At 39.7% G+C, this 288,358-nt stretch overlaps 3 protein-coding genes and 1 long non-coding RNA gene across 16 annotated transcripts in view; 3 read left to right on the forward strand and 1 right to left on the reverse strand.

Annotated features, from left to right (window-relative positions):
• Nucleotides 1–9,425: 9,425 nt before the first annotated feature.
• On the forward strand, nt 9,426–28,422 carry LOC119772740 (proton myo-inositol cotransporter-like). Of its 6 annotated transcripts, XM_038269340.1 has the most exons (13): nt 9,463–9,650; nt 11,394–11,854; nt 14,174–14,333; nt 15,528–15,736; nt 15,825–15,933; nt 16,026–16,189; nt 16,293–16,407; nt 18,430–18,555; nt 18,646–18,764; nt 19,037–19,189; nt 26,987–27,159; nt 27,927–27,995; nt 28,083–28,422. In XM_038269340.1, exons 2-13 carry the CDS (start codon nt 11,422–11,424, stop codon nt 28,089–28,091), a joined length of 1,839 nt encoding a protein of 612 aa, XP_038125268.1. In that variant the 5' UTR covers nt 9,463–9,650; nt 11,394–11,421; the 3' UTR covers nt 28,092–28,422. The 6 variants fall into 6 exon arrangements, with proteins under 6 accessions (XP_038125264.1, XP_038125268.1, XP_038125263.1 ...); XM_038269336.1 differs by having other exon boundaries at nt 9,426–9,551; nt 27,927–28,422; XM_038269335.1 differs by having other exon boundaries at nt 27,927–28,422.
• Nucleotides 28,423–31,777: 3,355 nt separating this feature from the next.
• On the forward strand, nt 31,778–141,111 carry LOC119772738 (kinesin-like protein KIF21A). Of its 5 annotated transcripts, none has more exons than XM_038269328.1 (34): nt 31,778–32,158; nt 70,524–70,746; nt 89,365–89,547; nt 90,171–90,311; nt 92,469–92,600; nt 92,708–92,878; nt 94,709–94,824; nt 94,905–95,100; nt 95,168–95,357; nt 95,434–95,500; nt 96,428–96,631; nt 99,031–99,118; nt 99,198–99,312; nt 103,554–103,742; nt 104,046–104,245; nt 104,346–104,453; nt 104,537–104,605; nt 104,976–105,121; nt 105,906–106,050; nt 106,157–106,351; nt 108,919–109,020; nt 111,040–111,205; nt 111,662–111,682; nt 113,933–113,990; nt 114,232–114,286; nt 114,382–114,584; nt 118,355–118,480; nt 122,149–122,285; nt 122,928–123,102; nt 126,309–126,473; nt 128,849–128,966; nt 129,069–129,239; nt 129,425–129,624; nt 136,958–141,111. In XM_038269328.1, exons 1-34 carry the CDS (start codon nt 32,115–32,117, stop codon nt 137,046–137,048), a joined length of 4,710 nt encoding a protein of 1,569 aa, XP_038125256.1. In that variant the 5' UTR covers nt 31,778–32,114; the 3' UTR covers nt 137,049–141,111. The 5 variants fall into 5 exon arrangements, with proteins under 5 accessions (XP_038125256.1, XP_038125257.1, XP_038125259.1 ...); XM_038269329.1 differs by having other exon boundaries at nt 92,711–92,878; XM_038269331.1 differs by lacking the exon at nt 118,355–118,480 and having other exon boundaries at nt 31,779–32,158.
• Nucleotides 141,112–170,684: 29,573 nt separating this feature from the next.
• Nucleotides 170,685–288,358, forward strand: part of LOC119772739 (copine-8-like) — a gene marked incomplete at its 3' end in the record, with an annotated part of 159,445 nt that continues 41,771 nt past the window's right edge. The window contains exons 1-6 of the mRNA XM_038269334.1: nt 170,685–171,012; nt 200,802–200,842; nt 213,470–213,516; nt 213,955–214,058; nt 248,890–248,929; nt 275,711–275,787. Of these exons, the coding sequence (XP_038125262.1) occupies nt 170,930–171,012; nt 200,802–200,842; nt 213,470–213,516; nt 213,955–214,058; nt 248,890–248,929; nt 275,711–275,787 (392 nt within the window). The remainder of the gene's footprint in view (nt 171,013–200,801; nt 200,843–213,469; nt 213,517–213,954; nt 214,059–248,889; nt 248,930–275,710; nt 275,788–288,358) is intronic.
• Nucleotides 237,941–239,835, reverse strand: LOC119772736. Of its 4 annotated transcripts, none has more exons than XR_005279301.1 (3): nt 239,771–239,835; nt 238,662–238,772; nt 237,941–238,511 (listed from the first exon to the last, which is right to left on the reverse strand). It is a non-coding gene; the product is annotated as an uncharacterized LOC119772736 (long non-coding RNA). The 4 variants fall into 4 exon arrangements; XR_005279298.1 differs by having other exon boundaries at nt 238,662–238,807; XR_005279300.1 differs by having other exon boundaries at nt 238,662–238,797; nt 239,771–239,834.

A 288,358-nucleotide genomic window follows, 5' to 3' on the forward strand; every position in this document is an offset into this window, starting at 1 on the left:
CGTCTGATGTTTGGCCGCACAGTGCCAAACAGTTTGCAAAGTCACTCACGCCTGCCGCCTTGTTCACCTTTCTTGTTACTGAGGCGCAGTATACCTGCTTCTTCTTCTTCTTTGGTTTCAGGCAGACTAAATGCTTCTCAGGCATAATACTGCCATCTACTGTTCAGTACCGTCTCAGTTCATCTCTCTCAACTTGCCGTAGTTATTTTCGAGCGTCATGGGAGATCTCGCAATCGCTAGTTTGTTGCCTCTGCGCTTGCCGTAGCGCAAAGATGTCAGCCTCCATGGCTGCGAGACCCGCTCCTATGTAATTATAAATAACGAATTCTAAGGCAACGCAAATATTATGGTTAAAAGGCTGAGCTCATAGGTGATGATAAATAACATAGTTATGTATAATATATTAAATTTCTGACTTTATATGCCTGTAATTATTACACACTGTAGCTTTAATGCTGAAAATCTAAATAACAAAAGTATAATTTAACTATTAGATTAGGATTATATTGATCTGTTCAGCACCTCTATACAGCATATTTTCTTGAATTAAATTATTTCCCTTGATTTGAGCTGGAAGATGAAACAGTTTGTCAATGGAATAAGATGATTCTGACTTAAAAAAAAAAAAAAACTCAATTTATTATATCTAATCCCAATTCATCTGACAGATTATTTTATTTACCTGCTTGAATTAAGAGCAGATCAACACAGATACGTTTTTGAAGTGGAAATATTTACTTATATATACTTTTTCTTTGTAGGCTTTTTATTTATAAAAATAATAATAATAATAATAATATTAAGTGAAGAAGTCCTCAGGTTAGCATTCTGCCTTCAGATTAAATAATATCAACCAAGATTAATTAAAAATAAATAACTAATTATACGGAAATTATAATAAAGACAGAATATTTGAAATGGAGTGGAGATTATTGCAAATGAAGCACATTGTTCTAATGCCTGTTTACCTAATGTTATTAGAGCAGTGTGATGCACAGTGTTTCCTACCATGGTCCGCGCGCGCGAGGAAAAGCAGATCGTGGAGGATTTGGATGAGCGTGGACAGCTGCCTGTCCTCCCGTGGGCTCCTCAGCCTCACCAGCAGCTTCCTCAGCCTCCCCTCTAGTTCTTCTTTGTCAACCATGGTCTTTGAAGAGCTGTTTCCCTGCTGAAGGCTCCGCGTGCATTTAGGTCAATCTGTGCGCGTGCGCGATGAGAACCGAGAACGTGTTTCCGTGAGGCCCATAGAACAGCTGCACGCGCCGCGCTGATTGAAAACAGCAAATCACTGAATCATAACAACATATCATCATAGGTCATCTTCGTTGCGAAACGTTACAACAGTTAGTTTTTCTTTTTAAGCAAAAGGAGAAGCTGTCACTGACGAGGAGTTTCACTCCCATAACTTTCCTTCTCTGGAGAACGGCTTCCCCATTTTGTCCGGGCGGGGCACGTTCGTCGTGTCCCGTGGGAAAGACCGCGGTTTTTTCCTTTTTTCCCCACATCATAAAGGAAAAACCCGGGCAAAAAAAAGGCCCCTTTCCCCTTTTAGGGACCCAAAAAGGAGGCCCGGGAAAGGAAGGGGAAACGGCGAGGGGCCCAAATGTCAAACCCAAAGGCCCCCAAAAATTTGGAGCAAAAAGGTTTTTTGGGGGAGGGTTGGTGTTGGGAGTTCGCCGGGACCATAGGGAAACCCAAACTTCCCTGTTTTTCCCCAAAAAAAAATTGATCAATAATTTTAATTTGAAGGTTTTCATTTAACCCCTTTATTTGGGGAATTGACCAAAGGTGAAACCCTTTTAAAAAACAAAATTTCAAACCCAATAAATGGGGTTTTTCCAAAACAACGAAAAGCCTTAAAAACCTTTTTTAAAATTCCCCCCAAAAAATGGGAATTTTATGGAAAAAATTGTCAAGAAACCACCCTTTCCAATTATTAAAAATCCGGCTTTAAAGAGAAAACATTAAAAACCCTGAAAGGAAGGCCCTTTTTTTGGTCCGACCTTTCCTTAGAAGTATTAATGCTGATACTGGCACTTACCTTTTTTGTTTATAAACCTAAATATAATTGTTAACTAGGCTTATTAACTTTTTACACTCTAGACAAGTCATTTTTTCTTAAAATAAGTGCATCTGTTCTTTAATTGAGAAGATAAAAGAGACATTTTGCCAATGGAACAAGACAATTTCGATTTAAAATAAGAAAACATATTTGCATTTTCTTATTTCAAGTGCATATTATCTAATTATCTTTTTTAAGAGTAAAAATAATAATTCCGTTTGCAAACCATCTCATTTACCTACTCAAATTAAGGGTAAAATACACTTAATTTAAGACATTTTTACTTATTTCTAGATTGTTTTTCCATTTTAACTTTACTTTTTAACTGTTCTATTAGCTTTTTTAACCCTTTTTTCTTGACTTGTTACCTTTTTTTTAACTTTATATAAAGTAGGTAATATATCATTCAAGGGGTCATCTAACTGGTCAAATACCAAAGTAAGATGTGCAGCCATGTAGCAGTACCTTTGCTGAATGGCTGGATATAGATCTTGTGCTTCTAGACCTTGCTGAGGGACGGTTGGACTCCATTTGTAAGGGGTATATGTCAGATATATGTATAGTGATTAAAAGTTGTAACTTGCACTATAAAGGGCTAAGAAAAATACACTCTAAGTTCTAACAGTCATCTCAGAATCCTGACTGGCAACAAAAGTAAATTAAATCATCAAACTGGATTGATTTTGTTTACATATATTTCTGCAATACCGTACTTTAACTGTAATATGCAATTACCTTCCACTGCACTTTAATTTAGATAGCTTCTGTCCAAAAATTTATTTATTAATTTTATAGTTAAAGCCATCTGTATATTATGCTATTGTACATAACTCATAACTGTAAAAACCCTTTTTTATAGTAATATCCACCTGTACATTATATTCGGTACATATCCAGCTTTAAATTTAGTTCATAACACTAGTTATCTATATATTATATTCATATGACAAATCTATTAGTAAAATTATATTTATATTGGTATTAATCTCTAGATTTATTCAGTAGAAACCCATGTCCTGTATTTATGGAACCATTATTTATCCTGCACTTGCTGCTATTGCACTTCTGGTTAGACCTAAACTGCATTTCGTTGCCTTGTACCTGTACCTGTGTAATGACAATAAAGTTGAATCTAATCTAATCTAATTTTATAATAATCTGTTTCCCACCATCCCTACTGTGAAACATGGTGGAGGACCTGTCATGTTCTGGGGCTGCTTTGCTGCATCTGGAACAGGTTGTCTGCATCTCTGCGGGTCAGTTTTGGAGGCAGACTATCCTCTGGAATATTGGTGTGGACTGTGTGGATGTCAGTAATGTAATCTGTAAAACACAATTTTAAAAGAATGTGATTCATAAATCTTAACTGAAATCTAAAAAAGAGAAAGCTGAAACAATTAAATATGGAAAAATGTTTAAGAATATCATATATGAAAAAAAATTGGAAAACATTTGGGAAAAAATTAAGTTACTCAAAAAACTGCTGATTTGAAAGTTTTTCAAAGTTTCATTTACAAAACTGTTCTTTGCTTCCAACAATAATAGAACTACATTCACTCCATAGCATAGCCAATGAACCATGTTAGTGTGATGCAAACTTAATAAAAGAAAAATTAATGGAAAAGAAGTTGGATCAGAATCAATAAATAAACAAACAAGAATGTCTAGCCAAAATTATTATAGATTCATAAATCCAAACCTTCCACATGTCAGCCCGATCCTCTCCCGTCCACTCTGGTTAAATCATGCTGTTCTTCACTTGCTCCTCTCATCACCAAAATCATCCACTCTTCCTTAAGCTCTGGTTCAGTCCCCTCTACACTCAAAACCGCTACGATCACCCCGATTCTGAAAAAACCTGGCCTGGACCCCACCGACTTCAATAACTTACGTCCCATATCCAATCTACCCTTCATATCCAAAATTCTGGAAAAATCTGTTGCCTCCCAACTCCACAACCACCTGATGTCCAACAATATTTATGAACAGTTTCAATCTGGCTTCCGTCCTCTGCACAGTATTGAAACCGCACTCATCAAGATCTCTGACGACCTCCTTATGGTTTCTGACTCTGGACTACTTTCCATCCTCATTCTCCTGGACCTTACAGCAGCCTTCAACACCATCTCCCATGCCACTCTCCTCAGTCGACTATTATCCATCGGTATCAGCCGCACCCCTCTAACCTGGTTCACTTCATACCTCTCAGATAGGACACAGTTCATACAACTCAAATCTCATAAATCCATCTACTTCCCCGTTTCTGCTGATGTGCCCCAAGGTTCTGTCCTGGGGCCCCTCCTGTTTATTATCTACATCCTCCCTCTTGGCTACAGCCTCCGTAAACATCATATCAAATTCCACTGCTACGCGGACGACACCCAGCTCTACCTTTCTACTCAACCATCTGCCTCACTCCCACCAATCTCCCTCACCCTCTGTCTCCAAGAAATTCATTCTTGGTTCTCATCCAACTTCCTCAAACTGAACAGCTCTAAAACCGAAGTCCTCCTAGTAGGCACACCTCACACTATCTCCAAAGCTAATAACTTCTCGATTACCATCAATGATTCAACTTTCCTCCCCTCCCCTCAGGTTAAGAGTCTGGGTGTCGTCCTCGACAGCACCCTCTCCTTCCAGTCCCACATTGACAACATCACCCGGTCTGCCTACTTCCATCTGCGTAACATTTCTCGTCTCCGTCCCTCCCTCACTCCCCAAACTACTGCCATTCTTGTTCACAGTCTCATCACTTCACGCATCGATTACTGTAATTCACTTCTTTTTGGCCTTCCAAACAAGTCCCTCCAGAAACTACAGCTCCTCCAAAACTGCAGCACGCCTGATCACTCGGACCCCCATTTCTCATCATATCACTCCCATCCTGCAACAACTCCACTGGCTCCCCATCAAACAGAGAATCATCTTCAAACTCCTCCTAACTACATTCAAGGCCCTCCACAGCTTTGCTCCATCTTACATCTCAGATCTCCTTCACTTTAAAACCCCCACCCACTCCCTGCAATCCTCCCACACCTTCCAGCTCTCCGTTACCTCGGCCCGTCTTGTCACAATGGGGAACCGGGCATTTAGTCGCTCTGCTCCCCACCTCTGGAACTCCCTCCCTCCGGATCTCCGTACTCTGGACTCCTTCCCTCTTTTCAAATCCAGACTCAAAACTTTCCTGTTCAGACAGTCTTATCCCATCTAGTTCATATGCATCACTCCAATGTTGTTTTCTTCCTTTTCTTCCTTTGGCCTTATTTTACTTCCTGCTGTTTTGTTTTCTGTGGCACCTTTATGCTTGTACTTTTTAGCTTCCTGCTTTTAATGTTTTATCTGCCTGTACAGTGTCCTTGGGTGTTTTGATAAGGCGCTTTCAAATAAAATGTATTATTATTATTAGATAATACTAATGGTCGACATTTATACCTACAATGACAAGTTTCACCATCTGTGTTTTTTTCTTTTTTTATATAATCCTTTGACAGCCACATTGTGAAATAAATATTTTCCAGGCATGGTATAATTTGCCAACTTGATGTCTAATTCAACATATTTTGCAATTCACCAGTTCACCTGCAAGAGGATGGAGGCACCGATGCACATTATTTTACGCTCACCTTAGCGACATACAGGAAACACTAGAATCCAGAGTTTAAAGGGGTCATAAAATGCAAAATCGAGTTTACAATTTACTGTAGTTCAGTGTGTGAAATGGAAGTACAGAGAAGTTCAAACCCCATCAACACCTCCTTTCTCTGCAAATCTCACAATTCTAAACTTCCACCACAAAACAGGCGAATCCAAATGAAGCCCCGAGTTGACATCAACTCGGAGATGTTGCTTCATTTGGTTCTGGCCTGTACTTTTGTCACGCCCCGGGGGGATGGGTATGAAGTGTCTACTGCTGGGCCGCTGACTGGACCGGACCTCAGCATAGAGCCATGAGCCATCGGTCCTCAGCTGGAGGAGGGGGGCTGGGGACCGGTAAGGCAGGAGGGGGGAAGCATGGGGCGGCCGGTGTCCAGGCTACCATCACTGGGTCGGGTTCGGTCACTCCGTCCCTGCTGACAACCCTGCCCCCATCCGCCGGGGTTCCCTGACCAGCCCTGGAACTGATGGCTCGGTTCTGCTGCACTGTAGTCGACCAAAATCTCGTATGATTTTTAAATTCCCCCCCGACATTTTTTTAGGTATGAAAAGGAGGACATGTCCGGGAAAAAGAGGACGTCTGGTCACCCTACCATATCAACAATTTGATGTTTCACTGAGTGAGTACTTGTTGCTATGATGCGTCTTTCCTCAGCACTTTCGCCCGTAAACCAACCAATTAGCGCACAGCTCATCTAAATATTCATGAGCATACCATAAAAGGAAGAAACCCCGTCGTTTCATTCTAGGATTGCATTAGGGCTTATAGAACAGCAACTATTCCATTTTCAGCCCAACCAATGTTACACACCCTATTCAGAGACCTTAAGGAGCAGCATCAAATACCCTATAGAATCATTCTATGACCCTTTTATCACTCAGAAAATGACACATTGACAGTACAAATGTGTGAAATTTCAACTCTCAAAAATAGAAAACAAATTATTTTTATGACTATTTAAAATTTTTTCAAGGCCTTCAATTGTTTTTTTTTTTTTTTTTTTTTTTTTTTTTTTTTTTTTCAAAATTTAAAAGCCTTTAAGAATTTTAAGGACCTCTGGAAACCCTTTTAAACGTACAGGATGATCAAGCACATGCAGTCACCTATCTGTATCTAACAGATGATTGAAGGTCACTGGCTGTTCAAGGCCCAGGGTTGTCCAACCAGTGGATCAGGGCATAATGAGGTGCTCCAGGCTGGGAGCTCAGTTATATTGAGACAACAGGATCTGTGAGGAGGAAGAGGAGGGTGAAAAATGCTATTTAACCTTCAGCTTAACATCAGACTCAAAATGTTTGTGGTAAAAAAGCCTTTTTTTTTTTTTTTTTTTTTACATTTATTTCACATAAACTTATTTTCTCATCTCCAACACCATAAGATGAAGATGTACAAAATGTTTAGCTGGATAAGACAAAACAAACAAATTTGACACCATGGCTTTAGGTAGTCATGTCAACAGCAAAACTGTTGCCCCTTAAATACACAAAGAAGCCTTTCCACAGATCCTTCCTCCCAGCTACTGTTGGATCATTTTCCCTGATCTCAACTGACCAAATCAGTTTGTACAGCCATGCAATTAGCTGCGCAGGTTATTAATCTGATCAAAAAACTGTTTCTTATTTTCTTTTCATCCAGTGTGTTTTGTACACCATTGCCTTTATCTTTATCTGCCATTTTTTTATTTCTACTAACTGATTGCTTTTTTTTAGTTCTTCTTCTTCATTAAAATAATTCTCACTTTTGACATAAATATCCCTTCTTTTATTTCTAACCACAGTATTTTATTTATAACTATACTTACTATATCTTAGTATATTTCGTTTCTGCTTTGCTAAGTTTTAAAATACTGCTACTTTTTATTTTGTTTAGTCTTGTGCATACGTATAAACTTTAATTCTGTCATAGTGAAATTGAGATATATAGGGAGTTAAATTGACCTTTTTCGTTTCATCAGTTTGTAGTGGTATCATAATAAAGATCATGGCGATGTCAGTGCCTACTGAACATGGGAGTAAGTTAAGTTTAGGGGATTTCAGGAAAAAAAATACATTTTCTATTTTAAGTGTTGGGTATCTGAAAATACTTATCAAAATAAAAGCACTACCTGTTGCCTCCATCCAGACAACATTCTCATTAACATGCTGCAGCTGACTCGAAATGCTGTAACTTATAACCCACCTCAGCAGGGGCGGAGCTAGATGGGGGTGGCCATGGCCACCCTTAGCCAATCACTGGCCACCCCTGTGGCCACCCCTACCATTTTTCTCTCTAATACAGACGGTGGCAGCAGTAGAAGGAGAATCCATCCATTCATTTTCTTAGACGCTTATCCCAAGTGGGGTCACGAGGGGTGCTGGTGTCTCCAGCTGTCTACAGGCGAGAGGAGGGATACACCCTGGGCAGGTCGCCAGTCCATCGCAGGGCAACACAGAGACACACAGGACAAACAACCATTCACACACACACTCACACCTAAGGAGACTTTAGAGAAGCCAGAAGGTGAATGTTTAAACTTATTAAACATTAAAATTTTTCATATATTAACAAAAGCACGACAATAGATACAGTGTGGTTAATTATGCACATCAATATCCAAACATTAAAGATGATAGATCCAGAATTTCTGCTCTTTTCAAAACTAATTTTTGGATTATTTGGGGTAAAGATAGAATTATGTGCTTCTGCAAGTCATCTAGGAGTCTTCAGGGAAATCAGAGATGAATAACTACTTTAATAATAACTTAAACATTCATTAAATGTGGATATTAGTAGATTTACATATCATTTTTTTGCAGAATGATTATTGATAAAAGTAGGTAATGAAATATGTTTGCCCCAGAACTCAAACCTAATATAATTTTGTCCACTATACCTTTTATTTACACAGCATAGATGTTTAAATATATCCACCTATTTGTTAGCAAAGGCTGCAGGAAAACATAGTCTTTATTTAGAAAATACGGATGTTGTACTTGTTCCTGTTGGAACAGTGTAGATTGAACCTGAGGTTCTGCCTTTCAACCACCCCTCAATGTACATTGGTTATTGACTGGCCACCCCTACTAGGATTTTCTGGCTACAACTCTACACCTCTGAACCAGTTCTATAGGGGTTACGGGCACCTGTTGGCCCCTATCTAGAACCACCCATGGGTTAAAATCAAATGAGTTGAAAAATAATAATAGTTTAAAAAAAAATCAATACCTATACATAAGAGTCAAAATATTAAAGCATGCAAAAATATTTATAAAAAAAATATTGTAATGAAAATGGGGTAGTTATAAACTTTTATGTATCATAGTACAATTTAATTGCAGTTAATGTTTATGTATTTGCTGAATTCCTGGTACATGTATACACTAATTATATGTTAAGTTTGTCTTCCATACTTTGCAGATGTTTTGACCATTTCAAAATAAAAAAAAACAAATTTAGGCAATGAAATTACCACAGATTTATTGAGAAGGAAATAAGTAACAAGCTTTTATAAATGAATCAAATTTAAAAGTAAAGATATTCCTAGTACTTCGAGATTTGTTCCGATAAAACCACACAAAAAACATTCCCCCCCCCAAAATATATAGATTTAAAGAAAGAATGAACGCAAAGACAACCCAGTTACGGGTCGTAACATGTCAGTCGGTCTGTCTGTGAAACTTTTAATTGTAAAATAGTTGATTGCTTTGTGAAACTCCAGACAAACAGGTTGGGGAGGCAGAACCCGGACGGATTTGTTCCTCCTTTTCCTTTAATGTCATATGATCCCACACAGGCTACATGCTCACAGTGGAGGTAATGGTGTGTAGAAGAACATTTTAAGACGGTTTTAAGGAAGTAATGGATTTAAATTGCAACATTTAATTAGAACATGAATTCTAGGCAGCAAAAGAAGATCTGAAGCAAAAAGAAAATCAAGAGAGAAACTGATTGGAGGTAGGATGAGGACTTGTTTGTGCAGCGAATCAGGATCTGTTAAATTTAACTACTGATGTATTAGAATTATAACCTTAAAACAGAAGAATAGAATCACAGAATTGTGATCATAATAATTTAAATCATTCTAGGGTATTTTTTGCATTTCATACACTTTTTGGAAAATAACCGCGGGGGGTAACCTGGCCGACTGTAGCCTACGTTTGCGGATGTTGACATAGTTTCACAATATGGTGTTTTTTAGTCTAAATAAGAAGTTTTTTAAGTTAAACGTGGTTTTTGTGTTGAGTCAGGAAGCGACTGTAGCAGAACCGCGGCTCCCTCCACTTCGCTTTGATTTGTGTTTGAAGTCAGGCAGGGTGGTTAAAAAAAAAAGGACGAGGAACGAGAGTCCGGGACCCTACGTCAATATAGACGCCATATTGTGAGTGGCATACACACACACAGCGTTTAAATTTATAGTGGTTTATTTGCAAGGATTTTAATAACAATTATATTGATAGATATAATCAAGCTATTTAGCTTTGACTTATAAACGGATAAGACGATTTCAGATTTTGAATTATAAATTCTTCCCATCAAATCGACTTTTCTTTTTTTTTTTACTAACATTTTTACTCCTAAATATTTTCCCTTCACGCCTTAATTTGAAGTGCCTGTCGCTCTGCATCTGAACAAGTACTAGTTTATATTCTGATATTAAACGGCCCTAAAAAAATTAGCCTTTTTATTATTATTTTTTAAATATATAATATGAAACGTATTTCATTACAGTTAAGAATTTCTTAACCCATAGAAATTGAAATGTAGACCGCTGTTTTAGAAATAGTGTAAGTTTGGGTATGCTTTTATGTCATTCCGTAAAAATTCAAAAAATATCCACTGGACTTGGTTTTCAAGATTTGAAGACGTTTCGCCACCTCTCCAGGAAGCTTTCTCAATTGAGAAAGCTTCCTGGAGAGGTGGCGAAACGTCTCAATTGAGAAAGCTTCCTGGAGAGGTGGCGAAACGTCTTCAAATCTTGAAAACCAAGTCCAGTGGATATTTTTTGAATTTTTACGGAATGACTTTGACCTGGATGACTGAGAACCTTCGTCAGCGTATGCTTTTATGATAATTTCGGTAATTATTTCCAGCGGAGTCAGGCTGCTTACGTCACGTAAACATGGCGGCTCCCATGGACACATCAGGGGGTAAACAAACCAATGTGTTCCGATAGTTTTATTGCTGAATTCCTCTTTGTTTTTTTCTATAGAGGTGACTGGTGGCCCCTGCGGTGACAGAATATTGAGCTAAAACAGCAATCAGGTTAAATCGCGGGACCACAGACTATAAGTCTGTTAACCAGGTAGCAGCTTTCTCATCCTGACTATAAACATAAAAAAATGGATTATAGCAACTGTTGCATTGTTATCTTTATTCGCTTAAACAGTGTACGTCAAAGCAATGCTGTCTTTAACTAATGATTTACTCCATTGTCTGTTATTTCCACTTCCTTATATGTCACCTGGCCACTTTAAATATTGTTAAAATCTGTGACCTATCATATATGGTGACCTAAGGCGAAGTACATGTGTTTCACCACAGACTTCATTAGGTTAGATGTTAGTTGTGGGAATGGTTGAGATATTAGGATCGCGTGTGACTCCTGAGCATTTTGTAGATAACAGAAAGGTGAGGAGACTACACCATATAAGAAGGGTCACAAATGTATTTGTAACACTGGCTTTCTCCCATGTCCAGCGACCTCAATGACTCCACCCTGAAGCAGATGAGTAACCGCACAGGCAGCAGGAGGCAGAAAGCTGCGGAGGATGGAGAGCGGAGTCTCATTGGACCTCCCTCCGGGGAGAACTTCCAGGGCCGAGACGCCTCTACTCCGTACTTCGTCTATTTGTTGGCGTTTTTCTCCGCCCTGGGAGGATTCCTCTTCGGGTATGACACGGGCGTGGTCTCTGGAGCGATGCTGCTCCTCAAGAAGGAGATGCACCTGAGCGCCCTATGGCAGGAGCTGCTGGTGTCCAGCACGGTGGGGGCCGCGGCGCTCTCTGCCCTCAGCGGGGGCTTCCTGAACGGGTGGCTGGGACGCAGGATTTGCATCCTCATCGCCAGCTTCATCTTCAGCGGCGGCGGAATTATTCTGAGCGTGGCCCAGAACAAAGAGGTCCTCCTTGTTGGCAGGATCACAGTGGGCTTAGGCATTGGTAAGTTGCTCATCTTGAGCCCAGTGATGCGCTTTGACAAAATCACCTTGATTAGGCATCCCAAATACGGTCCTTGTGGGTCGCTGTCCTGCAGGTTTTAGAGGTTTCTTTGCTTTAGCAAAGCTGATTCTGATGATTGCAGTTCAGCAAAAGCCTGTTAATCAACTATTAATGTAAATCAGCTGTGCTGAAGCAGTGAAACCTATAAAACCTGCAGGACAGCGGCCCTCGACGGTGTCAGGGGTGCCTGACCTTGATGATTAACTGGGAGTTATTCCTCATGTGTTTTAAACCAACTGGTGCATAATTATGAAGTGGGAGAAAGAAAAAAAAATTAATGTTTTAAGCTGTTTGAATCTGAATCATATGGGATGCATATGTATTCAACCCACTATCGATACTTTGTGGGTTCACTCTCTGCTGCAGTTACAGTTGGAAGTTGCTCCCTACCAGGTTTGCACACTTATATTTATGTCAGTTTTTTCCTTACAAAGTAGCTTAACCTCAGTCACACTGAATGCTGAGGGTCGCCATTTTCAAGTTTTTCTCTATCTTCTCAATAAATGTAGCCTCAAACTTTGACTTCTAAAACATGCAAATTTTTATTCTAAAACATTGCATTAAAGGTCTTGTGATTTTTTTTTTTCAGGGTTCAACTCATTTAACCCCGTGTATCTTGCAAAAGAACCTCCACATCGATCTCTAACATATCTCATCTATGATTAAAGTATATTTTTAGGTCCATGTATGCTGTTGAAGATTCTCAGTTATCCAGGTCATAGTTATTCCAAAAAAGTGAAAAAACAATCCGCTGGACTTTGTTTCCAAGAGCTCCACGTATCTTCTCTCCAAACCTCATCAGCTTTTCTGTTCCTGCTAAAAGACATCCCCATACCATGATGGTGCCGCTCTGTTCACACTGGTTCGGTGTCCCTCTTATGGCCCCTGTACTGTAGGTCAACTTTAACAAGGGCCTTCGTCCCTGACATTTATTGTGGCAAAGCAGAATAGTTTACATCTTGTCGCTCTCTCAAAAACACAGAGCTCCCTAATCTCCGCAGCTCCTCTAGAGTTCCCACGGGCCCTTCGTCTGCTTCAGAGACTAATGCGCTTCTTGATTTAGTCGGCCCCCAGGTCTCGGAGCTGCGACGTACTCCTGTTTCTTTCCAGATGAGGAATTCTAAAGTTTCTCTAAATTTTTTGATGGTGGAATACTGTTTTAAATCCAGGTCTGCTTTAAAAAGCTGCTCAATATATTATCTGTGAGCTGTGTTCTATGGAGTGAATTTAGTTCCATTATCTTGGCAAGCAAAGACATTTTTTTTTGTAAATGGACATTTCATTTGATCCATTTTTTTAAAAGATTTCAAATTTTCAAAATTCTTTTTTTTTCTTCAAATTTCTTTTTTTTAATGAAGTTTTATTAATGGCATTTTTTTTCTAATTGCATTTTACAGATCACAAACTCATTAGTTCTAGGAAGAGCTTTCCTCCAGAGCGAGGAGCGAAGCCGCATTTTATTAGTCGTTATAGACATTAGCAACATTTTATTGGTCAATGTGGCGTCAAGTGACTGTTTAAACTGGGTTTGAAGTAAAGAGAATGTGATCTAATAAAAAGGAAATAAAAAGTACTGGAACACGCTAGACAGGAAATTTTAAAGTAAAAAAAAAAATTCATGAGAGAACATCAAAGTTGCCCTTTTTTTCTTAAAATGTTTTTCAAAGTTTCGTCTCTGGATTAGATTTCATTTTCCCAAATTTCCATTCAGGAATTTTGCTCTTTGCCTGCAACAATAATGGAACAAAATCACTCCATATGCTCCAGCAAACCTCTAAGATCTCCACAATTAAAGCTGATTACTGGCGGTTGTTGGCCATGTTTTCTTAGGTGCATCAGAGAAAATGGGACTATGTAGCGGCTAAAATCCTATATTTTAGGCTACTGGTGGTTGTTGTTGGAAGGCATAGGTTTAACGTGCGCTCAATTAAGATTTAGAATGCCGCTCTTCCGTTTGACATAAAACAAAGTCATTTATTTTCAGCACAAAACAAGAACTCAAAATTAAATACGCCCCCTGGTGGCGACAAACACCAAAGGATATTTGGCTCCTAAAGACTAAAAGCAAATGCACTCCTTTGTTTTTCATGATGTCATTATTTTCTCTCTTCTTGCTGATGTTTAAAGTCTTTTCTGTTGGTCTGTGGCATGAAATCTCTAAAACGATCTGCTGAAGTTTGTGGTTGATGCGTAAAAAACTGTTGGCAGGGAGAAATAAAGTGTGTAAATAGATTATTTGTTTTTTTTGTCATTTGTCAGGCATTGCTTCTATGACCGTTCCTGTGTACATCGCAGAAGTTTCCCCTCCACAGCTGAGAGGCCAGCTGGTCACCATGAACTCCCTTTTCATTACCGGAGGCCAGTTCATCGCCAGCGTGGTGGATGGAGCTTTCAGCTACCTGAGTCACGATGGATGGAGGTACAGATTAGACCCAGATTATTGCCCCTTCTCTTCAGACAGGGTTTTCCTTAGATCCTCCAAGTCCTTAAAAGTATTGAAATAAATAAAAAAGAGCAAAACATTAAAAGTAAATGGAGAGGTTTTGAAAAGTTGTTGTCAAAGGACCTTCCAAAAAGCAAATATTCTGATTTTGGTCACTGATTAGACTCTGATTTCTTTTTTTAGGAGAGTTTTTGTCCATTGACTCCAACTTTTTTATTGTTCTTATTATAAAAATCTAAAGAAGGAGTTTTCTCCTTTTCTAGAGCAATTTGGTCAGATATGTCCCATTAAAGTGTTATGAATGGTGCTTTAGACCATTTTTTTGTAACATCTTTATTTTTATCACTGAGTTTCACTCAGACTATGTCACATAAGCAAGCTGCTATGTAGATAATCATCTTCATGTCACACATGTTGAAAATTTAAAGCGCATATGGTGTAAATGTTGTTTAAATAATTTTTCGAGCAAAATAAGACATTTTGTAAATGAAAATTTGAAAGAAAAAAACATGCAATCCAAAAATGAAACCCAAAAAAGGTTTTGATATGAACTTTGCTGTTTTCTCTGGTTTTAATTATATTTCATTATTTAAAAAAATTACATTTATTTTTTCATTTTTAATTTTTTTCTTCATATTTCATTTTTCAAGTTTGAAATTTACAATCTTTATTTTTCATAAACATTTTTAGAGATTTTTTTGTTTTCAATTTTTTCTTCTAAACTGTTTTTAGGATTGATGAATTTTATTTTCATATTGCTTTTTTAAAGATTTCAAAGATCACTTCACTTAAAAAAAATCCAAAAACGCAGCTCTTGATGCACATTGACCAAAAAAAAAATAATGTTGCTAACGTCCAGCAGACCAATAGAAATGCATCTTCACTCCTCAGTCAAGAGGAAAGCCCGCCCCCATGAAGAGAATGAGATCTGGAAACTAAATAAAGTAAAATATATAAGCTGTATCAGATATTTGGATAAAAAACAAAAAAAAACAACAGCAAAATAACTATCAAAATAATTTTTTTATTTCTTTTCATTTATTTTAATTAAAATATATTCCACTGTATCATCTCTGGATTTCTTTTTTTAATTTCGGTTCACGAAAATCAATTGAACGTATTTAGCTCCTGATTCAAAGGGAGACTTAAATGGCCTTCCTCCTCCCCCAGGTACATGCTGGGCCTGTCTGTCCTTCCTGCCGTGCTGCAGTTCTTCGGCTTCATCTTCCTCCCAGAGAGCCCCCGCTGGCTCCTGCAAAAAGGCCGGCATCAGGAGGCTCGTCAAGTCCTGGGCCGGATCCGGGGGGAGCAGAATATCGAGGAGGAGTACAACGCCATCAGGGACGGCATCGAGGAAGAGGAGAAGGAATCGGGATCAGGTCTGAGAGCCTTTTGGGGAACCAGTCTCATTCTGCAGAACTTTATTAAAAGGCAAAGTTTGAAATTCAGCCTATCGTCCATTTGCAGGAGGCGTGGTCATTTTACGCATCCTCAGCTACGGCCCAACTCGCAGGGCGCTCATCGTCGGTTGTGGTCTGCAGATGTTTCAGCAGATATCTGGGATTAACACAATGATGTAGGCCTAACTGCCTCTTATTTATCTGCAGGGGCTTTTGTCAGAGCGTGCAGTTTGTTTGACCTCATTGTTCTGTTTGCTTTGGTGTTAAGGTACTACAGCGCCACCATTCTGCAGATGGCAGGAGTACGGGAAGACAAACAGGCGATCTGGCTGGCTGCAGCAACTTCAGCAACCAACTTTGCTTTCACATTAGTGGGGGTATGGCTGGTGGAGAGAGTCGGCCGCCGGAAACTGACCCTGGGCAGTCTTCTAGGTCTGGAATTCCTGAAACTTTCATGCTCTGATGATCTAACTTTAACGGAAAGGCAATTAAACCTGTGGCGTCATTATTTATCTGTCTGTTCGCTCCATTGCAGGTACCGGACTGAGTCTGACGGTGCTGGCAGTCGGATTCCTGCTTTCAGCCCAAAACTCTCCTCCTGTTACCCTCCATCCTGTCGACTCTGGAAATTCAACCTGCAGGCTTTATGGGTAAAAAAAAAAAAAAAAAAAAAAAAAAAAAATCAGGAAGTATGACTTCATTTTAATTTCAGACAGAAACCAGCTGCTCAGAAGCAGAGTCTCCCTCATTCTTGTGCTCTTCTTCACACAATCTTTACTTTTCTTTATTTCTAATGCTTCTCTACCCAGAAATCCTTATCATCTGTTATTTAAAATTTCTTATTTATTGGGAGGAAAAGCAAACCCAAGCTGTGCTTCTGGGGAAGGATTCCAAAGTGGAGATTATAATCCCTCCTATCTGCTTCTATGGAACATCATGTTCCTTATATATATTCAATGGCATCCTCACTTTAAAAAGGCAAATAAAGCAGATAGTATATGTATGTATGCAGCACATTTCATCTCAAGAGCAATGCTCAAACTTACACATCGACACACTAGTATTTAATTTCCCCTTTGTGATTAAAAATCTTGTTTATATTGAAATTAAATTGAAATTAAGTTACAAACACCAGAGACTCACAATCTGATAAAAAAAACTCACACAGTATGTATCATAAAAGTACAGATTCAAAATTTATGATACATGCAGAATTATAAAACTATGGCTGTGTGATTAAATAAAAATGATAGTTCTGCATTATTAGCAGGTTGTGAAACTACTTGTAACAGGTAGTTGCTACAGATGATAGAACCGGTGAGAGGATATGCAAATGTTTGATTCCCCTGATCATTTTCCAAGTTTGCTCTCTTAGAAATGAAGTTACAATCTCAAAAATACGCGTTTGATTTAGCTGGTCTCAGGACATAAACACAAACTAGCCGTTGCAATATGGAGTGGAATTTGTTCCAATACAGATGCAAGAAATGGACATGTAAATGGGAGTTTCAAAAAAGAAAGAAGACATGAAACTGGAATTTTTTTTTGGAAAGTACCTTAGCTGTTCCCTTAGCTTGTAGTTTTTTTTTTTAATTCTAATACTTATCATATTTTAGTTTATATGTATATATTTTGAAACAATATCTTTTTCACAGATGTTATCTTTCAGTATCTTTTTCAAACATAATTTTTTTTCAATCTTTTCTTTTTAATTTTGCTTCTTTATATTCAGTTTTATGAACTGCATTGCTTGACAACAAAAATACTGTGGTTAATTATACATATCAATACACTAACATTAAAAATTATAAGTACACAATTAATGCTCTTTTCAGAACTAGATTTAGTGTTTTATTGGGTAAAGAGAAAATAATGCATCTGTGCAAGTCATCTAGGAGTCTTCAGTTGAGTCATAGCTGAATAAGTATTTTTATCAAAACGTATTAAAGAATCAATTTATGTAGATATTAGTACATGTAAATTATGTAAATTGTAAATTTATGGAAAAATGATTATCGATACAGGTAGGTAAGTATGGAAAAGATTGAAGAACCCAAAACTGAAAAAGGTTATCCACTACACCTTCTATCTAGAAAGCACAGATGTTTAAATATATGCGTCAATTTGTTGGGAAAGGCTGTAGGAAAGTATAGTTTGTTTTATCTTTGATTTGACCCTGAGGTTCTGGCGCCTATCAACTATCTGTGAATCTGAAAAAAATCTGAAAAAATAAAATATAAAAAAACAAAATAGAAAACAGCAAAGTTACTCTTAAAGCCCGTTTAAGAGCAAAATTTTTTTCATAGTTTTAGTTCTGATTTAAAATTTCTTTTGTTCAAAACGTGGTCTTTGCAACATTGATGGACCAAAATTCCTTCCATCCTGCAGCAGAGCAAGATAAATCTGTGCCGTTCCACTGCCAACCTGACTTCAGGCTCTAACAAAACCAAAAGTCGCCATTTTCTCAAGCATGAGTCGATGGTTCCCATCTTTAACCCGACCAGACTTAATTTTATTTGATCGTCTTCAGTGAAAAAAACAATACAAAAAAACATTATTTTTCCATCGAAGTTTAGAAGTTTTGATCCATTTTGGCCTTATAATTGAAGACCTTCTCCAGCTAAGAAAACTGAGCCTTTGGTGAGTCTTTTACACGCTGCATCTTTCTACAGGTCCTGTGACCCTTGCATGCTGGATCCAGGCTGTGGATTTTGTTACCTTGACAACGGCAATGGAGCGTTCAACTCTTCCTGCGTCCCTGTTAATCCAGCATCTACTGACAATGCGGCGTGGGGAAGGTCAGACCATTGTCTTTTGTTAGATATAAGGCAGATCAGTTTGTTACAGTCTCAAACTGATAATCTTTGTTCCATATGTTTTTCACCCAGATGTTTTAACAAGACGGAAGAATCCGGCGGACTATTCTGGGCTTATAATTACTGTCCTACACCGTACTCCTGGATTGTCCTTTTGGGCCTCATCCTCTACCTCGCATCGTTCGCTCCAGGTCAAAATCACTTCATTTCACTCTCTAAACAACCAGCTTATTATTAAGAGATCAGTCTTTTCATCAGCCTCCCATGCATGGAGAAAAAAAACAAACCTCATCTCTACATCATAAGTGGAAATTGTTCATAAAAATTTGAGTTGAAGCTAGAATAGACTATTAGAACATTAACTGAGTTGGAAATCAGTCCAAATTACATTCTTATCCGCAGTTAGATATCTAAGGGAAACAAATGGATCAATATTTGATTATATATGTCACCAATATTCTAGGTATGGGCACAATGCCCTGGACTGTGAACTCGGAGATCTACCCCCTGTGGGCACGCAGCACTGGAAACGCCTGCTCCGCTGGTGTTAACTGGATCTTCAATGTCCTGGTGTCTTTGACATTTCTTCATGTTGCAGAGTATCTGACCTATTATGGTAAAACTATAACCTTTCCATCTGCAATGATAGCTGTTTTCTCTCTCTGCTCTTTTGTTTATGGGCTAATTCAAAGGTAGATGGATATTTCCTTTTCCTCTGCTTTTATCTGATACATGTTCTCAATTCTGTATGACAATATATTACAAATGTCAAAGAAATCAAGAGGAACATTATTTTTTTGTGGCCTAAACGTCTGAGTTATTTTTGTTGGCAGTCAACTGTGCTTATCCTTGCAATAAAGCTTACTAACCAAAAAAGCGATATTTAGCAGTTAATAAATGAAGCTAATCAACAGGTTGACACGGCCTATAAATAAAGCTTAAAAAAAAAAAAAATATATATATATATATATATATATACACCTATAGAGAGAAGCTTGGTATTTATTTGATCTGTTATTTCCTGTTATTTCCTTTATATCCAGCACTAACCTTTGACTGACGGCATTATTGTTCCTGTTGGTGCGTATATCCAAGTTGGTGTAAAATTTTATATAAAATGCTTTATATATATATATATATATATATATATATATATATATATATGTAAAAAATTTGTCAAATATATCAGATTCAACTGGTTCCACGTGTTTGCGTGGAACTGCTCCTGGTTGATCCTAAAGCTATATGTTCGGAACAGAAGCTCGAGGCACAGAAAAAGATAGAGAATGAAGGATATATATATATATACATATATATGAGAGTAATGGGTCCTTATTGATGGCATTTAAATTATTTCTAAGAGCATTAAAAGAGCATCAAAAAGCATTAAATTAGAGTTCCTCCTTCCTGTATAAACCCTGATTAACATTGTTTATTCATTTAGTAACTAAATAACCAATAACATGGGATTCACAGAAATAGCCCCCTCCCCCTGGGAGGGGAAGAGCAGTAATGAGGCTAAAACTATATAAAATTTGCATTTAGGATGAAAAACCTTGTTTGTCAGTGTGAAACTGGTGAGCCCTCTGGCTCAGGTTTCACTGCAGGATGGCCACCCAAATGGAATGAAAGCACTCAACAAGGAGGTCCAGTGCAAATGACGTGGTGTATATTTATTTACAGTGCTCTAACCAAAAAGTGCAGTAACAAAACGACTTTCCAAAACATAAACAAAATCAACACGATGGTTGTTCAAAATAATAACTAATAATAAATCTAAGCACAGAGAGCAATACCTCTTTTGAACACGACAGTCTCAGGCACCAACCTTTCTCCTAGCATCCAACCCACAAACTGAGGAAAAAGTAGGGTTTTTATACAAACAGACATAATTGGCAAATTGCATGCCTACTGGACTAAATCACTGACTGATTGGATGAGACCACTATGCAAGAAAAAAAAAGGTACAGCTGAAACAATGCACTACTTCATTTTCACTGTTAAATTACATGCCTAAGCAATCTACATTAACCACATTACTGTATGCATACATTCAATAAAACACATTTCTCATTACATCAACATTACACCTAAAAATAGCATTTTAAATGCATCAAACACTCAGTTTCACCCCGTCAGGTAATCAAAGCCTCTGATTGGCTGAATGAGACATAAATTATTCCCCTACCCACAGTTCGTGTTTCCCAGGGGAGGAGAAGTTGTCGGACCAGGAAGTGTGTGTGCGCGCGTTTGTGTTTGTGTGTGCAATGTGTGGAAACTGGAGCGGTATGGGATTATGGAGCGATATCGGCGGGTACCTCACCGAACGCTGCGATGGCTGGTCACTCAGGTAAGTACTGAAAGTTTTTGGAGTGTTGGCGTGACAAAGAGCTCTCATATGCGGTTGCCGGCTCCGCGAGTGAAAGTCTCAGATTCGTGTGTGCGCGCTTGTGTATGGAGGTGTGTGCAGGTGTGTGTGACGTTAGCCAGCTACATTGTAGCGTGCTGTTCTGTGGCATTTGTGAAAAGGGAGGGCTGCCTTTTCACATTTCCCCCTTCCTCTGGAGGCTCGCCACTTGGGTGGCGAGACAGATAATCCGCCACTGCATTCTGCGTGCCCGCCCGATAGCGGACCTGGAAACTGTATGGCTGCAAGGCCAAAAACCAACGGGTGATGCGGGTATTTGTGTCTTTCATCTGCCCGAGCCACTTCAAGGCCCGGTGGTCAGTCTCTAAAACAAACTGTCGACCCAAGAGATAGTAACGAAAGGAGTCCAGGGCCCATTTCACAGCAAGGCACTCCAATTCAACAGCAGAGTACCTTGTCTCTCTTGGAAAAAGTTTGCGGCTTATGTAAGCCACAGGTCGCTGCTGATCTCCTTCACCTTGAAGGAGCACGGCCCCCAGACCAACACCGGAGGCGTCAGTCTGGACGGTCATCGGCTGCTTGAAGTCTGGACTCTGCAGTACTGGCCCGCTGCAGAGGGCCTCCTTCAGGTCGTTGAAGGCCGTTTCATGCTGGTCCTCCCACCTGACTCGGACTGAGCCAGACTTCCTGGTGAGATTGGTGAGAGGGGCTGCTCTGGTGGCAAAGTTGGGGACGAACCTCCGGTACCACCCTGCGAGCCCCAAGAAAGAGCGGACCCCCTTCTTGGTCTCTGGCCGCGGGCAGTCCCGGATTGCCTGGAGCTTGTCTTGTTGAGGCTTGATGACTCCGCGTCCAACAATGTGCCCCAGGTAGCGCACCTCTTGCTGAACAAAGGCACACTTGTTGGGCTGGATGGTCAACCCCGCTTGGTGAATGCGGTGCAACACCTCGGCCAGGTGCTGCACATGCTCCGCCCAACTGCTGCTGTAGATGATGATGTCATCAAGATAAGCACCCGCGAAGGCGCCGGTGCCGTCCAGCACCCGGTCCATCAGGCGCTGGAATGTTGCAGGCGCCCCCTGCAGGCCGAAGGGCATCACCGTGAATTGAAAGAGGCCCTGGGGTGTCCTGAAGGCGGTGTAGGGTCTTGCTTCTTTTGCCAGGGGCACCTGCCAGTACCCCTTGCTAAGGTCCAGCGTGGTAATGTACTGGGCGCCTCCCAGACGCTCGATGAGGTCTTCAAGTCGGGGCATGGGGTAGGCGTCGAAGTGTGACTGAGCGTTCACCTGGCGGAAGTCAATGCAGAAGCGCATTGTGCCGTCCTTCTTCGGCACAAGGACCACTGGGCTGCTCCAGGCACTCTCCGAACGCTCAATCAGCCCCAGTCTCTGCATGACCTGAAGCTCCTCCCGGAGAGCAGGTAACAGGCGCTCTGGAACTCTGTACATCCGTTGTCTGGCGGGTGTAGAGTCTTTCAGACGGATGGGGTGCTCTGCCACCGGTGTGTACCCCGGCTGGTCACTGAGCAGGCCTTCAGGAACAATGGCCTGTATCTCTTGCTGCTGCTGACGGGTTAGATGGGACAAGTCCAATGTCCCAGCTGGCTGTTCGGTCGGGAAGAATTGCTCAGGGGTGTCCTCCTCTTCCTTCACGGCCTGCACCAACAGCTGTGGACTAGGTGGTGCCTCCCTTTCATTCCACTCTTTCAGGAGGTTGACGTGGAACGCTTGCCGCTTCTTCCTCCTCTCTGGCATCTCCAGCTCATAGGTGGTAGGCCCCAACTGTCTGCTGATGCTGTAAGGACCCTGCCACCTCGCCAGCAACTTATTCTCTTCAGTGGGCAGGAGAAGGAGGACTTTCTGGCCAGGCTGGAAGGTTCTCTGTCGTGCACTCCGGTCGTACCAGGTGGTCTGGGTCACCTGGGCACTCTGGAGGTTGTCTCGAACGAGGCTGGCCATCTCCTCCATCCTGTCCCTCATGGCAATGACGTAGGAGATCACGTTGGAGGTGGTGGCCTTGGGCGACTCCCAGGCATCCTTCAGCAGGTCAAGGGGTCCGCGCACATGTCTGCCGTACAGGAGTTCGAACGGCGAGAACCCCGTGGATGCTTGAGGTACCTCACGGTAGGCAAACATCAGGTACGGCAGCCAGCGGTCCCAATCTCTGCCGTTGGCAGACACAAATTTCCTCAGCATACCTTTCAGTGTCTGATTGTACCTCTCAACAAGTCCATCTGTCTGGGGATGGTAGGGAGTGGTCCTGATCGCACTAATACCCAACAACCCATAAGCCTGCTTTAAGGTGTTTGAAAGGAAAGCTGTTCCCTGATCCGTCAGTATTTCCCGGGGAATTCCCACCCTTGAGAATAACTGTAATAGTGCAGGGGCAATGGCTCTAGCCGTAACCTTGCGTAAGGGAAACACTTCAGGATAACGTGTGGCGTAATCACAGATTACCAAAATGTACTGGTGGCCTGATTGTGTGCGCTCTAAAGGTCCTACAATGTCCATACCTATTCGGGTGAATGGGACATCTATCACTGGCAACGGCTGAAGTGGATATGGCCTGACTTTGTGTTTGCTGTAAAGCTGGCAGGTGGGGCATGTTTTGCAGTGTTTTTGCACATCAGTATACAACCCGGGCCAGAAGAATCTGTCTGAAATCCTCTGCAAAGTTTTCACACTTCCCAAATGTGCCGACCAAGGAATGTCATGACCCAAACACAAAATCTTCTGTCTTAGACAGGTCGGTATTACTAGCTGCTCTGCACTGCCACCTTCAGGCTGATGATACAGCAAGCCATCACGCACAAAGTAAAATTCACCCAGCAATGTCTTTTCCTGGCCTGTGCCCACACCATCCACTTCAACAACTTGGTCAAACAGCTCCTTCAGTGAAACATCTTGGTTTTGCAATTCTTTCAGATCATCAGGAACTTGCCACATCTCCTTCCCTGCATCAGGAACTGCCGCTAGCTCTTCACCAGACATGACTTTGACGGTGCCAACTAGTTTGTCATGCCTACGCTGTCGGCGTGTCTTCCTGTCTCTCATTTTTACAGGGGAACCAAAATGTTCTCCACTGTATGGCATTTCACGTAACAACTCCTGCGCCTTTTTAGCCTGTGCCCTGGTTGCAACGCAACTCATTGGGAGAGAAGCCTGCACCAGGTCTGGCAGAATCCCCACATCCTGACCTAAGACCACAGGATAATTCAAGCCTTTAACAACCCCGGCTTCTAACCTGAACATCTGATCTTGCACTTTAACAGACACAAGTGCTATGGGGTATTCATGGACATCACCATTCACACACACTACTCGCAGTTTCTCGCCAGTCAAAGCTTCAGGCTGCTGAACCAGGTGAGGTTGCACCAAAGTGTGGGTGCTGCCTGTGTCCAGGAGAGCCCTTGCCGGTTTATCATTCACAATCACACCCATTACTGGCACACTGTCAGCATACACAGCATCAGTCATAGGTCTAGGCACAGAAACCATACTGCAAGTAGCACCCCTAACCTTCTTCAGAGGACAAACTCTAGCCCAGTGACCTGGCTTACCACAATAATGACATACAGCCTGTGTGTTAGCAGGTGTATTGTGTGTTGTGGATGTGTCAGTAGGTCTAGGCTGAGAGGGGTGTTGAGGCATGTAATGTCTAGTGCTTGGGCCCCTACTCTGTGTACCACTCCCCGGACCAGGACCAACTCCACTCCCATATCCCACAGACTTGCCCTTCGGCGGTTGAGGTGCTCTGTTGGGGCCTTGGAATCTGAAGTCCTTCGGTCCGCGGCGGGCTGACAGGTAACCATCCACGAGCTCTGCGGCCTTCAGGCCTGTGCTGGGGTTGTGCTCTTTGACCCACACTCTTACCTCCGGGGAGAGTGAGCGCAAGAATTGTTCCAGAATGAGCACTTCACCGATTTCTTCCACAGTGTGCTCCGCTGGGCGAATCCATTTTTGGTACAAGTCCTTCAGCCGGTTGTAGAATTCTTTCGGCGTCTCACCAGATTGAATGTTCGGCTCCCTGAACCGTGTTCGGTAGCTTTCGGCGTTTATCTCATATTTGGCTAAGATGGCATTCTTCACCTTGAAGTAGTCCACGGCTTCATAAGGATCCATGGCGACGTATGCAGCCCGAGCTTTGCCAGACAGGTACGGTACAAGGAATGTAGCCCACTGGGCTAAGGGCCACCTGTAGGCTGTGGCTAGACGTTCAAAGGTGGTCATGTATTGCTCCACATCATCGCTGTCCTCTAGCTTCGGCACTGCTGCTCTGGTCCATGTTGCTGGCGCTGGTGCTGCTGGATCAGGAAACAGGATCGATGGGCCTGCCGCTGGCATCCATGGGGCTGGTGGTGGTGCTGGATACCCTGCTGCCGGTGCTGCTTGGAGGGTTGCTGCCACTGGATGTGCCGGTGCTGCTGCTACTGTCATGAGGGCTGCTGCCGCTGGATGTGCCGCCACTGCTGGGAGGGTCGCTGCCGCTGGATGCGCCGCTGCTGCTGGGAGGGTCGCTGCCGCTGGATGCGCCGCTGCTGCTGGGAGGGTCACTGCCGCTGGGAGGGTTGCTGGCTTTGCTCCATCTGGCTGCTGCTGCTGCTGCCCTCCCCTGGAACTCCTGCGATGGTCCTCCAGCTCATCACGGACGTTACCCAGTTGAACTTGAATGTTGCGCCACCGCTGCTCTTGTTTCTCCCTCTCTTTCTCCTGCGTCCGCATGGACCGTTGCAGTAGGCTGTACAGGTCTGAAAGGTTGAGTGCTTCTTGCGGCCTGTCGTCGTCATCAGGTTGTGTCTGTTGCTCTCCTCCTATGGCTCCTTCGACCTCTTCCTCACCTGGACCCAGGGGGTTGGTCTTCTTCAACTTCCTGTAAGCCATCTCACTCTGCTTGCACTTCTTTCTTGTTGACTTTCGTGTCGGCGCCACGATCCCACTTCTGACACCAAATGTGAAACTGGTGAGCCCTCTGGCTCAGGTTTCACTGCAGGATGGCCACCCAAATGGAATGAAAGCACTCAACAAGGAGGTCCAGTGCAAATGACGTGGTGTATATTTATTTACAGTGCTCTAACCAAAAAGTGCAGTAACAAAAAGACTTTCCAAAACATAAACAAAATCAACACGATGGTTGTTCAAAATAATAACTAATAATAAATCTAAGCACAGAGAGCAATACCTCTTTTGAACACGACAGTCTCAGGCACCAACCTTTCTCCTAGCATCCAACCCACAAACTGAGGAAAAAGTAGGGTTTTTATACAAACAGACATAATTGGCAAATTGCATGCCTACTGGACTAAATCACTGACTGATTGGATGAGACCACTATGCAAGAAAAAAAAAGGTACAGCTGAAACAATGCACTACTTCATTTTCACTGTTAAATTACATGCCTAAGCAATCTACATTAACCACATTACTGTATGCATACATTCAATAAAACACATTTCTCATTACATCAACATTACACCTAAAAATAGCATTTTAAATGCATCAAACACTCAGTTTCACCCCGTCAGGTAATCAAAGCCTCTGATTGGCTGAATGAGACATAAATTATTCCCCTACCCACAGTTCGTGTTTCCCAGGGGAGGAGAAGTTGTCGGACCAGGAAGTGTGTGTGCGCGCGTTTGTGTTTGTGTGTGCAATGTGTGGAAACTGGAGCGGTATGGGATTATGGAGCGATATCGGCGGGTACCTCACCGAACGCTGCGATGGCTGGTCACTCAGGTAAGTACTGAAAGTTTTTGGAGTGTTGGCGTGACAAAGAGCTCTCATATGCGGTTGCCGGCTCCGCGAGTGAAAGTCTCAGATTCGTGTGTGCGCGCTTGTGTATGGAGGTGTGTGCAGGTGTGTGTGACGTTAGCCAGCTACATTGTAGCGTGCTGTTCTGTGGCATTTGTGAAAAGGGAGGGCTGCCTTTTCACAGTCAGTAAAGTGGTTTAAATATTATAATATTGTAATAAACTATGAGCTCACACAGAGATGCTGCTTCAGCTGCTGTTTGTCCTCTGATATGTTTGCTCTGTTTTCTGCCTCCCAGGTGCGTTCTTCCTCTACGCTGGCCTGACGGTGCTCGGCCTCCTCTTCATCTTTAGCTGCCTCCCAGAAACAAAGGGTTTACAGCTTGAGGACATAGAGAACCTGTTCACCAGGCAGCTGTGCTCTTGCGGGGACCTGCCGACCAACACCAGTCGCCACGTCCAATACATCCGGGTAAAAGGCAACAACTACCTCCAGTCTGACGATGAGGCCTCAGATGTAGAGTAGACCGGGCTGGTTCTATTTCTTCTCTCTTTATGCTCTCTCTTGATTCTGCTTTCCTTTTCTGCTCATGCGGGGAAGAAAGATAATCATGTCGCCTTCTGACTGTGATGAGAAAACACTGACTGTAACTATTTCTCTCTGCTTAGACGATGAATATGTCAGTCGTTGTTTTGCACCTCAAAAGGGAAACAAGTCTCTTCAGCCCTAATGTTAACAGACTGACTATTCTATTCTATTGTGTCTCAGACAACATTCAAGAACGCAAGCCAAAGACACGCCCCTTTTTCCTATGATATGACCAATCAGAGTCCTTTTGAAAAGGACTGATTCCTTCGGCCATATTGGGATTTCCCATTGCCAGCTCCGCTGAGGATCTCTGCATGATTTCAGTCTGACCCTCCGCCTTCAGTATTCTTCTTTGCAGAGTTCAAACATTGGAAACCAGCAAGAATGTGTTTGCACACTTTGCTCTTAAAATCACAGAGGATTCCCAATTATTTCCGGCTCCTTTGGACTCTCTGCAAAACACATTCTTGTAAAGTTCACTAACAGGGGTTTGTTCTCTAAATCTGCACTTGGTGGGAAAGAAACTGTTGATTGTGGTTTGCTCTTATCCATAATCTCTGTAAGCCAAATGCCTTTTTATACATCCAAATATATTTTTACGGTATTACTTTTTAGAAAGTGTAAGTTTTTCCCACATTATTTTTTTTTAGCAGTCTCCAGATTTCAGCGCGGCACACTATGGAGCAGTGGACTCTGACTGTGCCATAGCCTATATCTCTGTAAGTACAGCCTCAAGGTGAAGGCCTTCTGTAAACAATGCCAAATCCCACCTTCTAACGTCCAATCATATGTCCTTGTTCTTGCAGCTCAGATAAGCGAGGTCAAGCAACCCTGATTAAAAAGAATTTTTTTTTATACGCAAAGCCCTTTTTTTGCACTTGTTCACTTTGATATGTGCCTGTTTTACTTCATGGTACTGTGGGCCCTTTGAAATTTACTATTATAATGTTTCTCATGTTGGGATTTTATATATCCATTACAGGCCTTGCAGTGTTTGCAAATTAGTGTCTGTATAATGTTTAATGGTGACGGTTGTTATCTTGTTTTCTAATGCTGTTCAGGTCATCAGGCATTCCTTTAAACACTCTACAATGTACAACCAATCAAATCATTCCAAGTGCAAAATAAAAATGTTTTACTAACAGATGTTGATAAAGTCCTTTTTCTACTTGAGTCAATTTCTGTCTGAAGTAAAAATTAAAATGTTTTTTTTTATTTGGAAAAAAAACAAACAGGTGGAATGTAAATAGAATCAAGCATCTTTTGACACAAAGGTTACAATACAATCCTGCAACAAAGGACTCTGGACAAGCAAGGTTTAAAGGTCATAAAAAATAAACCCGGGAGAGAAACATCTACAGGTTTGTGGTTAGTGCAAAGGATAATGCAAGTACAGGGTTTTTAAAACATTAAAAGTCATTAAATTATTATTTTTTAAATTAAGGCCTTAATTGGCATTAAAATTGATTAAATGTTATTATTTCGGCATTTATAATGCGTTATAAAAAAAAAGAAAAAGAAAATTATAAAAAACTTTTCCTCAGATATATTATATCGTGATAATTTGCACGGAACTGCTTGATCGTAAAGCCGTTTGTTCGGAAAAAAAGTTTGAGGCAGAGAAAAAGCTAGAGAATGCGGGAAAAAAATGCTAATTTCAACAAAAGTGGTTGGAAAACCAGGAATTCGGGACATGGCTGCAGCCTGACGACAGTAAAGATGATGAAAGATTTCTTCGTATCTTTTATTTATTTATATATATATATATATATATATATATATATAGAGAGAGAGAGAGAGAGAGAGAGAGAGAGAGAGAGAGAAAGAGAGAGAGAGAGAGTCATGGGTACTTGTTGATGGTATTATTACGATAATTATTTCTGAGAGCATTAAAAGAGCATTAAATTAGAGTTATGCTGCGTTCACACCGGGGGCAGCTGGCGCGACAGAAGCAGCGAGTTTACATGCAAAGTCAATGGTTGACGCACGTCAAGGCGCAGCAAAAGGTCCCGCGGCGCGTTTCGAGCAGCAAGCGCAGCGCGTCTGAGCAGCTGAAGCAGCGCGTCGGGCGCGTTTTGGCATCTGACGCGCGTGACGCGCCGCAAACGCGTTGCTGCTCGAGATGGAAAAATTGAATTTTTGCTGCTCGACGCGCCGCGTCAACCAATCAGAGAAGCTGATCTGGGAGCTGGCTGGGAGAGAGACACAGCGCTGATGACACAGACTGCTCTGATCACTTCTCTTAAACAGTTTATTAAAGCATAATTAATTTAAAATATATACATCTGCCGGCAGAATATGTTCGCTTTTATTATTCTGGTGCCTGCAGATCGGATTATTTAGATGAAAAACACCTACCAGCCACCGCGGTAAACCGCGAGGAGGCGACCCGACCAGAGGCTGCTGATTAATGGATTCCTTCTGTCGGCGAACCGCCGGTATGTGGGGGTCTGAGCGGCTCCGACAGAAATAACAGTGGGAGGCAGGATTGTAATCTGGATGAACTGACTCCACTGATGAAGTTTTCAGGTGTATTTTCTCACTTAAAAACATATTAAAACTACTTTATTCCCACTGATCACAGCAAATATAGCTGCAAGGCAGAGAAAGGATAGTGAAGCTCCGCCCAACGCGCGTCAGAGCCACTTTTGGACCGCGCAGCGAGAGCAGCAAAGCTGCTTCAGACGCGCGTCAGAATTCACTGGTACAAGCAGCAAAAATGAAGCAGCAGACGCGATTTTGCTGCTTTTGCTGCCCCCGGTGTGAACGCAGCATTACTCATTCCTGTATAAACCCTGAAATAAAATCACAATAATGGTTAAAAATAATCAGAAATTAGAGAAGAAGATTTCAGCCTTATGTTTGAGTTTCTGATTCCTTTATATTCAACCAACCCAACATGTTCACAATGACCTGCTTTCTTTTGGCTACAATATCAGAGGCGCTATTATGATGCACGCTGAAGTAAAAAAGGTTGGTGACGGTTTTATCCCTCTACAGCCACCAGATGGCACTATTGGCCACGTTTGTTGATGACTGCCACATCTGCTGATACTGTTTAGCTGAGGAAATGTGACAGCTTACATTTATTCAGTAAAATTAAATATTTAAAATCTGAGAAGCTGACCCTAAAAATAAAAAAATAATCACCATGAATGTTTTATATGCAATATGTTCCAAAAAGTAAAAAAAAAGCAATCCAATGGACTTTGTTTCCAAGTTTGGTTTTAAAGTACTAAAAACATTTAGAAAGTCCTTGACCAAAAGAAACAGAAATTGAACGCTTTTATGAGTAAGATTATTTAGTAAAATAAAAAAATATATTTTTGTCAGTATATTGATTTAATGATTCTACAAAAATCTAACCAACATTCGTTTTTTTATTATTAATTTTGTCATTTCTTTTTCAATATGATTTCAAAGAACCGCTTGTTTACAATAGGGACCCCTTTTTCATCATTCTGCTTCATTCTATCTCTATTCTCCTACTCTGCAGAATCTGTTACTTCAGTCTCTAACGTTATGCTCTCTATGCTTTTTCTCACGTCTCTTCCTGTTTGGCTGTGAAACCATCCTGGAGAGAAATATCAGCTTTGCTGCTGCCATCAACACTTTCGTTTATGGATGCTGGAGATAGGCCCGTTTTTCCAATGTGGTCCTGTTTCTCTGAGTGTGACTGGCTGGATGTGCTCTCTTCATCCTCTGACATGGGAGCTGGCTCAGAGCTCGTCTGCCTGGCTGTGTACAGTTGCCTTTTGTATCTCTGCTTCTGTCTCCTTGAACCCCAGTCGGCCTCGGCACATAGCCGCTCACACCAAGCCTGGTTCTGATGGAGGTTTCTTCCTGTTAAAAGGGAGTTTTTCCTCTCCACTGTCGCTACAAGCATGCTTAGTGTGAGGGATTGCCTTCGAGTCAATGAGTCGATGCAATCAACTGGTTTTCCTTAGATATAAAATTTGACTGTATGATCTGGTGAACTGTTGACATGTGTTGTGAATTGGAGCTATATAAATAAACTGAATTGAACTGAATTTTTTGCAATAATCTTTAATAAGAATATAAATTATTAAGGTAGAGTGGAATATTGTTTTTAAAGGTTTAATTGTGACCCTGATGGATTAAAGTATACTTTTCTTGATTCCAGGGAAGTAAAACAGAGAACAGATTAATCTTTGTTATATTCAAGGTTTAAAACACTGACCACTGCTGTAAAAAAAATAAATTTATAACAATACAGTTTTTGTGAAAGCGGACTACCTTTTGGTTAGTAGTGACGTTGCGCAGTCATTCAATTTTACCTTTTGTCTAAAAAAAATAAAAACAAAACAAAAAAGAAATCAGCAATTTATGATGTAATTCCGCCACCGGTTTTCCCTTAGAGTGGGCGTGGCTTGCTGACGCATTGCGGCTCCCTCCCGGTGCGTACCGAGCAGCAGAAGGACGCACGGCTGCGCGCGCGGACAGCTTTCTATGTGTCTGCGCGCGCGCACGGCTCAGGAGAAGGTAGGCGGAGCGGCAGCAGCAGCAGGCGGCCCACTCTCTGGCTCTCAGCTCCAGCTGAAGATCCGCAGGGCCCGAGATGCAGCGCAACACCCTACCCCTCGCTCATATCATGACTTCTAACACCTTTTTTTTGTTTTAGTTTCAAAATGACGAGGCCGACGTGAGCCGCACCCCGTTCTCGCGGTCCGTCCGCCTGCACCGAGGAGAGTGCGCACTCTTTTCTGGCCTTTATTTTTTATTTTTTTACCCAAAGGGCAAAGCGCCAAGATATTTTTTTTTTCAATTGCTGCAGTGATATTATATTCTGGTTTTTTGGGGATTACTTTAAAGGAGCCATGACGACGGGACAGGATGAAAGTTCAGTCCGCGTGGCGCTGAGGTGAGTCTCCATCATTTCTTGAACGCGTCGGTGCCACCTGTCAGTCAGCGCCCTTGGGCCTAGCAAACACCTGCAGGTCATCAGCAGCAGACCTCCTGCTTGTAGGTGAAGCTCAGGTGCATCATCCTCCATCCCTGCATGCTGCTTCATGCGCTGGGAGGGGTGATGCTCTCCGCTGGAGGTGAGACAAAGGAGGGTTAGTCTTGCAAGGAGACTGGCGGATAATCGATGAAAGAAGAGCTGAACGGACAGGCAGGGCAGCTGGACGGTTCAGATAAGCTCCTCTAAAATCTGCTTTTGGTTTCCACACTGGAAGTAGGGATCCAGTCAGAAATTTTGTCATTTAAAGTGAGTAAAGTCAGCTTTACCAGGATATGTAGAAATTAGAGGATGATTTCCTCTGAATGACTGTGCTGTCCCACTGAAGAGGGCCACTCCCACCCATCAGGTTTTTGTCCATCATTAAATAATTATTCATTATTGATTGTTTTTTTTTTTTTTTTTTTTTTTTTTTGCTTTGTTGCTTCATTATAATCATTACCAGGTTTGCACAGAGGAGTTTGATCACTTTTCCCCCTATTGGGATTTTTTTTTTAAAAGTGCTTCGTCATTGCTCAAAATATATGGAGTGGAGTTCGTTCCAATATTATTATTATTATTAGAGGGAGGGGCAACTTGAGGGAAGTTGCCCTCCCACCTCTTTCTAATCAGACAAAGGCTATGTTCACACTGCAACCTGAAGTGACCCAAATCCGATTTTGGCCCATATGCGACCTGGATCTGATCTTTTCCTGTCAGTCTGAACAACAAAGATCCGATTTTTTCCACTACGACCCACACCACTTGGTTATGTGGTCCTGGAATTGATTCGAATCTGATGTTTTCAAATGCGATCTGTGTCTGAACGGCCAGATTTCATTAATTCGACCTGAACGCCATTAGTAACCGACAAAGATTACTATACTGCGTCTTGCTATGAAGAAGTGGCAAGAAAAACAAACATCATGACGGACGATGATGCGGAGAGCTGTATTTTTTTTTTTTTTTACAATCTTAAAAAAAGATTTAGGTTTTAAGGTTTGGAAAGTTTGCTAGATGCGCTCGGTCACCACCATCCATATTTGCTTCCGTAAACATGAAGCACCCTGGGCTGTGACGTCATTGCGTCCTCTACTGCGCATGCAGGACACATGAGCTGTGTGAATGCAGTTTACACAGAAGATCACATACAGGTCACATATATTTGGAAATGTCAACGGCAGAGCAAAAAACTTGGATTTCACTAAATCGGTATTGAGCATCAAGGCCTGCAGTGTGAATACAGCCAAAATTGGTGTCAAACCTTTGTGCTACATTTGAGCTTAGTTGTGCAGCAAAAATGTTCGTTTGTGCCACTATCATTTTAAGGATATAAAGAAATGTTTCCAGAGGACATCAATGGTCAACCCAGGGTTCCCGCGGGTCCTTAAAAAGTCTTAAAAGGCATTGAATTCTTCAAAATAAAACTAAGGCCTTAATAGGTATTAAAATTTCTTAAATCAGTCTTTCGTAGGTCTTAATTTTTAAAACCTCATGAAAAGTATTATTTATATTATGATTTATTTTTGTAATCTAAATAAAACATTAAAATTGACCTTTTTTTTTTATTAAAAAAAATATCCGCTCGCCATTATTGGTTCTGTCCCGAAAGCTGAACCAATAAAAGCTTTGTTACGGCCAGGACATTTGGGAGATGTGCCATTAACTTTTTGTCTGAAAAATATGAGCAATTGTAAATTGGCTCCAGCCAACAGTTTTCTCCATGGCTAAAACCAGTACCAGGGAACATACATGAGGCACGGTTTATTTTGTGCAAGAAGCGATTGAACCTCGGAACGATGGGAATTAAGGCAGTGGAGTTGCACATGCGAAGCACGAAACACAAAGCGTCAAAATCGAATTACGGAGAAACAGCCAGTAGTTCTCTGTTTGGTTCCACCCTTGTCTCTGCAATGCCTCCACTTATCACCAAATCAAACATACTAAGAAAACGATACAAAGAAAAATGGCTGCAAAAAAGACTTAGCACTGGTTATGTTGTGGCTTTAAAACTGATTTGGTTTGTTCCCTGCTAAAACAAAGTTTGCAAATTCAGTTAAATAATTGTTAAAATATATCTGTCATTTGTGTGTTTTTAGCTTTCTTTTTCTGTATGGGAAGCTTTTAAAAATTTGAAACATTAGTGCAGTGGTTTATGTTAAAATAAACCTTTGGGTTAAGTTGTTGCAAGCAGATTTTTCTTGTGTTTCTTGTGAATTTGGTCTTAATTTTTTATTTCAAGTGGCATTAAAAAGTCTTAAAAAATCTTGAATTTAACTTGCCTTATGCTGTAGGAACCCTGTCAAACAGCCCCAAAGTGTAACTTTGCTTTCTTTTTCCCCCAAATGTATTCTTTTATTTTTACCAAATATATATATATATACACACACTGCTCCAAAAAATAAAGGGAACACTCAAATAACATATCCTAATTCGGAATGACAAAAATATTCTCATTTCTTTGTTCTGTACAAAGTGTGCTGAGGACATAACACAAATATATGAAAATCAAATGTATTAACCAAAAGAGGCCTGGATTTTGAGTCACACTCTAAATTATTGTGGAAAAACGAACTACAGTTTGATCCAACTTTGATGTAATGTTTTTAGAAAGGGTCAAAGTAAGGCTCAGTATTGTGTGGGGCCTCCACGTGCCTGCATGACCTCCCTACGCCTGGGCATGCTCCTAATAAGGTGGTGGATTCTCTCCCAAGGCAGTGTTTTTTCAACCCTGGTCATCAAGGAACACTGCCTTGCATGTCTTGAAAGTTTCCAGGCTAGCAGATTAACAGGGTGTTCTGAACTCCAGTCATCTGAATCAGGAGTGTTGAAGCAGGGGAACACCTAAACCATGCACGGTAGTGTGCCTTGAGGACCCTGGTTGAAAAATGCTTTCCTAAGGGATCTCCTCCCAGACCTGGACTAAAGTATCCACCAACTCCTAGGCAGTCTGTGGTGCAATGTGATGTGCACATCCGGTTTAAGGTCTGGTGGGATTGGGTAGGCCAGTCCATGCCTTCATTTTGCAAGAACTGCTGACACTCTTTCCAGACATGAGGTCTAGCATTTTCCTGCCTAAAGGGCAGATTATACTTCTGCAACAGCACACATCAAATGTTGCTTGGTTCTGGTCACGAACCAGCTTTGCTAGAATGTTTCTGACCGTCGGTCTGGACTTTCTAGGGACTTACAGCAGTTTCCCGCCAAAGCGCAAGGGGGAGCCTATTCGAGAACTCACAAGAACTTGGACGGCGCCGGCGGGAGTTTTTATCTTCCAAAACAACCATGGCGCGTCTGCAAGATATCACGGAGATGGATCTAGAATTGCCTGATATCGAAGAGGAACAGGTTCTGTTAATGGAGTTGGCAAAAAGACCAATTAACCTTTCGTCGTAGGTTTTCCATTGTAGTTGTTCCTCGGTTTTTAAAAATGGCACCCCCCAGCACTGAATCGAGAAGGAAGACCACCCGGGCCCCTGAAAAGGCACACCAAGGAATAATCACAGCTGCGTTTTGTCTGCGCACTTCCACTTGAGGTCTGCGCAGGTTTGCAATCGTCCAACGCATAGTCAGGATTTTTTTGAGGTGCGCGAGGACGGTTGCAGAACCTCTGTGTGGGGGGTGTGGTCGCGCACAGAGACAGATTTGGTGGTTGCAGAGGCTATGAGTCAGAAGCATAAATTGGCCTTTAGGCGAGCCAGGGTCAACCTCACCAGCATACGGTCTCAAAAGGGGTCTGAGGATCTCATCTAGCTACATAAAGGCAATCGTGCTACCTCTGGCATATCGAGGGCTGTGCCGCCTTCCAACGAAATACCACCCCACGCCATTACTGACCCGCAGACAACAGATTATTCTCCGTTGTTTCTCCAGACTCACATGCTCAGTGTGAGCCTGCTTTCATCTGTGGACAGCACAGGAAGCCAATGACAATTTTGCCAATCCTGCTGTTTTCTGTCAAATGCCTAGCATCCTGTACAGTGTTGGCCTGTGAGCACCATCCCCATCTGTGGACGCTGGGCCCTCATACCTTTCTCATGGAGTCGGTTTCTAACTATTTGTGCAGACACATCCATATTTGTGGCCTGCTTGGAGGTAATTTTGCATGCCTCTGGCAGTGCTCCTTCTTTTTCTCCTTGCACAAATATTTCACATTCTGGATAAACTGCACTACCTGAGCCACTTGTGTCGCTTGTAGAATCACCCCTCATGCTGCCACAAGTGTGAAAGCACCACCAGCTTTCAATGGTGACCAAAACATCCGCCAGAAAGCATAGGTCCTGAGACGTGTTCTGTGGTCCCCACCCACAGAACCACTCCTTTGAGTGTATTTTGCTAATTGCTAATAATTTCCACCTGTTGTCTTTTCCATTTGCACAACAGCCTTTGAAAATAATTGTCACTTAGTGTTGCTGGACAGTTTGATTCCACAGAAGTTTGATTTGATTCAAGTTTTAGCTTTTTTTTTTTTTTTTTTTTTGCAGTGTGTGTGTGTGTGTGTGTGTGTGTGTGTGTGTGTGTATATATGTATGTATGCATATATATATATATATATATATATATATATATATATATATATATATATATATATATATACATATACATGTGTATTTTTTTTTAACTAACTTTTATTTTTTTTACGAATTCAATGTGAGCGTTAACAGCGAGTGTTTAAACTAGACTAGCTGATCTGTCAAATGCATTTGCTCTGAAAAACAAGTTTCGAAAGAATTCAATTCAATTCAATTCAGTTTATTTATATAGCGCCAAATTCACAACACATGTCATCTCAAGGCACTTTACAGTTCAACCAGATCATACAGTCAAATTGATACAAAGTTTTCTATCTAAGGAAAACCAGTTGATTGCATTGACTCATTGACTCAAATACAATCCCCCACACTAAGCATGCTTGTAGCGACAGTGGAGAGGAAAAACTCCCTTTTAACAGGAAGAAACCTCCAGCAGAACCAGGCTCAGTGTGAGCGGCCATCTGCCGAGGCCGACTGGGGTTCAAGGAGACAGAAGCAGAGATACAAAAAGCAGCTGTAAAAGGCGGCCCCGTCCAGGAAACACACAGCCAGGCAGACGAGCTCCAAGGCAGCTCCCATGCCAGAGGACGAAGAGAGCACATCCACTCAGTCACGGTCAGAGAAACAGGACCACACTGGAAAACAGGCCGATCTCCAACATCTATTAACAAGGGTGTTGATAGAAGCAGCACAGCTGATGTTTTTTTCCAGGATGACGTCACAGCCAAACAGGAACAGACGAGGCAAAGCTACTCTGAGGAAAAGCAGAGAGAGCAGAAGGTTAGAGATTGAACTAACAGATTCTGCAGAATAGGAGAACAGAGAGAGAATGAAGCAGAATGATGAAATGGGGGTCCCTATGTCCTCCAAAAGTCTAAGCCTATAGCAGCATAACTATAGAGATAGCTCAGGATAACCTGAGCCACCCTAACTATAAGCTTTATCAAAAATGAAAGTTTTAAGCCTAGCCTTAAAAGTAGACAGGGTGTCTGCCTCACGGACTAAAACTGGTAGTTGGTTCCACAGGAGAGGAGCCTGATAACTAAAAGATCTGCCTCCCATTCTACTTTTAGAAATTCTAGGAACCACTAGTAAACCTGCAGATTGAGAGCGAAGTGCTCTGTTAGGAACATAAGGAACAATCAGATCTCTGATATAAGATGGAGCTTGGCCATTTAAGGCTTTATATGTGAGAAGGAGGATTTTAAATTCTATTCTTGATTTAACAGGAAGCCAATGAAGAGAAGCCAGGATAGGAGAGATATGATCTCTCTTTTTCATTTTCATTAGAACTCTGGCTGCAGCATTTTGGATCAGCTGAAGGCTTTTAACTACAGTTTGTGGACTTCCTGATAGTAAAGAATTACAATAGTCCAGCCTTGAAGTAACAAATGCATGGACTAGTTTCTCAGCATCACCCCTGGACAGGATATTTCTAATTTTTGCAATGTTCCTCAGATGAAAGAAGGAAATTCTAGAAACCTCTTTGATATGGGATTTAAATGACAGGTCCTGATCAAAAATAACACCAAGATTTTTTACTTTATTATCTGAAATCAGTTTAATCCCATCCAAATGAAGTGACTGGCTAATCAGTTTCTTTTTCAGAGACTCTGGTCCAAAGACTATAACTTCTGTTTTGTCTGCATTCAGAAGCAGAAAGTTAAGAGTCATCCAGGTTTTTATGTCTTCAAGACATGCCTGTAATCTATGTAATGGGTTAGCTTCATCTGGATTTATAGACAGATATAGCTGGGTATCATCAGCATAACAGTGGAAATTAATCCCATGCTGTCTAATAATTCTACCAATTGGGAGCATGTATAAAGTAAAGAGAATTGGTCCTAGCACTGATCCCTGTGGTACTCCACAGGTAACCTTTGAGCGTGTTGAAGATCTATCATTAACATGAACAAACTGAATTCGATCAGATAGATAAGATTTAAACCAGTCTAGTGCTGTTCCTTTAATTCCAACAAAATATTCAAGTCTTTCTAAAAGAATATTATGGTCAACTGTATCAAATGCAGCACTAAGATCCAACAGGACGAGCACAGATACAAGTCCATTATCTGAGGCCATGAGAATATCATTAGTGACTTTCACCAGAGCTGTTTCAGTGCTATGATGAGCTCTAAAGCCAGACTGAAACTCTTCAAAAAGTTCATTATGGTGGAAGTGATCGCAAACTTGTTTGGCAACTACTTTCTCAAGAATTTTGGATAAGAAAGGAAGATTGGATATAGGTCTATAATTGACCAAGTCATCTGGGTCAAGAGACGGTTTCTTAAGCAGAGGTTTAATTACAGCAATCTTAAAAGCTTTAGGTACATATCCCTGTAACAGAGATAGATTAATCACATCTAAAATGGAGGAGGAGATCAAAGGGAATACCTCCTTAAATAACCTGGTTGGAACTGGATCTAACATACAAGTTGAAGGCTTAGATGAAGACAATAATTTTGCTAATTCAGAGAGTTCAACTGGATCAAAGCAGTCTAAACCCGGTTCAGATTCCATGACTACCTCAGGTACAATCGCGGATAGAGGAGTGCTTATGATCTTATTTTTAATAAGATCAATCTTATTTATAAAGAATCCCATAAAATCATTGCTGCTAAGAGCAGGTGGAATGGACGGTTCAACAGAGCTATGGCTCTGGGTGAGTTTGGCAACTGTATTAAAAAGAAATCTAGGATTATTCTTATTCTCCTCTATTAATGAGGAGAAGTATGCTGCTCTTGCTTTACAAAGGGTCCTCTTATACAGCAGTAAACCATTTTTCCAGACTAGGAAGGACTCTCGCAGGCCTGTGGAGCGATATTTTCTCTCCAGTTTCCTAGCATTTTGCTTCAAAGTACGCAGCTCTGCATTAAACCAAGGAGCAAGCTTTCTATTTTTAACGGTTTTCATTTTCAAAGGAGCTGCGTTGTCTAAGGCAATACGCAGAGAACTAGCAACCCCATCAACAAAATCATCAACCTGTGAAGGGGAATAAGCTAAGCTTTTGCACTCTGCAGCACTGCTCAGTGACACAGAGCAGAGAGAAAGTGAAGCAGATTCTTTAAAATTTATAACTGCACTATCTGATAAAGATCTACTAAAATTGAACCTTCTTTTGGGGGAGGAGAACTCTGTTAAAGTAATCCTGAAGGTTATTAGAAAGTGGTCAGAGAGGACATTTAAGGTACATTGTTTTTTTTTTAAAGGGAAAAAAAGTTAAACCTGGGGGGAGGATAAAAATAAATTAAGATTTACAAAAATGCAAAGTTTTCTCACTCAAAAGTTGGGAGTATAATATCCTGATAAGGACAAAGTCATTTCTGTGCTACAGCCTTAGGTGGTGTGCTTTTACCTTTTACTCTGACTGTATCAGGCTTTGTTATGTTTATCCACCAGCATTACATGCAGAAAGTTTGAAGCTTGGAGGTCTTTGATTTGAATGAACACTGAAAAGTTACTGTTTACTTTCAGACTTTATTAGAATTAAAAGGTTGGTTTCCATGAATATGGGTCTACTTGTTGGTTTGTAAGTCTTTAAGACCCTAGCTTACCTAAACAAAGAAGTTGCTTCAAGCCTGTACAGAAGAATTTGAAACTGCATGTACATCATAAAACAAATCCTCGTGAAACTGAAGCCATTAGAAATGGATTCTTAGTCTGCTTGTTTGCTCACACCTCTACGTTCCAATAGGAGGTGTACCTGGAGGGATGAAGCCTTGTTAAACCTGCCTGCTGGGCGGCTACTACTGAACAAACAAGAAGCGTACCTTCATTTCTTTTCCTTGCGGTGACAGGAGCAGCATAGATCAAAGTGAAAGGGAGTAACTTCAGCTTTGTTAATATGTGGTGGAACTACTTGGTGCGCTTCTGTTGCCAAGCTCATTATCCACTCGCCGATATTAAGCAACCCACAAGATTTAACAAAACATCTCTCTTTTATTCCACTGTGTTTGGGCTTGTTGATGCTCTGCTGTAGGGAATAAGATTTACGACAATGAAATTAAATAGATCCTTAACCCTCTTAAGGCTTAGGTCAGACGTGCTTAAATGTAATGATGCAGAGACATGCAGCAACTGGTTTAAGTGGCTCAGGATAAGCCAACAGTGGAGACAACTGGTAGAGGAAAACCTCATTAAAATGAGCTCCTGTAGATTAATCTAATATTGGCTCATACCCAGTCATGAGAGTGGATGTACAGTAAGCTAAGATTAGGGACTAAGATTTGGGACTCCTTGTGTCCCTAAGTGAGCTGCAAGTTGTAAAGTACTTGGAAAGAAGTTATTGTACTTAAATAGTTTTGACTTCGGATGTAAATAAAGCGTCTTTCCCACTAAAATTAGTGGATAAACCCAGGTTTTTCAAGCATGGGTCGACCCACTAACAAAGGCTATATGACTGCATTGGCAAAGAAGCTTGGGTCCAACCCTGCATTGCTTCTAACCCCCGCCTTTATTGTTTTGTTTTGCTGTTTTTCAGAATTCCTCTCACCTGTGCTGCACCATGTTTATCTAATGTAAGCAGAGTTCTTTTAGTTTGCTTGTTTAGACGTGAGGGGATATAAATAATTCATCCATTACTTGTTGGTTAATGGTTTATTAGATTGTAATGATTTAATCCGACTGTTCAAGCCTACTTAAAGAATCTCAGTGGTGTTATTCTACCACAGTCCACTAAAGGGCAATTTATGCTTCTGACGCATAGCCTCTGAAACCGTCAAATCAGCCCCGCAGAGGTCCTTTATTTACCTAGATGAGATCCTCAGACCCCTTGTGAGACCGTATGCTGGTGTAGTTGAACCTGGCTCTCCTAAAGGCCAATTTATGCTTCTGACTCATAGCCTCTGTAACCGCCAAATCTGTCTCTGTACCCGACCAAGCCCCCAGGGCAGAGGTTCTGCAACCGTCCTTGCGCACCTCAAAAAAAATCCTGACTACACATTGGACGGTCACAAACCCACGCAGACCTCAAGCGGAAGTGCACAGACAAAAAGCAGCTGTGATTGGCCCTTGGTATGCCTTTCCAGCTGTCTGTGTTTCAATTTGTTGCCAGGGTGCGCCTTTTTTAAAAACAGAGAAACAACTACAATGGGCAACTACAACTAAAAGTTAATCATTCTTTTTGCCAACTCCATTAACAGAACCTGTTCTTCTTTGATGTCTAGCAACTCTAGATCTATCCCCACGACTGTGATATCTTGCAGACATTCCATTGTTGTTTTGGAAGATAAATACTCCTGCCGGCGGCGCCAAAGTTCTCGTGACCATCCACCAAAGTTCTTGCGAGTTCTTGAATAGTCTCCCCGTTGCGCTTTGGCGGGAAACTGCTGTGCGTCCCTAGATATTCCAGACCGACGATGCTGTAGCATACCAGCAAAACCAAGGCGACATTTGATGTGTGCGGTTGCAGAAGTATAATCCGCCCTTAAAGGCGCTGCTGTTCGTTCTTACGCTGAGCCTCATTGGTATTTGCAAGAAAAGTAAGGCTAGGTGGAGGAATGGTGCGAATTTTTTCCCATTGTTGTTGCAACATTTTGTAAATTGAAATTTTACGAAAAAAATGCATTTCAGAAGCTAAACTTTCAAAAACTTCTTAATAAAAAAGGTTTTTAGAGTTCTGCTGTTTTCTGAGATTTTATTTTTACTTTTATTTAAATTTATTTATTTTTTATTTTGTTTATTTCTTTAGTAATGTAAATTGCTGCTAATCAAATAATTGTTCGTCCAGCAATAAGATAAAAAAAATTTGTATTAATTTATTAATGGATCATTTAGTTTTGACTGTTAAGAACTTGAAGGAGTCCTGTTGGCGCTTCTTGAATCTGAGAAGGCAAATGAGTACAACAAATTAATCCAAAGCAGACAAAAGATCAGTTTGAGCTTCACTGCAGGACTTTTGGATGTGTGTTGGTCACCCATGGCAGCCCCACTCAAACACAAAAACTCCACATGGCCTTAAAGTGTCTCCTTGGATGGTGTTTTGTTCCTGTCCATTGAGCTGAAGCAGTGTGTCAGGATTCTGTAAAAGCGTTTACAGTGAAGAGGCTCCCTGCTAGTGCAGCTGTATTTAAGCCCAATGGCTTGGAGTCTGAAAGGGTTTGAGATAAAGTTTTAGGAGAATTAGTTGGTAGTTAAAAGACATCCCCGAAGGAAGATGATGCCACTAGTCTGTCTCCATGGTGATGGTGCAAACAAGGCATTAACAGCTTGCTCCACGTGTTTGCTGTGCAACAGTGGCCATTTTTGTGGACTGATCCACTGCTGGTCATTCTGTTTAGAGGTTCTACCACCTGAGCTGTAGGGATGGGCGATATATCGTCAAAGAAATTCCTCATGGTAAGAATTTGTCATCTCGCGATAAGAACGATAAACTCCCGCCGGTGACGTGTACTGGGCGTGACACACCTGCAGTCCAACCCACGTGCGAGCCATGCGCAAACAACAAGCATGGCGGAAGGTGGAGGAGAAGTGCCGCAAGACCTGGTTCCTAAAAGAGGCTCCAGCTCCGTTATCTGGAACTGGTTTGGATTCAAAAAGTCTGATACGGAGCAGAAGGTCGTATTATGCAAAGTTTGCAGACAACCTGTGACGACAAAGGACAGCAACACTACAAATTTATTTCACCACCTAAAACACAAACACAAACCGGAATATGAAGCTAGTCAGAAGATGCGCTGCGATGCAACAGAAGCCTCGACGAAAACCTCTTTTAAGAAACCAACTTCAACTCAAACAAAACTTGCCGACGCGTTTTCTCATTCCACACCGTATGATAGCCAAAGCAAGCGATGGAAAGAGTTAACAGAGGCCGTTGCGTTTTGCCTGGCTAAAGATATGTTGCCGCTTCAATCTGTGGAGAAGGAGGGTTTCAGGCGTATGGTCCACAAAATGGACGCACGATATAAGATGCCTTCACGGAAATATTTTTCCAAGACAGCCTTGCCTAAGATGTATGACGATTGCCGTGATGGGCTACAAGCGAAGCTATCAACAGTGACGTTTTTTTCTTCAACCACAGACATGTGGAGCAGCCGAGCGACTGAGCCATACATCAGTCTTACGGTGCACTACATAACGGATGACTGGAGTTTAAATAGCAGCTGCCTACAGACGAGTTTTTTCCCGGAGGACCACACTGGTGAAAATATTGCGAGTGGTTTGAAACAATTTTTACAAGAATGGAAACTTGACGAGGCCAAACAGGTGTGCCTGACCACGGACAGTGGGGCCAACGTTGTCAAGGCAGTGGCGTTGAACAAGTGGACAAGGCTGTCCTGCTTCGGACATAATCTGCACATTGCTGTTGGTGAGTAAATCTCGTAATGTCTCCTTTCTTCTTATTTCTGAGTGTTCTAATTTGTGTGCTTGCATTATTTTTTTCAACAGTACTACTTGCAATTAATTGCGTTTAAGGTCACAGCTTATGTTTTCTTTTTTCATTCTTCCTGCGCACTAGTCTTGGCATCTACCGTTGCTAAACAACAGCAAGATGAGAGGTTTAACAAAGCCTCTGTTAAGAGCATTTTTGCTGAAGCTAAAAGTTTTTTTCTTGTAACCTGTGTCCTCATGAGCAGAATTCCATTGCACTGGGACGCTGGTATATATGGAGGACCAACTCTGCCATATTTAAAAATAAATACAGAAATAAATGCTCAATAAATATATAAGCATACAATAAATTGCCAACAAAAACACAATCAACAAATAAATATAAGTAGAAATTAAATTATACAGTGAGACATAAATGTATATAACTCTTTTAATTAGCTTCTTTATTTATTTGCCTTTGTAATATTTACCTTATTTATTTTTTTGTCCTTTATTTATTTTTTTTTACATTTCTGCCTGCCCTTTTTACATTTCTTTTTACAATCGTGATGTGTAATATTACCATGTTTAACAACATATCGCCCAATCAGAAATTAGGAAATCAATTTACTGACAGACATGATTAATATCTCACAATTCTGGAAGCATGTATGAATTATCATTCATTGTTTTGGTTTTTGTGTGTGTGTGTTTTCCCCCAGAGAGAAGCATGAGGGACAGCAGGATTGACAGAGCTGTGGGAGTCAGCAAGAAGATAGTCAGCTTGTTTTCACATAGCTGGAAAAGGCAAAGCTCTTAAAGCTGCACAAGAGGAGCTTGGACTTCCTCAACATAAACTGGTGACCGAATCTCCAACACGATGGGGCTCCAGGCAGAGGATGATTCAGCGGCTTCTTGAACAAGAAAAGGCCATCACACAAGTCCTGGCTGCTGAACGGTCAACCAGGCATCTGGTGCTGAAGTGGCAAGATGTTGACGTTCTTGATGCTGTCAGCAAGGCATTAGGACCTCTGCTTGATTTCACAGATGCCCTCTCTTCAGAGAGTTATGTGACAGTGTCATTCCTGAAGCCTATTCTTCACCTTTTCAGTAGCAAGCTTCTACAGGAGAAGGATGAAGATTCTGATCTCACCAAAACCATCAAAAAGTCAGTACTGGACTATCTGACAACAAAATACAGTGACCCAGATGTTGTGGAGCTGATCAACATGGCATCATTTCTGGATCCACGCTTTCGTACACAGCACCTAAGTCAGGAAGAGATCCAGGTCATCAAAGCCAAAGTGGTCACAGAGGGGGAACCTGTGTCTGCCATGCCAAGTGGCCCTGCTGCTGCTGCCGCCTCTGAAACATCACCTCAGTCTGCTGAAACAGGCCAGGGTCAAGAAACTGAGGACAAACAACAGAGGAAGAAACAGAGGAAGAGTCTGGGAAGCTTTATGAAACAAGCAGCTGCTGCTGAAGTCTCCACCAGTGTCTCCTACAGTGACAGAGTTGAGGCCGAACTAAGCAGTTATTTATTTGGACAACTGGCAGACAGTGAGAGCGATCCACTTGCATGGGGGAAAGTGCATGAGGTGAATTTCCCTCTGATGAGTCAGTTAGCAAAGAAGTACCTGTGCATCTTTGCAACAAGTACAGCCTCAGAAAGGGTCTTCAGTGCTGGAGGTAATGTGGTAACTTGCCAGCGATCTCTTCTGAAACCAGCCACAGTTGATATGCTGGTCTTTCTAACCAAAAATCTAAAGGTGTAAGGCACATACAGATGCTCCTGTCAGCCTTATTTATACACTGTTGCACAGAGAGGTATTTCAGTTTTTATATTATTTTTAAGTTTATTTAAATTATTTATTTTTATTTCATTGTTTAGCATGCTGACGATGCTGCTAGTCTTATTTTTACATTTTTGCACAAAGTATTTCAGGTTTTACATGTTTGTTGGATTTTATTGTTGTTTTATTGTATTGGAAATTATTTCTATTTTAGTATTTAGACTTTTCAGTTTTTTCCCCCTTTATTTATCCTGCCATTTGCAAATTTTTTAGTTTTAATTTTCAGTGAAATACTTTTAAGTTCTGTTTCTCAATTTATCAGGTTGTATTTACAGTTGCACTACTTTGAAACTTTTATAAACCAAGTTGTATTTGCTGTGTAGTTTACATTCTTGCACAAAGTATTTCAGGTTTTACATGTTTGTTGGAATTTATTGACATTATTTCTATTTTAGTATTTAGATTTTTCTGTTTTTTTCCCCTTTATTTATCATGCCATTTGCACATTTTTTAGTTTTAATTTTCAGTGAAATACTTTTAAGTTCTGTTTCTCAATTTATCAGGTTGTATTTACAGTTGCACTACTTTGAAACTTTTATAAGCCAAGTTGTATTTGCTGTGTAGTTTACATTCTTGCACAAAGTATTTCAGGTTTTACATGTTTGTTGGAATTTATTGACATTATTTCTATTTTAGTATTTAGATTTTTCTGTTTTTTTCCCCTTTATTTATCATGCCATTTGCACATTTTTTAGTTTTAATTTTCAGTGAAATACTTTTAAGTTCTGTTTCTCAATTTATCAGGTTGTATTTACAGTTGCACTACTTTGAAACTTTTATAAGCCAAGTTGTATTTGCTGTGTAGCATTTAAATAAATGTGAAATGTGTTCTCATATTTCAGGCTTGTTTGATTGGTTTGATATATTAGGCTAATATTGTGTTTTTGTTTTGTTTTTTATCGTCACTTATCGTTATTGTGGTAAAACCTAGAAGTTATCGTGATAAATTTTTTAGTCCATATCGCCCATCCCTACTGAGCTGTACATTTTTTAAAGCTCCTCCATAGTAATAAAGGACCTCCTGGCTTCTTCTTTGATTAATGCTCCTTTTGCCCAGCCTATTGTTGTAGCTGGGTATGCGCTACACTCGTCTGCATAGATGAGACTTGGAGCTTCAGCTGGTGACAAGCTGATAGTACTGTAGATCAGATTTGCACACAAACACTGCGTTAATAAAATGATTCAATTGTTTAAATTAAGCCCTTGATTTAGTTAGAATGTCATGTTTTGTTGTGTTTTTTTGATGCCATACTCTTTATTTTCAGTTAAGAATTGCTTTGGGATGTTCAAAGCTTGAGATGTTTTATAACCTTACCCTGCTTTAAACTTGTTGTGTTCATGAATGTTCTTTAAAGAGACATTTAGTAAGTTTTTTACTGGAAAAATCTTCAAATTCTCCTTTTTCTTTCACTCTCATTGTTTGATAAGCAGACTGACACCTCAGTAGTTCATTGTCGATGCTGAACTCCTGAATTTACTGTGGTTGGGAGTTCCCACGCTGTTCCTTTGGATGTGAGGTCAAGTGCGTCCATTTAATATGGGTCAAACCAAGCAGCCGTATATAAAAAATTAGGGCCAGCACGGTGTATGTATTCGTACGCACGCGCATTGCCACGCAGAATACACACGTTATGGAATTTTAATATTGATCTGGACACGGAACTGTTATTTTGCAAGAGTTTCCTTCAGGACCAGTTTAACCACTACCACCTGCAAGCTCTGATAGGTCCGTAGACATATAGGCTGCGTCTCAATTCGCAGGCTGCGTCCTTGGTAGTACGCATTTTGAGGCCGGTGACGTCCCAACGCTGCGCGGAGGCCGTCCCATTTGGCAAAAATTCTGAGGACGCTTAAAATGCAGCCTCAAAATGCGTCTTCCTTTTCCCCGAATTCTGAGGACGCATCGCTACCGTCCTTAGTGGCCTCCCCTCCCACTAGATTTCCCGAGGTGCTTTGTGTAGTTGAAGAAGAAGAAGAAGAAAGTCGGATTTTCTTCAAGTTACTGACAACCGAAAGCAGCAGCAGCGCCGGCAGTAGTGCGGAGAACACCTTTAAATGTAAGTATTTTTTTTTAATTTTTTTTTTTATGAACATCTATTAAAATACATGACGGTAACGGAGCCACCGGAATGTGTAGGACCAGCTAAAGCTAAGAGCTAACCTGTTGATACGTGATGCTCATCAACAATTAAAAGCCTTCATACAAATGTCACTATTTTTTATTTTCACCTACATCTTACTGTACTGATAGCCGTATCCCTCACTAATCAGATCATTTTATTCCCAAACAGTTTATTACAAAGGATTAGAGCTGTTAAAGCTTAATGCAGCTGAAGAAATAACATTAGTCCAGCTGTACTGGGCTTTTAATACTGTAAACGTTTTGTTTTAATACTCAATAACGTATAGTTTATTTACAGTACAGTATAATAAGGTTTAAAGTATAATTCGCTTGAAGAACAATACAGGCATAATTATACAGAACAGTCATTTTGCCTGTTAACATAACAGAAATATGTTTTACATGTCATTTTGTTCCAGGGAGCAGACAGAGGAGTGGATAAAATGACCACCTTATCATCGGGGCCAAAAATACTGCTGCAGGCGGATGGAGGGAAGAGTTGAGGCAGAATTCCATCTACATGTTGCATTTCTATGTAAAAGTCACACAAGTTAAAAGAAGTCCTGTTCAAACACCAACGTACAAATCTAATCTTTTGATCACATCAAATGATGCCCAGATGCCACTTTTTGTAAATCTCATATTTGTGATAGAAGTGATCCTTGTGTGGGACAACTTAAAAAAAAAAAAAATACAAAGTATGTTCAGGTTTGGATAATGTAATGAAACACACACACACACACACACACCTATATATATATATATATATATATATATATATATATATATGTGTATGTATGTATGTATGTGTGTGTGTAGGGAAATTACATCTTTCATTTATTATATTCATGTTAATTTACACTTTGAGTAAGCTTGAAAAAGTAATCTCCAGGTTACCATTCCAAAGTCTTTTTCTGTAGAATTTCATTAATCCATCCAAATCATGAAACATTCCTTTTTTCGAGCTTTAAAGAAACACTACAGAAAATAGCATCTGTTGATACAAATAGTTTTCCTCTACTTTAGGAATGCAAAGATCCTTGGACAGGGCAGCGGGGGGGGTCAGTGGGAATCCTACTGCTGCCACCTGGCCCTGGTTTGTCCTCATGGAGGAGGTATTAGTACAGAGGCCCTCTATTACCCCACCTGTCCTAATTGCCTCCATCCCTGAGGACACACCAGGGCCAGGTGCTGCAGAGGCTGGGCAGCATCAGGGTGACGATGAGGAAGAGAATGAGGATGAGAGAGGAGGGAAAGGAGGAAGAGAAGAAGGAGTGACGAGTTGGTGGATTTAATCAGGGAGGAGATGAGATGGCAGAGGGAGGTGGGAAAGGATGGACAGATTATTTCAGTTATTGGAGAGGATGGTGGACAGATGTTATTATTTTTTTGGTGTTTTTTTTTAACAAGTTGAAGTTCTGTGTTGCTGTTATTAAATAAAATTATTAAATTGTTTATAAAAGTTATTGCTGTCGGTGTGTTCTTAAAGTCTTTTAACCTTTTTACATTACAGGTGCTGGTCATAAAATTAGAATATCATGAAAAAGTAGATTGATTTCAGTAATTCCATTTAAAAAGTGAAACTTGTATATTATATTCATACATTACATACAAACTCATATATTTCAGATGTTTATTTTGTTTAATTTTGATGATTACAAATGACAACAAATGAAAATCTCAAATTCATCATATCAGAAAATTAGAATATTGTGAAAAGGTTCAAAATTGATGGCCCCTGGTGCCACACTCTAATCAGCTAATTAACTCAAACCACCTGCAAAAGCCTTTAAATGGTCTTTCAGTCTAGTTCTATAGGCTACACAATCATGGGGAAGACTGCTGACTTGACAGTTGTCCAAAAGACGACCATCGACACCTTGCACAAGGAGGGCAAGACACAAAAGGTCATCGCTAAAGAGGCTGGCTGTTCACAGAGCTCAGTGTCCAAGCACATTAATAGAGAGGCGAAGGGAAGGAAAAGATGTGGTCGAAAAAAGTGTACAAGCAAGAGAGATAACCGCACCCTGGAGAGGATTGTGAAACAAAACCCATTCAAAAATGTGGGGGAGATTCACAAAGAGTGGACTGCAGCTGGAGTGAGTGCTTCAAGAACCACCACACACAGACGTATGAAAGACATGGGTTTCTGCTGTCGCATTCCTTGTGTCAAGCCACTCTTGAACCACAGACAGCGTCAGAAGCGTCTTGCCTGGGCTAAAGAGAAACAGGACTGGACTGCTGGTGAGTGGTCCAAAGTCATGTTCTCTGATGAAAGTAAATTTTGCATTTCCTTTGGAAATCAAGGTCCCAGAGTCTGGAGGAAAAGAAGAGAGGCACTTCATCCACGTTGCTTGAAGTCCAGTGTAAAGTTTCCACAGTCAGTGATGGTTTGGGGTGCCATGTCATCTGCTGGTGTTGGTCCATTGTGTTTTCTGAGGTCCAGGGTCAACGCAGCCACATACCAGGAAGTTTTAGAGCACTTCATGCTTCCTGCAGCTGACCAACTTTTTGGAGATGCAGATTTCATTTTCCAACAGGACTTGGCACCTGCACACAGTGCCAAAGCTACCAGTACCTGGTTGAAGGACCATGGTATCCCTGTTCTTAATTGGCCAGCAAACTCTCCTGACCTTAACCCCATAGAAAATCTATGGGGTATTGTGAAGAAGAAGATGCAATACACCAGACCCAACAATTCAGAAGAGCTAAAAGCCACTATTAGAGCAACCTGGGCTATCATAACACCTGAGCAGTGCCACAGACTGATCGACTCCATGCCACGCCGCATTGCTGCAGTAATACAGGCCAAAGGAGGCCCAACTAAATACTGAGTGCTGTACATGCTCATACTTTTCATGTTCATACTTTTCAGTTGGCCAACATTTCTATAAATCCTTTGTTTTTATTGGTCTTCAGTAATATTCTAATTTTCTGATATGATGAATTTGAGATTTTCATTTGTTGTCATTTGTAATCATCAAAATTAAACAAAATAAACATCTGAAATATATGAGTTTGTATGTAATGTATGAATATAATATACAAGTTTCACTTTTTAAATGGAATTACTGAAATCAATCTACTTTTTCATGATATTCTAATTTTATGACCAGCACCTGTATCTGTTTCATCACTTTGTAATTTAAGCAAACTTAGAACAACTTCTCAGTGACAGTTTATTTTTAGAGAAGCAAGTATTTACAATAAACTATTAAACATTTTTAACTATTGACATTAGATTTTAAAATTAACTACTACAACTATTTACAGAAGATATACAGTAAATATTACTAAAGAACATATATATACAATTGTGACTGAGCAGGAGTCCCTGGTGGGGCTGCTGGACTGGATGGGATGCCACACAGATGAGCTTGGAGTCTTCTGACTGCGAGTGGGACATCATCTGGGGGGTGGGGGTTGCCTCCCTCCACTGCTGATCCAATCGATGGCTGCCATGTTACTAAAAATGTTCAAAAAGACGCAGAAAATAATGACTTTACTAAAAACGGTTTTTATAACCCTGAAATGAGAACAGCTAAAATGTGATTCTACTTGCCATCTAAATGTAACGGTGGTCAGGTAGACCCTCCTCCAGGGGCAGACACCTCAGCAGACAGCTGGTCCCCCCATGGAGCACCACTGACTGCCTCCTACACGTTCTCCTCATCCTCTGGCATGTCGTCCTGCTATTCATCCTCTGGGGCTGTTATGACCTGTAGAAAAAAAAAGACAAAAATATTTATTTTTATTCAGTCGTCTATCTTTTTTTTCCTTATCTTTATTACATGATTTATTAGAAATTAAATTTTACTTCATCTAGATCCACTATTTAACTTAGTTTTTTCGTTTTTATATTTTGATTTTTTTCCCCCTGTATTATGTTTATGTATATATAATTGCAAATAAAATCAGGCAGTAAGGGGATAACAATTTAGACAAAAATGATTTATTTCTCAACAGTTTGGCTTCTCAACACAACATTAGTGATAGTGAAAGTAGTGATTTAAGTCAGTTATTTACAGGGTTTGTACACATTTAACTATTCAATTCAAATTACTAAAGTTACAAACAAATAAATCACAAACTTACAAATAAATATAAAACTTGATATTTAAACATATTCATCAATCTGCTGACAAGTGTTTATTTAATAGCTGGTATATTCTGATCATTAGCAGGCCCCTGTGGGTTAGAATAATAGCAGGTAAATCTTACCTCTCCACTGCGCACTGCCAGCCTGAGAAAAATCCGTCGCAGGTTTTGCTGCCGCCGAAGCCGTCAAAGCGAGTCTCCTCCTCCAATAACAAGTAAATAAAAAAAATAAAAATTTCCATATCTATTTTTTTGTTGTTTCTTTCCGTATTTCTCGAGCTGTCGGATTTTGTTTCGCGCTGTGTTTGGGGTAAACGTGATGACGTCGTGTCGCAATCAGGAAGTGCTCCAAAGGCTAGACCGTCCCATTTACCAACGGCTGAGGATCCTCAGAAGCAGCCTACCAAGTCTGGGTCCTCCGGAGGCTAGGTAGGCTGCGTCCTCGGAAGTACGCAGCCTGCGAATTGAGACGCAGCTATAGGCTCTGTTCGAAAACCTAGGACGTGTCCTCCAAGGTTGCGGTCTACCTAGACTGGATCCTTCGAAGTCCTTGAAAATAAGGAGACCGGAAGAGTTTTGGCTGTGAATCCGATCAGGTCTACCCTTCGGCGGGTTTTACCGCCGTAGGCTCTGTTGCTTAGCAACCGTAAACGTTGACACACAAAGCAGGAAAAGAATGAATACAGAAGTTTTCAAAACTGTTTATTTCTTTTTTATTGTGAAGTGAACAAAGACTACACTCACAAGAATCCAGAGTGGAATAAAGGTTCCAACCACCTGGAGCAGGAACAAATTAAAATCAAATGTAATGATAGAAACCTTAGTCAGTTAAATAACATGCTGCTGTCATTCTGCACATCTCTGATATTGCTGCTATTTTCAAATATCCATTACTGTAAAAATGTCCATAGCTGCATATTGGTTATTTATTCCCCAGTTTTATATTGTTAAAACACTTTACAGAATTGTATTGTTTATATTTTAACTCTTCCCTATTATGTTATTCTTATACATTTTTCTAAGGTCCTCATTTGTGTGACAATTTTCAATAATCTTTCTGCTGCTGTAAATTTCCCCATTGTGGGACAATAAAGGAATTTTCTATTCTATAAAAGGGGTAGAAAGATATAAGTAAATCTAAATTATGTATGTATAAAAAATATATCTGCAAAATCTCTAATATTCAACAACAAAAAATACGTAGTTAAGCATATTGTGCAAAACAGCAATAAAAAGATAAAAATCCTATCAGATTTATAGTCCCCACTCTGCAGATATATTAGAATCTGTCCTTAAATTACAGCCAAACTCATTTACACAGTAACAGATTAAAACCTTTAGATAAACCAAACATTACCGCCACATACTGTATCTGACTCAATAACCATTAAAACAACTATTTTCATTAATCTCAGACGGAACTATTAAATTACTTGTATTATATTAAACTGAACTTCCAATTTTCACCACTGTTCGGCGCCAAGTAACCTTTACTCTGATCACAGCTTGCTTGGTCTCGCAATGAATCCTGGGATATCCAAGAATACCAAGGATACATCAGACCCGTCCTTCAAATCGGGCAAAAAGAAGGACGCATTTTAAGGCCGCATAACGAGGACTCTTGGAATCCGACCAGACCTCGGCGCCGCGCTATGACGTAATCGGCCTTCGAATCCGGTCTTCTAAGGATGCGTCCTAGGTTTTCGAACAGAGCCATAGACATGCCTGGATTGGCGCCATCTACTGACAGAACCACTGAACTACCAGAAAGCCAGATGGTGGCCAACTATGAGGGTATGACTTTAAAGCATTGCTAACACCAGTAGCACAAGCTAAAACATGTGCTCGACCGTTTATAAACTTCACAGCGACATCAGAACACTTCCAGCAACTCCACTTTTATCAAACATCTTGTGTAACATCTTTTGACATCTTTCCTTTTTCATGACCCTGGGAGTTTAATACTTGCTGTCCTCCATAGCTTTGGCTTGCTGACTATGTGTGCATGCTCAGTGATGTAATTCTGCTTACATCAAGCTTAAAGGGCCAAATGGTACACCATCAGAACGCCATCATTCATTATAAAAACAATGTGACTTTGTACCTTTAATATATCTGACATTAACACACACTGGCAAACTCTGTTGGATATCATACAAAAGCAACTGATTGTTCTGACCTTGTGTATAAGGAAGGTCTTAACCAGACATTTCAGCCCATCCAAGGAAAGTTTTTAATTTTAATGCAACGATTTTAAAGGGTGCAAGAGGTGTGAATACTTTTATAATGTACCCTTTCTTGTGCAGATGTTCTGTTTATCTTTTCTCTAATTTGGGGCATTGGCTAGGATTTTGTAGTAATAATATATATATATGATTTTTAAATTAGATTTTTGGACAATAATGCTCCTGTCAATAAAACTGAGCTACACATATAAAAACAGACTATGAGATAGGAAAGTACCCCTGTTAACCTTAGGGTGAGTTTATAAATATGACACAGGGTGGATTAAAAAAGGGCGTCAGTTTATAGAAGCTGCCCTGATACGCATTAAGTGGCTGCTTAGTTTGAAAATGGAGCTATTTGTGGCTGCCTGTGTTTTAATGGTTTGATGATGGATGTGAAGTTGCATCCATGTCCTATTTGTGGTAACGGTTCTACTTCTAGATCTGTTTGATTTTAACTGGATCAATTTGGGTAGTGAGGAGAATGTATCGGTGTAAATCAGCTGGGGGGGATGCATAAAACTTAAATTAACCTTAACGGCAGAGAAACGGCTTATTTTGAAGGGTGTGGTGTACGTGGAGCTGCTCTGTAATTATATCCAATTTATTCAGCATCAGTTGTTTTGTCTTTAAGTGGTTCATGATTTTTGGGAAAAAAGGGAGTGTGAAATTTATCCCCCTCCCAATCCCGTGTCCACATTCAGTACCTATGGTCTGCACTGCCATAGAGTCCCTGCACTGGTGCAGATGCAACAGGCAGAAATGTGCTGACTCCTTAGGTGGTGATATAGATAACTAAGGTCCTTCAGCAATGCTGCGGCCGGTCGGGAGTCTATTTTGGGGTGCGTTGACTTTAAGTGTAGGCTATGCTTAGAATCAAGGGAAGAACCTTCTTTATGGAAGGAGGTCATGGTGACTAAACACTGGAAATGTTTTTGGGTTGCACTCAAATTACTGTCTTGCAAGGCAGCTTTAGACTATAAAACCTCAGTAGTTAAAGTTAAGGAACCAAAGAAAAATATTCTGCTAGAGAACATTCCTCAGCTTTGCAAGCAGAAATACAATGGTGTCAGGATCAACCCACCCTTTAATAAAATCATCTTATTATAAAGAAATGCACTTTTAAGGATTCTTACATGGTCAGTTGAGCATGCCTTCTGCTGGAATAAACGATTTTTACTACAAACCAGCTACAACACAAACACAAAATCCTTGAAAATAACCTCCTTAAGTTTTTTTTTCTTAGCAAAATTGCATTTTAGTCACTATATCCTAATTCCTTCCAAGAGGTTCTTCCTTTTAATGATTCTGTTGTTCAAATGTTCAAACTATTGCTGGGATGAGATATGTGTAGATTTTTACCAGTGGGAAAAGTGGACATGTGGTGGAATAAAATGGACCTATGGTCAAACCTAGACCAGAGGTCACCAATTAAAAATCAGAGGGGTCCGAGTAAAGAAAAACCTCAACCATTAAAGGTCCGGAGACATTTTTAATTATATTCTGTTACTTTAAACAGAATTTAACACTGAAATAAAATGAGTTGCTTATGCATCCATGTTATACATTGACTTTTTAAATAAAAAAAAATATTTAAAAAAAGAACATCTTTCCATTTTAAAATCTAAAGTTTTTTTAGATAGAGAACAAAAATCGTTAGTTTGGTGTATAGACAATTTCCTGATTCACATACACATATTTTATAAAACCTGAACTGGCGTTTTTTTTTTTTTCTTTTTTCTATGGCTTAATGAGAGCAGTGGGCCTTAGGCTGCCCTGGAAGGCTAAAAACCTGGGTTTGAACAAAGCCATTCTAGAGCACATATCAAGGAGCTCATTTTGAGCCTAGATACATATTTTTTTTTATTATGGTCATGGTGGAGAATCCTGCTTCACAGTAGCAGGTTGAGCCAAACATACTCAAAATGTGCAGGGTCATCTTTGAGCACCATTTCACTTTTTTTTCACCAGTTCACCGCAGTTTTTCCAGCGGTCCACACTTTTTCTGCTCTTTTTTTCATCATCTTCTCCTTCTTTCCCTGGCTTGCCACAGGTTTGCCTGCTGTGTCTACAAATGGCTTGCAGCAGCAACCCAGACTGACAGCAGCTCATTGGCTAATTTGTATCACATGTGGCCTGGTCGCGGCGCTCTGGACAGCTTTACAATATTAACATGAGAAGCAGTGCAAGTGAAGTTAGACACTGTTGTCGGACAGCATGCGGTAATTTAAGAATGTTTTCAATCAGGTTGGGTCCGGATCCATGTCCGTGACATGCCCTAGACCAGGGATCTCAAACTGGTTCCAGAAAGGTCCAAGTGGCTGCAGGTTTTCCTTACAACCAAGCATTAGCACACCAGACTCCAGTCATCTCATCAAGTCATCATGATCAGATTGGACTCACTTGATGAGATGACTGGAGTCTGGTGTGCTAATGCTTGGTTGGAAAGAAAACCTGCAGCCACTTGGCCTTTTCTGGAACCAGTTTGAGACCCCTGCCCTAGACCATGTGATCCTGACCAAATGCAGTTAATTTGTCGCACTTCCGATCTACAAAGGTGTTAATGTAATGTAAATCTCCCAATGAAAAAAAAGATAAAAAACATATTTTGAGAGTTCACCAACTTCTATGGAGTTTTTAAACATTAATTCTAATTTATCGCTTGGTAAATTTCTCGCCATGTTAAGATTTTGATTTATCACGAAAACGATAGAATAAACGCCAACCCCTAGAACATCCAGTGGTAGGCTGCTTATGTCATCTTGATTATTGTGCCCCATTGTGGACAAATGCTGCAGGGGGTGACCTTAAAAAGCTCCAGGTTGTTCAGAACAAGGCAGCACAGTTTACTACTCATGACTGCAAGTCAGTCATGAGTAGTAATGTTCCAGCGTTTATACATTCATAAATTGTTTTTAGTAATTCTGTTCATGGTCACAACAATAGAAGTTCCAGTAATGGGCCACTTGTTTTACCAGGTCCAAAAACCATTGCTTTATAGCCTGATAAGCCAGACTAAATGTGAGATTAAATGTGTAATTTAGTCTGGCCCAGATGAATGAGATATCTGTAGATTGTTGATGAGAACAACTCTTTTTTTTTAAACCATGTCTGTGCCTATTGGCCAACGCTCTGGCCAGTGAGCACAACAGAAAGCTGGTCGGGGAGTGTAAACAAACAGCCTGTCGGTAAAGCTGCGAATACATCCTTCTTAAATATCAATGACCGTAGAGCCTATTCCTGCTCATGTTTCAACGAAAACCCCAAGTCTAATCCTTCTAAGCTGATTCCAAAGCTGAGTCAAACGAGAACTGTTCAGTAGTTGTTGCCATTTTCCCTGTTGTGCTTTCTCCAGTGTCGTGCAGATTTGTCGTCATGCCCTCAAAACCCCGCCCTCTTTGCATCCAAAAATTCAAAACAGATCTCTGCGTTGTGATTGGCCCACCAGTTCTAGGGCCTGAGACATTGATCAAGGCTGAGCCACTCAAAGGCAAAACATAATTTCGGCCGCTGGCGGGTGGGGCTAGTTTACTAGGCTATATTGCTACTGCTGTCAGACAAGATTCCTAACTGTGTTAAACTACGTTATCAAATGAAGAGTTCACTTAACCCGTTTTAAGTCTTTAAGACAACAGCTATTAGCCTGAAGATGCTTTGCTGACATAACCAGCTGCAACTAGGAAGAAAACATTGTCTCTAGAGGCAGGATTTCCTTAAAAATGTAGCCAAAAGTGACCAAAGTTGTCTTTAATATCTAGATTAGCATAAAAGCAAAGACTGGTGGTTGTGATATCAAGGTTTTTATGGTGTTTAATCTGCATGTGCAAAAAAACATTCAAAATAAAACCTCTCATTTGATTAGATAACACTCGTGTTCACTTTTGGCAGAATGCTCTCTTCATTTGAATGTAGGTCATAAATTAAACTTGGTATCAAATTGCAGATCACCAAGGACTTTATGCCTGGCTAAAAAGGAGCAGGTTAATATGCAAGAACAGTGCAGTGCAAAAAGCTAAATGGCTGCAAATTAAAAGTCCTACAAAGATGCATCTAAAACTAATGCTCAGACCTCTGTAAGAACGTAGCTGAGGTGATGAGACAAAAGTATATATGATTTGCTATAATGCATGGGAACCATGTTTAATGATAACATAAAATCTCAGCACAACTTTACTCTTTATGTTTAATTCTAAGTGAAAAGCCCAGATCACCTTGGTGAACAGACCTGCCTGAATCTGATTCTGCATGTTTATCAGTTGTTGCTGTTTTTCAGCCAGGTGTGAACAGTCTGTTTGGATTGGATGTTTTGATAAAGCTTCTGTGATTTGGACTCCTGCTCAAAAACAAATTTTTGATAGAAAACTACATTCCTGCCTGACTGTTCCTCTTACCTCCAATCTGGCATAGAGCTGCAGATGGCCAATGTTACTCTGTCCACTCAAAACTTACAGGCACACACATCCACATGCTCTGTGTTTTTAGGGCTGGCCTTTGTGTCTCTGCCCCATAGTTGACACAGAGATATGCCCTGTGTCAACAGGACATGGTTCAGTGACGAGCCAGTCACCGTTTTACTCTGAACTTAGCTGTAGTCATAAACATCCCCTGCCGCCTTCAACCCAGCACCAGTATTCATCTTCTTGGAAATGTATTCACATAACAGAAGAGTAACGATTTTATGTCCTGAATAATACATTCAGGATCGCCAATCTTTTCCTTCAAAAGCTTAGCTGGTTTCTTGATGCATCACTGATTCAAAGGCTCAGATATGGGAACACTTTGGGTTCAGGACTCCAAGTGAGCTTCAACAAGCATAATAGATTCTGACATTGCTGCAGTAATGTCCCAAAACAGAGGGGGCAGTATGCTACATAACTATTGGATAATTAGTCAGAGAGAAGAAAAGCTTTATACACAATAAATGGCTGTGTGGCTTATGAGAAGAATTATTCAATATGACTCAGTTTAGGCTTATATTCAATTCAGTTTATTTCTATTGGGCCAATTCACAACACGTCATCTCAAGGCGCTTTACAGTTCACCAGATCATACAGTCAAATTGATTCAAAGTTTTCTATCTAAGGAAAACCAATTGATTGCATTGGTTCATGGACTCAAATGCAATTCCTTACACTTAGCATGCTTGTAGCGGCAGTGGAGAGGAAAAACTCCCTTTTAACAGGAAGAAACCTCCAGCAGAACCAGGCTCAGTGTCAGCGTCCATCTGCCGAGGCCGACTAGGGTTCATATGAGGGATATGATAACAAGGAAATTACCCTTAGACCTTCTTTTCATTTTCAGCCCCCTCCTCCTTAAGATGTACACTGTATCTTTACATTGCTAGCATCCAACAAAAGGTAAATCTGCAATAGCAGAACGAACAAGATTTGATAATTGCTGATTCATTAATTACTCAATGAAGGACCTTCAGAGATTTTATTCTGCTGATTATAAATCACAGGTAGTATGTTGCTACCTTCTGAGCTCCAAAGATTAGTTTATTGATGTACTAAACCTTCCGTCATCAAGAGATTTTTAAAAAACAAAAACCATTTCCAGTACGTCCTCCAGTGTGTTCTTAACCTCTTAAATTATTGGAGGGTCTAAAAGTTATCAAAGAAAACAAACTACAACTAAAAAATATATTCATTTTAGGTTTTGGTTCCAAATTCAATAATGCGTCTGTAGAAAAAAAAAATTTACTTAAAATTTACAATTAACATAAAAGGCCACAACACTGTGCATTAACGGAGAGTTTATTTTTGTTTTTATTCATCCATTGCACATTTACATCTTTAAATGAAATCGGAACATTCACATTTACAAATGTTGCCCTGCTGGTGGTATGTCAACATTTTCCATTTAAGAGAGAAACTTCTCCTGGGTCATTGTCATGAGCTATTGACATAATAATCTCATAATATTTATCATCATCTACGAGCTCAGCCTCTTAACCTTAATATTTGCGTTGCCTTAGAATTTGTTATTTATAATTACATAGGAGCGGGTCTCGCAGCCATGGAGGCAGACATCTTTGCGCTACGGCAGCGCAGAGCCAACAAACTAGCGATTGCGAGATCGCCCATTACACTCGAAAGTAACTACGGCAAGTTGAGAGAGATCAACTGAGACGGTACTGAAATCTATACCCTACACAGACTAATCAAATACTATCTGTAAAATTATCTATGTAAACAAACCTCATCACTTGAGAAGGTAGGTGATGCGGACGTTGTGGAAGATATTTTGTCGCATAACGCTCGCCGTACTGTTGGGGGGGAGAAGCGGTGGGGGGGAGATGTTCATGTTGCTGCGGTCTGCAGTCTGGACGTTAGATGTCGCTGAAAATTACACACTGTAGCTTTAAGTCAGGATTTGGAGTCCCTCATTGGTTAAAAAAAAAAAAAAAGGACCTGGACACATTTTGATTTTTCCTTAAAAATGTGGTGGAAATCATATTATACCACAATGGGTTAACACAAAGGGCACTGTAGCTACAGACTTACAGTAAAAAAAAAAGATCATTCATAAAAACACGTAAAAGAAATGATACAACATACTGAAATGAGCAGTGGTCCTACAATTGAGCCCTGTGGGACTCCACGTAATAAAGGAGCTCAAACTGATTGTGTTTCTAAATGCTGACTCAGAAACGTCATGTTTAAGGGTTCTGTGGCGGCCTGTTGGTCTCATAATAAGGGTGTTTAAAGAAAATGGCATCATAATTATAGCTTTCTTCTATAATTTACACAGACTTGATGTGATTGTGATGTGATCATAGATGCTCGTCTGGACATTTGATAGTCCAGTAGCTTTGTTACTCTCTGCATGTTCATATCTAAATTGAAGGCCAGCTGTGTGGTGGCGACCCCATGCACCCTGTGTTCGACCCCCACCCCCAGGCAGGACAAACCACAAGCTAGGACTCACAGTTAGATGATCCAAATGTAACTAAACACTTCTCATAATAGGCCCAAGTGTTTGGTTTAGCATTTCCACTCCTGAAAAGGATGCATCATTGCTGGCTATCGGGTGTGCCTATAAGAAGTGGATCATCAGGGCCAAGAAAAGGAGGCTTTAAATTAGCCCTTTGGAATCATTACCTTATTGTGATAAGGCAATATGAAGAATAATCTGTGATTGTATGAGACTTGAATGCATAAATATGTTGGATGGATCAGGTTTCAAGTGCTATGACATGTTTTAATCCAAAAAGGCCATCAAACGGTAAAGTAACTCCTAACTGAATGCATTGAGCCCATTTATTGTGCTGTTTTCCAAAACCTGTAAGCCAGGCTTGTGCTGCCAAAAATAGAAAATTTAAATAAGTGTTTTTTTGCCAATGGATCCAGGCAGATTACCTTTAAAATAAGAAAAAACAGTTGCATGTAACGAAATATTGGAGAAAAAAAAAATCACTTGTTGTAGGGATGCTTGATGTTTCTTTCGGAAATAAATTGTCAAAATAAACCAATTTGCTGATGATGGTATAATTTTTAGATGACCTTTAGTTCATGTCCTCTCTATCTGGAACCAAGCTGCTCTGACAGCTTGTGTCCTGGGCCCCCTGACCCACAGGAAGTAGAGAAATTGTAATCAAAAGGCTGCAGCAATGCCCCCCCCCCCATTTGTTTTTAGAAGGGCATTTCTAAAGCTTACAGTCTGTGAGGCATATCTGTGTATTTGAGGCCTAATGGGAAAAAAAGACCAAATCTGAGGTCAGGATGATGTTGACCTTCGTGAAGGGCCATGCAAAGGCCTGGGTGTGTTTTGTTATTCTAAGCTCTGCCCATTTAGGAAACAAAAAAATAGTTGCATTTTTTTCGCTCTTCCTGTCCTGCAATGATGGGTGAATTAACATGAATTTAAGTTTTATTAAAACAGAAGATTCTTTATCTCTCCTTTCAGAAAATATGGCCTCACCATTCAGAGGACATTCAGTCTATTAGACTACAAAAATCTGTTATGATGAAAAACTGTTGTTTGTTTTTCCCGTCTTTTCTTTTTTGCCTTCGACTCCATTAATATCCCTTTTTTCCTTCCATTTCTGACCCAACATTTTCAGTTAATTTAAGTCCCAATGCCTGTTAACTTCTCTATTTCTAGACTACAATCTCCGTTGCACCTTAACATGACACGTACTTCATGTGGCAGGTGAAGACGATCAGCCTGCCACTTCTCCTTGGCCGTCATTGAGCTCGTTTACATCGTCGCCTTTTGTTGGATCGCATTAGAAGAGCTGGATGGAAACTGCAAAATTCAAATCAACTTAGAAATTTTTGCAAGATTGTTTTAATGCTCCCTTGAGGTGGTTTTTGACTATTTTGAAAACAAGAGTAAATGCACTAAAGTGAAGATGGAGACATATTTGTCTGATGGAGCGAAATTTTACATTACATGACTGACTGACCCTTTCCGCTGGCGGTACCTTGAATGCACGATGAGAGTAGATGCCCTCTGTGGTCTTCAGGCATCACTAATACCAGAACTTAAAGCCCAATAGAAACGTTTGCTTAATTTGATCCATAAAGACGTTGTTGCTAACGTCCAGCAGACCAATAGATGTGTCTTAGCTTTTCTTTCCAGATGAAAGCCCCCCAGAAGTGAAATTTAAATTTGCAATTTAAAAAGAAAGCAATTTATTAAAAAGCTCTATCTGGAAAAAAGACAATTTAAAAGGGCGAACTTATAAAAACTAAAAATAAAAAAGCAAAACAATAAAATGATTTTTTTTTTTAAATAAAAACTGAAAAAACTGCAAAGTTAATCTGAAATTTTTGTTTGGGTTAGATACATTTCTTCAAGTTTAGTTGTTGGAGTGTGATTCTGATATCCCATACCAAGACCTGTTAATATGCAGCTTTGCATTTTAAATGCAAAGTTCTTTCTCTTAATTTCTACTATTTTTTTTCTGTCGGAAATCTGATTTATGTTGATGCTACTTCAAGCCACATCCCCACAATATGTTCCACTTTCCATGAGAGAACAGGAACGGTTCATCACAGCCTTAGTTGAAAATGAAAGGATCAAGTAGTTTATCTTTTAAATTAAAATTTGATGCTGGTAAATGTGACAAATTTTAGCAAACTTGCAAAGCAGAATGTGATGATTTTAATTTGGATTATTGAAAGTCTTTTTATTTTGGGACAATTTAAAGTAGAAATAGGCCTTTAAGGGCGATGAAATCCCTGATTGGTGGCAGAATGCTGCCAGCTTCTCTCCTCCTGTTGCCCTTCCCCTCAGCCTCTCACAGACCGCCGCTCCAGCTTTATATCCTGCTGGGGGCGGATTAACACTAATTCACTGCTTCACTTACGGGTTGCCATGGCGTCCCCATCTTTTGTGTCACACACTCAGTAAATGTGCACTCACAGAGACGCACCGATTCTGGCTATGCGCGTGTTTTATTGTTTATTTTTTCTTTTTTAGCTTGTAGTCCCAGTTCTTTGTCTGCTGAGGCGGCCATGCTGCCTGCATCAACCTAAAGCTGTTTTACTTTCCTTTCGTTGTTCAGTTTTGTTTAATCTACAGATTTATGTTTCTTCTATCAGTTTAGTTTTCTGACTGCTAGATCCATCAGTGTGTTACAGTAGTAATGCAAATGGACGTTCATCTAAAGAAGTGTCACAGCACCACCAAAGAGCCTCCATCATATTTTATTGGGATGTTGTTTAATAAATCAACACATGGTGCTTGATCTGAAAAGTGTGGCTTGCATGTGTTTTCAGCCATTCTGTGTGTTTTTCGTCGATCCTCCCCATCAGACTGAGCAGCTTCCCTCATATTCATGGTCTTTATGTGACTCCAAATGTGTTGAACGTACTGGAGAACGTAGTAGATGGTGGAAAGAACAGATGCTCCAAATTATTGTTTTAGGGTCGTCATTAAAAGTATCTGAATACATGGTATTAATACTAAAACTGCTGTGTGCATAGCCTTGCTAATATGAGAAAGCATATTCCATGGTGAGGTTAAAATAGAAGAGTTTCTCCATGTTTGTTTTCTTTTTTTAATGCCTTCATTTGTCAATTTCTATCCTAGCGGTATCAAAAGTGGTTTTGAGTATTGAATATTTCCCCATATATCGATATTCATTTTTAAATGTAGTATTGTGACCCTCCTAGTTGGGTTTATAATGAACTCTTCTCTTCATCCCCCAACCGGTTTGATGCGTGTCTGATCGTTTATGTTTTCAAGGACTAAATTTCTCCATTATTTGTTCCTCACTGCCCCGTTAAACCTCTGAGGTTTTCAAAGAAATGCCGTTTGTCCTGTGATTCGGTTCCACAGAAGTTAACTCTTCACTGACCTGCTGATTTCAGCTGAATGTATGAAGTTCCTGTAGAAGGATGAGCAACCAGATCCAACATGACTCAGACCTGTAGCCCAATAAAAAGTATTGATCTGTTATTTTTTTTTTGGGGGGGGGGGTTGTAAGGAGGACCACCGTCATTCACTCATTTGATCCTACAGCTCTACGAGGGGCGTTCAATAAGTAATAAGTAATTCCCCTGATCCACTTCCAGATGTTTGATCGAGCTGAAATTTTGCATATGTCGTTATTTAAATCTCTATAGATCAAGTAGCAAATTACAGCTCTGAACTATTTGTGGTTTCTCACTTACAGGTGTTTGAACTGGGTAAAGTCTGAAATGGAGCCTCTTGAGTGTCGAGCAGTGAGTTTTCTATTGTAAAGGACTCACACCACGGGAGACTTTTGATTAAATTAAAGTAACTTATGGTGATGATGGCCGTTTTATGACCTTGCAAAATGTTTTACAAGGTTATATTATGGGATATTATCACTATAAGTTACTTTCATTTGATCAGTCCCATTGTGTGCGTCCTTTCAAAAGCAAAAACTCAGACTTGACTCAGTTTTAACACTAGTAAATCAGAAACCACAATTCGTTCAGAGCTGTAATTTGCTATTTAATCTATAGAGATTTAAAATGCTTCACATGCACAATTTCAGCTCAAACATCTGGAAGTTGGCATTACTTTTTGAACGCCCCTCGTACATTGTCTCACCAATCCCCTCAGAGGCTCTCCTTTCCCAGTCAAGGATTAAAGGTGCAATAAGAGATCTTTTCTGCCGAATTTGGTACCATGTGGCTTTAAGATCTCCCCACAGCCGCTTATAAAGCAGTAAAATAGAAGGTCTGGAAGTGAAACTAAAATAAATGGTCCCCGCTACAGTGAGAAATCAATGACTAATCCCAACCAATCACAAAATATGGTCCGTTGTACTCAATTGGTCTCATGACACGTCAATCACGGTCGTCTGCTTGTCCCTCCCCCCGTGCGCTTACCCTGACACATGAACAAATCAACCGCCCCCACCCCCCACCCCGTATACTCGTGCTGGATGGCATGGCTGGAAGCTAGCCGCTGTTATGCTATGTTCACACCTAAAGCAGCAAGAGCAGCAACAACATGCGTGCTGCTTCATTTTTGATGCTTATACAAGTTTAGTACTTATGCGCAGCTGAAGCATCTTAGCTGCTCTTGCTGCGCGGTGGAAAAAGTGGGTCTGATGTGCGTTGGGCGGAGCTACCCTATCCTTTCTTTGCCTGTAACAATGGCAGCTATATTTTCTTGTGATCAGTGGTCAAAAGTAATTTCAATCTATTTTTCAGTGTGAAAGTCCACCCTAAAACATAGTCAGTGCAGTCAGTTCGTCCAGATTACAAACCTGCCTTCAAATATTATTTCTGTCGGAGCCGCTCAGACCCCCACATACCGGCGGTGGGCTGTCACTGGAAATCCCATTAAACAGCAGCCTCTGGCCCGGTCGAATCCTCGCGGTTTGGCCGCCGCCTGAAAGGTGTTTTTCATGTACGTAATCCAAACTGCAGGCACCAGGATAAAAAAAGCAAACATGTTTGGCGGCAGATTTCCCCAGATTTTTAAGTTAATTTAGGTGTTAATCAACTGTTTCAGAGGAATGATCATAGTGCTCTGCATCATCAGTACTGTCTGTCTCCCTGTCAGCTCTGAAATCAACGACACTCTGCTTCAGCTGCTCTATACACGCTGCAGACAGCATGTGTTTTGAAGGTGTGGTTTAGAGGGCTGGCCTGAAAGGAGAAGCATGGTTGTGTATGTTCAAAAATATAGCTCACTGGAACTGTTTTTCCAAGATCTCCTGCAGCACCTTTTAAATCGTCTTTAAAACATGACAGAGGGAAATTTTCCATCTTTGATTACCTGACTACGAGCTCTGTACAAATAGCAGTGAAAGACTGCTAAGATGTTTCACTTTGTTTTTCCATAATTAACATCCTGCTAAACAGGTTGGGACTTTTTACGTTTTTTTAATACGTTGCATATAAAGTTAAACTCGTTCCTCTTGGCAGACATCCAGCTAAGAATGATTTTCGGCTCAGTCACCTGATCTAAAGCAAACTACCTTTGGCTAAGTGTTTATGTCTAGAGAGGGAATCTAACTGAAGGACGGGGTGACTCAGTGCTTTTACAGAGTACAGCAGTTTTTTTTAAGAACAGGCCTGTTAACTCACAGTCTGCAGGGAGCAGAGGTGCAGCGTTTGCATGCTAGCTGAGGATTTGTTGGCTCTGAGTACAGGAACCGTTTTCTCCTCCTTTTTTCTAACCCCTACAGATCTCCGTACTGCTGGACGTCACACAGATGTATAGATCAATAGATAGATATACGCGGTATAGATACATTATGAATAAAAAGATATAAAATATCAAATATCAGTGCTTTATATTCATGTTAATGTGTATTTATGGACATTTAAATACACATGATGGAGGACTCTGTTCCTGTTCCACAGCTTTTAATTTATGGTTCTATCTTTGTTAGATTAACCTTAAATTGGTTTTCTGGCTTAATTAACACTAACAAACAAGATGGGGGAAAAAATAAAAAAAAAAGCACTAAACAAAAGTTAAACAGCTTCAAGAAGGAAATTAAATGATTAACATTTTGATTTTAGCTGGTAAATTTAGGTGAAAATTTGTAAACCATTTAGAAACCATTAAAGTCTGTATTTTTCTTTTTATTATCACTTTATGATTTTAAATTCAATCTTAGGTTATTATTAACCAGACAGGATGTCTCTACAGCAGAGCAATCGGACCCTGACCCCCAGCTGACCTCTGACCTCTTCGCCCTTAACTCGAAAATAGACATCATCCAAAACTCTTTTTAAAGGCCCTTATTGATCCAGTCGGGATCAGTTTACCTTTGTTTGTTTTTTGTTGTTTACCAAGAGGACTCTAAAATTAATTGTTAAAGAATCTCCTAAACAAGTATTGAGTTAGTTTTGCTTCATCAATGAAAACATTTTATAAATGGAAATTAAAAAAAATAATAAAATGCAATCCAGACATGAAACAGTGGAAAAACATTATAATAAAAGATTTTGAGAGTAATAGTGCTGTTTTCCATCAGATTGTGCTAGTTTTTGTTTTCAAAAATGTTGTTTTATTTTTCATAATTTTTTTTTCTTGCATATTTTCATATTCTGGGTTTTAGAAATTGCTTTCTTTTCAAATTGGGTTTCGTTGATCACTTTCTTCTCACTTCAATTCTAATAGGAATGTTTGAAAATATAAAATGTATAAAAAAAGATGTAAAAATGTATAAAAAAATGAATTAGAAAAAAATCAAGTTTCACAGTTGATCTCAAAAACCTTTGTTTTTATAATACATTTTTTCACGTTTCATTTCTGCGTTTATTCTGTTTTTTTTTTTTTTCTTTTTCCATTAGAAATTGTTCTTTTCTTGCTCCAATAATTGACTCCATAAACATCCAGCTAGTAGTTTTCCAATCATCTGGCTCTTAATTGAGCCTCTGAGTGATTAAAGAGAGGTAAAAAAGGCCAGCCGTGCAACATACGTCTAAAGAGTTTTTGTGGAGATGAAGAGCAATAAATGTAGGAAACGCTGTCAGATTCCCGGGTGTAAAAACACTCTGGGAGACGCAGAAAAACGGATTACAAACCCAATTAGTGAGTTAAATGGTGTGAAACAAAGTCTTCCCCGTAGGCCTGTGTGGCTGCTGCATGGGATTACATTCCCAAAGAGGGAAAGGAAACATGTTGCTGCTTAAGTGTGCTAAATTTCCATAGAAGATAACTGGAATATGGGGTTCATGGTTGGTTTCTCCTGACTAACATCTCTGAGAGTTTTCAGGAAGTGAATTTAACCAGAATGAGTGAGAAGCAAACCACCTGTACTTTAATTAACATGAAATTAAAACATAAAATTCTGTGTTGATAAAAGCGTCTGTGACCACATGAAGTAACAACCTGCTAGCAGGCCTCCCTCGCCTCCGACACGGTCCTGTAATCCCACAGCCGCGGTGCTGGGATCCAGTACAGCCCAGCTGGACACAATGGTTGCTCTGTTTTCTGCTCACCGCATTGTTCTTCCCTGCATTTGGAGGCACAATGAGGTCCTTATCCACACGGCCTGGAGAGACGCGCTGTCAGGTGCCTTTCTTCTCAGAGGGTTTGGCAGCTGAACTTTGAAGTGAATTTGTTCAGGAAAAAAAAACTCAAAATAAGAGTTAGCTGCGGAAAAACTGAGTGTAGATAATCATTAGATGTGGGGTGTGTTTAATGAATAAGACGGGCATGATTTTAAATATAGATCGGTTCGCTAACATGTCTGACTGATGTTCTGCTCCTTTCAGAAACAAGCTTCCAGTAATGGTGTGAGGGATCATCTAACATGGGTGCCGTTTCTGGACAGCAGTAACTTTTCAACCTTCATAAAATATTTTCAGAACTTTTGTGATTATACGCCTACTTACAACTAGTGGAATGGCACCTCTGTTATGGTCCTAGGGGGTCTGTATCACTTTCATTGGCACTAACTGTGAAGAGGCTGGCAGTAATCCCGTCACGCTAAACAAATGTGCGGACTGCTTTATCGCATATATCACTTCCCCCTGGTCTTGACCCTTGTCTTCGTTATAAAGAGAGAAGTGAATGCAGTTAAATTTCCCTGAGAGTCTCCATATTCACGCAAAGAGCGCAGAGTTGATATTTAGGCAATACGGCTCCTTCCTGCCGGGATCTGGGTTGTTTACTGTGAAATTATCAAACATATATTTAACATTATATTTATCTTTTTCAAGGCTCTAAACTCATTGGATGAGTGGAGGTTGGGAGTAAAACTTTCAAAGTTAAAGGTATAGTCGAGGATTTTCTTTTTCAGGATGGATCATCTAAATCAGTGGTCCTCCTAATTGTCAATCATTCTGGTGATGTATTTACTTAAGGCCGTCCTACATCCTCATCCCCATTTTCACTTACCGGTGGTGAGTCTGACAAAGTGAAAAATTGCAAATCTTCTTTTGCAAAGCTTGTATGAGCGATGTAAACAGCAACTTTTAAATGGAGCGTGCACAAGGAGAAATGGGCTTGTGCACGCTCTCGCACGTGTTAAATAGGCATTCCCTTTCAGGAGCAGGTACAGGGTTGTGCATGTGCATTTTTTTTTATAAAGTGGAGAGGGTGGGTCTTTTCAGAAATTCTCAAAAATCCTCCACAATTCCCCTAAATGTTTCTTATTCTCAGCATGGTCATATGACATTGTTTTTCCCACAGTAATATTCATTACCTCATCACTAGTCATCTTTCACACAGCAACTGAAAACAGAAATGTAGTTTAAGCCAAATGCAGGTGACTGAGAGATCAGGATTTTACCACACTATTGTCTTTCTCATGCTGGGAAATGGAGTCTTCCTATAGGCAAAAAAAAATAATTGGCCAAAATTGAAAGTTCTTTAGAACTGCTTTAAAGTACTATGAGTAGATGGTCAAACGATGGCTTCTGTTGCCAAATTCCAGTCCAAATAGACTGAATTATTGTTTTTTTGGTTTCACACATTCTAGTTTTAAAAATAAAGGCTCCCAAAATAATACAGCCATTTGGATGTAGCTCCAGGAGTTCGTAAAGCAGTTTTAGGTAAACGGCATTAAAATGCATCATTATTTGTGGGTTATGATTTAAAAGAAAAAAAGTTTTGCATGACCAGAGTAGAATTGAGTTTTTATTACAGCTATTAATCAAAATTTGAACTGATGTTTGTTTAGCATGATTGTAGCATATGCTTCCACCTTCCATCCACATGAAAACAAGCCTTTTTTTCCGACTGTCTGTTCTGTAGGATCCGTCCTCAGCTGCCCAGGGAGAAGATCGAGGGATGTCACATCTGCACATATGTGATGCCTGGAGAGCCACAGGTCATCCTGGGGAAGGACAAAGCCTTCACCTACGACTTTATGTTCGACATGGACTCCCAGCAGGAGGCCATCTATTCCACCTGCACAGAGAAGCTGATCGAGGGCTGCTTCGAGGGTTACAACGCCACCGTGTTTGCATACGGACAGGCAAGCCTTTGTGTTTCCGCCATCACAGCTGCAGTGCTGACGGTGCTTTTAGCCGAGCTGATGAAGGATAGCTGTCTACGTTTGTAATTTGAAAAAAACGCGCAGAGAAGAGGGTGATAGATTTTTTTTTTTTTTTCTCTTCTTTTTTTGACATTTTAAGCTGTAAAACTGTCAGTGTTTATTTTGGTTGTCATGGCAGTATTTTAAATTATTTTCTGAAATTCTGATGAAGAAAAAAATAGAAAAAATTAATTAGGCTGGTTTTAAAACGGTCTTAGTTTAAGTGATGTTTGTTGCTATGGAAACAATCCTGTTAAACCATTGGGGAGTTCAGGCTAAAAGCTTCAGTGTGTAATAATTAGACATTTCCTGATTTAAATGTACTATTTTATATATAAGTATTTTATAATCTACAAACTAAAAGAATAAAACAATCTTTATGTTTATCCTTAGAAGCTGCTGTTTATAGTTACATAGGAGCAGGTCTCTCATCCAATGGCGTAAATATCACAGGTGTCAAGTAACGAAGTACAAATACTTCGTTACTGTACTTAAAGCTACAGTGTGTAATAATGACAGGGATATACAGTCAGAAATGTAATATATTATACATCACTATGTTATTTATCATCATCTACTAGCTCAGCCTCTTAACCTTAATATTTGCGTTGCCTTAGAATTCGTTATTTATAATTACATAGGAGCCGGTCTCGCAGCCATGGAGGCAGACATCTTTGCGCTACGGCAGCGCAGAGCCAACAAACTAGCGATTGCGAGATCGCCCATTACACTCGAAAGTAACTACGGCAAGTTGAGAGAGATGAACTGAGACGGTACTGAACAATAGATGGCAGTATTATGATTGAGAATACTATCTGTAAAATTATCTATGTAAACAAACCTCATCACTTGAGAAGGTTGGTGATGCGGACGTCGTGGAAGACATTTTGTCCCGTAACGCTCGCCGTACTGTTGGGGGGGAGAAGCGGTGGGGGAGAGATGTTCATGTTGCTGCAGTCTGCAGTCTGGACGTAAGATGTCGCTAAAAATTACACACTGTAGCATTAAGTACACTTTTTAGGTATCTATACTTTACTCCATTACTTATTTTTCCTCCTACTTTTGACTTCTACTCATTACATTTTCACACAAGTATCTTTACTTTCTATTACTTACATTTTTAAAACAAACGTAACTCGTTACTCTTGGCTTCGGTTTAAAGCACAGGTCACCGACTAGCGGACTGCGATGTTATGAACAACATTAAATCCAAAGATTTTGTCCGAGGTAAAGCTGATTTATTTGTTGAAGTCTCTTGTTATTCACACACAACAATAAACAGCAATTAGCCGACGTGGGTTTTAAAACTGCAAAGCTTTGTCTTCAGCTGAAAATCAAACGCGCATCTACACAGACCAGTGTGATGCATTCGCGAGCATCAGACAGCTATGGTGCATTCAGGAGCATGGGACATTTCATACTTACAAGGAAAGAGACAAAAACGGAACAGAACTTAACTCATACAATAATGTATTTATTCAGAAACAGTGTGGGCTTTCTTACAATACTGAATGCTCTATAACTGTATTTCTGTTATTTTTTGATTATGCACATCTGCTATCTTTTTAATTCTAAAAAATCTATAATATTACAGCAGCAAATTATCAAAGTTTTTCAAAAGCCTGTTTAAGAGCTCCAAATGAGGCTTCAGATCGTACAGCGACAATTGCGCTGTCATTGTTTTACAGGGCAGAATTAGCATTTGCTGAATCTTGTCTTTTAACTACTGATGGATATACAGGAATATAGTCATACAAGTGTAAACTCCTCTCAGATAGAACAGGATGCAATATTTGGCAATTTTTATTTTTATTTTTTCATCTTTTTTTTTTAATTCAGTGTAACATGAATGCATAAATACGTCATTTTATTTGAGTGTTAAATTCTGTTTAAAGTAACAGATCATTAAAATGTCTCCTGACATTTACTGGTTGATTTTCTTTATTCTGACCCCACTGATTTTTTATTAGTTACCCGTGGTTTAATGTTTCTAAATATATATTTCACGTCATGTGCGCCATCCAATGCAGATCATTGGTGCCATCCACATCTAGTGAAAACTAGTGTGATTGGATGAGTCATAGAACGCAAACACACATTGGTTAGCTAAAGGAAATCATTAGAAGCAAGCAGGTGTTCTTCAAACTGCCAACGTGAATTGTCTATGCCATGCTAAAATGTCGGATTCAGAAAAACATGTCTGAAAGGATGGACACAGGCGAGAGCGTATCGGGAGACAGAGACCAACAAGACCTCCCTCTTCCTTGGACCTATCTCAAAGAATTTTTTGAAATAGACGAAAAATTAAGCTTTTAATTCATATAGTGGCATCTGGCCTTTTTCTTAAAGGTTACTTTATACTTTTATACTTTAAGTAGTTTCTGGAGCACATACTTTTTCACTTTTGCTTGAGTAAAGAGGTCAAGTTGATACTTCAACTTTTACCAGAGTGTTTTTAAACCTCAGTATCTATACTTCTACTTAAGTAACAAATGTGTGTACTTTTGACACCATGACCTCTTAGGGGTCCCATCACTGACACCTGGTGGGCCATCTGTGCAATTGTAGACTAGGACGTCTCTTTGCAGATGTAAGGGTGCAAAAAAAGTCCTCTTAAAACCACCTGATACTGAAGTGACGGACCGCACGGGACCGTATTTATACCGCAACACATGCCAGATTTCAACATGATAAGCATCGATAAGCATCTGCCTGAAATGAGTTTTTGGAACTTGGGATGTCTGCAACATGTTGTGGTGCGCTGTCTCCATTGGTTAAATTCTAGGTGCGTAGTCACTATTTTTCCGTGTGTGATCATATACTACTGAGAATTGCATAATTGTATCTTTTTGGCTGATTTATGAAACTGTCACCCTATCCTGAACCTTTATCACGTATTGTACTTTATATGGGGCCCAGCCAGATTATGTTGCTTACCGGCCTATTGTTGTATCGTTACTAGGACTGGGTATTTTCACCATAGTCCTGAATCGAATTGATTTTGATTCATACAGTTCTATATCGATTAATTTCGATTCGATCTGTTTCTAGAATAATGAAAGTGGTTCAACAGTGTTTCAAAAGACTCATTTATTCTATTTTTTCCTGTCACATTAAACACAAAGTGCAAACTTGTAAATCAGACAGTTTAAACTTGAGATGTGAACAAAACTGTCTCAAAAGTGCAAACTTGTTTGTAAAAAGTGAAAAAGTGAAGCCTCACTCGAGCAAGCAGACGTGACACAGCGGGGACACAGCAGACATGCATCTGCTGCATTATCTTCACTGCATAAACCGTATGTGCAGCGTTGTATGTAACAACTAAAGGGTTTTTTCTGGTCAGCCTCCATTTGTTAATGTCTTCAATCAACCTATTGGCTATATTTCCAGCTGTCTGGCTTGAAGTCATCTTTAAGTGTATCTTTCCTGCTCATTTGAAACTAATCGATCTCATTTCCTAGACATCGATTTTGCAAAAATTTAAAGGAATCGATTTTTTTACCCAGTCCTAGTCGTTACGCCATTGCTCTCATCTATGGAGGCAGACATCTTTGCAGCTGATAAACTAGTGATTGTAGAAATCAACATTATGCTCCAATGTGACTGGAGCAAGTGTAGAGCGTTGAATGCAGACAGTAGTGAACAAAAGACGGCAGAAACATGCAGAAGAAGGTTTTAGGCTGCCTGAAATGGAAGCAGTAGTAGTAATCAATGAAGAAATATATAAACATGGAACATCAATGACTACACAGCAGCAGAAGACAACAGATTTGAGTGAAATGTGTTTGTCACCATGCAGCTATACGTCAGACAATTGCAGGATAATGCCTAAACTGCAGAGAGCGGCGCACACTGAACCACCGTTATCTAAGTAATAGGAAAGCAATAAATGCAGGTTGGACAGGGACAGGCTAAAACGCAGCCCACAACAAAAAGAAATAAACCAATCCTAATTCTGCTTTTAATAGTACACACACACTCCATCCAGCTGCAGATTTGATCCCCAGTGCCAGAGCGCAGCAGCGTTTTATCCCCTTAAACTTGAAACAGAAAGAAAGAAGTGATTAAAACTAGAGACTGTTGGGAGCTGGAGAAGTTCCACCTTTCTCCAGCAGAGTCCGCCGTGGATCCTCTGAGGGAGCCTCCTGCACAGCTGCAGCTCGTCTAGATCATCAGAGGATCCACTACTTAAGCTGTCTTCAGACCTTGCCTCAACGCCGCAGTGTTGTTCCAGTTGGTCAGCGCTTAAGCCTAGATCCTCAGAGTAAATCTATGACTTTCGAATCCAGCTTGGATTCTAACCCCTGTGTCTGTTTTCCAGGAAACCTGTGCCTCCTCTGTGAAAGCTCTGGAAGAGCTAACCTGCCGAGCCGACCCTCTGAGCCAAACCTGAAGATTCACAGAGAACCTCCAAGCAGCTCTGGACTTGAGCTGGGTAACCCAAAGCCAAGGTCTGTTCTAAGTAGACGTGAGACGCTGAAGCAGCTACGGACTCTGCTGATGAACTCTTCTCCAGAACCAACAGTGACTCTCCCAAAGCTAACCTCAAGTACCCTCAAGGTACAATCAGTAGACTTCTGGAAATCAAACCTCTGTTGGCAACGCTAACTGAACTGTCTCTCACGCAGACTCCGGTGAACCAGAATCCAGGCCCCGAACCTGAACCAGAATATTCAGTGTGCTTGTGCAAAATAAAACTGTTAAACTTTCATCCTTGTGTCCGTCAGTGGTGTTCTGCATTCTTGGGTCGCTTTCAGTGAACCCATCATGACAGAACACTGCGGCCAAACTCAAGGCCCAGCAGATCACTACATCCGTCGTCTAGAGGAACAGGCTGCTCAAATTCATGGACACGGCCTGGCTCTACGTGAGTTAAACACCCACATTGAAAGACAGAATCAAGCCATTCAAGGCTATGCTAACTACGTGAACAGCGCTAATGCTGCGTCGGTTCAACAACCATTTCCGGGTCCTGTCCCTCCTCCGAGGTCACCAGCAGTGACGTCATCAGAGTTCCGTCCTAGTCTCCCAGAAAGATTTTCTGGCAACATGAAAGATTGCAAGGGATTTTTATTTCAATGTCGGTTAATTTTTCAGAACTCCCCTGGCTGTTTTTCCACGGATCTCAAGAAGATAACTTTCATTCTCTCTCAGTTAACAGGAAGAGCCCTGGAATGGGCTCAGGCAAGATTTGCCGCTGACGACAGTTTAAATAGCTACTACTCTGACTTCATTTCTGAATTTACCCAGGTATTCAACCAAGAAACTGACCAAACTATTGATTCTAGAGCTCTTTTCAATCTTAAACAGGGAAACTCTTCGGTGGCTGAATTTTCTATTAACTTCCGGGTTAAAGCGGCAGCTTCCGGATGGAACCAAAGTGCCTTGAAAGGAGCCTTTTTCATGGCATTAAACGAGCACATTAAAGATGAACTCGCAACGCTCGACGAACCTGCTACCCTCGAAGATTTAATCCGCCTCTCCATCAGATTAGATAATAGAATACGAGCCAGAAACAGTTCTAATAAGCAGAGTACACTTTATTCTGCCTCACATAACGTGACTGTTTGTTCTCCCTCTACAGAGCAGCTGCCCGTACAGAGGCCTAAGCCCCAGTCTCTACCGTTGCCCGTTCAAGCCTCTCATTCGGGCGAAAGAGATGTCGAACCCATGCAGGTGGGACACACCAGGCTCACACCAGAGGAGAGACAAAGGCGTTTGTTAAGCAAGCTATGTATCTACTGTGGTGAGAGTGGACACTTCATTGCTGCCTGCCCGGCTAAATCAAAAGCCAGGGCCCGCCAGAGGATCTGAGGAGTCTGGCGGGCCAAATAAACACTAAGAAATCTCCTCGACTGTTGCTGCCTGCCACACTTTTCTGTGCTAACCAGAGCCTTTCTTTCTCTGCATTCATCGACTCAGGCTGTGAATGTAACCTAATCGATTCTAACCTCGTCCAGCAACTCCAAATTGAAACTATTCCTCTGACCCAGCCTCTCAGTGTATCCGCTATTGACGGAAGAAGACTCCATCAAGTTACCCATCAAACTCAGCCCCTCGAGCTACTTCTGTCAGGTAACCACCGAGAGACGATAACATTTTTTGTTTTTCCCTCTGCATGTTCCCCGCTGGCGATCGGTTTCGAATGGTTGGAGAAGCATAATCCTCACATTAACTGGACCAAGCGTCACCTGGAATCATGGTCCATCTCATGCCACGAAACATGCCTTCGTTCTGCTGCCCCCTTGGTGGGGTCTCCTAGAGGTTGGGGGGAGATGGACTCTCCTGACCTTTCTTCAGTTCCCTCTGAGTACCATGATCTTGCCCCTGTCTTCAGTAAGGTCAGTGCGACGTCCCTACCTCCACACAGACCATACGATTGTGCCATTGAGCTTCTACCTGGTGCTCCTTTACCTAGCAGTAGATTGTATAACATTTCTAAGCCCGAGAGAGAAACAATGGAAAAGTACATCAACGAATCACTAGCTGCTGGAATAATTCGCCCTTCATCTTCTCCATTGGGCGCCGGGTTCTTCTTCGTGGGAAAAAAGGATGACGAGTGGAAAAAAGGCGACGAGTGGAAAACTGCCTTCAAAACACCCTTGGGCCAATTCGAATACCTGGTTATGCCCTTTGGTCTAACCAACGCTCCAGCTTGCTTCCAGGCCCTCGTTAACGATGTTCTAAGAGACTTTCTCAACGTATTTGTTTTTGTGTACATTGATGACATTCTCATTTACTCCAAGGACCTCGATGAACATAAAAGACATGTCCGTCTTGTTTTACAGAGACTGCTGGAGAATAAACTGTTCGTGAAAGCCGAAAAGTGCGAATTTCATCAACCATCAGTCACCTTTTTGGGGTTTGTGCTCGAGGGCGGCCAGGTTAAACCATCTGAGGACAAGATCAAGGCAGTTTTAGACTGGCCAGTTCCAGAGAACCGCAAACAACTTCAAAGGTTTTTGGGTTTTGCTAACTTCTATCGTCGGTTTATCAGAAACTACAGCCAGACCGCCCTTCCTTTAACTTCTCTGACCTCTGTAAAACGCAGTTTTCAGTGGACTCCCGAGGCTCAAGCAGCATTTGAAAAATTAAAGTCATTGTTTTCCAGAGCACCAGTCCTCATGCAACCTGATCCAGCTAAGCTATTCATCCTAGAGGTGGATGCTTCAGATTCCGGTGTTGGAGCAGTCCTTTCCCAGAGACTAGAATCTGATCAGAAGATACACCCCTGTGCTTTCTTCTCCCGTAGGCTTTCCTCCGCTGAGCAGAACTATGATGTGGGTGACCGAGAACTCCTGGCCATTAAACTGGCACTGGAGGAATGGAGGCATTGGCTGCAGGGAGCTGAGCACCCGGTTCTTGTTTGGACTGACCACAAGAACCTGGCTTACATCCAGTCAACAAAACAAGCTAATCCTCGCCAATCCAGGTGGTCAATCTTCTTTTCTCGGTTCAATCTAATCATCTCCTACAGACCCGGATCCAAGAACGTGAAGCCCGATTCTCTCTCTCGTCTCTACTCCGTCGATCATCCCGAGACTCCTGAACCTGTCCTTCCGGCTTCATGTACAGTGGGAATGGTCAACTGGGAGATAACTGACCTCATCAACTCAGCCCTGGCCACTGAACCCGATCCAGGTAACGGTCCATCTAATCGTACATATGTTCCATCTTCTGTCAGGTCTCGTCTCATCCAGTGGATGCATGCCGCCAAATTCTCAGCTCATCCAGGAGTAAGTAGAACAGTAGCTCTCATCTCCAGACGCTTCTGGTGGCCCACTCTCCACAGGGACGTAAAGGAGTATGTGTTGGCTTGTCCCACATGTGCCCGTAACAAAGCCTCACACCAACCTCCCTCTGGCCTGCTTCAACCACTTCCTGTTCCCTCGCGTCCCTGGTCCCATATCGCCATAGATTTCGTCACCGGTCTCCCTGTCTCCCGAGGTATGTCCACCATATTCACTATTGTTGACCGCTTCTCGAAGTCCTGCCATCTTATTCCCCTCAGAAAACTTCCCACGGCCTTCCAGACCGCCCAGCTTCTCATCAAGCATGTATTTCGGTTACACGGCATTCCCCAAGAGATCCTCTCGGACAGAGGCCCGCAGTTCATCTCCCAGGTCTGGAAGGCTTTCTGTTCTGCTCTCGGCTGCAAACCCTCTCTCACCTCTGGTTACCACCCCCAATCGAATGGTCAGACTGAACGCATGAATCAGCAATTGGAATCCACCCTTCGCTGCCTCACGTCCAACAACCCCGTGGATTGGAGCCAATTTCTGCCATGGATAGAATACGCCCATAACTCCCTCAGATCTGCATCCACTGGACAATCCCCATTTCAGGTCAGTCTCGGCTATCAACCACCTCTTTTTCCCACAGACGAGAGAGAGATTTCGGTGCAGTCCGTCAACCATCATATCCGCCGTTGCCAAAGGATCTGGAGGGAAACCATCGCCACTCTCAACCAGTCTTCAGAAGCGACTAAGCGCTTCGCCGACGCCCGGAGACGTCCCGCCCCCGAGTACACCGAAGGCCAGGAGGTATGGCTGTCCACTCGAGACATCCCCCTCAAGGGGATGTCTCGAAAACTCTCCCCTAGATTCATCGGACCCTACAGGATCACTCGAGTCATCAACCCCTCAGCCGGCCGTCTCCAGTTACCTCAGTCCCTCCGGATCCACCCCACCTTCCACGTGTCCCAGATCAAGCCTGTCTCCTCGAGCCCTCTGTGCCCTCCGTCCGACTCCCCACCACCCACCCTGGAGGTCGATGGACATCCGGCCTTCACGGTTCGCCGCATCGTGGACTCCCGTCGACGAGGTCGCGGATGGCAGTACCTCGTCGACTGGGAGGGCTACGGACCGGAGGATCGCCAGTGGGTTCCGGGCTCGTACATCCTCGATCCAGCCCTTATCGAGGAGTACGAGCGCTCCTGCCCATCAACCTCTTCCGGACCGCCAAGGGGCGGTCGTTGAGGGGGGGGTACTGTTGGGAGCTGGAGAAGTTCCACCTTTCTCCAGCAGAGTCCGCCGTGGATCCTCTGAGGGAGCCTCCTGCACAGCTGCAGCTCGTCTAGATCATCAGAGGATCCACTACTTAAGCTGTCTTCAGACCTTGCCTCAACGCCGCAGTGTTGTTCCAGTTGGTCAGCGCTTAAGCCTAGATCCTCAGAGTAAATCTATGACTTTCGAATCCACCTTGGATTCTAACCCCTGTGTCTGTTTTCCAGGAAACCTGTGCCTCCTCTGTGAAAGCTCTGGAAGAGCTAACCTGCCGAGCCGACCCTCTGAGCCAAACCTTAAGATTCACAGAGAACCTCCAAGCAGCTCTGGACTTGAGCTGGGTAACCCAAAGCCAAGGTCTGTTCTAAGTAGACGTGAGACGCTGAAGCAGCTACGGACTCTGCTGATGAACTCTTCTCCAGAACCAACAGTGACTCTCCCAAAGCTAACCTCAAGAACCCTCAAGGTACAATCAGTAGACTTCTGGAAATCAAACCTCTGTTGGCAACGCTAACTGAACTGTCTCTCACGCAGACTCCGGTGAACCAGAATCCAGGCCCCGAACCTGAACCAGAATATTCAGTGTGCTTGTGCAAAATAAAACTGTTAAACTTTCATCCTTGTGTCCGTCAGTGGTGTTCTGCATTCTTGGGTCGCTTTCAGTGAACCCATCATGACAGAACACTGCGGCCAAACTCAAGGCCCAGCAGATCACTACATCCGTCGTCTAGAGGAACAGGCTGCTCAAATTCATGGACACGGGCTGGCTCTACGTGAGTTAAACACCCACATTGAAAGACAGAATCAAGCCATTCAAGGCTATGCTAACTACGTGAACAGCGCTAATGCTGCGTCGGTTCAACAACCATTTCCGGGTCCTGTCCCTCCTCCGAGGTCACCAGCAGTGACGTCATCAGAGTTCCGTCCTAGTCTCCCAGAAAGATTTTCTGGCAACATTAAGATTGCAAGGGATTTTTATTTCAATGTCGGTTAATTTTTCAGAACTCCCCTGGCTGTTTTTCCACGGATCTCAAGAAGATAACTTTCATTCTCTCTCAGTTAACAGGAAGAGCCTTGGAATGGGCTCAGGCAAGATTTGCCGCTGACGACAGTTTAAATAGCTACTACTCTGACTTCATTTCTGAATTTACCCAGGTATTCAACCAAGAAACTGACCAAACTATTGATTCTAGAGCTCTTTTCAATCTTAAACAGGGAAACTCTTCGGTGGCTGAATTTTCTATTAACTTCCGGGTTAAAGCGGCAGCTTCCGGATGGAACCAAAGTGCCTTGAAAGGAGCCTTTTTCATGGCATTAAACGAGCACATTAAAGATGAACTCGCAACGCTCGACGAACCTGCTACCCTCGAAGATTTAATCCGCCTCTCCATCAGATTAGATAATAGAATACGAGCCAGAAACAGTTCTAAGAAGCAGAGTACACTTTATTCTGCCTCACATAACGTGACTGTTTGTTCTCCCTCTACAGAGTAGCTGCCCGTACAGAGGCCTAAGCCCCAGTCTCTACCGTTGCCCGTTCAAGCCTCTCATTCGGGCGAAAGAGATGTCGAACCCATGCAGGTGGGACACACCAGGCTCACACCAGAGGAGAGACAAAGGCGTTTGTTAAGCAAGCTATGTATCTACTGTGGTGAGAGTGGACACTTCATTGCTGCCTGCCCGGCTAAATCAAAAGCCAGGGCCCGCCAGAGGATCTGAGGAGTCTGGCGGGCCAAATAAACACTAAGAAATCTCCTCGACTGTTGCTGCCTGCCACACTTTTCTGTGCTAACCAGAGCCTTTCTTTCTCTGCATTCATCGACTCAGGCTGTGAATGTAACCTAATCGATTCTAACCTCGTCCAGCAACTCCAAATTGAAACTATTCCTCTGACCCAGCCTCTCAGTGTATCCGCTATTGACGGAAGAAGACTCCATCAAGTTACCCATCAAACTCAGCCCCTCGAGCTACTTCTGTCAGGTAACCACCGAGAGACGATAACATTTTTTGTTTTTCCCTCTGCATGTTCCCCGTTGGTGCTCGGTTTCGAATGGTTGGAGAAGCATAATCCTCACATTAACTGGACCAAGCGTCACCTGGAATCATGGTCCATCTCATGCCACGAAACATGCCTTCGTTCTGCTGCCCCCTTGAGATCCACTACTTAAGCTGTCTTCAGACCTTGCCTCAACGCCGCAGTGTTGTTCCAGTTGGTCAGCGCTTAAGCCTAGATCCTCAGAGTAAATCTATGACTTTCGAATCCAGCTTGGATTCTAACCCCTGTGTCTGTTTTCCAGGAAACCTGTGCCTCCTCTGTGAAAGCTCTGGAAGAGCTAACCTGCCGAGGCGACCCTCTGAGCCAAACCTGAAGATTCACAGAGAACCTCCAAGCAGCTCTGGACTTGAGCTGGGTAACCCAAAGCCAAGGTCTGTTCTAAGTAGACGTGAGACGCTGAAGCAGCTACGGACTCTGCTGATGAACTCTTCTCCAGAACCAACAGTGACTCTCCCAAAGCTAACCTCAAGAACCCTCAAGGTACAATCAGTAGACTTCTGGAAATCACACCTCTGTTGGCAACGCTAACTGAACTGTCTCTCACGCAGACTCCGGTGAACCAGAATCCAGGCCCCGAACCTGAACCAGAATATTCAATGTGCTTGTGCAAAATAAAACTGTTAAACTTTCTTCCTTGTGTCCGTCAGTGGTGTTCTGCATTCTTGGGTCGCTTTCAGTGAACCCATCATGACAGAGACAAGCTGTTATTATTGTTTCTGGTTATTGTTATTGTTTTTTAACTGTGTTTACAGATTTGATTAGAAAACAAAAAATAATCCCAAAATCATTTTCAATAAAGCTTGATGTACAAGTATCAAATGTATAAGTAGTTGAACCTTGTGGCAACAGTCATAATGGTCTGCTTGTGAAAGCAAAGCCGTTGGGCTGTCAGCTAACTCTATTCCTCAAGCTATATAAGCAAAACATGACACACACGAAAGAACAAAACAAAAAAAAATTCTCTCCTCCAGTGAAGCTGTAAATTACTCCCTCGGGACGAAACGTATACATTTTTACAAGAATGTTTACCTTTTGGGGTTTTTGCACCCTGCCCAGCTGGTTAACATTATTACCTGCAGTGCAAAAGACGTTATTCAAAGGTGTGCTTGTCTTTGCCCACAATCACCTGCATGAAAACACATCCTTCGCCACTTTTAAGAAAGATGAATGTCGCTTTGGAAAACTGACATAAGGCCCAACATTAGAACAACAGCACAGAGTTTACACAATAGAAATCACTGATTAAGGAAAAATGTTTTCAAAGTGACAAATTACATATAAAATCTATATCCTAATGACTGATAAAATACTATTTATACAATTATGTATGCAAACATGTTTTGCAAATGGAAATAAAACAAATGCATGATACTCTTTAATTATAAAAGGCTTTTAAAAGTAACTTCAGACCTTATTTTTTCAAATCTTTTTTTGCTTTTCAAATCAGCTTTTTTTTCCTTTTTTTTTATCAAATAAATTTTTTCAAATTAGATTTTCCAGATACCATTCTTTTTTCCATTGGTCTGCATGGACGCTAGCAACAACATTTTAATTGGCCAGTCAAAAGTAAGCATTTTTATTGGGCTTAAAGTAAAGATCTTAAAAACTGATTTGAAAATAATGCAATTTGTAAAACTCAAAGAGAAAAAAAAAACAAATCAATAAAAGTGAAAACATAAAATAATGGTCTGAGAAAATAAAAGAAAAAAATTTGTATAAAATGTAAATATACTCAAACAAATAAAATATGTGAGCAAAATTATTCTCAAACACTTTAATTGAGATGATTTTCAATGTTTCATTCCTGGATTACATTTTATTTTTCAAATTTCCATTTAGAAAACCTGTTTTTTGCAACAATAATGAAGCAATTCTCCCTCCATTTTTAACCATATTTTTTTCTATTGTATACATTGGTGGAGACAGGCTTATTCTTATAGGGATGGCTGATGTGCATATGCATATGCTAGTCCTAAATATCCCTTTAGTTAAAAAAAAAAAAAAGTTAGACATACGGGCATGTAACTATTCTAATGCAATAAGTTACTAAACGGTGATTAAATGTTGTTTTCATCTTTACTAGGCAAGAAAAAGCTATTCATTTCAGCTCCTCAAAGGACCATGACTCAGTTCCAGGTAGAAATTAACTCATTTTCTTTTCTTATTGAAGAGAAATTTACCAGAAATAATAACAAAGTAATAATCACTGATAGAACTGTAAGGAAAAATATCCACCCATCTATCAGGGAATCATTATTTGAGGTGCAGGGGACCAGAGCAGGTATTCAATATGGCCTCCGCTAGATACGAACGTCTGTGACGTCGGCTGCAAGGCCCCTATAGTTACGCTCTCTGAATTAAATCAATTTTTTTGGGTAAATTGTCCACATTTAATAGAGGAAACAACAAAAGAAAAGTATAACAACAATAATAAAAAAACAACAAACAAACCAAAATTTTACATAAAAGGATTAGGCTGAAGTAAAGCTTATTCTTGCCTACCCTGTTTTTATACCTTACAACCTACGAGGATATCCTTACAATACATATATAAATCTACATAACAGCATAAGATTTGATCATTTTACATTTTAAAGCTATTTTAAAGTTCAAAAAGAAAGGACATAAATTAAAGTCATCATTCAATTCTTTCCACATTTTCACACCAATAACTGAAACACATCTAGACTTTATCTGGCTTCTCTCTTTTGCACATTCAAATATAAACAAATCTCACAAAATATAATTATTCTCTCTTAGCTTAAAGGCGAAGGGAAATCATATTTAAATGTTAAATCATTCTGGCTTAAACATGTATATAAATGTACTCTTTATCAGATGATATTAGAAAATTTCTATTTAAAAAAAACTGTCTTAAAATCTGGCGTTTTTTTCCATTATCTTATGCAGTCCTGTTAGTTATACGTCAGCCTGTTCACCTAAATTCGGCCAATCATACATCAACGGTCATCTGTCAATCAAATTTTTTCGGTCATGGCATCTTGATTCATATGTCACAGCTGATATACGCAACAATTGAAATAAGAAATAAGAATCATTGACTTTCCCATTGAGTTCCGTCCCAGTGTTCACGGGGATGGACGTCTGTGTCTTCAGCAGGCGTAGAGCTAACAGAACTGGCAGCGTTGTGAGGCAAGGGCTCAAACATATATAGCTGTAAGCCTTCTACACCAAACCAAGCTTCTGCCGCCCTGGCGACCTCTTCCACAACATCTTTGTCCCCGCTTTCCTCCTCTAAATAAAAAATGGATGACAGAGGAGACTCATCCATGACCTCCGACTCTAAACTCTCCTCCTCTTGCATGTTTCGGCTGTCCATAGCGTTCCTTGACAGTGTCGTTTCTAAGTCACCAATTTATTGCTACTTTGTCCCAATGGAATTTCCCATTGGAAACCTACTAGCACTAAGTTGCTAACTGGTTAGCAAGATGCTTCAGACAAACCAGCCACAACCAAACTGCTTGCCAACCTTCCGCCACAACAATCCCGCCCCCTTGATACACGACCAATAGCATTCACTTTATTGACTCGCGTAAAGTCATGGACCACTCTGGAGAATTCGGAAATGCAACGGTTGGAACTGCCGCTTCCCTATGACTTTAAATAATTTCTGATCACTAGAAGGAAGACTTTTGTTTAATGCTTTTTACATTATTTTAATTATTTTTATACAAGCAATATCTTAAAATTTTATTTTATTATTTTAAATAAAACAATTTAAGGAATAGTGGATGATCTTCCTTCAGCATAGATTTTGGGGGGTAATCTTATCTCTTACCGTATACTTTCAAAATTACTATGATTCGTAAGTATATCAATTTCTAGAATAATCTCCTAATATACCTTTATAAATTATAGTTACCATTAATAGCTCCACCAAGGAGGTTGTTTTCAGTTGAGTTTGTGTGTTTGTGTACAGAATAATTTGAAAAGCTATGAAAAGATTTTAATGACATTTTTGCCAGAGGTGTATCTCAGTCAAAGGAACAAATTTTGGTTATGTTCAATATCATAAACTGGATGCCTGAATTATTTAAAAGATTCTTTAACATTATTTGGCGGAAGGAGCAGTTCCCCCCTAAACCAGAGGGTGGCTATTGGCAGCTTCAGCATTGGGCTATTGACAGCTTCAGCATTGGACTGGGAAAAAAAAAAATAAGTCCAGAAGTTTTATATTGAAATAAAAGACTGAATATCAAACCAACCCCTCAAAGCTAACCCTCTGTTTGCGTGTTCTCGCGGAGGGTCCACCACATTTGGGCTGTACCAAGCCATATAGTGGGTAGGGCGAGTGGGCCATTCTGCCCTTAAATAGTGAGTCTACATCAGTATCGGCTCGCTGGAATTTGCCAGCAGGTGTAACTGCGGACTAGTTATGGAGCAAACATGTGCATTTCAAATGTAAGTTCCGTTGGTTTGCTGCATCTTCGGCAGACTGACAGAAAATCACAAGTTAGGAAACATAAAAAAGGAGTAATTAATCCCAAAATAGCAGGTCTTCTTTGAAATAGTTTGATTCGACTGGTTTGATTTATCTTTAGGAAATTCAAAATGTTTGAGCTACAGCCACACACATGCTTGGCACTGTGTTGCCATAGGAACGATTGCTTTCCTTTTCCATTGGAGGGAAGAGGCCATCCCATTCAAGTCGATATCCCCCACAAATATAATCCACGCTCCTTCAACAGCTGCGTGTGACTTTATTGCGAGGGACACTTGATAGTTAAGGGTTAGTAGTTAGAGGTTGGTTTGGGATTCAACACAAAACATAGAAAGGTGAGTTGTGCCTCACTCAAAGTCTCCATCTGCTGATCAAACAAGAAAGCTGAGTGCAGAGTGAATGAAGGTGAGAGCAGAACAGACACCAGAGGCTGCAGACGCACTTTGCCTTATTTAGAAACTTAGAAAAGGATTTTAAAGAAATTGTTACCAAAGCTGCGCCTCATGCCAACAAGTAACAATTATTTTAAATTTGGCACTGATCCAGATCATGTGCAGGTTTTAGCTATAGGTGTGAGTAAAAATATGAGGCGAAACTTAATGTCTGAGCTCTCAGAGTGCTTGTCTAGTATTAACATAGTTTGGTTGTTATTTATCTCTAGCTAAATAGAGACTGTCATCTGCAGAGACTTATACATTTTCCTTCTCCCCAAAAAAACTTAGTGCATCTGTATTTTCATCTTTGTTAGGTTAAATAATTACTCTAATTCAGTTTTTAGTTTCTGGTTTTAATATACTAACAGTTAAAATGTGAAACTAGTAAGGATGTTTTCTATCAATGCTGCCACCCTTTGGTTTAGAAGAGATTTGCTTTTTCCAGTGGTGGTGTATTACATTCGTACAGGACCAACAAATCACCTGGCAGGTGGTAGCTGGATTAAACAATTTGGATAGAAATAATTATATTTATTTATCCTTTTAAAAGCATTTAACACTAAATTCAATTTAGTTTACATTTAGTTTCATTTCTCACTGTAAATTGTATTGCTGATGCCGATATCAGAAGAACCCTTTTAATGTGTTCAGTTTGACAGCCCTCTCCTCCTACATCAGCCTACCTTCCAGGTTGCCATAGACACAGCGAGCAGTTGGGTGACACCTGTGTGATTGAGTACATTTACTCCTCATTCATACATCTTTCATGTGTGGCAGCGTTAAGGCGTACATTTGCATCCCTGCAGTGGCTGGCCTACTTATGAGTTCATGTTCAGAGAGGATGGCTTGGCCTAGATCATGGCTGTTTGCCCTCCCTCTGTCTGCATCACAAGACTGCAGCCCTGCTTGGGTTTTGATATAAACAGGCATTAACGATGGGTGGAGCAGACTAAATCCGTCTCATCCATTAATTATTTGGCTATTCAAGTCTCAGTTTGCCTGAATATGTGCATCCAAAAAAATAAATAAAAATTATTTATGGAAAAACCTGTTTGCACTGTTAATCAAGTAGAGATTTACTGCCCATTATATCAGGATTTAGAAAAAAACTTTGTCATTAGAGACACTGTGGGGCTTTAGGCTCAGAAGGGTAATATAAAAAAACTGTAAACTTCAGCTCTACATGGTATTTATTATTTATGCAGTGACTTTTATTTTTGCAAGCAAAGAAACCTGAAGTGTTGGATCGCATTTCTGCTGAAATGGATCTCCAAACAGCTGTTCAGCTTGTGCATTTTTTGCCCTGCGCACCAAAGAGGCATTCGTAGAGTTGTGGAGAGGCTGCAGTGGAACAAGGGCTACTGACGGTGTCAACCATCAGAGGAAGAGAAAGTGTTGTTCTAGCAGAAATCTAGATGGTTTTAGGTGGAGCAGAGATCAGGAGCAATAGCACAGGAAAACCAGGCAATCGTAGAGCAAAAACTGCAATTTTACAGCTGCATCGATGCTGCTGCACCCCATTTTGAAGAGCGAAATGGCACGCCAATAGAAACTATTGCTTCTCTTAACTCAGAAAGTATCTCCCTCGCGGACCCTGAAAAAAAATGAAACCCCTGCTTATTGTAACAGGAACCCCAATTAATGAAGCTGAGCTTCTCTGTTTCTTGTCAACACATTCTAAAACCCACAGAGACCTTTACAATACCAAATGAAGGGAAATTTGCAATAAAAACAGCGCTTCATAATTTTTACAGCACCCTGGAGGCAAAGCAAAGTGTCCTCACAGCATTTAAGGCTGCATTAACCTTTTTAGCTTCCACAGGGTGACAACTCCTCCTCCACTTCCACTGAAAAATGTCTTCAGCGAGTGTAACGCTCTAGACTCAAATAGGTTCAGCTACAGATGTGTGAATAGAAAAACCCAAACAATGATTGTGTTTCGAAACGCAATCTAGATTCCTCTGGAGCCGGGTCTGTTAAGAGTAACTTTTTAGTTTTATTTAAATTTTATATTGGTAAATTTTTCCCAGAATAATTTAACAGATTTGAAAAAATAATTTTCATTATTACTTTTTACTAATTTTATATTTTTTCAGTTTCTTCTATTTTTTTTCCTCCAGAATTTCAATCGTTTTAAATTGCGTTTTCCAGATCACAATCTCTTCACTTCTGGGGGCTTGAATTAGGAGCTAAGAAGATTTTCTCTTGGTCTGCATGGACATTAGCAACAAGATTTTCTTGGTTAATGTGTGCATCAAGAGAAAGTGTATCGGTCAAAACACAACTTCCATCTGAAAAACAGAAAAAAATAATAATAATAATAATTTAAGTTAGATTTTCATTTACAAAACAACACTAGAAGAAAATTCAGCCAAATTTTAGCAGCACCTCTAAAGTCAAATTTCATGAGATTTTCCTGCCTTAAGTTAAAACATCATGGGTTTTATTGGGCTAAAATATAAATGCATACATTACCTGAACTATACATTATTATTATATTGCTATATCTGGTAATTGTTCATATGTTTTATAGTAGTTGTTTTGAACCTTTATCAGGAACTGGTCCACATCCATCTCTAATGTTTCTTCTTTCCCCTCCAGACAGGATCGGGGAAGACGTACACAATGGGGACCGGCTTCGATGTCAACATCACAGAGGAGGAGCTGGGCATCATTCCTCATGCTGTCCATCACCTCTATAAGGGCATCGAGGAGCGCCGCCAGGCAGCTCAGGAGCAGGGGCGTCCCGTACCGGAGTTCAAGATCAACGCACAGTTCCTCGAGGTACACGCCTCTACAGGATTGTTAGCCTTAGAGGGAAGGGTGACCAAATACAGCAGATGAAATGGTTTAAACAGAAGCTCTGCTGGTTTAGCCAACGGTAACAGCAGAACTCATCGAAGTTAAAGAAAACACTGGAAAAAATCTAAATCTAGATAAATCATATTTTTCTTAAAATAAGTGCAGTTGTTTTGGGATTGAAAGGTAAAAGAGACATTTTGCCATGTAAAAAGGCAACTTACATCTAAAATAAGAAAACACAATTGCATTGTCTTATTTCAAGTGCATTTTATCCAAATATCTTATTTTAAGAGTAAAAATACTCATTACATTGGAAAATCATCTCTTTTACCTACTCAAATTAAGCGTAATACACTTAATTGAAGAAATTTTTACCCATCTCTAGATAATTTTTCCAGAGTAGCAGATGTTTTTAAGGGATTAGTAAAAAACTTCACCACCCTAAACCTTTTGGTTAAATTACTGCAGCACAAGTAGAACTGGAAGACCAGAGATGCACGGGAAAACATCTGTCTGTCTGTTCCTTCTTGGACTGTATGTGGATGTCAAATAAAAGAGCTTATGAAGGATCATTAAAGTGTTCCTGGTTTGTTTTCTGCTCTTAGCTTTATAATGAGGAGGTCCTGGACCTGTTTGACTCCACACGCGACATGAAGCAGAAGTCTAACATTAAGATACATGAAGACGCCAACGGGGGAATCTACACAGTCGGAGTGACCACCCGGACTGTGTCCTCAGAGGCTGAGGTAATAAACCAAACAGAGCCTGGATCTCTGTGAAGGAATGTTATAACACTGCAACAAAAAATGGACATTTAGCGGGATAAATAAGCTTTCTGATATAGTAACGCAACAGGAAACTTAAATCAGCTCGACCCACATCTTTGTTTTTGCGTCATTTGTTTACACACAAGCAATGCCAAATGAAGATTAATGCATAATACTGTATTTCGGCCTGATTGTTCTGATTAGAAAATAAGTCTAAATGAGCTTTCAAATACAATTATTCTATTTACAGAGAGAAAAGAAAGAAAAATAGTTTAAACCACCATTCGATGTAGAATTGTTTCTAAGATGTATGCATTTTTATAAAGGCATATTTCATTGGATGAATACTTTCATGCAGATTGTCCTCAGCAGTCTGCTAGCCACTAGCCTCAGCTTAGATTCAATTCAAATACTGTATTTAATTTCCATTTTGTTTCAATAAATATTTTTTAACTAAATTCACAGAAATATTCACACCTATAACTCTGTACCCACTGGTCACACGCTCATTTCAGCTCCTAAACAATGCTTAAACATATGAGTGATGTGAAGGTCGATACTAAAATATAGATATCAGAACTATAGGCTCAAAAATTTATTTTTTAGATTCAAATTTTGATTCTTTTGATACTACATTCATTTTAGATAGTTTATCTTCACTAGAAAATGCTTGCGTTTGATGACAACTACTTTTTCATCTGCCTGTTAACGTGTCTGTATGTAAAGCCAAGCACAGCGTGATGCAAACAAACTGTGGCAGATCAAAACAGAAGTCTAGGAGTTATTTGGGCTCCACAAAAAGCCAAAACGCGACCTGTGATCTTTAAGGGAAAACGGTGAGAAGTTGATGCAACACGAGAAACACAACATAGAATAATGGAGAACCGATGAAAGGAGACAGAAGAGGAAGAGCAGAGGTGCTGCTTGGCAGAAAGCAACTACAGGGCGAGGATCTGTGCAGCTTTAGATGGCACCAAGCACTGCTGCAGGCGGAGTCGCTCATTATTCATAAAAAATGGTTATAAAATAAATTACAGAACAAATACCTGCTTTAGTTCAGCTTTTTACACAGAACTGCTATTTCACATTTCCTAACAAATAGATCATTTAAAATTTATTATATTTATCATTAAGAACAATTTTAATAAAACAGCTTTGATGAACAAAAAAAAGTAGATGATTACAAATTATGTTTTGCTTTTTAAAATGAGTAAGTTAAGCATTTATGTATTTAAGTTAATATTTCCAAGGCATTCTTATTATTAGCCATTGGGTATTATGCAGCAGCGGTTTTATTCATTAGGGTTTTTTTTAAAGTCTTAGTTCTAAAAATAATTGGCTTGTCAGGCTTTTTAATAATCTGTAATTGGGAACCAACCAGACAGATGTAATCATTTAAGTGGCATTAAATTTAACACCACCTCTATTGCTTCCTCTCATTTAAAGGAGCCTGTTTAACCCTTTATTGGGCAAGTTAACGTTTTTGATCACTTACACCCCCCTTACAGATGGAGTTCCCCCCCCCCCTCTCCCTCAGTGAGGTCTAAAAGCACAACATCTATGTCCAGCCATTCAGCAAAGATACTGCTACATGGCTGTACATCTTATTTTGGCATTTGACCAATTAGATGAGCCCTGGAATTATATATATCCTACTGTAAATAAGTTGAAGAAAAGGTAAGTCAAGAAAAAAAGGGAAAAAGCTAATTGAAAAGTTAAAAAGTAAAGTTCAAAAGTCTATTTAACAATAATATTTAGGTTTATAAACAAAAAAAATGTAAGTGCCAGTATCAGCATTAATGCCTCTAAGGTTATGTTGTACCAAAAATAATGTGTTTCTTTCCCTCTCAGAGGGTTTTTGCAAGTTATCCATTTTTTAATGTTATAAAGGTAATAAGGTCTTGTCTTGGATTCCAATAACACTATTGGCTTGAATTTTCTGTTTTCAAAGTATTTCACTGAGTGCTCTATAAAAGGTTAACACTTCAAGGCCTACAGTCATGAAGCAATATTTATTACTGATATATTAGTTACCATCAGAAGTTTTAGCTTAGTGAAATTAGACCCAGTGCTTCCTTTGTTTTATTTTGATGATGCTGCCATGTGTGCTTATCGGCCTTCTGTGTGCCTCTGCAGATGATGCAGTGCCTAAAGCTGGGGGCTCTGTCTCGCACCACAGCCAGCACTCAGATGAATGTCCAGAGCTCCCGATCCCACGCCATCTTCACCATCCACCTGTGCCAAGTCCGCGTCTGTGCCTCTGACAATGTTAGTGAGAGCTAAAGCAAACAGCACATTATAAAATAAAATAAAAACTTCTTGTTTTGGTCACGTTTAGCTGAAGGAACTCTGTTTTGCTTTTCCTCACATTTCAGCAGGAAAGTGAGAAAGATAATAAAGATTCTAATGGAAACGGTGAGATGGATGAATATGAGACCCTGACTGCCAAGTTCCACTTTGTGGACCTGGCTGGTTCTGAGAGACTGAAGAGAACTGGAGCAACGGGAGACCGAGCCAAAGAGGGCATCTCCATCAACTGTGGACTGGTGAGCCATTTCCATGCAACTTTCTGCTGGAGTCTTTTTATTGTTTTAAATTAGACTGCCACCTAGTGGTTCAGGGTATTATTACTACCCTGAAAGGCTGCTTCTTCTTAAAAAATAACTGGATTAAAAAACTTGCTCTGTCTTCAGCTGAAAGAAATAAAACCACAAGTTCTTCATGAAGGGATAACTTTTAGTTTTTAAAACTGTTTCAGCCTGTTTGAAACATCAATATTCTCTTCATCCTAAAAATTAAGCCTTATATTCTTCAATTATATGAATTCCTCTTGTCTGTGTGCACATCCCTTCAGTTTATAGTGCTGAACAGGATTTACATCTCAAACTGTTTTGGTCTGAAGTTAATCCTTATGGAAACAAATGTAAAGTAATTTAAACGAAAACTTATTTTAGAAATTCTGGGTCATTATTTACAGACGAGATGCACCTTGTTTTTAAATGAACGGCTTCATGCAGTCCTTCTGTTACTTGTAAGGTGTTGAATGACCTGAGGAAGGTGTGATCGCTCCACTGGTTCATACAGACGTTAGTAAGAAGACTAATGCCGGTTATGTTAACATCATCTTAGACCTAAAATGAAAGCCTGTGGGAATCTGCTCAAATAATTCCTTCTTTTTCTTCCACCACAGAATTAAACCAGTTATAAATATCAAGGAAGTATCTATAGAAAATCATTTTTATACAATAGTAGCAGTTTTTTGTCTTTTTTTTTTAAATAAAAATAAAATCTGATATGATCTAATACATTTTTGTCTATAATGTTTGGGAATAGTTTTAATCAGCAGTGTTTACTATGTTACTCAAAGTAACAGGTAATGGTCACTAATTAAAGTAACTAGGTTAATAATTGAGTTACTGCACAGTCAAAGTAACTAGCTACACAGTTACTTTTAATGTTCTAAAATGTCAAAGAATTTAACTTTTCTGTTTTCTGAACTTTACATAAAACTGGAGGTTCGCTTATGAAATATAAAAACTTGAAAGAATTCAGTAGCAATGAAAACTCTGCATGTCTAAAAACATTTTATACTAATCTGCACTAATTTAGGCGTGTGTGGTGGGACACATGAGCTGCAATATATTATTGCAGAAGTGATTATGTTTATAATAAAAGAAAAACAAAGTAAATTTGATTTTTAAGAAATTTAGATATTTGGACGTTGCAAACTTCAACTGGCTATGAAGCATAAAAAAACATTTTTCAAGCACGTTTGCACAATAAAATATTATTATTAATAGAAGTTATACTATTCCAAAAAAAATTAAAACAGTAGAATTTTATAATCTATGTATTTCCATTTTCAAAAAAAGCATAAACCATCTGGATGAAGAGCAAGATGTGTGCATCCAACTTTCAGTCCTTGTTTAGCTTCTTTAGATGAGAACTGCTTCCTACTAACGTGGATAAAGTCCTGCCTCCATCTCTGCTCCCTGCAGTAAAAATGTCTTCCCAGAGCAGAGAGAGCCTTTCTAAAAGATCAGCTTAACTGATCTAGTTGCAGTTGAGCTCTGCATTAGATTTTAAGTAATGTAATGCATGCATTTTAAGTAATGCATCATCAATGTGTGTAAAGCTATTGATTAGTTCTGAATAATTTTTCAATATTTGCGAAAACACTGTTAATGAGCTTTATAGTAACTATCATTGTTAAAATCTAATGCAAAGTATGAAAGCAGCTCTACAGTAATGTTAGCATCCTGGCTTGCACCTTTACTCATTCCTCCAGCCCTTAAAGGCTTTTTAGCTTAAGTTATTTCCATTTTTAATGAAATCAATGCTAACTTTGTTCCTCTGCTCCCCTCTCTGTTGCTAAGCTCGCGCTGGGGAATGTAATCAGTGCTTTAGGCGACCGAAGCAAGCGGGCTTCTCATGTGCCTTACCGAGACTCCAAACTGACCCGACTGCTGCAGGACTCATTGGGAGGAAACAGGTTAGTGGAAAGCTCTTCATTTCTGTTAACTTTAAAAAGGCCCAGAAATGTCCAAACCTATATTTTCTCCTCTACTTTAGCCAAACTGTAATGATTGCGTGTATCAGCCCATCTGATCGTGACTTTATGGAAACCTTGAACACATTAAAATACGCCAATCGAGCCCGAAACATCAAGAACAAGGTGATGGTGAACCAGGATAAAGCCAGCCAGCAGATCAGTGCTCTGAGGACAGAGATAGCACGGCTGCAGATGGAGCTGATGGAGTACAAGACGGTGAGGGGGGGCCAGGGTTGTGTTTTCTGAGCTCCTGCTGCAGCATCTAAGTATTCATCTCCTGCAGGGGAAACGTCTGGTGGGAGAGGACGGCGTCGAGAGTTTCAGCGACATGTTCCACGAGAACTCGATGCTGCAGACTGAGAACAGCAACCTGAGAGTGCGAGTCAAAGCCATGCAGGAGACCATCGATGCTCAGAGGGCCCGCCTCACCCAGCTGCTCAGTGATCAGGCTAACCAGGCTCTCTCCAGAGCGGGTAAGGCGGTTGGGTTTTTCTTGTGGCACTCATCTCAAATCCCTGACATCTTAGCTGGAGTCTGTTTCTTATCCAGGTGAAGGAGGCACAGAGGAAATCGGAAACATGATTCAGAGTTACATCAAAGAAATAGAGGTTCTGAGGTAAACATAAACATTTTTCTTTATTTTTTTTAACTTTTCATGCATTCATTAATTTATTTATTAATGGAAAGCCCCTAGAGAAGAAAGATGTTGTTTTGGAGATGGTCATTAGAATGATGTCAATCCCAACATTTAGGCTGGATCTTCCCTTTTTAATACTGTATGAAAAAACAATGGCACCGCGAGCTCTTGCTTTAAGTTAACAGAATCCTAATTAGCTCAAACCCAGCTGGGTTAAAGGTGCAGTAGGAGATCTATTCTGAGGCATTTTTTGCCATGCAGCTTAAAGATCTCCCCACAGCCACTTAGCAAGCAGTGAAATAGAAGGTGATAGAAGTGAAACTAAAATAAATGGTCAACGCTACACCCCTCTCGCTTGTGAACCACTTGTACGCATGTACAGGGATGCAATCGAGATCACATTTGTTATGGTAAAAATACACGGAAAGGCTATATTTACTAACAAAATTAGCAAAAAGAACGCTTAAAAGAAAACGTAACAACTAATACAACAGCAGGATGCCGTAATTTCTCATAAAAACGTTTAATTCAACCAGAATGAGTTATTGGCATATACAGTTAAAAAAATGATTAGCCCCAGGCTTTGCTTTTTTATTTTAATAGGTTCACAAGGAATCCTCTTTGGACAGACTTGTCTGTTGGGAGTTTTTAATGTAGTTTTTAAACATCCAGGTTTCTGTTTTGTAAGCCTCAGTCTTTCACGTCTCCTGCAGGGTTTGAAAGAACAACTGAGAGCCTATGTGCTCTCTATAAAGGTTTTTTTTTTATTTCTTTTTTTTTTTTTTTTTTACATTCAAGTATCTTAAACAAAGTCCTTCCTGGCCTTCATTATATGAAATTATACTTTTTTTTTCTTACTTGTAAAGTGTTTTTTAAGCCTGTCTGTGTCCCTGGATGTTCCCTCAGGGCCAAACTGCTGGAGAGCGAAGCTGTGAATGAGAATCTGAGGAAGAACCTGTCCCGCGCCTCCACACGGCAGTCCTTCTACGGAGGGCCCGGCTCCTTCTCCAACGCACTGTTGGCCCCTGAGAAGGAGACGGCAGACATCATTGAACTTGCTAAAAAAGACCTGGAGAAACTGAAGAAGCGGGAGAAAAAGAAAAAGAAAAGGTAACAGAAAGTAAACCTGTTTATTCCAGCCTTTAAAATCATTTAAAGGGTGGTTTTACCTCAGTCCTTTTAAAGGTTTGGTTTGCTGGTAAAAGTTTAGGCTCACATTGCACGCAGTTGTTTTGTTGCCAGTAGAACTTTAAATATCTAAAAAATTTTAAGGGAAGTCTAAATCTGGTGATATGTTAGAGGATGAAAAATGAAAAACAAGAACTGCAGAGGGCCACAGCGACTGAAAGTGTAGAGCTCCATCTGACCGTTCTTCCTCCCATTCTTCTTCCATCTCTATTTTCCTGTCCTCGTTTTGACCCTTCACCCCCTCCCTGAAGACTCCAGCTGCTGTTGGAGGAGAGAGACAGGGAGGAAAGGGAGGAGGTGGTGGAAGAGGTGGATGCCAGGTTTGTTCAAGCTTCCACCGTCCTTTTCCTGCCCTCATTGTTTGCTTCCACCTTCATTTCATCTCAGACTTCTCTATTCAGAGCTGGTTGGTCACTCACTGAAGTATTCATATCATATGGAGAGAGTTTTGTTCCATTATTGTTACTAATGTTTCTAATTAAAATTAGAAAGAAAAATTGCACAGAAGAAATTAGATTTCTCACAAGAATAATGGAACAAATTTGTCACATTTGGTCACACAGCAAGCATTCATGTGTGAGGAGGCTTTTAGGAGATATTGCTTTAAAATGTGCTTAATGCAAAATGGAAGAAAAAGGAAACATGGTTCTGAAACTTAAAAAAATAAAATAAAAAGGCAGTTTCTCAATATGTGTACCTGTGCGTTCTCATGTGCTTGTGTACTCGTGAAACGTCATCAGCCTCAGCCGTAGTATGGATCCAATTCAGTAGAACACAAGACAGAGAACGGACAAAGTCCCAGGATGTTGTTCTCGCTCTGACAGAGAATCTGTACTTTTTATTCCTTACATTTTTAAAACAAACGTTACTCATCACTCTTGGCTTCAGTTTAATATTTATAAATAAATATTTCATGTCATGTGCACCATCAAATGCAGATCATTGGCTCCATCCACATCTAGTGAAAACTAGTGTGATTGGATGAGTCATAGAATGCAAACACTCATTGGTTAGCTAAAGGAAATCATCAGAAGCAAGCAGGTGTTCTTCAAACTGCAGACATGAATTGTCTATGCCATGCTACAGTACAATGTTGGATTCAGAAAAAGATGTTGAAATGTCCGAAAGGTCGGACACAGGCGAGAGCGTATCAGGAGACAGAGACCAACAAGAACTCCCTCATCCTTGGCCCTATCTCAAAGTATTTTTCAAAATAGTCGAAAAATTGGTTACTTTATACTTTAAGTCGTTTTTGGAGCACATACTTTTTTACTTTTACTTGAGTAAAGAGGTCAAGTTGATACGTCAACTTTTATCAGAGTGTATTTAAACTGCAGTAACTATACTTCTACTTAAGTAACAAATGTGTGTACTTTTTACACCACTGCTAATTTTAAATTAAACCGCTCCGGAAACGGGGAACTGAATTGCTGCCTCACGTTTTAAAGCCTTGGTTTTTCTGTTTATATTTTACCAGGAAAAACTCTTGATTTTTGTAAAATCCCCGTAGAAAGCAAGGAAAACTGTGGCTGTGATGAGACAGAAGATGAATACTTCAGCAAAATGCCGACCTAACCTTTCTGCGTTAAAGCCTGCTGCTCCCGTTAACACAGCTCTACTAAATAATGCTCAGACCCAAATGTCTCCTCAGGTCTCACCCTTCACTCGCCAAATTTGCTCCATATTGATACATTTTTTTTAATAACTTTTGTTCTCTGCAGCTTGCAATGGAGACACCTTTGGTTAAGGTTTCTACCATCAGCTTAAAAACTGCTCTGCTTCCAGTATCCTTAGCTCATCAGGATTATTATCATTCTCATTTTATTCTGCCTGATCGGTCGTTTCCATACCTTTGATCTAATTGGATAAAATTATTATCCAATTGATCTGGTTCACCGATTTGTTTTGCTCATTTTATGTTATGCTTCACTTCCTCAAACGTTTCTTTACTCCCTCCTTCCTTATTTAAACAGTTTGAACTGTCTTTTCCACAAGAAAGCCAAATAAAGCGATGAATGCTAAACCACGCTCATTCTCAGCCAATGCTAACTTAAAAATGCAATCTGAAATCCTGAGTGCGTTCAGTTGTAGTTCTTGTTGTTGAAGCTTGTTTGTCTAAAAGACAGTGTCAGCCTTAGTTGGCGGATGTGGCTTCCACCTTTCTGTTCATCTGTGTGAAATAATTACAGGCTTTGATTTCCAGAAAATCGTTGCTCAGTTGAGGTATCTGCAAAGTCCTGATTGCAGATAATTTTCTTTATTCCTCTGCGGTTTCATTGTTCTCTAATGAACGTCTTTATGTCATCTGTGTGTCTTCTCAGCGCAAACAAAGAGGAACTTCCCGACAACGAGCAGGAAAAGGCCAGTGAGAAAGAAATGGCTGAAGGGCTCAACGAAGAGACGGAAATGGTAAGAGGTAGATTTATCACAGAGTCCTTAATATTCTCATTGATGATGCCGGAAACAAATTTAATTCATTATCTATCAGGATGTGCAAGACACCAGTGATCATGAGGACGGAGAGGAGGAGGAGGAAGAAGAGGAAGAGGAGATTGATGTGGAGGAGAGCTCTGATGATTCTGACTCTGAGTCGGATGAAAAAGGTAGGAAGATCAAAAGGGTTAAAAATGGCTGGGGGAATTTTATTTCCAACTTTTACCACAAAGAGGAGCTGTTCACTAAGACCAGACCAAGTCTGGTAGCGTTTATTCAGGCCACTCTTTTGTTTGGGACGGTTTTCACTTGCAAGGAATTGAATGTTTTAAAAAAGACTAGACCCGTGTTTAAACATTTCCCTTCTTTATCAAATCTACCTCCTCTCAGTAATGCCCAGCTCTCATCCTGGCGATCTGAATTCCAGATTTCAGACCCTTTCAGTCTGGCTTTCTAACTGTGCTGAGACAGCTTTGGTGAAAGTCCACCATGATCTTTTAACGGCTGCGGATGCAACGAGATGCTCTGTGCCGGTTCTTCTGGAACCCATTTCTGCCTTTGAAACTCAACCTCTAATCCTGTTAAAGAGGCTCATGGTTCTGGAGGGCATTTCTCACTCTCTGTTGGATTGGTTTACCTCTCATCTCTTCAATGTGGCGTTCTGCTAAAGAACAGAGAAGTTCTCTTCTGATTCTGCTCCGCTGCCCTGTGGGATTTATCAGTGCGCATTTCTAGGCACGTAATTATTTTTTACCTTACATTGTAGCCAATATTATTTGGGGATTTGCTAACATCCTGTCACATCTATGCAGATGACATCCTATAGGGATTTTGTTCCATTATTGTTGCAAGCAAAGAACACGTTTTGTTAAAGAATATCCGTACAAAAATTAAGAAATGAAACTTTTTAAAACTTTTTAATGAAGGAAAAACTTTAAGGGAAACTTTTATGTTTTCTAATTTCTTGTTATAAGAGTATTTTTTTTTTCAAATTTTTCTTTTTTATATTGAGGTGTACTCATTTCATTCTTTTTTCAAATTGCGTTTTTCAGATCACATTCTCTCTACTTAAAGCCAAGCACAAATGTTCGCTCTCTACCAATAAAATGTTTTCCAGCCGACCAATAGAAATGCATCTTCGCTCCCCACTCAAGAGGAAAGCCCGCCCTCAGAAGCAAAGAGAATGGGATCTGGAAAACGCAATTTCAAAAGAATACAATTTTTAAAACTATATGGAAAAAGAAAAATGTGAATAGAAATAAAAATTACATTTTAAATAATAAAATATTAAATCATTTAAAAAAATAGTGCATTTTTTTTTTTTTTTAATAAAAAACGTAACATAGAGAGGACAGTGTCCAACTTGCAAGAGAAGACATTTAATAGCAATGATTCAATACTAGACCTTCATCAGGCTTTGAGTGTAAAAATAAAATCTGAAAAAAAAAAAAAACAGCAAAGTTGTTCTTAAAACTTTTTTCATTATGAATTTTTTTAACATTTTAATTCTGGATAAATTTTTAAATTTTTTTTTAAATTTCCATTTGCACAGCGTGTCTTTCTCTTAGCCACCTACGAGCGAAAAAACAACCATACTATACATCCTGCTCTGCAATTAAATCCACTGTAAAGAATATGAAATAAATGTAGGAGTTACAATTTGATCTTTTTTTTTTTTAGATAATTTATTCCTTCTTTCACACATTTCTTTCATTTAAGAAGCATCTTAAAAAAAACAATTGCAATTGTCTCCTGTGTATATTCAATCATGGTTTCATTAAAAATCATTAAAAGTCATTCAATAATTTTTTTAATTAAGGCCTTAATTGGCATTAAAATTCATTAAATGTGATTATCGTGGCATTTAAAATGCTTTATTTTCGCCAGGTTTATCAGATATAACTGTTTCCACGTGTTTGCATGGAACTGCTTCCGGTAAAACCGTATGTTCGGAAAAGAAGCTTGAGGCGGAGAAAAAGCTAGAGAATGGGAAAATGCAAACAAAACAACAAAAGTGGCTGGAGAGTCATGGGTACTTGTTGATGGCATTAAAATTATTTCTAAGAGCATTGAAAGAGCATTATAAAGCATTAAATTAGAGTTACTCGTTTCTGAATAAACCCTGTTAATATCAGGTGTATATTATGTTTTCTCTAAACTACTGTAATACAGTTTTGATAGCAGCTTGTTTACTAAAGTAAATTCTCTGATATCACCCATTCTTCCTAGGAAATGTTTATATTTACTTTAAAATTCTTCTCACCTACAGGGCTGTAAGGCTTCTGACTACTTAGCTTTTAACTGAACATCCTGCTTTAGCATTATTTGATCACAATGCTTAAACGTCCTAATGTTCCTTTTACAAAGTAGGAAACTAAGGGGGCCGGGGTCTGAGTCTGCGGCTCCTAAAGCTGTGGAAACGTCCAACACTGCAGCTTCATTTGCTGAATCTTAAAACTCAGTTGAAAATAATTTCATTCTCCTCCAGGCTCTTGAAATTTTTCCTGTTTTACTTTTTAATGATTTCATTGCAATTTAATTTTTTTCTTTATCTTGCCCTGATTTTGTTAATTCTATATTTTATCTTATTGTGATTTCTTTAGACTGACTTTAATTTATGCTTCATATTAATGTCTGCAGGTCTATTTTTTCATACTGTTGCTAAAAAATTATTTCTGACCAATTTCCCTCTTGGCCTTTTATGCATTTCCCACATCTTTGTATTCTCTGCATTTTACCATCCAAACTCCTGAGAGATGCGGCCTTTTAGTCCATCTAACTTGCTAAATATATATTAGCTATGCAGAGCATGTATACGCAGCAGTCAGAATATACTATTCTACCTTTTTCCATTGCTAGAAGAGCTGGTCAAAAGTCTGCACATGGCCCTCTAAGCTTGTTGCTAACGCTGTAGCTTACTTAAACTGTGATTAGGGAGAAGAATCAGGAAAATCTTTTTATTAATAATATCTTTGCAATATTCAGCAATAATCTTGGATTTCCATGTATATGTGGCTATTTGAAAACATAGATCCTTCAAACTTATCAACTTGTTTTGTAATTTCTCCAACTTATGACAACAATGAATGATCCTGCAGTGATATTCACATTGCATTGTTTTTTTTTTTTAACTCTGTGTGCATCATTTGTTTCTTGCAGCTTGTCGTTTAGTTGAGAGGCAGGGTTAAACCTTCTGACAGGTCGCCAGGGAAGAACAGATACAGAAGAGAGCAGTTAACCACAGCCTCACTTCTGTGTCCCTCAAGGCTCTATTCTATGGCTCCTGCTTTTTTAGAAAACATAATAGCCCCCTCAGTGTTTTGTTGATGATGCTCAAATTTCTCTGTCAGTTAAGCAGAAAGAGTCGGTCCTCTTCAACCACGCTTGAACTGGTATTAAAATCCATTTGAAATTTTATTTTCTCCATTTAAATGGAAATAGCTTTGGGAGACGTAGAACCCTGAAAGTTTTGGTCCCTTTGGCCCCATACAGTCACACCACTGTCAGAAATGTGGGTTTTATTTGATTTTTTACTTTTTCTTTTTTTTAACAGTGTCCTGTCTGGTGATGTGGCAATAAGAATAATTGTCTTGACGCCAAAGAAAGCCTAACAGATTTTACTTTCTCAAGTGGAGCAGTAGTTCTATCGCCATAGTGTTCCGCTTGATTTATGCATGTAAATAACTTTATTATAATTCATGCAGGGAGATATACTGATTATATGGACAGAAATGTAGGTTTTGTTTTAGATTTTGCATTTGAACTTGACAAGCAGATAAATATAATATTCAAATCATGTCTTCCAAAGACCTTAACGTGATTCCCATCACTCTTTACTTCCATTATTGCAGCAGCTTATCTTTTACCAGGTACTAAAGTACTAGACCACATATCTCTGGTTTTTGCTTCCTATTTGTTTTCTGAAATCTTACATTTTTTTGCCCTTTCCTATCCCTGTGATCTTCTCAAACTTTACATTTCAGTAACAGCTTCATTCTACCTTAGATTTTTTTCAAGATCAAGGTTAAAACTCTGAAGTGATTGATTGAGGTTTTTGCTCTTAAACTCTGGGATGATTGACATGTTTTGTGTAAAAATAGCTGAAACTGTCAAGACTTCTATTGAAAAATAGTTTGATTTTCTGTTATAATGATAAATATGGAGTTTATTTGTTTGAGTTTGAATTTATTTCTCTAAATGTATTGTTGTGGTCCTTTTTGTCTTGTTTTATTTCGTTGAACTGTGCAGCACATCTATTATTTTTATGTGCTATGTGAGAAACCAGACTGGGATTTGTACCTAAGACCAGTAGAGACACCATGCTGCGGATATCTTTTTGAAAAAAAAAAACATTGGGCAGCATTTTAAAAATTGAAACTAACTACTCTTAATACGTTCCTCTGTCTGACAGAGAACTATCAGGCGGATCTGGCCAACATCACGTGTGAGATTGCCATCAAGCAGAAGCTCATCGACGAGCTGGAGAACAGCCAGCGGCGTCTGCACACGCTCAAACAGCAGTACGAGCAGAAGCTGATGATGCTGCAGTGCAAGATCAGGGATACGCAGCTGGAGAGGGATCGAGTGCTTCACAACATGAGTAAGAGCCGTCCTTCTAAAACCGCCCACTAGATGGCGCACACATAATTAATTGTATGTTATCAGTGATGGAGAGCAGTCTATTTAAAATGTATACAGTTTTACTTGGATGAATTTATATCCTCCGGACATGTTTCATGTTTTAAATAACTCCTGTTCGTTTTTTCAGAGGACTGTGATGGTTTATATTTAGGGTTTATAAACACAAATAGATCAAATATTCCTGGATTGAAAGAAGTGATGGCTCTTTTTAAAAAGGGCTGACTGCTTTTTGTTCCTCACCTTCTTGTTTGGGCATTTTAAGGTTCTGTGGAAAGCGGTACTGAGGACAAGGCTCGTAAAATGAAAGCCGAATATGAAAAGAAGCTGAGCGTGATGAACAAGGAGCTCCAGAAGCTGCAGTCTGCTCAGAAGGAACACGCCCGCCTGCTGAAGAACCAATCACATTATGAGAAACAGCTGAAGAAGCTGCAGCTGGATGTGACGGAAATGAAGAAAACAAAGGTACCGCTTGTTTTTTGTGCGTGTAGATTTTGTTGTTGAAATTGCTGTAAACCCTTCGTGTTTTTTTATTATTTATTTTTTTTTTTTTTTATGGATTCAGGTTCGTCTTATGAAGCAAATGAAGGAGCAGCAGGAGAAAAACCGGCTGAATGAGTCGCGCAGGAACAGAGAAATAGCCTCTTTGAAAAAGGACCAGCGAAAGCAAGAGGTCAGACTTTTTAAAATTCTGCTGCACAAAACGATGGAAGAGTTTCAGTTGATCTTAACATCATTACTGTTTTCTTTCTTCAGCATCAGCTGAAGTTACTGGAGGCTCAGAAAAAGCAGCAGGAGCTCATTCTGAGGAGAAAGACGGAGGAGGTGAGAAGCTAATGCTGCCATCATGCTAATGCCGCCATCAAGCTAGTGCTGCCATCAAGCTAGTGCCGCCATCAAGCTAGTGTCGCCCTCATGATAGTACCTGCTAGTACACTCTGCTCATTTTAATGGGCCCAGGCAAACTGGTTTGCATAACATTTACACAACAACCCATGTAGATCCCCTACAACACATCCACTTATTGCACATGCAAAAAAAAGCACAGGCAGTTTAGTGCATCTTATTTGGAATCTTTGAAGTAAAGACACCAAGTTTTTATCCAGAGCAAAAGCGGTGCCCCTGCTGGTGGTACTTTGTACTGCCTTTTGCTGACAAGACATGAGTTTACAGATGTGTTATGTGTGTGTGTCAGGTGACTGCTCTGAGAAGGCAAGTCAGACCCACTTCGGGCAAAGTGGTTCGGAAAGTCAACCTCCCAGAGTCCGCCCAGGACCCGACTCACCGCTCTCCATCTGGACGCATGTATTCTTCCAGCAACACTGCTTCCAACGGCACATGGTAAGGCTATAAAGGCTGTTTACTAGATGGAACTGAAGCGAATATTCACTATGTGGGTCATGCAGAGTTCAGTCGAGACCTTCTAGCTTTTTCATATTTTTTATCATGTTGCAAATTCTAATTGATGTGACAAGTAATCGCAAAATACTGTGTGAATGTGGAGTTACAAAAAAAGAAATCAGAGACTTTCCTTTTTCTTTAAGTTAAACAAAGCAAATATTTCTACATAATTTTTTTTTATTTTTAATCTGATGCCTATAGAGAAAATTATTGCCCATGTGAGGGGTGTCCAAAGTTTTTGTCATATGGGCAAATGTTTTCAATTCAAAGTCATGGGCTAAAGAAAAAAATATAAATTTAAAATAAATATATCTATATTTATATATATTATATATAGGGCCACAGATTGGCCACTCCTGGTCAAAGTAGTAAGATTCAGTCTGTATGTAATCTAATCTCTGCAGGTCATAAGATGTCAGAATTCTATCAAAACCTCAAATGTGTAATAAACATTGATACAATCATATGTAAACAACAATTTTCAATGTTCCATGTTGGTCCACAATGTCAATCAAACAATTAGCCATTTTCAACTCACAGAGGCCCTTGGTTTGGGTCACATTTCATTAAACAAGAGTAAGTAACTAAATTTGTCATTGCAGCCCTTTAGGGGGCAGTAGTATGCTTAAAGTGGGCTTCCTGCCACACAGAGGGGAGAAGAGAGATGCAGCTTAACACTGCATAGGTTTTGAATGACTAACACCAATGATGCCTTGTGATCCAGGTCGTCTTACAGGCGCACAGCTGGTGTTTATTCCACCAGGGTCGCTCGTAATAAATGGCAGACCCTGGAGCGGCGAATTTCTGACGTCATAATGCAGAGGATGACCATCTCCAACATGGAGGCCGACATGAACCGTCTCCTTAAGGTGAAGACGGAATGCAAAGCAAAAAAAATAGACATTTAAATACACTTTAAAAAAAAGCTATTCTATCACAGCTGAGTTAACTCTGGTTAATGTTTCCAACACGCAGCAAAGGGAGGAGCTGACGAAGCGTAAGGAGAAGGTCATCAGGAAGAGGGACAGGCTCCTGAGAGAGGGACTGGAGGCCGAGAAGACGGTGCTTCCCCTCAATGAGGAAGTGGACGCGCTGACCGCCAACATCGATTACATTAACGACAGCATTGCGGACTGTCAAGCCAACATCATGCAGATGGAGGAAACCAAGGTGAGGCCGGCTGCGGGATAGAAGCATGTTGGGAGGAGTTGACATGAGGCCTTCTAGCCTGAGAACAGGCTGTAAAGCATAGTGGTGGTAGCAGCATGCTTTGGCTGTTTGACTGAGAGCAAAAATTGTTTATGATTTGTTTTCATGATTTGCTTTTTTAAAATTTTTTTTTTTTTTGTCAATTTAATTTTATTTTACTGGCATTTGATTTTTTTCTGTCTTTAAATGAAGGTTATGTAAATTTAAAGCACAACTGCAGCTTTAGCTGTATGTGCGAACACCTGAAAACCAAATGCCTGGAGTATGAACATTGTTTCATTTTAATTTTGGAGTATTTGTGAAATATGCTTAATATGATTCTTATCTCATAATAATAATTATGACATTATAGCTGATAATCTGACAATGAAAAGCACTATTGAGATTTAATGTCATAATTAGCTGATTATTCTGACTGTATTTTCTAATTTTGACGTCTGGCATACATGTGCCATTTTTGCTTAGAAAATTTCACTATAGGGAAAAAGTAAGTTTTTGTTTTAACAGAAAAAGATTAAATGCATATATTTATGCTTGTTTATTTATTTATACCTATTCATATATATATATATATATATATATATATATATATATATATATATATATATATATATTAGGGATGGAACGGTTTATGAAAACCGTCCGAACCGTTGGGGTTCGGTTCATGCGCTGCTCCTTTTTTCTCATAGGTGAAGCGTTTACACTCCAGAGCAGAAGGTGGCAGTAATGCGACCAAAGCCAACCACCAGTAGTAAACAAGAAGAAGAAGCGAAGCAGCGTAGCAGAAAAAAATCAGTTTTTGTAGAGAATTGTGTCGGAATGGCGAGTGGGAAAGAACAGGAGTTGGAAGACGTGCCAGCAGCACTTTATAGGTCTGCTGTATGGGACCACTTTGCATTTAGAGTGACCAGCGATGACGGCGGAAAGAAAGTTGTGGATAAAAGTGCAACAGTGTGCAAGCATTGTGCAACCCGTTTTGTTTATGCTAACAGCAACATGACCAACATGTCATGCTAACCCCGAAATCCCACATACTCCATCGGCGCTCCGCCCCGCTGCGCTCCAGACCGCCTGCACAAAGCAAAGCCTACAGCCTCAGCTGTGGCTCCCGTCCGCTCCGCTCTGAGTTCCTTGTAGATCGTAGAGGGCATGTGCGAGATGATTAAATTCAAAGCAGCAAAACATGCAAAAAATGATCCAGGGTTTCCGCGAATCATTAAAAATAATTACAATTCATTAATTTTTTGGGATTTTTTCATTAATTTTAATTTTTTCATTAATTTTTTTTATTTTTTTATTTTTCGGTGTATCGAACCTAACCGAAAACCGTGACCACGAAACCGTGAACCGAACCGAACCATGGATTTTGTGAACCGTTCCACCCTTAATATAAATATATATATATATATATATATATATATATATATATATATATTAGGGATGGGACGATTTATGAAAACCGTCAGAATCGTTCCGTTCGACTGTCTCGGTTCGGTTCGCGTGTGTTTCGTTCGGTTCATGCGCTGCTCCTTTTTCTCATAGAGGAAGCCATTACACTCCAGAGCAGAAGGTGGCAGTGCTGCGACCAAAGCCAACCGCCAGTAGTAAACAAGAAGAAGAAGAGCAGGGGAAAAAAAACAGTTGTTGTGGAGAATTGTGTCGGACTGGCGAGTGGGAAAGAACAGGAGTTGGAAGACGCGCCAGCAGCACTTTATAGGTCTGCTGAATGGGAGCGCTTTGCATTTAGAGTGACCTACGATGACGGCGGAAAGAAAGTTGTGGATAAAAGTGCAACAGTGTGCAAGCATTGTGCAACACGTTTTGTTTATGCTAACAGCAACATGTCATGCTAACCCCGAAATCCCTCATACTCCGTCAGCAACCCCCGCTCCGCCCCCCTGCGCTCCAGACCGGCTGCTCAAAGCAAAGCCTACAGCCTCCACTGTGGCTTCGTCTGCTCCCCTCTGAGTCCCTTGGAGATCGTAGAGAGAATGCGCCAAATGATTAAATTCAAAGCAGCAAAACATACGGAAATTATCCAGGGTTTCTGCGGATCATTTAAAATAATTACAATCCATTATTTTTTATATATATATATATATATATATATATATATATATATATATATATATATATATATATATATATATATATATATATATATATATATATATATATATATATTCATTATAACTACTTCAATGCTGTGTTTCTTTCCCTGTTGGACAACTTGTACAACTTTTAAGTTATTTTTATGTTTTCTTGGTCTTAAGTTTATTTATGGTCCTATATATGTGATTGCGTCTGTCAGCGCTGAATTGGTGTTTCTAAAATATTTCTCAGAAGTATCCACCAAAGGGATAAATGAAGTTAATCTGAATCCAAATTTTTTTTTTCTCTTTAAAAATGGATTGTATTCAGTGAAAAATAAAAAGATTTTTATTATTTTATATTAGACATAATTAGCTTAAAAAAGATAATTTAGAAAGGAAAAAAATCAGAAATATTAATATTGAACATGTTTGCAGGAGGAAGGCGACACGGTGGACGTCTCTGCTGTGATTGGATCTTGCACTCTGGCTGAAGCTCGTTTCCTGCTGGATCATTTCATGTCCATGGCGATTAACAAGGTACCCTTCATCATCCTGACAGAGGAAACCTGACATGTGATCAGTTGACGCATGTACGCTGCCGCACTCATTAACTTTAAGTAAATTAGGACGAGAGGAGGCTATAGCTTTAGTGTAAAGTTTAGTTCTTCATTATTGGGCCTGAAACTCTTTGTGCTGCCCTCTATAGGTTGAAATGGGGTATTGTATTGTGTTGTATTTCCCGCACGATTAAAACGGTACATATTGCTACATCTTTGCATCATTTCAGATAAAGTTGTGCTCTCTGCATTTAATCCATCCCCTTGGGGAGCAGCGAGCTGCTGGACGTTCTCCCTTGTTCTATGTAACATTCGGAGTAATTAGTCTAAAAAGTTGATCTAATTGACTAAAAAGTCAATCACACCATAAAACCATCCCATCAAACACATGACCCTGCACATAGTCCGGAGTCAAAATAATGCAGTTTTTAAAAATTAACGCTATTGCTCACTCTGCCAATTAAACTGCGTGCACGTCATACTATAATCAACTCAGACTCTTTCTGAGTCACAAACTCGCTTGCACTAGAACACAACCCCCCTCGGCCAGCAGACAGAGGGCGCTACCTTTGAAGGCAGAGCTATAGACGGATTCTCCAGCCGATCGATGGTCGGATCTTATTTTCTAACACTCAAAAATTAGTGCCAAGGAGGGGACATGAACCCATAACAAAAAATAGAATGAACAAAAGAATAGTAGGGGGTTAATTTAGCGAAGAGGCTAACACAAAGCACCCTGCTGCCAGTCAGCAGAGGCTAGATGCCCACTTAACCCTCTAATAAACTAAATTAATCTGGGTGGGATTTTGATTTTACTTTGGGGAGAGTTTTTATTTAAAGACTGGTTGATCTTTAATCTTGTAACATCTTGTGATCTTGTAACATTCATGTTTCACAAACACAAAAAATCAGAAGAAATCTTCTGGACAGATGGGCTGTAAGGGTGCTGCATTTGTCTTAGAAAGTTAAGATTTTAACCTTGAACACCACAAAAAGTCAAATTTGGAGTTGGAAAGTCTGTGTTTAGCCAATGATAACTGTATACGTACAGATTACCATATAGAATAATGTTTTTATCATTGTTATGATTGTAAAAGTAGCCATAGAACCATGGATATGGGGGTATACAAGCGTATTTACCTTGGAGATTAGGTCACGCAGGTAAATTAGAGGTCTGTGGATAAATGAATGCAGCAGAACTTGGGTGAATTTTGTTATATTTGCAAACAAAAAACAGATTTTGTGAAATTTTTTAAAAAGTAATCGGTATTTAAAAGTTTAACAAAAATAAAAAATTTTGAGAGTAACTGTTGTTTTCTCAGATTATTTGTTTTTATTTATTATTTTTCAAGATTTCTTTCTTAAATGTAGAGTCTATATTTATTTTTTTTATTTTCAAATTTCTCTTTGACAGATTAAGTTTTATTAGTACAATTCTTTTCAAACAGATCACATTCGCTTCACTTCTTCGGGCTTTCCTCTGAAGTGAAAATGCATTTCTATTTTTTTGGCTTGAAGAGAATGACCTGCAAAACCAGTTTGGAAAAAAAATGCAATTTGCAAAAGTCAATTTGAAAAGGAGGAATTTATAAAAATGTAAAATATAAAATCCGTAAAAATAAAAGTAACTTGGATAAACATCAAAAACATATTATTAAAAAATGAAATTATCCTAAAACTAAATCTGAGAAAATGAAATTTTTGGATGACATTTTTTTTTCTTTTTTTTTCACATTTTAATTTGCAAAGTAAGGTTTTTTTTTCACTTGCAAATTTCACTCCATACCTGACCTCCTTCAGGACATGAACATCCTATGTGCCTCTCAGTCATCAAAGAAGGATTTCGGATTAGCGGGAAGGAAATTGTGATTTTTTTTTAGGAATTTAAAATAGAATTAAAATTGATTCTAATTTTTAGCAGTGGTTTTTAATGCAGACTTCAATGGTCATGAAAGGTAAATCAGAATGCTGGGTAACGCAAAGGATGGGATCTTTTCAGGGTCTGCAGGCAGCTCAGAGGGAGTCTCAGGTGAAAGTGATGGAGGGCCGGTTGAAGCAGACGGAAATCACCAGCGCCACACAGAACCAGCTGCTGTTTCATATGCTGAAGGAGAAGGCCGAGTTCAACCCAGAGCTGGATGCTTTGCTGGGAAATGCTCTTCAAGGTAGAAACTACTATCCAGACCAAATCCTCGTTTCTAATCGGGGCATCTTTCTGAAATGGATTTCATCTTAGAAAACAGGAAGCTGATTTTTTTATTTCTCTGGTTAGTTTGGCTACACTGGGTTCACATTGTATTAAGGTTTCTGTTTGTTTAGGAAGAGGATTGGTTTCCCTGTCAGCTGCATGTTTGAACCCTTGGAGAGATGCCGTGCCTGTAGCCTTCTGCTGAACAGAAGCTGGATTTTTAATGTCAACATGGTCGCATTAGAGCAGTGAAATGTTTCTGCACTGCTTTTACCCATCATTTTTTATCCAGCCTGTTCAGTAGTATGCTATCTTTACTTTAGTCACTCTTGTTCATGAAACTTCTTTTTTGTTTTAAACTGGGGGATTGTTTTTTGATTTTGTGCGTTTTTGTTTTCCCCCCATATTTTCTTTTTGCTCTATGTTTTCACAGAGCTAGGTAACATCCCCATTGGTAAGTCAAATCCCATTAGACCCTAATGCTCCTTATATATGCATGGTTTCTAACTTTTTGCACTTTTTTTAACCAACTAAACATAAGAGAAGCAGGTGCATGAGGTGCAGTGCAGCCAAGCTTCCCTTCAGCTGCCAGCTGACCCCTTCCCCTACTCCTTAATTCACAAGCCCTTACCTTGTTTCCTTCGTTATGGAGTGAATTATGTTCCATTATTGTTTTAAAAGCAAAGAAAATGTTTTGTGAATAACAAAAAAAAAAAAAAAAAAAAAAAAACCGTGTTTAGTAAATGGAAATTCAAAAAATACTGCAATCCAGTAACCAAAATTGAAAACAAATCTTTTCAGAGTCATTTTGTTCTTCTCTTATATTTTTACAAATGATTTTATTTTCCTACTTTTTTTTTTTCAAATTTCAATTTTGTAAAACTTTATATTTCAAAGTTTGTGTACAATTAGTTTTTTGTTGTTTTTTATTTCTTATATTGACTTTTACGAATTGTATATTTCTTCAAACTGTATTTTTCCAGATCGCATTCACTTCACTTCTGATGTCGGGCTTTTGGAAAAACCAAGAGAAGACTTATTTCTATTGGTTCGATGTTGGCAAAAACATTTCATTGTTTACCAATGAACACCTGATCTTGACGATTCAGCATTAAATTGGGCTCAAAGTGAAAAGAATGTGATCTATAAAACTGACTTTTAAAAGAATGCAATTTGTTAAAATCAGTCTAAAAATGGAAATCTGAAAATATATCTGGAAATATAAAGTCGGTTAATAAATGTAGAAAAAAGATGTATAAGATAAAATGGAAAAAAAAAAGTTAAGAATAGAATCAGAGTTTCCTTCCTGGATTGCATTCTTTTATAAATTTCCATTTATAAAACATATTTATGCACATTTTCATTTACAAACTCGTTCTTTGCCTGCAACAATAATTGAACAACATTCACTCTATACCATTCCAGCTCATATGTGCTACAGCCTCCATGCTTTAGTACCTGCTAACCCCAAGACACTTTTACAGGAATAACTTTTACAGGGAAAGCTCTCTCTCACCATCAGGAGAAAAGACCCTGACAGTTCCTCACACCCATCAACCTCCTGAGCTCCTGCCTTAAACCTAACGCTCACACATTTGGGATTAAATCTCTGATTTGAGACTGCTTATCTTTTCCTGCACAGTGGAACCAGCAAGAATCCTAACTTATGAAGATTTACCAGTTTCACTGATGATCTATTTTAGTGAGGAAAGGGGAAATGTATATCTTAATGACTCATTACACTAGGAGTGATTTATTTATTGATTTAATACAATGAATATCAAATCTAAATGTCTGTTTCTCAAAAAAATGTGTTCCTTTTTCCTCCGACTAATTTTAACATGGATTTTTTGTCCATAAATGTTGGTCAATGTTTGTTCTTCCTCCGTTCAGCCAGGACACTGAACAGTCAAAAGGCTAATGTAGCGTTCCACCTTTGGCAGATAGTAGCGATTGGTCCAGCAGCACCGATGTGCTGCTGGACCTATATATATATATATATATATATATATATATATATTTATATATTTATATATATTTTTTTTTTTTTGTGTGTGTGTTTTTTTTTTTTGTTTGTTTTTTTTAAGTTCAATTTTCTAAATTGTTTGCTGCAACAATAATGAACCAAAATTCACTCCATAATGTGGAGTGCATGTTTGTCATGAGGTGTACGATCCACGGTTTCGTTTTCTCTGGTAGAGCAGCTGACAAAATAGGGGAAAAAGTCGACAGATTATTATTACTACAGTTTAAAAAAAATGCACATTTTGTATATTTATCCTGCCATTGTCCACAGAAGTCCTTCCAGAAAAGCAGCATCCTATACTAGAAAAAGAAGATTATCAGCCAAGACATTTTGAGAGAGAATAATAGAGAAACCCCCCCTAGAATATTTAGCACTTTACCTTTCTTGTCAGCTTGACTGATATCTGCTATGATTGTCAAAATAAACAGGAAATAACACTTAACATGTATCACTCCTTTTGTGATGAATCGATATGAATTGAAGTACTAAGATAAACAGGTTTGTTGTGACGTAGCAATAATAACTCAGCAACTAAAACAAATGAACCTTGAACTTGATGAATGATGCGATGTAAAAAAAAAATGTCCAGAAATGTTTTTCCTACCAAGAAAGACTGTGATCAGTGATGATGATGGGAATCACTCAGCTCTGATGTTTTTCTCTGATCTCATTTGATAGAAAATGGGGACGATAGCAGCAGTGACGAGTCTGCCCAAAGCCCCTCAGCAGAAGGAACGTAAGTTAGAGCTTCATCGCAACTTATTTTTAGGGTTCTTCGTCTCTTCCTAATGCCTGTTTTTTTTTTCATTTCCTCTTTGATGTCAATACTTTGTATTTATATTAATGCATCCATAAAGTGTGTCTCTATTTTCTGTGTAATGGATTTTTCATGTTGGAGTTCCTGCTGGTGTATATTGTATGAGTTCCTCCTTCATTTTTTAAGAGTGTTTCTCCTCCTTATTGTTTTTCCTCTATAGAACATTAGCATCCGACCTTATGAAACTTTGTGGGGAGACCAAATCAAGAAGCAAGGTATGCTTCGGTGTTCGTGTTGATGTCTGACTGTTGCTCATGTACAGATGTGTAATTTAGGGTTAAGCCTTTTTTTCTGAAACTTTGCTGCACAGGCCCGCAGGAGGACCACTACTCAGATGGAGCTTCTGTATGCAAACAGTGACTCGGCCCCCGATGCTCCCGCTGACTTCTCCACTCCGATGCTGCCTTTGGCTGAAACTCCAGATGGAGGAGGACTTGATATTGACTTGTCAGGCCCATCAGTCAGAGACTACACGGCTCTTTCCCCTGGCTTTTCTTCTAAAATGGGCAGCATGTAAGTCTGAGCCCAGCACTCTTTCACAAACAGTTTAACCCTGACATGTTTCTCTGCTGCATGTTGGAGCCTGCAGCGGCTTTCATCTTTTGGTCGGCATGCTTCTGAAAAACAACAGCTTGTCCTGCAGACATGGCTTATTTTTCTTGGTGTATGGGAGTAACCTTGTGCCATCGTTGTTGCAAGCAAATAACACATTTTGTGAACGGAAATGAAATATAATAAAAACACATCTTGTACATTGAAATTTGAAAAAACTGTAATCCAGAAATGAAACTTTGATCAACGTTTTCATCAACAAATTGTTTTGAGAGTAACTTTGCTGTTTTCTCAAATCTTGTTTTTAAAAAACAAAAATTCATATGTTTTATGGATTTAAAAATTTACAATCTTTGTGTTTCATGTTATATATTTTCATAGATTTAATATTAGCATTTTCTATTTCTCTTTTTCAGATTAAATTATATGAATTGCAGTCTTCTCTAGTTGCACTTTTCTGGTTGCGGGCTTTCCTTTGGATCATAGATGAGTTTCTGCATGACAGATAACATTTTATTGGTCATTGTGCATCAAGAGCGTCCATTTCTATTTGGCTCAAAGTGAAGAGGATGTGAAGTAATTGTATTTAAAATTAATGCTTTTTCTAAAACCAAATCTGAAAATCTAAAATTTGGAAAAAGTAAATAAGATATAACATAAAAAAAAAAGAAAATATAAAGTCTATAAAAACATAAGGGGGAAAAAATCTCAGAAAAGAGCAAAGTTACTCCCAAAATCTTTTTTTTATTTTTATTTTTTAAAATCATTTTTAGATTGCATGTTTTTTTTCTTCAAAATTTACAGAATGTTCTTTACTTGAAACAATAATGGACCAAAATTCTCTCCATATAATTGCTTTATCGAAACTAATACAGCAAAAAAAATTAATGAATTAATAAAAAAAAAAAAGAGATGCACCAGTAGATGTTTAAAGCTGATTTATTATCAAGGTTTGAGCTGAAAATATACAAATAGTGCAAAGTTCCCCAAAATTTTATGCAAGATCATTTGAAAATAATTAACCACTGTATTTGACTATATATCTCACATAAATTGAATTATTGATTGAAATGTAGAAGAAAAAGACAGGATAAAGCTTAAAATTTTGTTTTTAGCTTTTGTTGGCGTTAAAGCTGCAGTCTGTAACATTGAGAAGAGAGCAGACTTCGACTGAAAATTTGAAGAAAAACAGGTTTCACGCCACTCCCCCACCCTCTCTGCTTCACTCATGCCCCACCTCCAAGCTCCACCCCTCTCACAGCAACTGCGCGGCTACCGCATGCGACCAGAAGCGTCCAAGCAGCGTACGCAGCATGGAGTGTGAACCTGTAAGAGCGATAACACTCACCTTCAAGCAGCTAGATATAAGATGCTGGTTATACCGAAGTTTGCCGTGTAAGCAGTTGTCGGCAGGGGCAGTAAGGGTAGTTTCTCTTTCGCTGGTGGCTGTCGCTCCGCCATGACTTCCACGCGCATCCTCCTGACTGCGGCAGCCGGGCGGCAGCGGCAGGTTAAGCGGTGAGGGGGGGCTGTGATTGACACTCCATCAGACGCTGCTCTGGCTGTGATTGGTTGTTTTGACTCGTCCCGAATTATTCTTTCCAGATTGAAATACAGGCAGTATGCGGGACCAATTGAAGCAGTTTTTTTCACAGGTTACATATCACATGTACTGCTGTCTGGGCATAGGGACAGTTTTAGCCAATATGACAAAAAAGTGATTTTTAAAAACTTACAGACTTCAGCTTTAAGCACAGAGGTCTGTAGCTGAGGGCTTAGTCACCTAGTGGGTTGCGGAGGTACTGCAGTTTAGGCAGCACAGTGTGTCGCAATTCATGGGCTGCATCCACTGAAAGCTACATCCATAGACTGATTATGTCACAGCGCTGCGCAGAAGGATTAACCAATCCACAAATCCTTCAAAGATTCTGTCAAACGGGACATTAGGCCGAACTGAAGGATCCATCAGGAATATCCTATTAGTCCCATCATTTCCCATGGTTCAATGCGAGCCAAAACAGATTGTGAATAAAAATTGAAATAATACACTCTATTGGACCCAAAAAAGCTTTTAATGTTTTTAGGGATGGATGAAGGTCTGCTGAATGTAAATATTTACTTTTATGAGATTCCACCTCATTTAAAAATGATTTAGTATTTCTCAGCACAAGCTGGCCTGGGCAGCTCTCAGCCGACCAGCCGGTCGTCCCTCGTTCTCCAGGGGAAGGCCTCAGAATCCTGGTTCTCTGCTTTACAGCTTCAGCTGCATGGAAATTAAACGCATAACTCATTCAGATAAAATCCAAACATTCAGGTTTCGCTTATTTAAGACCTTTCTTTTTTATTCAGTAGGGTTGTGACTAATTATTATTTTGTAAATCGATTAATCTTTTGATTATTATATCAATTAATCGACAAAAAATAGGTTCCTTAAAGAATATTTTTTTATGAAATTAAAACAGGTGAAATTAAAATGTTTCCACTTGAGGTGTTCTGGATAGAGCGAATTGACAGATGAAAAAGATTTGTTTCATCTTAAATGCAAAATGTTTATATATTTTTTTTTACAATTTTGGTATAATAAGTGCTTTAAGTGGGTCGCTCTATCAGCTAAAGGCATGTTTTAGTCTCTATACAGCAGTTAATGTTTAATCAATTGGTAATTAGTTGACAATTTTTAAATTATCTATTAATTTTGAGTTATCCGATTGTTTCAGCCCTAGTATTCAGTAAATCTTGGCTGAAATCAAAGCTTACTTTCAAAACAAGATAATTTTGTTTAACTCTACTGAAGGTGTATTAGTAGATGAATAAATCACTTATCTTTATATGTCTGTAGCCACAGTACAACTGCTGTGGTTCCTTAAAGATTAAATAAACAAAATCAGAGCAAACATTCAGGATCCAGCCTTAAATATTTAATTTATGCTTCATATTGTGGATTAGAAAAAATGAACATTATGTACATAAATCTGATTGATCTTGTCAAATACCTTTTATTTAAAGATTAATTATTAAAATATTCCCAGAGGCTTCTATATTTCTCAGAAGAACATAGTTTTTCTTGAGCTCTTAAAAACAATAATTATCCAAAACAAAGACTACTGAAGATCTGTCCTGTTGGATTTATGATGTATCCCATTAATGAAAATCAAGACTTCTAATCACCATGTAGATGATGATTCATGCTTAGGTTTTACCTTTAACCTTTGCCATATGCTGAATGATGCATTTCCTTATTTCTTTCTGTAAGATCAGTCATACCAATGACATCATAATGATTGGTAATTTCTAAGAATTGTGTTTTCCTTTAATGAGACAAGGTCAGGATAAAGGATTAAAAAAAGTTTTTAATCATTGGTCCTATACTGTAGGTCTACGGTGCATCTCTTAGGAAAATACTAACCAGAATGCTCCCTCCTTTTAAGCCCGCCTCAAACCAGTGCCCATGCGCTTCATAATGCTGTCTAAGGAAATGCACACGCTGCTAGAAACACGATTGTTTCCTGTATTACGACAAGAAATCTGAAGTGTTTTCATTAGTAAACTTGGGCTTGGCAAGGAGCCTCTGTTCTATCGGGCCTTACTGAATCAGGTAACAGTGTTTCTGTGTTCCCTGCATGCACATCTCCATGTTGTTTGGATTTTTAGTTTCTTAGATTTTTCATTAGTAAACATTCTTGTGGTGCTGTCTTTGTGTTTCTGAATATTGCATCAAATCGAACGCTCAGTTCTGGCTCCAGAACCGTTTCGGGTTTTGGGAAGCGAACCCCAGAGCCGTCCCCACTCTCTCGCAGGAAGACCTATGACAAGGCGCAAGCAGCGGCTGACAGGGCAAAGGTCAAGGAGATGAAACAGTAAGAGTTTGTTGCCAGCATTTTGGCTGCAAAGCCTTAAAAAAGGGAAACTACAGAACATTAACTCTACTAATACTTCTGTCCATATCCTGCTTCTGAGAAGCATGAAGTGTTTCCTGGGTTTCGAAAGGCTTTGCTCTCTAACCTTCATATTATGGCTCTTCTTTGATTCATAATATTTCTTTAATTAGCTACCTTTCCGCCTCTGGTTCTCCTTTCGGATCAATATTTTTCCCTTTGGGAGGAATTGACCTTTGTTAGTCTTTCTCTTTGCAACCCTTTTTACCCACTAGAACCTTTGTGAGATTTAATTTTTTTCAAGCTGAAAACACAATCCTTAATTTTACTCAATTTGGATTTTATGAGACTACCTTTTTAATTACAAACCATTTTATTGACCCATAACTTTATTGTCTTGATATTTATAAATAAATGTGTTATTTTCCTGTCTACATGTCCTTAGGGTTGGGCATCAATGACCCATCAGAACAAGTTCAAACCTTTCAATTTCTCCCGGAAACTATCAATTTTTTTTATTTTTGATTCTTAGTTTCGATGCTCAATCCACCAACCGGAAATAGAAACTGCCTGATATCAGTCAACAAAAATCCACAGCACAGTGTGCACAGCCTTGTTTGTGATGAGACATTTGAAAGTGTGACTTAAAGTTAAATAAGTAAACGACCTTCCTTTGGTGAGCTCATGGAGCACTGTGCAGCCCTCCAAAGAAATGCCATGTCATGCTGAAGGATGTTGCAGGCTGCAGATCGCTCTCACCATGTCTTTAGACTCCATCAAATCTGTCACATGCGCTTAGCATGAACCTGCTTTCATCTGAGAAGACCACAGGGCGCCAGGGCCATATTTGCCAATTCAGGTGTTTTATGGCAAATGCCAAGCGTCCTGCACGGCGTTGGGCTGTAAGCACAACCTCCATCTCTGGATGTCAGGCCCTCATTCCATCTTCATGGAGTTGGTTTCTTACCGTTTGTGCAGACACATGCACATTTATGGCATGCTGGAGGTCATTTTGCAGACCTCTAGCAGTGCTCCTCCTGGTCCTTCTCTTACAGCCACCTGCACGTCTCCTGGGGTACTGGCCTCTCCTCTGGTAGCGCCTCTAGCATCGGGAAGCGCTACCAGGAGAGAGCAGCAAACCTTCTTGACACAGCTCACATAGATGTGCCAGAAAACCTACTTAACACACTGGGTATACAATCACAGAACTTAGGAAAAGTCTGTATCAATGTGCCTGCAACAAATGTAGGCTCTAAAAAGCTTTGGTTCTTCTTCCAATGAAGGATCTGATGGTTGAATATCACTGATTTCTGCAGAGGAGATGACATTTAACACTCTCACTCAGGCTCATTAGTCAGTGTTAAATGTAGCTAGCTTTGCTTTTTTTTACCACATAGAAAGACCAGAGGAGGAAAATACAGGAAAATGTTTTACTGCTTTGCAGAAGATGCGTTGTTTTAACTTTCTCTGACTTCCAGATGGTTAATTAAAGGATCCAGTCCAGTTGTTGCTGAGGCCAGATTGATGCAGTTAAATCTTTTTTTTTTCTGTTTTGTTTTGACCACTAAGCTAGCAGGACCCCAGCCTTGAGAAAGCCTCCAGGCTGCAACATGACATTTACACATGCACCAGCCTTCAGCTGTCTGCGACCTTCTCTCAGGGCCAATTTCTTATTCGTCATCGTTGATATTTTTCTTGGTGTGCAATAAACATTTGAGATCTGAATGGGTTTAGGCTTCAGTCAGGTTTTTATTAGCCGGTAGGTCATTGAAGAACATGCAGACATGTTCGTTTTGCACCTCAAAAATGTTCCTGAACTTTGTACGCCAGCAATTAATATGTAGAATAGGCTAAAGAATATGTTAGATTTCCCTGATAGTTTTTTATTTTTATTTTTTTACTTTAAATAAAACGGGAAGTGTGTCTCATAAACAAGTGCTGACTGAAAGCCCATCCTAATGTTGGATCCATGTAACATTATCCCTTCTTACGTGTTTCCCATCTGTTCTTCTGCAGTCTTCTTTTGCTCTTCTTTCCTGATAATGAACAGCTTTAACGATGCGTCAGCTAAAGCGGCGGTCCTGCTGCCTTCCCTCAAAGCTCATCAATGGGAAACCTGAAAAAAAGGCCCAGCACCTCCTGTCAGTCACTCCTTATCCCCTGTACCCCCCCCCCCCCCCCCCCCCCCGCTTACTGTAATGCATGTTATCTCTAATATACATGGAAAAATACCAGAATTTGCATATAATTCTGTCTGATTAAATAATTTTAAAGCTTAAATTTCATGTTATGAACCAAAAATGACCTTGCACTGCAAAAATGATGTAGAAATAAGTAAAAATGTCTTAAATCAACTGTATTTACCCTTAATTTTAGTAGGTAAATGGGATGATTTGCCAAAGGAATGAGTATTTTTACTCTTAAAATAAGATATTAGATGTTATGCATTTGAAATAAGACAATCCAATTGTTTTCTAATGTTAAATGTACAATTGTCTTGATCCATTGGCAAAATGTCTCTTTTACCTCCTCAATTCAAGAACAAATGCACTTAGTTTAAGAAAAAAAAGACTTATTTAGATTTCCATTTTTTACAGTGTGTGCTTGATTAGTCATCTAACCTGAGTAATTTCTTTTTTGACAACTTTCTATTTTTTGCTCCATTAAAAAAAAAAGATCATTGGAACTATATTTTGGTTATCCTCCTCTGGCCATCAGCAGGTCCATGGGGAGTTATTAAAGCAATATGTCAAGGTAGCAAACAGAGTAATTTTATTACACCGTTCAGTGTGGATAAAAGCTGAGTAAAGAAGTATTAAGGACCACAATAGCTGAAGTTGTTCAAACTGAAAGCTAATTTTTTACTACATATTACATATTACAACCCTCAATGGTGGTCCTTTTTGGTTTTTAAAGAATAAAATGTCACATTTTACAAGGGATGCACAATATATTTGCATTATTATCAATAATTTTTAAGCATGTCAATATTGGTCTGATAAGTAAAACAAAGCTAGTATTAACAAACGTGGTGTTTGGTCATGTGATGTCAGCTTCCTGCAAACGACACACAGACGGGCGCAATGTTTTAATGACTTCAATCAGACAATCACACCAAAGGTTTTCCATGTCGGGGGTGAAAAAAAAAAGGGATTCCAGATAAAAAAGATTAAAAAAAGGGCTGACTCATAGAAAACCAACAGGTTTGGATAAGAGTGTGTGAGACTGAGCAGAACGGAGCTGGACTAGTGGAAAAGAGACCTTATATAATAAAAGACTACCCTGTAAAACAGGGAACTGTAAAAAAGATGTTTCAGTGAAGTTTCCCTCTAATTGCTTCGCCTTGTTTGATATCTCTTAAAGCAGGGTTCCTTTTCTCTCTGCTATGGTGTCTTTTCGTGGCAGTGATCCAGACTCAACCAGCTAATGTGTTTAATCTCGTCCAGCCTGGGTGTGTTCAGTCCCTTTCCTCTCAGCACAGCAGATAATGATCTGTTTTTTCCAGCTCTGTGTTTTTTACTCTTGGAGTTTAGTTTGTTTTTGTTACCTTGCATGTTTTCATGGGTTTATTTTCCTCCTCTCCTCTCTGATCGTCAGTCCATGCTGCTGTCGGTTTGCTGATCTTCACAGATGTGTGTCTTTTTTTCCAGGGGAGTTATCAACCCGGTGCCGTCCACTAAGAGCAGCCGCTCGGCGACGCTGCAGTGCGTTCACGTGGCGGAGGGACACGGTAAAGCTGTCCTGTGTGTTGACTGCACCGACGACCTTCTGTTCACTGGATCCAAAGGTTAACGCTTCCGCTTCCCCATCCAGCCTCCACATTTCAAATCCCTCATCAGCAGTCCATGCATTTATTACTGACTGACATGTTGCTAAGTTAGTTAGAACCAAATGAAGGCTGACAGGGATTAAAAAGGAAAACCCTCATTCTGAGGAGACACCATTGAACTTTTATTACCTTCTGACATTCATTTTTAAACAGGGTTTCTGCGGGTCATTAAAAATCATTAAAACCCATTTAATTATTATTTTTTTAAATGCCGTAATTGGCATTAAAATTCATTAAATGTGTTTATTGTGGTATTTGAAATGCTTTATTTAAAAAAAAAGAAATTATAAGAACAATTTCGTCAGACATATTATATGACATATGTTCGGAAAAGAAGCTTGAGTTGGAGAAAAGGCTAAAGAATGGGGGAAAAAAGCAAATTTCAACAAAAATGGCTGGAAAACGAGGAATTCGGAACATGGCTGCAGCCTGTCGACGGGACCTGTTGGTGGCATTAAAATTATTTCTTAAAGCATTAAAAGAGCATTAAAAAGCATTAAGTTAGAGTTATTCATTCCTGTATAAACCCTGTTAAAGCAGTTTTTTTCCTCTGTTGATGTTAAGCTATGGCAGCTTTGACACATGTGGATCCTTTTGCAGACCGGACCTGTAAAGTGTGGAATCTGGTGACGGGTCAGGAGATAATGTCTCTGGGAGGCCACCCTAACAACGTGGTGTCTGTGCGCTACAGCTCCAGCTTAGTCTTCACCGTCTCCACCTCATACATCAAAGTGTGGGACATCAGGGACTCGGCCAAGTGCATCAGGACTCTGACGTAAGTAGAGCAGCTACAATATTAGCTATGTTTATTATTTCAGTCAGGAATAATACATCCAAACTTTTAATATCAGTGCATTTATTCATCTGTGAAGAAAAATTGCCCCCCTTATCTGCACTCCTTAAATCAGATCTGCCTAGAAAGTGGATCAGACAGCTGCAGCTGATCCAGAGCTCTGCTGCCTGCATCCTCACTAGAACTAGGAAAGTAGAGCACATCAGTCCAGTTTTAAAGTCCTTCCAGTGACTCCTTCTATCTCAGCGAATAGACTTTAAATACCTTTTTAGTCTATAAATCACTGAATAGATCAGCTCCAAAATATATTACAGACTAGTTGGCAGTGGTTTAACAACCGGACCTCTGAGCTTCACTGGATCAGATCTGCTCTGCAGAACTAGAACCAAACATAGAGAATCATTTTTAGTTCCCATGTTTTACTAATCTGAAATAAACTCCTCAAAAAAACCTAAAAGCTGCAGAAACTCTCAGTGGCTTTAAAACCAGATTAAAACATATTTGTTTAGAGCAGCCTTAAACTGAGCCATCTAAACATTAGTTTAAGTTAGTGGTCTAAATGTGTTTAATTTGATCATTAACCATTTTAGTTTATATTACTTTTCTTATTATTTTATTAGCTTTGATACTTCTTTCTCTTAATAATCTGTCCTGTTTTTCCACTGTTCTTTGGTTTGCTGTTATGTTTGCACATGTTTAGCAGTTTGTATTAGGTTGTTAATGAAATTTGCTTTATGAATTACCTTGCGCCTTCAAGTTTCTGAATAGCAACACATGATTGAGAATAGGGGTGTAAATAATAATCGTTTTGTATCGATGCATCGATCCAAAAGCCGACGATCCGATGCATCGACACGTCCGCAAGATAATCGATTCATTTTTTTTTTTTTCCTCCGGTCTATTTTTATCCATTTACTCCTGGGCGTAATTCTCCCTCCCGTGCTGCGGTGCCGCTAAACCTATTTTACCCTCCTACCGCGCTTCCTGGTTATACTCTCACAGCAGTGTGTTGCAGCAAGCTTCACACAGACATTTTTAAATTATGCTCAGTATTGAAGCGTGGTCTGGGCTACACGCTGTGGGTCTACATACGGCCGAGGCGATGAGGAAGTGGGGGCGAGTTTAGTCCGACGACGGAGCGACAATGGGGCAAAAAGAGCGGAGATCCAGGTGGAAAAAGGGTCCTAGCGGTCCTAGCGGTCTCGCGCACCTCGCTCTTCTAGCGGGTCAAACTTCACGAGTTGTTTTCCGCAATTTCGGTCATAAAAACAAAACAAGCCGGCCTCCTGACTGGTGCACTGTTTGCGGTCAGCTACAGTCTGGGAGAGGTGCAGCGGAGCGTCTCTTAAGGGGGCGGTGACGTCAACACTCTGGAGCCTTCTTCTTCTTTTTTTTAATGGCGGTTGGCAAACAACTTATAGGTGCATTACCGCCACCTTCCAGAATGGAGTATGGACCAGACAAACTATTATATTCTCCCTAAAATACCCGTTCTTCTTTAAAAATTAAAAATACTACCAAAAACTACATCCCCAGATGACCTTTGAAACAATACCCTTATATCTAGTTTATTTTTATTCCTGTCTAACTCTCTACACAACATCTCTCTTTCCTGAGTATATTTATTACATTCTAAAAAAATATGTTGGACAGTTTCTCTGGAGCCAAGGTATTGCATTGAACTCATTACACTGATTGTGCAGTATTTTTGCAGTATTTTTTGATGCAACTTTTCTTCTGTTATTTGCTGTTGTTTCTAAAGAAAATGCATAATGATATTACAGCTTTCATTGATTTATTTCAAACTTGAAACTTTGTTTACCCTGTAAGGTGTAAAAAAAATAATAATAATAATAATAAAAAATTAACCGATTAATCGATTAATCGAATCGAATCGTGGTGTATTCTTGAGTATCGAAAACAATCGAATCGTTGGGTCAGGAAATCGATACTGAATCGAATCGCCATGATGGATGTGATTTACACCCCTAATTGAGAACCTCACTCTTTTTCAGATGTGTGGTCCATGCTAGTTTTTGACCTCAAATTCCTGTTACCGGTAATTGCAGCCATGCAGGACGTCGGCTTTTGACGAAATGTCTGCATTGGAAAGTCTGGTTAATTCACTCCAAACCAGTAAATAGAAACGTGTATTAGACATTTATTTTTCAACATTTGGCCCCAAATTTGTGTGACAGTTGTATAAAGACGGAACAAGTGCCTAAAATCTATGGATTGAAATGTGTTCTGTTATTGCTCGAAACAAAGATCACATTTGTAAACTGAAATTGAGAAAAAGAGCAACCCAGCAATGATACTTTAGGTTTAGGTTTTGAGATTAACTTTGCTGTTTTAAAAAAAAAAATTTCTTCAGATGTCTTTCACATTTATTTTTCATATTATATATATATAAATAAAACATATTTTACATATTTGTTTTCTGAATTTTCAAAAATAAAATTTTTAATGAATGAATAAATAAATTAATTAATTAAACGGCATTTTGCATATATATTTGTAAAATGTTTAATTTGAAGAAATAAATGATGTAAATAAAAGTACAAATTTGAGATTAACTTATGCAAATCTGTGAAAACTCTTGAAACAGATTTCATATCCTGATTTAATTTTTTTCAAATTTCAATTTACAAAATTTATTTTTTGCTTAGAACAATAATGGGACAAAATCCTCTCCATAAGAAGCTGGATTGAGGTGAGGTTCAAGTTTGCAGCATGTTTAATGAACAGGATTATTCTGCATTTATAGGACTCACTCCTAGAAAACTATAGCAGAATCTATAGATCACCAAAGCTGAGGAAAACACTCCATGACTTTCACAGACCTCATAGACGCTTAAAGGACCAGCTGTTCATTATACAGGATATTTCAGACCATCTAAAGCAAGGGTGGGCAATTCTAGTTCCTGGGGGCCAGTATCCTTCAACTTTTAGATGTGCCTTTGGTTCAACACACCTGAATCAAGTAATTAGTTGATTGAGAGGACTTGTGAGAAACTGACTGCATACTGAGGAGGTAACTCAGCCATTTGCTTTAGGTGTGTTTGATAAAGGAAAGATGTAAAACCTTCAGGATACCGGCCCTCAGGAACTGGAATTGCCCACCCCTGAAAGCAACTAGAGTGCATCAAACATATTGGTCATTAATCGGTTCCCATCTGTGTGTCCAGGTCCTCTGGTCAGGTCAACCTCGGGGACATCTGTGCTTCCAGTACAAGTCGGACAGTCACCATCCCCTCAGGAGAAAACCAGATCAACCAAATAGCTCTCAATCCCAATGGGATAGTGCTGTACGCTGCAGCTGGAAACTCTGTGCGGGTGTGGGATCTGAGAAGGTAAGGTGATCATGGAGGCCTTTAAAAGTTTATTCCTTGATCAACAGGATTGCATGTGAATACAATTAACTACTTTTTAATCCAGTTTTGTAAGAATTGTTCATCTCAGAGTTGGTTACAGGCTTTTTATTGCACAAACAGTAAAGGTTTAATCTCTGCTTTTTAAATAATATTATTTAACTCAGGCCATGTTTAAACTGGGCGTGTGCTCTAACATTTAGAGATGTTCAGAGCTCTGGAAAAGTGTTTTCACCTCACAATCAGCAACCTCAGTGGATTTTATTTATTACATTAACACTAAACAGATCATTGCTCTTAAACCTTCAATAAAATCTACCAGAACTTAATTTTAGGAATCAAATCATTACAGTCTACTTTAGTGCAAGTTGATTAATCCATGTATCACATGTTGGTAGTCTGTTGTAGAAATCCTCTCTGCAGCTAAGTGTTAAAAGAAAAAAAAAAACCTTCCTGCTTTAAGCAGTTTAGAGAGGTATAAGGCTCCATCAGCGTTCACTGCAAAAATGATTTTAAAAAATGAGTGAAAGTGTCTTAAAATGATTGCAATTCCCCTCCATTTTAACAGGTAAACAAGGAAATGAGTATTTAACCTTAAAATTACATCTAAGGAGGAATTTGGTCAAAGGAAATTAATGTTTATGGCCTAGTCCAAGTCCAGACTTAATACAGTTGATAATTGGAAAAGGTTTATATGGAATAGATTTTTTTTCCCCCAACCTTGTTGCCAACAAAGAACATATTTTGTAATTGAAATTTAGGAAAAACAATCCAGAAGTTTAAATATTAACTTTGACGTTTTCTTTTTTATTTGTACAGATTTTATATTTTTAAATTTCTTGTTTTTTTTTCAAACGTCTGTTTCTCAGGTTATTTAAATAGCACTGTTTTCAAATTGGTTGGCTGTGGAGTGATTTCTCCTGGTCTGAACGGATGCTAGCGGGCTTAAGGTGAAGACAATGGGATCTGTAAAATATTAAAAACTGGATCTAAAAAAGAGAAATAGGAGGTTTTCCATCTGGATTGCCTCTTTGTCAACTTTACAAAATCACTTCTTTGCTTGCTCTTAAATAAAAAAGTTCAACCCAAGGATTTTTAAAAAACTGCAAATTATTCTTTGGCAAATTTTAAAGAGTATACCTCCCTTTACTTAACAAAAAAACAGTTAATCTTAAAATCCCAGTAAGATACACTGAGATTTGAGCATGTAAAGTGACTAAATGGGAGAACATTTGACACGCAAGGCTTTATCAAAAAGCTCATATTCTCCTGACTGCACCTTAAATGAGCTGATTTAAGAGAACTTGACAGAAGTTGATCAAGGCTACAGATTGAATTCTGTTACCCTGCTGCTGCAGCTTTGATAGATCACTCACTTTATTTATCCTAAAAAATAACTCTGTTTAAAACGGTCATTTTGCCTTAGTAAAATTACTAAAATATCCTGTTCTGTCGTTTCCCATGGGAGTAAACAGCCATACATTTTCTCACAAGCTGGAACAAGCTGGCTCTGTATGGAGTGAACTTCGTTCCATTATTCTTGCAAGAAAAGAAAAAATCTTGTTTATGGAAATTAGAGTAAAATGTAAGAAAGGAAAGAAACTTAAAAAAAAAATTATTAAAAAAAAATTATGTTTTCAGAGTTACTTTGTTGTTTTTCTCATATTTTAATTTTTCAAATCATTTTTCATATTCCATTTTTCCCCCCAAGTTTTATTTTTCAAATCTTTTTCTACTAACTTCCTAGCTGTTTTATATTCAAACTCTTTTAGGTCAAGTTTAACTGATGCTATTTTCAAATTATTTCATAGATCACATTTACCTCATATTGTTCAATGCAAACTCTCACACATTTACTAACCAAATGTTGTCGCTAACGTCCAGCAGACTAATAGAAATGCCTTCGTTCCACACTCCAGAGGAAAACCTTCCCCTCGAAGTGTAGACAATGGCAATCGAATTTTAAAAACTCATTTTGACAAGACATTTATTAAAGTCAAATTAGAAAAATTAAATATAAAAAATTTGAAATGGATATAATATGAAAACATTAATAAAACTTAACAAATATGTGAAAAGCAAAGTTACTATTGTTTTTTTTGTTTTTTTTCTTTGTTTTTCTTTTGACAAAGGCTAATCTTAGATTGCATTTTATTCCCAAATGTCCATCTACAAAACCTTTTATTGCTTTCAACAATACTGGAACAAAATTCACTCCGTAGATTTCACTTTGCAATGGGAAACATCCTCCTTGTAGCCATGACATCCTCATCATCATCATCTGTTCTGTGATGAGACGTCCTCGCATAGTTTTTGGGAGGAACAGTGAAGTTTTCATATGTTTAATTCTTGGTCAGATTCGCTTCCACTGGAAAACTAACGGGTCACCTGGGTCCTGTAATGTGTCTGACCGTGGATCAGTCTGGAAGCAACCAAGACTTGGTGATCACCGGGTCCAAGGACCATTACATTAAGGTGGGTCTCTTCCCTTTGCCGTTCACATGAAGATTTTTGGTCTTTTTTCTGACAGCAGGTTTATTTTCTTTGTTATCACAAACACGCCTCCTGCTCTTGCAGCTGTTTGATGTGAGTGAAGGCTCTCTGGGGACCATCAGCCCTATGCACAACTTTGAGCCCCCCCACTACGATGGCATCGAGTCCCTGGTGGTCCAGGGGGACAATTTCTTCAGCGGTTCTCGGGACAATGGAATCAAAAAGTGGGATCTGGATCGCAAAGATTTGCTGCAGGTGCAGAAACAAATGCATAGATAAATTTTTCTCGATGTCTTAATCTAATTTTATCGTGTAAGATTAATGTAATTTTTTAAAATATTTTAGTTGTGACGGTTTCCCATCAAGTTAAACCATCCAACCTCTTTTCAAATGTCTCAAGTTACAGTGATTAATAAAATCTGTGTCATTGTCATTCACAGCAAGTCCCCAATGCTCACCGTGACTGGGTTTGCGCCTTGGGCATCGTCCCCTGCTCCCCGGCACTGCTGAGTGGCTGCAGAGGAGGGGTGCTGAAGCTCTGGCACACGGACACACTGGGGCCCCTGGGGGAGCTTAAGGGTCATGAGAGCCCCATTAACAGCATCGCTACGAACAGCAGCCACCTGTTCACAGCATCTGAGTAAGTCCAGCACACACAGCCTGTAATCGGTCTATAGTTCCCATACAGCACCTTTAATATTTAATATTCTGATGCACTGAAATGCTCCCCTTTTTTATCCAGAGGGTTTCATAAAAAAAAACAAAACCATTTGCTTTGGAGTTAAAGGAGCATAGAAAGATTATAATGTATGGTTAAAAGATACCAAAAATCCTTTGATCATCATAAAAAAGGGTTATATCCATCAAGTATTGCCTTGATAGTGTTTAGATGGACCTAACACACACGGTGAGGTTGTTAAGGTGTTCAGCTCATTCAAAATAAAGGCAGACATGTGACAGACCCGATACTTTTGGTAATTATTTCACAAAATTTGAAACCATTAGGAAAAAGTTTACGGAGTGAGAGGTTTTAAGGTCGGTTTATACTCAGAAACCAGGTCGTCAGCGTGTGTGTCGCTGTGAACGCAGATATGCCCCGCCCCCTCCACAGACACTCTGCTGCACCTCTCCAAAATTGTAGTTGACGGCAGGAGGCCTCTGATTGGTCAAATCTACATCTGCTCTACACTATGCGTATTTCCTGTTTGGTACCTTACCGGCTTGTTTTGTCTGTATGGCCGCAATTGCAGAAAACGACTCATGAAGTTGGATCAGCTAGAAGAGAGAGGTGCGCGAGAACGCTGGGACCCTTTTTCCACCTAATTCCCCGCTCTTTTTCGCCTTCACATCCCTCCATTGTCACACAAACTTTCCCCCACCTCTTCACCACCTCGGCCGTATCTAGACCCACAGCTAGTTCCTGATTGTCCCTCTGGCGTTATGGTGTGGAATAACATATTGCAGAACACGCTTTAATATTGGGCATAAGTCAACAATATCTGCAACAACCTCACTGCGACACACTGCTGCGGGAGGATAACCAGCCCTTTACCTCATATCATACACTGCATGAAAAGTGAGATTTTCGTCCCCGTAAACCCCCGTAAACTCCCGCAGATCTGCCTGATTTTCGTCAGTTTCCGACAATTTGCAACCCGTGCTTGTCCGCGTTTGTCGTGCCACAAATTGTCGAAAACGTACCGTGACGTATGTGGAGAGCGATCAGCTGTACTAATGGCCCTAATTAGCATATGAATGCAGCAAACCCGCGCGGCTGGCCAGGTCTGGCTTGAATAACCTACTCAGTATTGGCTGAAACCACTATTCTCAAACAAATGAAATCGCTCGTGATTGGCAGCAAAACCACACGTGGCCACGCCAGGCTTTAATTTTCTTACTGAGTATTGGATGGAACCACTTCTTTTTAAACAAGTAAAGTCGCTCGTGATTGGTTGGCATATATATATATTTACATATATATATTTATTCATATATATATATATATATATATATATATTTATTCATTCATATATTTATTCATTCATATTTATTCATTCATATGGTGTGTATTTATGTTATCCTACACTACTACACAATTATTAGGCTACCATCAAGGACATGAATGAATTTATACAGGAAATGAACATTTGCAGGAAGCTGTTTATGCAAAGAAAGAGCTTTATTGAAACACACACAACTATATACAACGCGTATCCAAACACATGCGTTTCTAAAAATTAAAAGTCCGTGAATGGTCCGTTTGCTTCCTCGGGGTTGGAGGTAACTGGCAGCATTCCCTCCGAGGCAGGTCCGATGTGCAGACGCCTACTGTGCGCGGCCCTGTTCTTCGGCATCGCTTCTAACCGGGACTGCAGCTTAACACAGAGTTCAGTGAGATCCGGCCTACGAAATGGCGGCGACCGTACAATCCATCCAGAGACACCGCCGAGGAAGGCGGACTTCCAGAGTTCCACTTCCTCATCTGTTAGCACACTCTGCCTCGCTTTCAGCAGCTGAAAAAAAAAACAATGAATCAGCGCACTGCGTATGGACACAACACATCTATTAATGCACCTGAAAAATAGTCACCAAATAAAGTCTTACCCTCTTTCTTCTGGCCCGACTCCGAGCAGATAGCCTCCGCACGCAGCGTGTTGGCTGGCAGCCTATATCTGAAGCTCCTGCGTACCGTCTGAAAATACGTCTTACAGGCAGCTGGAAAACAATTAAATGAGAGTGGTATAAATAAAAAATCAAACGCAAGTCACAGTAACAAGGAAGGAGAAAACATTAAAACAAGTCACTTACACACAATGTCGTCTTTATCAACATCGTGCAAATCTGGACTTGCTGATTATGGCTCCGAGCAAATAGGAGGTCACCGCCTCATTGTGAGGCGACAGTAGTCTGTGAAAACAAAATGTAAAAGCTATGATCGGTGTCTATCCGTATCCATTGCCTTTTACCGCAGAATGAAAGCATATTCTTTAAATCTTACCCTTGCTCCGGTTCATAGCGCCTGCAATTAGTCTCCGAGTTGTTAAGACGGCATACTGCTTCCTGTAATCACAAAAAATACACTTTAATAAAGCTTGTTCTTGCAAGGCTAGGCTAGATAGGCTAATAGCTAGGCTGCTATTAGCCGGTAGCTTAGGCTAGGCTGCTTTTAGCTTAGCAGGCAGTAATCGAACATATATTTACCGCTAGCATCTCTTCTTTGACTTCGTCTTGTTCGATGCAGAGTCGCCATCGCGTCCAAGAGGAGTTTTACCCCGAAATCCAGACGCTCCAGACCGCCTGCACAAAGCAAAGCAGCATCCTCCACTATGGATCCAGACCCCGCCGCTCTAAGTTTCTTGGAGATCGTACAGAGCATGCGCGAGATGAACCAGAGTTTCCGCGGATCAATAAAAATAATTAAAAAATCATTCTTTTTTTTTTTTTTTTTAAATCAAGGCCTTAATTGGCACTAAAATTATTTAAATATGTTTATCGAAGTATTTATAATTCTTTAATAAAAAATGCTTATAAAAACAATTTCGTCAGATATATTATATCGCTCCAGGCGGAGAAAAAGCTAGAGGATATATATATACGTATATACACTATATTGCCAAAAGTATTTGCTCACCCATCCAAATTATTGGAATCAGGTGTTCCAATCACTTCCATGGCCACAGGTGTATAAATTCAAGCACCTAGGCATGCAGACTGTTTTTACAAACATTTGTGAAAGAATGGGTCGCTCTCAGGAGCTCAGTGAATTCCAGCGTGGAACTGTGATAGGATGCCACCTGTGCAACAAATCCAGTCGTGAAATTTCCTCGCTCCTAAATATTCCACAGTCAACTGTCAGCTGTATTATAAGAAAATGGAAGTGTTTGGGAACGACAGCAACTCAGCCACGAAGTGGTAGGCCACGTAAACTGACGGAGCGGGGTCAGCGGATGCTGACGCGCATAGTGCGAAGAGGTCGCCAACTTTCTGCAGAGTCAATCACTACAGACCTCCAAACTTCATGTGGCCTTCAGATTAGCTCAAGAACAGTGCGCAGAGAGCTTCATGGAATGGGTTTCCATGGTCGAGCAGCTGCATCCAAGCCATACATCACCAAGTGCAATGCAAAGCGTCGGATGCGGTGGTGTAAAGCACGCCGCCACTGGACTCTAGAGCAGTGGAGACGCGTTCTCTGGAGTGACGAATCGCGCTTCTCCATCTGGCAATCTGATGGACGGGTCTGGGTTTGGCGGTTGCCAGGAGAACGGTACTTGTCTGACTGCATTGTGCCAAGTGTAAAGTTTGGTGGAGGGGGGATTATGGTGTGGGGTTGTTTTTCAGGAGCTGGGCTTGGCCCCTTAGTTCCAGTGAAAGGAACTCTGAATGCTTCAGCATACCAAGACATTTTGGACAATTCCATGCTCCCAACTTTGTGGGAACAGTTTGGAGCTGGCCCCTTCCTCTTCCAACATGACTGTGCACCAGTGCACAAAGCAAGGTCCATAAAGACATGGATGACAGAGTCTGGTGTGGATGAACTTGACTGGCCTGCACAGAGTCCTGACCTCAACCCGATAGAACACCTTTGGGATGAATTAGAGCGGAGACTGAGAGCCAGGCCTTCTCGTCCAACATCAGTGTGCGACCTCACAAATGCGCTTCTGGAAGAATGGTCAAAAATTCCCATAAACACACTCCTAAACCTTGTGGACAGCCTTCCCAGAAGAGTTGAAGCTGTTCTAGCTGCAAAGGGTGGACCGACGTCATATTGAACCCTATGGATTAGGAACGGGATGTCACTTAAGCTCATATGTGAGTCAAGGCAGGTGAGCAAATACTTTTGGCAATATAGTGTATGTGTGTGTGTTTACATACATACAGGAGTCATGGAACTCTGCTTGCAGCTCCTTCATATTTCATGTACACTAATAACTTGTGTACATGATTCTTGTTGATGGTATTAAAATCATTTCTAATAGCATTTAAATAGCATTAAATTAGAGTCACTCATTCCTGTATGAACCCTGTGAACGCTTAATTTAATATGACATATTAAAAAAATCCCACCATCATCCAGCATATGTTCAGTTTATTTGATTTATTTGCCCATACAGCAGCAGGATGTACATTCAATCAAACATCTCCTGGCATGTCTAGGAGATATTAAAGCTTGGTTGGCCTTGAACTTTTTAAACTTTAATGAAAACAAAACAGACGTGATGGTGTTTGGACCCAGTGGCTCTTGTGAGTCCTCCTCTGTTGACCTGGGACCTTTGCAGGTATATTTTAAACCTGTTATTACTGATCTTGGTTTTAAGGTGGACAGTGATTTTAAATTGGACAGCCAAATTAGAGCCGTAGTTAAGTCCAGCTTTTATCATTTAAGGCGATTGGCGTCAGTGAAATCTTTTCTTTCCAGGCAGCATTTTGAAACACTGATCCACGCTTTTGTTTCAACTCGATTGGACTACTGTAATGCACTTTATCTGGGTGTCAGTCAGTCGCTGCTCTCACGTCTGCAGCTAGTACAAAATGCTGCTGCACGACTTTTGACAGGTACTCGAAAGAGAGAGCATGTGACCCCTGTCCTGGCCTCACTTCACTGGCTGCCTGTATATTTTAGGATTCATTTTAAAATTCTTATGTTTGTTTTTAAATCATTGCATAATCTTGCCCCAGCTTACCTCTCTGAGCTTCTTCATCCCTACGTACCCCATCGGTCTCTCAGGTCAGCAAATCAGCTGCTCTTGGAGGAACCGAGAACAAAAAGGAAGCTCAGAGGGGACAGGGCTTTCTCTGTTATGGGCCCCAAATTATGGAATAACTTACCTTTGCAGGTCAGAGAGGCCCCTTCTTTGCCCATTTTTAAAGCTCGTCTTAAAACCCATCTATTTTACTTGGCTTTCAACACCAGTGGGATCTAGTTTTAAATTGTATGTTTTTTGCTTTTAAACTGTTTTTAAATTATTTTTATTATGTTGTGTTCTTAAACTGTACAGCACTTTGTATCAACTGTGGTTGTTTTAAAGTGCTTTATAAATAAAGCTGGTATGGTATGGTATGGTATGGTAGTTTCTGCCCAAATATATATATATATATTTTTTTGTAGATTTTTGTAACGGGGATAAGGATAATTCAAAACTGCTTTTTTTAATGAACTTGTTCACTACTTCCAAACTCAGCATCTCTTTTCATTCCTGTAATAAGAAGTTTCTTTTGAATGGATTTCATTAAAGTTTAAGTCCCTCGGTATAAAATCAATATTTTGATGGAGATGAGAAATCTGCTTCCTCGTTGGTGAATAACCAATAGTTTGGATCCAATCATTTAAATAAACGGTGTTAGTTTTTTTTTTTTTATATATATATATATATAAGAATTGTGCTATAATTTCTAGTCACCGATCTGTTGCTGCTATATTTTAATTTGACGAACCGGAATTTGTCGATGTTCTTTTTCCTGTTTGGTGCAATTGCAATTGCGAATCTTGACCTGGCCGGACCTTATGACCACAGTGTACCAATCTTCTGATGGCTACTTCCAACAGGATAATGCGCCATGATATAAAGTGAATCATCTCAGACTAATTTCTTGAAACTTTTCCACTTAAGTAATTGTGAATTGAGCATATTGACAGACAACATTTTATTTTTTATCTTAAATGCAATTTTTTTTTAAAATAATTACTGCTCTAAATGTATTGCTCTGTCGGCTAAAGATCTGTTTTGGTCTCTATACTTTAATTAAATAAATCAATTCAAGCTAAAATGTGAGAGGCTATACTAAGCCTGATCTCTTTGTATCAGAGATTTTCTTCCTCAGAAAGATGTCACTTGGGGTAAAACCCCCCCTGCAACCCTGGTTTGCATTTGTATAGCTCACAGCTAGTTCATTTACATGTTAAAGCCTCCCCTAGAATTCCATGGGGGGGAGGCATGGGGGGAACACTGCCTAAGAAATTCCACGTCAATTTCTGACAATTTACGGGAGTTTACAACGAAGCCTGCAAATTGCCGTAAACTGCCGCTAACCTGAAGTTCCACGACAATCTACAGTGCCGTATATTGACGAAAATCCCACTTTTCATGCAGTGATAGCTCTGTTGTTAGCCATGTGTTTTATTTAATATTTTTCATTCATATTTAACTGACCCCTATGTAATGTTTATAGATGTTAATGTTTTGTTCACATTATTAAAGACAAGTAGAGCAACCTCGATAGAATGTTCTACTGCATTCATCTCATTCTGATTTTAACTGTTTTTTAAATAAAGAGTCAAAAATGCAGAAAAAAAGGATCAAAAGCCTAAAATCATGACAAATACATAGAGTAGATCCCTCCAAACAATTCTGCTCAACTGGTTAATAGAAATATTGGAGCTTACATTTTAAAACAAGAGTCTTGGCCTGGCCTGGCCTCTCATTTAGGGTACATCTCCAATAGAAGGTTGCTGATGTAGCACTTCCTGACTAGATAAAGCAACGTGTTTATTTAACTTGTGATCTTATTTTGAAAGCAGTCTGAAGATGAATTATAAAGGGGAAAGTGACTCATTTATTTTAGTTTTCAAGGTCCAACATGAGTTGAAGGTGCAAAATTTCATTTCTTTGCCAAAGTGCTGACACAGACCAGGCCACAGAATGAAGAGGAAGTGAACCATGACCTTTCACTTAAAAGAAATCGTGAATTTTGGAGCACAGCAGGAAGTAGGACCGCACAATATGAGTACTTTATTACTTAAATCAACTAAGGGTCACAGGTGCATGCTTTACTTTGAATAAAAGACTATGAATAACAATGAAAAAACCTTCCTGTTCTCGTGAGACTAAAGGGACAGGATAACATTGAGGATATTTTCCTGGAAATGTTCTGTGAACCTAAGCTATGATTTTTATTTTTTTTAATAAGTTTTCTCTAATTCTGTTGGGCCTGTTTTTACTTGAATTTCTTTGCTAACCTGTGTTCTGGTTTTCTAGCGACCGCACAGTGAAGATCTGGCGAGCCCGCGGCGGCCTGGACAGCACCGTGGAGGCCGTGGACAATGCAGATGAGGTGGCCAGTAACTAGGAGCTCTAAGGTTTTGACGGTGATGCTCCTGCTCTGCACTTTGACCTCAGACTTCTTAATCAGACGCTCACCGTCCAGACTTCCCAATCTGTGACTGAACCCAAACATGCCGAGTAATCCCATCTCACCAGAACCTATTGAAGCACCTTTTAGTTCTTCTTCTGGTATTTTTTTTTTATTTCATGGTTCGGTGCAGCTTGGTTTATGTTTCCAGCTGTATGAACTGGAACTCTACGGATGCGTCCTGATCCTGTTGGTGAGCAGTCATTCGAAATGCTGAGCTCATTCTCTACCACGAGGAGCAGCTGATCCCACCCGTACCCAGAGGATTCTCTATCGCAGAGAAAAATGAAGCTTGAAGAGCCATGTTGAATTATACCATGGAATGGAAAAGTGCCATAGATTCTGAACAGTCACTCCGTCTGCAGTACAGGAAGGCATATTTCTGCCTGTGCTGTGGAAGATTAACCACAAGAATCCCTCGTATTTATTAAACCCACTTCAATAGGCTGCACAACTCTGCATATTCGGTTGGTAAGCAGAGAAAAGCATGAATCTTGTTGTGTTCCCAGATTTAGGAAGAACTGTTTCTAAAATCTGTGGGAAGAAAAGATATCAAAGTATGGAGTGGAATTTGTTCCATTATTATTCCAAGCAAAGAACAAGTTTCGTAAATCAAAACTTAAAAAAAAAAAATACTCTTAAAAAAATTAATCTTTGAAGAACTTCTTTCTCAAAAGAAAGAGTTCAGAGTAGCTTTTCAATTTTTTTCAACTTGCATTTTACAATTCACTATCTTTTGACTTTAAGCCCAACTCAAACGTTTTTTCTATGCGCAAATTGACCAATAAAAATGTTGATGCTGACCTCCATGCAGACAAATGGAGATGCGTCTTTGCAGCTCACTCCAACAGAAAGCCCGCCCCCAGAGGGGAAGATAATTTGCTGTTTCTCAATTCACAAGAACGCGAGTGCAGACTCGTGTTCTTACCACGTATGTTCTTGACGTCACAAGAAGCGTACTTGTGACATCACCACATGCTCGACTCGTCTGGAGCTGCATTTCACCTCCTGTTATTAATAGTCTGTACATAATAATAAATTCTTACCTTTTTCAATTAGTGGGGGAATAATAATAAAGACACAGTCGGATAAACACAAATCAAATGAATGTTTTGCCAAATAAAAAAAAATTACTCATTAAATCACTAAATGAGTGATATAGTTTAAGCTTAAAGTATAATATTCTCGCATCAAATGAACGTACTTTTAAGAACGGCAACAGAAAATAGATCTTATAACTTAATACTCTGAGCTCAGTAAGTGCTCCTTTGGAAGCTGCTGCTGCCGCAGTGCATGCTGGGGCAGCTGTCAATCTCAAGAATGGACAAGTCTGCTCTGAGCATGCTGGGTAAAAAGGGAGGGGCAGGAACAACATGTGGGGACTTTTTCTGTTCTCCCACTTGTGTTCTTCTGAATTGGAACAGTACTATGGCTGAGGCTGATGATGTTTCACGAGTACACATGAGAACGCACAAGTGCACATATTGTGAAACGGCCAATGTGATCTGGAAAACAGTTTGAAAAGAATACAGTTTGTACAATTCAATCTAAAAAAGATAAATTTGAAATAGAAAAAATTTAATATCTTTAAAAAAAATTGATGAAAAGGCATGTATTACAATAATGTAATATATAAATAAAACGGAAATAAAAAGCCTTGAGAAAAAAATGTAATTTGTACAAACAAAGTTGCTTTTTCAGATTTTCATTTCAGGATTGCATTTAATTTTTATTTCTATTTATAAATACTTTTCTTTGCCTGAAACGATAATGGAGTCAAGTTGTCCATAAAGCAGAGAGGAACTGGAAAGATGCTGCATCTTTTCCTCTTATTTCTGCTGTTTTGTTGCAGCTTTAGTCCAGGAAGCAAACCTGTGCAACCTTTATTCTTGCCAGTAGTTGTGAAGATGTTTCCCCTTCAAACCACATCAACCTTCAAAGGGCTTCAGTTCAGTAATTCATCATGTCTCTTTTATCATTTGTTGATTGGCAGGATTTTATGCATTTTTCTTTTTGCTCATTTTTATTATGTTTTCAAACATTTTAATCTGCCAAAATTTCTAGCCAGTTACAAATTCTCTAAAAAAAAAAGATGGTAGAGAACATGATTTAAAGTTTTTTGTGTTTGTTTTTTTTTTTTTCTAGCCTTCCTGCTGTGATTTGTCACTTTAGGACACTAAATTCTTTAAGTTCCCTCATTATACTGGCTTTAGCATCTTTTGTATAGCAAAAGCACAGTCAGCATGGCTAGCATTCCTAAAAACAGACTACATTAATATATCTATGAAACATAATTTACCTTAGCTGGTATTTCCTAGAAGCCTCCAACATGTTCCATCACAGATGTTCTACAACAGAAGATAAAAGAGGAACTTGTCTGAGAAGTATACATTTTTTCTGTTACCTGCTGAAACTTTCCTAGAGCCTGAACAAACGGCAAATAGCTAAAACAGCTAAATAGCTTATCCGGTTTCATTTATAAAAGTTTTCTACGTCTGTTTACCGGTTAATTTAAACCAACACTAAAGTGCAGATTAGAGTTCTGCGTTATATGTAGCTTACGTCTGGTCGCGAACCAGTTTTGCTGGTATGCTTCTGCACCGTCGGTCTGGAGTTTCTAGGGATGCACAACAGTTTCCCGCCAAAGCGCAAGGGGGGCCTATTCGAGAAGTCGCGAGAACTTTGGCAGATAGTCACGGGAACTTCGGCGGCGCAAGCGGGACTGTTTTTCTTCCAAAAACAACAATGGCGCGTCTGCAAGATATCACGGTCACGGAGATAGATCTAGAGTTGCTAGACATCAAAGAGGAAAAGGTTCTGTTAATGGAGTTGGTAAAAAGGCCGATTAACCTTTCGTTATAGTCGTTCAGTGTAGTAGTTCCTCGGTTTTTAAAAATGGCACGCCCCGGCACAGAATCGAGAAGGACGACCACACAGACAGCTGGAAAGGCATACTAAGGACCAATCACAGCTGCTTTTTGTCTGCACACTTGAGGTCCGTCCAGGTTTGCGACCGTCCAATGTGTAGTCAGGATTTTTTTGAGGTGCGTGACAACGGTTGCAGAACCTGTGCGGGGGGGCCATGGTCGCGCACAGAGACAGATTTGACGGCTGCAGAGGCTATGCATCAGAAGCATAAATTGGCTTTACAAGCTGCATTGCTGTCTCTGTGTGATGATGCCGCGCCCCAATCATAGAGAACTTTGGTCAACTGCTCCTCTGTCTTGGCTGAAGGAGCTGATTCATTTCTCTGTGCATATCTAAACAAGCTGGTCCCATTTTAACTTCTTTATGGTCTGTTTGATGTCCTCCGACATGAGGAACTGTTCCTTTAGCACTTGAACACTTGTAAAATAAATAACAATTAAGCTTTGAAACTAACGCAATCCTTAAATGTGAGCAGGTTTAACCTCGGAGGGAACCGCACCACCTCTCGTGTGACAATCTTTCTCCACTATGATCCCACGGCACTAAATTTCCACCCCTTTTGCTGCTAACGTCTATGCTAACTTTCTTCTCGAGGTTTTGTTGTTGTTATGGACTCCAGGCGAGCTCTACCTAGTATCATAGCTCCACTTCTTGTATGTATGTATTTGTCATTTATTTTTTTTAAGAGCGTCGGTGTCGTCCAGCTCACTGCATCATCAAATGTTTTTCCCCCACTTCTGATACTTGTGGTTTCTCTGTAATCGATCTTGCTTATGAATGTTTGATGAAAGTAGCTGTACACACCGTGGAATTTCATGTCTGTTTATGATGCTGCATAAATTCAAATGTGACTGAATGTTAGCTTTGGTGGCCATGGATCTGGATCCGGTCTCACAGTTGACCCAGGAGGACCAACTGGCAGCATTAAGGCTCCGAAGAGTTTGCCTCTTTTTTCTGTTTTTTTATTTTAATTTTATTACGCTTTCTTTAGTAGCCATTAGCGAAATGGCGAACTGTAGCGATTCTAATGTCAGATGCCTGATGAGAATAAATGCCATCTGTCAAAAACTGCTGTCGTTGAGTCAGTCTTCTTTATTTACACACAAAAATAAAATATTTTACATAAATATCGAGGTTTCCATCATGGAAAACCACCAGTGAGCATTAAGCCCCTGTCACACCTTGACGATTTAGACCAGCGTATGCCTGATGTAAGAAAAATATGGCAAAATATGCAAAATATTGCATAAGTTATGGGTCAGTTTTGTCTAAGTTATGAGCACGCACGTCGACATACAGCAAGTACGTCGAGAGCGTACACTGGCATTCTTGACGTATGCCAGCTCATACCTGGGCGGCTGTGACATAAGTTACAGATAAGTTATCTGATCAGTGAATGGCAAAAACGCTGGCATACATTGGATAATTTATGGGTACATTATGTATAAGTTATTAGCACGCTGAAGTGCGCTGAAGCCTGCTAAAACACCGTGGCACATGTCGACATACGGTAAGTAAATTAAGAAAAAATTCTTAAGAAATTTAAGAAAAATGTAAGGGCAAGAAAATTTCTCGACGTATGTCAGCGTATGCTCATACATGGGCTATAAGTTACGGGTAACTTATCTAATCATTGACAGTGTTAAGTGTAAGTTACTCATAAGTTGTGGCATTTGCGCGTCTTGTTTAACTTATGTGTAACTTATCAAGGTCTTATCTTCAACGCATATCAACATACATACTGGCAGCGTTTTGGTATAATAGAGGGTTCACAGGAGGAAACTCAGTTCTCCTCCAGACTTCATCCCCATCATAGGGTGAGCGTGATGGATCCTCCCTGCGTTCACGGCCACGACCAACAATCTTCCTAGCAGACATGACGCTGAATCTGCTGCGACTGCAAACCTTCTTTCTTTTGTGGACTTGAGGGGGAAGCAGAGGCTCTTGCAAGAGAATGTTCAAATTTATTTCAAGTCCTCAGACAGAAAGATTTAGCTCTGACTGGGCAAAGCTCAGTACATACATGTATACAGTAATTACCAATACACAAATTCTCCCTTGGAACTATCCCACCCCTACACAAAGAACTTTCTCACACTTGAATATTTGGTTATTCCCAAGAAAAAAACACAAATTTATTAAGGATATAAATTTTAGCCAAATAAACACTCAGAACAGGTCTCCTGTTGACTGCATGAATGAATAATCTATGTATACTCCCGAAATTGAAAAAAAAATACATACACCCAAAACATCTTTTGGTGAATGGATCTTCCATCTGCTCTCTATCAAACTCCAGACGGTTCTGGACAGGTAATGTCTTAGCAGGATCGGGGTGCCTTTGGTCTTAGTGTGTTACTGGTGGCAGCCTTTGGTTCCAGCTATCTGCATCTCTATCATCTGTTCCCTCCATGTAGCTCTGGGGTTTCTGCTCATTGTTCTCATGATAATTTTGAACCCACAGGGAACGATCTTCTGTCAGGCCCAAGATGGAGGGAGATCATCAATGGCCTTCTATGTCTCCCATTTTCTTCCAGTTGCTCCACGGCTGATTTTGTCACACCAATCTTCTTCCTGTTGTAGATGATCTCTTCCCAGCCTGTTGCCGGTCTACGGTTTTCTTCCTGGTTTCCTCCAACAGCCCTTTGATCTTGGCCTTGGTTGTGTTTGGAGTCTGTTTGAGGTTGAGACAGGTGTCCGTTATAACCAGTTTAAGCAGAACCATTAATACAGGTAACCAGCTGAGGAGAGATGAGCTTATTATATAAGTTACCGGATTATTTGAAAGTGAAAACACTTATTTTCCAGCGTAATATACAAATAAATTATTTTAAAATCCGGTATAATTGAAGTTTCTGTTTTTGTTTTTCCTATGATGAACATTATACAGATCTCTTTTCTAAGTAGGAGAACTTGCACAATTAGTGATTGAATACATACTATTTTGCTCCTCTGTATATAAATAAAATAGAGGGGAATGACTGTTGGCTTTAATACATTTCAGTTTAAAGTTCTTTTTGTGTCAATCTTGATATTATTTTCCAGGAGAACCTGAATTTTGGACTTTTTAGACTGGCTTTAAGCCATAACGTCCATTAAGAGAAACAAACTTGGAAAACACAGCCCTTAAGAAAGGACCATATCATTTTTTCCCCGCCTAATGCCTATTGTGATGTTTAATGAAAAAAACAAAACTATACATTTAAAGCACGTCTGCCATATATCTTTATTTTTAAAGCAATCATTCTGCTAAAATCATTGGATGGATTTCATCTGGAGTTTTTTCACCATCACCTGTACTGATGGAACCGCATTAACTCTTATTTTCTGTCTAGATGTAAACACTGTAAAAGCATTGATTTGAAAGACTTATTTTAATCTGCAGAACTTATTTTTTGAGGTCTATGTGCATCTGATCTCTAGTCACATACCTTATCTCCTTAGCTCATCAGGGGGATTTTCTTTACTAGCTCTAAATATTTGATGCTATGTTTTAATCAGAAATCTTCTTTATATTCAGACCATCTTTCCCAAAACAAATCCAAAAGTTGCTGATCATACTTCAAATGAAAATTAAACAAGTTGACACAAGGTGGCAGTAGCATCACCTTTAAAACTAACTGGGGGAGAATGACTATTAAAACACTCTAAACAGCTTAATTCAAACAAAGCATGATATTTTTGTTCTCATCAGAAGAAAAAATAAAAACTATCATCACCTCTCACTGTATATCCTTGAGCTTCATTAGTACAAGTTTGTGCAATTAAAATGCGCATTTGTAAAAATGAAAGATGTGTGCTACTGTTGTTTTAGAGATATTAACAGTTATTTTTTTCGGTCATACTGAGGTCAACTATCCCCCCCTTTAAGCTGTGAATTGAATAAAAAGGTTCTACCTTTTCAGTGCTAGTTAATTTGTGCAGGTAAAATTAGAATTTGCGTTGATTTGGTTTTTGAGATTGAATCGTTTTTTTAATATTGCCCCATGACATTCTGGCGGACGACTAGGGTACTCCTGTGAGTATTATGGGGCCCTCAGGAGCTTGGGGCCCTGGGCAGCCAGCTCGTTTTTTTGCCAAATGGTAACTATACCTCTGGCTCTCATCATTGCGATTGCAAACTGAATCCTAAATTGGGTTCACAGAGACGATCACCGGGGTTCCTCTTTCCTCCATTAAAGACATTTCATCCCAGCGCTGCGTGTCGTGAGCCCGTAACATCATACTGTATATGACCCCTCACACCCCCAACATGGACTGTTTTCCCTGCTGCCCTCTGGGAAGAGGCTTTGCAGCATACGTTGCAGATCCAGTAGGTTCTGCAACACCTTCTTCCCCACAACCATCAGACTGTAGATCTGCTGAACTCTGGGCTGGACTCTGCATCACACTTGTAAACATCATATTGTACGACCAACGTGGATTATTTCTTTCATGATCCCTTTAAATAGAACACAACTCAATGTTCTACTGTATTTTGCACCATATTTATTTATTTGCACTGCACTGAACCTTTCCATATCAATACCTTTTGCACCATGACTTTAAAGGAGAAGTTCACTTTTTAACACTTTAAGCCCATTTTCTGTAGTGTCCAGGATGAAATCGAATGATTGACACCAAAATTTTGACAATTGGTCCTGTCTCTGCTTTTTGGCTCATGCAGAATCACCTCCTGGCTGCTTCAGAATGGCTTCCGTTGTGCATGTCCGATAATGTCCTTAAAACAACCTTAAACGTTCTTTTTTTAAAATATGCTACTCACCGGGTCGTCAGCGCTGTTCAATGACGTTCCAAAAAAAGTTTCGTAAAGAAAAAACGTTCCTGTAGTGTTTTATTTAGCATTTTGTAAATCCCATTGAGTTCTGTTGGAATAGTCAATATTCCCCTGCCACCGGAAACGGAAATGGGGCCTGTTTACACAGTTGTAGTCTTTTCGCTTCACTCTGTGTACTCCGACGTCAAGGTGCTAACGTCTCTGTAAAACACTTTTAAAAACTCTGAAAATGGAATATGAAAGGTGGATTCTTGATTCTCGACGTCGGAGTACACAGAGTGAAGCGAAAAGACTACAACTGCGTAAACAGGCCCCGTTTCCGTTTCCGGTGGCAGGGGAATATTGACTATTCCAACAGAACTCAATGGGATTTACAAAATGCTAAATAAAACACTACAGGAACGTTTTTTCTTTACGAAACTTTTTTTGGAACGTCATTGAACAGCGCTGACGACCCGGTGAGTAGCATATTTTAAAAAAAGAATGTTTAAGGTTGTTTTAAGGGCATTATCGGACATGCTCTATGGAAGCCATTCTAAAGCAGCCAGGGGTGGATTCTAAATGAGCCAAAAAGCAGAGACAGGACCAATTGTCAACATTTTGGTGTCGATCATTCGATTTCATCCTGGACACTACAGAAAATGGGCTTAAAGTGTTAAAAAGTGAACTTCTCCTTTAAACTGGCTTTACATTCTGATCACTGCTGCACTTTATAAATGGTAATGTTCATTTCACTGTTGAAAGCTGTATGCATTGAAATTTCATTTTTTTTTTTACTCTGTGCATACAAGATGACAATAAAGTTTGTCTAAGGTTAAATTTAGCTCAGATGGTTTAATGGGACAATAACCCCAGCAGATCATGCTTCAAAACTGAGCATACAGTATATCAAAAATATATGCGACAAGCTCACTGGACACACTGCTGCGGGAGTATAACCAGCCCTTTGGGCAGTTTGTTGCAGGTATGACGCAGACATTTTTGATTTATGCTAAATTTTGAAGCACGGCTTCATTTAGTGACTTCACCATTTCTAGAAACACCTACACATTAGCTGCAATCTCAGCTGCATATATTTAAAAGTGTACCTTTACTAGCTTGCACATGTTGTGCCTGAATTTTCTTCCTATTTTTTCCATTGTTCTTCAAAGGAGAATAGTGCAACCTTCAGAGTTTCTGCAGTACTATGAACTTCCATGGGTAAAAAAAAAAAAAGCCTTAATCCGCTTTTGGTGACTTGTATACAGGCTTGGACTGGGAACAATTTCTCAAATGTGAGAAACAATACAAATACACATTGTGGATTAACCGATCTATCTTCATGCATCACAGAACAACCTTCACCAAGACTTCTATAATGCGGTTTTACTGGCTTTGGTTATTAACAAGGACGCAGCATTGACCGCATTGACCGTAATGTCCACACTCACCACATCACAAGGGTTGTCAGCTGTCACTGATTCATATTTTCCAGCCCAAAAAATTTTCATAAACCGCTTGGATATATGAAATCTCGCCCAATTTAAACCAAAGTTTATTGATCTCTTAATAATAGATCTAAAGAAAGACATTTTTTACCAATAGACGGCCATCCTAAACTGCCAGATTGGGAAACATCCCAACCTGGCAACAATGAACGTAAGACGGGAAACGTTAGCCTTTAGATGCAAAATCTAATGCACCGCAACATACTTTTGCAAAACGTTCAAACATAATTGGCCAAATATCGTAGTTTGGTTTAAAGAAAGCATCTTAGTTTTATTATAATTTAGTTTGTTGCAAGGATTTTACAGTTTGAAGAAATAGAAAATTACACCATATGCCAACCATCACAAGGATGTACATGACAAGGAAGGGCTATATATATACTGCATGCATCATTTAGGTAGTAAACATTGTATTACTTCCTGAGCTCCTTGAGTTATTTACTGTCACAGGTAGGCGCTTCAGCCGGGGAGTAAGTGTTGGGGCCGGTATGATTTAAGGAGGGCCACCCCTCACACGCTGAAATTAGGACCGGCCCACCGGGCAAATGCCTGGTATCACAGATTACCAGTCTGAACCTGCTTGCTTGGCAATTGGATTGAGCTGGTTTTATTTAAACCATCAGAGTGATTTGATTATAACTCTCTTTTCAAGATTTTCTTTTTTAGTTTATTTGTTAAAAGAATGCAACAACAAACACTTATTTTACGTTATTCTACTTAAATTATGAATCACTTTTTCTGGTCTGTCAAAAAATTAATTAATAACTACATATACATGTTAATTATTGAAATGTGACAATTTCTCAGGATATATATTTTTATTTTTTTAAGGTTCTATGTGTTTTATTACCAGGTTGTAAAATGTTTTTTTAGGAATTGCAATGTTTTCCTTCTTTTAACATTTCTACGTCTATGTTTTTCTCTTCTCCTCAGTATTTTTTTTGGTTCCTGTCTAATTTTGATCCATCATGTATTACTCTCTGAGGAACAGTGCAGCAGTATATCCAGATTAGGTCCAGATCTTTACATTGATCAGGGAAGGAGATTTAGATAGCCTCCCTGAATTGGATATTCAAATTCAGAAATACTATATTAATCCCAAAAGAAAATGAAATGTTGCAGTAACTCATGTGCTATTTTTTTAAACGGGTGTTGCAGGCATTGATAGCTGTAGGCAGGAAGTATTGGTCTGTCTTGTACCGTATCTGGAGAAGCCTCTTACTAAAGACACTCTGTTGTTGTTTAAAAATCTTCTGAGGAGGATTCTCACAGTTATCCACATTTTTTTTCACTTTATAAAGATTGTTTTCTTTGTGAAGTAATCTCCAGAGGTTCTAGAGGAGTTCCTAGAACAGAGCTGGCCTTCTTATTTAACTTGTTGAGCTTTTGTAAGTAATCTACTCTAATACTGTTACTCCAGCAGAGGATGGAAGAAGAGATCAAACACTTCACAACAGATTTATAGAAGGTATCTAGCATCTTGCTGGAACATTGACGGACCCTCAGTAAGCTTCCTTAGGAAGTACAATCTGCTTTGTCCCTTTCTGTAGACGGCTTCACAGTTGTCTCCAGTCTAGGCTGTTGTCCAAGTGAAAAGCAAGGTATTTATGCTCATTAACCACCTCCGCTTCTTCTCCCATGATGTTTATATGACTCAACCTGTTTCTTCTGAAATCTACACTCATCTCCCTTGTTTTGTTTGCATTTAGGATCAGATGTTAGTTTCCACACCGTGCCACAAAGCGGTTCACCAGCTCTCTGTACTCAGCTTGTTGTCCATCTTTGATGCACCCAATGAATGCAGAGTCATCTGAGTATTTCTGCAGAGGAAAGGACTGTCTAGTACTGGAAGTCAGATGTGTAAAGAGTGAAAAGGAATGGAGAGAGTAACGTCCCCTGTGGTGCTCCTGTGATGCTCCTGTGCTGCTGACTACTTGAGTAGAGAGGTGACCCTTCAGTCTATCAAACTGTTGTCTTTTTGTTAGGTAGTCTTTGATCCAGACATTGTTGATGCCTCCACCTGAGTCTTCTAAAGCAAAGAAATCAAACAGCATGATCCTTACAGTGCTGTCTGCCTTTTCTAAATGACCGTGGGTTTGAGGGATATCAGGGCAACAGGCATATAGTCACTCAGGACCATTTGCTGAGTGCTTACACAATATGGACCTGGTGATTTATTATGATTCAGTCTCCAGTTGCGTCTTTAGGGCGACAGTGGTGTTGGATGTAGGAGTTTGCCCTGAAATTGAAGGATTGACGGTTCAAGCCCTGACTCCGACTCTAAGTGTCATTGTGTCCTTGGGCACTTCACCTGCATTGTCTACTGATCAGAGGGCCCGGTGGCGCCAGTTTACAGCAGCCCCACTTCTGTCAGTGAGCCCCAGGGCAGCTGTGGCTACAATGTAGCTTGCCACCATCAGTGTGTGAGTGTGTGCGTGAATAGGTGAATGAATGTGGTGTAAAGCACTTTGGTCAAGTCTCCTGACTTGAATAAAGGCGCTATACTGTATAAGTACATGCCATTTACCATTTGACTTCTAGAGATAGACAAGTGAAAGATGATGAAGTGGCACCGTCTTCTGATTTGGCAAACAAAAAACTAATTGAAGCAGAATAGGATGTCGATGTGACTGTGAGTAGGAGATAAAGATGCTGAGCTTGTTCTTGAACTGAATCTGTTTAAGACTATATTCAGTCCTGAATTCCATCTGTCTGATCATACTTCTGCTTGAAGCCTGTGATCTTCTTCTTCCCTGACCACACATCTCTGATATTGTTCTGCTGGAGCTTGTTTTCCAGCCTTTTCTTGTTTGCCTCCTCTGGGTAAATAATATGGCGGAAAACCAACTGCCAACAGTTCAATATCTGGGCTGACAACTCTTCACAGTAACATGTGCTAAATGACACCATCTGTTGTTGACACACACAGCCGACCCACCTTGTTTGAATTTCCTGGTCTTCTTTAAATCTCTGTCAGCTCGTACGGTCAGAAAGCCCGGAAGAGAGACGCTTGAGTCCCAGATGTGATCCTTCAGCCAAGTTTTAGTAAAGTGCATAATGCAAATGCATTGCCGATATTCTGGCTGGGTCCTTGCTGGAGCTTAAAGTTCTTCTAACTTGTTTCCTAAAGCTCTCACATTGTCCATGATGACTGATGGAAGGAATGGTTTAAATGTCTTCTTCCTCACTTATCTCCTTGCTCTGTCAGGAGCTCGGAACGTTGGACCCAATATTCAAGCAGACAGATCAGGACAATTTCAAACAAGCATTTATTGATTAACAAGCGTGCGGCTGCTCATCATCTAAGGCAGATAAACAGGACACTCTGTAGAAATAGAAACTTATATTAGTGATATGAGCTAATGTCACTAACCTGTTTCCAAGTTCAGTTCGATCGCAGAGGAAGGAGTTGACGAAAGATTTGTTCATTTTATGGACACAGCGAGTATCAAAGCTCAATTAACACAAATATAGCACCATGTCAAAATGTAAACATGACAAAGCAGCCACAACAACATACTTTTGAAGGCGTCCAGAAGCCGTTTTATAAATCCAGCCTTCAATTGTTTATACTCCATTCTTCTATAAGGGTCCACAGATTAAAATATTCTTAGGAAAAAAAATCTACGATGAGGAAATCGCCACTTATCGTCCCGTTTTTGACATCAGAAAAGTTAGGTAATCACAGCTAATGCTTAGCATCTTGCTAATAAGATTTTCTTCCTGCAAAATTTGTCTGCGATGTTTGGTATGTTTCTTTACATCGTCTTCTTACCTACAAGACAACAGCGTCCGCATCTTTGTATGACTCGATTTGAGTCAGGGACAGCCAATGAAGTCTCACCAGCGCTCCTTTCTTGTCAGCCAATGATGCAACGAGTAGAGCGATATTACGCCTCGTAGAGTCCTGCTGTTATTGGTTAGGACCACCTGGGCTGTTTGGCTTTGTTGCCAATGAAATAAGGTTTCAAACAAGCCTAGACATGGCTGGGTTGCATAAACCAGAGCTGTGTTACCGGATTGCGTAAAATTGAAATACGCTGCTAAGCTGATTACTAACAACGCTCCAATATTTTTAAAGTTTGGATGCTGATTTTGTTTTATTAGAATGACTAAGTCTGAAAACGTAAAAATACTCGCTACATAAATGTTTTGTGGCCATCAAAATGCTTCAGTGTTATTCTTTTGGTCAAATAGTTGAGAAAAAACATTTGGCAAAATTTGGCACAATCTGGCACATTTGAAGAGATTTGGAGACACTGATGACACCAAAAGTTCAAAGCCCCACCGCTATGAAACTGTTGTAGCTAGAGGTCTGAAATTTATGGTTGACATGATGTAGAACAAATGTAATACAACGAGACATGCCTATTCTCAAGCATCTCTTTATTACTTCTGTTCAAAAATTACCTATTATTTTCGAGATAAAAAGACAACTTTGAGTCATGTTTGAATTGATGCAGCTTAGGCTGTGTTTTACTCACACCATTGTCATTATTCATTATCCATTAGGGTATGCAAAATAGACGAGGATTACTTCTAATTGGGTGGGCGCTTTAAGCTTCTAGTTTCTTTTCCCCAAAAATGTATATTTTTTAGTTGTCCCAAATTTTTTTTAACTCAATCAATTTGAAGAAACTGTTAAACCTCTCAAGTTACCAGTACACTATTAAACAGAACTCTTATACAAGTTTCAAATGTTTAGATTTGGAGACTTAGACAGATTTTATTTAGTCATTTTGTATAATCAAGTGTAAACAAAAGGAACTTTTGTTAAGTACAGCTCTCTAGATCATTTCCTTTTTTAAAGTGCAGCCTTGATAAGGTAAGCAGCAGTGATAAAAATGTGATGAAAAATATCAATGTAAGCATATGACTGTATAGTTACAGTTCTAACATTCAGTTTTTTCTTCTGTAGAAGGTGGTGAGGATGGGTTGGGGAAGGTGGGCTCTCCTCATCCTCCGCAAGAAGTACATGCACTTTTGTGGCCTTTTGACCAGTAAGGTGGTGTTTACATTCCAGGTCAGGGTGTCTATGATGTGCACTCCCAGGAATTTGGTGCTGTTGACCCCCTCTACAGCTGAGCTGTTGATGGCCAGTGTAGCGAGGTTAGGCCGGTTCTTCCTGAGGTCCTAGATGATCTCCTATGTCTTCTCCACGTTCAGTATCATGCTGTTATCTTTGCACCAGTCCACCAGCTGCTCCACCTCCTCTCTGTAGTTCTCAAACAATTTGAGGAAACTGATTGCCTTAAATCATTTAAGTTTAATAACTCAATCATTTCAAGAATAAAAGGAACAACTTTGAGTCTTGTTTGAACTGATGCAGCTTGGTCTTTGTTCTACTCACCCAATTTTAATGTATATATATATTCAGAAACTAGAGGGTGTTAGCTTTCAAATCATGTATTGCATATGTGATTTAGGCTTATAGTTCCTAACTTATCTGCTTTTCCATTTGGTTATGCAAAATGGGTGAGAACTTCCCAAAATGAGGTGGATTTTAAAATGGAAGGATTCAAGTTCTCTTAAAATATATATCAGAGTAAAGCTAGACGAGCTACTCCAATATTAATGCACAATTCTGAAAATCCGATCACCTATAGCATTTTCAGATAAAAAAAAAGAAAAAAAAGAAATGTAGATCCCGATCCCCGGGATGCGTTAGAAGTGGTTGTATTTTATTCAGAAAACTTGCATTAACAGCCAACAAGTCAAGTTGCACATGGTTCTATGACAATGCTGATTTACCTGAATAATGTAGGTTTTGATATTATATCCATGATCATTATTAGACGCCATGTTTATAATTGTGTATCTTGGCACGTTCGGTGAAAAAGTGGCTATAGATATTTAGAATTACACAATTCTTGTTTAGTAAAATATCCCAATGCTTGAGAATTATTATTTTTTAAATCCTACTGCCTAGGTGCTTTTTTCTACAAATCACTTTTAACAGATGGGAACTTCTGATTTCGATTATTTAATGGGTAAGCAAATGTTTTGGCTATATATTGTATTTAAGATTATGGCTTACAGCTTCTGTTATAAATATCATCCCTAGTTTTTCAGAATTACTTTACCAATTTGTAATCTAAAAAAATAAATAAATAAAAATTATTACTTTGTGCTTAATTTTCAACTCAAACTAATGAATGGTGCTCTGCCATAGAGTGGATTTACCAGGCCAGCTAATCATATCAGCGTTTACACAAGAGAAAAGCTGATTGAGTTTTATAGCTATCATCTTTCTATCATATGATGGAGAGGAAAAAAAGGCATTAAAAAAATGGACCATTTGAGTAAGCTGGATATAAAATCTGTAACAGAGACGTCTGACAAACGGCACCAATCAACAGACATCTGATGGTCTATAATGCTTCTAGAATCATTCTGCCTCTCAAATACAAAATGCAGTTTGCGTTGCTTAAACAGACATATTTATCGTGTTTACAAAGGCAGCACACCCTGATAATGTGCACATTTCACATCTGAAGTGCTCAGCAAATACACAAAGACCTTTCTAAGATTTGAGTCAATGTTTATTTTCATTTTCAAAATACCACAAGCTGCTTTTTTATAAGATGCAGCAATAAGCACATTTAATCCTCAGTCATGATGCCCACTACAGAACTGATCCTGACCCTTAGAGAGATAGTGAACGACTGTAGCTCAGCAAAAACTCGATATGAAGAGGGCTTTACAAGAGAACATGGGGAACATCAGAGGGAAGTAGGCGGTCATTAAATTTGGACTACCGCTGACCTAGATGTTTGTTCTGTTCAGGCTGGGTGTAGGGCCATGGGCCCCCCTGGGCTATAAGCACTTTGCTCACACCATGGTAAATACATGCCCCCCCCACTTTGAGAACCACCAATATCAACTATGCTAGGCCTGAATGCATACATGATAAACAGTTAAATTTTTGCCCCATCTGCCCATATGACATTCTCCTGAAGCTTTTTGGCTTGTCAACATGTACTTTGGAAAATGCTAGTTTTTATTCTTTTATCAGGGATGTCCCAATCCCATATTATTGTCATATCAGTCCGATATTAGTTCAAAACTTAATATCAGATTTTATCAGCTGGCATCTTAGATCTCCAATATTTTCATGCTAATAAAAACGCTCTGCTGGTGTTAAAGTTTCTGTAACTCACTGGGTAATTTTACATGGGTCATTTGCTTTCATACCTTTTGTTGTTGACCTTTGTTCCATGTTTTAATTTTACTTGACCAAGCCTTTTCTAACTTTCTGCAGTTTAAAACAAGTGATAAAAGTTGTTATGATTTGTGCTACTATTCTATTGGGTCAATAGCAAATAGTGGCAATGTTGATATCATATTGGAAATTAAAAAGTTGGATTTGGACACCCCTATTTTTTATGAATTGTTTCCAACAATTGTGACCTCCTTGGTCTTCTCTCATTAAGTGCACTTTGGATCGCCGAATGTTACAATCTGACTGATGTATATTGAGCATGAAGTTCCCTTTTAATCTCTTTAGAATTTTTTCTGGGCTCTTTTGTTTCCATTCATATGAGCTGTTTCTTTGATTTATCATAAATGTTCCCCCTGCAGCTAAATCCAGGGAGATTGGTTACAGTCCAATGAATATTAAATTTCTGAATAATATGTGCTGCTCTGGTCACACAAGCATCAAGCTGCTTGTCAATAAATTGCTTTCTAATCTCCAGAGGAAACGCTTTCCTTCACTTCCTCTGGTCCATGTTTTTTTTTTTTTTTTTTTTTTTTTTTTTTTTTTTTTTTACAGTGTCCTGTCTGGCAAGGTGGCAATAAGAATAATTGTCTTGATGCCAAAAGGAGCCCAACAGATTTTACTTTCACAAGTGTAGCGGTATCGCAATTGCCATACCGCTCCACTTGTTTCATGTATATAAATTGCTTTATTATAATTATGCAGGGAGTTTTACAGTTCATATGGACACTGCAATGTAAGTAGAGCAGAAAAACAGAAGAAGAAGAAGGAAAAAGAAAAAGAAAAAAACAGGACAAAAGATGAAAGAAAGAGGAGATAGGAAGGAGACAATGACAAAACATTTTCAGTCTGCTTCAACACCTGTAATGAGATGGAGAAAAAAAAAAAAAAAAAAGAAAAAAGAACAGCACAACCAAAAAACATGGTACGAGATATACAATAAAGCAAACACCTTGAAACTATCACTAAAGTAATATTATTAAGTCTGACATGTACTCTGTGTTACCTGAAGATATGAATGTGGGGTTTCTGTTTGGAAGTGAATCTCTAAGTACCTGAAGCCTAGCACCTGTAGTTGTTTGTGAGGGTGAACTTGTGCATGTAAAGTTTTAACCATAGAAAAAAATGCTCAATAGTGGTTGTGGAGAGCCGGAGAGGCACACCCCCCAGAGCACTGAGTCCAGCGCCGGGAGACCCAAAGCCCCAGGCGCCCAAGGGGACCCCAGAAGCGAAGGCACCAAGGCGGGGCCAGCCCCGGAAATCAGACCCCACCAAGGCAGGAGGAGAGACAGCCACGAGGAAGCCCCCCAGCCACCGCCATGCCGGCGCCCCGGGGAGCCGCGGGGACGAGTCCGCGGGCCCCGCCGGCAGCCGGCCACCCCGAAGTAGGGCCGGGCGCCGAACACCAGCCTCCCCACGGCGCCGACCGAAACGCCCCAGCCCCACAGAGCACCGAAACACGCCCCGCCCCCCCCGCACCAAGCCCCGGCGACCGGCCGCAACACCCACCGCGACCGCACCACCCAGGAAAACACTAAGACGGCCCCGCCCCCGGCCGGGGCCCATGCGCATCCGCCGCGAACCGGCCACGAGCGCCGCGGGACCCCCCCCAAAACGCCCCCCCCGGCCAAAAGCGCAGCCCCACCCCACCAAGACCGATGCCAACAGCACGCAACGAAACACACCGCGCACAGAATCAGCCCGAGAGCAGAAAAGCCGCCCGGCGCAAAACCGCAAGAGGAGCAGACCGCAACCGGCGCAACCACCCCCCCCCAGCAGCCCGAGGGGCAGCACAAAGCCAGAGCGGAGCGAACCGCGCCGCCCCCCCCACCGGACGATGCCAAAGCAGCCCAGCCACGTCCGCCACCCCCCCCCGCAGCCCGCACCAGGCCCCGACACGCGGCCAGAGCAGCTCCGCCGCCCCGGCCCCCCACCACGCGCCGGTCATAGCCACCCCAGGCCCACACCCGCCCCGCAGCCCCACCCGCCGCGATCAGTGGGAACAGAGCAGCCCCGCCATGCCTCCAGGAGGGAAAACCCACCCGAATACCCAGCCAGCGCAGCCAGCCCGCCCAGACCGGCCCCCCAACACTACCCCCGCCGGAGCCGCCCGGACCCCCACACACCAGCGGCGCGCCGCCAGCAGGACCCCCACCCAGCAGGCCCGCCTGCCCCCCGAGAAAACAGACATGCCAAACCCCCCAAAGAAAAAAAGAGAAAAAAAAAAAAAAAAAAAAAAAAAAAGGGGCCCCCACAATGCGACAGCGGACACCAGACACCGACCCGCCCGCAACCGCTCCCCCCCACTGTGGAAGAGAAAAAAAAAAAAAAAAAAAAAAAAAAAAAATAACAAAAAAATAGGTAAATAAATAAATTTATTAATAATTACAATTAAAATAAATAGGCAAGAGGAGAAGTGCGAGCGGAAAAACCGGAGCCCAAAACAGGACCCAAGACCCGCACCCCACCATGCCGCGCAGCTCCCCCCCTCCCCGAACCGATACCACAGAACCGGCATAGGAAAGAAACACCGCCCAGGAACCGGCATCGTAGCGAAGGCACCGGCACCGACCCCGAAAATCCCCGAACAACACCCAGCCCCACCCCGAAGCGGATCCAGTCCCAGGCCCCAGGGATCCGAGGCCCCAAGGGCACCCCACCCCCAGACAGGAGCCCCAGCAAAGCCCCGGCCAGCCGGGGCCAGTGGAGAGGCCGCCAGGAATGAGCCAGCAGTCCCCCGGGCATCCACCCCCAGCTCCACCAGTGCACCGGTGAGCCCCTGACGCCAGCCAGCGGAGGGAGAGCAGGACGGGGGGAATGGGCTCCGCACTTAGCGGAGACTTGAGATGTATTTGGGAGAGGGTGCGGTTGAGACCCCAACCTGGGAAAGAAAAAAAAAAAAAAAAAAAAAAAAAAAAAAAAAAAAAAAAACACACCATCTCAATCATGCCTTCCCTCCCTAGTGCCCCCACTCGTACCACAGGAAGAAAAAAAAAAAAAAAAAAAAAAAAAACACACCATCTCAATCATGCCTTCCCTCCCTAGTGCCCCCACTCGTACCACAGGAAAAAAAAAAAAAAAAAAAAAAAAAAAAAAATTGAATAAAATAATAATAATAATAAATAAAGAAAATAACAACGCAGACACACATTCACACATAACACTCACATCCAATAATACCAGGACCAAAAACCCGGTGACACCGGTGGTCGGTCCCGGGACTATCGGATGACCTCTGGTCCATGTTGAGTGCAGTACACACCATGATACCAAACAGCACAGTGACTACCTGTGGACCTATATGCCCTTTGACTGTTTAGAAGACTATAGACACCTGTGATTGTGGAAACGCCTTGATTTGGTCACATTATCTTCCATCTTTTCTAGAGTGCCATATTTTTTGTCCAGGGTGTTTCATGAGTTTATTTTAACATAGTTGAAAAGCAATGTCCGTCTTTCGTTTGTTTATTTCTAATGGAAGTGTTATTTATTATTACTTTTGCCAGATTCAAGTTATTTCTGTGAAAATTGACAGAAGTTTTTTATTTCAAAGAGGGACAATGACAATTTTGTCCACATGTATACATCATTAAAAGATCTGGGGAGTTGGGGGTGTTGGCCAGGTGGGTTAGAGCAGTGCGCTTGTGCTCTCAGAAGGTTGCAAGTAGCTGGTTTGACCCCCACAGCCTCCACTGAGTTCCTCAGAAAGACCCTTAACCCCACACTGCTCCCCAGGGGCCACACAATGGCAGCTCACTGCTCTCCAAGGGGATGGGTTAAATGCAGAGGTCAATTTCTCCAATTTGAGATCAATAAAGTTCAGTTATTATTATCTTTTCAGGTTGGTTTTTGACCTCTCTTGTCACTTGAGGTTGAGCCCAGTGGGTTGGAGCCTTTATATTGGGCTGCTTGCTTTAAGGTTCCAGCACAGTGATGCTAAAAGCTGGTCCTGCTGAGGCGGCAAACAACAATATGTTCATCTATGAAGGTGTATATCTTAGTCTGTTGCTTTTATGCCCAAAAGTGGACCTAAGGTGACGTTTGCATATACCAGCACACACTGTTAAACCCCCTTGGCAACACTGAGGCAGTTTTTTCAGACATGTATTACAGAACTAAGAAAATCTCACATCAAATGTAAACACAGAATACAGCAACTTTAATATAACCCTAAAAATCTGGTCCATACAGTTTAAACACAGGAACATTTTATTTTGGGCTGAGTTATGCATTGAGCTCTGTCAGGGCACATTTAGTTCATGCCTGCCATATTAAGATAGATTTTCATTGATTTTATCTCAAACACTGGAGGATAAAATGGAAAAGCAAATTTGTCTAAATTAGTTAGAATATAATTAATTTCATCTCAACCCAGTTTCATCTTCTGATTGGATTTAAGAGTGCTTTAGCGGTTAACAATACTCACATACTTTCTACACATAAATATTGTCTCAATATATGCAAATAAAATATGCAGGGATTTTGCACCACTTTTACTGCTGACTCCAATAGCTTGCTTTATCAGTGGACCTTTAAAAAATGTGGTATCAAGGTTTATATAAAGTAAATAAATAACACTGGTTTATGGAAGACAAATGGCACATGCAAGTTTTTTTCTCAGCGAGGTTCTGACATGAAGAGGGAAACTGATGAAGGAACAATTAGAGACACAGCTGGAGCATCACAGCATCATTTCAAATCTCCTATGTGGAGCACAGTCACAAATATTTTGGCGAAATATAGGAGGGGAAAACTTTTTTTTATCTAAATCATTGTAGAAAACACTTAATAAGCTATACTTTTTCAGAACAAAAGAGGAAAGATTTGATATGACTGAAGAGGAAGTGATGAGGCACCTCCCTGGAAATGTAACTCATTTGTCAAATCACCACCTCCAAGGACTCCGCCTTTGCAGTCTCTAAGTCATTTACTTCTCTCATTTTGCAGCTGGTCATATCCACACCTCTTGGAATCACTCCCTCAGCCACTGTATAATGCTGATACTGCACTAGTGCTTAAGACAGATGGACTCAGCAGTCATTTTCTCATTTCTGCTGCACAGTCATGTAAGTTTTACAGTTGCTCTACTTTATTTTAATCCCAATAAAGCAAATCCTTTATAGTCCTTTCATTATCCAACTCTTGTACATAGAAACTGGCAAAAAAAAAAGATGTAAAACAATTGACAGGTTCAAAAACATGAGCTTTCAGGCGTATCTCATCAACCCCATTTTCTGTCACATTGCTTTTTTAAATACCGTAGTAACTTACTTTTGTGGAGAACAGCTCAGGAAAACTAGGGCATTTAGTGCAAAACATTACATCATGATGAGGAGTGGTGCTCCTGATAAAATGAATTTGTCAAATCTTCAAAGCAAAATAGGAGAAAATCTAATAAATTCAATTCAATTCAGTTTACTTATTTAGCACCAATTCAGAACTCATGTCATCTCAAGACACTTTATAGAGACAATTCAGCAAGACCATAGAAAGCAAGCCAGGATCTCAGAGAATGATTAATAAACTCATGGTTTTTTATCAATAGGGAGTTGCATGGTGTTAAATCTGCATGGATGAAATAAAACACATAAAAAATGTACATAGAGAGTAGTTTATGTAGCCATGTTTTAAATTAAACTATATTTATTACGCTTCTGCACTTTTGGCAGAATTTGGCCTTAAGACCAAATGAATAACAAAAAAATACCAAAACAAACTCTAATATAAAATAAATATGAAATATATATAATATTTATAATAAATATAGTATTTGGTCTCTATCAAAAAATAAAATAAAAAAATTACTTGGACATGTTAAACAAATCTTACAAAACATAGAGACATGCAATAGAACCGCTTAACCTACAGATACACATGTTGTTGGCATTTTTGATCAAATTATAGAAAATATAAAAAAATTTTTGCTGCTAAAAGAGGATCTTCTAGATATTTGAGAGTGGATAAATACCAATCATCTGTTTCAAGTGCATTTATTACCCTATCCTGAAGCGGCCACTGTCATGCCTCAGCTTTAGGAGTAAAATCGAAGGTCGAGAAGTGATGACATATTAGCCAAGGGAGAACAAGGGAGTTTTTTTTCTAGATGTCCGAGGAGCTTTCTTAGATTTCTTTGTCGATTTGTTGCTGCACCTTTCCATATAAGGAAGAAACACTGAAGGTCAAATTAAAATGGTTTGAACTCAGAGAACAGAGTACTTGTGCCCAGAAAGTTTATCACACAATGGCGATATAGATACTTCTAAAGTTGGATTGGAGAGGGAAAGGTTGTGAAGATATAGGAGACAGGATTTGTCCTTATATTGACTACAACTTGAAGTTAAAAAAACAACAACTAAGCAATCATGCTGCTTGGCTTTCTTCGATCCATGGTGAAGACAAACTGCCTTACTTTTGTCACCAGTGAGATGGAGAGAGACAGAGACTTCTTTGAGAGCCAGGGGATGGGGTTTGAAGAGTCTCAAGGGGAAATTGAATTGAAGGCTTCTAAAAATGGATCATATCTGCTGAAAACTGGTAACAAATATGAAATTGAACCCCAGCCAGGGAGAATGTGTTGCATGCACTTAAGGTATAGAGGACAATCTTTTTTTTCCGGGTGGATCATTGTCAATCATTCTGGTGATGTGTTTACGTAAGGCCGTCCTATGTGCTCGTCCACATTTTAACTTACCGGTGGTGAGTCTGACATAGTGGAAAAATTGCAAATCTTCTTTTGGAAAGTAAGCTTGTATGACTGATGCAAACTTTTAAAATTTTCCCAAAAATCCTAAACAATACCTTTCATGATGGGAATTACATGGTGAATGCAGATCTATCTATAAGAAAATATCCAAGAAGTAAGCTGCTGCATAGATGACTGAAAAGGTAAGAGACGAGAAAATTAAACCCAATGTTCACTTTAAGGGGCCAGGAAATCCAGGATGTTGGGTATAGGCAAAATCCTAATATAAAGGCTTTAAAAACGAATTTAATATTGCAACAATCTTCATACAACCATTTTAGACTGATGATCTACCACAGACCTCTCGGACCTTTAGAGCACCAAGAATGAAGCTGACGAGAGATGATGGGGAGACTCTTTAGAAAACAGCAAAGCTGCACAAGGTTACCGAGCTTCCCCAATGTGAGACAGTTTGTTGTTAAAAGGCAAAGTGGGAAATGTTGAAGATCCCCAATCAGACTGAGGGTCCAACGGTATCTTTTCTTCCAAAAGAGATGGAGCGACGTATAAAAGTTTTGACCTTCAAAAGCATTTGTCTTTCTCTCTTCTTTTTTCATTACAGATTAAACTTACAAGTCTAAGATGGTTAAACAAATGATAACATAAGACAGACTTGACATGAGAAAAATAAATGATTTTTTGAGGGGAACAGAGCCAATCTAAACCAAATGGACCATATGTGACCCATAATTTCTGATCCATGTTAGAACCTGAAGCCGAAGGATCAGTTTGTTGGAGATCGTAAGCTCAAGGACTGTGGTTAAGCAGCAGGACAGTCACCCATAGCAAATCTAAAGGTAGTATAGGTTTACTTTACAGCCTTTTGTTTTTTAAAGGAAGTTTTTTGTTTGCTTCATTTAATGTATATATCTTCATCTGATGTATTTCAGACACTGGTACTTTTTTGGAAAGCATATAATTCCTTCTTTCTCTCAGCGGAGCGATAACAAAAATCAAACCAATTTTCTTCATGTATTCCTCTAAGAGTCTTTAATCTGTAATGCATTTTATGCCCAATGGAAATAAAAGGAGTGTGTTTTCATATTCTAGCAGTAAAGTTAAGCTTTAATGCAATGTATGGACCTTTTTCTGGTCCTCGCTTTTTTTTCCCTTTTGGTCTAGGGGCTAGGTTTATGTCAGGGTGGGGTTAAGGCCAGAGAAAGGGTTAAAAATTAATTGAAATTAATGAGAGATCCCCAGTAAGTATTGAAGGTGAGTGTTAGTGAACTGATGTCTAGTCTTTGTATATGTTTGTTGCTGTGATGGATTGGAGATGTGTCCTGGATGTATCCCGCCTCTCGCCAAATGACTACTGGAAATGGAAACTGCTGCGCCTGTAAATACCAGATCAGTCATGGATGGATTGGTGGAGAATGTGTTCTAAGAAGGCTGTAGTACCTGGTTTAAACTACATAGATCGGAGGTATTTAACAGGGGGTCCACAGAGGTACTGCATGGGGGTCGCAAAAGTTTTGGTTAATTAGACTTGCAATTTTTTTCCACTAATTGAAATGAATTTAAATACACAATAACATTAATTCAACACACTGTAGTAAACAGATAAATGGAGGCAGAAGATGTCTTTGAGTCATCGATGCACACATTCAGCGACACACAGGAGCTCTTTTAAGCTGGGCACCGTTTCCTTCACAACACCTGTCCTATCAACCAGGAATCAGAATCAGAAATACTTTAATAATTCCAGGGTTTCGTTACATTACTCCACCTGTAATAGAGTGACTATAGGACCAGTTTGATATAACACAATTTGATACATTATATATAATATAATTAGTGGGTCCCCGCTCCATCTTGCCATCATTTTGGGGGTCCTTGGCCTGGGAAAACGTTAAACACCCCTGCCATAGATAGTTACTCTTGGTCTAAGATTGCTCCCCTGTTCACTGTAGGTTTGTCACTTATTCCCAAGTTTGATGAGTTAAATGCAGAGGACATATTTGAATTATAACCGCAATGACAATAATTTAAGATTATTTTTAAGAACCTAAGGCAATAAGGGATATTGCACATGTTCTAAGTCTTTAAAGGGATCCATGATTAGTTGAACATGTTCTCCTAACACATGACTTAAAACCCAATTACCTAAATATAAATATGTTTCAAAATATTTTTCACCCATAGAGGTCAGTTTTTTCTCCTGAGCAATGCATGCTGGGTTGATGACCCTGTTAGGTTCTACTAGACTGGAGCCTGCAGAGTAAATGCAGGAAGGCTAATATTAGCAAAGTTGTTTTTTTATCGTACTGAGTTTTATGAGCCATTATAACTGAGATGTTATGAGAAACGAAAAATTGTGTTCGGCTTGCGATTTACTGATTACTAAACTAACACCGTCAGACTTAGACTTGTGCCGTTCTAAGCGGCTTATTTTGTGTACTTGTCAGGAGCCATATCAAGCTGCTGCCTACAGGCGCAGCCATCTTTAAAGATATTGACTGGTTAGCATTAGCAGAAGATAACTTGAAATAAAAATCAGAATATAATGAACAAGGTCTTAAAGTGACAGTGAAGCATCACTCAGTTGTAACACATTGTTCTAATATATCTGCGGAAATGTTTTGAGTCCACTGTTAACCATAAATAGCCTCAATTAGAAACTGAAACTCTTTGTACCATAGCTATGTAGGTGGGACAACTGCTAGGATGCTAGCAGCTAGCTGAGGGTGTTTGTAGACCAGATATAGCTTCTTCTCAAAACAAGTCAGATTCTTTCTCAAGGTTGATTCATGACATGTTACTGTTAACCAAAGTGTTTATAACTTGTTTTTACTCTGACTACTTTCAAATGTTGTATGTAAGGGGGAACACATGCTGCCCAGGCATAACAGGGCTGAATACAGACCAATAAGGGCTGTATGATGACTTCTCATCATGCCGACTGAGTGAAATCCATCAATCTCCGTTTATTTAACTAGTGTGAATAGTTGAATACTTTTTTCCACTACAATATCAATCTATATAAATACCCATGTAAATATCATGTACAATAACCTTGTATAATAATGCTACAAAAACCATATATAGCTGTCATAAATATATAATAGCTGTCATGTTTGGCACATTCTTCTTCTTTGACTATTTGAGCTGATGTAACAAGTAAATGTCTCCGCTGTGAGATGAATAAAGTCAATATCAATCAATCAAAACAGAATCAAAAAGGTCACCATCCAGCTGTGCTAACCACTTGAACATGCTGGTGATGATTCTCAGTCTTGCAGGTCATAGTCATTCCAAAAAAGTAAATAAAACAATCCACTGGACTTAATTTCCAATCTTCAAACTTGGAAACAAATTCTAGTGGACTGTTATCTATTTTTTTTGGAATAACCACTGGAACAAATTGTATTCATGATTTTAGAAGCTTTTACACTTTTTTTTATTACAATTCCAACTCAAGATACGTTTCCCCATTAAGGTGCAAAACAGTTTCCTTTGAACATATCAGACACATCAGCATTATGAAGGATCCATTTTAAAACAGAATAATGGATTCTTCCATTATTCCTGCAGCACCTTCTGCAGCACGCGCTGATAGCTGAGTGTAACTCTTTATTTGATAAATCAAGCAGGTGCTCGACCTGCTGAATAAACTGCCTGTCTGTATCCTCTGACTAATTGAAGCTGACACTCATACTCCTATAATTAGCTCTCAGGTTCATGCTGGGCTAGTTAATTGAGTTTGATTTGCTCAGGTGGCTTTTGTCATTTTGCGCCAGTTTGACTCTTTTTACCGCCCAGTCATTTGGGTCATTTTTCTGATAAGCAGCTCAATATTTTCAAGAGGATGCTATAAGGCACAATGATCCACATGTGGTCTATTTAAACCATAATTACTTCTGATTTCATTAGAAGAGTTATTTCACAGGCAGTCTATGGCTTTAATCCTCCAAAGTTTTATTCTCATCATCACATTATTGTCAGCCCTATAGCTGAATTCTAACAGAGGCCTACATTCTGGTTTTATTTGGTCCATTTCTCATCTATAATATCTGTAACATTTTAGCAGGTGTGAATATTTCAATGTTTCTATTAATAATTTGGTTTGCTGGTGAAGCAATAATTGGAATATTTTGGTTTCCATCTCTATAATATCGGAGCTCATAGCATAAACAGCCAACATATAACCTGTAAAATAGAAATTGCCTCTCCGTAGCCGATAGGTTTAGAGCAAATATAATAAGAACTGCTCCCTGCTTTGATCATACATCTATTCTACCTGAATTTTAATATTTTATATCAAAAAGGGGGGTTGAAAAATCTTTGGGATGCTTAAATGGTAAAATCACAGTAAGTGTCTAAGTTTCGGATTTCATTTAGGTGTTCCAGCTAATATAATGTTAGCAAAGGCATCATCCAACCATCTATTTTCTGACATGCTTAATCTCAGTGGGGTCGCAAGGGGTGCTGGTGCCTATCTCCAGCTGTCTATGGGTAGAGGGCGGGGTACACCATGGACAAGTCGCCAGTCCATCACAGGACAAATAAACATTCACGCACACACTCACACCTAAGGAGAATTTAGAGAAGCCAATTAACCTAACAGGTATGTTTTTTGACTGTGGGAGGAAGCTGGAGTACCCGGGGAGAACCCACGCATGCTCATGCAGAAACACCCCAGGCCGGGAATCAAACCCAGAACCTTCTTGCTGCAAAGCAGCAGTGCTACCCACTGCATCACTGAGCAACCCCTAAAGGCATCAATCGAAGTGAAATAATATGTTGGTACCTTTAAAATATAAATAAAAAACATGGTAAACTTCATTATCTTATTTTGTACTTATCTCCACTCCAACAGGCTACAAAATATGCTTGCCTTTACCAACTTGGTGGTTTGCATCATAGCAAATTGCTCAACCTTAGGTTTGAATAGTGACATCTATACGCCACATGTCACACATCTGTCCATGGATGTTCAATCTGTTTAATATGAGGACTGGTGGAAAGCTTATTAGGAAGAGTACAGTGTTATTTTCTCTGCTATTCTTGCTTCTTCCCCGTTGCAGTTTGGGCCATTTATTATCAGACTGAGCTTGCTGATGTTGATCCTGAGCATTCCTTAAATTTCATTGCATCTTAGAGTTTTAGTATTTCTTATCCCTAAAACTAAAACCTCACCTCCTCCGTGGTTTACAGCAAAGATGGTGTTCTTCTCTTCAACAGCCGGATTTTTTTGTTGTTGTTGTTGTATTGTTGAAGATACAAAGTCATGTAATTGGTCATTTTAAAAATTATACACCCCAGTAACTAGTTCTGCATACATGAAACATTTTTATGACAGACTACAGCATCCTGCTAGCTGGCTGTTTTAAGTTGTTTATTTTGAGTCTGTTGTTAACCCTGTAACTGTTCGCATCACCTCCATAGAACGTATGTGGTACTTCCAAATTTGCAGCCTCATACTAGGTGTATTTGAGATGAGGAGCGCCTCGCCTGGAATGTGGATGAGAACTTCCTGCTTTGCTGATGGCTGGGGTTTAAAGTCTGGCATCACGTCTATGTTATGCAGCTTATTGACGGAAAATACATAATAAAAAATATAAAATAAACGTCCCTTTGTAGTCCTGTAGACTGTATTGATGAAGAGTCTCACAGTTAATTCTATTAAATGTATCTTGTTTAATTTACCTAATTTATTAATTGTTATAACCCTGCCCACAATCAGGAATTATCCTATCAATATAGCTACATGTTAGAACACAAAAGCATTAAATAATCAGCCAAGCATAGCTTAATATTTAATACATTGTTTTGCATGTTATTTATATAACATCCAGAACCAAATACTAGCAATAAACATGCCAACAATGTATTGTTCCAAGTTTGTACTCATGCATATTTTGAACTAATGAAAGTAAACTGAAAGAGTGGGAAGGACATGTGGGGGTGTTTTTATTTGCAAAACTTAGATCCAGTCATCTATTTGTTCACCGGTGACAGTAGGACATTTTCCCATCATGCAGTGCAGCCTTTGCAGTTGCTTTTGGTCAACTGCTACCTCAGACGGCTGATCTCTCTCTGACCTCTTGCGGTTTAAGTTGCTGACATGTTTCAGACCTCAGTTGCAGACGGGAGAAAGTCGGACAGAGATTTGCCCAGAGTGCACCGCACACAAGCCGATACTGGTCGGATCTCTGCAGGTCTTGTAATGAGCCAGTCAGAAGACCCAAAGTTTCAGCCAGAACACAGAATAATGATTTAAACAGTTTATTAAAAACTCAGGACATCAGGAGCACATCCACCGTGGGTCAGGGATTTCTAAGGAGGGAGATTTAGGTTAGTGGCTTGAAGGAGTTCAAATAATGAAAAGCATGAAACCAACAAAACCACTAACCTTAAAAGAGTCCTCCCTTCAGCAGCATGAATAGAGCAGATTTCTCCTTAAAACTGTTGTTGGGTGGCCAACAGTTGGGTGGCTTGGAGCACAGAGGCAGGAATTAGGTCCAGGAAGCCAGACTCAGGCTTTAGTGAACAGGGAGCTTGGCAGGAGGCAGAAGTCAAGAGGCAGAAACAGGGTCGTTGTCCAGAGGGCAGAGAAATCCAAAAGGGGCTAGGCAAAAAGGGAAAATCCGTGAAGCAAAGACTTGGTCAGGTAACTTTAAGTGCTGGATACTGCTTGCTAGTTGGTTTGCAATTATCTGGCCCTGTCTGCCTGCCACAGGCTGTCTTATAACTGCTTGAACACAGGTGAGAGACATTCTGCTGATTGCACTGCAGTGCAGCAGGCAGCAGCTGGAGATGATTGCTCACAGGGAGAGCAGAGCAGGCAGACAGGCCAGAATCATAACAGTACCCCCTCCTCAAGGTCCGGCTCCGGACGGACCACCAGGCTGATCAGGGTGGAGGTGGTGGAAGTCCCTGATGAGAGTCCGGTCAAGGATAAAACGGCCTGGAATCCAAGTCCGTTCCTCTGGTCCATATCCTTCCCAGTCCACCAGATATTGGACCCCCCGTCCCCGCCTCCTGGATCGGAGGATGCGGTGGACCGTGTAGATAGGGTCACCATCCAAAAACCGGGGCGGAGGAAGGGGGTCAGAGGTGGGCCCAAAGCGAGGTGGGACATAGGGCTTTAGACACATGGAATGTAGGTGTAATCCGCATAGACCGGGGTAACTGGAGACGGACAGCCACTGGGTTCACAACCTTGGCAATTGGGAAAGGGCCGATAAAGCGGGGTGCCAACTTACGGCATTCTACCCGCAGGGGAAGGTCCTTAGAGGACAACCAGACCTTCTGGCCCACCTGGTAATCGGGAGCGGGTAGACGATGGCGGTTGGCAGACCTGGACTGAACCCCAGACATCCTGATCATGGACCTCCTGGCCCTCCTCCAGATACGTTGACACCTGACGGGAGCGGCGTAGGCAGAGGGGACTTTGGCCTCCCTTTCTTGAATCGAGAACGTCGGTGGCTGAAAACCATAAACAACATAGAAGGGGGAAAGACCAGTGGTACAGGACGGGAGAGCGTTGATAGCCTGCTCCACCAATGGCAAGTTTTGAGACCATTTGGTTGGGTCAGACTCACAGAGAATGCGAAGCTAGGTTTCGATCTCTTGGTTGGCCCTCTCCGTCTGTCCATCAGTCTGTGGGTGGAAACCAGAAGATAAACTGACAGAGATGTTCATGGCTTTGTCAAGCTGCTGCCTTCCTTTGTGAAGCAGGAAAAAGACTGATACAAAGTGAATCCAGTAGAACTTTTTACTACTTTCAGAGGTGTCAAGTACACTTAAGTACACTTTTTAAGATCAGTACTTTACTCCATTACTTATTTTTCCTCCTACTTTTGACTTCTACTCATTACATTTTAACACAAGTATTTTTACTTTCTATTCCTTACATTTTTAAAACAAATGTTACTCGTTACTCTTGGCTTCGGTTTAAAGCACAGGTCAGGGATTAGCGGACTGCGATGGTATGAACAACATTAAATCCAAAGATTTTGTCCGAGGTAAAGCTGATTTATTTGTTGTAGTCTCATGTTATTCACACACAACAATAAACAGCGATTAGCCGACGTGGGTTTTAAAACTGCAAAGCTTTGTCTTCAGCTGAAAATCAAACGGGCATCTACACAGACCAGTGTGATGCATTCGCGAGCGTCAGACAGCTATGGTGCATTCAAGAGGATGGGACATTTCATACTTACAAGGAAAGAGACATAAACGGAACAGAACTTAACTCATACAATAATGTATTTATTCAGAAACAGTGTGGGCTTTCTTATAATACTGAATGCTCTATAACTGTATTTCTGTTATTTTTTGATTATGCACATCTGGTGGCTTTTTATTCTAAAAAATATATAATATTACAGCGACAAATTATCAAAGTTTTTGAAAAGCCTGTTTAAAAGCTCCAAATGAGGCTTCAGATCGTACAGCGACAATTGCGCTGTCATTGTTTTACAGGGCAGAATTTGCATTTGCTGACTCTTGTCCTTTAACTACTGATGGATATACAGGAATATAGTCATACAAGTGTAAACTCCTCTCAGATAGAACAGGATGCACTATTTGGCAATTTCTATTTTTATTTTTTTAATCTTTTTTTTTTTATTCAATGCATAACATGAATGCATAAATACGTCATTTTATTTCAGTGTTAAATTCTGTTTAAAGTAACAGATCATTAAAAATGTCTCCGGACATTTACTGGATGATTTTCTTTATTCAGACCCCACTGATTTTTTATTAGTTACCCCTGGTTTAATGTTTATAAATGTATATTTCATGCCATGGATGAGTCATGTAATGCAAACACTCATTGGTTAGCTAAAGGAAATCATCAGAAGCAAGCAGGTGTTCTTCAAACTGCAAACGTGAATTGTCTATGCCATGCTACAATGTCGGATTCAGAAAAACATGTCTAAATGTCTGAAAGGTCGGACACAGGCAAGAGCGTATCTAGATATGGAGTCGGAGACCAACAAGACCTCCCTCATCCTTGGCCCTATCTCAAAGAATTTTTGAAATAGTCGAAAAATTGAGCTTTCAATTCATATAGTGGCATCTGGCGTTTTTCTTAAAGGTTACTTTATACTTTTATACTTTAAGTAGTTTTTGGAGCACATACTTTTTCACTTTTACTTGAGTAAAGAGGTCAACTTGATACTTCAACTTTTACCAGAGTGTTTTTATACTGCAGTATCTATACGTCTACTTAAGTAACAAATGTGTGTACTTTTGACACCACTGCCTACTTTGAATGGGTGACAATAGTTGAATAAACTTTTGGCTCTCAGAATGGTATCGGTGCCCTATTTGTTGGTACTCGCCCATACAGATACCACCATATTAGTGCTGGATCGGGGACCCGCCCAATACTGGTATCGCTGCAACACTAGGGCTGACACATTTTTTTCTTTGTTTTTTTTGGACAAAAGACCTATGAACCTATAGGCCTATTTAAAATACAATAAAAATAATAAAATTAAATAGACTGAGATTCACTACTCTATTGTCATATACACTTCAGTGCACGCAAACAGGGTCTGTAACACACACATCATCAGTCTTCAGATAAATATATGCTCTATTAATTAAACTTCACAAAAACACTAAAACAAAATTGATTCGGTCAGCTGGCATGAACCTGTGTTCATGTTTATGTCACACGTGATTCTATTAGCTAAAAAATCCTTTTACACAAACCACAAGGAAATAATTATATTATTATACTATTCAAGAGTTATTGAACAGTTCTCTGTTTCACAAAGAACCTAAGATCAAAGTAGCACTCTAAAATACTATGATTACATTAAACTGCACAAATGGATATGAAAGTGAGCGGCAGCACCGTGCTCTTACGTTGAGCTATAGGCACGGTGCCCATGTTGAGCTGCGCTCTGAGGTCGTGTAGATAAAGTCTCTCATAAGAGCCCGAAATGCATTTCTGTGCCATATTTCCTCCTCATTCCTGTCATTAAATTTACTAGTCTGCTGCCATGAGTGGGATACAAATAATAATAAAATAAAAATAAAAGAAAGTCAAAATCATTTCCCAAAATATATTTATAAGAAATGTATAGATTGTGCAAAGTATTTTAAAATTTTTATTTTACCCCTCCTCTCGCCACTAGGGGGTGCTGCAGCACCCCCAATTCCCACAGCCATGATTGCAGGATTTAATAATTGATTTTAAATACAATTTACAATTCCTTTTTAATAATTCAATTTAAAATACTCATTTAGAAAACACTTTTCAGATTAGATTTCTAATAATAGCATGATTTAAATGTAAAATTTGGCTGTTTTTGTTTTTTTAGTGAGTCTCTTGGTCCTCCATACACGTGAAGTCAGCAGGGGGCCCCAAGGAGCCGCAAACACAGCCTATGCCTCGGGCTGGCTCTGATAGCAGGGTACAGTGCATTTCTTGGTGTGTCAGCACGTGGATCCTCCCGCCCTCCTCTGCATCTCTCCATCCTCTCCTCCAGAGCTCGGAGGCGCACAAAGACGCGCAGCAGCACAGCCTCGGTGTTTGTTTCCGCGCTTCCACAAGACAAATCGGGCTTATTGTAAATATCAATAAATGAATAAATCAAATAAAAAAATATAAAAGTGATTAAAGAGAACAGTCCTGTCTCCCCTCATGCCACCGATGAGGCTCCAAAGGAAGGGACATCTGTGATCGGACGGAGCGGCTTCTCCATGAACATGGCGCGCATCGGGGACGCAGACCCCTTCACCGCTGCGATACCCGCCACCAAAGTTGAGCTGACGGTGTCCTGCAGGTGAGTACAGCGCTGCTGCGCTCAGAGGAGATGTTTGGAAAGCTCAGCTGAGGGGATGGATGGAGGCTGAAGGCTGCAGAGGAACTCCCTGCGCGCTCCTCATCCTCATCTCTGTATTTAAGCTGCGGATGCATGGAAAGCGCCTCTGCTGTGAGAGCATCCTGGCAGTTTGCAAACACACCAACCACCAGCAGCTCTAAAGGAGCGCAAATTTTCTAGTTTGATGGAGCTGTGCTGCTGAAGCAGGGGTCAAGATTCAGGAGATATGATGGAAACCTTCATCAGCCTGAAATGTGTGGTTTAAGGAGGTGTTTGAGGCTCAACCAGGCTGTCAGAAACACAAAGCTGCTGCCAAAGGCTTCATGTGACTGAGAGTTTTCTTTAGAAATTGCCAGAGTGCCTGCTGGCTTTCCATTAATCAGCTGCTTGTGGAAAAAAATCATTAATTTACGACTTAGAGGAAAACTAGAAAAAATCTGAATAGAGGTTTCCTCACACACACAAAAACACATCATCTAATTAGATTAGATGCTCTTTTAAACTTCTATTTTTGATGTAAAGATGTAGTACAGTGCTAGGAATGAGAATCCTGATGCCTGTTCCATCCATGGACTACATGCAGTGAGCAAATTAAAACACAATCTCCCCACAAGGCTTTGCAATTTATTAAATCTGTTGTATATATTTTAATCTTGGTGTATTGGAAGATTTCATGGCTTCAAATGATTAAAAGCTGCAGTATACGGAGACTAAAGCATCATCCAGATCAAAGGGCTGCTTGAATGGAGTATTTGATTGGTTGCCATATATGAAGTACATATTGGATGGTCACAAAATGCCTGAGATAAATAAATATCACACAAGATTTTAAGTTATAAATGACAGAAACCGGGTCAGAATCTGCAAAGATCGGCAAAGACGGATGACAGTCAGGAAAATGTTGTTGAATCTTAGCATGTTGATTCTGAGCTGAACTTTCCTTATCGGGGTATTAAGTAGGGACTCACCTATTTATTTATAAATTAATCAATAACTCACCTATCGATTAATCTAAACTATCAGTAAATAAACTTTTTTAAATGAAAGCATTCTGTCACACATTTCAAATGAATTGCAAATGGTAAAACAATTTCATATTTAATTGAAGTATTGCATATATATTTTATCTTTATTTTTTATATATTATTTAGATTTTTAGTTTGTAATTAATTTCTGCTGTAAGCAGGTTATCATTATAGCCAGTTCCATGTTTGAGGATCTGTTTACCATTACTCTATGTCCCGATTCAAATACTAAATCATTGATAATTACATCAATATCTGATTAATCTGATAAATCACTTGTTTTTCTGATAGATTTTAATAATATTTATGCAAAATGAAGCAGAATGCGGTGTGCTATTGTCCCAACAAATCAGCCAGCTACCCCTAAATACAACAATAACATTATTTCATACCATAATTATTACAGTAGTACAGAGTAAAGGAAGTAGATTAAACATATATATATTTTTTATTCCATTTGATTTATTTTAAATGTAGGTTTTCATATTAAAATGGGCATTAGATTATTTCTGTATTTATAAATGATAAATTTGTATATTTAATATTTGAATCATGCATGTTAGACAAATAATTAAATGTTACATCTGCTTATTTCATGGTAACATTTTTGTTTCATAGCGTATTTTCCCCCTCCATATACGGCAGGAATCCCCACATGATGTGTTGTCCCAAAAGTCTTACTCATGTATAATAGCAATACCTTTAGATTCTTTTACTCACATAAAAGTAGAATAGTTAGAGTAAAGAAGGACTTTGCTTAATGTTGCTCAAGTTACTGAGTAACTGTTGCTTCTTTAACATCTGATTTAATATTTACATTTATGCCAGCAGACAGGGAATTACAATTCTGGTATTTTAAAGTTATGCAACAAAGTAAAAAATATAAATAGATAATATTGCAGAATAACGAATATGAACAAAATAAGTTATTTTTTCAAAATGAATTTATAAAACGATCCTTTGTGTATAAGTCAGCAAAGGATAAAGAACTTTGAGCTACATCTTCCTCGTGCTGGGGGGCGTAACCAGACAGTTCACTCAGTGAAGAGTAGCGATACTCTTACAAGAATAGTCGTTAAGTAGAAGGAAAAAGTACAGGAAAGCACAACTACTTCAAAAAGGATGTTTGTTTTTTTAATACAGTTTACTGAAGCAAATGTGACCAGTTATTGCCCACCTCTCCTAAATAAAACCTCGAGTCTTTGGAGCCGCCTGTAGGGATGTTTACAGTCTGTCAACAGTTAAGATATTAGATTCAATACTTTTAACCAAATCAAATGGATGATAAGGATCTGTCAGTAGCTGCACTAAAATATAAGCATATTATAGCTATGTTTTATAGTTTTTCTATTTATGTTTTCATTAAACTAATTCATAATTAGTATTATAAAATAAAAGGACTATGGTTCACTGTTCTCCAAGTACACCAGATAAAATTATTGTTTTTCATTAAACTCAATGAATCATTGTTTTATGATTTGGATTTCGACCAGAACAAACTATAAGCATTTTCCTTTCTTTTTTCCTTGAAATCAAATATTCCTAGAAACAGCTCCCTGAAAACAGCAGTTTGTAGATTTTGCATGTGATCTTTACAGAGCTGGCCAGTATATATATTTAATATAATAATAATAAAAAGATGAAAACAGTATCGCTACGGCTAGAGGTTAATGGATAATTTCCTGGCTGTTGTGTTTTAGTTTTCTTCCACTCACACTCTGCATAGTGGTGATGTGTATATAAGCATTGACTGATGCCAGAACTCACTAATAAGAGTGGAAGAGGAATCTACATCATGGGAAAGATGGGCCATGTATATATATATATATATATATATATATATATATATATATATATATATATATATATATATATATATATATATATATATATATATATATATATATATATATATAGGAAACTGCATGTTTTCCTATGCAGTAGACTGCAGCCCTATAGGATTAAAAGCATATGTTGTGTTTCTGTGAATATTTTATCCAAAACGGCATGTCGGCAAATATAAAATCAATACCAAGTTATGATTTTCTGAGATTGCCCACAGTTGTAAATAAACCTCAAAACCATAATATGCTCATATGGGGCTAGAAACAGAACATGTATTGTTGTTGTTGCATTTTATTGACTTATTTGGCTGAACTCAGGGACTGAAAGAGATATTCCTTCCACTCTTGGTTTGATCACTGTATCTCAGATCCAGGTTTTATGCTTTCATTCTCTATTTTTTTTTTCAATAATACAAAATAAGACCCTGAAGAATTTAGTGTACAGTAAATCCTATTTCTAGAGACTTCAAATCAGAAAATAACTGTTGGAGACACCATCTCTAAAAACAACAACAAATAAAAATGGTCCAACAGAAGAAGCGAGCCTGCAACATCCGTAATGATTCAAGATCAGAGGCTGTGTGGACATAACTTCTGAAAAACAGAGATGGCACCATCTGGGTGATTTTTTATTTTTGATAGCATAGTAGGAAAATGCTCATCTGAGCTGTGACTCATCTCAGTTTTCTAACAAATGCTGTTTTTTATTCATGCACGCGTAATGGATAAGCCAGGGTTTCCACGTCCTCCTGATGGTTAATAGGATGGATAGAAGGGAAAATGGTCAAAGAGCAGCCAAGCTTTTTCTAATGGAGGCGAAGGCATTTTGAGTCACTAAGTGATGTATTGTTTGTGTCAGTTGTTTATGAGGAAACGTATAGCCGCTCAGTCTCACAGCCTGTAGAGGAATGCTTCTGACACAACGCTGCGGTTGGAGATGGTAAATAAAGATCTAGTTCAGCATGGCTGTGAATCTTGTGTCCTCCTGGACTGGTTTGCTTCTAAAGACCCAATTATTTGATTCAGGTGTGATTAAGCAGAGCCCAGGAATAGGTAGAATATAACTACGCCAACATGGTTGGATTCAACTACTATGGAACTAATCAGGAGCTGATGAGCATTTCAGCAGTACTTACGGGGAAACACCCAGCCTTATTAAAGGAACTGCTGAGCTCCCTTGGAAACACAGAGTAACTAATCAGGAGCCAATAGGAGGTTTTACTTTACTTTATAAACAACCAGGAAATATTCAAAGGCTGTTTTCTGATAGAGTGGGGGGCTAAGACTTTGGGGAAAACCTTAACTTCAGAACCTTGTGGTGTTCGAGCCACCATGAAGAGAATGAATATTTCAGTCAGTGGTCTGAAGGTCTGGAACAAACTCACCAAGCAATGTCCAAGCATGAGTCTGTTTAAAAAAAGGCTCAAACTGATGTTTTTCAAGATGCACTGTGATGAGGAGGGGAGGTGAATGTTGCTGTGGGGTCCGAGGCGGGATGTGGCACTGATGAATGGGGGTTTTGGTCGCGGTACTCTGCCGATGTATAAACTTGTCATGTGGATTTTGGCCTGATGTGTTTGTGTAGTGGAGTGAATATATTCATTTACATCTATGTATGGAGATTTATATTTGAAAAAAAAAAAAACTGTTTTCTCACCCCTCGTGGGGTGGTATGTGTCATCCTCAAGCTCGGGTCCTCTACCAGAGGCCTGGGAGTTTGAGGGTTCTGAAATATATATATATATATATATATATATATATATATATATATATATATATATATATATATATATATATATATATATATATATATATATATATATATATATATATATATATATATATATATATGTGTGTGTGTGTGTGTGTGTGTGTGTGTGTGTGTGTGTGACTTTTTTTTTTAACAGTCTCTTGTCTGGCAATGTGGCAATAGGAATAATTGTCTTGATGCCAAAAAGAGAACTCAAAAGATTTTACTTTCACAAGTGGAGCAGTATGGATATCGCCATGGTGTTCCGCTTGATTAATGCATGTAAATAGCTATAATTCATGCAGGGAGTATTTCAGATTATATGGATGTTGCAAAGGGATAGTAGAACAGCAAAGGAAACACAAGAAAAAGAAGAAACTATGAAAGAAAGAGGAGATAAAAGGGAGACAATCATTTTTTTGTGACAGAAAACAAGTTTAATAGGAAGATTACTCGACTTAAGGTTAATTTAGGTGGAATTAGAGGGAGAGGGGTATGAAAAAGTTTTACTTCTTCATACCCCTTTTCAGACAATTTCCTTTAATCGATATAATTTCTCTGGCTGTATATATCGACAGGCTTATTTGGTGGAGGTTTCTGTTTATGTTGAGGTGAATATAGTTAGTGTCTCTTTTCTGTGTATTTTGTTGATTCATTTATTGTTGTATATTGTTGTTTGTCAAAAAAAATGGCTGAAATAGATTCTCATTCATTCATTCATTCATTCCTTCATTCATTCTCTCATTAATTCATTCATTCATTCATTCTCTCATTCATTCTCTCATTCACTCATTCATTCATTAATTCATTCATTCTCTCATTCATTCTTGATAGTCAGGTATATAACAGAGAGAACCAATGAAGTAAGTTATTGAAAAGTAACAGATGTTTTCACAATCTGTGACATCAGGGATGTATGGTTATTTCAGAACAAACAGGGAGGATTTCTCTTCTGTTTTTGCAGTAATTAACCAGTAATCCCAGTACTGGTTACCTACCCGTTAGGTCCTTTTTTAGTCCCCCCCATGTTTTCCTGATTAGTTATTCTTTGATAAATTAAGCATTAGTCGCATTATAAGGCTGGATAATTCCCAGTAAGTCCTGGTTAACTGCCCGTTAGTTCCTGATTAGTTCCCTAGGCACTCTATATGTGTGTATGTTTTTGTAAAGTCTCACAAATCAACAAAATAGTAGGGATTAACCAGATTCTAGTATATAAAAAAAGATAAGCATGATGAGCACTTTAGGTTATACAATTTGTTGACGGACTTGCCTTTCCTGTCGAAACCTGAAGATGTACTTGAATCCCCTCTATTACCGTTGAAGACTTAAACTGCATCACCATGGGGGGACGAGAAATAATAAGAACAGTAAGATTATTTGAAAATAATAATTCAGGAAGGATTAAATGTTTCCAAAATCTTTAACATGTTAATGCATTAACTACAGTTGGTGATACAGTATATGGATCACCTCCAATAGCACAGCATGATCAGCTATTATAAAACCATCTACTCTGCAGAAATACTCAGTGATACTCCTTGCTTTTCATTCATTGATGGTACCTGGCACTGGGTAGAGTACCCATGTACTTCTGTAACTACAGTAGTAGCCATTCAAAATTTCCCCACTTTCCTTGATGGGCCCTTGGCTGGTCCTTGGTTGGTCCCCTATAATTCCTTTTTAAACATCAATCTTTGTACCTGGTTTTTGGTTTTAATTGGGTTGGAAGTTATGTGTTCAACCAATCTTTTAGCTAAACCAACCTATCTAATTTGGCAGTGTTTTTACCTAATCTGTATTTTGTACTAAGACAAACCAATACAAATTAGTCACATTAGCCAAAATACCTAAGTATAATCGCAACTTTCAAAACTTTAAGGTTGACTCCATCAATCTCAGGAGTCAAAGTCAATGAATTACAGCTGACGCCACCAACATTGGTAGTTGTTCAACTGTGTCCAGAGGCTTGCTCAGATTTTGATCATTACATTGTTTAATCTATTTAAATAGTTTTAACAAACAAGATTGGTTGTTTTTCCAACCAATTTATTCTTAGAATCTATCCAAACTCTCTCCAACTGACAGCAACTCTCCTAAAAACTTGCACATCTTGACTGAATACTGAGGCTGTTTTAAATGCCTGTCGAAGTTCTTGCGCTTTCTGAACCACTTCCCGAAGGCGGTCACGTGGTATCACGATAGCGAGGCTTCGGACGTCATCAATTTAGGCCCCTCCCCTAAATGAATCACGCCTCGACCTTCGGGGAAATGCCCCCTCCATTACTCGACACATGCCTCAAAGCCTTGGTTCATTTCATCACGTCACTAGATTTAGAATTTTTGCCTCTGTTGCCTTGGACTACATGATCTAATCCGCAAAACTCACCTCTGTCTCCTGACCTCTGAATTTGGGTCATGACAATAATAATTGCTGCATGTTTGCTGGGCAGTTCACAGCTGGCCTGAGCGAACGCTGTGTAAATTAAGTGTTAATCTGCGTCCTTTATTACAGAGGGGAAATAAAGTAATTCAATCTAATCTAAAGTCTGAAACATGTCAGGAAGCGAAATACTCATGTTTAAGTTACCATCCAGGGGTTGACGTTAAGGATTTTTACCACTTGCCCTTTAGGCAAGTGACTTTCACATTTCATTTGCCCAGAAACAATTTTTACTTGCCCAGTATAATGTTTGATAAATATAGTTCCTAATATTTATTTTTGTATATATATCAATGAAACATGTTTGTTTTTGAAATGTTTTTTGTAATTCAGTAGTTTTTTAGTTTACAGGTTCCTGGTGTGTATATGCATGCGTCAAATAATGAACTCAAGCCTACATTACTGTGTTAACATGCTTTTCATCCTTCCTGCACATTCTTTTCAAACTAAACTTTGCTTTAAACTGTTGTGTGCTTGAAAAAATAAATTGTAATGTTAAAAATCTAAAAAAAAACTTGACAGGTTAAAAACTTAAGATAAATCACAAGACAGAAGTCAATGTCACCAATGAATAACTTATTTTAGAGTCACGGTATGTTTATACAAGATAATACTATTAATATAATGTGACTTTTCTAGAGAATCATTACACATAGTTATTTTATACAGGGTTTCCACAGTCTTACATAATTTCAGAATTTCCTGACTTTTAACTGACTCAGGATTAGTTTTCCCTGACAAAATAATTGCCTCAACAAGACAATAATAATAACAGGTCACCAATTTAACATGTTTAGCTCTATAACATTTAAATGCACCTCTCCAATGTCTAAGAGAAAAAAATTTCATGAAAATTTTTTAATGTATGACCTTCATCACTGTACAGAAGACTGCCATATGGTAGCCATATTTACACTGTGTGGACAAAAATTTTCTCAGAATTCTGACTTTTTTCTCAGAATTCTAACTTTAATCTCAGAATTCTGACTTTTTTCTCAGAATTCTGACTTTAATCTCAGAATTCTGACTTTTTTCTCAGAATTCTGACTTTTTTCTCAATATTCTAACTTTAATCTCAGAATTCTGACTTTTTTCTCAGAATTCTGACTTTAATCTCAGAATTCTGACTTTTTTTGACAGAATTCTGACTTTAATCTCAGAATTCTGACTTTTTTCTCAGAATTCTGACTTTTTTCTCAGAATTCTGACTTTATTCTCAGAATTCTGACTTTAATCTCAGAATTCTGACTTTTTTCCCATACTAAACTGAAATTTTTTTTTTTAAATCAGTTAACTTTTTTTTTTTTTTTTCAGTGGCCCTAATCCTCTTCCGTATGAAGCCAATAGCGTTGGCCTCGTTGTTTAAAAAAGCGTTCCCATCTGAGAGAAAAAAGAAGAGATGGAGGAAAATACGAGATTTATTACGTTATTTAAATGTTTTTTAGATGCTCTAATACCTGTGATGTGATGTGGTCTCATTCAGAGGTTTGCAGGCATTTTCTAAACTTATTTTTCAGTTTTACAACAATTTGTGCTTCTTTAACATTCCCAGCACGTAAAGATCAATGCAAGTAGTTTGGAGATGCTCTGATAATGCTCTAATTTTGGGGCAGTATTTTGACTTTTGTTTTTGTAATTTGTGATTAATTTTTTTTTCCATTCATGCTTTTTTTAATATGCACAAAATAGCCCTTTTTTATTTTACATTTTTTTCAGTATTGTGGGTTTTTTCTTTGTTTCCTTTCCTGTTTGGTCGCTGGGATCTTGTTAAATGTGTAATACTAGCACCGAAATACATAATGTAGCAGTATCATTTGTGAAAGGTTTGAGCTGGTTAAAATAATATGTTTTAAGTTTGAATCCAAACATTTGAATATAATTATATCATTGCAGTTTTTTACACTCTATTTTTTTTAAGGTAATTTAAACATATCGTGATATATATCGTTATTATAGCCCCAATATATCGTGATATTAGAGTTTCTTCATATCTCCCCGCCCTAATCATGATACAGTTTATACCAATACATTTAAAAAGATGATATATTGTTTTTTTTATGATAATATAGCTGAAATATCATGATACTTCCCAGAATCATTTTTTTCTTACCCCCTATGAACCAATAAATCTTTACATATCTCCTATCTGGATTCACGTCTGACTTCTGTCTTTGAAATAGTTTTGCATCAACGTCATTCTTTTTTTCAGCCATTGGCTGTTTGGTTTAGCATCATTGTCCTGTTGTAGAACCTAGAGATGTTCCTATCCAGTTTTCTATCCAGTCGGATACAATGAGCCATCGGCAGGTATCCAAAAATAACAGCAGGGCATGCTCTTTGCAATGATGCATTCGGCATAGCAAACATAGAACTGAAGTGACTAGATCACTGTGACTGTATCGCCTTGTATGATATCAATAAAAAAGACTGTATCTTCATTCTGCCTTAATCCATTATCTGATCCAGCTAATCAGTCAAAATTGTAGCAGATCGGTGAATCCGTAGTAAGAGCTAATTTCACTTGGCTTGATTGAAACTACAGTAGGAAACAGAAACGTTTAACTCAGTATTAGGTGGAAACTGTTCCACTCATCTGTAAGCTAAGGTATTGCTCACATGTACACATTTAAAGAAGAGAGGCTTTCTCACTGGAAAGCACTGCAAACCAATCACACTCGCTCTACATCCAGTTGTACTTTCACCTTTAATATTGCCTATTAAGGCCTGTAGAGGGTCAGAAACCCCTGAGTTAATTTTTTGTCCTTGGTATGATTATGCTGTTGTTCTTGGAAATGTATTTATTTATTTTTCCACCTGTGAACCAACTTTCTCACTGCAGAAGGGCACACTTGAAATAAATACCACCATAGATTTATGGACATAAACCTTAAAACTTTTTTTTTTTTTTTTTTTTTTTTTAAGGCTTTTGCTTATCTCTGCCTACTTTGTCATTTTATATCAGACTTGCTTATGATAAGTTAATGAGGCTCATTTGATGAGTGGCTCTGGCTGCCACTTTCCCTCTTAAATCTTATTTTTTTTTTAAACCAAGAAGGGTGCGCTTTATTATTCAGTTATTACTATTAAGTTCATCTGCGTGCAGGAGCTAATCTCAGTGTGAAATCTGCTGTGCTTTCTATTACTTAGATTTGAATAATTTTAAGACATGATTATTTTACTAATTAATATTTGAATAAGGGTATTCACTCTTTACACCAAGATTCATGATTTCACATTGAGTCATGTTAAATAATAAAGCTTCAACATTAATAAAAAGTTGGTTAATTTCTATAACTTTAACTATTTTTTCTTCTATTTCTGTTTTTCCTTTTTTCTCCACCTGTCATGTAAAGTAGGTCAGACCAGAGCAGATGTCTTTATGTCGGCAGTTTGAAGTAGATTTCATAAAGCCCTTCTTCACAAATAATGTCAAAATTATAATTATAGGCAGCTGGTGTTTATAAATGCTGCTGCATGTGGAACACCCATTTGGTCGAAGTCGGCTGTTAGAAATAGAGTTTGGGATTTGAAACATTTCAAAACTTTACATTTGTTTTAACTAGTAGCTGGAGATGTTTGCATAAAGCGGGATTTATCTGATTTAGCTATCACCAAAGAGTATATAAAAATAAAGGGAAGATCAGATACTTTGATAAGAGACGTTTTATGTGACGTTTGGAAATTCAAACTGGTTCTTTGTTGGTTCTTTCTGAAGTTTCATTTCAGAAGCAGGTTGAGCACCAGCCCTGGATTAACACTAAAACCACTCCTGTTTTTTTCTTTTTTTCCTCAATGAGCATGCGACAAAGGACTTTACTCCACTATAATAAAATCTAATTTTCCTCATCTTCTGTCACCTTTTTGCTTATTTCTATAGAACTGCTAAAACTGAGGTGGAAAACAACAATAGGAATAATACGCACAGATCTAGTCAGCCCCAGTTGGGAATTGTAAACCACTCTAGGCTCAGCAGGAGTCATTCTAAGTGGTTACATTAATGAGTTTTTCTGAAGCAGTCGTTTGGTCTAATTAATGCACCACCTTGCTGCAGGAGCTCCACCTGGTTCCCCCAGAAAGCTTCCATAGCTCCGTTATATTATGGACCGCCTCACCCCTTGTGCTTCTCTGTTCCACGGCTTTCATCTTTTTCATAGCCACTTTCCTACATCTCTTTGATTGCAGCGCAGGGATTTGAAGACATCATGATGATTAGTGTCCTGTGTTTGATGCATTTCCACTGAAAGGATTAGGGAGTTTAATGCAGATTTATGCAGACCTTTAAGTTAGAAAAAATATACAGAAATCTATTAGACTTGCAAAACACATGTCCACGTATTAGATTTAAATTATTTAAAAGTTTTTTTTTATTAATGGATTTAATATGCATATATATCATCTGCAAATGTATATGAAGTGCATTTCCATTTGTGGATTTGATGCTCGGTAGAATATGAACACAGTTGAACAAGAAGCAATATTTTCTATAAGGTTGAACATCAGGAAAGTCCTGCAGGTGGGGTTGAAGGTTGTTTCTGTTATTCTCTAGTAGGAAACATTATGCTGCGTTCACACCGGGGGCAGCTGGCGCGACAGAAGCAGCGAGTTTACATGCAAAGTCAATGGTTGACGCGCGTCAAGGCGCAGCAAAAGGTCCCGCGGCGCGTTTCGAGCAGCAAGCGCAGCGCGTCTGAGCAGCTGAAGCAGCACGTCGGGCGCGTTTTGGCATCTGACGCGCGTGACGCGCCGCAAACTCGTTGCTGCTCGAGATGGAAAAATTTAATTTTTGCTGCTCGACGCGCCGCGTCAACCAATCAGAGAAGCTGATCTGGGAGCTGGCTGGGAGAGAGACACAGCGCTGATGACACAGACTGCTCTGATCACTTCTCTTAAACAGTTTATTAACGCATAATTAACTTAAAATATATACATCTGCCGGCAGAATATGTTTGCTTTTATTATTCTGGTGCCTGCAGATCTGATTATTTAGATGAAAAACACCTACCAGCCACCGCGGTAAACCGCGAGGAGGTGACCCGGCCAGAGGCTGCTGATGAATGGATTCCTTCTGTCGGCGCACCGCCGGTATGTGGGGGTCTGAGCGGCTCCGACAGAAATAACATTGGGAGACAGGATTGTAATCTGGATGAACTGACTCCACTGATGAAGTTTTCAGGTGTATTTTCTCACTTAAAAACATATTAAAACTACTTTATTCCCACTGATCACAGCAAATATAGCTGCAAGGCAGAGAAAGGATAGTGAAGCTCTGCCCAACGCGCGTCAGACACACTTTTGGACCGCGCAGCCAGAGCAGCAAAGCTGCTTCAGACGCGCGTCAGAATTCACTGGTACAAGCAGCAAAAATGAAGCAGCAGACGCGATTTTGCTGCTTTTGCTGCCCCCGGTCTGAACGTAGCATTAGAAGAAACTCCTCGTCTGAATATTCATGCACCAATAGAAGTTAATGAAAGCAATAAAAGAAAAATGTTCAGTAAACATTGACGTAGTGTTCTGTCGCCAAGCAGTTAAACTGCACCAGATTGCTTTTCTTTGGGCCTTAATTTTATTAGAGATTCTCCAAAAACTAAAGCTGATAACCAGCCTGAAATAATGATGAGAGCACCTTTCTGCCATCTTTAACACCTCAGATTCATAAACTTTATTGCTTTCATGCTTTAACTATAAGAATATTATGTTTTTATTCCACAGCTTTGTTAGATTTCCACTGTATAATTATTTGTAGCAGAGACCGTCCCAGGATGTATTGTTACATCATTAATATTTTGCATTAAACACACTTTTTATTGAATTTATTAAGCATCTGCTCATATTTTTTTCAGTATATTGATTTTATATCCCTTTGACAGTATCACAGTCAGTTATTTAATGCTTAAGGAAAACAATGGGATTACACTATTATTTTTAGCATTTATTGCATATAATTCAGTTCAGTTTATTGTTCTAATTCAGTTTATTTATATAGAACTCGATAATTAATTGCATTTGCACATGCAAATGTAATTATCTCGCAATTTAGTAGATTCCAGTTTCCAAACACAGAGGCACTCAATTTTTGGTCACGTTAAATTTATCGAAAATAAGACCTATGTTTTCCCACTTTAGCCCTTAGGTGACAGTAGTGATATTTTTTGAAGGGCATTTTGAACCATTATGTCATAAAGTGTTTTATTACCCGAAGCTTCATTTAATTCCCTTTGGTGGCATTTACTGGCAGTAGCAATTGCTGCTGCAAATGAAATCCTGAGAATCTGATGTATCCTTTCTGTTTATAATAACACTTATTTGTTGCACACGTGTTTTTATTACCTCATTAAAGAATCGGAGTAATTTACCCATGAAACAACAAGCATTTATAAACAACATGCAAATCTTTGGTTTGTCATTCATATTTTATGTGCTTGGTATACTTAGTGGTTTTGGATATTTTGCTTGGTTTAATACAGAGGGTTCTTGTGTTACTTCAGGTTCTTTTTTTTTTTTCAATAAAAGTGTTTTTTGTAAGGTTGGGGGGAGGCTTTGAGGATGCAAATGCGGAGATGCAATGGCGTAACTATCGGTAAGCAGAGACTGCAGTTGCTTAGGGCCCCCCTACCTTTTAAGGGCCCCGTCACTAACACCTGATAGGCCCCCTACACAATTGTGGACTAGGACGTCTCTTTGCAGATGTAGTGGTGTGAAAAATCCTCTTAAACCCACCTAATACTATGTGTTGTACTTCATATGGGGCCCACCCAGATAATGTGGCTTACTGGCCTATTGTTGCGTTGTTACGCCATTGCAGAGATGAGTAGACAAAAATGAGTTTTGCTGATTGAATTAGCAACTAACCCCCAGATTCAACATCCTCTGTCATCGCTCCACTCACATACGTCATGCGGAGCACTTGGTCATCATTTTAATCAATGAGAGCTGTTCCAAATCCACCGCCACTCCTCCACACCTCACTGTCCACTTACGCCTTCTCCTCCCTTCACCACCAGGCTATATTTTGCTCCAATCAGGTCTGGCCAGGTCAAGATCTGCAATTGTAGTCGCACAAATTAGAACATAATTCTTATATATTCCCAAAAACTAAGACCGTTTAATTAAATTATTGAATGCAAACTATTGGTATTTTAACACACCAGGAAGCAGATTTCTCATCTTGATCAAAATATTTATTTTATGCCGAGAGGCTTAAAATTTAATCAAATCCAGTCAAAAGAAACTTCTTATTGCAGGCTTGGATGAAAAGATGCTGAGTCTGGAAGTAAAGAACAAACATTGTCAATACAAACCATGTACAGCATGATCCCAGTTATCCCAGTTACAAAAATCTACAACAAAAAGGAAATATTTGGGCAGAAACTGCATATATGCTGGATGCTGTTCGGGATTTTTTTAATATTTCAAATTAAATTAAGTGTTAATTTCCACATTGTTTTGCTCCTATGAGTTTAATAATAATTTTGCTCATGCTCTCCTTGAGCTTCAAGGAAGTCAGTACGGAACAAGATGGGAGTGATTGCAGAGGTGCAAGGCTTTGCTTTGCCCAGACCGTCTGGAGCGGAGCGGTGGCGGAGGACGTGGACTCTGGGAGTAACAGGGTACTGAGACAAATATCCAGAAAAATGCAATAAAACTGAAAACCAAACAAAATCCAATAACTTCATGGGAAATACAGCTGGGAAGCAAGAGACGAGCGAGAAACAAAACAACAAGGAACCAGCCAACATGTACGGCAGAGGTGGTGTATATATGGGGAACAGAACAGAGGACGGGCTAATGAGCTGATATGGAACAGGTGTGAAAAGGACTAACTAGGAGGGAGCCGAAGGGAAAGGAACAGGCACGGCGGGGGCAACAGACAGTAACTAAAGAAATACAAAGAAACTAAAAATAAACTTAAACATAAGCAGAACCCTGACAATATTCGCACAGTAAAAGGGCTCAAACTGGTTGTCAGAAATACTCTTTCACAGGGAACAGATGGAGCTGGTGTGACAAGGTGCTGCTAGACTGGGTGGTTAGATTTGGAAAGACCTGGCCCTGCTGTCATTACTGATAGAGATTCACTCACCTCTCGCTGCAGCTCCCCCCTACTTTGAGATTAATTTTGATAGTTATGTAGATTTTTTAGGGGTACTCTCAAAACACTTTACGTTTATTCCCAGACTGTCTGCTGTTCCTTTATTAGGGAAAAGAAATACACAAGAAAAAAATTATTTGTTGAAGTCATGGAACACATGTTCTACTCAGGATGAAAGCATCAGCAACGACACAAATCTTTGGAGAGAAATGTGGTTCCAACTAGATTTGTGTCTGTAAAGCTAGATTTGTAATTTCCTGTAATTTCTTCAGGTACTTGTAAATGTGTGTTCAGAAACAGATATAATGAATTTATTAATATGAAATAAAAATACAATACAAATCTGATATTTATAAATTCAAAAAGGTTCCTACAAATAAAAAAACTAACAAAAAACATTAGATTGATGTACACACATCACATGAAACACAGGTTTTTGTGGCACATTTCACGCTCCCAGATTCGTCTGTAGCTGATGCGTTTAAATGCTGGTGGAAAGGTGGTTCATTTGAGTTTTGTTCGCAGTCTAGCTTTTTTCCCCCCTCTTACCTTATTTCATTCTGTACTTGTGTTGAACTGGCAAAGGTGAATTTCTGAGGACAATGGGATACCTCAGCATCCCTTAGTAAGAATAAATAGATCTACATTTACTTTTTATTATTCTATGGTTATTTATTTACATGGATTTGTGAGCCTTTTTATTTTATTTAACCTTTATTTTACCAGGAAGTCCCTTGAGATAAAATCTCTTTTTCGAGGGAGCCTTACAAATCTATATGAAGAGTACATGGGTGCGAGAAGTTTTTTTGTATATAATGTACCTAATGCTTCAAAGATTTGAAGAGCCGAAGCTTGAATGCTTAAACTCATTTGAATTCAAATTTAAGTCTTTTTCATATAACATTTTTTATTTTCTTTTGTCAAAATGTTTTTTTTTCATCAATTGCTTCCAGGCCATGTGTGACCCACTCACTCGTAATTTGTGTAAAATTGGTCTACTTAACAATGGAATAATAACAGTCATTCTTATTCCAAGGCTTTTTTTATTCAAAATTTTTTTCTCAATAGCTTTCATTTAATGTTATTCACTAATTCACAATATGTGTTAAATTATTCTACTAGAAAGGAGAGAGCAGGTATACTCATTTTAAACCATTGTTTAAGTTTTATCTCTGAGTTTTGATTGGTATTGTTTCCATTTTTGTATTCTAGTTCTTTTTGATTGTATTTCAGTTCTTAGGTATGTCTTGTTTGCCCTCATGTGTCAGTCTCCTTTTCCCTGGCTCCCTTCTGGCCTCCACTGTTCACACCTGCTCCCAATCTGCTAATTAGCCTGGGCTTTGTTTCTCTCTCCCTTTTATTCTCCTCCTGTTCAGTAACTCTTGGCTGGTTTGTCGTCATTTTTTGCCCCCTTCTTGTGAGTATTCCTGGTTTTCGGTTTTTGTGGATTTATGTTTTGGATTTTTGCTTCTGTTGGACTTTTGGTTAATTAAATCTTCAAAAACCACATCAGCTTCAGCCCGCATTCGGGTCCTGTCAAACCTCCACTCCTAATCGACAATTGTAAACCTTCTTATCTCCCTGTCTGTACATAGATATTTAGTAGTGATGGTGAGATGAAGCCTCATGAGGAATTGAACCGTTTGGCCAAATTGCTTCAACGATCCCCACAGTTCATGAGGCTTCATGTGAACACGTCACCACCTACTGGTGGACAGCAGAACTACAGTTAGTAATAAAATCTATTTTTTTTTGCAATTGTTTTTCTTTTTTTCCCCTTTTAAGTTCCATTGAAATTGTTAATGGTTGGTGTGTATAATAAAATCTTTTGTAAGTTTTTTTTTAAGTGTAAAATTTCCTAGAACACTCATTTAAGGGGCACCGTTTTTCTGCCATTTTAGTGAAATAAACTTTTTTTTGGGTTTTAATCAGGTTGGAAGTTGTGTTCAACCAATCTTTTGACTAAACCGACCTAATTTACCCAATCTATATTTTTACTCGGGCAAAACGATGCAAATTAGTCTCATCAGCCAAAATAATTAAGTTTAATCGCAACTTTCAAAAGAGAAAGACCGGTCTTGAACCGTCAAACTCTAGAGTGAGATACTGTCTCTTACAGACAACGCCACTCATGCAGACAGTCTGATCTAGGAGAAAATCCTACTTAATACTTATTTGGTGGTTTGCTCAAATTTTGATCATTACATTGTTTATTCAAACCAAATTAGCTTTAAGCAACTACATTGGTGGGAAAAACAACCAGTTTATTCTTAGAATCTATCCAAACTTTATCCAGCTGACAGCAGCTCTCCTCGCAAACTCCCACATCTTGACTGAACAATGAGGCTGTTTAGATGCCTGTCAAAATTCTTGCGCTTCCCGAACCACATACCGAAGCGGTCACGTGGTATCACGGTAGCGAGGCCTCGGACGTCATCAATTTTGGCCCCTCCTCTAAATGAATCACGCCTCGACACGCACTTCGGGGAAACGCCCCCTCCATTACTCGACACACGCCTCGAAGCCTCGGCTCATCTCATATCATCACTAATATTTAGATAGATTGACAGACATAATTCTTCATAATATTTGGTTGATTAATTTGTCAAGCAAGTAAGCACACCTTATTGTGTGAAAGGATTATAATACTGCTAAACAAAGATGATAAAACTACCTTTTTCAATAGCATTTCAATCTGAAAAACTCACACGGAAAGAAAAAGACAATTAGAAGAGTTTTATTTATACAATTATTTTGAGACTTTGGTGCTCAGACCTCGGCAGGAAACATTAGCCCTGAATTTTGCTTTAATATGCATAGGCAGGTGCATTAGAACAGGAGTTTTTCCCCAGGCCTGTAACTTGTGGTGGAGTGGAGGTAGATGAAGTTGGTTCAGTCCACAGACTGCTGGTTGGCGAGATGATCTGCTTCAACTGATTTGGTGAGACCTGGAAGACTGTGTGAGCTGATACTAGTGCTTCACTCGGGTACCAGAACATAGATGTCCAGCTTGGATAAACACAGGTTTTCACGAACCTGTCCATGATTAGCAAGCATGAAGCAAGAGTGGGGAAGAAAAATTCCCCCTTGGGAAGAAATTCTCTGGCAGAACCAGGCTCAACATGGTGTTCTTCTGCCAGACCGGTTGAAATTAGATGCGGAATGCAGTAAGACTCCGGGAGGAATTAAACTGTTATAAAGACGCGGTTGAAGAGCACCATGGAAAATCCAGATGGAGCTTAGCTACGATGGTGGAGAAGAGGATGTAAGTGGGTTAATTTGGGTCATCTGAGACAAAATCAGACCTGGTGCAACCACTGCTTGCGCTTGGCTGGGTAGCATGCTGAGTTTTGAATTTGAAGACCTTTTAAGATGAACTCTGGATGCTGATTGGGCTTTGTGGAGATGCGGTTCTGGGCTTATTGGTTTGCTTCAGAGGCAGATGAGCCTCTGATGAGGGCAAGTAATTTAGTTTCTTGAGTTACACTTCCGCCAAGGCTTTATTGAGGCTGTGCCTAATTTGTCCAGTGAGTCCAGTGAGTTGACCTGAACAGTGAGTTCTCTCTGCCCTGCATATGCCATGACATGACATGTATATTACGAGAATTTCCCCATTGTGGAACAATAGAAATTTTCTTTTTATTTATTTATACATATTTACACATATACATTGTGTTGTACAAAAGCCCAAAACATTGTAAAATCATTTAAATTTTACTCACAGGAAACCAATATTCAGATTTTGCTTTGTATAAGGATTAAAACCAAACAGGCTGCTACCTCTGTGTCATTAGATCTCATTGAAGTTGAAGTTGCATTCAAATATAATATTCATTCATAATTCTCTATGAAAGAAATTATTCAGATAAAATAAGAAAATGTAAAAAAAAGAGGAATATTTATGCTTTTCTCTACCTAAATAAAAATGAATCCTAAGTTAGCATGAAAAATGCACGTTAGGAGTTGCAGTGCTCGCTTCTCCTATTCATAACTGAAAATATTGATCTAAATCGACGAATTCAAGAATCGTGCCTTTTGCATGCTGAGCTCCTGAGCTGTCCTCTACTGTACATAAGGGATGATATGTAAATTGATCAGTCTGGGGGGGAAATATGGCTGCAAGTCAGGAGTATCCAGATTTATTCCTCTTCAGAAACAGTGTTATTTTACCTGTTCTACAAATATTTTAAACATATTTTTATCAGCTTACCAACATTTCCACATGATTGTGGAAATATTGTTTCCTCTCTTTTTTTCTTATTGGATCCGTTTTTCCCAAGAGCACATGATGCATTATTCCCCCACGTGTGGAGTCCCCACTCCCACCCTCACATAGGTATTTAGAGCTTCAGTTGCCATTTATAGGTGGCTGTGATGTAACTGGTGGGACCTTAAAATGTAATTCTGGTGTTGAGGAAGGATTGCTATCGTAAATGTTTGATGAAGCACGAGGCACTCTGCTCGCACCGCCCAGGCATTTCCAAGGCTGCCCGTGGAGGAAAGGGGCTTTTTAAAGTGTGACTCTTCTCTGTCAGGGCCAGGTGGAAGCCCTCGGGTACAAATGAATCATAGGGAGGTTACCACAGAGGAAGTGTGTGCCGCCTGCCCACATGACCACACACACACATTCCAGTGCTGCCTCTCATGCTCTGCTCCCCCCCTCCTCTTTCCTTTACGGCATCTTCTTCCCTGCATCTACTCATACTCCTGTGGGAGCTAACTGGGTACAGTATTCCTCCGTTTTGGAAGTTTATCCAATTTGGCAGGTGCCGTCTCCCACTTATCACTCCTGTAAAATCTCCTGGACTGTCTGGCAGCAACAAAACATTGCCCTTGATATGACTGCACTTGATTTTGTGGCTTATTGTCATTTATCTAAGGTCTCAAAGCTGGAAGGGGCCAATGGGCGTTTCCTGACAGGGAGGCAACAGAGCGTGGCATTTCACCATCTGGGCCACACAGGGATCAGCACAAGAAGAGTGCCTGATCTAGATACATCACTAGCCATCAACGGTTTGAGAAAGCTCGCTGCTCGTTACACAGGACAGGACGGGCGACAGAGTGCTCACCCTGCAGCTCTCTCTCCCCCTCCTGTTACATATTTGTGAATCTCGCAGTACAGCACAGAGACAAAGTCAAGCTGTTGTGATTGCTGCAGATTAAGTGAGACATGCTTTTTAAAAGTAGGGCAATTCATGATGTTTTCAACCCTTCTGTTTCTCATAAAAGATGTTAAAGTTACTGATTATAGCTTTGATTATACATGATATTTGGGCCTGTTTTTCAGTGCTGGGCCCTGTTTCTCTCCTAGGCTTAGCTTAGGCTGAGCTTAGCATCTGTATGTGCTTTCAGAGATAACCTTTAAAGACCTCCGATTGATTTTATGAACAATGCACCAAGTCAAAAAAAAACAAAACAAAGGACAATACAACCATTAAATAATTTAAATGTTTCTCTCCTATACAGAGTGACCTATGGTGCTAGTTTATTCTTAGTTTTTCTAAAATAGAAAGTACTGTAATTCTTGCTATGTACTGTGTATACATAGATCAGTGCGTTTATGCTATTTTTTACATATCTTCTGTCTTTTTGAACCCTGGCATAAGGCCACTCATGGGGAGCCTGGATCTGTTTCTGCTGGAGGTTTCTTCCTGTTAAAAGAGAGTTTTCTCTCTCCACTGTCACTGCACGCATGCCCGGAGTGAGGCATTGCTGTAGAGTCAACGACATAATGCAAGTGAATGCTTCTGTTGGAACATGTTCATTTTGGAGCAGTGTTTGCAAAAGTATGTATGACTACATGGTGTACCTTTCTGTTTGACCCCCCACACCTGGGAAGGTTCACTACTGGTCTACAGTATATCCTTTCCTTTGTGAGTAATGGCTTCCATTGTGGTTCCCTTTTAAAATGGTTACAAAACCATTTTAAAAGGTGACCAAAGTGATTTTAATATTTTTTTCCAAAGAGCAATTCCTTAAGGGCAAATGCTGTTAAAGTTAACAATGTCCATACCTCTGACAGATTTAGGGTTAAAGTTCTGACTGGAAAGTAAACAAACAAGAACATAAATAATTGGATAGCACATAAAGAAGCAGTTCTACTGCTGAAAATCCAGTTATGTACAAGAGACAATTAGTTATTTGCTTACGTTTTCCCACTGAAGAATATCCAAGTTTCTTTGCACAAAATGTATCCTTATTTTGTAATTCAAATTGATTAGCAGAAATGCTTTTTCTAGATGAATAGAAATGCACTTTTTCAAAATTGCTGCTTTGTTAGCTGATAAGTAAAATTTGAAATAATTTGGGATAATCCTTTCAAATAAAATTTTCTTGTTCAGGACTGCTTAATTTTTAAATTAATTGAAATTTTCAGAAGATTTCTTAGCAAAAGGTTACAAAAATTCATTTTAAAATATGAAGTTTAAATATTAAAAATGTATCCCAAAAAAAGCTTATAAGTCAAAGCTGCATTTTTATTTTTTTTTTGGACTCATGACTGAAGTTGGGTCATAGTAGATCATACAAAATGTGTTTTCATTTTCTTTTCTAAGACTGCCTATGTGTGGTAGAACTAAAGTCTTAAATACATCAGTTTTAATTCACTACTCCAAGCGGCGCAGAGCTGCCGTCAGTAGCAACTTCTTCTGCCCCTGACCTCACCATTATTTTGTGTTCAAACCGAACATTATTCCAGTGATTTTCAGCACAGCTTTCACACATTTTCTTCTATACTAATAGCTGTGTACAAATTGTATTTTTGCACTGGTGGGCGGTCAGAGCCTTCAAGGCCTTAACTGCCCCCCTAAAATCAATAAAAACTAACTTAAATTCACAAACTAAACTTGATTTTCTTTTTTCCAACTGTATTATTTTATTGCAACAATCCTTTCTCTTAATTTTGTATCTTTTCTCTTGGCTGTGCTGCTTCCATTATATTGATGTGGTTGCTATATTTTTTCTCCAATCAGATTTCAGCCTTCGTATGTTGCCATGTCAATCAAATCTGCTCAGAGCCTTCAGAATCAGCAGTGCTGGCTGATCTTACCTTAGCAACATTAGTAAGGAATGTTTTCTTCAGCCCACCAACTTTCAGATTTTCCCCACTGGGCCGGCTAGTGGGCCCACCCTTACGTCAGCTTTTTCTGTCCTCTGATTGGTCAGTTAGAGCAAAATGTTTAGAGCCAAGTTACGCTAGCCACAATCTGCATTTTAAGTTTAAAGTTTTTTCTGACCTTAATTGCTGATACTAAATGGAGACACTAAGACTTCCTGCACAAAGACATAAGGATGGATTTTGTTTATAAATAATCAGCATTCCTGCTGAGTGTGATACATTTTATTTTTATGCTTTTTATCAGGTAACTAGATGCATGTCGATGGATGTCGATACTGAACGGGTAATGATGACATAAATTGTGGTAAAGCTGTGGTTAGTGTAGAAGATTACGGTTGTCTAAACAGGGCTTCTTGCTAATTGACATCTGTATTCCACCTGAAACTAATCTTCCTCTCGGTTATCACACCTGTCGTTTCAAATTGATGTCCAACTATATATATATATATATATATATATATATATATATATATATATATATATATATATATATATAGAATATAGAAAGAAATCTGGGCATCAAGGGATAAGAAATACAGGTGCTGGTCATAAAATTAGAATATCATGAAAAGGTAGATTGATTTCAGTAATTCCATTTAAAAAGTGAAACTTGTATATTATATTCATACATTACATACAAACTCATATATTTCAGATGTTTATTTTGTTTAATTTTGATGATTACAAATGACAACAAATGAAAATCTCAAATTCATCATATCAGAAAATTAGAATATTACTGAAGACCAATAAAAACAAAGGATTTATAGAAATGTTGGCCAACTGAAAAGTATGAAAATGAAAAGTATGAGCATGTACAGCACTCAGTATTTAGTTGGGCCTCCTTTGGCCTGTATTACTGCAGCAATGCGGCGTGGCATGGAGTCGATCAGTCTGTGGCACTGCTCAGGTGTTATGATAGCCCAGGTTGCTCTAATAGTGGCTTTTAGCTCTTCTGAATTGTTGGGTCTGGTGTATTGCATCTTCTTCTTCACAATACCCCATAGATTTTCTATGGGGTTAAGGTCAGGAGAGTTTGCTGGCCAATTAAGAACAGGGATACCATGGTCCTTCAACCAGGTACTGGTAGCTTTGGCACTGTGTGCAGGTGCCAAGTCCTGTTGGAAAATGAAATCTGCATCTCCAAAAAGTTGGTCAGCTGCAGGAAGCATGAAGTGCTCTAAAACTTCCTGGTATGTGGCTGCGTTGACCCTGGACCTCAGAAAACACAATGGACCAACACCAGCAGATGACATGGCACCCCAAACCATCACTGACTGTGGAAACTTTACACTGGACTTCAAGCAACGTGGATGAAGTGCTTCTCTTCTTTTCCTATAGACTCTGGGACCTTGATTTCCAAAGGAAATGCAAAATTTACTTTCATCAGAGAACATGACTTTGGACCACTCACCAGCAGTCCAGTCCTGTTTCTCTTTAGCCCAGGCAAGACGCTTCTGACGCTGTCTGTGGTTCAAGAGTGGCTTGACACAAGGAATGCGACAGCAGAAACCCATGTCTTTCATACGTCTGTGTGTGGTGGTTCTTGAAGCACTCACTCCAGCTGCAGTCCACTCTTTGTGAATCTCCCCCACATTTTTGAATGGGTTTTGTTTCACAATCCTCTCCAGGGTGCGGTTATCTCTCTTGCTTGTACACTTTTTTCGACCACATCTTTTCCTTCCCTTCGCCTCTCTATTAATGTGCTTGGACACTGAGCTCTGTGAACAGCCAGCCTCTTTAGCGATGACCTTTTGTGTCTTGCCCTCTTTGTGCAAGGTGTCGATGGTCGTCTTTTGGACAACTGTCAAGTCAGCAGTCTTCCCCATGATTGTGTAGCCTATAGAACTAGACTGAAAGACCATTTAAAGGCTTTTGCAGGTGGTTTGAGTTAATTAGCTGATTAGAGTGTGGCACCAGGGGCCATCAATTTTGAACCTTTTCACAATATTCTAATTTTCTGATATGATGAATTTGAGATTTTCATTTGTTGTCATTTGTAATCATCAAAATTAAACAAAATAAACATCTGAAATATATGAGTTTGTATGTAATGTATGAATATAATATACAAGTTTCACTTTTTAAATGGAATTACTGAAATCAATCTACTTTTTCATGATATTCTAATTTTATGACCAGCACCTGTAGATTAAGTTGAGGGGGCCTGGGTACTATATGCACCGCCCACCACTGTATTTTGTAATCCTTCTGTCTTTGACTCTTTTTGTTACCTGGTGTGAGGAAAAAGCCTTAATATTGAGGAAATATCCTAAATGTATAAAACGGTAAATCTTTTGGGACCTGCAGTCATCCTTATCCCTCTGTGCTGCCATCCTTCCCAGGTTGTCATGGGTCAATGGTGCCCATTTTCCACCATGATGGGGGAACTATCCCTTTTGTCTCGAATCTTGGAAATACATTAAGTAGGTGATAGAAGTTGTGAATTCTGGTCTTTTGCAACCTTGAATTATTCCTTTTTTCCCCTGAACAGGATTGTTGCTTTTTAAGGGATCATTGTCCAGTTGTATGATCTGCATTGGCCAAAGCTCGGCTATGGGTCAGATGGCTTCCTTTCACTCAGGAATACTTTGAAATACTGAGATGTTATTGGAATATTCAAAGACAGCAGTGTGGCCAGGTCATATGGCTGCTAAAGGAACCCTAAACTTCACTCTATTATCAGTTTGAGGTGTTTGCGCTGATTTTCTTGCACATTTCTATTGTTGATGTTTCTGTTTGCTGTCATCGTACATTTCTACTTTACTCCCATCTTTCCAGAGATGTGTGGCTTATTTAGGGGCAAATAACACTCTCTCCCTTGGAAAAAAAGAAACAAAAATAACTTCCCCTTAAATATTTTGGAAAGAAGCAACAGGGTACGCTGTGTGAAGTGAATTTTGTTCCATTATTGTTGCAAGCCAAACATATTTTAGAATTTTTTTGTGTAATATAATCCAGAAATCAACATTTTAGGAAGCATTTTATTCAAAAAAGGTTTTGAGAGTGAATTTGCTACCCTTAAAATGTTAATATAAAAGAATATTCAAACTTTCTTTTTTTTTTTTCTACAGATTTATATTTTCATGTTCTTTTCAAATCTTTGATTTTCAGCTTGAGTTATAGAAATCAAATTTTTTTTTTTTCCTAGTTGTTTCCGGATAATATTCTCTTTGCTTTAAGCATGATACAATCTCTCACCCCGCACGTGCACATTGACTAATAAAATGTTGTTGCTAACGTCCAGAAGATGAATAGAAACAGACCTTTGCTCTTAACTCCAGAGGAAAGCCGTCCCCAGAAGTTAAGAGAATAAGATCTTGAAAACACAATTTTAAAAGAATTAAATTCATAAAACCTAATCTGAAAAACACAAAACATTGAAAATATTAAGAGCTGAAAAAAGTTGAAAAAAATATTTTATTTCTGCTTTTTATTTTTTCTGCTAATTTCCGTTTACAAAAAATTTGTTTGCAAAAATAATGGATCAAAATTCAATTCAAAATCATGTATTAATTTAAAATGTCTTTTATTTTGAGTCTTAATGCAGTTGAGGCAATTTGCTTTGTAGTAAAACAAACAAGTATGTAATATATATATATATATATATATATATATATTAGTGTAATATCCAGTGTGTACTGTTTAATTTAAAATTTTTTATTACAGTTCCTTAAAAGTTTAATTGTATAGATCTAGGCAAAGTTTAATGAGAATTCCCTTAATTAAAAGACTAGAACTGGGCAAAATGTTGTAGAGCTTGGGATAATTGTTCTCATTGTAGAATGAGAGGTGTAAAACTTTTAAAAACATTTTCAGAATGTTGGAAACCATCCCAGAGGAGGTTCCTGTGTTTGCTGAAGTGTTTCGCGCTCTGCATCGTGGTAATAGGCAATAATCCGTCATCATTCCTAAAGAAGCAGGTAATACGGATAAAGGTTTCACAACAGAAAAGTTTTCTAACTAAAAGCTCTGTTTATATTACATCAGCTTTATGAGCAATATCTGACAGAATAACCTAGTCTTAGATAGGTGGATTCCTTCAGTCAGGGCCCATTTAAATAAATGCTGTCAATTTAATACCTACTAACAAACCTTTATGCATGAACCGTTCTAGAAATGGTGGTATTGTCATGGACTTTTAAAACGGCTGAAATTATTTTTTTGTTAATTGTTTGAAAGCAAACGCATTCATTAATTGCTGATAAAGTGAGATCTAATCCAACTAATATAGTTATCTCATCTCTAGAGCTGCAATTTGGAATTCAGCTCTATTAAAAAGAAGTTTTACTGTGGATTGTTTAATCTGTTCTACTATTTGTATTATACATTTTAAAGTTACTAAAGAAACATACTTCTTCCTCTGCTTATATTTTCTGAGCTCTGTTTTCTGAATGAAAACCAAACCGTAGTCTATACACACTCTTATCATATTACACCCAGAAGTGTATACGTTATTGTTATTTGTAGAGATTTAGAATTTTCTCACCTCCTCCAAATAAGTCATTAATTATTCATAACAGAGGCAGAGGTGAAGGTCACATGGTATAAAGGAAATGTCTGTTTGTTTGTTGCTCTTATCTATAACAGAAGTTAGAAGCTTAAAAGAATGGGAGGGGGGGGGGGTGCAACATGGCTTTGAAATGTTCAGCCTTTCTGTTGTCTGCTGAGGTTTTACACTTTTCAGAGTAGCAGCCTTAAAATAAAGCTCAGGTACAGTATCTCTTGATCTCTCGTTTGCCTTGTTGGGTTTTAGATTGTGACTTAATGTTTGGTTTCTCACTTACTGGTTTAGGTGAAAACGATTCAAATTGACTTAGTCTAAATGTAATGTATAAAGTGAATTGTGTTCCTTTATTGTGGCAAGCAAAAAACATAGTGTTTAAAATGGAAATTTGAAAAAGAAAAATGAAATCCAAAGAGGAAACCTTAGAAATCTTAATCCAAAAAGTTTTTGAGATGAACTGTTTTCTCACATGTTTTTCATTCAGTTCTATATTTTTAAACTTTATTTTTCTTGTAAAGCTGTTATAATTCCAAGCTTTTTTCTTTTAATTTCTCTCTTTCAGATTAATAATTAGGAATTTAATTCTTTTCAAATTTGTTTACCGATCACATTCTCCTCACTTCAATCCCGATGTCAGCGCTCGCTCTTGACAAGCGCATTGACTGCATGGAAATTTTTGCCTCTCCTTCCACAGGAAAGCCCGCCCACAGAAGTGAAGAAAATGTGATCTGGAAAAATCAAATATAAGGAAATGCAATTTTTACATTTCAATCTCAAAAAATTAAAGTGTACAATATAAATTGACTACAAATATGGAAAAACCTTTAAAAAAAACAAACATTTGATAAAATGAAAAAAGAAATAAAAAATTAAATCTATGAAAACAGCAAATTTACTCTCCAAATTATCTCGTGGCTAAGAAGGTTTTCAAAGATTTCTGTCCTAATTGAATTTTTTCTAATTTTCATATACAAAACATGTTCTTTTGCTGCACCAATGATGGAGCAGTAAAAGAACTACTCTCTTTGGAAATGCAGTAAACTGACGTCCCATAAAGAAGAACAAAGATAGCTTGGTTGTAATTATAGTTTCAGGGATTTAAACGAGAAACACCCTTCTTCTAATTACAATTAAAATAATAATAGAGCATGAACCAACCTGTGATATGAACGTTTGGAGGACTGAAACATGGTGGCACCCTTACCGAAAAATTAGCTGGTTCTAGTTGGACAGAACTAGCGCTTGAGGACCTGGCATACGTCATTTACCTAGTTGTCATAATTGGTTTTAGAGATCTGACCCACATGCAGAGAACCACTCAGAGACCAAGGGTAAAGTTGAACAGGTTTATTGAATGTAGAAAAACACTGAAGAGGAAGCTGGAACTCAGCGGACTGGTGAACCGGAAAGTCTGAAGGGGAGTTCACAGTGATCAGTTCAGGGACTGTAGGAAAAATGACTGAGGTGTGAATATGCTGGAGAGAGACTCACTTTTTGGGGGCTCTTTGTTAATCCTTGAATCCAGTTTCTGGAGGTTTAATCCAGAGAAGAGGGAACTCGTTGGAGAGTGGACAGGCAGACACACGTTGAACCCAGAGGAGTACAGGAGCGGACTGTCACTTGGTTTTCCAGATGAGGACTTGAAAGGATCGTGTGGAGATTTTCCCCTGCTCTGTGTGAACTCCGTAAATCCTTCCAAGGGGAGAAGGTCTAGGCTATCCAGTTATACAGGGGGGCTTCCTGCCAAAGAGCAAAGACAAGAAACAAGATAAGACTCAGAGAAACAATGCTAAGGTTTAGACTCTGCTAATTTCAGCTTGGCTAGAGTACCCAAAACTGGCAAACAATCTGGCGTCGAGGTAGTGACAGCCCGCTGCTCAAGTACTCCTCCAGTAATGACCCAACAAGCCGCAGGAGTGCAGGGAGGCCCAATGAGGACAGGGCACCACCTGGTGGTGGAGAGAGGGAAAAAAACACAAAAACAACCCGCACAAATTGGAATCCTAACACTAGTATGCATTGCTATTAGGTAAATTACCTAACATACAGCTTATAGTACTATATGTACTGTATTTGATTTTCATATATTTCTCAAATAAAGTCTATTGTCAGAACTAATCATAGATCCCTTTAAGAAACAATTGGTCAGCTTAAGTAATTAGTAATTACTCTAGTCCTAATGTTTTTTTGTGTGTGTGTGTTCACATTATTAGTCTTAAAACCTAAAGCCATTTTTTTTAGTAAACTAAAATAGATTTCTGTCTGCTGCACATTTGGATGACGGAGAGAGGAAGCTCTACTTCTGGAGCCAACCCCAGGCGACCGTTCAAGGAATGTTAAAGTGCAAAATTCAGGCTGCCACTCAGGCTTGAGCTTATTCCTCAGCCTCAGGGGCTGGTAAAAGTCCATACATTTTTATACAGCTAGATAGGTCCTCCTACTCTAAGTCAGAACTTCTCTACTATTTCCTTTCAGTCATCTCTCTGGTGTCTTGGTCCTGCCATTTTAATGTGGACATTTTAGCCTTTCCAAACTTGTGAATCCAAAAGTATGTCAGCAACGGGGGCCATCTCTACTGCTGCATTTATTCCTCCTGGTGTAAAAGTGAAAAACTGGGATGCAATGTAAATTTTATGACTGCCTCCGCCGCTGCTCCTAGCAAAATGAGAGTGCCAAAAAAACAAAAAAAATTGCCCTGTGCTGTAGTTTTGTTACTCTATGGATTAAACATATACACTGTAAGCCTGCTGTTGTTATTGTCTGCTTAATGTTTCTGCATTGAAGAGATGAGGAGAAAAGCTTTCCTTAATGAAGTCAGAAGAGGATTAAGAGTAAACAAGTTGTCAGGGTCAGCATGGAGGCTAATTAGGAGAGTTTTAATGATGTAATAACTTTCCAGTTGAACTTCTTTTGCCATAGCAGGATAGACGTGTGATAAAATTTTTTTTCCCTGTCCGTGTCTTTGTTCTTTTCAGGAACCTGCTGGATAGAGACACGTTCTCCAAGTCCGATCCAAGTAAGCTTCTCTCTTATCTGTTTATGTTTCATGGCCAATCTACCACCCATCCCCATGTCACCCATAGATCCACACAATGGCTCCCCAACAGGTTTTAAGAACACTCAAATGTATTTATAATACCAACCCGCATGTGTACACTTTGATGCCGTTTCTATAGACAAGCATGCTCCACGTGCCAACACGTCATAACTGAGCAGGAATCAGCTTGGCATGCAGCACAAATAGACTCACAAGCACTCATAGAGAGACGCACGGTTTTGCTTGTGTGAATCAGCAGGCATTTGCATATGTCGGGTCGTATTCGTCACTGCTCTCTGCTCTTGATGTGAGTGAGGGGTACCAGATCATCCTCACACAACGTCCCAGCCACACTCACATGGACACACAGCTCATTTGCTTGGCAGCTGGGGTTCAATTGGGTCTGCTGATCTAGTGGTTTCTTAAAGGTCCAGCCTACACCTTTAACAATAATAACAAAAGGTCCCATTAGCCTATTAATCTGAACACCCTGACAGCATACACTCTCCTTTGCTTTTAGCTTGTTTGCATTTGGTTAGCCACTTTTGTGCTTTACAGTACAATCAATGATAGACCTGTTTGAATTGGGTTTTGTTTAGATTAGGGATCTTCAACAGGGGGTCCACGACCCCCAGGGGGTCCACTGAGGTGCTGCATGTTTTTTTTTTTTTTCTTTTCTTTTTTTTTATATTCCCCTTGCAATTTTATCCACTAATTGACATGTCTTTAAATACAAATTAACATGAATCCAACACACTGTAGTAAACAGATAAATGGAGGCAGAAGATGTCTTTAGTTATCAAAGCACACATTCAGCGACACATAGGACCTCTTTCACGCTGGGCACAGTCTCATTCACAACACCTGTCCCATCAACCAGGAATCAGAATCAGAAATACTTTAATAATCCCAAGGAGAAATTACTTTCGTTACTCCATCTGTAATGGAGTGACTATAGGACCAGTTTGATATAACACAATTTCATACAAGATATATAATTAGGGGGTCCCCGCTCCATCTCACCATCAGTTTGGGGTCCTTGGCCTGGAAAACGGCCCCTGGTTTAGATTATCTTTTTTTTTTTTTGATATGATTGCAGTTAATTTTTGCTTCAAAAAATGTCATGTGAGGAAAGTCAATAATATCCATTAGCCGCTCAGAGCTATTATGGTATTGGAGGTCACAACCTGTCATAGTGAATAAGAGTCAGCTTCTATAAATGTGCATCTGTATGTATCTTAGCCATAAAAATACATAACTACAAAAAAAAAGGTAATGTAGATTGGTATATAAGGCAGAGAAATGTATTACTAGTTTATTTTTCATAGGTCGCCTGAGCATCAAACCAATGGTTTCATTCAGGTTTTGGACCCAAATACAGAGAGATTAACTCCCAGAAGACATGAAAAATAAGGTTTAACAAATTCATTGGCAACAGTGTGAAGGGCAGGAAATGTGAGTAGATTCAAAAACAGCGGTTACTAATCCGAGGAATCAATAGATGGCGCCCTGCTCCTCTTAAGCACGCAGGTAATGAGGCTGATGATATGCAGGTGCGGCGGCACCTAGGATATCATCATAATATCATAATATTATCATAATATTTGAGAATTTTTGATACGATGGGATTAAAAAAAAATTACAAATAATTATGGAACTTTACATCATGCTGACCCAAGAATATGACAACTGTAAAGGTGTTTTCAGACCAAACATGAATGTCATCTTGGTTCCAGCACAGGTGCTTTCTGCCAGGCAGACTGCTCTAATCTTCTGTTGTCCTCCTCTGAGCTCCCTCTGTTAGCTTTCAGAGCTACTCTTTTCAATTCAGTTAATTTCTATAGTGGCAATGCACAACACATCCTCTCAAGGCACTTTACATGGCGATACAACCAGATCACACAGTCAGATTGGTGAACGTTTTCTACATAGGAAAACCAGCTGATTGCATGCACTCATTAACTTGACAGCAATGAATCACACCAAAACCCTGCATGTAGTAAACAGCGGAGGGGAAAACTCCCTCTGACAAGGAAGCAACTCTGGCAGAACCGGGCTCAGGGTGAGTGGCCTTCTGCTGTCTATGGTTCTAGGTGACAGAGGCGGATGTATAAAACATAGAAGCACTGATCTATAAATACTTTCATTCTATGTTAGAAAAGGTCACAGTAAACTAGCTCTACAACTGGCTCTATCTGGGAAAGAAAAAGTTAAACAATTTAGCTCTGAGCTAGTTTATGTCAAAGGGATGAAAGATTAGCCATAGCCAGAGAAACAGGCCCAAGCACTAAATATTGGGCTTAGGCATCTTGTTACTGCCTGGCAGATATCTCCAATCTACCACTGTCCTCCTTTGATCCACTGCTGGTAGCTCATGACCCTAAATCCAGGTCCACCTTGTTGAGGTGGAACCAGCAAGCATGACAGATATTACAGAGCGACAGCCCCTGAAAGCAGTGTTGATTTTCACCGCCATCTTAAATTTAGTCTTAGTGTTCGTCTTCATGTTTTTGTCACATTTTAGTCATTACGATATGTATCCGTTTTATCCAGTTTTAGTCGACTAAAACTCAAAAAGGTTTTAGTTTAGTTTAAGTCAATTTTATGTTGCACTTATTTTATGTTGCTGTCATATCTACACTCTCTATAATTACCCACCCATCTTACTTGCTATGAAAGACCGCCACTCTTACAGTTTGTTCATTTACAAACTGACCTCAACAAATGGGAATGCCTATAACTCATCTCCCGGTCTGGGAGATCTTGTAAGCGCGTTAATAGCAACATTTCACGCACCCAGAAGCGATTAAAAGGTGATTGATAGTACCTACAGACTTAAAAAATTAACAGAATGCAATGAAATATTTGCTTTCAATATAGTTAGGGATTCCTTTTTGTAGAAATTAAAGTTTTGCATAACCTCTTTTGATGATGAAATAAAACCTGATAGTTAGAACAAAAGTGTTGTTTTACGCTTGGCAGAGAATGACCAACAACTTATAGTTTATTAAGTAGTGAGGGCAGGGAGTGCCATATTGCTGAGAGTGAACCCTCAGTGTGGAGCAAAAGTGCAGACTCTGAGCTAAGCGGGTGCAAAGACGTATTTCTGCACACCTGGAAATGCTGAATTTGTCTGAGTAAAGTGCTGTACCAGACCTTTCCAGCCTACTTTCACCCCCGCCACTGCCATGATCCATCTGTGGTCATGCAGAATGTGCACCGCTGCACACCAGGTGGGCTGCATGACCAAACAGGACACAGCAGCACGTCTGATAACGCTTAGCAGTTTACAGCACAATTGTGCATTTTAAACGTCTGACAGACCACCCGCTGACATTTTTATTTAGTTTCGTCTCATCAACGAACACTCACAACATGACTTGTCATGGTTTCTTCATCAAAGATCCATGTTTACCTCGTTAATTTTCCTTATCGTCATGAAAAAAGGAGTCTCAACGAAATAACGATACCGCCTTAAAGTTAAGATTTTGTGGAGACAATCGTGTTTTGTGTGAACTCACTGAAACACGATTGTTTCATTGGCTTTTTGGTTGGCTGTTTTAAATTTAAAGCACTAGGTCATTCATTAACTGGGTATTTTATTGATTTTTGGTTTTGTCTTGTTTTTAATCGAACTCTATCAACCTCCGGCGACCCGGTGGACCTTAAAGGAGAAGTTCGGTTTTTTACACTTTAAGCCCATTTTCTGTAGTGTCCAGGATGAAATCGAATGATCGACACCAAAATTTTGACAATTGCTCCTGTCTCTGCTTTTTGGCTCATTTAGAATCACCCCCTGGCTGCTTTAGAATGGCTTTCATAGAGCATGTCAGATAATGTCCTTAAAACAACCTTAAACATTCTTTTTTTAAAATATGCTACTCACCGTGTCGTCAGCGCTGTTCAATGACGTTCCAAAAAAAGTTTCGTGAAGAAAAAACGTTCCTGTAGTGTTTTATTTAGCATTTTGTAAATCCCATTGAGTTCTGTAGGAATAGTCAATATTCCGCTGCCACCGGAAACGGAAATGGGGCCTGTTTACACAGTTGTAGTCTTTTCGCTTCACTCTGTGTACTCCGACGTCGAGAATCAAGAATCGACCTTTCGTATTCCATTTTCAGAGTTTTTTAAAGTGTTTAACAGAGACGTTAGCACCTCGACGTCGGAGTACACAGAGTGAAGCGAAAAGACTACAACTGTGTAAACAGGCCCCATTTCCGTTTCCGGTGGCAGCGGAATATTGACTATTCCTACAGAACTCCATGGGATTTACAAAATGCTAAATAAAACACTACAGGAACGGTTTTTCTTCACGAAACTTTTTTTGGAACGTCATTGAACAGCGCTGACGACACGGTGAGTAGCATATTTTAAAAAAAGAACGTTTAAGGTTGTTTTAAGGACATTATCGGACATGCTCTATGCAAGCCATTCTAAAGCAGCCAGGGGGTGATTCTAAATGAGCCAAAAAGCAGAGACAGGAGCAATTGTCAAAATTTTGGTGTCGATCATTCGGTTTCATCCTGGACACTACAGAAAATGGGCTTAAAGTGTAAAAAACCGAACTTCTCCTTTAAGTGGGGGTAATAACTCAGAATGCATAAAATGCCACCGGTAAAATTTTTACCAGCAGGTGGAGCCATTGTGCACAGCTCCAAGCTGACACCAAAAGTTCCAATCCCCACGGCTCTGGAACTGTTATAGCTGGAGGTGTGAAATTTTCTGCATTTGTGGTTGACATGATGTAGAACAAATATAATACAATAAAATCTGCCTTTTCTTAAGAATGTCTTTATTACTGCTGTTCAAAAAAGACCTATCATTTCTGAGAAAATAAAAAAAACAACTTTGAGTCATGTTTGAACTGATGCAGGTTGGTCTGTGTTCTAGTCACCCAATTTTGATTTATATATTAGGAAACTAGAGGGTGTTAGCTTTCAAATAACGTATTGGACATGTAATTTCGGGTCACAGTTCCTAAGTAATTTGCTTTTCCATTTGGGTATGCAAAATAGGCGAGGATTCCCCAAAATTAGGTGAATTTTAAGAGGTTAAACTAGATATTGAAAGATAACTTTTTTTTGTACTATGCAAATCTAATAATGCCTACTGGGTAATGTTAAATATTCCAACAAAAGATATCAAACATTTATCAAAACTGGTTTAAGACACATAAAACATGTAAGCATTTAGCTTTGGGAATTGTTATGTAGGCAGAAAGAACCATGATAGAAGTGTATACATATAATTGATCCTGCAGGATGGTCAAAAACCCATTAATCAATCAGTCAGAATCAGGTGTGTTATATTTTTATTAATGACAACAAACATTTTAGAATTTCTAAATAACTTCTAGTCATGCTTTTTCAAATTCATTATTGCTTAAAGCTCCAGATGCATATAATGTAGATAATTAATATAATTCCTTGTTTACAGCTGTCTTAGTGGCCCCTTGTAAAACACTTTTGTTTGTCAGATACTGCCCTAGATATAATTATTAATAAATGAAATGTTGTGTTGTGGTTCATTGCTGGTGAAGCCCAAAAAATCCAGAGCTCCTAGAATTGTGGATTAGACCTTTAAATGTCAGATGGTGGAAAAGGAGGATGAGCATCCCTGCCCGCCCCAACATTTATCCAAGGAGGCACTTGTGCTGCGTCCATGTCTCTGCTCTGCTGACAGCACTGGCCCCAGTCACACAGCATTAGACTGCCTCGACAGAGCCGCACACTCACACACAAACACAGCGGCCACACACACACATGCATCTGAGGCCACCGGCAAGCTCACAGACCTTATTCATATCAGCTTATAAAGCTGAACAGCAATCCAGTGTTTTACTTTTGAGCATGTTTGTGACCCTGTGTGTGTGGTTGTGTATTCCCTCCCTTGTGTCTGCTTCAGCAGACTGGAAAAGGGCATTAAGCAGCCAGGAATCCTGTCAAACTATTTACCTTTTATATTGCTTACAGTGTAACAGTAAATATGGAGTTATCTAGAAAACGAGTGATTAGGTGGAGAACGTGGTGCACCAGTATTTCTTCTGTTTTGCTTTACTTAATAAAGTGTTTACTTAGATTAGAACATTTGGATTAACCTAACCTATAATTTAATTAAAATACACTCACCGGCCACTTTATTAGGTACCCCATGCTTGTAACGGGTTGGACCCCCTTTTGCCTTCAGAACTGCCTCAATTCTTCGTGGCATAGATTCAACAAGGTGCTGGAAGCATTCCTCAGGGAGTTTGGTCCATATTGACATGATGGCATCACACAGTTGCCGCAGATTTATCGGCTGCACATCCATGATGCGAATCTCCCGTTCCACCACATCCCAAAGATGATCTATTGGATTGAGATCTGGTGACAGTGGAGGCCATTTGAATACAGTGAACTCATTGTCATGTTCAAGAAACCAGTCTGAGATGATTCCAGCTTTATGACATGGCGCATTATCCTGCTGAAAGTAGCCATCAGAAGTTGGGTACATTGTGGTCATAAAGGGATGGACATGGTCAACAACAATACTCAGGTAGGCTGTGGCGTTGCAACGATGCTCAATTGGTACCAAGGGGCCCAAAGAGTGCCAAGAAAATATTCCCCAAACCATGACACCACCACCACCGGCCTGAACCGTTGATACAAGGCAGGATGGATCCATGCTTTCATGTTGTAGACGCCAAATTCTGACCCTACCATCCGAATGTCGCAGCAGAAATCGAGTCTCATCAGACCAGGCAACGTTTTTCCAATCTTCTATTGTCCAATTTCGATGAGCTTGTGCAAATTGTAGCCTCAGTTTCCTGTTCTTAGCTGAAAGGAGTGGCACCCGGTGTGGTCTTCTGCTGCTGTAGCCCATCTGCCTCAAAGTCGACGTACTGTGCGTTCAGAGATGCTCTTCTGCCCACCTTGGTTGTAACGGGTGGTTATTTGAGTCACTGTTGCCCTTCTATCAGCTCGAACCAGTCTGGCCATTCTCCTCTGACCTCTGGCATCAACAAGGCATTTCCGCCCACAGAACTGCCGCTCACTGGATGTTTTTTCTTTTTCGGACCATTCTCTGTAAACCCTAGAGATGGTTGTGCGTGAAAATCCCAGTAGATCAGCAGTTTCTGAAATACTCAGACCAGCCCTTCTGGCACCAACAATCATGCCACGTTCAAAGTCACTCAAATCACCTTTCTTCCCCATACTGATACTCGGTTTGAACTGCAGGAGATTGTCTTGACCATGTCTACATGCCTAAATGCACTGAGTTGCCGCCATGTGATTGGCTGCTTAGAAATTAAGTGTTAACGAGCAGTTGGACAGGTGTACCTAATAAAGTGGCCGGTGAGTATATATACCAATAGAACTACCCTTGGGTTTCTGATACGGTGATTCCTTATCTCTGTCATTATCAACTATTGTTTGGGTTTTGGTTTGCAAAACTGTATATCTAAATAAGACATTTATTCTTAAATTAAGTGCATTTTTACTTGAATTGGGCAGGTTAGTGAGACACTTTGCCAATGGAATAAGACAATTTACATTTTAAATACTGTAAGAAAAAAATACAGCAGTCTCCTATTTCAAGTGCATATTTTCTAATGTTTTTATTTTAAAGGTAAAAACGCTCATTCCATTGGCAGATCATTTTATTTTCCTACTCAAATTAAGGTTAAATACACTTATTTTAAGATTTTTTTTTTCATTTCAGAATATTTTTGCAGTGTATGTATTTGGTTTTTAAAAATCTATATATTAGGGTTTTCTAATTATTGTTAGTAAGCTTTTGCCATGTATAGTATTTATGTTTTGTAATAAGGCTTTTCTTAGTTATTTTATGTGTTCTGTGTATTTTTTTATTTTGACTCTTATATAAGTGTTGCTTCTACTTCATTCATGGTTCTTTTTGTGCTTTGGTTGAATTTCCTCTCTTTTTTTTGTAGTAATCCGTCATCTTCACTGTACGGCCCTGCTCTGACACCTCCCTCACCTCAGCATTCAGCCGGTTTCAGCTTAGCTGATTCATGCTTGATGCTTCTGCGAGGTCCAAAAAGCCAGATTATGTCATTTTAGCTTCCATGCCATGCACGACTCTGGAAAAACAAGGCAGGAAAGCAACAGCTCCTACTGACGAGGATTTTGCAAATATAAACATCTAGAGATTTTTAATTTAGTCCATAACTATCACTGTGATCAACAGATTGGGGGGAAAAACTTGTGGAAAGAAATTACAGTCACTTCGTTAACTTGTGTTGTGTTGAAATCAGGTCATGCAGAACATGGCCCCCTTGAATAAGCCACAAGGTTTACCTGCAGAACATACCTGTCTAGCATAACTGAGTGTTTATACTCACCTGGGTTTAATGTCATGCTCTACTTCTCAGAATTTCAGTTCAAATGTTTCCAATGCTTCTGACCAGAATCTTTGGTTTTGCTTATTCCAGTTCCTTGTCCAGTTTTTCTCTTTCAGTTAGTAAATTACCCCTTTTTTGTGATTCGGTTCACTCCAATTTAAATCTGGATGAACTTACACAGTTTCTTAGGAATTGTAAGTGTAAGTTACAATTTGCGGCTAGGCGGAAGTCTGCACTCTTCGAATGCTTTTCTAGTTTAAATGTTTCCGTACAGAGACTTTGGAGAGTTTTGGAACATGTCAGATTTTTCCCCATTCAGAAATGGACTTACTGGTGTTTTCCCTGGTAGAGGGTAGGACCTACTCGTTGGCTATGTAAAGTCAATCTGTCAATCCATTTTCTGGATGGAAAATACCCAAGAGGGGTTACGAGGGGTTCTGGTGCCTATCTCCAGCTGTCTATGGGAGAGGCGTGGGATCCAGCCTGCACAGGTCGCCAATCCATCGCAGGGCAACACAGAGACAAACGGGACAAACAACCATTCCTGCACACAATCACACCTAAGGAGAATTTAGAGAAGCCATTTAACCTAACAGTCATGTTTTTGGACTGTGGGAGGAAGCCGGAGTACCCGGAGAGAACATGCATGCTCAGGGAGAACATGCAAACTCTGTGCAGAGTTTGCACAGAGAATCGAACCAGGAACCTTCTTGCTGCAAGGCAGCTGTGCTACCCACCGTTCCACTGAGCAGCCCACTATATAAAGTCATTTACCTTATTAGTTCACAGCTTTTTTTCCCAAAAATCTTTGTGATTACCAAGATTTTTCTTGGCAAATCCACATTTTAAATATGTCCTCTGAAGTACACTGTGTTAAGCATTAACAATCTTACTGGTCTTCAGCTGCATAGCAGTCTGTAAGGTTAATGTATGTTCTGACGCTCTTCTATCATCCTGCATTAAGGTTTTGAACCACTGCACTATTGTAGCCTTTTCTCTAAAAAAAATCTGCCTCATGTGCCAATGACCATTGAGTGGAGCATTTCAGGAGATTAATTGAACTACAAATGATCCAACCAACTCATCTAGTTTGGCTTCTCTACTGGACTTAAGAAATTCTGCTTCCTTTTAACACATCAGCTGTAAAAGCCATCCAATTTGACTCTTTAAAAGACCTTTCTAATTGGTATTTCATTTTTTTTTTTTTTTCAATTTCCTCTTTTCTTGCTCCATATTCACACCATTGGCAGTGACATTAGGTTACATGTTGTTTTTTTAGGGAGTTTTCCGCACCAAAGCAAGTGATATTTTCAAGGCTGTGATTTTAAAAGAACAACTATTTCATAAGATATGATACAATCTAGAGAACGAGTGCTAACCCATCCCTGCCTAAATTATAAGGTTTGTTCACAGAGAACCCCCCCATGAATAATCAGATCTGATTTTGAGACTAGAGATAATTTTCACACCTAATCTCAACAGCTCATAATTCCATGATTAATTCCCTCATGTCCATTCATCAGTACCTAAGCTTGTCATATATTAACATTTGCATAAATTTGCAATTAATAAATGCTGCAGGTAATGATGATGCATGTTACCTCAGAAGTTGTTGCCTCCATAATCACAAGCCCATGTCGGAGGATGAAATCAGAAGCAGTGTTTTGAAGTCTTGTGAGTCAGAAGGGTTGGCTATGTTGGACTGGATTTAAGATGCCAGACACACGTCTGGTGTCTTATTCTATACTAAATGGGACAAGGACAGTCAGAGGTTGCTTTTGTTGGCCTATTAGATTCAGTGATTATAGTTGCTCAGGTGGAATGAGCTGGAAAAAAGTAGTCTGTCTCCTTGAGAGGTGTACTATTTATGTTTCCCAATAGATAAGAAGACACCAATCATAGTGGAAAACATAGTTTATTAGACATGAATACTCATCTGGTACTCCTGGAAGTAAATTAATATTTTATAGCGTTATCTCTATATTCATAATTCTAATTGTCAGTAAAGGCTGTCAGTACAGAAGTCATGCCGAATTTAAAGTCTGCATTTATTCTTGCAGGATCATTACATGCACAAAGACTATGTGAATAAACTACAGAGGAATTTGGTACTTTCGCTTTTTTCTTTAATTTAATTAAATACACAAAGTTTTGACAAGCAAAACGACCAAGTGTTCTTCCTCTGCAACATTGTGCTATTTGTTTCACTTATGTCTGACAATAAAGTTAGCTTGTTCATTTCAAGACAAACTTTACCTTAAATTAAGCAACTAGTGATGGGTAATATTCTGACAGATGAGCTATTGGCTGTATTGCTTCCTCTAGCTGGTGCTGTTTGAACGCAGGAAGGGTGACTGACCATCAACAAGAAGTAGAGCTAGCGGCTATATTGGGAGTGCACAGGGTGAAACAGAAGATTTGGCCACTGGCTGTTTCTCTAAAATAGGGGGATATCCACCTGTTAATGGAAAGCTCTGTGTTTACACCTTGATGCTCTCGCTCTCTGGTTCTTTTTCCTCAAAGTAGATCACTTGGGACAAACTCTTTAAATAACACTTCATAATGTATATGTATGACATAACCGTGAGACATTACAACAGATTTTGATAGAAATTAAAATCTTAATCAGATAAGAGAAGTTGCTTAGAGGTACAGAAGGTAGGCTTACCAACCGGGCTCACATCTCGTGAAGTGGCCAAGGTTCATATTTAGAGATGCATCTTATAGAACTCCATTATGACAAATCATCACATCATTATATCATAGACTATTGCAGATGAGGAGACATCCATGCTCCAGCCTTATCAAATTATTACACTTTGTTCTTAGCTGAAGTACACAGCCCTCATTCCATTCCCAAATCTTTGGCACGTACCGAATGAATGATTGATAAAGATTATAATGTACATAGCCGGACCGAGGAACTGGCCTAATTAGATAAACTTCTGGAAAAAATTTGAGTTCAGACACGCAAAAAGCAGGTAATATTTTGGTGTAATAAACTCATAAATCATCACTGATATTTATCCTAACCTCTGGCCGCACCACAGTCACTGTCACATGACCAAACAAACACCACATAACCAATTTCCTCACCTCCACTTCCTCAAACAAGGAGATTAACTACATGGAAACAATATCTGTTGTTAATTTTGTCCTAGTTTTACTCATCAGGCAAATACCGCTGTAAAAAAATCAACCTTAAAGCATCCGACGTTGGCCAATACCAATTTTAATGTTGATATATCATTCATCCCTAGCCTGTACTTTTAAAGGCCGTTATCAAGTTAAAAGCGTTTCACACTACAGTCAGTGATTCACACACTGATGGTGATGAGCTACATGGAAACCATAGCTCCAGTGGGGAAGATGAATAGAAATTAGGCTGCCATAATATTAGACTGCCAAAACCTCTGACCTCCAGCAGCAGGCATCTTGGGTGAAGCTCTTTGACCTAAGAAACCATGGCTGAACGGAGGCTTGAATCAGCAACACAAGCCCCCACCTCCTGAGCCGCTGTATGCCCAAGAGTCATTTTGTGTTTGCTTGTTGCCAGTGTTTTTTTTGTTGTATTATTTCACTTTGTATGGAAAGCGATGCTATGTTCAAATCTAGATTGCAAATCTGAAACAGTAGTTAGCAGTTATCTAAATGGTTAAGGCAGACAAATTATTTATATTTATTTATTACCCACTAGCCTATCAGGAATGTGTTAATACATTATATTGAGTACAATATAATGTAAAAAAAAAAAAGCTAATATTCCTGTTTTTCTTCCTTCTAGTAAACATATCAGTGTTTTAAATGAGTTCTCATTAACTAGACATTTCTGACTTTCCTGTACATGTTTTGGCAGCTAACACATGGGAAAGCGTGTTGTGCGACTAGATTTTCTGACCTAACGTCAGCTGACACAGGGCTCGTGTTTATGAATGCAGTAAAGGCTTCTTGAATGCAAATGAAATGTCATATTAGTGCCAGCTGATTGCTTGGCTCTGTTTTTCCTCATGGTCCATCCTCAGGAAACACTCACAGACTCTTTCAAAAATGTTGAGTAGTCCCATCTGAAAATTGTCCTTCACTTTCTCCCCCTCCCTGAAATAGCACTGTGCTGTGAGGTTAAGTTCTCCATCTGAATTTAATTAGGATATTCTGTCACGTCAGGGTGTGAAGACGAAATCCTCACTTGGCTGACCTCTAAGTGATGCCTTGTACTGTTAAACTGAATCTCAAACTTTCCTTATTTATTCCTTTCTCAACAGTTTGTGTACTGTATACTCAAGGGATTGCAAACAGAGAATGGAGAGAGGTGAGTACAAAAATTAGATGATTGTTGATATGCTCACAAGGCAGCGTTGTATATCCTGCTACACTCTAGAGCTATAATGTTTGTTGTAAAAAGTGGCCTATGAGTTTTCTGAAACTATTGAAATGTCAGATTAACATAGAAACAGGTCAACAGGAGAGGATGAGATAATCTAAAGGAGCATAAAAAAGCAAGACAGCAGAAAATTATATCTGTAGAATTGGATCTACACATATAAGACCTTTAAAATGTGCATGGAGAGTAGTTTACATGTGTCTTTTAAATGCTGCTATTGTGATTTGTTATTTTTATTTTGCGTGTGCACGTCTAGCAGAAATCAAAATTCCTGGTTATGTTTTACCATGTCAGAAATGATTATATGTAAGCTTTTAGTCACTAAAACAAAAGTAAGAGCCTTGCTTTTTAAATTTTGTCTTCCAGTTTGGCAGGACCGAAGTCATAGACAACACCCTCAATCCCGACTTTGTCCGCAAATTTATTCTGGATTACTTCTTCGAGGAGAGGCAGAATCTTCGTTTTGACCTGTGAGTTTTCAACACTTGACTTTTGCCTGGTGTTGTGCCTGTGTGTATGTGGCCATGCATTTGTTACCCAGAGGGGACAATTTTCCAGATAGCTACTACATTTTGGGGACTTATAGGTACTTGTGGGGACCAATGATTGGTTCCCATTAGGAGAAGTTTTCTTCTTGGAGTGGTGGTTAAGTTTAGCGCTAAGTGTGAATTGGGTTTAGTTTAGGGTTCGGTTAGGGAGAGGTTTGCACTGGTAATGGTTAGGTTCAGATTTATTGTCAGGGTTGGAGGCCTGAAAATGACTGCAAATCAATGGAACTCAGTTGGGAGTCAACACATGGTCCTCACTACATATAGTAAGACAAGGAAGTGTGTGTGTGTGTGTGGAGCAAATCATATGCACTTTCCAGCCATGGGTGAAAGTGCTGCTTTGTGTTTAGCAAAGCTGAGTTGCAATTGAAATATTCATAGTTTGCACTGATGGGAGATGTAAGCCTTCGCTCCTCTAAATAAAAAAAAGTTTTATGCAGCTTTGAACCGCTACCTTCATTTAAAGTCACTCCATCCAGACAGTCAAGACAGAAGGCTAGATAAAATAGCAATTTTGCAATTTTTTAAATATATATCTTGCTTTCTTGAGTGATGATATCTGCAGTAAAAAACACTCAACTACTATTGAATAATATGCTTTGTCCACTTGCTCTTCTTCCTATTTCAATCCTGACTGACACTTTATGGGGGTAAGATCTATACAAAAAGTCCTTGTGAAAGTAACAAATTACTGTTTTAACAGCAGATGCACAAGATTGCTCATTCTCTGTCCTTTTATGCCTAAGTGCAATATTTGACACAGTTGATCATACAATTTTAATTGACCGCCTTGAGCACTCAGGGTCAGCACAGATCCTTCCATAGCTTACCACTCAGCTTGAACCTGCAATGGTAAAGCAGGTGATTTCTGCAACTCGCGAATCGGAAATAAACCTCTGTTTCGCTTATTGCATGACACCCACCATGGTCCATGTATTTCATTTTGTTGGATATATTCTCTTTTGCATTTTTAAAAAATTTTTATGACATTTTCCAATTCTGTGTTTTCCTTTTTTCTATAAGTTATTTCTTTTTTATATGAAGGTATAGCTTCATTTTTAAAATGCTCTTTAATGATCACATTTTAGCTGGAGCTACAACAACACATCACAATTATGGTGAAATAAACAGTTCTGATATATTGATTGGAGTTTTAGCCTGGCTGGTTCTGATTAGACTCTAAGCTCAACATTAACTCCTGTCTGTTTGCCAGAGGCAGCAATCCTTGTTTGGGCAGGTGGAGAGTGTTATGCAGTAATCCAAATCAATTGGGCAATTGAAAACACATTTATTTAATTCAGTTTGATCTATTGCTGTACCTAACAGCATCATGATGATTTGCGTACAAAGGCACAGATTGTCACACATGATTGTATAGAAATACGGTTACACTCGTTCATACTCATTTTGAGATTGGTGCCATTAGACCAGAGCATTTAAAAATATATATTTTTCCTTATTATTTTTACTTGGAAAATAACAGAGGGGAGTCCATCCATCCATCCATCCATCCATCCATCCATCCATGCTTATCCATGCTTATATGGTGTTGCGAGGGTTGCTGGTGTCTATCTCCAGCTGTCTATGGGCAAGAGGCAGGGTACAGCCTGGACAGGACCATTGACGCACACACACACAAACCTAAGGAGAATTTAGAGAAGCCAATTAAACCTAACAGTCATGTTTTTTGACCATGGGAGGAAGCCGGAGTACCAAGAGAGAACCCACGCATGCACTGGGAGAACATGCACATCATGGAAATGGAACCCAGAACCTTCTTGCTGCAAGGCAGCAGTGCAATCCACTGCACCAGTGTGCAGACGGTAGCCCACCAAGAGAAGAGTCCAATAATCCTTAAACAATCCAAGTATTATTCCACTGATATAATATTTTAAATACTGAAAAAGAAAAAATATATAGTTCAAATTTATCTGGAATGCCATAGTTTTGGGCTACTTAAAATAGCGTATGTATTTCTGTGTGCATATGATTGATCAATGACAGATTAAGGCATATAAACAGGTTCAAAATCTATGAGGTGTCCTGAGAATAAGCAGATGTTACAAACTTTCTCTGACTGCAAAGATTATAGTTTTACTATAGGTCAGAGTTAAATGTCTTTTGTATCTCTGAGTATTATTTCACAATCCCTTTGTTTATACAAAAGCACATTGCTTTTCCTTGCTTTTTACCCCATTTCCTCTGTCCTGCAATCCCTCTAAACAGCTGGAGGCCAGCTATCGGAAATGAACTCTCGATCTGTTTACAGAGCCAGGTTTCTGTAAAGCAAAGGGCAGCGGATCTGCAGAATAAATTTCTTTTGCCGAGAAGGGGCATCTTGTCAGGGAGTCGACAATCCCCCAATGTATAAATGGGAATGAGTGCACTGGAAAAAAAATCGAAATTTAGATAAGTCATTTTTTCTTAAAATAAGCATGTTTCTTCTTGTATTTAGAAGGTTACACACTTTGCCAATGGAACATGACAATTTACATTTGAAATAAGAAAAAAAAAAGTATTTCATTGTCTTATTTCAAGTGTATATTATCTAATTACCTTATTTTAAGACAAAAAATCCTCATTCCATTGGCAAATTATCTTATTTACCTACTTAAATCAAGGGTAAATACACTTAATTCAAGACATTTTCACTTATTTCTAGATCGTTTTTGCAGTGTGGGAATGAAGCTCACATTCCCTCCTGGTGGAGCCTGTATAGAAAAGTATCTTTACACCTTCAAGCTCTCTCACCCCCATTCTTTCCTGAGAATGCATATATATAAAAATACTATAAAACATTATTGCAGGTTAAACAAAATGTTATCTTACTCAGACCACTTGGGTTGCATACAGTGGCAGTGTTCACTATTGGGCTTGCTTTGTCAGGACGGGGCCCAAAATAAAAGTTAAAAAGCATTTTATACATCTCCAGTGCCCCTCCATGCCACATCATCACACATCATTACATCATCAGTCTATCTTCTCCCGCTTATTCCGTCAGGGTCGCGGTGGGGCCGGTGCCAATCTCCGTCAATCTCTGGGTGAAAGGCGGGGTCCATCGGGTACAGGTCGGCTGTACATTACATCATTCTGTTTGTAAATAAGGAGACTGACTATTATCTCAATAAAGCTCTTGCCTTATTGAAAAATACACAGTGTTCTAGATCAAAGAGAACCCAAATGCAGACTGACGGAAAACTTAATAAACTGTCTGGGAAAACATTAGCCTTAACACTTAACAAGTAGGTAATATCAGAGTTTAAATGGTAAAAGTTTAATAAGGTACGGTTTTAACAGGTAGGCTTCCTTAAAGGTATTGTGGAGGATTTTTTACAAATTTTTTAAAAGACCTGCCCTCTCCACTTTAAAAAAATGCACATGCACAACCCTGTACCCGCTACCGAGAGGGACTGCCTATTAAACGTGTGTGAGAGCATGCAGAGCCCATTTAAAAATTGCTGTTCTTCTAGCTCATACAAGCTTACTGTGTGCAATTGTCCGCCCTAACCCCTATATCCCTCAATCACTATATAGAACAGGGACTACATAGTGGACTTTATAGGGAACTCTCTAGGCCTCTGTGACAGCAAATCCCATAAAGCTTTGCGAGGAGAGCTCTTTGCACAAAGCAGTCTGGGATATATCTGCCTCTTCTGAGGTCTTTCTCTTGTTCTCATCCACACTTTTTCTCTTACGACCCTTTGCCATTTTCAAAGAACCGTAGTGAGAAAGGTGAGCTTCAATGACTGTCTGAAACCGTAGCTCACCACAGATATGCGGCTAAAAGTACGCATGCGCAGGTTAATATAGCTAACGGGACAAGCACATATGACGGCCTTATGTAAACATATCACCAGAATGATTGACAATTAGGAACGCCACTTATTTAGATGATCCACCCGGAAATAAAAGATCCTCCTCTATAGCTTTAAAACCACTCTTGTGGTTTACATGTCCAAAAAAACCCATTCATGACCAGGATGTGAAAATCAAAAGAAAGAAACCTTAAGCACAGTGGAAAACATCTGTTCTTACCACTGCATGAAAAGTGAGATTTTCGTCCCCGTAAACTCCCGCAGATCTCCCTGATTTTCGTCAGTTTCCGACAATTTGCTATCCGCGCTTGTCCGCGTTTGTCGTGCCACAAATTGTCGGAAACGGACTCTGACGTATGTGGAGAGCGATCAGCTGTACTAATGGCCCTAATTAGCATATGTATGCAGCAAACCCGCGCGGCTGGCCAGGTCCGGCTTGAATAACCTACTCAGTATTGGCTGAAACCACTATTCTCAAACAAATGAAATCGCTCGTGATTGGCAGCAAAACCAAACGTGGCCACGCCAGGCTTTAATTTTCTTACTGAGTATTGGACGGAACCACTTCTTTTTAAACAAGTAAAGTCGCTCGTGATTGGTTGGCATATATATATTTATTCACATATAAATTTACATATATATATATATATATATATATTTATGAATATATATTTATTCATTCATCTATTTATTCATTCATATGCTGTGTATTTATGTTATCCTTCACTACTACACAATTATTAGGCTACCATCAAGGACATGAATGAATTTATACAGGAAATGAACGTTTGCCAGGAAGCTGTTTATGCAAAGAAAGAGCTTTATTAAAACACACACAACTATATACAACGCTTATCCAAACACATGCGTATCTAAAAATTACAACTCCGTGAACGGTCCGTTTGCTTCCTCGGGGTTGGAGGTAACTGGCAGCATTCCCTCCGAGGCAGGTCCGATGTGCAGACGCCTACTGTGCGTGGCCCTGTACTTCGGCATCGCTTCTAACCGGGACTGCAGCTTAACACAGAGTTCAGTGAGATCCAGCCTACGAAATGGCGACGACCGTACAATCCATCCAGAGACACCGCCAACGACGCCATCTTCTTCGTCGGATATGAGGCCGACGGTGGCGGACTTCCAGAGTTCCACTTCCTCATCTGCTAGCACACTCTGCCTCACTTTCAGCAGCTGAAAAAAAAAAAACAATGAATCAGCGCACTGCGTATGGACACAACACATCTATCAATGCACCTGAAAAATAGTCACCAAATAAAGTCTTACCCTCTTTCTTCTGGCCCGACTCCGAGCAGCCTCCGCACGCAGCATGTTGGCTGGCCGCGTATATCTGAAGCTCCTGCGTACCGCCTCAAAATACGTCTTACAGGCAGCTGGAAAACAATTAAATGAGAGTGGTATGAATAAAAAATCAAACGCAAGTCACAGTAACAAGGAAGGAGAAAACATTAAAACAAGTCACTTACACACAATGTCGTCTTTATCAACATCGTGCAAATCTGGACTTGCTAATATGGCTCCGAGCAAAAAGGAGGTCTGTGAAAACAAAATGTAAAGCTATGATCGGTATCCATTTCCTTTTACTGCAGAATGAAAGCATATTCTTTAAATCTTACCCTTGCTCCGGTTCATAGCGCCTGCAATTAGTCTCCGAGTTGTGAAGACGGCGTACTGCTTCCTGTGAATCACAAAAAATACACTTTAATAAAGCTTGTTCTTGCAAGGCTACTATTAGCCGTAGCTTTAGGCTAGGCTGTTATTAGCCGTAGCTTTAGGCTAGGCTGCTATTAGCCGTAGCTTTAGGCTAGGCTGCTATTAGCCGTAGCTTAGGCTAGGCTGCTTTTAGCCTTGCAGGCAGTAATCGAACATATATTTACCGCTAGCATCTCTTCTTTGAGTTCGTCTTGTTCGATGCAGAGTCGCCATCGCGTCCAAGAGGAGTTTTACCCCGAAATCCCCACATACTTCGCTCCAGACCGCCTGCACAAAGCAAAGCATACATCCTCCACTGTGGCTGCACACCGCGCCGCTCTGAGTTTCTTCGAGATCGTAAAGAGCATGCGCGAGATGAACCAGGGTTTCCGCGGATCAATAAAAATAATTAAAAAATAATTCTTTTTTTTTTTAAATCAAGGCCTTAATTGGCACTAAAATTATTTAAATATGTTTATCGAAGTATTTATAATTCTTTAATAAAAAATGCTTATAAAAACAATTTCGTTAGATATATTATATCGCTCCAGGCGGAGAAAAAGCTAGAGGATATATATATACGTATATATGTGTGTGTGTATGTTTACATACATACAGGAGTCATGGAATTCTGCTTACAGCTCCTTCATATTTCATGTACACTAATAACTTGTGTACATGGTTCTTGTTGATGGCATTAAAATCATTTCAAATAGCATTAAAATAGCATTAAATTAGAGTCACTCATTCCTGTATGAACCCTGTGAGCGCTTAATTTAATATGGCATATTAAAAAAATCCCACCATCATCCAGCATATGTTCAGTTTCTGCCCAAATATATATATATATATTTTTGTAGATTTTTGTAACGGGGATAAGGATAATTCAAAACTTAAATTTTTGAATGAACTTATTCACTACTTCCACACTCAGCATCTCTTTTCATTCCTGTAATAAGAAGTTTCTTTTGAATGGATTTGATTAAAGTTTAAGTCCCTCGGTATAAAATAGATATTTTGATGGAGATGAGAAATCTGCTTCCTCGTTGGTGAATAACCAATAGTTTGGATCCAATCATTTAAATAAACGGTGTTAGTTTTTTTTTATATATAAGAATTGTGCTATAATTTCTAGTCACCGATCTGTTGCTGCTATATTTTAATTTGACGAACCGGAATTTGTCGATGTTCTTTTTCCTGTTTGGTGCGATTGCAATTGCGGATCTTGACCTGGCCGGACCTTATGACCACAGTATACCAATCTTCTGATGGCTACTTCCAACAGGATAATGCGCCATGTTATAAAGTGAATCATCTCAGACTCATTTCTTGAAACTTTTCCACTTAAGTAATTGTGAATTGAGCATATTGACAGACAACATTTTATTTTTTATCTTAAATGCAATTTTTTTTTTATAATTACTGCTCTAAATGTATTGCTCTGTCAGCTAAAGATCTGTTTTGGTCTCTATACTTTAATTAAATAAATCAATTCAAGCTAAAATGTAAGAGGCTATACTGAGCCTGATCTCTTTGTATCAGAGATTTTCTTACCTTTTAGAAAAATGTCACTTGGAGTAAAACCCCCCCTGCAACCCTGATTTGCATTTGTATAGCTCACAGCATGTTCATTTACATGTTAAAGCCTCCCCTAGAATTCCATGGGGGGGAGGCATGGGGGGAACACTGCCTAAGAAAGTCCACGTCAATTTCTGACAATTTATGGGAGTTTTCGGCGAAGCCTGCAAATTGCCGTAAACTGCCGCTAACCTGAAGTTCCACGACAATCTACAGTGCCGCATATTGACGAAAATCCCACTTTTCATGCAGTGTACATCACAGAATCATGGAATCAATATTCAACAAGCCTGACGAGTGCCGCTGTGTGTTTCCTCCATTTCTGTCTTCACATAAGGCTGTTGCACTTACAACCAGGATCTATGAAATTATCTCTGGATACATGAAAGTCAGACCAAAACCTCGGAAAGGACTGCCTAATACTCAGGAGTTGCTGTCTGATGAATGCAAATTAAGTATAGGAGCAGGGTACAGCTCAATACAGAAGAAAATGCAAAGTACTAACGAGCATAGCACCTGGGCAGTAATCCATGGAACCATATTGTACTTCAAAGTGGGATGTTACTTTCTAAATATTTCTTTATTTTACCGAGTGGTAGAGAGATCATTGGAATTAGGTGGAGGATTTGAGCATTTTTCATTGTTGTGTTTCACCACCGCAGGATGAGTAAAGAACTACCGTATTTTCACGACTATAAGGCGCACTTAAACGTCTTTTTTTTCCCTCAAAATGTGCGGTGCGCCCTTTGGTGCGGTGCGCCCTATGTGTGTTGTAACTGCGACTTTTGAGACCACCTCATTGAGGAGATGATGAAAGAGTGGCTGAATGTAAGGAGGCCAGGTGTTTTTTTTCCACCCCTCACCATCGCTGTTAATATGTAACTCCATGCGTGCCCATCTCACAGCTGATGTGAAAAACATGGGGAAACAAATTAACGCTGCTCGACATCGGTGTGAACCGGACCCAGCAGGTGCAGCAGAAGCAGCGTGTTTACATGCAAAGTCAATGGTTGACGAGCGCATATAGGTGCAGCAAAAGGTCCCGCAGCGCATTTTGGTGCAGCACGTCGGGAGCGTTTAAGCATCTGAAGCGCCGCCAACGCGCTTCTGCTGCTCGAGATGGAAAAATTGAAGTTTTGCTGCTGGACGCGCCGCATCAACCAATCAGAGAAGCTGATCTGGGAGCTGCCAGCGAGACAGTACTGCGCTCTGATGACATATGATATTAACGCAAATGGAAAAGGCTGGATGGATGCGTGGCTGAGGCAGGTGTATGTGAGAAGACTAGGTGGTTTTTTCCACGCATCACCATCGCTGCGTGCCCATCTCACAGCCGATGTGAAAAAAAGGTGAATCAAATGAACGCTGTGCTCGCCGTTATCCCGGGGGTCTGACAAAGGAGCTTCAACCGCTCGACATCGGTGTGAAGCAGCCGTTCGAAGTAAGGCTGCGAGCGGCGTGGGAGCGATGGATGACCGACGGAGACCACAGTTTCAGGATAAGAAGGCAGCGCCGGGCAGATTACGCCACAGTTTGCGGATGGATTGTAGATGCTTGGACTAAAGTGTCTGCTGGCTCTGTTGTTCAAGCTTTCGCAAAAGCCGGCATTATTTCTGAGGAGCTGCGCTGCACGGAAAGTGACTCTGACAGTGCAGATGGGGAAACTGGCATGTCTGATTTAGCGCAGCTGTTTTATTCAGAAACAGAGGATGATGACTTTGATGGGTTTGATTAATACTTTGTAATAAATACATGAATAAAGCACAATCATACTCAGTTTTGCTCCCGCTGTATTTTTCTCCCTGAAAGCTTAATTCAACAGCAGCCCCGGCGCGTCTCCTCCTCTTCATCGCGGTGGCTGGCAGGTGTTTTTTCATCTAAATAATCTAAATCTTGCAGCTATATTTGCTGTGATCAGTGGGAATAAAGTAGTTTTAATATGTTTTTAAGTGAGAAAGTCCACCTGAAAACTTAATAATTGCAGTCAGTTCATCCAGATTATCTATTTCTGTCGGAGGCGCTCAGACCCCCACATACCAGCGGTGCGCCGACAGGAGAAATCCTTTCGTTCACCGCGGCTGCTGGCAGGTGTTTTTCATCTAAATAATCTAAATCTTGCAGCTATATTTGCTGTGATCAGTGGGAATAAAGTAGTTTTAATATGTTTTTAAGTGAGAAAGTCCACCTGAAAACTTAATAATTGCAGTCAGTTCATCCAGATTATCTATTTCTGTCGGAGGCGCTCAGACCCCCACATACCAGCGGTGCGCTGACAGCAGAAATCTCTTCATCAGCAGCCTGTAGGCTGGGCAGCCTGGGGTTCACCGCGGCTGCTGGCAGGTGTTTTTCATCTAAATAATTTTAGCTGCAGGCACCAGGATACCGGCAATAAAAGCGAACATATTCCGTCAGCAGGTTTCAGGATTTTAAGTTAATTTAGGAGTGACCACAGCGCTGTGTCATCTGCGATGTGTCTGTCTCACGGCCAGCTGCCAGGTTTGATTAATACTTTGTAATAAATACATGAATAAAGCACAGTCATACTCAGTTTTGCCCCCGCTGTATTTTTAAATACGCAGTAGAGGTATTTAAAGGTAGTAGAGGACTTGTACCTGTATATAAAAAACGCGCCCTATAGTCCGGTGCGCCTTATGTGTGTGTTAAATAAAGAAATGGGACACATAACTGAGAGTGCGCCTTTTAGTCCGGTGCGCCTTATGGTCGTGAAAATACGGTACTACCTTCCTTACCTCAGAAGGAGGTAAGAAGTAGAAGCGGTTCCTGAGAAGTAGATGCTGGTTATTGGGCTTAAAGCCTCAAATATGAAGCTAGTGATAAAAGTTAGGATTTACTTTAATATATGAAGTCTGTTGCTGCCAAGAGCTGGATCACTTTGCAACACTTGACACAATTCTAAGATTTAAAGTTATGAGATCTTGTTGCAGCCCTATATGCATGCAGTGTTATATGTGAAATTATTTTATCACCTGCAGTAGTAGTAGTTGAATTTCTGTTTTTAAATCAAAATTAATAAATCACCTTGCTACACTGTTGTTTTATGCAGCATTCAATGTATTTTTTAAGGATTTATAAAGTAGAGAAGCTGTTACTGTTGCCTAAAAAATGAAAGCCTCCTAAGGGAAAAAAAAACAAAAAACAAAAACAACTTAGAATACTACATTGTTTTAGACATCAGTGCAACTATGTGCATTTATGGTCGATATTATGTGTCACAGCACTGCTCTGTGAAAGAACGGTGACCTATTTAAGAATGAGCAACCCTGGTAGAATTACACATGTATTCAAAAGGAATAGATGGATGTTTGTTTGATGCATATTCAAAGGCTTTTTGCCAATTTGTTCATTGTCAGATTTTGGCTAAATTATTGTAGCTTAAACTTAGCCGCTGCTACTTTGCATTTCTGGATTAAGTAACACAAATAATCAGAAATAACTGGGCTTAACATTACTGTTGCTGATTAACAATTCACTGTGAAATTATTGCATTGGAAATGTGATTATGACTGACATGCAGTTAAATGTTTTAGTAATTAATTCATTAGGCTTTGGTTGTTGATCAGCATCACTACGATTCAGTGTCCACATCTGACACTTGCATTCACATCAAACCATCCTGCTAAAGCCTAACTCCAATCTGCTTTCTGAAACAAGCTGCCTGTTGCTGTTGTGCTGCCAAATTTTGGCTCATGAAATATGGAAAACTTCTTTGTTAGTATCTTGGACCATCAAGAGGACACATGCTGCTTACAAGCTGCAGGAGGTAGCACAGAAGGTCAAAGGAGATGCTAGCTGTTTGGTCCTGTGCATGTTTTAATGCCAGAAGTTGCAGGCGGATATCTTTATGCAAATAACAGTATGATGTATAAAAGTCTTTGTAAAAAATGAAGTGCGTTAATGTGTGCTTCTCTACTTTGTTCATGAAGAAAAGTCAACTTTAACTCTGCCAGGGCCTTAAAGTACATCCAACCTTCCTTTATATTCTTAACCAGTACTTAGAATTTGTTTTAGTATTTAAGAGAACACGCATTTAATTTTTCTTTGTTTCTTTTATGTTTGGAGAAATTTTTTATGGCATTCTATATAAAATGCAAAACTATGCCAGTTTATCAAAGGTAGATTACATTTTTACAAAAAATAAATAAAAGGATTTTTTTCAAATTCACTTTCAGTTGGAGGCAATCAGATCAGTTTTAACCTAATAAATGCGGTTAGAGTAATGTCTGTAAGGGATATAGACCTGGGTACCGAACTTCGGTTATTTTATGGTACCGACCAAAATGCTTCGGTTCTACAGAGTATCGAAACATGCCTCGTCTTACGGTACCAAGTTTCGGTGATTGGCTGTAACACTTAACGTGATTGCGTCATCCAGGAAAAATACACAGGTGGTCACGCCTACAGCCAGGTTTCATGTGTATCTGTTGTGAACTGGTTGCGAGCATCGTGGAACCCCTTTAAAATGCCCCCCAGGTCAAAAGTGTGGCTTCACTTTATTAAGACTGATGCCAATAGTACGCAATGCAATACATCGTGCACGGAAACAATTTAAGAGCAGAAAGTTGCGCGGTGTTTGACTGCAAGAAGAGAGGACTGCAGCCGGCGCGACCATCCTCCTCTCAGCAGCCCGTGGGCAGTGCAAAGCCAGAGCGGAGTGAATCATGCTGCTTTCAAACCGGACGCAGCAGGAGCAGCAAAATCACGTCTGCTGCTTCCTTTTTTGCTGCTTGTACCCGCTTGTACGCGCGGCTGAAGCTGCTTTGCTGCTCTGGCTGCACGGTCGAAAAGTGTGTCTGACGCGCGTTGGGCGGAGTGACTCTATCCTTTATTTGCCTTGCAGCTATATTTGCTGTGATCAGTGGGAATAAAGTAGTTTTATTATGTTTTTAAGTGGGAAAATCCACCTGAAAACTTAATCAGTGCGTTCAGTTCATCCTGCCTTCCAATATTTCCGTCGGAGCCGCTCAGACCCCCACATACCAGCGGTGCGCTGTCAATAGGATCCCATTCAACAGGCTTGTTTGTCAGACATGGTCATTTTTCTAAAGGAAAACTGCTAAGTAAAAAGGTCCTCACAATGTAACAGTGAATATTAGACACTGAAATTTTTTTTTTATGTAAGAGGAAAAATGTAAATGGAAAAATCAGAGCTTAAAATAAAAGATTTGTACTTTTTTTATGTTGTGTAATTTTCTTTCTCTTCGAATTGATATTATAAAACTGGTATCGAAAAAAGTATCGTTCAGGAACCGGTATCGAAGTGAAGGTATTGGTATTGGTACCGGAACCGAAAATTTTTGAACAATACCCAGCCCTAAAGGGATATGAGTCAAAAAATACATTTTCTATTTCTGATTTGAGTCTCGATAATGGATAATAATTCATACAACCAAGGATTTGTTTAAAAAAAATGCATATTTGCCTGTCTTTGTTATACTATTACTTTATAACGTTGCTGTTTAATATCGATAAATTATGAAGTATTAATATGTTGCATATCTATATCAACTTAAAAGAGTAAAGCAGAGAACAGGCAAAATTCAGAAGAGGGCTTGAAAGAAAATGACCTCAGTAAGCAGCTGGATACACCTGAATTAATGAGCTTGTCCAGAAATGAAATAAGTAAACAAAGGAGCTACTAAAGTCCAGTGGTAGTGGAGCTGTGCAAATAGCCCATAAGTGGAAGAAATTAATCTGCTTTGATTCTCAGCTCAGGGCCTTTCAGTTTGCATGTTCTCCCTGTGCATGCGTGGGTTCTCTCCGGGTACTCCGGCTTCCTCCCACAGTCCAAAAACATGACTGTTAGGTTAATTGGCTTCTCTAAATTCTCTTCAGTTGTTAGTATGTGTGAATGGTTGTTTGACTTGTCTGTCTCTGTGTTGCCCTGGGATAGACTAGTGACCTGTCCAGGGTGTTTCCCCGCCTTTCGCCCATTGACAGCTGGAGATGGGCACCAGCACCCCACACGACCCGAGTAGGGATAAGCATGTCGGAAAATGGATGGTTAGATGGATTGTACTTGTCCCAACCTTGGTGTTGAAGAGCTGCGGAAAGAGGCCTTGCCTGTGCAGCTTAACAATTCTGCCAAAGTAGAGTCTTTTTGCTTTTGGGACTAGGGAGTCATAACGGTATGAATTTCTGGCAGGATATGATATAAAAGCCAGATTGACCCAGATTGAGTGTTTGATCAGCATATGGAAGGGAGTTTGAGTTTAATTGCAGTTTTTAAGGAATTTACCCAATTATTCGTGTTTGTTTTTTTCCCCTATTCTCATTTGAACTTTGGTTACAATCCACCAACACAAATACATATCTGATCTTTAGACTTTGAACTGGACTGTACATGCCTGCATACCACGACAACCACTGTCACACATGACAGAAGTTGATGATGTTTGCATCTTTGCGAGTTTTTGGATGCTATCTGAGCTCAGTTGTTTTCAGCTGTTCATGCTGTGGAGTAATGTGCACGTATCTAATAAGACTTCCTGCAGGCTCGCTCACCTGTAACAGGGCTAGTGTTTCCTCTCGCCGCCCGCTGTCCTGTGACACTATCCTGATGTCTGGAAGTTGCTTTTTACTGTAGCTTCTGCGGCTCCACGTTACTCCCACCTCTCTTATCTCCGCTGAAGGATTTGAGTCCCTTCAGGACATCCATACAGGCAGGAAGCACTGAGCGCAACACAAACCAAACCTTCCCACTCTCTGTGCACAAAAGCCACAGCACACTTTGCATCCTCTCACTAAGTCTGTAAATCCCGTTAACCCTTATCTTGTGACTGGGAGTAAGATAAGGGTGTTTATTTATTTATTTATTTATTTATTTATTTATTTATTTATTTATTTATTTATTTATTTATTTATTTATTTATTTATTTATTTATTTATTTATGTGTGTGTTGCTCAGTGAAGCCAGTGGAAGCCCCTGGCTGGATGGTTCTCTAATCAAGTGTGTTAAATTGGATCAGACTTTAAAAAATGAGGAAAATCCCTGCTAAAAAAGGAATAAGGGAAAATATGGCTGTATTCATTTTGTTTATTTCACTGGGAGTGAAAATATTTCTTCTACTGTGAGTAATGAAAATATAAATCTGCCTTAAAATGGAAGCAGATTTTTATATATGTGCATTTATTGAAACAGAATCCATCTGCGGGATGTGTAAATCTTTCCTACTATGTTACCGCATTAATGGCTTATGAAAAAGCAATTTTTCTTCCGACCCAAACATGGTGATGTCAGGAGTCAAATATTTGTAAATATTAATAGAACTGGAGCTGTTGGTCCCCAATCAACAGAATAATGCCTCAATCTCCCATGTGGTCTTATTTACTGCTGCCCTAGTTTTACTAGAAAATCTGAAATGGCTTCATTTTTGTAACTTCTGAAAGTTAAACCAAGTCCACAATTCTGTTCTGATGTTTATGCTAACAGCATCACTGATTGGGATCATTATAATGCTCAATAAAATAAAGTGAATGTATACCTAAACACCATGAATATAAAATAATGAATAGTTTATTTATGCATTTTTTCAATATTGAGAAAGTTTGAATTTAAAGATATTGTGGAGGATTTTTTAAAAGACCCGCCCTCTCCACTTAAAAACAGTGTATGTGTGAGAGCATGCACGAGCCCATTTCTCCTCGTGCATGCCCTGTTTAAAATGTTTTCATAGCTCATACAAGCTTACTGTGTCCAAATACAGTGGGGACTATATAGTGGACATTATAGCAAAACTGAGTTAACTGACCTTTTGGACAAATGATCACTGCGTTTTGCTCCGTTGGTCACATAACTCCTCCAAAGTGCCTTGCCTTCATCATCTTTGTCATCAGTCACCCCTGTCAGGTAGTGACAGCCTATTGAAGGGGTAACCAATTAAAATAAGCGGGGTCCGAATAAAGAAAAACAAAATCCAGTAAAGGTCCGCAGACAGTTTTAATTATAATCCATTACTTTGAACAGCATTTACCAGCATTTAAAATTGAAATAAAACATTGAAATAAAATGGCCAACTCCAGGTTTTGAAGAAAATAGCAGCTTATCAATTTATCGTTAGCTGATTGAGATCAATCAACTTCAGTATAACCTATTAATTGATGACGTGCATCCCTACAAAGGAACTAGATGAGTTAATCAGACAAACAGCTGAAAAGAAAGCTAGATAAAGTGAGGAAGAGGGAGTAAATAATAAAAAGATGCAGAATCAAGACAGCAAGGAAACAGTGATAAAACAGAAATTAGAAACTTAATGCAATCAATAGGATTAAGCTAATATGGCAACGCCTTACTAAGAGAAATAATTTGAATCCTATAGAACCTGTAGAACATAATGAACAAAAAAGAAATGATTGAAACATTGACCCGAATAAAAAAAACCAGAAACAAATAAATTAATAAAACAAAATCTTAAAAAAGTAAAGTAAAAGTAAAATGTGAAAAATACATGAACAAATGAATAAATATAGGTTTAATGCCAGGATGGATAAAAGAAAAGAAGCATTTCTATGTTTAGAAAGTCTGTAGAGACAGTTAAATGCATTTTAACTGGGACAGGTCTGTAAGAAGACTTTACTCTCACTTTATCCCCTCTATAATGCTGTTCATCTGTAGATATAATCTGCAAATGCCATATTTGTGCAACATCTTGTGACAATCAGTATAAAGGCTTTGCGAGGGCCTCAGAAAGCTGTTAAGACGCCACATTCAAGTGCCAGGCTGATGCAGTTTGTTGTTCGCCTGCCTCCTCGGCCCCGTTTTGTTTGTGTACCATCATTAGTCATCATCGCTCTGTTCAAACGAAGCTCTGAGCAGCCCGCTCTCCCCCAGCACAGGACCAAGAGAAATCCTGTCCGGCTCAGTGCCGATGCGGAGTGATGTCATCCGCACAAACACACACACACAAACCCAGTCACACACGGTTAAAGTGAAGTCAGTAGGTGCCAAGGGACATCTCGTCCAGCAAACACGTGTGTTTGTATGTGTGGGCGAACATGTGCAACCAAATCATACATACATAGGTAGCATGTTTTCCTTTTTTTTTTTATATTTATTTTTCCTTTTTTTTGGTCTCGCTCTACATTTCTCTCCCTCATGATTAAATAAAATTCAATGAATCATTCATGAACATTTGGGATTGACAGAGGCAGGGGGCGAATAGAACATGAAGCGCACCTGTGCATTTAGCTGGCAGCGCATTGGGTAACAGCAGTGTGTTTCCTTTACTATGGAATTACATCAAGCAGCACTGTAGCCGAGCTCTCTGGTCCATCCTGCCGTGACACACAGCATCCCCTCACTTTTGTCAGCAGGCGCCTTATCAGACGTGGCATGCTGTCTGCAGAGGCTCCCCCCATTTACACAGTCTGTTGCGTGCTGCCGCGCACACCGCACACATGCCTTGATGCACACATTGACACACTGAAGGTACTGTGTCACTACAAGCAAATAAAGCTTGATAAATTGCTCTCTGGAGAGGCAAGTGGATTATATGGTCTGTGTGGCATAGCGGCTACTTGTGGTTTGTGGATGACTGGTTCCGCCTTCATGTTGTGGACAAGTAGGGCTGCAGGAAAGCAAGCTTGGTTGATTTGGTTACTTAAAATGAGCTTTACCTGATGAGCAGCATGGAGTGTTGGCACCAAATAGGAATGTAATTTGATAGTCAATGTGGATATAAACTGTAATAAAAATTCAAGGTATGGCAAGAGCTATATAGGGAAATTTGTTCCATTGTTGAATAAGAAGTGCATTAATCCAAAAAAAACAACTATCGAAAAATGAAACCTAAAAAGGTTTTGGTCAAATGAATGTGCTGAGAGTAACTTGGCAGTTTTCTAAGATTTTATTTCTTCAAAAAAGTGTTATTAGTTCTTATATAATTGGATTTTGCATTTATTTTTGTGATTCATTTTTTAATCATTCATATTAGTTTATTTTATTTTTTTTTTTAATTTATTTTCAGATTGAATTTAATGAATATCTTTCCTTTCAAATTGTGCTTTCACTTGGGTGGCTTGGCTTTTTACTGCAGTGTGAAGTTAATGCTTTCTTTTTCTTCAAATTTCTTTTTTCAAAAGGTTTCTTTTTTTTTTTTTTCTATCTACAAAACATGTTCTTGACTGGAAACTATAACATAGCAAAAGTCACCCCATAAGAGCCTCACAAATACAAACACAGCTCCACAAATAAACAGCTAACCTTACTGATATTTATGAATAGTTTAATTTAGCACACTATATTTACCAGGAAGTAGCTATCACTAATCAGCATGCAACAATTATATTCTGTCATATTTTCATATGCATTACATTAATGCATATATGACTCTTCATGGAGACTTGGGTCTTTTGGAGTTCCTAAAGACCTTCTATGACTCTGTTGTGGCATCAGCCATCTTCTATGGAGCCGTCTGTTGGAGCAGTAGCTGAGAGAAAGCAGTTGGATAAGTTGATCAGGAAGGCTAGCTCTGTGATTGGATGCCCTCTGGACTCGGTGCAGGAGGTGGGAAACAAAAGGATCCTAACTAAATAAACATCTCTCTTGGAGAATGTCTCCCATGAAGCTGGTGCTGAACTGGAGAGTTCCTTCAGTGACAGACTGCTGCACCCTAAATGCACCAGGGAGCGTTATCACAGATCCTTCCTCCCAGCAGCTGGAAGACTGTATAACCACCACTGTTCCCAAAAACCTCAATAAGTTCTTACATTCATGCTGATTCTGCTGTCATTCTGCACATTTCTGATGTTGCTGCTTTTTTCAAATATCCATTACTGTAAAAATGTCCATAGCTGTATATGGGTTATTCATTCTCCAGGTGCACAGTTTTTATATTGTTAAAACACTGTGCAGTACAGTATTTCATTTATTTTATAACTCTTCACTATTATCTTATTCTTTATCACTTTTCTAAGGTCAGCATTTGTGTGACCATTATTTTCTGTAATGCTTTTTGTTGCTGTAGCACCAGAATTTCTCCATTGTGGGACGATAAAGAGATTTTCTTTTCTATGTTTAGACTTAGAGACTTAGACAGATTTATTTTGTCATTTTGTATACACGAGTGTATACAAAAAGAAATTTCATTTAAAACGGCTCTAAACAATTTCATTTGTTTGAAGTGACATTTTTTTGAAATTCTATTCTATTATTAATTGAGATTGTACTAACAACCTTGGAAAGCAGCCAGTTAAGGCAGGCATACACTGTACGATTATTTGGCCCTTTTTGGGCCGATTCTCCAGTCTACAAGAATTTTTTGGATCGGGCTGAGTTTCAGCCTCATCATGCATCCTGTGTCATGTAGTAGACAGGGGGTAACAAGGGGCAGTTAGCCTCTCACGACCACCTCCCGATCAGGAATAGTAAGGTTGGGAGAAAATCAGACATGTTTGAAATCCAGTTGGGAGATTTTCCAGAGCTTCGAGCACTGTGCATGTCCAAAAAAACTGGATTCAGCACCATCTCCTAGCGCTGAATCTATGGAGAGATATTTGTGCCATCGGTTTGAGCGCGCAGGAACCAATCCGAGCGCGCAGTGAGACAACACGCGCGCGCGCAAAACCGGTCTGGCGCGCGCTCAACTCTGAAAAACCCTCTCAACACACTGTTCTCGCGCTCAGTTTCATCTCTGCGCGTGCTCGAATCCGTCTCTGCTCGCGCTCGCTCGACCTGCTCTCTCTCCGCGCTCAACACCAGCTGTGCGCTCGGCTGTTTCTCCGCTCGCTCGACTCTCTGCGCTCGCAACTTCAGCAATTTATGTAAATTAACCATACCATCAGCCAATCACACCCAGCTTCTTTTCATCCAATGAAAGCATTCCTTCCTTCTTCTTCTTCTTTTCTATCATGGCGGATCGCAAGCAACTTTAAGGTGCATACCGCCACCTACTGTTCATGAGTGTGTAGCAACATTGTTTTACATCTATTAAATTCTATTTTTTAATTTTGCATTCTGAAGATAACTAAATAATGCTTTCCTTAATCTATAAATATCCTTTATATTTCCTTTATTTCCCAATAATCCTTTAAGACTCCATTCTTGGCCTGTCATTTCAACTACTCTTCTCAATTTTTCCCTTTCAGGTTCATATGTTTTACAGTTCATTAATACGTAAGCATTCGTTCCAAATACTACATCCGGTTAGATGAAAAAATAAATAAATAAATAAATAAAAACACAATCAGGAAAATCAAACTACTCTTACAGTTATTTTGTCAACATTCCTAAGATAGTACTATAAAATATCTTGAATTATCTCAAATAAACTTCAGTAAAACAGTTATTAGATCATTGCCTCATCCATCTCTTTTACCTGCTATTGACATGGATTTAAATTTGCTGTTTTAAAAGAAAAATAAGGAGGATATTTCAGGTTCAAGTATGGTTCAACAGTATATAGATAATGTTTTGGATCATATTGGCCTTACTCTTAGCTTTTGTGGCGGGCGTTTCTTCTTTTTGTTGTTTTTTATGGAGGTTGGCAAACAACAATTACCGCCACCAACTGAAAAATCCTGTTTATCAAATTATTCTTTTTAATATATATAATAAAGAATAACCATCTTATTTAGAGTCCATCTGTAAAAGGTCTTCTAAATAATAATTGTTAAATTTCAGATCAGGTCTGCTGTCTGAATAATTGCGTTTAAATTAATATAACGGTCGCTGATCTAAAATCGGAGCAAACTTAACTTCTTAGTGGAACGATTTCTTCAATCCATTGTCAGGCCAATATGATCCAAAACATTTCTCCTTTGTAGGCTGAATTCCATCACTGATTCTTTTACCCGATTTAAAAATAAATTCTGAAACTAAAACAAAACACCATTCCTAATATTGGAATATTTTGAAGCATCCATAAAAAATTTAACATATCCATAATATTTTTTATCTATATTGTAGCAGCTCCCCAGCAGTGAATGAAGTTTCAGCGGTCTCGACAGGTGATTTTCAATGTTTATTTTCTTTGATGCGGATCATCTCAGTCATCAATGTCACCGTGAAAACTCGCTGCTTTCACCAGGGAACGCTAAGAATCACAATGCAAGCACGGCTCTGAGGGTTATTGTCGGCATACATTGATACAGCGGCCTTTATAGGGCCTGTCCTCATTAAGCTGCGGCAGCCCGTGAGGTACATAACAAAGGAAACTTTACAATATGCGATTACAATTAACAAAACAAAATACAAAACAGTGGTAATCAAAACAGACAAATATAATCAAACAATCTGCAATCCTATAAATAATTTACAATAAATATATCCTATAAATAGTTAAATATAAATAGTTACAAGTTTAAATAGTTAAAGAAACTTAATTTTAATTGTTAACTACCCATTACATATATACTGTTGAACCATACTTGAACCTGAAATATCCTCCTTATTTTTCTTTTAAAACAGCAAATTTAAATCCATGTCAATAGCAGGTAAAAGAGATGGATGAGGCAATGATCTAATAACTGTTTTACTGAAGTTTATTTGAGATAATTCAAGATATTTTATAGTACTATCTTAGGAATGTTGACAAAATAACTGTAAGAGTAGTTTGATTTTCCTGATTGTGTTTTTATTTATTTATTTATTTATTTATTTTTTCATCTAACCGGATGTAGTATTTGGAACGAATGCTTACGTATTAATGAACTGTTAAACATATGAACCTGAAAGGGAAAAATTGAGAAGAGTAGTTGAAATGACAGGCCAAGAATGGAGTCTTAAAGGATTATTGGGAAATAAAGGAAATATAAAGGATATTTATAGATTAAGGAAAGCATTATTTAGTTATCTTCAGAATGCAAAATTAAAAAATAGAATTTAATAGATGTAAAACAATGTTGCTACACACTCATGAACAGTAGGTGGCGGTATGCACCTTAAAGTTGCTTGCGATCCGCCATGATAGAAAAGAAGAAGAAGAAGGAAGGAATGCTTTCATTGGATGAAAAGAAGCTGGGTGTGATTGGCTGATGGTATGGTTCATTTACATACATTGCTGAAGTTGCGAGCGCAGAGAGTCGAGCGAGCGGAGAAACAGCCGAGCGCACAGCTGGTGTTGAGCGCGGAGAGAGAGCTGCGTGAAGCTGACACCCCACCCCCGTCAAAAAACTCTGCAAATAGACTGAATGGTTAGTGCAACGTTAGTGCAGATTTGTGCAGAAAAAAATATTGTTTGTGCTACTTTTGTTTAAGAGATATTAAAGATTATTTTTTAGGTCATCCAGAGGTCACCATCCCCCCATTAAACTCCAATTTGAACCAAAGTGGTCTCATTTTTTAGTGCTTCGTTTGTGCTGATTTGTGCAGTTAAAATGGTCATTTGTGCTATTTTAGTTTTGAAGATATAATCATTTAAATTTTTGGCTGATGACGTCACCATCCCCCCATCAAGCTCCGATTTGAACCAAAGTGGTCTCATTTTTTAGTGCTTCGTTTGTGCTGATTTGTGCAGTTAAAACAAACATTTGTGCTGCTTTACTTTTTAAGATATAATCATTTTAATTTTTTTGGCTGATGACATCACCATCCCCCCATCAAGCTCCCATTTGATCCAAAGTGGTCTCATTTTTTAGTGCTTCGTTTGTGCTGATTTGTGCAGTTAAAACAAACATTTGTGCTGCTTTACTTTTTAAGATATAATCATTTTTATCTTTTGGCTGATGACGTCACCATCCGCCAATCAAGCTCCCATTTGATCCAAAGTGGTCTCATTTTTTAGTGCTTCGTTTGTGCTGATTTGTGCAGTTAAAACAAACATTTGTGCTGCTTTACTTTTTAAGATATAATCATTTTAATTTTTTGGCTGATGACGTCACCATCCCCCCATCAAGCTCCGATTTGATCCAAAGTGGTCTCATTTTTTAGTGCTTCGTTTGTGCTGATTTGTGCAGTTAAAACAAACATTTGTGCTGCTTTACTTTTTAAGATATAATCGTTTAAATTTTTTGGCTGATGACATCACCATCCCCCCCATCAAGCTCCGATTTGATCCAAAGTGGTCTCATTTTTTAGTGCTTCATTTGTGCTGATTTGTGCAGTTAAAACCGTCATTTGTGCTGCTTGCATGTCCGATTCAAACTATATTCTCTATACTTGCAGGTGATGATCACAACCGACTACATTTATTACACATCTACAACTGCTGTTTTTGTTTCAGGCCGCTTTTTATCCTGTAAATTCTTGTCAGTAATTTAGTCTGGGACAAAAGTAAATTATATCTCACTGCCAACACTGGAAAGAAGGGAAGTCTTTTTTAAATGTTTCTACTGATAAATCAGTGTCATTATTATGAAGATTACCGAGCCTGTTTGTCCCCTTCTTATTAGATTATTTATATATTCATGCTAATTGGCAAAGATCTCTAGGGAAACGTGTTTTTATTGTTATTTTATTATTATTTTTTTTGTACTTTCCACTGTTATAAGAATACTTATTTTATACAGTGGCTTGGTTGCCCCATGCTGGAAAGGAAAGTAGTTATTCAACAACAGCAGTTGTTGTCCGCAGTCAGAATGCCTTGGTGGAAGAAGATGTGGCCAGATGCAGCGTTTGGTCTAACCACTGTTCTCAAGAAAGCAGTTAATTTCATATATTTGTTTTATATTGCAAGTTGTTTTAGCTGTTATTGTTGTTATGTGTTTTATATTGTTTTGTATTCCCTAATAAAGATTGATTGCAGCGTGATTTATTGTGCCTCATTTAAAGAACTTTGCTTTAGATAGCAATGTCAACAAAGCCACCAATATATTAACCTTTCTCCACAGAAATGCAATATTGTTGTCTCACAAATGGAGAGGGGGACACACCAGCCTGAGCCTGCACATGATCAAATCCTCACATTCTGCAACAGTTATATACTTATACAAACTTCTACAAATATTTTACCTGTTACTTATATTCCATTATTATTATTCTAATATTGTAACTGTGATTTCTTTTAAGGTGGTTTTGATAGTCGTATTCACATTGTTGACCCTTATTTTCCGCACATTGAGCAGCAAACTGGTTTAAAAAAATAACTGAGATGCGCCAGAAGGATGAAGTTAGAAGTGCACAGCACGTAGGCAATTGAGTGTCATTTCAATAAACCAAATTCTTTATGCTTAAATAAAATGCATCAAGCTTTAATTTGAAACTTATGACATTAAATGTAAGAGTTATTAAAACAGCATTGACTGTTTGGCAAATTTGAAGTCCTCACACGACTTTACAGTGAGTGATGCCACCTAGTGAGTCAGTGAACTCTGCGTAGAAAGATAGCAAATTAGATCATATATATTAATAAAAGTGAAATCCTTTAAACTTCAACATCTGTCAAACGTGATTTTAGAGCAAGGTAAGATAATAAATAATGGGAGATGCATGGTTGAATGCTATACATACAGGGCTAGCAGCCACATGGCAGTAAATGTTAGCAACAAATAAGGTTTTAGTAACAAACATGTCACGATCAACAGCAACTACGTTATTTTTAGCTAAGTTGGCCAGGGTATCCAATATTTAATTTAATACAAAGCAAACAGATTTCTGTAAATCCAAAATTCAATTACATTTTAATTCCAGATTTTTTAAATTTATTAAAACATACAGTTATCTATGATTAGGCACATCTGTAGACTCCACAGGGCTAAGGCACATTTTTAAAGTTGAACTAATACTTTAAATGAAAGTTAACAAGCCATAAAAATGCTATATGTGCAATAACCAAAAAACAGACTATAATTACAATTAAGCATAAAAGGCATATTGATTTAGGGAAGAACAGTAATTTAAACTGAAGTTTTTAGTTGTAGCAGAATTCTATATGTCAGAATATTTGTATTAATGCTAATCAAATTCTTTTTATCCTTCAACGAGATACCTCGAAAGCCATCAGTAGACAGGGATTCCCTTTTTGCAGTTGTCTGCAATTCAAAAGAGGCCATCCTTCTAAATGGCAAAATAGCCACTCCTGCTGCTGCTATTTGGACTGAATTAAGTCAGCAGCTGGAAAACAAGATGTCTCCAAAAGCTGTGTACACTTTCGTAAAGTTAAACAGACATAACATCTGGTCATGAGTTTGACTCTGGCTCTATTTCTTCAGGAGTAGGCAGCTGCTCATGTTTTCAGATTGAAGTCCCTTTTGAGGAATGGATCAAATTTCAAAAGAGCTGTGTGAGGGCAGGATGGAGCCGGCTGTATGGAGGTCAGCAAAGGCATCGGAATTGATGGATATTGGAGATCCTGAACCAAGTCACCTCCCAAATTTGGCGACCCTACGAAAAGCAAAGCAGGAGAAAAAAGATTTAGAATTAGGTAACAAAGATCCAATTCTGTCTTTGCAGTTGTCAAAATATAGCAAACACAACTGAATTTCCTTTGTGTAAATGTCCCTCTGTTGTGGCTCCCCAAGGAAAGACACTGACCTTAAAAGGAGTGATCGCTTTCAAGGCTAGCTCAACCAAACACGGTCTTGGACATTACACTGCCTACTGCCGAAGAGCTCCATGTACTGTATGTGGGAACTTTATGATGATCTGGCAAAGGTAGTGAAGACAGTGCCTGAAAATACCTAAGTACAACCACATGCTGTGTTATACACAGCAGATTGAATGCTGTTAAGAAATATACTTTGGAGGTCAGTTTTGAGAAGCCCAGAAGAGTTTTAAAAAGGCGTTTTCTTTTATCAAAATGTTCAAATGTTAACATAAAGTTTGTTTTCCAAATCAGAAGTGTTTGTTCTTCTTTGAAAGTAAAAGGTTTATTACATATTCAAGGGCACTTTGTTATAGTTGATTTTTGAAGTCATACTTCATTACATTATTGTATTTTCATCTCTCTTTTTATTTATCTTTTGTATTATTTGTAAAGTGACCTTGAGTGTCAAGAAAGGCGCTGCTAAATAAAATGTATTATTATTATTACTCCTTTTTGGTGTTTCTGCACCAAAAAATAAGCTAATTACAGTTTATAGGCTAGCAGTAAACTTTAACAAAATACAGCACTGTGGTTAGACTATAAAGTAAAACAGCATCTGTAAGGAACAATATCCAAAATTTTTTGTCTGTTTAAGCTAAAGGTTCAATTAGGCTGAAGGTCCTCTCCAGTTCATTACTAGCTTCATGCGTGGAGTGGGAAATATTGTCCAACAATTAATATATTGGCTTAATTAAAGAATTAGAAATTACTAACAATGTAGAGCAATTTGTTTTTATTTAATAAGCTCAGCATAAACGTTATATTAAAAACGTAGCAGTCTGCACATAAAGTATTACTGGGCTGCAAATCTTAATAAAACTTTTCATTCCAAGGTTATTGTTGATAAATGAAAAAGAGCCAACATGGATGTTCTATGTAAGACACAGATACAGTTTGTTTTGAACCTGCTGGTGATGGTAAATGACACAGCTTCATAATAATGTCACTGCTTTATCAGTAGAAATACATAAAAATATGTACTGAAGAAAACTAGAAGACTTATAAATGAGGTTCAGGTGCACTGGTGTCTGCCTGGAAGGTCGGTAAAAATACTTACAGAGTGCAGCTTTATTGGAGGGCTAAGGTATACAGGTAGTAGATGCAAGGATCTTGAAGTTGGTCTAAAGAAAAACACAAATAATATCATACTAAATATCAGTAATAATCAGTAAGCATAAAGTTAGTAATCAGGCATGAAATAACATTCACCATAAAGAAATATAATTTAGCCTGCTGACACCTAGTGGTCAATCTAGCCCAAAAAACTTAACTCAACAAGATGATAGTCAAACAGGATTATAAACTCCGTATCACTGTGCATAAAGACTTAATAACAAAACATGTAATATAAACTTAAACGTTCAGGCTAAGCCCAAAAGATGAACAACATTGACTATAAACAGTTAGTTAGTACTACTAAAGCTGCAGCTACAAAACTAAAGCTGCAGCTACAAAACAACACAGTTAAACAGGTTATATAAGGAAATTTTACAACACACAAGGCATAATAATGTCATCAGTTACACACTTGAAACATCCACTAACATGCATAGGTGACTCAAACTAACTTAGACGAGACTCCTTTGCTTTGCCGCTGACTTGTCCACTTCCGCAGCTCTCTAATAGGGGGGTGGTGACGTCACCGACCTAAATTTTAATCTATTATATCTTAAAAAGTAAAGCAGCACAAATGTCGGTTTTAACTGCACAAGTCAGCACAAACGAAGCCCTAAAAAATGAGACCACTTTGAATCAAATCGGAGCTTGATGGGGGGATGGTGACGTCATCAGCCAAAAATTAAAATGATTATATCTTAAAAACTAAAATAGCACAAATGACCGTTTTAACTGCACAAATCAGCACAAACGAAGCACTAAAAAATGAGACCACTTTGGATCAAATCGGAGCTTGATGGGGGGATGGTGATGTCATCAGCCAAAAAATGTAAATGATTATATCTTAAAAACTAAAATAGCACAAATGACCGTTTTAACTGCACAAATCAGCACAAACGAAGCACTAAAAAATGAGACCACTTTGGATCAAATCGGAGCTTGATGGGGGGATGGTGACGTCATCAGCCAAAAATTTAAATGATTATATCTTCAAAACTAAAATAGCACAAATGACCGTTTTAACTGCACAAATCAGCACAAACGAAGCACTAAAAAATGAGACCACTTTGGATCAAATCGGAGCTTGATGGGGGGATGGTGATGTCATCAGCCAAAAAATGTAAATGATTATATCTTAAAAACTAAAATAGCACAAATGACCGTTTTAACGGCACAAATCAGCACAAACGAAACGCTAAAAAATGAGACCACTTTGGATCAAATCGGAGCTTGATGGGGGGATGGTGACGTCATCAGCCAAAAATTAAAATGATTATATCTTAAAAACTAAAATAGCACAAATGACCGTTTTAACTGCACAAATCAGCACAAACGAAGCACTAAAAAATGAGACCACTTTGGATCAAATCGGAGCTTGATGGGGGGATGGTGACGTCATCAGCCAAAAATTTAAATGATTATATCTTCAAAACTAAAATAGCACAAATGACCGTTTTAACTGCACAAATCAGCACAAACGAAGCACTAAAAAATGAGACCACTTTGGTTCAAATTGGAGTTTAATGGGGGGATGGTGACCTCTGGATGACCTAAAAAATAATCTTTAATATCTCTTAAACAAAAGTAGCACAAACAATATTTTTTTCTGCACAAATCTGCACTAACGTTGCACTAACCATTCAGTCTATTTGCAGAGTTTTTTGACGTGGGTGGGGTGTCAGCTTCACGCAGCTCGGAGAGAGAGCAGGTCGAGCGAGCGCGAGCAGAGACGGATTCGAGCACGCGCAGAGATGAAACTGAGCGCGAGAACAGTGTGTTGAGAGGGTTTTTCAGAGTTGAGCGCGCGCCAGACCGGTTTTGCGCGCGCGCGTGTTGTCTCACTGCGCGCTCGGATTGGTTCCTGCGCGCTCAAACCGATGGCACAAATATCTCTCCATATGAATCCAACATGTGATGTTTGGAGGGGCAGAGTGAGCAGTTAGATTGCATGAGAGCATGAAATTATGTTTTGTTACTACATTAATATGAAAATCATTATACATGCTAATGATAGTTAAAATGGTTCCATTAAAACTTAGACTTTTTCCACAATAACAAGATAACCATTTTAGTATTTAATGTCACTATGGCTCATCAATTAGCTGCTAATATTTGATCTGTTAACATGGACAGCAATTACACTGCAAAACAATCCTCTTTGTATATAACAGCACCTCATCCTGCCAACTGTTCTATGGAGTGAATTTCATTCCATTATTGCTGCAAGGTGAGAAAAAGAGACAGACTTAAGCCTTTTGTCAGATTTGATAAAGACAAATTAAATTTATTTTCTATCTCTATTTTTTTATGTGATTATATATAATTTTTTTCCTTCAATTTATTTGTAGACAAAAGCATTTAAAGTATTTCTATCTGTCTTTATGTATGGCATAAATCGCTGGATAGTGTATGTGTGTGCTTGTGTTTCTGTATGCATACATACCTGTATGAATAGTATATACAAATGATCAGATTCTTGTTGGGACTATAAGCAAAAAGCAAAATCCGAATTTGAAGTTGCCTGTTATTTTGCCAATTTATGTGATTTTACCAGTGTAGAACATGAAGCTCTGTGGAGTTATTAAATTGGTTCATTCATTTAGCTCTATTGTAAATCTATCAGATTTAAAAGCTTATGCACAGACACAGCATGAATAAAAGTATATGCCATAATGCACAATTTGCAAATAGAAAAAAGCTATAGCATTAAGAGACATGTACTTGTAATTCAGTCTTGATTTAAAGTCTTGAAATTATATATAATATGTAATTAACACAACAATGTAATCAATACATGTATATTACGTTTACATCATTAATTTCGCACTTTTTGGCACATCTGTATTATTATGCTCAATTAACACATTCAATTTGTTGTGATAGATTTGTATATGTTATATTACATGACTTCTTTGATTTCATAATGTGATGTGCCTATTTGTTTTTATCATGAATTACAGTAATCTACTGATGCTATGAAACAGCAAAACTGTGTCAAAGAAATGAATTAATCTTGATTTTAAAAGTCTTAAGCCCCCCTGAAAAGGATTAAATCATTGTTTTTTTTTCGATGCTGTGGTGCACATATTGTTTACATTGCGACCGATCTAAGTAGGGAGTACCAATATGGTGACCGGTGACTTCACTCCACCCTGCATTAACAACATGCTATCAGCAATGCAGTAAATAAATAGAGATAAGTGGTTTGCTGGTGTAAACTTTGTGAATCTGGTACCCCATGGTGGCAGTGAGGTTAGGGTATGGACAAGGATAAGTCATTGATTCACAGGTGCATTTTATCAATGGCATTTTAAATTAACAAAGTAACCATGACGAGGTCCTGATGCTCATTGTTGGGCCATTCATCTAGGCCATCGCCTCTTGTTGCAGCAGCAGCAGCATAGTCCCCCTGCAGGAAGGATCTGAACTCAGTTCCTAGAAGCTGAAAACACCCTTGTTTTTGCATGGCCAGCGTACTCACAGGACACGTCAGCCATTGATGATGCTTTAGATGTTCTAGATCCCAAGGACTGCTTGTTCATTTCCTGCCTAAGTCAATTCACTTTTTCTAGCCAGTGAAGGTGTTGTAGGGGTAATCTTGCTTTGCCTCACCTTAGGGCTGCAACAACGAATCGATAAAATCGATCAAAATCGACTTTTAAAAGCGTTGGCAACGAATTTCATCATTGATTAGTTGTGTTGCGCGATTAATGCGTCATCCAACGCCGCCGTCATCACATCCACTTGACTGAAATGGGGGAAGAAAAAAAAATACGGCACAGCGAGCCAGTGCTGCAGGTGCAGTGTTGCCAACTCAGCGACTTTTCAGACCCCTCCAACGACTATTTTTCAAAAAAGCGACTAGCGACAAATCTGGCGACTTTTTATGGTGTCACTGGCGGCTTTTGGAGACTCTTACGTGAAAGCATGTATCGTTCCTACTCTGCCGTGGGGTGCCTCCCCCATCCCAACCCCGTTCTCCCTCTCCTGCAGGAGTCCCTCTCAGCGCTGCAGTCAGAGCCGCAGGATGTTTATCCTCAGCGTCCAGACTGCAAATGAAGCGCGCATGCGCCGGGATTGACGGCGCAAATTGATCACAATAATTAAAATAGCCTGCGCTTTGTAAAGCAAAAAAAGTCGTAACATGCAACTTTTGTCAAAACAAATTAACATGGCACGGAAGCACCATGTTTGTTTTGTTTTAAAGTGGGGAAACGTAACATTAGATTCTCAGGTAGCTCATCAGATGCTTTCCTTACCGTGTTAGTAGGTTACAGACAGTGATAAGGTTGGCTACTTATTTAACTTTTAATTTCATTTGAATTAGCTTAAGCAGCGTTTATATTTACTTTATAAATAAATTAACTTGCAAATTATGAGGGCAAGGCTTTTAAAGTTTAAATCTGCTGGCAAAGATAAAGTAAAGAAGATCCTGCAATTTATGGAAGTAAAGCAGAATTAAATCCTGCAAGATCAGTAATATGTCAATTAATTATATTTGCCACATTCCCATGTAAATATCTGTCTTTGGAGGATGTGTTTTTTACCACCCCTAGTTCTCTCATTTTTATTCCAAATACAATTTATAATTTGAATCACAGGGCTATTTTTATCTCTATGGTTCAGTATTTTCTCAAGTAGCAACTTTAATTGCTATACTTTCCTGTCTTAAAAGGCAGAACTCTTCTAGTCTAAAAAAAACCTCATTTGTTGAAATGGGGGGACCTATTGTTTGAACCCCTTAGGGGCTATTAAAAACAAAAAATGTCTTTTTTTGCGCTTTATGAAACAAAGTACCCTATATTTTGTGTATGTACAGCTACATTTCTCATGTAAGTTTGCGTAGTTTTAACACAAACATTTATTTTTCATATAGCACCAGTACAGTTAATGAGCGACCTGTACTTGTGTGCTTGTTTGTTCTGTCTAAAATGTTTATTTTGGAATAAAGAGGTTAATATAAAAAATATTTTTTGTCCGATTCATCGATTAATCGAAAAAATAATCGGCCGATTCATCGATTTTTAAAATAATAGTTAGTTGCAGCCCTACCTCACCTGCAGGGTGGCATGGATTATCAATGCAAAGAAATGCTCGCTATCACAGATTTAGACAGATTTGTGAACAATAACATGGTTGAGTTTATGCTTCTCTGTCTCGAGTGTATCTTTTGTAGAACTGTTTGGCTCTTGAATCATGGCACAGAGTATTTTTAGATTTTTAGAACCATTTTCATATTATTTTTAAAATTCTTTAAAAAAATTTTTTTAAAGCTAGCTAAGGTTCTTATTGTGAAAATGTACAGTTATCTGATACATTGTGGCCATAACATATATGCTTGTTTATTAATGTTTTTGCTGTTGTAGACAAACCAGGGCACTATTTAAGTTTTAATAATCTTTTCAAAGTCAACCTACTTAGAATTAGGGACTAGCCAGATGGAGTTAGTGGAGTGTGTGTGTTGTTTCACTTTGTGAAACCAGGTTCCTAAATGGTTTTCTAAATGCCTTGACTTACTTCCAATGTCATCTGCTTGGATCTGCAAAGCTTCACATGATATACATGAAAGGGAAACATGAACAAACACCATTACGGGACACAGTTTTGATGGACATTTCATCTTAAATAGTAGAAATAAAAAAAATGATAGCTTTTAGTTTAACTTTAAACATTTAGGGAAATCACATGTCGCTCCGCAGGGGAAGTTTGTAGCACCGGTGCCCTGCAGCAAGAAGTTTTTAGGTTTGATTCCTGGCCCGCGTCTTTCTGCATGGAGTTTGCATATTCTCCCTGTGCATGTGTAGATTCTTTCCTGGTTCCTCCCACAGTCCAAAAACATGACTGTTAGGTTAATTTTATCTCTAAAATTGTCCTGAAGGTGTCTTTGTGTTGTTGTACAAGAGACTGGCAACCTGTCCAGGGTGTACCCCGCCTCTTGCCTGTTGACAGCCGGAGATAGGCGCCGGCCACACAGCGACCCTGATGGAATACATGGGAGAAGATGAATGCATGACATCAAATTTGATTGTGAAGTAATTTTGTCTCAAATTAGGGCTGGGCCACAGTGTAAACAACTGGTTAGGGCAAGTAAGGCAGCGGTCCCCAACCACCGGCTGCACAGAAAAAAATATATATATATATTGTTAAGGAAGAAAATATTCTAAAATAGTTAACTTTGGAAAAAGGTTGGCTTTTCATTCTTCCTTTCCCAGGTCCACTCGGCGAGCTGCGTGTAGCCACAATGAAAACCAGCAAGGCGTGTTGACGTCACAGAATTACAGAGTTTAATCCAAAATAAGACAATGCATAAACTTAGAAATAAGACAATGCACAAACCTACACCAGAAACTGCAGAACAACAGAGACATACATTCAATTACCTGACATAAATGGAGAGAAGAAAAGAAAGCAAAGACGTACAAAGACATCTTTGGAGAGTTGCAAGAGCAAATCTGATTTGTTACATCTATGTAGAAAGCTTTATCCTCTTGTATCTAATCCATTCAAAAAAGGCTGGCCCTTGCTCCTCCAACCAGGAGCCATCTCTGACACTCTTCCCCTAATTTACGACCGGGCCTCCAGGGATTCTAAGGTCATCTGGCTAACATGAGATAAAGTTTCACAGAATCGATGTGGAATGCGGAGGCCTCTCCCATAAATCTCAAGAACAAACTTAAATTCAGTATTTTGGTTCAAGGAAAGGTTATCTTCACAACTCAATTTTGCTCTTCTGCACCATTTCACCCCAAAAGATTGAATCCTGCCTTAAACCAAAAAATAACACATAGAATCAACAGAACATGAGATACAATTCCTTTTTCTCACATATGAAACATAATATTCAATCCTAAGTATACAAGCTAACATATTCCATTACCCCATTAAGCATAGATCCTGAGCAATTTTCTAATACTAAACAAAACATTTTCATTCAAACAATTTCCATTTGATTCTGATATTTAGAAAAATGTCTTAAAAACTAAATGTCAGTGTTTTTAACATTCTACATTGTATTCAGTTTCACACCATCCCAGATGTTTATTCTGGAAGACTTTTGACCTTCTGTAAACCAGGGAGAAATCTCTCCTCCAGGCTCAAATAATGTTCGCCCCCCAGGAGATACTCATTTTATAGCCTGGTGCTTTAAATACTTACCCCTCAATAGCTTAGTTTTAAATCATTAACACAACCTTGTTCAAAATTAAGAAATATGTTCAAAATGAGAGTGTTCAACATACCTTTTACACATGCCATAAGATTAACTGTATTAAAGACTAAAAATAATAATTTTTCTTTAACAATATATATATATATATAAAATTTATCGCCGATCAGAGTCTGAGTAATGTTTTATTTTGAAAAATATAAAAAATTGCGGTATTATTACATCATTACATCAGTCGGTGGATCTGCGCCTCTTGACACAGGTTAATTCAGGTCAAGACGAATCCTATCTATAACATCCTATCTTTGTGAAGCGGGATTTTCTACGGTTACGCGGTTACAGCGACCAAAACAAAGCTACGGAGCAGACTGGACATCAGGAGCACACATCACGTGTCATTGTCTCCGGCTTGAGAAACAAGCTCAGGGCTCCCACTAATTCAACATAATGGTGAGTTAGATTAGATTAGATGAGCTTTATTGATCTCACAGCGGAGAAATTCACAGTTTTATTTTTATGCTGTTTGTATTAGATTGTATGCCAGTTGTATCATTTTTCTTGATCGTACCTAACATCCAGCAGACAATAGAAACATCTTCACTCCTCCCTACAGAGGAAAGCCTACCCAAGAGATTGAAGTGAAGTAATATATAAAAGGTAATATGAAAGGGATGCAATTAGTTACACTCAATCTGAAAAAAAAGGAAATTTGAAAAATAAAAAAACTATGTAAAAATAGTTAAAAAGTAAATAATGTTTAAAAAAATAAATATGAAGAATAAGCTAAATTACTCTCAAAAGCATTATTTTAATTAAGATGTTTTCAAAGTTTTATTTCTGGATAAAATTTTTCTTTCTAAATATTTGTTCTTTCCTTGCAACAATAATGGTACAAAATTCACTCCATAAGCTGCAACGATTTTGTCGTGGGGGTGTGGATGATTTGTTCTTTGGTCTATTGATTGTATCCTGTTCCCTATGGAATATGCACCTTTGCTCACTACTTGCATATTACACAAAAGTATCTGTCCAGGTGTCACACCGTCATTATGAATAATGTGAACACCTGTTTTAAGAAGATTTTACTGTATGAGAAACATCTATTTCCTCAGCATCACTTCATCCCACCCGACCATGTGCATCAGCAAATGTAATAAAGTAAAGCCTGATTGCTAGAGTACTCCCAGAGTGCAGCACTCAAAAATAATTTGTACAAACTCATCACAGATGAAGCACTATGTAAAATATTTAGCAAGTGTCTTAAGTTTTAAGCATTCCCAAGGTTGTGTCTAAAGGTAAGTTGTGTGTTGGAAATTGTGACTAAAAATGAAAATGACAGGAAAAACAGCAAAATTCCATACAGTTATCTGTGAAAATGCATGAAAGTAAAAAACTTACACATAAGTTCAAGCAAGTTATAAAAATACAAGTCTAACAATATATATGTTAAGACTACTATTTAAAGAAAATCAAAGAAGCAATGCACCAAATGAATTAGACAGTAGAAACCAGCTGGAAATAAAAGATGGGATGCATGGCATAGAGTGTATGCACTGAATATGTATAGTACTATCTGGGGAGCAAGAGGCAGGTGGAAAACAGTGGTGCTAGATGACTGAAAAGGGCTGAGGAGAAGGGGAATGACAACCTGTGATGTATTTGGAATAGAAGAGGAACACCTGACATGAGAAACGCATTTATATAGAGTGAATTATTTTCCATTATTGTTGCAATAACAATAATGGAAAGTATTTCCAGCTTTTACACTATAGGTCATGTTTGACTCTAGACCACATTCTCTACCTTGTGTTTTGGTGGCTTGTTCTGTAGAGATCTCCAGCTTAGATCTTTGTTTCAGCTCACTTCTCATGTGGTCTATTTGCTCTATTTTGCAGGTATGATTTGGACTGCAAGAGTGACAACCTCTCTAAACATGTGAGTGTCTCCTTCCCTACTTCAACCATCAGTCAGTTGTTCATATTAACACAAGTGGACTATATCTGCCTGGTACTGTGCAGCTGCAGCATGACTTGAAACTGCATGTTTACTTAAAAGGAACATGGAAACTTTTCAAAATATATAAGCTTTTAGAGGGGATGTGCTTTGGTGGCGCAGTGGTTGTTGCACACCACTCATGTATGGAGGCCTTAGTCCTCGACGTGGATGACCCGGGTCTGTTAACCTTCGCCGCATGCCTCTCCCCTTCTCTCATACCCCCTTTCCTGTCAGCCTACTGTCTATAAAAATTTGCCCCTAGTGCCGTAAAAACAAAAAAAAAGGAAGCTTTTAGATAAAGTGTACACTCCGTAGTTCCTGAAAACGCTTTGTTACTACAGTGGCTTCACAGTTGACTTTAGTCAAAAGAAAATGATTAGCGTAGGCTGCAAGATGCCAAAGTCCTTTAGCCTCAAAGCATGCCCAAATCATCACTTGTCCATGTCTATGCTTCAAAGATTTCATCAGCTGCTACCCATTATGGCCAAACACGCTTTGTTTGCCCAAAAGGCTTTGTGTACTTTTAATGTCTATCACAAACCTTGACTATAACAAGATCGTTCCCTTTTCTGTTGTGGAGTAAAAAACTTCAAAACATATATGCCAACTAATGCGTGGACAATTGAAGACATTGTGAATATATATACAGTTGTACTTTAAAGTTTACATACCCTTCAATTAAATGAGTTGATAAGTTTACACTAGTAATTTAAATAACACAAAACTGAAAAAGTAAAAATAAACACAAATGATAAATGACAAAGTTTTCCAGGTTGCCACCAATCCATTGTAGTCTAGTGTTGCTTTCCTTCCGAGAGCAGCGCAGCAAACTATAGCCACCAATTAGCTTGATAACCCTGCTACCTGCACAGATAGCCGGAGATAATGGTTTCTAAACCAAACTAAACTTAGACATTCTATTATATTCACATTCAGTTAGCACTCTATTAACAGTTAGATTAATTGCACAAATGCTCCATCATATGCTCTTGGATATTTCTTTTTCATCATTCAGAACGTATGTCTGTACCCCTCAACCAAGAACAGGTAGAGGAAACCCCAGGTGTATATAACAATCTCCTCTTCATACTGGAGCGGAATTAAACTGGTATACTAGAAGCTCTAGTATATAATACCCATTGCTAGTTTGACTCTAAAAGTCTTTGCTTTATCGCATCCTATACACACAAGCTCTATCTGCTACTTGACCATTCAGTTTATATGGAAGTAGGAGGAACATAATTTAATGTAATTCAGAATAATAATATTATTTCAATTTACTGTGACTTCCTGTTTTTACACTTTTTAATGACTGGAAATGTTCCCTTTATTTAAGACCTACTGACTGACCAAGCAAAGCAGACTGCTGATTTCAAAGTCACTGGTGGGAGTTTGAATCTACTGTGCTCGATTAGGCCAAGCAGAGAGGATCCCTTAAGGCAGTGGTTCCCAAAGTGTGGGGCGCGCCCCCTAGGGGGGGCGCAATGCCATTGCAGGGGGGGGGGGGCGCGGGAAGCGGTATGGATGAATGAAGAAAAAAAAAAAAAAACAGCGCTTGCTTGACTGAGCATAATGGACAGTTGTGACACTGCAACCCAGATTTGAGAAGATCTACAGCAAAAAACAGGCGTAGAAGTTTTATTGTAATCCAAAGGGGGGCCCAGAAGAAAATCTTTGGGAACCACTGCCTTAAGGAACACACTAATAAGATCATAAAAAAAACAAACAAACAGTGAAAAACCACATTTATGTTTTTTAGTAAAAAAAAAAATCCTAATGTCGTAAATCTCATAGATAAATCTATTATATCTTTAGCTCCAGCCTTTATTGTCACCATCAACAAAACTTAAAGCAGTCTTCTGCTCTACACTGAAAAAAGTGTAACATGTAACTGTTCATTCAAACTAATGACTGTCACTGTAAATTGGATATAAATATTGATTTGATTGTGTAACTCATAATTTTTTTGATTTTGAGTCATCAAGTTTAATTCAACCTGAACTAAATACACGTACAAAGAACCCAAAACAAAGTTTTTGATTTCTCTCAATATGTATATATTTATTCATGACCTGCAGGTCATTTTTTATGTTTGAGTCACATGTGAATTGCGCTTTGCATGCATTCAGAGCAGATTTACACCATTTAAGGCTATATTAACAATTACTAAATACATTTAAAGTAATCCAGGTGTTTTTTATAGAGTTTGTAAGATGGGAAATGGAAATTATTTTTGATTTAAAGTCAAATGAACTGTGAAAATTATAAATTGGTTATTTTTTAATTTATTAACTAGTGTCAATACAAACATTAATTCATGTTAATTTAGTTTAAAGTAAGTACATTAGGTTGGTTCAATTTCAACATATTAGTCTGGTTCATCAACTGAAATGTTCAGAAAATCATTAGGAACAGGGCAAACATTTAAAGTTGGCTCAAGTGCAGTATTATTGTTTACATCAATATAAAATAATCAGGTCATAGCAAATTATTAAATTCAGATTCTGTGAAGTCAAATATTCTGGACATCATTTCTTTTAATTTGAGCAAGGTTATACTTTTTCCAGTGTAGTTTCGCTTATCTTCTCCAGCCTGACCTCCGCACCCTTCCCCCTTCGTTTTTTTCCCCCCAGCTTCATGCCCTCTGCCTACTGCTGGCGGAGTTTTTTTCCTCAGCCCGAGCCCCTGCGTGCCCTCCGGCTTCCACTGTGGGCTCTGAGCAGCGTGAGTGCAGAAGCTCACTCAAAGCAAGAAGGCTGAGGATGCTTGGCTGCACCCTGTCGTTACTGTGGATGTGTGGGATTGGAGATCTGGCACCCAGTGATGGCTCCATTGTCTAAGCAGAGTCCATCCACTGTCGCATGACTATAAATAACTGGGAAAAGAGGAAAAAAAATATATAAATACATACAACTACCGTGTTTCCAGTGGCAGCTTCATTTGCCACCTTTATGGATGCTTTTATCCACCCATCACAGCAGATGTCTCCCCCGCACCATATGGTTTGCATACCTTGTTTAGATATAGCTGTGAGGGAAAAAGTGCAAAGATGGGCTTTTTTCAGAGTGATGATGCAGATCAAACATGTCAATGTCGCTTCGTTATATCACAGTTTTTTATGATGGAATTTCCTGTGTACATTTTGTAACTGTGCCTCTTTACAATTACTACATTAGACTTGCTGAGGGGTTACCTTGTAAGCAAAATGAATGTGAATTCACTTACTACTGAAAATACATGCCAGAAGCTAATTGATGCATTAGCTTGGACACATGTTTTGAACCAATGAAAAGCAGTGACCTGTATGACGTCAACGCATCAAATAGAGGTGGAAGGATTAAGTAAAACAAAGATGGCTTAGCTGGCCTTAACTGGAAACAAATAAAATGTCATTAATTGGGGATGGGGAAGATGTTTGGGTGTCCCTGGATTTGGTAAAAGTTTGATTTATCAGTTAACCCTGCTAGTAGAATATGATACACAGCTGTGATTGAATAAAAGCTCAACAGGGGGTGCAGATGCTACTTGGTTACCTATCCCACTGTACTAGATGTCACTTGAAGGAGCCTTCCCAGATGGATACTGCGTAGAATTCCTGTTGAACTTGTCAGGTTTAGTGGATGATTGTAGAAGACCCAAAAGCAGAGATGGAAGCAGAGATGGTGCCTTGTAGGTTTAATGATGAATTCGGTGGCAACAGAAACATAAGTCAAAAACCAAAAAAAAGGATACAATTGAGAGATACATACATAAAAAAATGAAGAGAATCCAGCCGTGCAGAGGAGGAGTATATATGGGAGACAGGACAATGAATGGAGCAATCAGTTAATTGGGAGCAGTTGTGGATAGAAGGAGCTTCAAAGTAGCTAAGAGGAAAGGAAACAAAGAGTAACAAAAGGAAACAACAGGGTTTACCTGTAACTAATGGGAATAAATCTAATTACTACAAAATAGATAACTTAAGATAACTATGAAGCCATGAAACACATAAGCTAAATTTAAGAAAAATAATAACTATGGGTAAAATTAGATCAAGCAATAAATAATATAAAAAGTGCTGGCTTTTAGTATTTTGTGGATTCAGTGGATTTATGTTTTTGGATTTTTGTTTCTGTTGCATTTTTTTGCATGAATACATTTGAAAGAAACGAAAGTTACTACCGTAACTACGGTTCTATAAATCCCGGATGACCGCCAGAGGCGGTGCTTCAAGCACTGAATGATCATTCTTGCGCACGCGCAGGTCGAGTACTAATGACAACAAAGTCAGCTGTGACCTGCCGGGGACCCACGTGACTCTATATAGTCACGTGGCACCCGGCAATCAATCCCTCAATCTTCTCGCGAAAGCAGAGATTCCGAGGGACCAATCACTCTGGCGGTCATCCGGGATTCATAGAACCGTAGTTACGGTAGTAACTTTCGTTCTATTTCATCCCTACTGACTGCCAGAGGCGGTGCTTCAAGCACTGGATGACTCATATCAACAAGGTCATGAGGAATCAGCAACATTCAAGGAACAACGACTACACCACCCACCTAATGTGATGTAGAGGCATGCTGCTCCAGGATTCCTTGAAGCGGATGGGGCGCAGCCACATTCACCCTGTAGAACCGAGTAAAGGTACTAGGTGATTTCCAGGAGGCCGCACGGCATATAACATCCAATGGCACCCCAGTCATAGCAGCAAATGACGTCGACATGCCCCTTGTAGAGTGGCATTTCACTCCCGCCGGCAGTGGCCAGTCCTGCAAGGCATAAGCCTTTGAGATCAAATCCACAACCCAGTGTGCAAGTCGCTGCTTAGAAAGTGCCTGACCCTTCCGTGAGCCAGCGTAGCAAACAAAAAGGCTATTTGTCTTTCGGAAGGATGCCGTGGCATTGATATATGTCTCAAGGGCATGAACAGGACACAGTGGTTCAGAGGGGCTTCCGGAGTCAAACCGGGCAAGATGGAGAGGCTGGGTACTGCCTGCTGGCAGTGATACCTTAGGAATAAATGCTACGTCAGACCACAGTGTAACGCCTGAGCCATCAGGATTGCAGCAGGGTTCGGCTATGGAGAGAGCCTGTAATTCCCCCACACGTTTTGCGGAAACCATAGCTAAAAGGAACGCAGTCTTCAGTGAGAGCCATTTGAGGTCTGCCGACGCCAGGGGCTCAAATGGGAGGGACCGAAGAGCCTCAAGCACAAGAGAAAGGTCCCACGCCGGTGCCACAGGGCGGTTGGGTGGGTGCAAACGCCGAGCACCTCTTAAAAACAGTACAACATCCTTGTTTCGGCCCACAGAACAACCATTCAGCCCAACATGCCAACAGGAAATGGCAGCCACATACACCTTTAAGGTAGATGGAGACCGTCCTTGATTCAGTAATGCCTGCAGGAAGGTCAGTATGTCAGAAACTGAACACTGCACCGGGTCCTGCCCTCTATCACGGCACCTGGTCGCAAAGACCGTCCACTTGTTAGCATAGACAGCTCGCGTGGACGGCGCCCATGTATTAGCCATTGTATGCCCTATGGACCCAGTGTATCTTGAGAAAGTGGACCCCGGCCTTGCAGGGGCCAAATCCAGAGCTGGAGCCAGTCCGGTTTGCCATCTGGGAAAGAAGATCTCTCCTGGAGGGGAGACGCATTGGCGAGCCGGAGCTGAGCTCGCACAGTAGAGGAAACCAAGTTCTCGCTGGCCAGTAGGGGGCCACCAGCAGAACCCTGTGCCCCTCCTGACGTACCCTGAGGAGAGTCTGAAAAAGTAGGCTGAATGGCGGAAAGGCATAAAGGAGGGTCCGGGGCCAGTCGTGTGTCAGAGCATCGTGGCCCAGAGGGCTGCTGTTGTCCAATGAGAACCAAAGGGGACAGTGAAATACGTCCCTTGAGGCAAAGAGGTCCACGTCCGCCCTGCCAAAGACCTTCCAGATGCACTCCACCACCTCTCGGTGAAGCTTCCACTCCCCTGGAAGCGGCTTCTGACGGGATAGAAAATCTGCTGGCAGGTTCTCCGGCCCTGGGATGTAGGCTGCTCTGAGGCTGGCTATGCGTGGAGCTGCCCAGGTCAGAAGCCGTCGAGTCAAGCACAACAGTTTCCTTGACCTCGTTCCCCCCTGGTGGTTGATGTGAAAGACCACTGTGGTGTTGTCTGACCTCACCAGCACGTGCTTCCCCCGCAAGCCTGGAAGAAAGCTCTGAAGAGCCAGAAGTACAGCCTGTAACTCCAGGACATTGATGTGTTCCCTGCTCTGCCCCTGGGACCATGTCCCCTGTGCCATTTGACCCCGCCAGGTTGCACCCCAGCCCGTGGAGGATGCATCTGTAAACACAACTTCCCGACGACACGGGAGGGAACCGAGCGGGACCCCTGTGGTCATAAACAACCTCACCCTCCATTGGGACAGAGACTGAAGACACTGAGGCCCCACCCGAAGTCTTCGGAGACGATAAGTGTTCCGTGTGGGATCCAGATTCAAGCTGTTCAACCACATCTGGAAGGGCCGCAATGACAGCAGCCCCAAGGGCACTACAGCGGACACAGCTGTAAGCATGCCCAAGAGTCGAAGATACCGCACAAGAGGCAGTGCCATGCCGCGCCTGAATTCCGGGAGCACGCTCAATATACTGTCCACCCGCTGGGGTGACGGGCAAGCAGTCATTGAGATGGAATCCATGGCAATGCCCAGGAAGACAGTCTCCTGTGAGGGAGTCAGACTGCTTTTCTCCATGTCCACCTGCAAGCCCAAGCATCCCACATGATTGAGCACTAACCGAGTATCTCGAACCGCCTGGTCCCACGTCGCGGCACAAATGAGCCAGTCGTCCAGATATGGGAGGATCCTCAATCCCTGTGCCTGCAGAGGAGAGAGGGCCGCTGCAACACATCGGGTAAACACCCTGGGGGACAGTGAAAGTCTGAACGGGAGGACCCTGAACTGGAAATGCCTCCCTTGAAAAGCAAAACGAAGAAACCGCCAATGGGGCGGAGCGATCGGAACGTGAAAATAAGCATCCCTGAGATCTATGGAAGTGAACCAATCGCCCGGGGAAATTGCCTGCAACACTTCCTTGGTGGTCAGCATATGAAAGGGCATGGCCTTCAAGTACACATTCAGGCCTCTGAGGTCCAAGACTGGACGCAGGCCCCCGGTCTTCTTCGGAACCTGAAAATACATGGAATAAAAGCACCCTGGATCCAGCAGGGGGTCCACAGGCACTATAGCACCCTTGGCCAGCAAGGTGCAGATTTCTTGGTTCAGTGCCTGTGCCTTCACCGGGTCATGGATCACAGTCATCCTGACCCGGCCAGGGATAGGTGGCCGGCGGCGGAATTGAAGACGGTGGACAACACCCTCAAGTCCGGGGTGTGGGCAGCCCAGAAGCTGAGCTGTCCCGGGGAAAAATAACCGACCGCCGGCCCTAAGGCATCATCTGCGGGCCCCCCGGCCCTTCGAAGGCCCGAGAGGACGCCGGCCAGACTGCGCGGCTCGAAAGGGATGAAAGGACCTTGTCCCAGCCTGGTCTCGAGCTCTGTTTCTCCGATCTGGAGCAGGTCTCTGGACCGATCTCTGACCTGGTAACAGACCCTGGGGCTCAGTGGAAGAAGGAGAAGGCCCTGAGGACCTCCGTGAAGGACCCGCAGTTGCCCAGGTGCTTACTGGCTGGCGATCACGTCTGTGAAGCCCTGCCAGCTGTTGCCTCGTTCTAGAGGCCTGAGCTGTACGGTCCAAGGCGTCCAGTGCCGCAGAACCAAAAAGCTCCCCCGGGACCACAGGCAGGGCCCGGAGGGTCCTCCTACAAGGCTCAGTTAGTGGTGACTGCGCCAACCAGACCTGGCGGCGAGCATGAACCAGTGTGGAGAGTGAGCGTCCAAGTTCCCTCGTCATAAGAGCAAAGGCCTGCAGAGATGCATCAACCAGGCCTTGCGTGGCATGATCCAGTGGAACAGATTCCAAGGAGGAAGACAGGGCCAGCATAAGATGGGAGAGAGAGTTCCCAATCCGACCCATGCGGGCCCCAGAGTCATAGGCCTTGCAGAGAAGGTCGTCGGTAATACGGCACTGAGGACGCGGACAACGGGCATTGGGCCGCAAAGCCTCATCAGGCGGGATAATAAGAGAGGCAATGCCCGGTTCCACCGCTGGCATCTGCCCCAAGCCAACCTTGGGTGCCTCCTGCATAGCTGCCATCCGTTGTCTGACCAGAAAGCATGCAGTTTCCGCACATACGCCGCCGAGGGAGGAACCACAAAGGCAGTCTCTGACCTACTGCGCCTAAAGAAGGCGCTGGAAGCCGTAGGCTGGGCCTGAGGAACACTAATTTGTAAACGGGCAAGAGCCGTTCGAATAGCGGATGTCACAGACTCCCCCGTATCCTCCTGGGAGGCAATGGAGTCAGACCCAGAGGCCCCGGAGCCCAGCTCCGGAAGGTCCTCACAGAAATGGGTGCCAGAGGCCGCCACAGAAACAGCATCGTCGTCATTGACTGACGTTTCATCCTGCTCGGGAGGGAGAGCCGTGCCACGATCATCAGCAGTCTGAAAGGACTGGAGGAGGGCTTTCATTTGGGCCAGCTCAGTAGTGAGATGATCCACTCTCGTGGACAACCTCCCTGCATCGGTCCGTCTGGCACGCTTTGTCGGTACCGAAGGTGCAGCCACAGTAGATCGTTTGCACACCGCTTTTTCCATCGGCAAATGAGCACGTGGCGAAGCGGCCGTCCAGTCGGTAGGCTGCTCCAGTGCAGCCAACCGATCCAGTCTGACTGACCGGGGCATGACACGACAGTTGGGGCAAGCGTCATCTGACAGCGCCTCCCGGAGATGTTCCACACCGAGGCAGGAGGGACACAAGTCATGCCCGTCGTCGGGCTGAAGTGGAGCCAGACAGGTCGAGCAGCATAAATTATCCAGCATCATACTGCTGAAAGGCGTGATCAGCCCGCCACCAACGACAAGTCAACACGAGCAGAAACGCTACTGGCGACTCCGTTGTAGGAAAACCCCTGTAGAGGTTCCAAACTCAGCGTGAGCAGAATAGCCACTAGCAAATCGATTATTAACTAAAGATGAACTTGGCACGAGCAGAGACGCCACTGGTGAGTGTAGATAAACAAACTGAAAACAACTCAGTGCGAGCAGAAACGCCACTGGTGAGTGTAGATAAACAAACTGTAGAAGCACTCAACATGAGCAGAGACGCTAGCGGCGAGTTCAGGCAAACAAACTATAGAAGAACCCAACGCGAGCAGAAACGCTACTGGTGGGTCTAGGCAAACAAACTGAAAACAACTCAGCGCGAGCAGAAACGCTACCGTGAGTCAAAAGAGCCACAAAATTAACGTGGCAAATCAAAGCGAACAGTAAACTACTGCTGAGAAAAGAACGAAAACTTACCAGTCACCGCAGATCTGGTAAGGTGAAAGCAGCTTGTGCAGCCCCTGGAGGGCGAGACTTACTCCGACCAAACCCGGTCACGGGGCTACCAGCAACAAGCAGCCAGGAAACTAGTGGTATACACAGAAGCAACCAGCTTCACACGACCACACTCCTGTACTCAACACACCTGCGCGGGAGAAGAACAAAAGGGATTGATTGCCGGGTGCCACGTGACTATATAGAGTCACGTGGGTCCCCGGCAGGTCACAGCTGACTTTGTTGTCATTAGCACTCGACCTGCGCATGCGCAAGAATGATCATTCAGTGCTTGAAGCACCGCCTCTGGCGGTCAATAGGGATGAAATAGAACCACCTTTAGCTTCAGTCTCTGCATTCGGGTCCTCTTCAAACCTCCACCCAACCTGACAGCAACCTTCATGCTGGACGTTTAAAGATGCAGCCAGAGCTTCTTTAACAGGGTCTAAATGAAAATATTGACAAGCTGCTGTCAGATGAACAAAACTCTTGCTGTTCCGCCCAACTGTCCATCCAATCTAAACCTGTTTGAACTATTTTGAAAACAGAAATTATTATAAATAATTATCATTATCATCTACACTTATTATAAAAGTGTAGATGTGCAGAGTTAGATAATTGGCCCGAAATACTTATTTTAGTCAGAAAAGGGCCTGCAAAATATTAATTAGAAAAGTTGAAATCATAAACACACTATTCCAAATATAATACATTAAAGCTGGTCATTCTGGTGTCTAAGTCTTCTCTGTCTTTAGTTCAAATAGACAATTTCTGTCTGTTCAAATGAAGCAGTCAACCGAATTTTTTGTCTTTCTTCAAAGAGCAGCTAATGAATTCCATTTTAACACCAGCCACTTGATCAACCCTGTTGTTCACATCATGCTCTTACAAGTGTGATTTTTGTTCACACCTTGCACATTGTTTAGCATAAAATCAAACACATCTAGCTGGAATAATCCGCAAGTCTCTCTGATAGAGCTACGCCTGCTAAATCTAAAATCCTTTAGGCCTTGTCAAAAGATGCCAAATGTTCTGTTACTGGCTGCAACCGTCTCTGCTGGAACCCGGGTCCCAGCACTTATTTCTGTTGGCAATGTCTGTGCATTGACAGAAAACTGTCTACATGTATATGTGCTAATGTGGCTAAACAGCCATCTGTTAGCTTACTTTTTTTTTTTCCCTATGCTTACTTGGACTGCATTTTAACACAATCTGTTCTTATGTGCATGTCTTAAAAGTTTTTTATTCAAATATAATTTTTTTAGCTGTTGAATATGAATACTGCATATCTGAACTGGCTTTTCAGCAAAACTCTTTTTCTTAAAGGTTTATAATCAGGTTATACACCTATACAGGAAGGAAAAAAAACATTTGTTCAAGATAAACAAAAGATATAAATGAAGCACTCTTCCTGATAGTGTTAAGATCCTTTTTGATCCTATGTAGAGTTCCTGCACAGGACTAGATTGGGAAAATTGAAGTCACTACTAAATTAATTTGTACCATCACTAGAACTCAAAGTTCTAGTGAATTGTCAGCTTGGCTAATGGAGGAGGCTGACCTCTCATCCTGAAGCACCACTGAACAGATAAGAATTTTAGAAAAATCCTTTTGGACAGAATTCATACGTGCTAAGAGGAACATTTACTAAATAGGAACTCAGATTACCATGGATTATCTCACCATAACCACCACAAAAAATAATGAAGGATTTGTGTGGGATTTAAGTTAGAGCCTAATGACCAGTAGAAGTTTTAAATCTTTTTTTTTTTTTTTTAACTATCATCATTGTTCCAGTTAATATAAGTTGCCTGAACCCCTACTCCTCAATCTTGTAAGACTTTGTGACCAATTGTCTGGGGCTGCAAGTTAGCTTGCAGCACATTTCATAGGGAAAGGCCAGAGTGTTTTTGCCATCTCCATTTTTGCACTCAGCACCAGCAAAGATGTTTGGAACTGCTTTCTGCCCGCTGGACACAACATGGCTCATTTGTCAAGGGCTTTTACACACACACCCGCTCACACACACACACACACACACATATGCATGAACAATCTAGTAATGAAGTCCTCAGTATCAGTGCATGCACACAAGTTGAGGGCCTGTAGTAAACAAACTCCTCATACCCTTCTTTTCAATGCCTTGCTCTTCTTGCTGTCCCCCTTTCCTAAACTATATCCTTTCTTGTCAAAACCCTGCAGCAATTAACAACCTATTAAGTCACTGTTGGGCTTTTATGGATTTTTTTGTTACCATTATTGTTGAAAGGAAAAAACATTTTTCATAAATTAAGATTTAAAAAACCCAAGACATTATGCAATTTTTTTTATAAAAGGTATTGATAGTTACTTGTTTTCTCATATTTTGTTTTTCTGATTAATTTTTCTTATTTTATTTTCCAATTTATCTGCACAGTGAATTAAAAGGTGCAGATTGGACTAACCTGCTTCAGTTGCTGGTCAGAAAGGAGGATAGAGATGACTTGTTGATCACACATCTCCCACCTCTGCTTCATGCCTAATTACGACTTCATAATTTTGTCTTCGGTTCTTTGTGCATCTAAATGCTGTTTATACTGATGTTATTCAATGAAAGGATTTTCGGACTGTTACGATGTTCACATGCTAACCTGCCTGTGTTTTAGGACAACAAATGAAAGTGTGATTAAAGTTCAAATCATTCTCTTAACAGTTCTTTTTGCACACATATGGAGTAAATTCACCACAACTTCAATTCAAAATATAACAATTTTAAAATAAACATCATTAAACACTAAATCAAACATATTTAATCGAAAAACTCTTGACTGAATTAGTAAAACTTGGAAAAGAAATTAAAATTGTAAAAAAAAAAAGCACAATTAAGCAATGACATTACAGTTCAGAATAATTTTATGTTTAAAAAAACACATTTTATCTTGAAGAGTTTAGAAGGAAGTCAACTTTCCGGTTTCTGTTTCTTTTATGTTTTTTCTTTTGAGTATCCACTTTTGCTTTGCTCCTTGGTTTCTAGTTTTAGTGGGTTAATTCTTAGTTTACTGAGTTCTTTGGTTTTTTTCTCAGTTACTGTCTTAGTCTTGGTTCTGTTATATTTTCTTTTTAGTGTTCAGACTTTCTTTTTTTCCTTGTTTTCTAGTGTTAGTGGTTTTATTTTTATATTGCTGTGTTCTTTGTTTTTTTTTTCCCAGTTACTGTCCTAGTCTTGCTTCTGTTATGTTTTCTTTTGAGTGTTTAGTTTTCTTTCTCCATGTTTTATAGTCCTAGTGGTTTAATTATTATTTTGTTGTTATTTCCAGTCTTCCAGGTTTCTATTTGTTGCACTGCATGAAAAGTGAGATTTTCGTCCCCGTAAACCCCCGTAAACTCCCGCAGATCTCCCTGATTTTCGTCAGTTTCCGACAATTTGCAACCCGCGCTTGTCCGCGTTTGTCGTGCCACAAATTGTCGGAAACGGACTCTGACGTATGTGGAGAGCGATCAGCTGTACTAATGGCCCTAATTAGCATATGAATGCAGCAAACCCGCGCGGCTGGCCAGGTCTGGCTTGAATAACCTACTCAGTATTGGCTGAAACCACTATTCTTAAATAAGTGAAATCGCTCGTGATTGGCAGCAAAACCACACGTGGCCACGCCAGGCTTTAATTTTCTTACTGAGTATTGGACGGAACCACTTCTTTTTAAACAAGTAAAGTCGATCGTGATTGGTAAATGGTAAATGGCATGTACTTATATAGGGCCTTTATTCAAGTTAGGAGACTTGACCAAAGCGCTTTACACTACATTCATTCACCGATTCACGCACACACTCACACACTGATGGTGGCAAGCTACATTGTAGCCACAGCTGCCCTGGGGCTCACTGACAGAAGCGAGGCTGCCGTACACTGGCGCCACCGTCAGTAGCCAATGCAGGTCAATTGTCTTGCCCAAGGACACAACGACAATGAAAGTCGGAGTCGGGTTTTGAACCGTCAACCCTTCGATTTCAGGGCAAACTCCTACATCCAGCGCCACTGTGATTGGTTGGCATATATATATATATTTACATATAAATTTACATAAATATATATATTTATTCATTCATATATTTATTCATTCATATGCTGAGTATTTATGTTAACCTACACTACTACACAATTATTAAGCTACCATCAAGGACATGAATGAATTTATACAGGAAATGAACATTTGCCAGGAAGCTGTTTATGCAAAGAAAGAGCTTTATTAAAACACACACAACTATACACAACGCGTATCCAAACACATGCGTAACTAAAAATTACAAGTCCGTGAACGGTCCGTTTGCTTCCTCGGGGTTGGAGGTAACTGGCAGCATTCCCTCCGAGGCAGGTCCGATGTGCAGACGCCTACTGTGCGTGGTAGGGTGACCAGACGTCCCCGATTTCCGGGGACTGTCCCCGTTTTGGACCACCTGTCCCCGGCTAAAGCTGTCCCCGGAAATGTCCCCGATTTTACCGAGGCGAAAAATGTTGCGTGTAGACTGTTATTACGGTAGAGCTGTTGCGCGCAAAAATAGGTATTACGGTAGCTGGTTGCGCTGCTGATAACATAAAGATAAGGAACAGAGCGCACCACAATAAGGGCGGTAATGATCCTTTTGGATGTCAGCTGCCATTAAAAGACAAAGAGGAAGAAGAGCGCATCACTTTTAAAACAGAAGAAGAAGAAGAAGTGGAAGTTCGTTTTTTACAACCTGTGGCAACTGATGGGGAGCTACGCTGAGTGATGGTAAGTGTGTTAATCAATTAATTTTATTCTGATCGGGCTGAACTTGTGATGAATGTTTGGTTTGTGTCCAGGTTAAAACAATAATAAAAAGTAAGACAAGACCACGAGTTGAGCATGAGTAAAAGACGCTGGGTTAAAATGTAGCAAAATGATTGAAAACTCCTTGTAAGGCGCTAATCTGGTACGCTGGTTCTCCAGGGATCAACAAGGGTTTGTATAAAGATGTTTTAGAATGGATAGGTGACCTTTAGTTTATATTTCAGATAGTTATTATAAGTAGAGTTATTTCAATTTGTTTTGATGATTTATGGTTGTGATTTATGAGCATAGACTTCCAGTTTTTGGTGTGCTTTTTTACTGCTCAGTTTGGATATATATGAAAGTTCCTTGTGAAAAAATAGGAGTCAGTAACAGGAGAACTGAATAAGACAAGATCTACATGATCTGAGAATGATAGAGGTAACCACCTGTTTAATGTCCATTTATTATGTGGTTTTTGCTTGTAGCTCCTAATATTGTGGTAATTAGCATTTTTAGTATTTAGATGAGATATTAATAATAATAAGTTTTCATGTTGCACATCCTAATTTTTTTGGAGGTGATTTTGATTATATAATGTCTCTGTTTTAGAATAATGTAAGATTGATGCTGGAGGAGTGAGGAAGAAGATAGAAAGACAGAAAGGAGATTGAATGAGAGAGGAGGAAACTAGGAACTCTGATAGAAAAAACGGTTGACAAGAAGGGAGAAAAAATTACTTTGAGGAGTAAAGCAGAGAGCAGGAAACATAAGAGGAAGCCTTAATGCACAATACAGAAGCTGTGAAAAGAAGGAAATTATATATGTATATGTTATTGCTGTTTATAAATATGGACTATTCTTGGATTATATACATTGTTTGATGTTAAGCCTATTCTGCTGTTCAATGGTTAAACTTGTTTAAGACATTTAAAAAGGTTATTTTGCTTTTTACTTGCTATGTCTTCTCTTATATTATTTTACCCAAATTACCAGGGCCACTGCCTCAGACCCTGTTCAGTTAATATTTCTGTTTCAAACATTTAAAATGTATAATATGTATTAATAAAGTTCAAGTGATAAAGCGTTGACATGATTTGAGTGATAAACTAACATATTGAGTGATGTAGTGTGCAAAGTATGCTGTGGAACACAGAGTGGCTGTATACTCAGGTTAGTAGGAAAAATGAACCTGCTACTTTGAGACACACAGGCCCCTGATGGGGAACCAACTACCAGATTTAGTCCGTGAGGCAGACACCCTGTCTACTTTTAAGGCTAGGCTTAAAACTTTCCTTTTTGATAAAGCTTCTAGTTAGAGTGGCTCAGGTTATCCTGAGCTATCGCTATAGTTCTGCTGCTATAGGCTTAGACTGCTGGAGGACATAGGGACCCCTTTTTCATCATTCTGCGTCATTCTATCTCTGTTCTCCTATTCTGCAGAATCTGTTAGTTCAATCTCTAACGTTCTGCTCTCTCTGCTTTTCCTCAGAGTAGCTTTGCCTCGTCTGTTCCTGTTTGGCTGTGACTCCATCCTGGAAAGAAACATCAGCTGTGCTGCTTTCATCAACACCCTTGTTTATAGATGTTGGAGATCGGCCTGTTTTCCAGTGTGGTCCTCTGACTGAGTGGATGTGCTCTCTTCGTCCTCTGGCATGGGAGCTGGCTCAGAGCTCGTCTGCCTGGCTGTGTGTTTCCTGGACGGGGCCGCCTTTTACAGCTGCTTTTTGTGTCTCTGCTTTTGTCTCCTTGAACCCCAGTGGGCCTCAGCAGATGGCCGCTCACACTGAGCCTGGTTCTGCTGGAGGTTTCTTCCTGTTCAAAGGGAGTTTTTCCTCTCCGCTGTCGCTACAAGCATGCTTAGTGTGAGGGATTGTATTTGAGTCAATGAGTCGATGCAATCAACTGGTTTTCCTTAGATAGAAAACTTTGTATCGATTTGACTGTATGATCTGGTTGAACTGTAAAGTGCCTTGAGATGACATGTGTTGTGAATTTGGCGCTATATAAATAAACTGAATTGAATTGAATTGATCTGGCTAGGTGACAGTAAGAAACATATATGAACCTTTACCTGCAGGCTTGACTACTACTTGTTTTTTTTATGTTAATGAAGAAAAAAAATATTTCTTATAGGTATGTACAGTAGATGTAAACAGAATAAGTATTTGTTGCACTTTTTTGAAGAGGTGGGGAAACTCTGTCTCAACAGACAGCCACAGGCATAGAATAAATGTTTGTATTTACTTTTCTAAATTTCTTTTCCTCATGTCACTCTCCCCTTAGGAGGCGGCAGAGCTCATTGGGCCCCCAAAATTGGAAAGCCCTGCTAATGACCCTTGACCCCTCCGCTCCCACCCCCACCACTTTTCCCCAACCCAGAGACACAGTTCTAGTTTTCTACTAATAACACTTCATGTTATTAATCTTAGGATATACTAAACGTTTGGAAAGGCACATTCCTGGCTTTTACACTTGATTTTTGTTGTTTAAATATTAATAAATATGTAAAAATATATGAAACCATTACTGTCCCCGTTTCCTAATTTCATCTCGATAAGATGTATTGATTTTTATCCACGAGCAAGAAATGTCCCCAGATTTGATTTCAGAAATCTGGTCACCTTAGTGCGTGGCCCTGTACATCGGCATCGCTTATAACCGGGACTGCAGCTTAACACAGAGTTCAGTGAGATCCGGCCTACGAAATGGCGGCAACCGTACAATCCATTCAGACACACCTCCAACGACGCCATCTTCTTCGTCGGACATGAGGCCGACGGTGGCGGACTTCCAGAGTTCCACTTTCAGCAGCTGAAAAAAAAACAATGAATCAGCGCACTGCGTATGGACACAACACATCTATCAATGCACCTGAAAAATAGTCACCAAATAAAGTCTTACCCTCTTTCTTCTGGCCCGACTCCGAGCAGATTGCTTGGCAGCCTCCGCACGCAACGTGTTGGCTGGCTGCGTATATCTGAAGCTCCTGCGTACCGTCTCAAAATACGTCTCACAGGCAGCTGGAAAACAATTAAATGAGAGTGGTATGAATACAAAATCAAATGCAAGTCACAGTAACAAGGAAGGAGAAAACATTAAAACAAGTCACTTACACACAGTGTCTTCTTTATCAACATCGTGCAAATCTGGACTTGCTGATATGGCTCCGAGCAAATAGGAGGTCTGTGAAAACAAAATGTACAGCTATGATCGGTATCAGTATCCATTGCCTTTTACCGCAGAATGAAAGCATATTCTTTAAATCTTACCCTTGCTCCGGTTCATAGCGCCTGCAATTAGTCTCCGAGTTGTGAAGACGGCGTACTGCTCCCTGTGAATCACAAAAAATGCACTTTAATAAAGCTTGTTCTTGCAAGGCTACTATTAGCCGTAGCTTTAGGCTAGGCTGTTATTAGCCATAGCTTTAGGCTAGGCTGCTATTAGCCGTAGCTTAGGCTAGGCTGCTTTTAGCTTAGCAGGCAGTAATCGAACATATATTTACCGCTAGCTTCTCTTCTTTGAGTTCGTCTTGTTCGATGCAGAGTCGCCATCGCGTCCAAGAGAAGTTTTACCCCGAAGAGGTGCATTTCCGCCACCTACTGATCTGGAGTGTGGAGTGCACAATTTTGGAAGACTGCGCTATACCCAAAAAAAAAAAAAAAAAAAAGAATCCTATAACTAAATCCTATTAATTGTTCCTGTATCTTTTAGATATTTGAATAATATTTCATTAACTCTTGTTTGTCTTATCTCGTTTCCTAACAATGCTTTTATTGAATTCCCATTAATCCCTATTTTTCTCAACTCTTGTATGAACTTCATTCTCTCCCTTACATACGCAGTACACTCAAAAATAATATGTTGTACTGTTTCTGGATCTCCGCATTTGTCACAATTTCCTGTTTCATGTTTCCCTATTTTAAAAATACTGTAGTTTAATGCTGTGTGACCTATTCTTAGCCTTGAAATAATTATATCTTTTTTCCTATTTCCATATCTTTTCCTCTCGTTTCCAATAAACTTTTGAATCTGATACAAATGTCTTCCTTTTGACTCATTATTCCATATCGTTTGCCATTTCTTTCGAGTTTCAATTGTAATCAATGTTTTCATTTCTGATTTACTTAAAAATACATTCATTTCTATTTGCTGATGATTTAATGCTTTCTTTGCTAGCTTGTCCGCTTTCTCATTTCCATCTACACCCACATGTGCTGGCACCCAGAGAAAGTATACTAGTATTTTTAACTGCCTTATTCTAAATAGACTTTGCAATACTTCAAATATTAAATCTTGCCTTGTTTCAGATTTTCCACTTAGAAGACTATTTAGCGTAGCCATTGAGTCGGTACATATTACAGTTCTTAGTGGTTGAACTTCTTCGATCCACTGTAGTGCTAATATGATAGCTAATACTTCAGTTGTAAATACTGACACATGATTAGATATTCTTTTTGCAATTTTTATTTTGAATGTCAGTATGTGTGCTTCTGCTGCTGTTCTTCCAGACTCTGGCTCCTTAGACCCATCTGTATATACCTGTAGAACTGAATAATATTCTTTACTTAAATGTTGTTTTACTATGATATCAGTTGGTGTATTTTTCCCCCTTTTATTCATTATTTTTTGTATTTGTAAATCGATCACTGGTGTAGAAAACATCCAAGGGGGAATTGCCGGTATTGGAACAGTTGGGGTTATTACATAATCTTTCAAATTCAAACTGCTTGCCTCTTTCTTTACTACCCATCCAAAGCTTTTTATTTCGTTATATTCATATTCCCAACAATCTTTCAGAAGAAGTCTGCCTGGATGATTTTCTTCATTTTACACTAGCCCAATATCTCATTCTCAGTTGAGTCCTTCGTTGTTCAAGTGGCATTTCTCCCAATTCAACTAGTAATGATACTACTGGAGATTATCTAAATGCTCCACAACAAATACGTAAAGCCTGATTTTGTATAATTTCTATCTTATTAAGTAAGGTTTTATTCGCAGAGCTATAAACTATACTACCATAATCTATGTTTGACCTAATCACTGCATAATAAATTCTCTTCAAAGACTGACAGCTTGCTCCCCAATCAGCTCCAGACAAGCATCTTAACACATTTATTCCTTTTTTGCATTTTTCTATTAATTTCTGAATATGAACTCCAAAACTTAATTTATAGTCCATCCACACACCTAAATATCTCACTACTTTCACTTGTTCCAGCAGGTAACCGTACATTTTGATATTTAAAGTAGGATTTTGTTTTTTATTTGAAAAGCACATTGCATACATCCTCCGCTGTAGAGAGCATGTGCGAGATGAACCAGGGTTTCCGCGGATCAATAAAAATAATTAAAAATTCATTAATTTTTTTTTTAAATCAAGGCCTTAATTGGCACTAAAATTATTTAAATATGTTTAATAAAAAATGCTTATAAAAACAATTTTGTCAGATATATTATATCGCTCCAGGCGGAGAAAAAGCTAGAGGATATATATATATATATATATATATATATATATATATATATATATATATATATATATACATATATGTGTGTGTGTGTGTGTGTGTGTTTACATACATACAGGAGTCATGGAACTGTGCTTACAGCTCCTTCATATTTCATGTACACTAATAACTTGTGTACATGGTTCTTGTTGATGGCATTAAAATAATTTCTAATAGCATTAAATTAGAGTCACTCATTCCTGTATGAACCCTGTGAGCGCTTAATTTAATATGGCATATTAAAAAAATCCCACCATCATCCAGCATATGTTCAGTTTCTGCCTAAATATATATATATATATATATATATATATTGTAGATTTTTGTAACGGGGATAAGGATAATTCAAAACTGCTTTTTTTGAATGAACTTGTTCTCTACTCCCAAACTCAGCATCTCTTTTCATTCCTGTAATAAGAAGTTTCTTTTGAATGGATTTGATTAAAGTTTAAGTCCCTCGGTATAAAATAAATATTTTGATGGAGATGAGAAATCTGCTTCCTCGTTGGTGAATAACTAATAGTTTGGATCCAATCATTTAAATAAACGGTGTTAGTTTTTTTTTTTATATATAAGAATTGTGCTATAATTTCTAGTCACCGATCTGTTGCTGCTATATTTTAATTTGACGAACCGGAATTTGTCAATGTTCTTTTTCCTGTTTGGTGCGATTGCAACTGCGGATCTTGACCTGGCCGGACCTTATGACCAAAGTGTACCAATCTTCTGATGGCTACTTCCAACAGGATAATGCGCCATGTTATAAAGTGAATCATCTCAGACTCATTTCTTGAAACTTTTCCACTTAAGTAATTGTGAATTGAGCATATTGACAGACAACATTTTATTTTTTATCTTAAATGCAATTTTTTTTTTAATAATTACTGCTCTAAATGAATCAATTCAAGCTAAAATGTAAGAGTCTATACTGAGCCTGATCTCTTTGTATCAGAGATTTTCTTACCTTTTAGAAAAATGTCACTTGGAGTAAAACCCCCCTGCACACCCTGATTTGCATTTGTATAGCTCACAGCATGTTCATTTACATGTTAAAGCCTCCCCTAGAATTCCATGGGGGGGAGGCATGGGGGGAACACTGCCTAAGAAAGTCCACGTCAATTTCTGACAATTTACGGGAGTTTTCGGCGAAGCCTGCAAATTGCCGTAAACTGCTGCTAACCTGAAGTTCCACGACAATCTACTGTGCCGCATATTGACGAAAATCCCACTTTTCATGCAGTGTTGCTCCCTGCTGCCCTGTTATGTTCTCCTTTTTCCCTAGCTCTTTCCCTCTCTTGTTCTGTGCACACCTGCTTCCAGTTTCCTCATTAGCCCTCTCTTCGTCTCAGTCTCCTTTAAAACCCCTTTCTCTTCAGTTCCTCTTTGCTGGGTCCTCTTCAAACTTCTTCAGTCTTCCTCCACTTCGTCTCTCTGAGCCCTTCTTGTGATTTTTATTCCCCTGATGTCTCCTTGGTTTTTTGGTACATTTAGACTTGTGTTTTTTCCTTTTTTTTGATCTGTGGACTTTGGACTCCTGGTTTCATGTTTGTTTGGTCTTTGTTTTCCTTTTGCATAACCTGCCTATGTTTTTCAGGTTTTTATTATTCATCATTAAATCACTTTAAAGGTACACTACGCAACCGGTGTTGATTTTCCAGCGAGGCTCCCCCCAAAGGGCGAAAGTAAAAGTGCACTGTCGTAAATATGCACAGCTGTTCTCCTGGTTTCTCCGTCAAGCCAGGCGCGGTTGTTTTGAGCTTAGCAGACAGGCGAACGCAACGAATGACTTGCTGCGTTCACAATGGACGCAGCTGGCGAGACAGAAGCAGCGGGTTTACATGCAAAGTCAATGGTTGACGCGCGTCAAGGCGCAGCAAAAGGCCCGCGGCGCGTTTTGAGCAGCACGCGCAGCGCGTCTGAGCAGCTGAAGCAGCGCGTCGGGCGCGTTTAAGCATCTGATGCAGAATATGTTGGCTTTTATTATCCTGCTGCCTGCAGTTTGGATTATTTAGATGAAAAACACCTACCAGCTGCCGCGGTGAACCGCGAGGAGGCGACCCGGCCAGAGGCTGCTGATGAAGGGATTCCTAGGCGCACCGCTGGTATGTGGGGGTCTGAGCGGCTCCGACAGAAAAAATATTGAAGGCAGGATGATAATCTGAATGAACTGACTGTACTGATTACGTTTTCAGGTGTATTTTCTCACTTAAAAACATATTAAAACTACTTTATTCCCACTGATCACAGCAAATATAGCTGCAAGGCAGAGAAAGGATAGTGAAGCTCCGCCCAACACGCGTCAGTCACACTTTTGCACCACGCAGCCAGAGCAAAGCTGCTTCAGCCGCGTCAGAACTAACTGGTACAAGCAGCAAAAATGAAGCAGCAGACGCGATTTTGCTGCTTTTGCTGCGTCCGATGTGAACGTAGCATAACTGCATAAAGATCGCCACTGTGCTAGCAACGAGCATGCTTTTAACTGGGGGCGTGTAGCAGTTCTCGCCGTAAAGCAAGACTGACTCTCACGAGACTTCTGAGCCTGTGGGTGCGGGTCGGTGCTCCTGCAATTGCAAGTGCAGTATTTCCCCCACAGACCACCAGGGCGGCCGAGAATACCTTTGTTCAACCTGAAATGACTCATTTAATCATCCAAAACGTTATGGAACACATTAATTAACTGAAAAATGTTGTATAGTGTGCCTTTAAAGATTCACCTCTGCCTTCCTGCCTCTGCCTTTGGGTCTACAACCCCCAACAAATCCTGACATCAACTTAGGTTTTAAAATGATTTATGGCAATTATAATTTGTTCAAGCCAATGTATATTGCAAATCCAAGAGCCAAAACAAACATTATTGGGAAAAATAATATTTTATTAACACTAGAAATCCCAGAGATACAAGAATTCAGCCTCCAGTCCCCCCAACAGTACTTCACATCTCATGAATCCCTTTTCAGATGTAAATGCCCCATTAGCGCTGTTGTTGGAGAACCATTCCACCCCCTTCAGTTTAGGCTTTAGCTCAAGTCTCTCTGTTGGAGAGTGTTTTACCTGAGAGCAGGAGGGGAAAAATTAAATATAACTAGGTCTATGTCATGACTGTTGCCAACATCGCAATGATTCAGCGTAGACACCAGTGCCGCAATCTGTTATGATTTCAGAATGTTGGACCCAGAATTCAAGGAGAGATAGTCAGTAGGAAAGTTCAAAATGTTTATTAAATAAAACAAAAACTAAAGTGGAGCTGTGGCTCGCGGACACTTCAGGAGGGGGGGGCGGGGCACCGCCCAATCTCAGACACTCTGTGGGAGAAACACAGGTAAGTGACCATGATCATCTGACTGAAGATGATAATCTAAGTGAGTCACTTACCTGGTTTAGCAGTTCAGTCCATACCCCTTGAGGGGGGTACGTCCCCGGTGCTGCAGCTCCGGAGGAGTTGCAGGAAGACCATCCAGGGCAGGGATACAGGGCAGACAGGAACAGACAGATCAGACGGGATCCAGGCTTCCAGGCAAAAACAAGCTCTCAGACAGGTTCAGAGTCTGACAGAGTTCAGAAGCGTGACTAGACGGTCATGCACAGGAGCAGACAGGATCAGGTGCAGATGAGCAGGCTCAGTGTAAAAGGGTAGCCGAGACAGGACATGGAACCAGAGCTTGATGCAGGACCTTTAAACTGGTCTCCTCCTTGGAGCCAGGCTTACTGGGATAAAAACTGAACCTCCCCACATATAGAGCCAAAAACCCAGAAGACTCAGCGGGGGAGGAACAGTGGATGATCAGGAGAAGAGACAAACACAAAACCTTCTTTCCACTGGCCGCCAGGATCCATGACATGAACCAAGGCAAAACTGAACAGACAGACTAACAGAAAACAAATAAGGATCTGGACTGAATGCTCAGGCTGAACAGAATATAACCCAGAGGAAACAGGTGAGAGGAATAAATTATAATTGAGGCAGGGAGGGAAAACGGCAGGTGAAAGAAATTAACAATTAAGGGAGAGCAAACAGGCCAGATCATGACACAATAAGACGATAACTAATTCTGTACAATGAAAATAGCTGCATGAGCTGGAACGCTGTAGAAAGCAACAATATTTATACAAGACTACACTATAGATCATTGTAGTGTCTCCAAACTTGTAGGACACACAGATAACGTCATCTAGTTCACACTACAAATGTGCTAAACTCTATTCTTTGAGATTTTTTCATTGGTATTATAAACAGGCCAGGTGTGCAATCTCTGCAACAGGAACCACAGCACTGAGCGTTGTGTGCACTGCACAAAGTGTACCTGTCACAAATGCAGGAAGGACTCACCTTGGGTTTGTAAAAACTGCTAAATGGGACAATTGTAGGTTCATATGTAGTGCTTTTCCTTGGGTGATATAAATGTTACTCCAATACTGAAGTCATACTGTTTGCCGTTTTCTAAGCTGAAATGTTGAATGACATGAAAAGGTGAGAACAGACAAAATACAAATATTCTCTAACTTGTTCAATGTTGCAACGGTTTCCATTTTCTATTTAGCTTTTGCGTGACCTTTGTTCAAAGTTGTTCCTAATCTGTTAATAAGGTGTTTCCAAACAGTTAATAAGGGATTGCTAAACTGTTTATAGACTGTAGCTAAGCCGTTTTTGACTAAACATGAGAAAAACATTGAAAGAGGAGATACAGCTTTCAACAGGAGAAACCCACATACTGACCTCTGCTGCTCAAAAAAGTGTTTCTTTACAGATTTTGTATAATTTTTAGGGTATAGAAAACATGCATGAAAAAAACAATGCATTGACATAACAAGATAAACTGAAAAACACACCTAACCCAAATTTCAGAAAGAAAATAACAAAAAGGAAAACACACATTTTTTTAAAACTCCTTATCAATTCATTGTAGAGACTGACACGGGAATGGATTTTCACTCCTGTCCCGTCCCACTCCCACAGAAAAAAATTGTGTCCCGTCCAGATCCCGGGCCAGAGTAGAAATCTAAATCCTGTCCCGTCCCATTCCTGGTGAAATTACTCCCACTCCCATCCCGCTCCCATTCAGAATGACTCCCGCACCACTCCCATGCTCTGTTCGAAAACCTAGGACGAGCCTTAGAAGGCCAGATTCGAAGTACGATTACGTCATAGTGCGGCGCCGAGGTCTGGTCGGATTCCAAGACTCCTCGTTATGCGGCCTTAAAATGCGTCCTTCTTTTAGCCCGATTTGAAGGACGGGTGTCGATGTATCCTCGGTATCCTTGGTTTACCCAGGATTCATTGCGAGACCAAGCAATCCGTGATTAGAGGAAAGGTTACTTGGCGCCGAACAGTGGTGAAAATTGGAAGTTTAGTTTAATATAATCCAGTCTGTGAATAGTTCCGTCTGAAATGAATGAAAATAGTTGTTTTAATGGTTATTGAGGCAGATATGTGGCGGTAATGTTTGATATATCTAAAGGTTTTTATCTGTTACTGTGTAAATGGGTTTGGCTGTAATTTAAGGACAGATTCTAATATATCTGCAGGGTGGGGACTATAAATCTGATAGGATTTTTATCTTTTTATTGCTGTTTTGCACAATAGGCTTAACTAAGATTTTTTTCTTGTTTAATATTAGAGATTTTGCAGATATGTTTTTAATACATACATTGTTTAGATTTAGTTATATCTTTCTACCCCTTTTATAGAATAGAATAGAAAATCCCTTTACTGTCCCACAATGGGCAAATTTAAAGCAGCAGAAAGATTATTGAAAATGGTCACACAAATGTGGACCTTAGAAAAATGTATAAGAATAACAAAATAGGGAAGAGTAAAAAAAAACAAAAAAACAATACAATTCTGTAAAGTGTTTTAACAATATAAAACTGGAGAATAAATAACCAATATGCAGCTATGGACATTTTTACAGTAATGGATATTTGAAAATAGCAGCAACATCAGAGATGTGCAGAATGACAGCAGCATGTTATTTAACTGACTAGGGTTTCTATCATTACATTTGATTTTATTTGTTCCTGCTCCCGGTGGTTGGAACCTTTATTCCACTCTGGATTCTCATCAGTCTTTGTTCACTTTACAATAAAAAAGAAATAAATAAACAAACAGTTTTGGAAACTTCGTTTTTCATTCTTTTCCTGCTTTGTGTGTCAACTTTCGCGGTTGCTAAGCAACAGACCTTACGGCGATAAAACCCCCCGAAGGGTAGACCTGGTCGAATTCAACAGCCAAAACTCTTCCGGTCTCCTTATTTTCATGGACTTCAAAGGATCCAGTCTAAGTAGACCGCGTCCTTGGAGGATGCAGCCCAGGATTTCAAATAGAGCCCAATTCTTGTTGATTTTGAGCGCGGGTGAAAAACTCAGAGCGGAATCACTGTTGGTTTTTGGGTCGTGTAGTTTTTTTGACTCGCATTATAGTGTATGCTTAAAGGGAAAAAAAACTACAAAATGGCAGCGCCGCGCCAGTACTGGATTTTTTTTCTTTCTATTTTATTTTATTTTTTGGCATCGATCCTAGTTTTTTTTTAGTTATTATCGGTTTGCTCCCGCTCCAGTCTGCTCCCGTTAATGTTTAATCCTGTACCGTCCCAATCACGTGATCGTTACTAATACTGACTCCCATCCCACAGGAATCCCACGGGAATCCCCTGATCCATTGGATTCCCGAAAAAATGTCAGTCTCTAATTCATTGCACTTTATTACAGTCCAAAAGTTGAAAGGATCCTTTTATGTTTTAAGGAGAAGGAGAAAATGTAAACGGTTGCCACAATATTTGCTAATTTATTTTCAACAGTTTTTTTTCCAGCATGGACTGTCTGTATAAATCTTTTAGAGATGAGGAGTGCATCAATTTTGCATAAGAAACTTCCTTTGGAACATGGCTTCAGGGCTTCTCTGCATACTCTTGGTGCTGTCCATATATTTATATATGAACAATTAATAATTAACAGTAATAACATCTCAAAAAATGTTTCTGTTTGCAACTCATTCCGACTCTTCTGTTTTTTTTTGTTTTTGTTTATTTTTTTGCCACATACAGGACTTCTTGGGACAGGCTTTCTGTACGTTGGGTGAAATTGTTGGCTCCCTGGGAAGCCGCTTGGAAAAGCCATTGATGTAAGTAAAACATCAAATGTGTGGAGAAATACAAACATATCTGCTGTAAACAAAAAGGAAGTTCTTGAAGTATTTTAAATAATAGCTCCAGTGGGGCCTAATGGTATGTATTCTGTTCATCGTAGGTTCACTTCAACTATGAAAGACAAAATGATAAAAAACAAAAAAACAACAGGAAATCACATTTTTAAATAATTTATTTGTTAATTTGGCTGGAAAATAAGTTTTTTTTTTTTCACCCACAAACAACCCTGTAATTTTGTTACTTCTTCATGTAGGAAGCATTGTACAGTAGAAGCCATTCAAAATTTGCCAAGTTTCCTTGATGGACACTTGGCTGGTCCTTGGCTAGTCCCTGGCTTGTCCTTGGCTGGTCCTTGGCTGATCATTGGCTGGTCCTTGGCTGGTCCTTGTGGAATGTTTGGCTTTGTTTGAACTCATCAAATTAGTTTCCCCATTAACATTTTTATTATGGTTATAAGAGCAAAATGGACAACGAGATGAAGAGATGGAAGACATGGTCTGGAGATGTACACTAAACGTGTGAGTGTGTATTAAAAGTGGTGTTGCACAGATACTGTTACCAGTATCAGGCGAGGCCCCAATCCAGCACTAAAATGGTGGTATCGGTATCGGTGAGTACCAACAAATAGGGCACCAATACCATTTTGAGAGCCAAAAGTTTATTAAAATATTATCACCCATTCAAGGTAGGCAATAAAAAGTTCTACTGGATTCACTTAATATTAGTCTTTTTTTCTGCTTCACAAAGGTAGGCAGCAGCTTGACAAAGCCATGATGGCAATTATTTTACATCCAAGTAGTATGCAAAAACCCTTATGAAGAGGACTAAAGCAAGGCACGTGACGTCGCCCGGTACGGCGGAGCTGGGACCCCACCCTGGAGCCAGGCCTGGGGTTGGGGTTCGTCGGCGAGCACCTGCTGGTCGGGTTCTTCCACGCGGGACCCGGCCGGGCCCAGCCCGAAGGAGCGACGCGAGGCCATCGCCCAGTGGGCCCACCACCTGCAGGAGGAACCATGAGGGACCGGTGCATAGAGTATGGGTGGTAGCCAGCAGTGGCGGCCGGCCCATAGGGGGCGCTGGGGCACCGCCCTCCCTGATAAGAAGAGAGAAACGTAAAATATATTTTTAGAAAATAACTCATAAATGTCAGTTTTACTCTCTAGACTGTGTACCTATAAGCAAAACAAATTATATAAACTACATTTCCCTATCTACTGTCATTAATTTGTGGATTTCCACAGACAGACTCCTACCGTCTCTGTTCTGGGGGCGCTGATCAGACAGCCCCACATTTGCAGAGAATCTGTCAATCATGTACTATTGCTAGGTGAATTTAATGGCCAATCAGCGTCTCGGAACTTTATGGTCTTGGGGCGCTGAAAATACTGCGCTTTAACAGGCTTCTGAACCCAAGCGCAGGTGCAGACAATTAGAGGGAAGATGGCGAATGTAACGAACGAGAAGCAGCTTCCACCAAATTCGGTGAGATCCTTATTTATCTACCCGTTTGCCAGAAGAACATCCCTGTTGTAGGATATGAACATTTCATGTCATGGTTATTGTGACTATGACAAATCCACTTCGTCGCTTAAAACAACCTCTCTAACTTTGCGCGCCACAAACACATTCCTGTTATACTGTGTTTGTGAGGACCAATACACTCGCGCTGAGCCCAGTAGCTCCATGAACTTAAAACACACAAGCTGTTCCTGGTTACCTGCTGGCGTATTGAGGGTGCACACTTAATATTTCAGTGGGGTTAGCCGTGTGTGTGTGGGTATGTGGGGGGTGTGGGTGTGTACGTGTTTATGCTAAGGGGACTTGTCATCTTCAGTCTGGCTGCGTCTTTGCTGGGTTCAAACCCAGTTTGGTGTAATTGAATAAGTCAATGAATCTGTGTAAAAGAATTAAGTTGTAAAACTTATTTGTTTTTGTACATCAATTGTTTGTGGAGGTAATATATGGACAAAACTGATTAATGAGAAGAAATCAGAAATAAGAGAGCCTGAGGTGAGGGGCTTAAACTATTTAATGAGGGCTGTGGGAAGAAAAGAGGCCATTTTTGTTTTCTGTTTCTTTGTTACATTGCTGGTAACTGGAGGGAGGCTGAGGCCCAGAGTATCTTTTACATGTTTAGTTTCTTTTGCACCCTGTTTTGAGTTTTTGAGCACAATAAATCACCAACACCGGTAACCCGACTGAGCCTGGATTCTTGGAGGCCAAAGAACCCCGTCACAGTGACCAAAATCATCACTGTTACTGTTATTATATAGTAAATTAAATCATTACTGTTAAATTGTATGTATTGTCCAATTGTTTAATTGAATTCTTATTCCGGTTTAGTTGGGAGACATACACTAGGCTATATCAGCCCCACCAAAAATATTTTTCACCAGCCGCCACTGGTAGCCAGAGGCGGAGACCTCGGCAAACTGATCCGCGAGCTCTTAAACTGGCTCTGGGGACGTGGAATGTCACCTCACTGGCGGGGAAGGAGCCCAAGCTTGTGCGGGAGGTGGAGCAATACCGGCTACAAATAGTTGGGCTCGCCTCTACGCACAGCCAGGGCTCTGGAACCCAGCTCCTAGAGAAAGTCTGGACTCTCTTCTACTCTAGAGTGACCCGCGGAGGGCGGGGGTGGGGCTGCTTGTGAACCCGAGTGGTGTCTCATTATTGGACTTCTGTGCAAGTCATGGATTGTCTATAATGAACACCATGTTCAGGCATTAGGATGTCCATCGGTGCACCTGGCACCAGGACACCCTAGGCCGAAGGTCGATGATCGACTTTGTACTCGTATCTTCTAATCTTCGGCCGCATGTCTTGGACACTCAGGTGAAGAGAGGGGCGGAGCTTTCCACCGACCACCACCTGGTGGTGAGCTGGATACGCTGGAAGAGGAGGAAGGCTGAAAGATTTGGCAGGCCCAAATGTGTAGTGAGGGTCTGCTGGGAATGTCTGGTGGAACCCTTGGTCAGGGACGTGTTCAAATTCCACCCCCGGGAGAGCTTCTCTCAGGTTCCGAGGGAGGTTGGAGACATGGAGTCCGAATTGGCTGTGTTCTCTGCCTCTATTATTGATGTGGCTGCCCGTAGCTGTGGCCGTAAGGTTTGCGGTGCCTGTCGTGGTGGCAATCCCCGTACCCGGTGGTGGACACCGATAGTAAGGGATGTCAAGCTGAAGAAGGAGTCCTATCAAGCTTCGCTGGCTTGTGGGACTCCGGAAGCAGTAAGCAGGTACCGTGAGGCCAAGCGTGTGGTGGCCCGGGCGGTTGGCCTCAAAGCGATTCTGGCAAACCGTCCGGCGCCTCCGAAGGGGAAAGCAGTGCTTCGTTAACACTGTTTTCAGTGGGAGTGAGGAGCTGCTGACCTTGAAGGAGGATATTGTCGGGCGGTGGAAGGAATACTTTGAGGATCTCCTCAACCCAACAGACGCGCCTTCCGTGGGGGAAGAAGAGACAGGGTGCTTGGGGCTGGATTCGTTGATCACCCAGGCTGAAGTCACTGAGGTAGTCAAAAAACTCCACTGTGGCAAGGCTTTGGGCCCTGGATGTTGTCGGGCTGTCATGGTTGACACGTGTTTTCAACATCGCGTGGAGGTCGGGGACAGTTCCCCTGGATTGGCAGACTGGGGTGGTGGTTCCCCTCTATAAGAAGGGGGATCGGAGGGTGTGTTCCAACTATCGGGGAATCACACTTCTCAGCGTCCCCGGATAGGCCTATGCCAGGGTGCTGAAGAGGAGAGTCCGGCTGATTGTCGAACCTCGGCTGCAGGAGGAGCAGTGTGGTTTTCGTCCTGGCTGTGGATCAGTGGACCAGCTCTACACCCTCTGCAGGGTGCCTGAGGGTTCTTGGGAGTTTGCCCAACCAGTCCACATGTGTTTTGTGGACTTGGAGAAGGCATTGGACCATGTCCCTCGTGCTGCCCTGTGGGGGGTGCTCAGTGTAGAGCCAGTTCTCCTCCACATCGAGAGGAGTCAGTTGAGATGGCTCGGACATCTTCTTCGGATGCCCCCTGGACGCCTCCCTCAGGAGGTGTTCCAGGCACGTCCCACTGGGAGGAGGCCCAGGGGACGACCCAGGACACGCTGGAGAGAATATGTCTCTTGGCTGGCCTTGGAGCGCCTAGGGCTTCCCCCAACAGAGCTGGAGGAGGTGTCTGTGGAGAGGGAAGTCTGGGAGTCTCTGCTTACTCTGCTGCCCCCGCGACCCATTTCCAGATAAAGCGGGAGACGACGAGTATGAGTACGAGTACGAGTAGTATGCAGTTCTTTATATCTACACACACATCAATTTCAAACAGATGGTGTCGTCATTGGCCAATACTGCACAGCCAGGTATTGGTATTGGAGCCAAAAAACTTCAATAGCAGAATGTTGATGGCCGCTAAGAATTTAGATCATAGGTTGTACCTCTTGCCTCCATCAGTAGTTTTCATTGACTGCTTTTACTAGACATGCTTTTCAAAACTTTTTTGGATCACATAATTATATTTTTACAGATGTAAAAAATGTGACATGCTTGACAACCTTTGTACCTTGATCAACATATATAGCACGGTTAAATAATAGGAAAACTGATATTAGATTACTAGGCCATATGCCTTGTTGGTAGTGATGAGAACAACAGTTCTTTTGAGTGAACAGAATCACTAGAATCAGCATTTTGAAAGGATAAATTCACTCAATCAGATATACATCTTGGTCATCCTCGATTTTATTTAGTTAAAAAATCTCTAATGACGTTTTCCTGCCCCAAAATAGTAAGCGTACCAAAATATAATGGTTTAAATTTGACAAAGTATTTCCTGAGAAAATAAAGGCCTTAAAATCCTTTATGTTTTACTCTACCTTATTTTCACGACCATAAGGCGCACCGTACTAAAAGGCGCAGTCTCAGTTATGTGTGCCATTTCTGTATTTAACACACACATAAGGCACAGCGGACTTTTTTATATACAGGTACATGTCCTCTACTACCTTTAAATACCTCCACTGCATATTTAAAAATAGAGCGGGAGCAAAACTGAGTATGATTGTGCTTTATTCATGTATTTATTACAAAGTATTAATCAAACCTGGGAGCTGGCCGTGAGACAGACACATCGCAGATGACAGAGCGCTATGATCACTCCTCTGAAACAGTTTATTGACTCATAAATTAACTTAAAATCCTGAAACCTGCTGACAGAATATGTTCGCTTTTATTATCCTGGTGCCTGCAGTTTAGATTATTTAGATGAAAAACACCTACCAGCCGCCGCGGGGAACCCGGAGGCGACCCGGCACAGAGGCTGCTGTTGAAGGGATTCCTTCTGTCGGCGCACCGCTGGTATGTGGGGGTCTGAGGGCCTCCGACAGAAATAGTATTAGAAGGCAGGATGATAATCTGGATGAACTGACTGCAATGATTAAGTTTTCAGGTGGATTTTCTCAATTAAAAACATATTAAAACTACTTTATTCCCACTGATCACAGCAAATATAGCTGCAAGGTGTATTTATTACAAAGTATTATTCAAACCTGGGAGCCGGCCGTGAGAGACACATCGCTGATGACACAGGGCTGTGATCACTCCTCTGAAACAGTTTATTGACGCATAAATTAACTTAAAATCCTGAAACCTGCCGACAGAATATGTTCGCTTTTATTATCCTGGTGCCTGCAGTTTAGATTATTTAGATGAAAAACACCTACCAGCTGCCGCGGTGAACCCGGATGCGACCCGGCCCAGAGGCTGCTGTTGAATTAAGTTTTCAGGTAGAAAAATAGAGCAGGAGCAAAACTGAGTATGATTGTGCTTTATTCATGTATTTATTACAAAGTATTAATCAAACCCATCGAAGTCATCATCCTCTGTTTCTGAATTAAACAGCTGCGCTAAATCAGACATGCCAATTTCCCCTTCTTCGCTGTCAGAGTCACTTTCAGTGCCGGGCGGCACCTCAGAAATGATGCCGGCTTTTGCGGAAGCTCGAACAACAGTGCCAGCAGACATGTTAGCCCAAGCATCTAGAATCCATCCGCAAAGGGTGGCGTAACTTGCCCGGCGCTGCCTTCCACTTTTCGTGAAACTGTGGTCTCCGTCTGTCATCCATCGCTCCCACGCCACTCGCAGCCTTACTTTGAACGGCCGGTTCACACCGATGTCGAGCGGTTGAAGTTCCTTTGTCAGACCCCCTGGGATAATGGCGAGCACAGCGTTCATTTGTTTTTTTTCCACATTGGTTGTGAGATGGGCACGCATGGAGTCACGGATTAACAGCGATGGTAATGCGTGGAAAAAACCACCTGGTCTCCTCACATACACGTCCCTCAGCCACGCTTTCATCATCTCCTCATCCATCCAGCCTTTTTCATTTGCCTTAATAACAACTCCAGCTGGAAAAGTCTCTTTAGGCAAAGTCTTTCTTTTAAAAATCACCATAGGTGGCATTTTCTGTCCATTTGCATGGCAGCCAAGCACAACAGTAAATGACGCTTTTTTATACCCCGTTGTGTGTATCGCTACAGTGCTGGTCCCCTTCTTCTCCACCGTGTGATTGACCGGGATGTCGAAAGTGAGCGGCACCTCGTCCATGTTGGTGATGTGGCTTGGCTGGATGCGTTTGTCGGCGATGTGTTTGCTGCAGAAGGAGTGGAAGCTCGCCAGTTTTTCATTATAATCCGCCGGACGTCGCTGAGCAACTGTAGTCCTGGTCCGGATGGAAACATTGCACCGTTTCATAAAACGAAAGCACCACGACGGACCTCCTTGAAAATGTTCAATTTTCATTTCTTCCGCTAGCGTTACTGCTTTTAGTCGAACAGTGACCGTCGAAACGCTCGCCCCCGTCCGTTCTTTGCTCGATGATCCACCGCTTGAGTCTTTCCTCCAACTCGGGCCACCTCGCCTTATGTCCGCGGAAACTCAGCTGCGTCTTCTTCCCCTGTCGGAGTTCGTTTTCCATCTTCCTCCACTTGCGAACCATTGATTCATTTATCTTGAATTCTCCCGCGGCTGCTCGATTTCCATGTTCCTCTGCATAGCTGATAGCCTTCAGTTTAAACTGTGCTTCATAGGCGTGTCTCTTTGCCATTTTTAGGGTTGTTAAGACAACAATGTTCTGCATAAAGCACATTCCTGTTCTTTTATACACAAACCATGCCCACACGTCCCCCTTTAACGTTCTCATGTTCTGTTATACACAAGCCACGCCCACACTTCACCCTTTAATGTTCTCATGTTCTGTTATACACAAGCCATGCCCACACATCCCCCTTTAACGTTCTCATATACTCATGGTGGTCTCAACAACGTCCGCGGATAGGGCGCAGCGCACATTTTAAGGAAAAAAAAAGACCTTTATATGTGCCTTATAGTCGTGAAAATACGGTACTTCCGGGAACTAACTTTTTCGGCTTTGGATTTAAACAAAACTTTTTGAGCTTTATATTTTCCTTTCATGTTAACATTAATATATATAGTGTATAATCTGAAGAAAGAAACAACTAAAATGCAGATAAAAATGGTTTAATCACATTATGCTGGACTGCTCTGAGCATGTCACATGTCAGAGAAGCAGTTTAACGAGCTAAATGTCAAAAGCCTAAAAATTGTCTCACAAAATTCATAAAACATTTTTAATGATATGTATTAGCATTGTTTAGAGAGATAAGATAGAAAAAAGTAATTTTAGTACAATAATTACATTATTTATGGACACCTGGATGTCTGTTAGTGCATGCACAGGACGGATCGTGCTTCCGGGATGGATCGGGTAGTGACAACGGCATTATTCAAATATTTAAGTTTTTTAAAAACTTTTTGGCTCTAGCATTCTCAGTTCACAGTGTTGCAGACAAACAAATGGGCAGAGAAGGAACAAATGCAGCACAGGTCCAGAGGAATGAAACTGAGGACGACATCTTCACATTACATCTCTACAGCATTACAGTACACACCATGCCAGCCCTGGAAGTGTTTTCCCCTTCTGTTATTATAACCAGATGTGTCCTTAACATTTCTAGTTACCTTATTCTACAGCTGCCTTAGTTTGCTGTGAAAATGTAGCATCAGCAATCATTTTCAACCCTGTTCTTTTGAATCTTAGATTTATGTTTTGATTTGCAATCAAAAAGTAATTAATCCATTAAGCCCTATACCTTTAAGGGACTTTAAGGAAAAATCCCTTGTCAAAGGAGATCTATAAACTAGTTAATTTTCATGCTTGTCAAGACTTCTAAGAAGTTATCTTAGTTAAGAAGCTATTCTTTATCTAAATGATAAAAAATGTATTCTAATCTTGGCTTTAGAAACTTCCTTAGTATTCAAAAGCTGCACTAAATATTGCAAACATAAATTCTTGACTTGACTTAGAGGAATTTATATATTTAAGTGTGTATTATGTTTTATTGAAGTCTCTATATCTGAATTGTCCCCAAACTCTGAAATGGTTCACTTCTCTTTGCAAGTTTTTAAAATGGCAGACAGCAGAACACTCTGTTGTATTTGGCTTGAAGTGAATAGAATGTGATCTGGAAAATGAAATAAAAAAAATGTAATTTGTGAAACTAAAATTGGAAAAAAAAAAAATATAAAAAAAAACAAGTATTTGAAAAATGTATAAGATTAATAAATACAATAATTAATAATTAATAAATCTCGGATCAAGGAATTTACACATATCCTGCACATAGAAAAAAATGTATTTGATTTAATAAACTGTCCTCAAAAATATTACAAAATTTGGAAACCCATTTTAGAACAACTGAAGCCATAAAGAACCCCTATCTCCCCCTCTTTTTTGTTCTTCTTTACCCCATTTGTCATAAATAAAGGTGTCGACACTTCTAATTGACTGGTTGAAACTCCATAAAGTGTTTTTTTTTTTTTTTTTTTTTTTTTTTTTTACTTTCAGTTTGTCTAAAGTGTAAATGAACAAATTATTTTTTATATAATATTATTTATTGTTTTTTTTCTGTTTTTTTTGTTTTGTTACAAGTGCTAATAATCCTTCACTAAAGGACATTAATCATTGTCATGTTAGTGTTGTATACCTGTAAAAAAATCCATAAAAAGCTAAGAAAAATAAAAAGATTAATAAATACAGTAAAAAAAGGTAAAATATATAAATTAAATTTGAAAAGAAATTTGAGATAAAATCTTAGGAAACAGCAAAGTTGCTTTGAAGACATTTTTTAATCCAGTTTTTCTGAGAGCAGTTGTTTTACACTTTTTTTTTATTTCTATTAACAAAACATGTTCTTTATCTGCAACAATAGCAGAACAAAAATTCACTTCATAATGTGCAAGCAGCTATATAAATACAGATGTGTGGCTGTAGCTGGTTTAGAGCACAGGTGTGTGAGGGTTTTGCGAGAAAAAAGAAAAAAAAAAACACCACACACTGGGATTTAGAGGATAAGCTGTTTGCTGGTGTCAGTCTGGGGAGGCTTATCATGCCTTTTCCAGGCGATACAGGGATTGTATGGGTGAAAAAGTGGCCACCTGTGCAGAGTGGTCACTTTTTTGGGCAGTTTTTCTTTGTATAGGAACCATGCAGGTGTGAAGAGTCTAAGATGAAGGATTTGTTTTGCACCAATATTCATGTATGCCATCTATTATTTAATCAAATAACTTTTAGTCTGCCATATGGCTGTGGTGTCTGTACAGCAGATAAAATACAGAATCTAATCAAAAATGAAACTTTACACAGATATGGAATAAATTCAAACAAATTTGATTTAAAATAAAAGACTTTATTAAAGCTATAGTGGATGATCTGCTTTTGGGGATCATTTTATCTACCAGTTGTCCCTCATGGTCGCCTAACCCCATTTTCCCTGCTCACTCCTCACTAGTTTCATCTTGCTCAACGTGCACGTCTTGTGTTTACGTATCGTTTAGCTTTGGTTTCAGCCAATAATTGTAGCCTCAGTGCTCTCACAGTTAGTGTCTGTAAGCGATGCGAACCAGAAATTAACAGAGCTATGCATGCGATCAATGGGGCTTCTCTCTTGGGGATGGAAATGGCAGGAATCTTGCAGATTTGCAGCTATTTCTTTGTTAGATTTCCTTCAAAATAATTATCCATCTTTAACAAAAATAACTGACTACCATGTTAAGCATATTTTAGTTAAAACATGTTAACTAAACAGCCCTGCTGCCTTGCAGCAAGAAGGTTCCGGGTTCGATTCCCGGCCCAGGGTCTTTCTGCATAGAGTTTGCATGTTCTCCCTGAGCAAGCGTGGGTTCTCTCCGGGTACTCCAGTTTCCTCCCACAGTCCAAAAACATGACTGTTAGGTTAATTGGCTTCTCTAAAATGTCCCTAGGTGTTAGTGTGTGTGTGAATGGCTGTTTGTCCTGTGTGTCTCTGTGTTGCCCTGCGATGGACTAGCGACCTGTCCAGGGTGGACCCCGCCTCTCGCCCATTGACTGCTGGAGATAGGCACCAGCACCCCTCGCGACCCCACTCGGGACAAGTGTGTCAGATAATGGATGGATGGATGGATGTTAACTAAACTTGGGAAATTCAACTAAAACTAATCAACTAGAAATGCACCAAGAGAGAGCAGACCTCTCCCAAGCAGCAAATGTTGCCTCATATTGTGACTTACACTTATAGCTAAAACTACACTATATGGATCATTACAAGATGTTAACAAATTGTTTCTTGGATTGAATCATGCCTGTGGTAGACAACAAAAACCCTAAATTTATTATCTTCTATTAATATCTATATTGAATCCTTAAAATTTGGTTCAAAGGCTAAAGCCATGTAAATTATAAATACCCTTAAAGAATTATAACCCTCGAGCATAAATTAGATTTAATTTTGACATTTTAAAATAATAGTTCTGTTCTCTAAAGCCCTTTGTTGTTGTATATGTTTGTAATTAGTAACGTTATATATTGTTCATGTATGTTCTTTCTTTGCAATTAAAAAAAAAATGCCTGTGGTGAAATATTTATTAAAATCAGTTCTGAACTTTTCAAATAAAAGTAACCAATATGCTTCTGCATGGCTGCCCTGACAGAGGCAGGGCGTGTGGCTGCGGCCTCTGGTGTCTGTTCTGCTCTCACCTTCATTCACTCTGCACTCTACTTCCATCTTTGATCAGCCGCCACTCTCTGGTTTAGAGGGGAACTGCTTGTTCCGCAGCCCCATTGTTAAAGAATCCTTTTAAAAACTCCCTTATTTAGACTATGACCTGGATCCTAACTAAAATTGCAATGGGTTGTTCCTTGCTATGAGGCACAAAATCATTAAAATCCATTGAAAACTTTTCAAGTAATCCTGCTAACAGACAGACATACAAACAAACATGAGTAAAAAAAAAAACTCTTTGGCAGAGGTAACTACGTCCACATGGAATGAAAAGGGAGAGCTTTAAAATGGTAGAAAAACCAACTACTAAAAGAATGATGCAATAATGTCACCGTTTAAGATGGAGTTTACATCTGAGAACCAAAGTTAAACTTGAAGAACTTGGAATGACTTTGATGTTTAAGCCAAACATAATAATTAATAGCTGTTTAAATAAATAATTCTTAATGTTATTTATAATTTATATGGGAGTAATAGAGCAAAGTTTTGAAATAATAAAAAAAGTACATTCCGTAAAAATTGAAAAATATCCACTGGACTTGGTTTCCAAGATTTGAAGACGTTTCGCCACCTCTCCAGGAAGCTTTCTCAATTCAAATGTCTGGATCCGCAGTGAGTTTGAGTCTAATATAGACAAAGCCTTGTATCGCTTGGAAACACCCGCTCCAGCCGGTTAACTATACTTCCTTAACGACCGACTCTTAACAATCATAGACAAGTTTCAGGTATTACATGAGACAATCCCCCCCTTAACGGCAATTCCCCCCCCCTTTTACGACCGATCCTCAGAATCATAGACAGGTTTCAGATATTACAGGCTAACGATGGAACCAAACAACCCATTCATCGGTTACCATTTGCATGTTTCCAAGCAATACAAGGCCTTGCTTATATAAGACTCAAACTCACTGCGGATCCAGATATTTGAATTGAGAAAGATTCCTGGAGAGGTGGCGAAACGTCTTCAAATCTTGGAAACCAAGTCCAGTGGATATTTTTTTAATTTTTAAGGAATGACTATGACCTGGATGACTGAGAACCTTCATCAGCATAAAAAAAGTACAATTAATCACAAATAATAGTATATTTAATTTGAATAAGAACCCTGGAGATGAATGATATAACATTACTGGAGAAAATTATTTCTGTGAGATAAAGCAGAAGAGCTAGTGGCTTAGAGACTAATGGAAGGATTATTTGATGCTATTTTAACCTTTTGATGAAATGAGTGGATCAGAACAGATACAGTTTTCATTAGTGGTAGAAATGTATAATATATTTTGACAAATTCAAATATACCACAGCTTAACTTTCTAAAGTGTACGTCTATCTATTATAAAATACATCTACACTACATTTCTCACCTACTGATATTCATTCACCACTGAATTCCCACAGAAAGACTCGCAAAACAGGAATATAGGGACGATTTTTAGGGTAAAGTTTTTAAATATATT

This window comes from Cyprinodon tularosa, unplaced genomic scaffold (assembly GCF_016077235.1).
Source record: "Cyprinodon tularosa strain WSP-4 unplaced genomic scaffold, ASM1607723v1 ctg728, whole genome shotgun sequence".
In the NCBI taxonomy this organism is placed as follows: Eukaryota; Metazoa; Chordata; class Actinopteri; order Cyprinodontiformes; family Cyprinodontidae; genus Cyprinodon; species Cyprinodon tularosa.

Coding starts and splice junctions, on each gene's coding strand:
- LOC119772740 (XM_038269336.1), top strand. CDS start 11,422: ATGAGTAACCGCACAGGCAGCAGGAGGCAGAAAGCTGCGGAGGATGGA. Junction 14,334..15,527: donor CTGAGTCACGATGGATGGAG/GTACAGATTAGA, acceptor CTCCTCCCCCAG/GTACATGCTGGGCCTGTCTG. Junction 18,765..19,036: donor CCTCGCATCGTTCGCTCCAG/GTCAAAATCACT, acceptor CCAATATTCTAG/GTATGGGCACAATGCCCTGG.
- LOC119772738 (XM_038269328.1), top strand. CDS start 32,115: ATGACGACGGGACAGGATGAAAGTTCAGTCCGCGTGGCGCTGAG. Junction 104,454..104,536: donor AGGACCAGCGAAAGCAAGAG/GTCAGACTTTTT, acceptor TTCTTTCTTCAG/CATCAGCTGAAGTTACTGGA. Junction 109,021..111,039: donor TGTCCATGGCGATTAACAAG/GTACCCTTCATC, acceptor GGATCTTTTCAG/GGTCTGCAGGCAGCTCAGAG.